The following is a 288,358-nucleotide window of genomic DNA, read 5'->3' on the forward strand; positions in this document are numbered from 1 at the left end:
GGGCACCGAGCTTGCGGTAGCGAAACAGGTGCCTGCCGCTGCGGCCGCGGGCTATGCGCCCCCGCCCTTGACCCTGCAACACAAGGCTTGGCGCGGGTCTGCGGAGCCGGGTCTGCGCCGGCCCGCCCCCGCTCCCCTCCCCGCAGCCGGCGCGCCGTTCCGGGGCGTGTCCTCGGCCGCCCGGCTCCTATATAGCGGCCGGCGCTCCCCGGACCGCCCAGATGCGAGCGCGGCAGCTATTCCACGCTGAGGGCCAGCCCTTGCCAGCCCCGCTCCTACAGCGTCGCTCAGCTCGCTGCCGCCCAGTCCCCGCGCCCCGCGGCCGGACGAGCATCCGGCCCCCGCGGCGGGCGCCATGCTGCGGGCACGCCCCGCGCTCTGGGCTGCGGCTCTGACCGCGCTGGCGTTGCTCCGTGGACCGCCGGCGGCACGAGCTGGGGCGGGCACGGTGGGCGCCGGCCCGGTGGTGCGCTGCGAGCCGTGCGACGCGCGTGCCGTTGCCCAGTGCGCGCCGCCGCCCCCGTCGCCCCCGTGCGCCGAGCTGGTGCGCGAGCCGGGCTGCGGTTGCTGTCTCACTTGCGCGCTGCGCGAGGGTCAGCCTTGCGGCGTCTACACCGAGCGCTGTGGCTCCGGCCTCCGCTGCCAGCCGCCGCCTGGCGATCCGCGCCCGCTACACGCGTTGTTGGACGGCCGCGGGCTCTGCGCCAACGCCAGCGCCGTCGGCCGCCTGAGCCCCTACCTGCTGCCCGCGCCACCCGCGCCAGGTGAGCTGCCCGCGCCAGATGCGCTGCCGAAGCGCACCCCTGGGCCAAGGTCAGAGGTGGTGCTCCTTCGTAGCTCTTCCCGCCCCAAGGGTTGTACATGGGAAAGCTGAAGCCTCAAGACGCGAGGGCGCTTGCCGGAGATACCCTCCCCGACCGGCCTTCTTCTCTCTTCGTTCTTTGAGTTGCGCGTTCTTGTAAATTGTAAAACTCTTCCCGCGAAAACGGATTATAGATTCCCTGGGGAGGGAGGGAGCAGATTTGGAGGTTAGTGGTCAATGGAGAGGCCCTGGACGGAGGAGATTCTCCGGCCATTCATGCAGGAGCCGCGCGGAAATGTGGGCGTGTACTGTTTGGCACAATTCGGACTTGGGTTTCCCACGAACTAAGAACGAATGTGTCCGCGCAGACGATTCTTGCGGACCTAGAGGCGCAGGGGACGGGACCGGGTGCATTTGGACCGGGAATGTGGGCAGGCACGTTCTAGGAAATGGTACCTGGCTTTAAAAGTACTGAGATATGCACAGACCACAGTTTGCAAAGCAGTGTCCCGTCCAGGGGTGTCCCAAAACCAGGGAGGTGGGAACCGGGTATATCTTCTGCAGTCGGACAACCTGACGTTCAGAAAAAAGTGACTCTGAAGGTGGCAGGTGTTCCTCTAACTTTGAAGCATGCTTAGCCAGCCTCAGTCCTGTGAGTGAAGAAGTTTCCACATCGCTGAAGGCTAGGAGAAAAAGCCCCCACCTCCAACCTCCAGCTGGACAAAGCACAGTAGGCTAGCCTCCGCCCGCCCCAACATCCGTGGCTGGAAGGATGGAAGTCCCCTTCTAATTTCCCTCCGTGCAGGTTTCCTCTCCCAGGTGAGGCTATTTTCTTTCCAAAACCAGTGAAAAAGGTAAAATTACAACTGCCTAAAACATATACCGGCTATAGTAGACTGTTAGAATTCCTGGATGTGTTTGACAGGGCAGTTGGGTCATTTGCTGTGTGAGTACTTCACTGTTACTGTGCATTTTTGGAAATTCAAAAAGTGATCTTAGAAGTTGTTACAGATATTATCGTTTGGGGCCAGACTTTAATAGGCATTATGATTACTGTCATAGGATCTCCACAGTATAGGTTGATGTAGTTTATTATAAAATTACAAAAAGATCTAAGTGACTTCTCAAATTCACTTGAGCGGGGAGAAGTAAATTTAAGTCACAGTCAAAAGTTTAAGACAATTATCTGTGGCTTAAATGGAAGGGGTTTCTTTTTGTGCTTGTCAGCAGGCCTTAGAAAGAAACCAAAAGAAATTACTCAAGAGTTCTTGAAAAAGAAATGCAAATATATTCATTTACATATTCTTAGCATTCCCCTTTGGCCCAGTACTCCCTGAAAAGAGAAAACTAAGATGAAAGGAAATTGGAACCAAATTTAAAACTTACTGTATCGGATCTGAGCTGGATGAATTTGTGCTTTCCCAGACACTAGACCCTTTGGGAAATTTGCCACTTCTCTTCAAGGAACCGTTTCTTTTCCTGGGTGAGGAAATCAAAACCAGAGGGAATGGGGACTTCTCCAAACACCTCGGTGAGCATACCTGTCCAAAGAGCCTCCTGAAGAGAGCAGAGCTTCTGCAACAGAGCAGAGTATCTTTCAACCCTACTCAACCCTCCAAAAGCATTCTCCAAGCTAGAGCAAAGAATTTGCTCCTCAGAGCCCAGAGCCAGAAGCTTTGGCGGGCTTCCAGGAGGGTGAGCAGGCTGCCATCTCGATGGGTGTGTTCTCAGGAGGGTAGAGAACAGGTCAGCTGCAGCAGTACACTTGGCACCTCAGGTGTAGTAGACACAGGATCAGATAGTGAACTGAGCCCCACCTGGGAGGATAGCCTCAGGGCACTGCTTGTCAGAGTGAAACCATCCTATGACAGTGCCGTGGCTACATAGAACCAGACAAAAGGAAGGGGCTCTCTACTGGCCCTTCTCCCTTAATATCCCAGGTTCATCCAGGAAAAGAAATGGGCAGAGCATCCTGGCTCCACGTCAGCTGTACATTTAGTCCGAGTCCTTGACATTCCAGTGATATTGTGGACATTCCAATGCCCATAGCAAGTGTGTCTGCATTAGCTTGGTTATGGTCAGAGATCTGCAGGAAGGCTTCCTTTTCAAAGTGAAGCTCTTGGCACAGAGGATTGGAAGCCTTGAGAGATGGACATGTCCTTGTCCCCTCTGCTCCTGTGCAAAGGGGGTAGAAAGGACTCATCCCGGACAGTGCCCCAGGATGCACAGGGTCTGTGTAGCTTTCCTGAGTGTTCCAGACCCTACCTGGACAGTGAGTAAGAGTTGCAGCCGTGAACACCATATAGAACACTACCAGACAGGCCTCCTGAGTCCAGGTGCCTGAGGTAAAGCTGCTTTGCAGAGAATTCAGTTTCTCCATCTGAGCCCTTTACCTGGTACCACTTAGGACAGGCTGGAATCAGAATCCCTGGGGCTTGCTGACTCCCAGGTGCCACCATCACCCCAGTGCTTCTGATGCAGCAAGTCCAGGTGGGGCGAAGATACGCTTGTCCACAAGTCCCACACCCAGGAGGCCCGCTCTGAAGTAGCCCTGCCGGATTTCTGAATGGGCCTGAGCCTTCACTGACTCAGCTCTGCCCCGTCCTGGTGGAGGGTGAGAGATACGGGAAAGCTGAGAGCATGAAAAGCATTTTCTTGAGCAGCACATATGTTGTAGAAGCACATCACATTTAATTTTTAAAAGATGACTTCTTGAGGCCAAGGGAGTACCACTCACCACTAATATTATGGAATAATACTTTACTGTGGTGTTTTTTCTAAACTTATTTGTAATTGTTGAATCACGTTTCCGTGTGGATCAGACTTGATCGAAATAGTAAGATTTTGAAAAGACGGTCATCAAATATCAATGACCGTCAAGTCTGTGCCTCCTTGTGTCCTTCAAGGAAATGGCAGTGAGTCGGAAGAAGACCACAGCATGGGGAGCACGGAGAACCAGGCTCTCCCCACCACACGCCGGGTGCCCGACTCCAAATCCCACCTCGCCCACACCAAGATGGATGTCATCAAAAAAGGTCATGCCAAGGACAGCCAGCGCTACAAGGTTGACTACGAGTCTCAGAGCACAGACACCCAGAACTTCTCCTCCGAGTCCAAGCATGAGACAGAATACGTGAGAGCTTTTCCTCTTGTTGATGTGGGGGTGGGGCCACCTGGCCTGGGTATCCAGAGATCACAAGGTCACCATTGACTCAAGAGCCCAGCAGTTACTCCGGTGGTCCTGCTGATGCACCAAGCAGCTGTGAGCCCCTCCTACAGAAGGGATATTGACCCCCGCCCTGTGGCAGAGATCCCATGAGAATCAGTGTACTGCTCTTCAGACCTCTGCTGGGCAGAGCAGTGTTCTCACAAAGCTGGCCTCTTTTTGTTCACTTGGCCTCTGAGTGTCCTGGCCTGTGTGCCCCTGTCCCAGTTCTATGGCTTGCCCTGAGGAATCATGAGAGAGACAGGGGGCTGTGGCTGGCATCTGCATGGGAACGGTGACAACTAAATCAGACAAAAGATACTCGAGGAGCACATGGTCAGTTCCCTGGGTGTTATGGGGTTTTATCAGACACAGAGTTCCCAGGTAACCCGTGCCTCCTCCCCAGGGGCCCTGCCGCCGGGAAATGGAGGACACACTGAACGACCTCAAGTTCCTGAACACACTCAGCCCCAGGGCCATCCACATTCCCAACTGTGACAAGAAGGGCTTCTACAAGAAAAAGCAGGTGAGCACCATCCAAGCAACTTGCTCCTATCCCTCCTCCGCTGATCTGGACGAGGGAACAGGCTTCCACCTGAGTCCTCGGCTGCAGCCCCTGCTCCCGCCCCTGCCCCCCACCCACCACAGCCAAGACCTGAGGGGCTTCACATGAATGTCTTCTCACTGTCCGTGACTCCTTCCCAACCCACAAGCAGTGTAAGGCCTCCTGGGACTCCATTACTAGCCGTGGAGGGACCAGGACATGTTAGCATTGCACCATGGAGGGATATTTTTCATCAGCAATTGTAGAGAATTCCCAAGAAGCCTGATGTAATGTCCTATGGCAGGAAGCTGCTTCTGAGTTCCCATGTCAGACCCTTGTACGCCCATGCCTTCCTGATGGTGCCCAGCTGTACAGGATCAGACACATGGGAGATGTGTTCATTTGACAGCATAGGGAGTGCACCTGTGTAGATTTCAGATCATGTTCTAACAGCATCTCAACTGACTTTTTAGTGGGACAGCTCCTATCGCAGTACCTACAGAATTAATCACAGAACAGCCCAGCCATGTTCAAAGTGTTGGTGGTAGTGACCTCGATCAGAGGGCCGCCTCCTGTTCAGTGATCACTGAACAGGTCTTTTTGGCCTTTTTGTATATTTCTATTAATCACTTATTCAGCAGACTTACCCTGAGAAGGTGCCACATACACAGGGGCATTGCCATGCCTCCCCCATTCAGCAGAGACTTTGCAGGGCCAGCGGGGTCTAGTGTCCACTCCTGTGAGACCCTGAGGGACACAAAACCACCAGGTCCCCTTGCTTTGTGGGGCACTCACATCCACCCATCACGGCCCCAGACACATGCTGTGCGCACAAGGCCTTGATCAGTTGTGCTTTCTGAGGGTAGCAGGGACTGCGCTGGGAAGCCATCCTGGGTGCTGACCACCTGCCCCATTGATAGGACCCCCAAGGTGGGGCTTCCCCAGGGCTCATTTAATCTGCTCTGCTTGCAGTGCCGCCCTTCCAAGGGCAGGAAGCGGGGTTTCTGCTGGTGTGTGGATAAGTACGGGCAGCCCCTCCCGGCCTTCAGCGTGAAGGGGAAAGGGGACGTGCACTGCCTCAGCACGGAGAGCAAGTAGACTGTGGCCACGTAAGTGCTGGGGACTGGCAGGGATCCGCGGGGGCGCAGGGCCTGGCCCTGGTGGGAGGGGACGCCTGTAGATCCCAGGGGCTGGTGACCCAGCAGCCGCGCTGGCCTGGAGGACAGTCCTACACACAAGACGGAGCTCTCAATCTGCCCAGACAAGAGCAGGAAAGAGCGCCTGTGGCCAGGTTGTCTAAGAGACACCTCGCATGCATGCTCCCACTAGACTCTTCTGTCCATGGGATTTTCCAGGCAAGAGTACTAGAATCGGTTGCCATTTCCTTCTCCAGGGAACCTTCCTAACCCAGGGATTGAACCCACATCTCTTGCATTTCCTGCACTGCAGCTGGATTCTTTGCCGCTGCACACCTGGGAGGAGACACTTTGCTTCATTTTAAAGAACTTACAACACTTACACATTCTTACACATGCAGTGTAAGATTTCCAAAGTTAAGCTTTTCCCCCATGAGCCTCATGGTTCATGTAATTACACATGTAATTTGTTTTCATCCAGAAGCACTTGTTGAAAGAATGAGTTTCTAAAAGATGGTAGCAGTTTTTTTTTTCTGATAAAATACATTACAGCTATCCTGAGTCAATGACTAGTATCATTTTAATATAGAGTTTACTTAAATCTAATATGAATGGAGATGGGAATGGCAACCCACTCCAGTATTCTTGCCTGAGAAATCCCATGGACAGAAGAGCCTGGTGGGCTATATACTCCATGGGATCGCAAGAGTTGGACATGATTTACTGACCAAACCACCAGCACCACCAAACATAAAATTGGCCTTGTCCTAATTATACTTTGTTTGGTGACACTCTTAAGAGCCACAGAAAAATCAGATCAATAAGATGAAAGTGTATCTGATTGTAGTATAAAATACCGCTTTTAATGAAAGATCTTATCAAAGATTAGTTAGTATCGCTTAAAGCCCATGAGTCATACTTAACACTGCACTATCATAGAACAAAACTCCTCAAGCAACAGGTACCAGCCCCAGGTTTTAGCAAGGATGGGAACAATGAACATGGTTTTGGTTTCACTTTTTGTTGAACTTTTGTTTTCAGGCTGTATGAAAGGTATTTCCTTTGCAAACTAGTGACTGGTTTTAACTTGTGATTTCCTTGATTTTTGAGCAAGTTCATTAATAAATGAATGATTTTCTTTAAAAAAAATCTAATATGAAAATGAAATTTTAAACCATCGTGTGAAAGAATAAAATCATATTTCATTTTGTTTTCTTTTCATAACTGAGAGCCACTGGGAGAAAAAAAGATAAATATATTTCATGGTCTCAAGATAAATTTAAGTAAACAGAAGAAAATGTCATTTTTAGTGATCAGTTCTGTTTCCTTGCAAGTTAAAAAAAAATAATTGTAATTTTAGGGCAACTATGTTAGTGGACATCGTGGGCATCTCATGGAGTTCTCTGCTTCATTAAAAAGTGCAGAGTGAGCCCCTGCTCTGCCAAATGTGTGGGTGTCATGCCTGATTATCCCAGGGTGGGCATTGAGCCCTTTTGATTTGGGGGAGATTTATTTCAACACATTCCTTTTTCTTTCTGTTTTAGTTAATGTGGAGCTCAAATATGCCTTATTTTGCACAAAAGACTGCCAAGGACATGATCAGCAGCTGGCTACAGCCTCGACTTCTATTTCTTTTTGTGGTGAATTGATTTTTTTTTAAAACCAAAGTTTAGAAAGAGATGTTTGAAATGCCTAGTTTTCTTCCACATGGTGAACCTGGCATCTTTCCACTTTCTAGTAGTCAGTGAAACGCTGTTTGATTTTTCTCGTTGCTTCCTATAAAAATACTTGTAAGCTCAAGCACGGTGGTGCAGCCGTAGCTCACACTGCCCTGGGACCCTCCCCACCTGTTCACCACAGCCAACCCTCCACTTCATGCCTTAGCAACGGGTGTTGCTCATGTAGACTCGCTTAGTTTCCACTTGTAAGACGAGAGACAAGGCCTCATCAAGAAGAGGAACGCCCTGTCCTTTAATGCCTACGCATCCCGACACACCCACCTGGGGCTACCCGGGCCATGGTCCCTGGACCAAGAAGATATTTTGTATCTCCAAGGGGCCTGAACTGCTTGGAAACAAGTGGAGAGAATCAAGTGGAATCTTGTTTGAAGAAAAAAAAAAATGACAAGAATTTTCTAGGGAACTCTGGAAACCGACAAAGGTGGGGATTTCTGACCCTTCTTTGTCAGGCAGCTTTCTGAAGACGCGGGCTTTGCTGAAGCCCCATGGGGCAGGGGGGCAGGGCGACAGCCAGAGGCATCACAAGTCATAGCCTGACTCTCCAGATGACTGCGGAAAACAGTGTTTTCCTACTCAGCCATTCAAGAGCAAGTTTATTCTTGAGGATAAGCTCCTTGAAGGCAAAAATGGTTTCTTTTCATCTCTCCCCTTTTGTCCTCCTTGGCACAGTATAAAAAATAATCCTCCTATATAACCTGGAAGACGAGTGGCTTGTTGGGGAGCCGGTCAGGGACACTGGGAGCGCAGAGAATCGCCCTTGCTTGGTGCACTTGGACTTCCTCCTTTTCTTTCTAAGTCACAAGTACACACAGAGTACCCTCTTCCTGACTGTTCACAGTATATACGTCATCGTCCAAATATGATAGCACCTATACTAGATAATCCTAGATGAGTTGTAAGCGTTGCTAGAGAATATAAACACAGCCACGACCGAAGGAGGGGGCTTGTGCACGAGGCTCAGCCACTTTCCCAGGGGGCGCCCTCCCAAGTCTGCAGAAGAGCGGGGAGGAGTCCCTGGCCACCCCCCTGCAGCCTCTGGTTGGATCCACGCTGCACACAGCCCTCCTGGAGAACACAAAGGGATCTCAAAGATGTTCCGCCTACCTATTAGCTTTCCTTTATTTTTTTAATTAAGTTTTTGAGGAAAAAAAAGTATTTTTGAAAAGTTTGTCTTGCAATGTATTTATAAATAGTGAATAAAATTTTTACCATAAAGAAATCCCCCTTCCTCCAGTTTTTGTGTTACTAACAAACAGGAGGGCAATGGTGTTCCGGCTGTAGTTGGAACTTTCCAACTTTCCCTGCTTGCGTCTCTGTCAAGAGAACCCAAGGAGGCACCCCAGGGTTTTGCTGGTACCCATGGGGGCACTGGGTCATGTCTGCAGTGAGCCTCTGATTCTAAGAGGCCAGCTTATTGACCTGAGTGACCACCTGACCTTTGTGGCCTTTAGATTGTATCCCCTGTTGTCCTGTCTGTCACCACTCCAGGCAGCCTTCATGGCTGAGCAGGAGAAGGCATGGAACACTCTGGAGCATTCGCCGCACATATTTTCCTGTGATCCGCTCAGCCAACCCCTCTCTGGTCTGGAGAAGGGAGTGGATGAGGCCAGAAAGGGATAGAAACCCCAGGAGACACTGGGTGGGGTTCCAGGGTCTCCATCCCCTCTCCGCAGCCTTGGAACAGTTGCCCCTTGTCACAGAGCCTCTTCAGGCAAAGTTCTGAGCCTGTGACTTCTGGGCATCAAAGGATGAAATGCACATCAAGGAATCTCCTGTTTAGAACCGTAACTGACCTGTTAGTAGAACATCTAAGGTGGGCCCTGCATCACAGAGCTGTGTGTGATAAGCAGAGAGCTCTGTGGGTGCTCTGGGCACCGGGGGTGTGGGAGGTGGTCCTGGGGACCTGGGCAGGAACCTGGCAGGCCCTTTGGAGCCACCATGAGCCGTGAGCTGCCTAGGATGCTGACTGTATAAGCCCTCTGGGCTTGTCTTCCTGGAAGCCCCCAAGTCATGTGCCCTTTCTTATCCTCATTCTCCACCCACTTCCACACCTGTGGTCACCTTTTCTTCCAAATGCTCTCCTGCCACGTCCAGTAAGCACATGAATTGCACCCACCTGGTTCTGCCCATACCTTCCCTTCCTCGGTCACCTAGGTAGACCTTCCACCCTCAGGCTTCAGCTTTCACCAGCCCTGAGTGCAGGTTCCCAGCCACCAACCCCAAGGGCACAAGGAAATGAGTGATGGGGCTCTCTACTCACTGAGGCCAAGGCCAAGCGGTTGCTATGACAACACCTTACCAGGATTCAACCAGAAAATGAACACACTAGGAAAATCTCAATCACTGATGCTGACATGGGTGTCATGAAACAGGGCTTCTCTGATGAGGCAACCTGTCCAGAGTCATTTTCTTATGTGGTCCAAACTTGAACCAACCATCCTTGTACAGAAACTCAGCAGAAAGGCCTAATTGGAATGTGCCCAGAGACCACTAAGACATTTTAAACTGAAATAACCTCTGTAGAAAGGAATATTATGCCACTACTAAAATGTTTTTGATGTTAACAAGACATAAAAATGCTCATGGTGAGGTAAAGGAAAAGCAGAATGCAATTATATTCTGTATACACACACACAACTGAATGGAAATACACCCAGATGGTAACCTGGTTATACTTTGAATGTAGATAATGTCCTTATTTTGTTTCTATTTCATTACAATTTCAACAACTTCCATAGTGAACAGGAATGAATTCCTTTTATTCACCGAAGTATCCTGCTGGGGTGTGGGGGAGGGGCGGCCCACTGCCCAGGAAGGCATCTGTTCCCAAAGTTGGGGGTGAGGTGTCTGCCCCCGTGGCCATCTCAGGCTCCCACCCCCACAAGCCCAGCCCAGCCACACCCCCAGCACTGAGAATGGCCTGGCCTCCTCTCCCAGCCCCACGTTCCACCAGTCATGTCCACGTTTTCTATCCTGGAACCGTCTGTATGCAGAGAACAAAACACAGGATCACTGCTCTTGTAGAGAAACATAGTAAATGAGACAAAGCAAGTGGGCCGTGCCGCTGGTGGGGAGTGAGTGCAGGGGAGCCCAGGGGGAGGAGTAAGGCCCAAGGCATCATTGCTGCTGGTTTCCCTTCCCTTTGTTACCAGCTTAGGTCCTTGGACTCCGTGACCAATAGAAACTGGTAAGAGGCCCGATGAGAAGTTCAGGCTGGGGCTCCTGCTGCAGCACCAGGGCGTGAGAGCAAGTAACAGGGGTCCTTGCTGCCTTCCTGAGACAGGTCAGAGAAGGGGGTGTGCCTGCCCCTTGAATGGGGTAAGGTTAGGGGCCGATAGGCGGGCTGGAGGGGTGGCTTAGGTGGTCCGGCCACCCCCTTGGTGTGCAGGGATCATGCGCAGTCCCCCACTTTTGCTCGCAGAACCTCAGAAATGGCAGTTGGATTTTGGCCTTTTTGTATTCTGTTCAGTCACTCAGTCATTTCTGACTCTTTGCGACCCCATGGACTGCAGCACGCCAGGCTTACCTGTCCTTCACCATCTCCCGGAGCTTGCTCAAACTCATGTCCGTTGAATTGATGATGACATCCAACCATCTCATCCTCTGTCATCCCCTTCTCCTCCTGCCTTCATGCTTTCCCAGCTTCAGGGTCTTTTCCAATGAGTCAGCTCTTCGCATCAGGTGGCCAAAGTATTGAAGCTTCACTTCAGCATCAGTCCTTCCAATTCAGGATTGATTTCCTTTAGTATTGACTGGTTTGATCTCCTTGCAGTCCAAGGAACCCTCCAGTCTTCTCCAGCACCACAGTTCAAAGGCATCAATTCTTCAATGCTCAGCCTTCTTTATGGTCCAACTCTCACACCCATACATGACTACTGGAAAAACCATATCTTTGACTAGACAAGCCTTTGTTTTCAAAGTGATGTCTCTGGTTTTTAGTACTCTCAGTTTGTCAGAGCTTTTCTTCAAAGAGCAAGTGTCTTTTAACGTCATGGCTGCAGTCATCATCCGCAGTGATCTGGAGCCCAGGAAAATAAAGTCTGTCCCTATTTCCATTTTTTCCCATCTATTTTCCATGGGGTGATGGAACCAGATGCCATGATCTTAGTTTTTTGAAATGTTGAAATTTAAGCCAGCTTTTTCACTCTCCTCTTTCACCTCCATCAAGAGGCTCTTTAGTTCCTCTTCGCTTTCTGCCGTTAGTGTGATATCATCTTCATATCTGAGGTTATTGATATTTCCCCTGGCAATCTCGGTTCCAGCTTGTGATTCATCTTTAATTTCTTTTAAAGCTATTTTGTAGTTTTCAGAATGCAAATTTTGTATTTCTTTTGTTAAATATACTACTAAGTATTTTATTCTTGTTGATACTATTGTGAGTGAAATTTTCTTAATTTCATTTTTTGATTGTTGCAAGCAATTAATTTTTACATATTGACTCTATCATTTATTAGTTCTAATAATCTTTTAGTGGATTCTTTAGACTTTTTTGTGTATAAGATCATGTCATCTTCAAACAGACACAGCTCTACTTCTTCCTATATCTAGATGCCTTATATTTCTTTCTCTTGCCTAACTTACCTGACTAGCACCTCCAGCACAATGTGAGCAAAGTCATGAGTGCAGACATACTTGTCTTGTTTCTGACTTTAGGGGAAAAGCATATAGACTTTCACCATTAACCATGATGTCAGCTGTGGTGTTTTCCAAGATGCCTTTTGTCCGCTTGAAGAAGTTTCCTTCTACTCCTAGTTGGTCGAGAGTTTTTATCATGGAAGGGTGTTAGATATTATCAAATACTTTTTCTGAGCCTATTGAGATGATCTGTGGGGGGGGGGGTTTATTTTATTTGTACTGTTTATTACATTAGTTGATTTTAGGATGTTAAAACAACCATGCCTTCCTGAGGTAAATCCCACTTGATTATGGTGAATGATTATTCTAACATGTTGCTGGACTTAGTTTGCTAGTATTTTGTTGAGAATTTTTGTGCCCATAGTCACAGGAGATTTGGGGCTGTAGTTTTCTCTTCTTGTGATGTCTTTGTCTGGAGTGGAATCAAGGTAGAACTTTTATGAATGCAGGCTCATAAAATGAATTGAGAAGTGTTCTCCCATCTTCTAACTTTTGGAAGAGTTTGTAAAGAATTTGTAGACTTTAAACATTCGGTAGAATTCTTCAAAGAAGCCATCTGGGTCTGGGCTTTTATTAACGGGCAGTTTTTTCTTTTCCTAATTCAATCACTTCACTTGTTACAGGTCTAATCAGATAGTCTAATTCTTCTTGTGTCAGCTTGGGTAGTTCACGTGTTTCTAAAATGTTTCCATTTCATCGCAGTAATCCAGTTTGTTAGTATACAGTCGCTCATAGTATTCCTTTATAACCCTTTTTGTTTTTTGTATGATCAGTGGTGAGACTGCCTCTTTCACTTCCGATTCTACTCACTGGAGTCTTTTTTCTCGGTCAGAAGAGCTGAAGATTTGTCAATCACGTAGATCTTCTCAAAGAACAAGTTTTGATTTCACTGATTTTTCTCAGTTGATTTTCTTTTCTCCACTTATTCATTTATTTCCCTCTAATCCTTATTATTTCCTTGCTTCTGCTAGATTTAGATTTGGTTTCACTTTCCTTTTCCATTGTCCTAAAGTTTTTTGAGACTTTTTTTCTTAATAGGGGCATGTCCAGCTGTAAATTTCCTTCTAAGCACTGCTCTAGCTGCCTCAGATTTGCGGGAGTTCCAAGCTCAGGAAGTAGGGACGTGTTATCCCAGTTTAGACCCATAGAGTCAAAAGCATGAAAACCAGGGAGAGGTTCCATTCGTACCTTCTTCCTCTGCTGGCTGTGAGGCTAAGAGCAGCAGCACTCCAGAACTGACACACCCACAGAAGCCATCCTGTGAATAATGCTTATGGCCTGGATCAGACATGGAAGAGTCTCCAAACACATCTGGGGCAGAGGTCCTTCTGTCCCGCCAAGGAGCTGTCCCCAGAGCCAGTGCCCCCAGACACCCGTGTGCACCCGCGGGACTTGCTGTTGTGACTACGTTCTCCACACATGGGAGCACACCTTCTACCAGTGAACAGAGAGAGCTGCCCCCTGACCCAAGGGAGCTGCTGAGAGGTTGCTGGAGAATCAGGTGGACACAACAACAAGAAAAGATAGGTAAGGGGCACTGAAATCGCGAAGGACCCTTAACTCAGACTCCCTCACGAATGCCCATCAACTCCTGATTCATTTGAGAGAAACTGGAGCTAGAAATATGAGACACGGTGGCAGGTTATGACCGATCCATGAGAGCATGTTCCAAAGCCTTGGGACTGGACAGGGCTGGGCCCCGCATCCAAGACCATATTGATACTTCTGTAGTTTAACTGATACTTTCAATTAACCACCTAAGCAAGGTAGATGAAAGCCCCCAACTTCGGTTGAGATGAGGACCTCTGTAGGCACTGCTGTGATGGTACCTTCAAGTTTAGAGCTGAGTCCTTTTAGTTTTGCCCAGAAGATACCTCCCACATGTCATGGGAAGGGAAGACCACCTTCCCCCAGCTCTGCTCCTGAGTCAGGCCCTCAAGCTGGGTCCTACAGGGGTTTCATGAGGGCTGAAGTGCTGAGAATGCTTCCATTGCCGTCGTGGGATAATGGTGACCACGATGCTGTACACTTTTACCAGGGTGGGATGAGGCTATCTATGGTTGACTCACATCAGACTGACTGGTACAGTTTAAATGATGAGTCTGAGAGCTGAGTTCACAGGGAGCCCTGGGGACCGAGCAGAGGAAGGGAGCAGACATGGGGTCAGACAGTGAAGGGGCAGACCCAAGATGGGGAGCCCAGATCAGGTAGGGACCTGGTGGGATCCACTAGAAGGGATGAGATGTCCATCCAGAGGAGACAAGGAAGGAGCAGTCAGCAGGGCAGGCAGGAATGAGGAAGGGGCAGTGTCAGGAAAAGCAAGCCGAGAATAGTTAGAGAAAGAAAGAAATCCACAGAACAGAGGACTCGCGCTGTGAGCTCAGGGCTTAGTCAGGGAGGCTGCAGAGGACAGGGTCGGGCAGAGTCAGAGAACAGACAGGCGAGGGGGAGGTTAAGGAAGTGATTCTATCTTGCACTGAAAATGGGAGAAACCCCGGCCTGTTTTCAAGAGGAAGGGGAAGAGCTAGTGGAGAGCTTAGGGCTTGCAAAGGGAGGGGTGCCCTGGGCAGTGGGGTAGGCAGACCTGCCAGCTGTGGGTACAAGGAGCCTGCAGGCTCTAATCACCAACGCTGCACAAGGAAGGGGCAGGATGGAGGACAGAAGGAACTCAGGAAGGAAGAAGACGTTAAGTTCAACCAATGTCCACGACAGTAGCAATGTTCCAGAGTGGGACATTTATTTCATGTTTACACTGTGTTCCCATGTTTGACAATATATCCAATGCATATTTTAACATTTAATGACATCATCACATGTAGCTTTGACTACATAATCAACATTTAAGTTTCCCTGCCAATTTACGCTAAACACGGTAAATAAAGTAAATCATTCTTACATGCAGCTTAAACATCCTCCATTGAATCACTTGAAAAATATCATTGCTACTTGCTAGGCAATATTATCCTATGCTCTTCAAGACAGAAGCATGAACCCCTGAAGAGCTAAAATGCAAGTATTTACATACAACATGATGGGAAGTGTTTCATGATATATAAATTAATATAACACAAGTTACTGTGTAGAAAAAATAAATTTATGGTGAATAAATAAACTACAAGTAATATGTGGCGTATAAAAAAGTAATTCCTACATATATATACATATACATCTCTCTATATAAAAGTGTGTGTGTATTTCAGAGTATAAATATACTATGTACTTAAATATTTCATGTGCAGGAATTCAATCATATTGCATCTGTTTTCAGTTCTGTAAGTTAAAATACTGTTGGCATTGGGGGTCCCCTCTGATGGCCACAGACCCCAAGATCCTCTTCCCACTCCAAGGGTAGACACACCAACAGAGCCCAGGCTCTCCGTCCAGCGAAGTCTCACACTGCAAAGAGAAGGATCAAGGTCAAGAGCAGCCCCAGTGAGGCTGAGGGGGAGGGGAAGTTCCGTGCTGCCCAGCTGAGAACCAACTGTGAGCAACCCAGCCCCCCAAACTGGCTGTGACCATGACTGAGGGCAAAGCCTACATCACAATGGAGACAAAGATCAAGCTCCAGGTGCAATAAGGACGTCGGGTGTGTGTTGAATGGTATAGCATGTGCGCAACTGTTTGCTTCACAGCCCATACATCAGAGCTGCTGAGCCCAGAGGGAGCCTGTCCATGCATGGCAGACCTTCCCTGACAAATTCCTCATCTGTTACAAAGCACTTCCTGGTCCTCAGTTTCCTCCAGAAATACTCACAGAATCTGGGCTTCACTGAGTCTGAAAGCGCTCTTCAAAATTAGGTCTTGGTTTGTTAATCTCATTTATTATCCAAGAAACAATGCTATTGTATTGAATTATAAAGTTCATTTACTTTCCTTTGCAGGGAGAAAAATGTGAGAGATGTCGAAACAGATCATTGTTTTCCTAAGTAGACTTGTCCCCTTTCTCTCTATTATGGTGAGAAACTGAGATCCTGAGGGGCCTGTGAAGGTCCCCACCTGCTCATACTTGCTGGATGACGGAATAACGCTCAGCCCAGGACCCCTGAGTCTAGCGTCCCCCACTGACGGTAAGCACCGAGCTGATCTTCAGGCTCCCAGGGGCTAGTGGCTCCTAGTCCCAGAGAAATTAGTCTTACATGACATGATCAGTTATGGGGCTTCATGGTGCTTACTTGGAGCTGGACACCCTGTTCACTGAAAGACTGGCTTAGCAGAGGTGTGAGTAGCAGGGGCCATCCTGTGAGGATGCACATACCTGTTTGCTGTGATAGAATCCATTCTTGTTGCAGTTTGGCAGATAAAATTTATAAAGTTTGTCTCCTGCCTTCTGCTGCTCCCTGGCTAATCTGTCCAACACTTTGTAGAGTTCTCGCTGGCAGGGCTCCTAAAAGGATAAATTGACATTGGGATAAAGGACAGTGTACTGTCAGCCTCAAGTGGAGGTGGGGAGTGAATGCAGAAGGTTTTATGTGGGCTCTGAGCACAGGCCTGGACCCGCCTTCCCTGGGCCTCACTCTCTCACCTGTAGAAGGAGGTGGCTAATCTCTGTCCTGAACTGTTAACATAAAAGATGGGAACCCCATGCCCTCCCTCCTGAACATTCGCTAAGCACCTAAAGGAGTCAAGAGCATCACTAACCCCATGAGCTCTCCGACTATCCTGCCTCCCCTCCCCACCATGGATAATTCTGCCACCAGTCATCTGGGCACAACTTTGTGAGTGGAGGACTTAGTAGCAGAGACTTCTAAATTTTGTACAACTTTCCTCTGCAAGGTTAGTTCACATAAGCCAAATTCATTGAGGATTAAGGCATTCATTTGAACAATCTGAAATAAGGATGAACTTTTCCCTATTGTTATCATTTCCAGATGAAACTCTGAAGTGCCTAGAAAACAGTTCCATCCTCCACTGTTCTGACGATGCGTGTTTTCAGAAGTGATTTTTGGGTTCACAAATGAACCGTCACTCCAACTTTGATTCTTTGTCGCCCTCAAGTGGTAGAACTGAAAACAGACACCAATTAAGATGCTACCCGGAGTTCGTGTTTAAGGGGGACAGAGTTTTCATTTGGGAAGATGAAAAGGCAAAATAATGTGAACATACTTAAAGCCACTAGACTTTATACTTTAAGATGGTTAAAGGGCTAACTTTTATGTTATGAATATCTTAACACAATTTCTTAAAAGTGGGGAGAAAGATGCAACAGGAGAAGATAAGAACAGCTTAGTGCTCTTTAGATACTGCTAGTCTGACACCCTTATTTTAGAGATGAGCTCAGAGACATGAAGTAATGCATCTAAAGCTGCAAAGCACGGACTGCATTTTCTTTCTATCCAGCAGGTTCCTTTGTTGAAACTGAGGAATGTCTGCTAGGCTTTGGGGGAAGTATGTGCTTCTCGCCAGGGCTCAGGACCAAACTGGCAGGGCCCAGCAGGTTCAAGCTAGAGGTTCCACCTGCTTCAAGGGTCTCACCTTCCACTTCTTGACGTCACTGATCTCAAGAGCCTTCAAGCTCTCATAATTACTGATGGCATTCCAGAGGATGGGCAGGTCCTCACTGGACTCGGTCATCAAGTGGAAATTGTCCAGAAGCTGCTCCTGAGTTATCTCTGAGCTCTCTGGGGACACATTCTCTGGGCTGGTGGTGTCTTTTGTATCTGAAAATGGAAAAACAAAAGCCCATGAGCCCCCCTCACCGAAGCATCTGCACCTGTGACCCCCTGAAGTTGCTTCCCTTCCCACAAAACCAAACAGGGACAGGATGGCCATAGTGACCCAGAGTTTTGCCTGCTCCCTCTTTAAAGGAACTTTTAGTGGTTTCTGGGTAGAGGGGTAACCCAACAGCAATACCAAAGGCAAGAGTGCCCTGTGATTCTGCTTCTAATATAGCCAAATGCACATTTGTCAAAGCCTGGGAAGAGCCCTGAGAAAGCCATGGATTACAGTTCAAACGGAGAAGGAAATGGCAACCCACTCCAATATTCTCGCCTGGAGAATCCCATGGACAGAGGAGCCTGGTGGGCTATAGCCCATGGGGTTACAAGAGTCAGACACGACTTAGCGACTAAACCACAATTCAGATCCTCACCCCATCCTCTTCTTTCCCATCCATAAAATGGGCATTTTAGTAATTCCCTATGAACAGGTGGTAGGTTCATTCAGAGGTGGGGTCTACACTGCAGTTCTACTCTCTTCTTTTCCAGTGACTCTGCCTTCCCACAGTCAAAGTGATTTCTTTACAACCCTGGGAAGAGGAGAGAGGGTCACCAGATTTCATGCAGGGGATCCTAAGGTTTGGGTTTGGTACATGGACAGAATGATGGAGAACTGGATCTCCTGTGGGACTCCCCTGGAGTGGGGGTGCCCTATCCTTTGAGGGCCATGGAGATGACTCCATTTCATTGACTCTGAAGGCAGAGAACCAGAAGAAAAACCGTGTCCCCTCCAGCGCATCCCCATCAGGACAAAGAGCCACAGAAAGGCTCCAAGAATCACAGAACCACACTGGACACGCAGCTGCCAGGACAGGGAGGTAAGGAGAGAGGGTAGAGAAGCGGGTATTTCCTCTGCTGCTCACTACAAATAAATCACTGCTAAATTCGGGAAAGCTCTAATTGTCAAGTTCTGAGCAGGCGGCACACACATCAAACACCGTTTTTCTATGGCAATGAACGTAAGTACCTAAACTTTCACATTTTGTTCTGTAAACATCTGGTAAGCACATAATGGTCTGCACAGGACGTATATTACAAAGGACATTCCAAACACTTCCCAGGAGGCCAGCAGGATGGGCTCCCACTGCAGGCCTTTAGGAAAATGGCAAAGAGGAGAGCCAGGGGCACCTGGAGTGGCACCCACTGCCTGGGCATCCCCATGGCCTCCCTCCTTTCTCATGTCCAGGTTTCTATAGGTCAGTGGGCTGCCAAGAGGGCTCTGGGCTCCCTCCCCAACTCTCTCACCAAGTTGTGTGTGTCCTCCCTAATCCTGAGCGCCCCTGCAGGACCGCACAATAGGGTTCATCTAGGCGACTTAAAATCCTTTCCCCTTCCAGCTTTGGCTGCAAGCTCTGAGTTTGCTGGGTTTGCTCTCTACTGGCTTTGGTGGAGCACCCTTCCCTGCCTTGCCCGAGCCTCCTACCCCATCTGTCCCAGGGGAGGAACCCAGGTGAGGAGAGGTGGTACCTGTGGCCTCATCGCTGGGCGTGGTCATGCAGGCGCCCTGGCCTCGGGTGAGGGCGTGCAGGGGCCTCGGCTCCCCCGGGAGGGCGCGGCAGCTGAGCCCGCGAGCGCAGCGAGCAGTAGCCACGCCGCATGCAGCTCCGAGAGGCAGGGCGCACATCGGGCAGCAGCCGCAGCCCGCGGACCGGGTGAGTTCTGGGCACGAGGCGGGCACCGGCGGGCAGAGCGCCAGCCTCTCGGCGGAGCAAGGCGCACAGCGCCAGGGTTGGGGAGCGCCGACCGTCGCGCCGAGCTGAACGGCCAGCGATAGCAGAAGCGGCCAGGCTCGGACAGCAAGGACTTCGGGCATCTCCAGCGGTGGGTGGCAGACAGGAACCGGCGCTCGCTGGGCGGCAGGGGCGGCTCGGTTGGCGGATGCTGCCTGAGTGGTGGCGGTGGCTCAGGAGCGGTGGCCGATGCTCGCTGAGCACCGCGTGCGCCTTTTGAAGGGCGCGGGCTGGGCCACCTCAACCAGGGGTTAATGATTGGCAGCGCCGCGTGCTCGAGAGCAGTGTTCAAAATAAGTTTGTTTTGTTTGTACGTGCACAGCCCTGCGCAAACCGTGGGTGGAAGGAGGGCAAACGGTCCACGTTTCAGACTGTGTTTGTCCTGTTGTTAAGGTTCAGACCTGGAGCCAAAGTGCAATTCCAGCCAGGAGCGCACGGCCACGTGAAGGATGGCGCTTGCTTGTTTTGTTCAAGGGACGTCTTCAGGTTGAGCCTGTCAGTGCTCCCTGGCCGACCTAGGGAAAGCAGGAGAGATGAGCTGGAGGAGGCCAGCCCACTGATCAATTTTCAAGTAGGGAAATCAAGGCCCGGGAAGAGGAAGGAGCGCTTTGAACCTAAGTCTCTAAAAGCCTTGTTTCTCAGTAGCAAAGCTGGAACTGTTTCTGCTTCTTCAGGAAAAAGACAAACAGGCCCCTCAGTTGCTGTCTTGAGAGCCTGTCTCAGGAGGAAAGAAGGAAGGAAAGGGACAATACCTCCCAGGGCTGATGCCAAGCTCTGCAGTCTCACCATAGCCCCCAAAGCCCAGTTAACAGAGCTTCCAGGGAGTAGAGGGACTCGGAGCCATTAAGAGAAGGGCTTAATGGTGGTCCGGTGGTTAAGACTCTGCACTTCCATTGCAGAGGGCACCTGTTCTGTCCCTGTTTGGGGAACTAAATTCCGACATACCACATGGTGTGGCCAAAAAATAAAAATAATAATAATAAGTTTAAAAAAGAGAGAGAGAGAGAGAGAGAGAGAGGGCCGAGGCTAACGAACTGAGGGCAGACCCCAGTTTCCTCTGTCTTTCAGCCTCAGATCAGATTTTTATCAGGAATCGATGATCATGGCTTTCTCTTTTGTTAAACTTCCTGTCTCTAGATATCCTCTTAGATGGAAAGAAAAATGTCACTGTAGCTTCCGAGACAGTGAGAAATGGGCCTGCTCCCATCCAGACACCAGGCACTCTCTCTGGCACCCAGTCCTCGGAAACCAGGTAGCTGTTGACAAGAAAAAGGCAGTTCTATATTTACTGAGAGAGAAAAATCTCCAAGGTCTGTAAGATTGGGCAAGTAAAATTTCCAAGTCAAGTAAAAATAGGAAGGCACAGAATATGCTATTGTTCGTGCACAAACAAGTGAAGGTATGTGCCATTGTGATTTTAAATGTATGGACTATTTTAAAAAGAATGTGTAAGAAATTGGCCCGCCTTGCAGGGGAAGGTGTGAAATTAGGCAACTAAGAAAGAGACTGGTCTTCCCTTCACACTCTTTTTTTAGCCCTCTGGATTCACATTATCTAGTAAATACTACATTCTTTGGTATAATCAGGTCCTTACATTATCAGTTATATTATCTATCTCAGGAATCTTGCATGCTAAATCACTTCAGTCCTGTCCAAATCTGTGCAGCCCCATGAACTATAGCCCACCAGGTTCCTCTTTCCATTAGGTTCTCCAGGCAAGAATACTTGAGTGGTTTGCTGTTTCCTTCTCTAAGGGCATCATCCCAACCCAGGGATCGAATCCATACCTCTTATAGCTACCTGCACTGGTAAGCAGGTTCTTTACCACCAGCACCACCTGGGAAGCCCCATCTCAAGAAGAACCGAGTTTAAATTAACTTACTAGATCTTTTTCCAGCCACTCACTGGCTCTGTGGCCCTCACCAAGTTACTTGCCTTGTGTTCTGCCTCTATGTATCAATAAATTGTCACACACACACACTTCTCCTTGCCCCCAGCATCTCCTCAGCAACAATAAAATTAAGGTTGGTGGGGGGAAAAAATTGCAATTGGAAGTTCATGGTCATTTTGGTCATATTTTTAGTCTCTGGTTCAGGAGCTGACAACAGTTCTGAGTTTTATAACATTATTTTTGAGGTGAGTTCCTAAAGGATTTTATTTCCCCCAAAGAATCTGTGCTCTGAATTTTCTCTCTGACCTCCTCAATGTAGAGTCAGGGTACCTACTTGAAACCTATTTCCAAAGCAGGATTAGCATCACAGACACTGAGAGCGGACATGTGGACGCAGTGGGGAAGGTGGGATGAATCGGGAGGCTGGGGTAATAGGACCCTGCTATAAAGCACAGGAAGCTCAGCTTGGTGCTCTGTGATGACTAGAGGGGTAGGATGCTGGTAGGGTGGGAGGAAGGTCCACAAGGGAGGGGATATATGTACGCATATGGCTGATTCACTTCATTGTACAACAGAAACTAACACGACATTGTAAAGCTATTATATTCCTTCTTTTTTTAAAGAAATGTTTCCTTAATGACACACACGAAAGAGAATCATACAGTACTATCTGGGGCCTGCCTACTGTGTGCCTGGCAGCGTGCCAGCCCTGGACAGTTCACCCAGTTGTGCATTTGCCCAGTGAGATCCCTCCCTTCCTCTCTGAGGTCTCAGTCACCCTGCACGTAGTGGAAATTCCTCTCCTGGCTGATCAATTTCCCAAACATTTCCCCGGCTTGCCTCACAGCCACAGTAAACCAAATGGCCATTGACCCAGAGACAGAGGTCTCCCTGCTCCCGACTCCATCAATATGAATGGACAGGGCCCTTCCTCGAGGCCTCTGCAGGCCATTTGTCCCTCTGTCCTGTGAGGATGAGCTGCCCTCCCCTGGCAGGTGGAGAGGTGGCTGCTCCTGTGCTCATTTCTGGGTGCATCCTGGATGCCAGGTCCCGCTGCCCACTAGCTGGCATCCACAGCCAGGACAGGCCTTCCATGCCCCCTGTGGTCAGACTCCCAGAGTCTGGCCTCTGTTAGCATGAGGAGGCACTCCTGCCAGAGGCCCTGAGGTATAGAGTGAGCCAGAGAGGGAACCCCTCCTTAAGTGTTGTAGCCTTGGAACCTCAACCCTGGCCAGCAGGCCAGGCATTTGCATCTTCTCAGCCCTGCAAACCCCCACTCATTTTCCAGGCTTAAGGTCTCACCTCCCCACACCCATGGAAAAAAAAGAAAATTACTGTCATATCTTCAAGACTTTCTTCTTGATGTTCTCCATGCTCAAATTTTCCTCACGCTACCACCCACATGTCCCTATCACCCTCATCTTCATGGCATTAGTCCTGCTCTTCCTGACACCCAGAACTCCTTCCTGCCCCTTTTCCATCCTCCAGGGCCCACCTGAAGCTCCTCTCCCCTGAGAAGCTTTCTGGGCAGCTCCCAGGTGAAATGAACTGCCCCCCTCTGCACTTCCAAAGAGTGTGACAGTGGGTTACAGGGATACCAAAAAGCTACATAAATCTGCATTTAGCTGTGTGCCTCCTGCCAGACTGGGTGGGCAGGGGACAGGCTCCCAGAGGCCCCTGCCCCATCCATACCTGGGACACTAATAGATGGCCCAGCCCATCCTCCCAAGGACTGTAGAATCCAACAGCCGGGCTCCACTGGAGGCAGGGCATGGAGAGCAGGGCGTGGTGGGGAAATGGGGAGCCGTGACTTCCTGTGCGTGCACTGTGTGTCTCTGGCACCAAGCTGTGCTTGCCAGAGTTGGCAGGGGTCCTCCCCAGGAGCCCTAGAGGTAGGGCTTATCGCACCAGCAGGAAGGAAGCCTCCTTTGCCCAAATCAAAGCTGGTACCCTTCATGCCAAACCACATAGAGACATTTGATGTAAGGATGGGCCAATACTGTCTGCGCCTGCAAGGGCAACTGGGAGTGTATCTGGGGGGGGCGGGGGACAAGGGTAAAAAGCAGCTTTAGGGGTACATATGAGAAGTTTTCAGAGCTGGCTGTGAAATTTGTATTTTATCAATTAGGCAAAATGCCAAAGATGCCTTGCAGTCCCCTTCCCTACCCGCCTTTGTAAATTTTCTGCCTGCAGAGGAAAGGAAACCACTGCTCCCACTGCAGAAAAGCAAAGGAGCTCACATAATCCAGGCAGTCTTTCCAAGTGGGCCCAGGAGATAGGACCTGAATGGGGCTGCACACAGCGTCTTTGCTGATCATTTCATAATGATTTACAGCACACCATCTCTGGTTCCAGCTCCAAGAACCCATCTCTGAGAGTTTCATCAGCAGGCACGGGAGCCCCCCAGCAAGCCCACCTGTGCTGACACCTTGAATTTCATGTCCACCATATTGTGTAACCTCGCGGGGCCTCAGTTTCCTTGTCTGCAAAATGGGGATAATGCAGAGGCTGGCAGAGTCAGCCCTGAACAAATGTAAGCTGTCACCACCACCACCACCAAATGTAAGCTGGCCGCAGCGTGTATTCATAGAGCAGAAGCGGGGTACTCCCTGGATGATGAAAATGTGTGGGGCCTTCCGTCACCCACTGTTTCCAATTCTGCCTTCACACCGCGTGCTGCTTACTCACCAGCAGCCGGAAAATTGGGCAATCCCTGCTTTGAAAAACAATGCAAAGATCAAGGGCAAAGCCAGGCTTTCAAAGGGAGAGAGCACTGAAATCCAGGGGATCCTTGAAGGGAAGTTGTTTTTAACCTGGGGGAAAAAAAACAAAAAGATGTTCTGTTGTGTTCCCAATCGATCGACACGCCGCATGATGTAAATCTTGCAAATGCCTGGCCTGCTGGCCAGCTCCTGCGCGATGAAGGGCACCGCTCCACAGACTGAGGACGAGTCTACTCCCCCAGCTAGTCAGAGTGGAAAAGTAAACCTTGCTCTTGTCACGTCGACACAGCCCAGATCCCAAACACAGGAGCACAAACAGAGTGCCTGGGCAGGGCCGGTGCCCAAGGGGCCCACAGAAAGACCAGGCTTTACTCTGCTGTGGCAGGCCACTCATCCTGCATTCCCATTTGGGGTGCCACTGGAGCTGCAACACAAGTGCCAGGCACACGGGCCGTGTTCAAGGGTGATCACTCCCCACCCTCCTCCTGCACCAGGAGCCTCAGTCGTGGTCTAGACTGGCCTCACATCACCTGAGTCTGGATAAAAATGCTTATTCTCAGGCCTCACCCAGACACTAACTCAGAACCTCTGTGGTGGGGGCTGGTCCTGTTTTCACAAGCTCTCCAGAGGACCCTGAGGCTCACTAAAGTTTGATGGCAAGGGTTTAGAAGACTCCCCGCATCCCACTCCCATTCAAAATCACCCCATGAGAAGCTAGGAATGGAAAGTTCTGGGGAAGAGGCAAAGGATAGAACGCTGCTGGAAGCGGGTGAGGTGGGCTGCATGGGGCTATGGAGAGATCTTGGAAGGACCCAAGAGACCTGAGCCCTCTTGGTCTCAGTTCTACTGCTAAGCGCAGACAAGCTGTGTGAGCCATTTCCAGCAAGACTTCACTGCCCTCTGTACAAAGGAAGAGTCTGCCCCAGACCCCTCCATGAGCTGTGGGAAATCGGTAGCCTCTCCGCTACATTGGGCATCATATTGTGTGGTTAAGTGTTGACGGTCATTTCTTGGTGATGAGGCCTGTGGTTACATAGATGGATAAAGTGTCCATGACTTCTATGAGTAGGACAGACTGCTGCACCAGACTGGCCCCATGACATCCCTCAGTAGGTCTATCTCCCCAGTTGTCCACACAAAGACCTGAATATGTTTATGGGCCCATCAGTCAACCTCAGACATTCAGGATCCCCCTCACCAAACCCGGTCCAACCAGCCCAAGGGCAGCAGGACCTCTCCCACACACACAATGTGGCAACAGTGTAGTGTTTTGCTCACGCCTGCCAGGCATGAGGTTGCTCAACTCTGCTAATTCTCTGACCTGGGCAAAGGGCAGGGACCCTGGGCACCCTGGGCAGAAAAGTAGGCGATGGCCTCCTACGTTACAACCTCTAGCAGTTACCACACCAAGTGTGTGCATCCCCGGGGGAGGGGTCTCAGCCACATTAGAGAGTGAACATCTGCGGGTGCCCTTACTAGGCGTAAATAAGTGTTCTTTTGCTCCGCACCATCTTCATCAGTTGGTATTGTCAATATCTGGATTTGGGTCATTCTAATAGTTGTGTGGTTGTATCTCTTTGTCATAATTTTCATTTCCCAGATGAAATGTGAAGCATTTTTTTTCATGTGCTCAGTCACCATCTGTTTTTCTTCTTTGTGGATGTGTCTTGTAAGGCCTTTGACCGTTATTAATGAAGATGTTTTCTTATTTTTAGGTTTTAAGGGTTCTTTTAGCATTTTATCTAACAGTCCTTTATTAGAGTTGTCTTTTGCAAATATAGTCTCTCAGTCTGTGGGTTTTCTCCTCATTCTCTTGACATTTACTTTCTCACATCCAAAGGTTTTAATTTTATTGAAGTATAGCTCACGAATTTTTGTTTTCATGTATCATGTTTTTAGTGTTGTATCTGAAAAAGCCATCACCGTATCCAAGGTCATCCAGGTTTCCTCCTAGGTCATCTTCTAAGAATTTATAGTTTTGCGTTTTACATTTAGTTCCGTAATCCATTTTGAGTTAATTTTTGCAAAGAATGTAAACCTGTGTCTAGATTTTTTTATTTTTATTTTTTTGCTTGTAAATGTGTAGTTGTTCCAGCACCATGTGTTGAAGAAACTATCTTACTATATTGTATTACCCTTGTTCTTTTGTACAAGACCAGTTGATGGTATTAATGGGGCTCTATTTTGGACTCCCTAAACTTCTCCATTGCCTTGTTTGTCTATTAATTCAATACCACACTCCATGCTATAGATCTATACATTTATATATTATAATCTATTTACTGTAGATTTATAATAAATCTTGAAGTCATGTAATGTCAGTCTTCCAAATTTGTTCTTCATCAATATTGTGTTAGCTATTCTGGGTCTTTTTCCTGTCCATATAAAATTTAGACTCAGTTTGTCGACATCTACAAAGTAACTTAGTGATTGGATTGGAATTGTCTTGAGTCCATAGCTGAAGTTGGGAAGAACTGACATCTTGACAATATTGAGTCTTCCTATCCATGATTAAATTCCATTATTAAGTTTATTAAATTATTTATTAAATTCTTCTTTTATCTCTTTCATCAGATAGATCTCGTACATATCTTGTTACATTTATACACAAGTATTTCATTTTGGGGGATGCTAATGTAAATGGGTGTTTTTTTGGGGGGGTGTTGTTTTTAATTTCAAATTCCATTAATGTAATGCTGTTATTTTCAAAAGAGACTGACTTTTGTATATTAACCTGTATCCTGCAGCCTTGCTAAAATGACTAATTAGTTGCAGGATCTTTTTCTGATTATTCCAGATTTCTTTTTCCTAGACGGCCATGTCAGTCTGAAAATAAACCCAATTAGAATTCTTCCTTTCCAACCTGTATACTTTTATTTCCTTTTCCTGTCTTACTGCATTACCTAGGACTTTGAGTACAATGTTGTAATGTAATGGTGAAAGAGGTCATTCTTTCCTGTGCCTGCTCCTATTGAGAAAGCTTTGAGCTTTTCACTATTAAGCATGACTTAGCTGTAGTTTTCTTGTAGATAATCATCAACAAGTTGAGAAAGTTCCCTTCTATTTTTAGTCTACTGAGTTTTTGTCATGAATCGGTGTTGGATTTTGTCAAATGCTTTTTCTGTGTCTATTGGTATTATTGTGTGGTACTTCCTTAGCCTGTTATGTGATAGAGTACATTAATTTTAGTGTTGATCCAGCCTGTATACGTGGGATAAATCCTATTTGGTCAAGTAATGTGATTCTTTTTAATACACTGTTGGATTCAACTTTCTAATACTTTGTGGAGGATTTTTGTTTCTATGTTAATGAGAGACACTGGTCTGTAATCTTTTATTGTAAAGTCTTCTTCCATTTTTGGTGTGATGGTAATGCTGGTCTCATAGAATGGACTAGGAATTACTCCCTCTGCTTCAATATTCTGCAAGATTATTACAGAGAATTGGTATAACTTCTTCCTTAAATGTTCAGTAGGATTCTATGTGGGCCTGGTGCTTTCTGTTTTGAAGAAATTTCTGGCATTTTGTCTTTGCAAATTTGAATTATATTAAAGCAATATTTGTACTTATTTATTAACTTTATGGATTTTATTCTCCTCCTATTATTGTAAAGTGGTACCAACTGTTAGCCTTTTATTTGTAACCTGGAGTCAAAGGCAACCTTGAGCATATTGGTTGTGTAGAAACTGTACTAAGAATTTATGTTTGGGGTATGGAACTTTAAAGCTGATGGACCACAGGAGTAGATCTGAATAAATAAAATATGTATTTCGCTCCCAGGTCCTGGACACAGGAGCTCCAGCATGCCAAGCAGGGCCACAGGAAAAGCACAAGAGTGGCCAAGAGACAGAGAACAAGAGCAAGGGGGAGATCAAAGCCATAGCCTTTCCTGGGGTCTCCTTGGGAAAGGCAGGGCAGAGTAGGGTGAACAGCTTAGCATTGGCTAGTTCGAATAATGCTAGTGGCTTTAAGGCATAGGGGTGGCCTCTGGTTGCCTGGTACCTATCCCCAGGGTGACTAAGACAGAAGAATTGTGCTTCCAGGAAAGCACAGCCTAGATAGAATAGGCCTGGCTCTGGACTGATTGGTTCTTATATCAAAAACATGCTCTTGGATGAGCCCTTTTCTACCCAAGGAGAGCCAATATCTCCCCAGCTAGAAAGTTTCTAAGATGCCAAAACATCATCCAATGCAGACAATACAGAAACAAGAGGTAATTCATCATGCTGGAGTTCAGAAGAGGCAGCAAAGTGAGGTGCAAATGGAAACCACCAAAGGAGGATGACAACTGTAACAGCATGGGCAATAGTTACGCTGACTCACGCCTGTTGCTGAGGATTTACCACATGCCAAGCGCTGTACTGAGGGTTTCCTACCCATGACCAGAACACACCATGGGGTGACTCTCATCCTGGGCCCAAACCTTCAAAATGACCAGACCCAAGCTCTGAACCAGCCCTTCTACACCAAGAGCATTATTTGGACCTATAATGCAGGTTTCGGTGTGGCAGACTAGCAGGCGTGTGCGTGCCTGAAACTTGTACTTGAATCACACTTGAGTTCGGCCTCTCCAGGTCCTTGCCTACACAGTGAGGGGAATCCAGGTTCTGGGCTGCTGAACCTCCAAGGGTCAACACAAGGAATGTACTGGGCTGTGGGCAAAGATGAGGAGCTTGGAGACTGTGGGTCAGCTGCTGCCATGGGCCAGGCTTGGAGCCCCTATGGGGCCTTTGCACATACCCAGACCCCCATGTTTCTCCCCAGAGGGCTGCCCAATGTCATAGTGGAAGGCACAGCTCACAGGTGACCCTGTGTGCTAGACTAATGTGACTCTGGACACACACTGAAGATTTCACAATGTTTTTATTCACAAACACAAACAAAAGAGGCTTACATTATGCTCAAAGCAGTGTGCCTAAGTGCCATGAGGTCAGGAGGACCCTAGGGGTGTACCAATGCAGCAACAAAACATTGACCCAGACCTCAGGACACCAGGATGGTGTCCAGGCAGCCCCCATCTTATTCAGTCTGGGACTTTGGGCAAACCCTTCCCCTCTGCAGCCCTCAGTTTCCCCATCTGGAAAATGATCCACTGTATCAGGTGAGCTTTTTTTAATTATTGTTTACTAATTTACATGTTCTTTTTAGAAAAATATAAAATGGATTTAAATATTAAAATTTACCTATGATGCTGACACCTAGATACCACCAATGTTCCCATTTCCACGAATCTCTTTTTGGATGTGTGTGTGTGTGTATGGCACGTATTGTGTAATTTTAAAATGGGATCATATTGCACTATCTGTTCTACAGCACTTTTTCATTTAATATATTACGAACATTTTGTCTACAGTGTGTATTTACATCCACAAGCATATGTGTGCGTACATACATGCACATGGACGCACATATGTTGAAACACAGATTGCTGGCTGCAGAGCATTCCTTGTCCTTGGATGTGTGTGCACTTCTGTCGAGGTTCTTAAAGACAACACTCCACAGATATAACAGAAAATGCGTGACTACTTGGTCTGATTGCTTCCTGGTGCTCCTATAAGGGCCTTCCCTTGTGGCTCAATGGTAAAGAATCTGCCTGCAATGCAGATGACGCAGGTTCGATCCCTGGGTCAGGAAGATCTCCTGGAGAACTGAGCCTGGTGGGCTACAGTCCATAGGGTTGCAAAGAGTTGGACACGACTGAGCAACTGAGGACACAGACATGCATGCTCCTGTAAATAGAACTGCTCCGTCAAAGGCTGAGCATGCTCTCAAGCCTTGTACCCAGCTGACCTGCCCTCCAGAAGGGCTGTGTCCACTAAGAGCCCCAGCAGCACGGTGAAGAGGGCTCCCTTCCACTGCCCAGCAGCACTTGAATCTGAAGTGCTTCTTCAGTTGTGATGGTCTGTGCTAACAGGTGGGGAAGGGTTCCCTGGAGAATCCTTGTCTCTGACAATCGCCTTGGTACTCTAGGGTGCCTCCAGGGTTCGGAGATCTCAGAACATTAGGAAAATTATGACCTCAGACATTGCCTAAATTTATAGACAAAGGAAAAAACAGTGACAACATCCACCCACCCAAAATCCCACAGTGACTTACCGGCAAAGCTCAGATGGATAACACTTTTTAAAAATAGAAGATTAGTAGCAAGGGCAAGGGACAGAGGAGCCTAGTGGGCTGCTGTCTATAGGGTCGCACAGAGTCGGACACGACTGAAGCGACTTAGCAGCAGCAAGGGCAAGAGGGTTGCCATGTCCTTGGTCTCAGTGCCTTAGGGGACTAAGTTGGAATGATGATCTCCGTTCCTTTGAGGATGTTGATAAACTATTTGGCACGTAGTGAGAGCGCCAGGCTTGGCCCATTGTTGGAGGCCGTCCCCAGGCACCCATGGGCCCTGACTTCCTGAGTTAGGACTCACAACCCAGTGGACACAGAGACAGTGGGCCAGGTGGAGACCCTCAAGGCTCGGCGCCCCACCCCCCCCCAGCTGCCCTGCGCCTGCGCAGTCATCAACGGAAGACTGCGCACAGGTGGGCTCCTGCACACAGGCGGGGGTGCCCGACACCGCGGGTACTTCAGGGCGCAAGGGCTCTCCGAGAGCGCTGCAGGCATCTGGTCCCCGCTGGGAAGCAGGATGGAGCCTGGGGAGACGGTAGGCCAGAGCATGGTGGGGATCAGTTTAGGAGTGAGGACTGGAAAGGAGGCGGGGTGGGGAGCGGGTGCGAGGATGCAGGGTCGAGGTGGGACAGTGGGGAAGGAGGCTTCCGAATGTGTCCAGGGGCAGGTAGGCCAGGGCAGGATGGGGCTGGGGGTGGGGGAGTGGAGGGATGCTTCAGGGGGCCGAGATAGGAATCCCCGGCTCCTGCCGCCACTGGAAACAGCCGCAGAGTCCTGCCTGAGTGCCGGGTTGGTCAGACAGGCCCTGAGCTAATATCAGGGGGCCTCCTGGTCCTTATCCGAGGCGCTACACGACTTCCCTGGTCCAGAGACACCTGCCCAATTTTCTCGCCCCGCCAGCGACCTGTGGTCAGAGCCCCGACTTGCTTGGGTACCGCACCCAGGGCACCATCCCAGAGACATCAGAGGGGATTCCCCTGTTCTGCCACATAGCCCCTTCTGCTGCCCTCTCCCCACTTCTGCGGGGGAGTCCAGGTGGCTCGCTAGTGAAGAATCCGCCTGCCAATGCAGGCGAGGTAAAAGACGTGGGTTCCATCCCTGGGTTGGGAAGTTCCCCTGGAGCAGGAAATGACAACCCACTCCAGGATTCTTGCCTGGAAATTTTCATGGACAGAGGAGCCTGGCAGGCTACAGTCCACCGGGCTGCAAAGAATCAGACATGACTGAGTGGCTCCCCCTCTCTGGGGAAAGCCTGGAGGCCAAGGGAATCAATGGGAGACAGAGAGGAACCCAGGCATTGCCTTGTCCCAGATGCAAAATGGAAAGCAGGGCTGCAGAATTAGGTAACAGGCCCCAGGTGAAGTTCAAAACCTGACCTTCATAACCCTGTATTTTGGCTCCAGTGGCACCAGCTGACTAAGGAGCCCTCAATCACTGCCCCCAAAAAATCAGGGATTTTCTTGGGATTTCTTGAGTTTCTGTGTCTCTTCACCAGACAAGTAGGGGTTTCTTTTTCCTTTTTCATTTGTAAATAGGTAACACATGCCCCTGGTTTCAAAATAAAAAAAAACATAAACAAGTACACAGTGACTCCCATCACCCTCTGTCCACCCTTATGTTTATACCATAAGTAAACATCATGTTTTCAGCCTCTTCTAGAACTTTCTTTAGATTCTTTTTTTCCTCAGTGTGTACAAAAGAATTCTACCTAAAACAAAGAGATCTTTCCTTGTCAGTATATTTAAAACATTGTACATAAAACACTGTTAAAGGTCCTAGCATATTTATCCTTTAGTTTGTCAGTTTTTTCCTAGGTATTAGAAAGATTAAGCCCTTATTTATCTCTTCTGAAATTTGTGGTTTAACTATTCTACTTGGTATATCATCTTTAAAAAAATTATATTTAGTTTAACTTTTTTTATGGCTTCTGTATTATGAGATAGTTAGAAAGCCTTACTTCTGACAAATTTACAGAGAAATTCACCACCATTTCCTTCCAATGCTTCTATAGCTTTGTTTTTTTATATTTAAATCTTATATCCATTTGGAATTTATCATGATGAATGATGTGAATAAGAATCCAACTTTGTTTTAGATTTTTTTTTAATTATTCTTCTCTAAAAATCTATGAATTTTTAAAGAATATGATATTCAATTCCTTGTAATCTATTTTATGTAAGGCATGAGGAGGGGCATGATTTTACCATTCTTTTTTTTTTTCCCTCCCCAAATGGCCAACCAGGCAGAACAACATGTAATGAGAAAAAGATCTCTCTTCCCTACTCCTTTGAAATCCCAGTTGTTTCCCATTTCTCATATGTATGACTAGGAGATCATTTTTGTAAGACAATACTTTTTTATCTGTAAGCTCTGTGTATAAATATTTGTAAAACAATATTAAATCATTTTATCTGTAAACTTTCAATATGTTACACTATAACTGTATTCAAATTTCCAAAACTGAATCATTGGTTCTTTTTTCACTTTCATAAATAGATTAGTTAAAGGTAGCTCTTGCTAATAAAAAAAAAAAAATCTCTGCTTGAAGTTTCTCTTTTGTGAAAGTCCCAGTCTTCCCCCTCACCCCACGTCTTTATTCTGAGATCTTGGTCCCTGTTTGAAGTAGGAAGACTTCAAGGACTTTAGATCATTTCTTTTTCTCCTTGATCTAGCAGGGGCTAAAAAAAGAAAAGTGAATTATCATCTCTACTTCATTTCTGTTTCTCCTTATTTCTCGAATTTTGCTCTATGAATGTTGATGCTATACTATCTGGTGCAAAGATAATTATAATAGAAAATTTTTCACTTTTATTTTTTATTAAACTGTACTTTTGTGGTCTTGATGTATTAATGTATTCTGCTATGAATTCAGCCTTTTCTGATATAAATAGTGAAGTCCCTCCATTGTTTCATCCTACTTCAGAATTTTCTTGAGCTTCTGATCTTTAGTGCATCCTACTGTATACAGTGTGAAGTTGCATTTGTGTTCTAATCCAATCTAAGTCATTGAATAGGTGAGTTTATTCTAGATGTGGCAGCTGTTTGAACTTTAATCCACCAAACAAGATAGATAGTGATCATCTTTTCATTTATTTACCATCATTAGACATTACAGAAATTCAAATGAAGACTGCTATGCAAATTAGATACCACTAAGGCTGTATGTATATTGTCACCCTGCTTATTTAACTTATATGCAGAGAACATCATGAGAAACACTGGGCTGGAAGAAGCACAAGCTGAAATCAAGATTGCTGGGAGAAATATCAATAACCTCAGATATGTAGATGACACCACCCTTATGGCAGAAAGTGAAGAGGAACTAAAAGCCTCTTGATGAAAGTGAAAGAGAAGAGTGAAAAGGTTGGCTTAAAGCTCAACATTCAGAAAGCTAAGATCATGGCATCCAGTCCCATCACTTCATGGCAAATAGATGGGGAAACAGTGGAAACAGTGGCTGACTTTATTTTGGGGGGCTCCAAAATTACTGCAGATGGTGACTGCAGCCATGAAATTAAAAGACGCTTACTCCTTGGAAGAAAAGTTACGACCAACCTAGATAGCATATTGAAAAGAAGAGACTTCACTTTGCCAACAAAGGTCCGTCTAGTCAAGGCTATGGTTTTTCCTGTGGTCATGTATGCATGCGAGAGTTGGATTGTGAAGAAAGCTGAGCGCCAAAGAATTGATACTTTTGAACTGTGGTGTTGGAGAAGACTCTTGAGAGTCCCTTAGACTGCAAGGAGATCCAACCAGTCCATTCTGAAGGAGATCAACCCTGGCATTTCTTTGGAAGGAATGATGCTAAAGCTGAAACTCCAGTACTTTGGCCACCTCATGCGAAGAGTTGACTCATTGGAAAAGACTGATGCTGGGAGGGATTGGGGGCAGGAGGAAAAGGGGACAACAGAGGATAAGATGGCTGGATGGCATCACTGACTTGATGGACGTGAGTCTGAGTGAACTCCGGGAGTTGGTGATGGACAGGGAGGCCTGGCGTGCTGCGATTCATGGGGTCGCAGAGTCGGACACGACTGAGCGACTGAACTGAACTGACTCATATATTAGAAATACTGAAATTAAAACAAAACAAAACAGACAATACTAAATGTTGGTGATGATGTGGAGGAGCCAGGACCCTCCTGTGCTGCCAGTGGGATGGAAGACTGGCACAGCTGCTTTGGAAGACAGTTTGGCAATTTCTGATGCCAACTTGATTCTCTGGAGTAAATCCTATCTTTCAGGTTAATAAGAGTTGCCGCTGCTGCTTAGTGACTTAAGTCATGACCAACTCTGTTACCCCATGGACTGAGCCTGCCAGGCTCCTCTGTCCATGGGATTCTCCAGGCAAGAATACTGGAGTTTATTACCATTTCCTTCTCCATGGGATCTTCTGACCCAGTGATGGAACCCAGGTCTCCTGCTTGGCAGGCAGATTCTTTGCCACAGAACCACCTGGGAAGCCCTAGTTAGAGTTATAGCAATCTGTTTCTAAGGGTTTTTGCCAAATGAAACAGTGTTCAAAAGGACCCCAAGGGCTGCACAGTAGACCGTGTGTAAGTGATTGTGATCAGCTCATCCTCCCAAGCGGAGGGAGCACTTCCTCCCTGCTTTCTGGCTCAGCTTGAGGCATCGTGGTGGGTGAAATCAGGCATCCCCAAATGTGGGCTTCACCAGCTCTGGTCCACAACTCAGCCCTGCTGCTTACCTGGTTCCAGTCACTCACCCCACCTGAACATGACTTCCCCTCAGCTCCTGGGTGATGATTACACCCACCTTACAAGAATACTGTGAGGAATCCAGGAGAACAGATTTTTAAAGTTCTGACACATTCCATGGATTAAATGTTTCCATAGGAAACCCTCTCTAGACTGTATTTTCAGCTTAATCAGGGTTTATTTTGGAAGAAGGAAAGTGGCCATGGTGAAATCTCTGCCACCGATCAGTGGGTTTGGGATTGGGATATCAAGATTTTGAGGAAACATCCTACCCTACTCTCAGCACCCATGCCCACCCAATATGACTGCATTTACATTAAAAAAACTGCAATTTTGCTTTTTCATACTGAGTTTCAAGGTTAAGATGATTTCATTGACATCTCAAACTTTTTTTTCTTAAAGAAACATTATCGAAAAGTCATCTGTTTTTCTGTCTTATCCTTAAAAAAAAACTTTTTGATGGATGCTTAACATTTTAACAAAAAGAGAAAACTAGTAAAAAAGGCAGGCAGAGTACAAGGGTGGTCTTGTCCTAGGCCAGGTTTCAGCTTAATGCTGGAGGCTCCCCTCACTGGGGAAGAACTGGAGGGCCTGCCTTATGGTGGTCACATCTCAGGAAAGTTCCCCGGGAGCTTGGTGCCCAGCCCAAGGCTCCCCCTGGCTGTGACTGACCTTCTGGGATGCTGACCTCTGTGTTTTGTTTTGACAGGCTTCTGGGTTGAGCTCCCCTGAGGATGAGAACCTTTTTTCCATGACCAGACGGTCATCCCTGAGGTGGGCCCTGAAGCACAGCACCCCAGCGGGAGCTGCCCTCAGCTGGCACTCAGGATTACAGGGTGATGTCCCCAGCCACCAGGAAAGGGGCCCTGCAGGCAGGTCCCCACGACCTGCACGCTCCTCCTGGGACCTCCTGTCATCCCCAGGGGGGGTCAGCCTCATGGCCTCCTTCAGAAAGAGGCGGCTTTCCACCATCGAGGCCTCTGAAGTGTCCAGTGAGCAGCTTGGATCCAACTCAGACCCCTTTGCTTTTGAGGAAGACCCACCCGTGCCAGCCTCAGTCACCCAGCAGCAGCAGCAGGGCAAGTCCCCACCAGCAAGGAGATCGCCACCAAACTTGGGATTGCCCGGGATTCCGGACACCGCCAGGAGGAGGCCTCGGGACCTAAAGAGGCTGGCTGCTGTGGTAGGACCCGACCCGACCCCAGCCCATCCCCCAGAGCTTGGAGTCCCTGCCCAAGGCCCCCCTGAAAGGCAGCCTGGTGACAGTTGAGAGAGTAAATGTTGCTCTTTCCTCACTGATGGGTCATGTCCTGGGCATCATGAGGTCACCAGGACTGAAGGAGACTATCCAGCCCAGGGCCCTGCCTTTACCCACCCTTCCCTGACTCTGAGGGGTCCCCGTGACCCCACAAGAAGGACTTTTGCTTGTGGTGCCTCCCACAGTTCCCATGCACTCCTCGAACTCCATAGCACACCTATCAGCCTGCCCTGGGGCTGGGGGGCCGTGGGGGATGGAGTGGAGTCCTGGAAAGCCGCTCTCTCTGCCCTCCTCTCGGCTGTGAGCTGTCCTCTGAGATCCAGCCCTCACACCACACACCACTAGATCAGGCTAAGCCATCTGAACTTTGCCCACTGTGTTTCTACGTGCCTCTACTTGTTCAGCAGCCTGAGTCATCCCACCCCCATCCCACTGTCCTAGGGGCCCTTCCCCCTTTACCTGCCCTCAGCCGCCCTGGAAGAGCCCCTAGAAGACGCAGCAGGAAAATGGCCTGTCCAGACAGCCTCACGCCGTCATCTGCAAGTGCCCACCCCACCCCTCACACTCTGCCCACGCCTGGCGGATCCCTCCTTGTTCCTGTCTCCTCCCCCGCAACCCCTCTCTGCCCTTGTCAGACCCAGATCCTGGGGTCCTAGCTCCCTCCATTCACTCACGTACCTGCTTGACTGACTCCATCATGGGGTCATAGTGCCTGGCATGCAAAGGCTGGCCAGGCTAGCTTTCAATTGTGAGTCCTGCATGGTGCCCAAGAGCAGACCCATGTGAGAGCCTTGCAGTCCTGCATGGGCACCTGCTTTTCCTACCCAGCTTGTCTCTGGCAAAGATCAGTGTTCTTACAAGGTGGACCTCAGAGATGCCTTTCTGTTAACAGACAGAGCGAGTGAGGCAGTGGGAAATCCACCTGCTTCAGAACATCGAGGAGGCCACCCAGCACGAACTCACCATCGAGGACGACTGAGAGCTCAGCCCTGGGCCCAGGACGCAGCTGTGCTCAGGAGCTCCTGCCATGGCCTGACTTACTCATCTGTCCATCCAACCATCTGTATGTCTGTAGGCCTTCCTCAGGACTTGCCCTGGGTCCAGTCTTGCCCTCCATTGTGCCTCTGGGTGGGGTGGGAGGAACTGGCTGATGATCTTTACTCAGATTCCAAACATGGTTCTCAGAGTCCCCAGCAGAGATGAAGGGGTAGAGGAGGCAGGTGTGGACAGGAGCGATGCCCCAGGACTACCCTGGAGTACCCAGAGACAAGATATGTCTTCTTCCCACCCGCCCTGCCTCCTTCCCCGGCACAGCCAGGTGAGTCTGAGATACTAGGATGACACAGTGTAGGGAACAGAACCAAGTTTAAGGTAAAGACCAGGTTGCTAGGCAGCCCACTCCGCTTAGAGGGACAAGCCTTCACACCTAGCAGGCTTTGAACACCATTCCAGGAAAGACCAGAGCAGTGGCTCTTGTTTGGAAGATATTCTGACAGTTTGCGGTCACAGGTTCGTTTAGTGTTGTTGGGAGAGGAATTTAACCCCCTCTAGTAGCAGAGGCCTTCTCTCGTCCTTTTCTAGAGCTGAGCTCTCTGCCTTATTGCTTAGGATAAGGATCCCACCAAAGGGCTGGAGGTATCTATGACCCTCAGACTATAAGGACAATAAAGCAGGGTGCCCAGGGCACTTCGATCAACACAAACCTAGCATTAGCCTCCCAGGTCCAGATGTCTCTGAGACTTGTCCGTTAGTGGACACATTGCAGTTACCAATATAGAGCTAGTTTTATTCTTGCAAATGCTTTCACCCTCCCCCCACTTTACCTTAAAAAAAAGTTTATTTTCTGCCTTCTAAAAACCGAAGATTGCTTATGTTTTCAGTACCATCCTGCACACCTCCACAGCCCCTCCTCCAGGCCAGTCCTAGGTGACCTGGCTCTTCTCAGGGACATAGATAAAGCCTATTGCTAGAGCAGACTCCAGCAGGGCACCCTAAACAGTCTCAGGCTGGCCAGAAATCACAAGAGACAGGACATGGCAGGCTCCAAGGGCAGGCACGGTCAAGGATGGCCTAAGAGAAAGAGGAAAGGCTTACTCTGGAGCTGCTGGGTGGGTGGAGGGCATTCCAGCTCAGGACGGTGATTCCTGGAGAAGCCTCCGTTTATGCAGAGGTTTTGAATAAAGAAGAAATGATGGAATTCCTCATGAAGTATTAGATGCAGGTTGGGGGCTGCAAGGATGAAATAGTTACTTCAAATGTCATTTGTGGGTGTTCATATATATGTGGTAAGAACTTATTTACTGCGTAGCGCATTTAAACATTTAAGTTGTATGAGCTAGCGCTTCCTTTATATGGCTACTCGATATGTTCACTTTTTCCTTTTTTATAGCAATTATCAGATTATAGAAATAAGTTTATACTTTTGTAAAAATGTAAGCAGCAAAAAAACTGACTTTAATCAAATAACGTGGAGATAAAACACTGCAATGTAATTCTGCCCACCTTTATTATTAAAAATAAACTGTTTTCATGAGAACTGTTTCCAAAGCCTGTGTCTGATGCAAAGTGATTCTGATGTGTAACCAAATGACTTTTATCTCTCTTCGTCCTTTGAAAAATTCCTATTGAGAATGAGTCCAGGAAGGAAGGAAAAATAATGCAGGGACTGTGGGAAAACTTGTTTTTGAAAGATTGGGCATTACAGGTACTTGGGAGAAAGTTTTACTGATGAGATTAAATTCCTAGATATTTTACATTGAGTTTTCTCTTGTTGACTGAAAAAAAGCAAAACCTAAAAGTTGACAATTGTTTTATTCTTCAGATTTACTGAGGACTTAAGCCCACTATACACCCTCTCCAATCACTTGGAGAGACTGTTTCGTAGAGGTAAAGGAGGAGCCAGAATATATTTGAGTCTAGGGGTGGCGAGGGGGAAGGGTGGTGGAACATAAGATTACTGCTAATTAAACAGACATCTCAAGTTAAAGCTTTTAGTGCTTTTCTGTGTATGAGAGATGCAAGAGTCCAGGCTCGTTGAAGTCATTCCTTTGATCTGCACCTTAGCTAACAAAATCATTTGTTTACTGAAATGGCAGGCGACATTCTTAGTCCGCACTCTCAAGTATTAACAAAACAGATTCTTCACTTCCCTGGTGGTCCAGAGGTTAAGACTCTGTGCTCCAAATGCAGGGGGAGTGAGTGTGATTCCCGGTCAAGGAACTAAGATCTCACATACTACACAGTGTGGCCAAAAAATTTAAAAAAAAAAAATTTTAAGCCAGGGACTTCCCTGGTGGTCCAGTGGTTAAGACTCTGAGCTCTCAGTGCAGGGGGCACTGGTTTGATTCCTGATTGGGGAACTAAGATCCTACATGCCATGTGGTTTGACAAAAAAAAAAATTTCTTATATTTATACAATTGGAATATATGTAAGTATCTGTAGACCCCCTGCTTAAAGTGTTTAAAGTGCATTTCTTGTGAATATTTCACAAGCGAAACACAGATTGTGAGCATGTTCCGTCCACAGGAGGGCGCTGGTGGGAAGCGGACTCTAGAAGTTCCTTCTTCACAGCAGCCCGAGCTGGCCAGTCTGCCGCCAGAGGGCAGTAAGGTGCGGTCAGAGCGGAGTCCCTCTGACCTCCAGCAGTCAGCTGTGTCCTCGGGAAGAGCTGGCCCTGGAGACGCTGGGAATGAGCTGGAGGGGATATTCTCAGACCAAGGCACTCAGGACAATGGGTGCTGCCGCTCAGGTGGCACAGACAATGAGAATGAATGGTTGTCTGTGGGCAAATGACAAACCTCTAGTCATAGTCCCTGGGAATTACGCTAATCGTAGTCATTTAGAGGCCAGCATGGTGTGGCTTGGACCAGCACTGGAAATGAAAGGATTTCCTTAATTCTTGTTTTGTTTGCAAACCCATGTGTTTTGCAGAAAAATATAATTTTTAAATATATGAGGAAAGGAAATACATGCTGTTTCCTGGTACAGTTTCTATTTAACTTAAAATGAGAAGTTATCTCAAATATTTATTTAAATAATACACTTTTCCCTAAAATCCTATTTATACACAATGTGTGTATTTGATGTCCACACTGCCCAAGCATTCCCCCTTTGTCGTCAAGCATGGTTCAGAAAATTGCTCTTTGGAGATTGCATTTGTTGTATGAACACGCCCACCTCATGTGTTCCAATTTCCATATTGCTGAATGTCTGGTTCGTATATTAGTGTATCTTACTGTCTGTTGTGTTTTAGCTTTCTATAACTTCACAACAAAGGACCACAAACTTAGCAGCTCCATCCACCTATTAGCTCAGTTCTGGTGGCTCAGTAGGGCCTCTGCCTGGGATCACTCCAGGTGAGATCAAGGCAGGCTCTCACCTGGAATACCTGGGCAAGAATGGAACCCAGTTCCCTGTGGTCATGGGACTCAAGGTCCTCTTTCCTCACTCGCTGTGGGCCAGGTGCTGCTCTTAGATCCCCAAGGCCACCTGCATTTACGTGGCCTCCTCACTCTTCAGCAATCAACGGTGCAACAGAACCTGTTCATGCTTCAACTCCATCTTTCTTTTCTGCCACCAACCAAAGAAAGTTCCCTGCTTTTAAGGGCTTTCGTGAGGTCTGGTGTGCCTGGTGATATAAGCAATCGCACAGCTGGAAGTGGGGGTTATATCTCATCCCAGTCACAGGTCTGGAGGTTAGAAGTCATGGACTCTTTGGTGAGGGGCAGCTTTAGAATTCTGTCCACCAACGTGTTCCCAAGTTTTCATCATTAAAAATAACACTGTGATGACAACTTTGGTACCAAATGCTTTGTGCCCATGTCTACCGATTTTGTTAGGTAGAATCCTAGAAGTTATTTTACTGGATTTAAGAATGGTAGCACTTTGTGGTCTATTTTGTGTTACCAAGTGAATTACAAATTCCCAAGAGCAGTGCCCAAGCAGGAGTTCACTGTGGTTTTGCTAGTGTTAAAAAAATCTTCTGGGGAACTTCCCTGATGGTTCAGTGCTTAAGAATCCACCTTGCAATGAGAGGACATGGGTTCAATCCCTGACCAGGGACCTAAGAACCACATGCCACGGAGCAAGTAAGCCTGCATACACTGCAATGAAAGATCCCTCGTGTTACAACAGAGACCCAACACAGCCAAATAAATAAATATGTTTTAAGCTTTCAAGACATTTACCAAATTGAAAGGGGATAGGAAAATTGTTTTCTATTTTCATTTCTTTCACTAGTATAATTCTGTTGAGCATATTTCCTTATGTCTTCTAGTCAGTTGTATTTTTTTCTCTGAGAAGTCTGTCAATGTATTTTTTTTTCTCTGAGAAGTCTGTAAATGTCCTTTTTTCTACTCTGAGGATATTGTGCTTCTCAGAATGATTTTAAAATCTCTTTCCTATGTGTTGATTTTATTTGAAATTAAAGACACTATCAAAGAAAAACTATACATCATAAGTGATGGTTGATTTTATGTATCAACTTTGCTGGGCTATGGTACCCAGTTGTTTGGTCAAACATCAATCTAGGTGTCACTGTGAAGGTTTTTTTTTTTTTTAAGATGGAATTAACATTTATGTCAGTCGATTTTTGAGTAAAGCAGATGGCCTTCCATATGTGGGTAGTCCTCATCCAATCAGTTGAAAGTCTTAAGAGAAAAGACTGAGGTCCCATGAAGAGGGAATTCTACCTCCAGATGGCCTTCAGACTCAAGCTGCAGCCTCAACTCTTCCCTGGATTTCCAGCCTGCTGAACTGCCCTGCAGAATCTGGGCTTGCCAGTCTCTACATCCTTGTGAAACAATTCCTTAAATTTCTTTCTTCCCCTCTTTCCTTCTCACCCTCCCTCTCTTCTTCTCCCCATCCCCCCACCAACCCCAACCCCTGGACCTCAAACACACACACACACACACACACACACACACACTATTGGTTTAATTTCTCTGGGAACCCTAAGACAGCATAAAGGAAAAACAATTTGATTGATAGATTTCTCAGCAGCAGTCACAGAAGTCATCCCTCACTATAAAACTAAATTTGAATGGGATAATATTTCAGAGAAAATAACTGTCAACCGATAGCTGTGTCTTCAGGTTGTTTTTTTTTAACCTTTTGAGAAAGGAGATGAAGAGATTTACAGATGAACATAAGGTTAATTTATCACTGAGGCCTGAGGTAAATGATCTCCTAAAAGATGAAACACTATTCCATCAGGATAGTCTGAGATGCAAGAAGGACTGGTGAAAAATGGGGAGTACAAATGAAATTCTCTAAATTATCAAAGTGAAATACAAGCCTGTGTCATTTTATTATGCTCCATATTATTGTGTTTTATAGACCACGCCTTTCCTACAAATTGAAAATTTGTGGCAACCCTGCAATGAGTAAGTCTATCAGAGGCACTTTCTAACATTTACTGACTTCATTTTGGTAATCCTCATATCAAACTTTTCATTATATTTGTTATGGTGAATCAGTGATCTTTATTACTACTATGACTTGCTGAATTCTCAAATAACAGCATTTTTTAGCAATAAAGTATTTTTAAATTTTTATTTCTTTTAAGATATATTTATTTACTTGACTGTGCTCTTAGTTGCAGCACACCAGAATCTTTAGTTTTGGCACACAAACTTAGTTGCAGAATGCAAACTCTCAGTTCTCTGACTAGGGTCAGGCCCCATGCATTGGGAGCATGAAGTCTCAGCCACTACATCACCAGGGAAGTTCCAATAAAGTATCTTTTAATTAATGTATGTGCATTTTTTAGACATAATGCTTTTGTACACTTACTAGACTATAGAATAGGATAAATATAATTTTTTTGTGTGCCAAAAAGCATAACTAGGAGGCCAAAAATATTGTGCAACTTCGTTGTAACATTCACTTTACTGTGGTAATCTGAAACAAAACTCCAAAAGATATTTTTTGTGAAATTTTAAAAAGCACAAGACTAAAAATAATAGCTAAGCATAGCGTGTAATTAGGGTGGGGCAATGATGACAGTTCAAGTATCTACTTTTCAGTGAGACTATCATCTTGTTTTTACCTTTTAACCCTGGATTATTCAGAAGTGAATGCATTACTGCTTCAATGAAAACACTTTCTCTTTTCCCATTTGCCATTCTTCTTACTTTGTTTTCATGTTTATCAGAGCACCCAAAACATTCATTCTCTCTCTTATCAATAATTCAACTTTTTACAAATCATCCTCAAAGGCAGGGCAGAATAAGGCAGACTGGCACCTACCACTTGGAGAAGCATGCCACAGGAAACAAGATTCCAGCCAAGCGAAAGGCTCTCGGCTGCTTTATCGTCCACTTGACTGTTGGGTTAACTTTACCAATTATATTCTCCAGTGTTTAGAGGAGTTGGGAATGGAGGCAAAACATCATTGCCATCTTGGCGCTCAGCATTGTTGATTGAGTGGGGGATAATGTAGCAATTAATACTGTGAATAATGAAATTTTCTCTTCCCTCTGGCAGTCTTAATACTCTGGGCTTCCCAGGTGGTGCAGTGGTCAGGAATTCACCTGCCAATGCAGGAGACTCAAGAGATGTGGGTTTGATCCCTGGGTCGGGAAGATCCCCTGGAGAAGGAAATGGAAACCCACTCCTGTATTCTTGCCTGCAGAATTTCATGGACAGAAGAGCCTGGCAGGCTACAGTCCACGGGGTTACAAAGAGTCAGACATGACTGAGCACCTGAGAACACACACACATCTTAATACTTACAATAAAGTGAATCAATAGAAAGGGGAATGAAACAAGACTAGGGAAGCAAGATGGTTCAAGTTCAAATATAGCATAAACAAAATAAATGGGTTGAATTCCCTGGTTAGAAGACAGTCTCACACTGAATTTTTTTAATTAAGTTATGTGATACTTTGAAGATAGTGATGAGGAGGAGTTACTTACCAATAGAATCATTCAAGCGTATTTCCCAAAAAGGGAGGATGTGATTTCCATATTAAAAGGCATGGGCATGCAGTGTACAGCGTACAGTGGGTAAGCCTGATCCATTCACACAGCACAGAAATTTTCAGCACACCGGACAGAGACCTGACTCAAGAAACCTCCTGAGAGGAAAACCCACTGAGGATCCTATGGTCCCACTTCTCCAGGGCTCACTGGGAACCAGGAGGTGGCAGTTAATGTCCTCAGAATTCTCAGGGAACTGACTTCCAGTCTAGAATTCCAGCCCCCGGACCCAGAAGAAGGGCTGCCTTCTGCACAGACACCACCCAAATCTGTGATCTGGACCCACGGAATAAGTGAAAGGGGAACATGTGGTTTGCTTTTCTTGAGCACTGAGTCATATTGGTTTGCCTGTTTTTCTCTTGGACTGTTCTTTTCTCACCCATTTGTCTTTGCTTTTCCTATGCTAGTGTTAGGACATGACCCTGTGTCTGTTAAGGGAATAAACACTTTGGTTTTGTTAGTGGTGGTTTTTCAGTCCCCTTGGATCCTTTGCCCAGTCATCAGGTCCCCTCATTCCTGCCCCTCGGAAACCCTCAGTCATATCTCTTCGTCTGCCCTCCCACTTGCCCCTATCTATATTCCTTCCCATTTCTTCTAGACCCTCCCCCACTCAGCACTGCTTATCTGACAGCTACACAAGCAGGGACTCCCAGCTGGGAGAGGTTCATTGCTGGAATCTGTGAACACTTGTCTGGGGCATTCCTCCACTTTGGGCCCCTGGGATGCTGGGTAGGCAATGTCAGCCCAGGGAAACAGCAGCTGCTCAGGAAAAAGCAACTCACCTGTGTTTCCCTAAAAAGCACTGTCTCTTCAGAGGCATAAATGCAGATTCCAGTGCGACCGCACCACAGCATGGATGCGAGGAGGGTAAATGGGTTAATGCACATGGGTGCTCAGAGCTCTTCTGACGTTGCTGCTGGTGCTCCTCCTCCTTTTCCACCTCCTCCTCCTCCCCCACCTCCTCCTCCTTCCCCACCATCATCATCACCACTGTCACCGTCACCACCATCACCACCATCCTTATCCATGGGCTACTCAAGTTTTCTCTGCTGTGATCCTCATTCAACCTTGACGACGTCCATAAGGACCTCATTTTCAAGCACAGCCACAATGAAAGATAGACCTCAAAATATGAATTTGGGGTGCACATAATTCAGTACATAGAAGATCTTATTTGGAACAAGGGTCTTTGCAGATATAATAAAGGTAAGGCTCTGGAGATGAGTTTATCTGCACTAAGGTGGGCCCTTATTCCAGTTGCAGACAGCAAAGAAGACACGGACACCGAGGGGGAAGACCACGTGAGGACAGTGGCAGAGACCGGAGTGATGGGACCACAAGCCCAGGACCCCCGAGGCCACCAGAACACGGAAGAGGCTTGGGACAGAGTCTCGCTCAAGCCCCAGGAGGAATCAACCCTGTGACACCTTGCTCCCAGACTTCTAGCCTCCAGACTGTAAGAGAATAAATGTCTATGGTTGTAAGTGCCCACCAGCTTTTGGTAATTTGTTACAGGAGACTAATACGGCCACCTAAATAGTCACCCTGTTTATTCATTGATTCATGAGATAAATTTCTATTGAGTAGGTAAGTACAAAGGACAGAAACCCTACTCTCAGGGGCTTACCTTCCAGTGAGGAGTCAGGAAGTGGTACAGAAAAAGCCTATACATTGTACGTATATTCAGAGGTGATGATGGGCAGAAGAGAGTAAAGTGAGGCAAGGGGTGGGGAGGCTAGCTTTAACCACAGAAGTGAAGGGGCCCTTTGGGAAAGGTGACATTTTAGCCAAGGCTTAGAGGAGCAAGGAGTCCAGTGGGAACCAGGGAGAAGCATCCATCATATCCACATGACACAGAACCCATCAGATATCTGGGTGCTTCCAGAGCCCACAAACCCCACCTCTCCTCCTGTCCCTTCTCCCGAGCCCACCCCTGCCATGGCTTTCTGGCAGTCCAGGCTCCCCACAGGTAGATCTCAGCTGTCCATGGTGACTGTCGCCCGGCCACACTTCATACCACCCCACAGCCTCTTCCGGCAGGAAGCTTTGCTCATCCAGGGCAGGGATACAATTTAACCTGCTCTCAAGGAGGGCCATGATGTGGGCAGGGGTGTCCACTGACATTCTCTGAGGATGCCTGAGTTTCAGAATCAGCCACAACTAGGGACCACACTCCACTCAGGGCTGGAATAGAATTTTTTTCCTAAATCACAAGACAATCATCATTCAGTCCACTAAATGCTGTCCCCAGAATCCCAGGGACAGGGGAGCCTGGTGGGCTCCCGTCTATGGGGTCGCACAGAGTCGCACACGACTGAAGCGAATTAGCAGCAGCAGCAGCAGCAGCCCTGAGATATGCTGCGTCACTGTGGCCTCTGCCTGGAGGTGGTCATCCCCACCTGCTCAAATGGCCCAGGACCCCAGAGCCCCTCCACTCACTAGATCTGTAGGAGTGCACAGCAAGTCAATAGCAAGACCAAACCCCAACTTTCATATTTCATTCAAGACAGGCAAGATTTTTCCCTGTTCTTTTATAAAAGATTAAGCAAAAGGACACTCATTAGACAGAGAGAGACTAGTCAAGGGGAATTCCAAATAATACAAATCATCTTCCCTGGATTCTCATGTTTAGGTGAAGAAGTTAAAAAGAGCTTAAGTGTATCCATCCATTGCTCCCACTTGGGAGCGGTTGCTCGTCACTTGAGGGGGCTGTTCATCAGAGGAGCAGAGCCCACACTGGGGCCCAAGGAAGGAAGGAGGGACAGCATTTTAGAAAATTACACTCTCTCCCCGCAGGATAAGTTAAACAGATAGGAGTGTCTTTAAAATATCCACACAACCGACTGCTTTTCTATTAAAATGGCCAAGGAGTTTAGTCAAGCAATTTTTTTCCTTTATTTTTGTTAAATAAGATTCCAGAAAGTATAGTGCAAACACTCAGTAGAAAAGTTGCAATTAAGAAATGTACATTCACATTTAACATTTCAGTCCATTCACTGTTTTTTCTTTAAATAAAAATAGGACAAATTATTCAATTACTTGTCTCAATTTAATAATCTTGGAAAAGACTGGAAGGTACTCTACAGTGTTCAGTGGACGTAAAAATAGACCCGTATTGATTATACAAATCTATCATGAGAAGTTACCCAGTGATATTGAGTTGTTGTCATTCGGGTACAGACGTTTCGTTTCCGCGTCTAAAGAAGCATTTTCCGTGAGCTCTACCAGTGGGACAATGTGTCACCCCAGCCCACTCTGTGCTCCCTGGAGGGACACAGGAGGGCGAGGGGTTCACACAACCCTTCTCAATGAGTAAAGAAAATCCAAGAGTGAGCTTTGGGTTTACTTTAAATGGGAGTGGAATCTGCTGCTAAGAGATGGTCAGAATTGGTACATTAGCTCTGCTTGTGCAAGGTGGGGTGCAGTTGGTGTGAACGGTGTGCACGAGAGACAAGGGGAGTGCACTGAGGCTGAGAGGAGACACTCAGGAGGGGTGCAGGAGCTGCACAGGCTCAGGGTCCAGGATCCGCCGAGGTGGGACGCGCTGCGGCCAGCCAGCAGACGACCCGTGGTGGCCTGGGCCTGTCCCTTTGCACATGCTGCGAGTTTTGGAATCCAAACTAAGTTTTACACGGTTAGGAACTTCACAGCATGCGATGTTGAGTGCAAACGGCTCACGCGGCCACAGTTTCAAAAGAGATGAAGGCAAAACTACGTGCCTCTCTGGGGCTGATGCCCAGGGAGCATCGGCGACCCTGGCCCGTGGAAGAGGCCGCAGCAGCGGCTTCGTCAGGATTCCCGGAACATAGGAATGGTGCCCTGAGACATGTGCTGCGTGCCTGGGCCAGGAGTTGTGTGGGGGTTGCTGGTGGGAGGCAAAAATCAAGTTCTGGCTACTGGTGGGCCCGCTGCCCATGGAGTGCCATCTGGAGCGTGAGCCCCAGACATGGCTCTCTGGCTGGCTGGTCCCGCATGCTTCCCTGCATGCACTCATGAAGCCCAAGGGTGGGCAGATCTCTGGGGGTCGTCTAGAAATTCCTCTCTGCTTAAACATCAGTTCTCAATAAGGGACTGCCAGCTGTTTTTAGAATCCAATCCTGCTGAAGATGAGCAGCCTGCTCTGGCAGCCAGCCAGCCCTGGGGGAGTCAGGGACACCTGCACTCTGCAGGCACCCAATTCTTCACCATCCAATTCTTCACCATCCACCACGTCTCTGCCTCACCTTCCACACATTCTCAGTGAAACCTGCTCTTGGACGTTCTCTAATCCCCAGAAAGGAACACTGACCGCCTCTTCCACGTCATAGCGTGACAAGGACACCAGAGGATTCTGACCTGGTAGAGCCACCTGCTGGGGGCTCGGTTGGCTTCATGTAAGTGAAGAACTGTGTGCAGCTTGGGAGCGTCTGAGGGCCTGGTTCTCTCCCAGGCCAATGGTAGAGAGGCCTTATAGAAAGTGACAGGACAACGGTCCTCCTCACTGAGGGACAGTTTCTAAGACACGATGGCAGACGGTACTGCAGGATTCAGGTTTAGGACAGAAAGGATGACAAGACAGGGCAGGGATTCCAGCCCAATGTTGTAAGTCTTTGCTGGGGACCAGCTACTGGAGCAGGGCCCGCACTGAGAGGAGAGCACACACTGTCTTCATCTCACAGTGTCAGGCCCAGCTGAGGATGACTCTGTGCCCAGGGACACCCAAGGGGTGGGCTGTGGGGCACACTCACTGCCTGGGGACCCACCTGGCCGCTCAGAACCAGCCTGGCATGCACCCGCACCACTCACGTGCACACAAGCTAAGGGCGCCATCAAAACCAACACAACTTCCCCAATTTCACCGTGAGTCAAGAGGCGCTGAATAAAATGGAAAACCAGGAGCTCGGAATGAATCCTGGTCCTGCGCTCAGGACTGAGCAACTTTGTCCACGTCTGTAGCCTCTCTGAGCCTCAGATTCTTCATCAACTATGTGGGGAGCACGGCCACACCTCCCCCTGCCGGCTGTTTGGAGGTGGGTGGGGTGAAGCACAGGGAAGATGCTCCGTCAGCTACTGAGCTAGACGTGGGTCTTAGTCATGATGGCTTCCTCAGTTTGTGGTCACACGAAAAGTCCACCGGAGATGCAGTCTAACTGCACAGAGGAGTGACCTGCCATTTCCCTGTGGTTATTAGTGTAGAACAAACTGAATCCAGGGAAGTTCAGGAATTTCACAAAGGAATGAAGGATTATATTAATAACTACAGGGACAGTCATTATTTGTGGCTGAAAAATAGGAGCCATCTGTAATCACAAGAGATCCGGGGCTTCCCCAGCCAATTGTGACCCATTCCCTAGAAGACCATCTGTCTATTGTTTTCTCCTTCAGCCCAGAGATTGAAGCCAGACCTCCAAGTGGCAGCCCAGGTGCAGGGAGGTGGGGGGTGCCCTGCCAGCTCCTTCCTCCAGAACTCCTGCACCAACAGCCACCCACCTGCAGCTCTCCCCACAGGCTTCCACATATACCAGAACCCAAACACAACAAAAATAAAACCACCACACAGACGACAGGAAGTGGAACCAGGCTGGGGTCTTGATGCCCTGAACTTTGTACTAATACTGGAGAGAGATTCTTTTTTTTAAAAAAAAAAAAAAAAAAAGAGGGAAAGAGGAAAGGAGGGAGGGAGGGAGGGAGAAAGCCTTCTTACTCTCTAGTAGTTGCTGGAGGTGGAGGCTTGGGTTCCACCCGGATGCCAGCGGGGGTCAAGGCTGCCTTTCTGTCCACCCCTCTGCCTCCTGCTTCCAGGCTCGCGATCTCTAGGGGCACACAGGGACGGCTTCACCTGATGCCCTGGGGGGCAGTCATCTGTCTGTATTCCTAGGTATTCCTGTATTCCTATAGTCTGTATTTCTGTATTCTTAGTTTGTTTCTTATATGAATCCATCCTGATTCCAGGAACAAATAACTGATTCTAATTTTGCTTATACCATGCCATGTAAACACACACACACACACACACTCACACACACACACACACACACACACACAGATTCAGATTAAGTTAGGCCTCTGGCAGAAAACTTAGTAACACATGTGTTATACTTTCAGGAAAATTAAGGAATATGAATGTCTGGGTTGTTACCATGAGGTCAAGCTGTTTAGGGAGGTCCAGCCCAAATGGGGCACCTGAAATTGGGCTTGTTAATTTCATGAGATGGACAAAGAAGAAGACAGATTTCCTCTCACCATCACAAGACCTGCCTCCCACACATGTGAGCACAGAGGGAAGGACAGAGCACAGAGCAAAGGAAAATCCCCTGAACCCTTTCCAAAGCTTCCTGGGGCCTCCTGGAAGTGAGAAGTCCCCAGGAGCTCCCCTGTATGCCCACAGTCTGGGGTGTGCCCCTGACCTGAGAGGGAAATCTAGATCGGGTCCCAGCCTCTGGGGCTGAGCCCACGGTCCACAGCTGGTGTGACTGACCACCCTGCTGGCCATGCCTGCCTGGCCCCAGCCACTCAGCTGTCCCTCGCATCCCACTCACCCTCCCACACTGTCTGCTTGGTGCCGGGCTCCCGGCCATCAGTTCACAGAGAATCAAGGATGCCCTCCCTGCTTTTGACGGTGGGAAACAGCTGCCTGGGGCACTCCCCCGGTGCCACCCATGCAGGCGCACTAGCCCCAAGCTCCTGAGACCACCAGGGAAAAGTCACAATTCCACTCCCCCCATGGCACACAAGCCCAACCCTCGGGCACCTGGCCTAGTCTCTGCTCACAACAGACCAAGAGATGTCATTGGACACGGCACTGAGTCAGCGAACTTCCTAGGGTAAAACCCATCTGTCTCCCAACTCAAGGTGGAGGCCTGAGCCATTACAGCTAGCCTCCAAACACCCAGGCCTAGGGCCCCCTGTCCAGCCTGCTGACCTCCAGACCTGGCAGCACAGCCCCCGGTGGACCTGGAACCTGACGTAGACCCACCCCCAGCCTACGGTCCTGTGAAGGCAGATGCAAACCCAGGAGGCTGCACGAAGAGATGCCACATCTTTCATCGTCCACAATGGAACCGGGAATGTTACATGACAATCTGGGAAGGCTACTGCACACTTGCAACTTTCAAAGCAAACTGCAGCTGGCGAGGGCAACGTCCGGGCCCTGGGACTCGGTCGTGTCCTCCAACTGCCAGCCAGCCACAGCCCACCTCTCATTTAAATATTTCACCAAAGCAAATATTTTGAAACCAATTGCCTCTACGAAGTTTGGATTTCGGGTTTTTGTTTTGTTTTGTTAATTGAAGCCATTACAAAACCAGGGCAAGTTAGTTTTCAGGGGCGGTGGGGCTAGTTATACCCAATCGACGGGCCTGCACACTTCAGAATGACAAGTGTGACAGCAGGTCTGCGGTCCCCCTGTAAGGGAACTGCTTGATGCAGGGCATATCACGGGAACCCACATTTCCTATGTGTGTGATGGACGTACACTTCGGCAGCGTTTGCCTTACAAGTCATGCATTTTGTCCCCAGCAGGACCTGCCACATAGGGAGAAATCTCCAGGATCCCCAGACTCAGGGAATCACAGAACACGCCATGTGGAAGGGCAGACGCACCCTGGAAATGAGATGGGTCCACCTGCCAGGGAGAAAACCTAGACACAGCTGCCAGGCCAACCCAGCTCTTCCTTCCTGAGCGGCAGGTGAAAGCAAGGATTCAAATATTATATCCAGGTTGCTGCTGGGACAATGGTATCAGGTGGAGACAAAGCAAGGAAGGCTGGCTGGACCCTGTCCAAGCCTGCACATCAGCCAGGGATTGGGGGTATCAGCGCCCCACAGTGCCCTTCAGTTTGGGGAAAATACACATGGCTTGTCTCTGACTCACCAGTCTGCTTTGAACCAGACCTGTCTCTACAGTTTGGAGTTAGAGTTATTGCTTCTAGTGACAGAAAGGATTGGAAGCCCTGGTGGCTCTGGAGTCTGATAAACACGGCAGGCTCACGGCGGCCGGGTCTGGGGGGAGGCGTCCACCCTGTAGGACACAGACCTCCGAGTGGACTGGCCCAGGGTTGGGGGCCATGGAAGCGTTTGGAAGTTCAGGGCTGCGTTCTAATCTACTGAGGTCAGGCACAAGAGGCATGCAAGGGTCTTGAAAGGACACAACGTCAGGGTCATTCCAAAGGGTAGCAGCCTAGCCAAGCAGGGGGATGCACTAGGGACCTCACGCGTAGGCTAAAGTGTGCTGTTTACACCGGGTGTTGGGCTTGCCTTCATTTTGGTCAGAAGGGAGTAGGCAGCACCTTACCCAGCACTATTTACAGAGCATCTTAAAATAAATAATTTAGAGAGAATCCTACTCGGGAGGCTCTAATATTTGTACATGATTATTGTACAAGGTTAAAAATAAATAAGGCAATATCATACAGTCTTATCACAAATAAAAAGGAAATTGTTGACCAAACCCCAAGGAACGTTATGGCTGAACACGGCCCCTGTGCCCACAGGAAGCAAGTAGGGTTTGGAGCTGCTGATGATGAAGGTGGTTCTGCTCATCGAAGGGGAGACCTCGCCGTTTCAGAACAGCCGAGGCCCCGATGGCTTCCCGAGGCGGCGGTGACAGGGGGGCCACGCGTTCCGTGGCTTTGCCAACCCACATGGGGATCCCGCAGCTCTGTGGACCCAAGGTCGCAACACGGCAAGGCTGGGATCTCACCCCAGGCTCAGGGTCCATCTCGCTCAAGTCGATGTGAATTCAGAGCCAGTGGCTGTGGGAGCAACGACTGCTTCCTCACTGGCTGATGGCTGGGGCATCCTCACCTTCGACCGACTGTGGCTCCTCATCTTTAAACAGAAACCGCGTGCTCAGATTTTTCCTGATTTCCTACCTGCCTCATCCACTTCTAAGGGGCCATGTGATCACACTGGTCACATTGAGTTAACTCACATGGCCCAGGATCCTCTCTGCAGCTTACAGCTTGCACCCTGAATGGAGTGCCCCCTTTGCCAGGTGACAGAGCGTTTTTGCATTGTCATAATCCACTATGCCGTCCACCTCCTCCCACCGTGCCCTAGGGTGGAAGCTCGGCCATGGGGAGCAGATGGGCAGCAGGACCTGGGACAGCATCTCAGCCCCACAGCTTGGCACAGATGTGCACACCGGCAGAAGCCATGTGCTCTGGAGACGACTTGGTTCTGCCCTGTCTGTAGGAGGCGGGTGACCACTCATCCAGGGGTGCATCTGAGGAAAGACTGTCCACCTGCCCACCTCTGTCACTGGCCCATCCATACTGGCTAAGCGGCCAACTCTGTTGGCTACCCGCCCCCACAGTCACAAGACACATGCCCAAAATGGGGGGAGCCCAGAGGACACGGGGTTCAGTCCAAAGCGAGCCCCTGTTCCAATACAGAAGTCGGGACCCCCAGGGAGGGGGTGGAGCCCTTGGAGACCAGCGAAGAGAGGGATACCCAGGCTGCTAATTCAGCCAAGCAGGGATCCCCTGCAACCCACAGGACGCCCTCCAGATGCTGTCAAAGCTCTGGGTCTCGGATGGACATCCTTCCCACATTGACTTGCCTGCCCAGAACCTTCCCTCCAGTTTCAAGCTGCCCTCCTCGCTACGGTCGCAAGTCAAGGTCTCCACGTCCAGCTATTTCTAGACAGTTCCTTCCCACTGCCCTCCTGCACCCCTGCCCCCTGCAACAGCATATTCCAGCATGGTCATGCTCCTCGTCTCCATGGCAATCACAGAGATACACTGGTAGGAGATTCCCAGCCTTGCACAGAATTATTTGCAGTCGTTTTCCCCGCAAATTAGAGCAGGGACATCTAAGCTGACAGCCATGAACGCCAAAACTCCACATCCAGGGGACTGGTTCTGCTGGAGAAACGCCTTCCGTCCAGGAAGAAGCTTTCTCATGCTTGTGAGGTTCACTTATCTTCAAAGTCAATGAAGCTGTGCACTGCTGTTCAGCATACAGGAACCCAAGATGCCAAGGTAGCGAGGTAAGAAATGACACCAACTACCTTCTCTCCTTTGAACAAACAGTGGCGTGGGCAGAAACGGAATGTCCAGGTTTCACAGGAGCTGATGCACTCAGGTGGGGCAGGTGGAGAACGCAGAGGCAGAACATAAACTATGCTGGTCACAGAGATGTGGCTGCAGGGCCCCCAAGAATTCCAGAGGACCCACCTCTGACTCTCAGCGAAAACTAAATCTGAAGAGAGCCAGTGGCCACCACCATGCATGCAGTGGGACAGAGGCTTCTCAGTTCTTCCCAAACCACCCCCTAAGGCCTGTCCAGCTCTGCCCTGCTGTTAGAGTCCTGACTCCCACTCCGGGCTCTGCAAGCCACTGCCCGGGGCTGGCGCTGTCCCCATGGGACCCACACTGCTGGGCTGACGCTGATCCATCTCAGGGCACAAGGTGGGCGCCCCAGTCACTCTGCCAACCAGACCTCTGAGGCTCCCACTGTAGCCCATGGCCCTGGAGAATGTCCTGAAGGTCCTGACACCTGGAGCTGACCCAGCCAACCTCCCTCTGCCACTGAGGTGAGGACAAAGCAAACACAGTCGCCGCTAAAACCTCGGTGTCCGTGCGGTCAGGGTTCACCCCTCACCCGACTCACTGCTGGACTCACTGCCCAGCTGCTTCAAGTCATGCCTGGACTGTGCCCCTTCCCCAGCCCAGTCACCGGCTCCCGGCCCTGCTCTGCTGGCTGGGCTGGTCCCTGCGGGAGCCCCAAAGACCCCCAACACCTCAAGCATTTGTGCCCTGTGCCCCGAGCGGCTGGCATGGGCTCCACTAAGCCTCCTTCCCAGAGGCTCCAGGGGGCAGGTGTTGGCCTGGGGGGCCTGGGGCAAGCCCCGAGCCCTGCAGAGCCCCTGGCCCAGCTCCAACCGGGAGGCCGGCTGCGGGGGGCACCGGAGGATGACCCGCGGCCAGTCTGGTCTGGAGGCCAGCTCTTCCGTAAGGACACATTTTCCGCTCTGAGTTCAGGGACCTGGTTTGGGAGCCATTTCCATCGGTCCTGCCTTCCAGGAAGTATGTCAGCATCTCGCCCTTGCCCTTGACACTGACTTTGCCTCGGCACACGAAGCGGTAGGAACCCCGCCGCAGCAGCCGGTGAACTTCCTCTGTGACCTGCAGCGGGGAAAGGCGGTCAACAGGGAGCCCACGGGAGGGTCCCTCCTCCCCTGGCACTGCCCACTCCGGTGGCCCAGCCTCGGGCCTCCCCAGCTCTGCCTGGAGGCTGAGTCATGCTCACCCCATGGCCGCTCTGGTCTCTCTGTGAGAAGGACATGATCATGCAAAGAGCACGGGACTCAGAGGGGCCTTAACAGGGCCCTGGACAAACAGGAGAGGACAGCACTCACCATGAGGAGTACCGAGAGTAGACAAGCAGACTGGACGGGGCCCACAAGGACCCAGCCTCAAGGACTGTGAGCTCTGTGGTCACCCCCAAGCCAGATGCCTGGACACCAAGCTCCAACTGAGGGCCGGAGCTACATGGCCTTATGCGGTTCCCCAGCAGGCTCAGTGCACCCCAAAGTCCTTCATGGAACTGAGCCACTGACTAGCTGGTTACACAGGGAAGATGCTATCATCAGAAAGGTCACCTCTCAGATGTGGCCTCCTTATTCGTGTATAGGAATGCAAGGGATTTCTGTGTGTTGATTTTATATCCTGCAACTTTACTATATTCATTGATTAGCTCTAGTAATTTTCTGGTGGAGTCTTTAGGGTTTTCCATGTAGAGAATCATGTCATCTGCAAACAGTGAGAGTTTTACTTCTTCTTTTCCAATTTGGATTCCTTTTATTTCTTTTCTGCTCTGATTGCTGTGGCCAAAACTTCCAGAACTATGTTGAATAGTAGCGGTGAAAGTGGACACCCTTGTCTTGTTCCTGACTTTAGGAAATGCTTTCAATTTTCACCATTGAGGATAATGTTTGCTGTGGGTTTGTCATAGATAGCTTTTATTATGTTGAGGTATGTTCCTTCTATTCCTGCTTTCTGGAGAGTTTTATCATAAATGGATGTTGAATTTTGTCAAAGGCCTTCTCTGCATCTATTGAGATAATCATATGGTTTTATTTTTCAATTTGTTAATGTGGTGAATTACATTGATTGATTTGCGGATATTGAAGAATGCTTGCATCCCTGGGATAAAGCCCACTTGGTCATGGTGTATGATCTTTTTAATGTGTTGTTGGATTCTGATTGCTAGAATTTTGTTGAGGATTTTGCATCTATGTTCATCAAAGATATTGGCCTGTGAACTACCTTATGACCCAGCAATCCCACTTCTGGGCATACACACCGAGGAAACCAGAATTGAAAGAGACACATGTACCCCAATGTTCATCGCAGCACTGTTTATAATAGCCAGGACATGGAAACAACCTAGATGTCCATCAGCAGATGAATGGATAAGAAAGCTGTGGTACATATACACAATGGAGTAAAAAGAATTCATTTGAATCAGTCCTGATGAGATGGATGAAACTGAGCCGATTATACAGAGTGAAGTAAGCCAGAAAGAAAACACCAATACAGTATACTAACACATATATATGGAATTTAGGAAGATGGCAATGACGACCCTGTATGCAAGACAGGAAAGAGACACAGATGTGTATAACGGACTTTTGGACTCAGAGGAGAGGAGAGGGTGGGATGATTTGGGAGAATGACATTCTAACATGTATACTATCATGTGAATTGAATCGCCAGTCTATGTCTGACGCAGGATGCAGCATGCTTGGGGCTGGTGCATGACTAAAATTAAAAAAAAAAAAAAAAACATTTAAAATCAGATGTGGCCTCCGAGATGCAAGGTGGCAAAACAAACGGTGATAAAAGTCTCTTTCCTTTCACACTGAACCCACCATTCATCCATTCAAAAAGATCTGCACTCCCGAGAACCCTGACGTCCAGCTTGAGCCCAAATATACACACTGACAAAACCCTCTGAATTTTATCCTTATGGTGAGCTCCCTCCTTTCTTGCCTTATGAAGAATGGGAGGCAATAAAATTCCCAGACCATTGCACAAAGAATTGCTGGAGGTAAAGGTAATCCGCCACTACACACAGTAAAGCTGAAAATGAAGGTTTTAGGTTGGGATGGGCTTGGGTGTCCTTCCAGGTTGCCTGGGAGCTCCAGCTACCCCTGTCCTCTGCATCCCTCCACCTTCAGATTCGAGCCAGGAAGTTCCAGGCTGTGAGTCGGGGCTGTGCATGATGTTGACGTAGTGGGTCCCAGAGAGGGTCCAGGTCAAGGGCTCAGAGACACAAGGTCCCCCAAGAGGCTGAGAGGGCATCCCCCAGGAAGTCTGACTTTTAACCATCTTCAGGAGAATCCCTATATTTCCCAATAGTCTGACTAGGAACTCTCCCTAGAGCTCTCTGTGAGGCCTGGCCAGCATCAGGGATGGGGGGACACCTGCTCTGCAGTCCCGTCAACCTCACTGTCTAACAGACAGTGCTGGACCCCCATAGAGGAATTTCCAGGGAAGTACCTGCTTGATCCCCAAGCAGATGGCTGAGGTGGAACCTGGGAATCGTCATAGGTACCTGCCTGAGAGTTAGTGCCCAATGAATGGGGTCAGGGCCCCAGGAAGTGAAAGGGCATGATGCGGGAGAGCCCCAGGCCAGCAACCTTCTCACTGAACTGCAGCCTGCAGGATCACACCCCAGTGTCTCTCTCGAGCCCTAGGGTGAATGCATGGGTCTGTGGAGGACCGAGTGAGAAGTTGTGATAAAGCTAAAGGACCAGTGCTAACTGGCTACAAGGTGGTGACTGCTGGGTGTGCAGTGCTCAGAGGCCGACTCGAGGCCCGACCACAGCAGGAGGGCTTGGCCCTGCTCACCCAACACTACATTCTCTGCCACTGTCTTTCAAATCTTCAGTGCCAGCTGACGTCATGGCACCAAGGTCTCGTCCCCCATGAGCCACCCACAGGTTCGCAGGTCAGGTGGCCCCACTGCACCGACCTTTCAAAAGGCAAGGAAGCCCCTTCTCTTCTAGGGAGCTGTCACTACTCCCAACTAACTGTCCCCTGCCATCACCCCAGCTCTGCTCCTGACCACAGAGGGGTCACCCCGCCCCCCGCCGCCGAAGCCGCAGATACACTGAGCTGCATGGCTCAGTGTCCCCACCCAGAAGAGGCAGACAGGGACAGGAGGACGCAGGCTGCTGAACTGGGTGGCCACCCCAACATGACCCTTGCCCCTCCCACCTCAGTCTCCCACCGCCAGGATGGACACCTGGGCCCTGGGGACTTCTGAGTGAACTGACCTGGATCCTGCCCTGGACGCCGGTACTGTCCATCCGACTGGCCACATTGACCGTGTTTCCCCAAATGTCATACTGTGGCCTGCGAGCCCCGATCACTCCAGCCACCACAGGGCCAACGTTGATGCCTGGAAAACAGCCACGGTGTGGTGTCAGTGCAGAGGCTTCCGAGGGGAGGAGCTGCCCCTCATGAAGTCACGGCTTCCTGGGGTGACCAAGCAACACTCCTCCCCAAAGCAAGGACCCTACAGCATTGCCAAGGGGCAGCTCCTGACCTCTACTTGCACACCACACCATTAGCCAGCGGTCCCCACTCCAAGAAGTCCCATTTCCTGTAAGCGCGACCCCATGCTGAGTCCTGCTGCTAAGAAAGCTAAGCTTTCAGTCTGCAGGTGTGTTCCCACACCCGGCTCCCTCTTCCAGAAAGGGCAGTAGCTCCTGTTTCCCCAGATGGTATCCCTCTGTTCTTTCCGGTGTGGTGCCCAGAACCAAGTATTTGAGGATGCTGTAAAGAGAGTGAGGCTCCCTTCTCTTTATGTGGTCAGGGTCTAACTGGCCTGGACAGTGACACAGGCCCAGGTGCCCCAAATCTCCCCTGCAGCCAGGCCTGGGCTGACACCACATCACTCCTTTTGACTCTGCATCAATTTTTCTGAGCTTACCCAAGCATATTAATAACGTTTCAGACACTGACCCAGTCAGCTCCCTAAAGCTGGGCAGTAGGTGCCTGGTGTCTTCGGGAGGTGGCGGGGGCAGAACAGGCTAAAGTGAGCCGGGAGGCTCAGGCTCGGTGGATGCAGGGACCCAGGCAGAAGCCCCAAAAGGGCTGCCTCCATATGGCTGGGGGAACCTGGGGAGGCCCCCTCTACCGCTCTGGAGGCCCTGATTCATGCGGGTGAGACTGAGCCAGGATCCAGCCCTGTCTGACCAGCCGCCCAGGCATGGAGGTTCAGTTGGCCTGTGGGTCCTCAGTAGGAGAGTAAGAAACAGAATTTCCCTGATGGACCCTTGGATCTGTTTGCTGTCACATCCGTTCATCTATGAATCTGAGCCCGCAGCCCCAGAGGAGAACTGAACCCTGTAGGTGAGGCACAGAGGGTGCCCTGCTCCCACCTCCAGCACTTCCCGCGGGCCGGGCACCCGGGCTAGGTCATCCATCGTGTTTAAGCTCATCAGAACTGCCTCCGCTCTGGTGAACACTGGCTACCACCTCTCAAACCCACTCAAACCCACCTCTAAGTTCTGTTTTTAAGGTCACTAAACATTTGAATTGTAAAACAAAAATAAATGTCCAGTTTAAGTGTATCATAGACTAACAGGTAAGGGTGGGGAGAAAGAGGGGAGGGAGGGACAGACAGGAAGGAAGGGAGGGAGGGAGGGAAAAAGAAATCTCTAGTTTAACTATATCCTCAACTAATACAATTGTTTCTGCTAAATCCATCTACCCGGGGCGGGGGGGGGGGGGGGGGGGGGGGGAATTTAAGACCAAAAAAAAAAAGAAATCCTATAGTTTGGTAAGAGCTAGAGAGGAGCTCAGATCCCAGCTGGTCTTCCTCCTCACTCACAGGTGAGGGACAGGAACCCAGGAGGACCGAGGGCCCAGCCTGAGCCTACACCGCTGGGCTCCTGCACAGCGTATCAGATACCCAGGCCTGCTGACAGGAAGCAGGGCATCTTCCTTCAGGTAAGTGTGGGCTCAGAGGTGTATCTGAGAGTCTCTAGGACAATCAAGATTTCTCCTGTGTTGTGTGAGCTGGACAATGATTCTTCCAAGCTCTAAGTCATGGATACCCAGTGGTCCCTGCATCCCTTGCACTCCTATGGGTGGCACCATCCTCCTTCCTGTGAGATAAGGGAGTCTGGACCAGTGACCCCTGCTCATGAGGAAAGGCTCAAGCCACAGGCTTCCAGGGCAGTAGAGAAAGGGTGAGCTGGCCCAAGCGATGGAATAGCTTGCTGCCACATACCAACACGGAGCACAAAGTCGTTATAAGACTGGTAGTTGATCTCATCCAGGACATCAAACATCTCGATGGCAAAATCTGCCAGCGTGCTGAGGTGGGAGGAGATGCACTTCTTAGCCTGGACGTGAGCACACACAGGTTATTACATTTGAGGGGTGTAAGGGCAAGGAGGACAGGGACACTCAGCCAGTGACCTGCAGGGGTGAGGGGACTACCCTGTACCCCTCATGGGATCAGGGACTTGATCCCCATGTCAATAGCTGGCTGGGGCTGGAGGCTGGCTGGGTGGGATTGAGTGGCACCCTACAGCTGCCCTAGGGTGTGTTTATCATCCCATTCTACAGGTAGGAGACTGAAACAGAGGTAGAATATTATTGCTCTAGGCTTATAGCTCCTGAGAGCAGAGGCTGAGGCCACTGGAACCTAAACAGAGCCCTTCTGCAGGAATGGGCTGGTGGGATGGGAGGGGACCCTGTTGTGGGAAACCAAATGTCCCACTGCTCGGACAATGCTGCCACTGGCCCACGGTAAACAAAGCAAGGTGAGCACAGAGGATGGTCAGCATTCACACAGCAGAGAGCAATTCCAACCCTCCTTCCTCACACTGAGACTCTCTTTCATTGTGTTGTATCTCCTTGGATACAAATCAGGTGGTTTGCAAAGATTTTCTCCAAGTCTATGGATTGTCTTTTCATTATAATATTTTCCACAAGTAGAATTTTAAAATTTTAATCAAGTCCAACCTAACAGTGTTTTCTTTCACAGATCATGCTTTTTGTACCACATCTAAAAATTCATCACCAAACCCAAGGTTACCTAGATTTTCTCCTATGTTATCTTCTAGATGTCTTATAGTGTTGCATTTTACATATAGGCCTATGATACATTTTGAGTTCGTTTTTGTGAAGAATGTAAGGTCTGTGCCTGGATTCATTTTACAAATAATATAGATAGCTAGATACCCAATTTTTTCTAGCACCATTTGTTGAACACTATCTTTGATCCATTTGTCAAAGATCAGTTGATTATATTTATGCGGATCTATTTCTGGGCTCTTTATTCTGTTCCACTGGTTTATTTCACTACTCTTTTGCCAAAACCATACTGTATTGATTATTGCAGCTCTATAGAAAGTTTTTTAATATTACTTATTTATCTGGCTGTGCTGAGTCTTAGTTGCAGGATGTGAAATCTTTGATCTTTGTTGAATCATGCAAGATCTTTATTTTAGTTGGAGCCTGCGAAATCTTAGTTGTAGCATGTGAGATGTAGCTCCCTGATCAGGGATCAAACCTGGGTCCCCTGCACTGGGAGCCAGGAGTGTTAGCCACTGGACCACCAGGGAAATTCCATAAATCTTGGTGTCTGATAGTGTCAGTCCTCTAATTTTGTCCTGCTTCTGCTATGTTGTGTTGACTACCCTCAGTCTTTTGTGTTTCCATGCAAACTTAGGATCAGTTGGTCAATATTACAAAATAACCTGCTATACTTTGATCAGGATTGCATTGTCTACAGATCAAGTGAGAATAACTGACATCTTAATGATATTGAGTCTTTCTATGCAGAAACACTGAGTTGTTTTTGGCTTATTTAGATCTTCAATCTCTTTAATCAGACTTTTATAGTTTTCCTCATAGAGATATTATATATATATATATATATATATATATATATATATATATATATATATATAATTTCTACCTAATATATAATTTGGGGGTGCTAATATAAATGGCATTGTATTTGTTATTTTAAATTCCCCTTGTTCATTGTTGATATAAAAGTAAGCAACTGACTTTTGTACACTAACCTTGTATCCTTCAACTTTGCTATAATTGCTTACTATCGTTTTGTTGATTCTTTTTTATTTTCTACATAAACAATCATGTTATCTATGAACAAAGATACTTTTACTCTTCCTTTTCTGTCTATACACTTTTTATTTCCTTTTCTTGTCTTATTGCATTAGCTAGGACTTCCAGTATAAATGTCAACTATGAGTGGTGAGAGGGGGCATGTTCCTCATCTTAGTGGAAGATATTTGCTTCTTACCATTAAGTATGATGTCAAAGCTACAGGGCTTTTGTGGATATTCTTTAAGTTAAGGAAGCTCTGTCTCTTCCTAGTTTGCTGGGAGGTTTTTTTGTTTTCTTTTTTTTAATCAGGAATGAGTGTTAGATGCTGTCAAATAATTTTTCTGCATTTATTGATATGTTCATATGATTTCTCTTCTTTATCCTGTTGATATGGTACATTTTACTAATTCGTTTTGAAATGCTGAACCATTCATCTAGAATAAACCATTTATCTAGAATAAATCCAACAACCTGTTTGTGGTATATAGTTCTTTTCATATATTGTTGGGTTCAACTGGTAAATATTTGTTAAGGATTTATGCATCTAAATTCATGAGAAATGCAGTTCTATAATTTTCCTTTCTTGTAATTCTTTATCTGGCTTTGATATTATGGTAAAATAAAATGAGTTAGAAGTATATCCTCTATTTCTATATTATGAAAGAGATTTTAGGAAACTGGTATGATTTTAGGGAACTGATATGAGCCAACTTTCCTCAAATGCCTGCTAGAATTCAACAGCAAATCCATCTGGGCCCAGTGCTTTCTGCTTTGGAGAGTTATTAATTACTGATTAATTTTCTAAAAATAGATACAGATCTGTCTAGATTATCTGTTTTCCTATGCAAGTTTCAGCAGATTATGTCTTTCAAATAATTGGTCCATTTCACCTAGATTACCAAATTTTGTGGTCATTTAGTTATATTTTTATACTAGTTAGAAATAGGAACTTTTAAAATATTTGATTTTCTAATTGTCTGTAGTTAAGATACAGAGATAAAATAGAAATTTCTATGTTGTTTTACATCCAGCAAGTTTGGCAAAGTTATTTAAAAATTCTATCAGTTTATATACAAACATTTCAGCCCTGTATAGTTTAAATAAGCAAGCAATTTGAGAATGAAGGTTTGTTCTTACTTTGCAATTCATAAATCATCTATTCACTTTTATTTCTTTATTGGACTGGCCAGGACCTCCACTGTAGTATCAGAGAGTTGTCCATAATACACTTTATATCTTTTAAATGTCCATTGGTTCAATGGAATTGGCCATGCTTTCATTTCTAATATTAGTAATTTGTGTTTTTTCCCTTTTTCTTGGTTAACATGGCTAGAGATTATCAAATTTATTGATCTTTTCAAAAAGGCAACTTTTGGTTTCATTGATTTTCTTCACTTTCTGTCTTTGATTTCATTCATATGTGCTCAGATTTTTATTATTTCTTTCCTTCTGTTGCTTTAGGTTTATATTGCCCTTCTTTATGACTGAGTGACTTCACTTTCACTTTTACTTTTCTAAGATGGAAGCTTTCTGATTTTGAATTAGTCTTCTTTTCTAACGTATAAATTCAATGACATAATTTCTCTCTAAGCACTGCTTTTTCTGCATCCCACAAATTTTGATGTCATATTTTCTTTTTTTTTTTTTTTTTTTCGGAGTAGGGGGTTGTTAGTTCTAAAAGGTCTTGTAGGTCTTCATAGAACCGTTTAACTTCAGCTTCTTCACTATTACTGGTTGGGGCATAGACTTGGATTACCGTGATATTGAATGATTTGCCTTGGAAACAAACAGAGATCATTCTGTCATTCTTGAGACTGCATCCAAGTACGGCATTTTGAACTCTTTTGTTGACTATGATGGCTACTCCATTTATTCTAAGGGATTCCTGCCCATAGTAGTAGATATAATGGTTCATCTGAGTTAAATTCACCCATTCCAGTCCATTTAAGTTCGCTGATTTCTAGAATGTCAACATTCACTCTTGCCATCTCCTATTTGACTACTTCCAATTTGCCTTGATTCATGGACCTAACATTCCAGGTTCCTATGCAATATTGCTCTTTACAGCATCAGACCTTGCTTCTGTCACCAGTCACATCCACAACTGGGTGTTGTTTTTGCTTTGGCTCCATCCCTTCATTCTAACACCCAAAAAAGATGTCTTTTTCATTATAGCGGACTGGAATGTGCAAGTAGGAAGTCAAGAAACACCTGGAGTAACAGGGAAATTTGGCCTTAGAATACAGAATGAAGCAGGGCAAAGGCAAATAGAGTTTTGCCAAGAGAACACACTGGTCGTAGCAAACACCCTCTTCCAACAACACAAGAGAAGACTCTACACATGGACGTCACCAGATGGCCAACACCAAAATCAGACTGATTATATTCTTTGCAGCCAAAGATGGAAAAGCTCTATACAGTCAGCAAAAACAAGACCAGGAGCTGACTGTGGCTCAGATCATGAACTCCTTATTGCCAAATTCAGACTTAAATTGAAGAAAGTGGAGGAAACCACTAGACCATTCAGGTATGACCTAAATCAAATACCTTATGTTTATACAGTGGAAGTGACAAATAGATTTAAGGGACTAGATCTGACAGACAGAGTCCCTGATGAACTATAGATAGAGGTTCATGATACTGTACAGAGGACAGGGATCAAGACCATCCCCAAGAAAAAGGAATGCAAAAAAGCAAAATGGCTGTCTAAGGAGGCTTTACAAATACCTGTGAAAAGAAGAGAAGCCAAAAGCAAAGAAGAAAAGGAAAGATATACCCATTTGAATGCAGAGTTCCAAAGAATAGCAGGGAGAGATAAGAAAGCCTTCCTCAGGGATCAGTCCAAAGAAACAGTGGAAAATAATAGAATGGCGAAGACTAGAGATCTCTTCAAAAAAATTAGAGCTACCAAGGGAACATTTCATGCAAAGATGGGCTTAATAAAGGATAGAAATGGTATGGATCTAACAGAAGCAGAAGATATTAAGAAGAGGTGGCAAGAACACAAAGAAGAACTGTACAAAAAGATCTTCATGATCCAAATAATCACAACAGTGTGATCACTCACCTAGAGCCAGACATCCTGGAATGTGAAGGCAAGTGGGCCTTAGGAAGAATCACTATGAACAAAGCTAATGGAGGTGATGGAATTCCAGTGGAGCTATTTCAATCCTAACAGACGATGCTGTGAAAGTGCTGCACTCAATATGCCAGCAAATTTGGAAAACTCAGCAGTGGCCACAGGAATGGAAAAGGTCAGTTTTCATTCCAATCCAAAAGAAAGGCAATGCCAAAGAATGCTCAAACTACTGCACAATCGAACTCATCTCACACACTAGTAAAGTAATGCTCAAAATTCTCCAAGCCAGGCTTCAGCAATACATGAACTGTGAGCTTCCAGATGTTCATGCTGGTTTTAGAAAAAGCAGAGGAACCAGAGATCAAATTGCCAACATCAACTGGATCATTGAAAAAGCAAGAGAGTTCCAGAAATACATCTATTTCTGCTGTATTGAGTATGCCAAAGTCTTTGACTGTGTGGATCAGAAGAAACTGTGGAAAATTCTGATGGAGATGGGAATATCAGACCACCTGACCTGCCTCTTGAGAAATCTGTATGCAGGTCAGGAAGCAACAGTTAGAATAGGACATGGAACAACAGACTGGTTCCAAATAGGAAAAGGAGTACGTCAAGGCTGTATATTGTCACCCTACTTATTTAACTTACATGCAGAGTACATTATGAGAAATGCTGGGCTGGAAGAAGCACAAGCTGGAATCAAGATTGCCAGGAGAAATATCAATAACCTCTGATATGCAGATGACACCACCCTTATGGCAGAAAGTGAAGAACTAAAGAGCCTCTTGATGAAAGTAAAAAAGGAGAGTGAAAAAGTTGGGTTAAAGCTCAACATTCAGAAAAATAAGATCATGGCATCCAGTCCCATCACTTCATGGAAAATAGATGGGGAAACAGTGGAAACAGTGGCTGACTTTATTTCAGGGGCTCCAAAATCACTGCTGATGGTGACTGCAGCCATGAAATTAAGAGACACTCCTCGGAAGGAAAGTTATGACCAACCTAGACAGCATATTAAAAAGCAGAGACATCACTTTGTCAACAAAGGTCCGTCTAGTCAAGGCTATGGTTTTTCCAGTAGTCATGTATGGATGTGAGAGTTGGACTATAAGAAAGCTGAGCACCAAAGAATTGATGCTTTTGAACTGTGGTGTTGGAGAAGACTCTTGAGAGTCCCTTGGACTGCAAGGAGATCCAACCAGTCCATCCTAAAGGAGATCAGTCCTGAGTGTTCACTGGAATGACTGATATTGAAGCTGAAACTCCAATACTTTGGCCACCTGATGTGAAGAGTTGACTCATTTGAAAGACCCTGATGCTGGGAAAGATTGAGGGCAGAAGGAGAAGGGGATGACAGAAGATGAGATAGTTGGATGGCATCACCAACTCAATGGACATGGGTTCGGGTGGACTCTGGGAGTTGGTGATGGACAGGGAGGCCTGGCGTGCTGTGGTTCATGGTGTTGCAAAGAGTCAGACATGACTGAGAGACTGAATTGAACTGAACTGAGTGCAGCACTTTCACAGAAGGAGAAGGGGACGACAGAAGATGAGATGATTGGATGGCATCACCGACTCAATGGACATGAGTTCGGGTAAACCCTGGGAGTCGGTGATGGACAGGGAGGCCTGGCATGCTGCAGTCCATGGCGTCATAAAGAGTAGGACACGACTGAGCGACTGAATTGAACTGATTTTCATTTTTATTTAGTTCAAAATATTTTAAACTTCTCTTGAGATTTCTCATGTGTCCTTCGTATCATTTACAAGTATACTGTTTCATCTCCAAATATTTTGGAATTTTCCAATTATTTCCTGGTAATTGATTCTCCTAGCAAAGGTTTCCTTGGTATCTCAGTGGTAAAGAATCCGCCTGCCAATCTAGGAGACACAAGAGATGAGGGTTCAACACGTGCGTTGGGAAGATCCCCTGAAGAAGGAAATGGCAACACACTCTAGTATTCTTGCCTGGGAAATCCCAAGGAGAGACGAGCCTGGCAGGCTACAGTCCATGGGGTAGCAAAAGAGTCAGACAAGACTTAGCAACTAAACAACAACAGTAGATTTCTATTTTAATCACATTCTAGTCTGAGAATATAGTTTATATTATTTCAATTCTTTTAAATTTTTAAGCTTGTTTTATGGCCTAGAATGTGATCTATCTTGGTAAATGTCCCATGTGAGCTTTAAAATAAGTATATTCTGCTGTTTTTCAATAAAGTAGTCTATAGATGTCAATTACATCCAGGTGATTGATGATGTTGTTCAGTTCAGTTCTCTTTACAGATTTCCAGCCAACTGGATCTACCAATTACCAACAGCATGGTACTGAAGTCTCCAACTATAATAATGAATTCATCTACTTCTCCTTGCAGTTCTATCAGTTTTTGCCTCCTGTTGTTAAGTACATAAATATCAAAGATTTCTATGTATGCTTGGAGAATTACCTTCTTTATCATTCTGTAATGTACCTCTTCATCCTTGATAATTTTCCCTGATCTGAAATTTGCTTTGTCTAAAATTAAGATAGTTACTTGAAATTTTAACAGGGCTAGCATCTCTTTCATTTTCAGTGTATCTGTGGCTTTATATTTAAAGTGTACTTCTTGCAGAAAACCTAGTTGGGTCTTGAATTTTAGCGACTCTGTCAGTTTCTGCCTTTTAATTGATGTATTAAACCTCTCACATTAAAGGTGACTGCTGATTCAGTTAGCATCTACCATTTGTATAACTGCTTTCTATCCATGGCTTTTTCTTCTTTTTACATCTTCCTCTCTTTTTTCTGTCTTTTTATAGGGGCAGTCTGGGGAGACGAACACTCAGTAGTGCCAGTTGCTGGGATAGTAGTGGGGGTGTGGGGAGGGGTGAGGAGGCAGGGCTGGAGGAAGTTCCTGTGTTCAGCATTCTGCATTGCTTTTTCACAGAAGGCTGTGACTACAGAGAACTGGCCACTGACAAGACAGCCTTCAAGCTGCTCCCTAATCCAATGCAGAGGCCCACAGCAGGGAGCCTGCCCATGGAAACCTGGGCAGCTGGGGACAGAGCCAGAACCTAGTCCCTGAACAGGGCACACCTGTCAGTCCACACTCACCTTGGTCCCAGCAGTGGGCGCCAGCCCCACAGCAGCCATGTACGTGCTCCCGATGGTCTTGATCTTCTCTAGGTCTTTGTAAAAGTCTTTGTCCATGAGCTTTGTTTGAAACACAAAACTGTTAAATGTTACATAACATTTTAGACAAGTCACAGCAGTGTACAGCCGCCGGAAGCAAGCACAGAGCAGATAGGTGCATTCTGGAAAGCAATGTGTCTTCTTCATACGGTCACAAGACAAGTTCTGGGATTGAACTGAGAAATGCAGGCCTCAGGGGCTCTAACAAAGGCATTTAAAAGAGGCATCAAGGAAGAACCGTGCAGAACACACCCCCATCCTCCAGCAGCTGACCTCACGACCACCCAGGAGGAGGACAGGCCCCAGGGAGGGAAGCAGGCACAGACCGGAGGCCCGCTGTGGACAGTGCAGAGATACCTGCCCCCCCATCCTGCAGGTGAGGCTGCCCACCTGAGCTTGGCATTCACAAGGAAGAGCACAGGTACCACCACTCACCCTCCCCATCTTAAGGCAAAGTTTCTTCCTCAAATGTCACGATCGGCTGCGATTCCCAAGGAGACAAAATACATGTGATGCCCCTGGCCCCATGCCATCCGCAGAGCACACACTACATCAGTGGACACAATTCAGGACTCTGTAGGAGGGGGCACCCCAGGACTCCCAGGCCCCAGGGTGTCAAGACTGCAGGGCGGCCCTTACCTCATCAAAGTCGGCGATGATCTCGTTCAGAAGGCGCAGACACTCCACCCCCATGTTGTTGCCATCCAGCTCAATGTAGAAGTCATTGAAGTTGGGGATGGATGCAAACATGACCCCCACCTGCGAGTACGACTGGTAATACAGGTCCTGGGGGGTGTCAAAGGTTGGGTCAGGCAGCGAGTGGGCAGCCAGAGCAGCATTCAGGGCTAGTACTGGGGGCAGGCCCTGCAGACCAGGTCCTGAGATGTGGTTGCCAGGATGTGCTGGGACTCCCATGCCACATCAGGAAGGGGCTCAGAGGATCTAGGATGATGGGGGGTCATTCAGCTCATAGGTGGGTGCAGAGCCCCCTCAAATAGAGGCAGAGGCACCTAGGAAGGACACACTGTTTTGGGAAAACTACTGGCCCTGGACCCAGCAAGATGAAAAGATGAGCCCCAGATCTATTCCAGGTCAAAGCTGGTCAAGCTGAGCCTGGGGGCTTGTGCCTTTAGGACTTAAAAACCTAGCCTGAGCCTCTTTATCCTTGAGTCAGCTTTTGTAAGCCCTGCTCTGTGCTGTCCAGGTGCTTTCAGAGTTTTACTGCAGCAGGTTGTGGCCATTTGAATGTTCAGACCAACCCAGACAGCGCTGAGCACAGAGAAGGGAGTGAACAGCCAAGCAGGTGGGGTGTGGTTCCGAAGGCACCTGCTGCCCAGACTCAGCCAGGAGGGGGCCACCCAGGCCTTGAGGCAGCATTTTGCAACCTCATGTGTGACTTACTGCAGTATCCTGCCTTTCTTGTGGGGACAGTGGATGCTATGCTCTCTCCCAGGATCAAAGGGGAGGACATGCCAATTCTGATCACCTGTCAACCCCACGTCCCAGGAGTCTTGGGTCTGGCCCTGCCCTTGAGGGTGGGCAGAGGGGCCACTGCACCTCAGTGCACGCAGGCCCTAGGCTCACCATGTTGCGAGGGTTGGACATTAGGAAGTGCTGCGCAACGTGGGCTGGCAGGAGGTTGAAGAGAATCCTCTTGTTATCCAGCTTCACTTTCTCCATGTCATCCCGCTCCTCCTCTGCCTGGGAAGGGGGTCCTCCATTAAGTCACCCAGCCACCCATTCATGCTTTCTTCCCTCACGTGACAGCCCACCATATGACACTCCCTTACTTGACACCCCGCCGTGTGACAAGTTCTCACCTGGATCAGACTCTGAACCCTCTTCCAACAGGGTTTTGACTCTGGGGTGTTCATGTGTCTAGTTTTAGCAAGAACCCTGCTAAGTCAGTTTAACCAGATACCCCATCCTTGACATCTGATCACCCCAGATATTTGACCATGGTCCTCATCTCCAACCCTCCCCAGGTGATGTTAGATCTCCGTGACCTACCCTCAGCCTGAATCCTGTTAGGTCAGTTCAGCCAGAACATCCCTCATCCCAGATGTCTCCTCTTAATAATTTTCCTTCCACCACCCCCATCCTGCTCCTTGACTATAAACCCCCTCTTGTTCATGCTATATTTAGGGCGGAGCTTCATCTCTCTCCCCCACTGCAGTGGTTCCTACACCTAACACAGTGATCCTGAATCATGTCTGCCTTACCATCTTTAACAAGAGTTCTGAATCTATACCTTTAACACATTCTTCTCTGTAATCACCCAAACTATACACCAAGTGCACCGATGGTCTATACCAGGTTCATCTCCATGGCCCCACCAAGCAGAGGAACTAACTCAACATTAGGGGCCCAAAGGATCCATGAAATTCTGCACTAGTCATCACCCAGATCAGCTGGAACTTTCAAAGGCCAGTGAGGGGCTCAGTCCCCATTTCCAGGCTGAGAAGCCCCACCATCTGCCATCTGCAAACTGGAGGCCCAGGAGATCTGGTGCTGTTACTCCTGGAGGTCTGAGACCCAGGAGCGCTGAGGGTGGAGATGTCCCAGGTGGTGCAGCCAGGAAACAGGGCCCCCATTTCTCTCTTCCTCCACCTTTCTGTTCTATTCAGGCCTCCTTCAATGGACGGATGAAGCTCACCCACATTAGGAAGGAGAATCTGTTCTACTGAGTCCAGATTCAAATGCTAATCTCATCTAGAAATACCCTCCCAGACCAACCCAGAATAATGTATGGGCAAATAACTGGACACCTCATGACCCAGCCAAGCTGGTACATAAACTAACCAGCATGATGTCCTCTTCCAAAACCCTCCTGTGCTGTGTCACTTGCCTTCCGGGGTGTACAGGCCCCTCTTTGGGGCACCCAGGCTCTGAGAACCACCTACTCTTGGAGAAGCACAGAGAGGGAAAGGACCTTTCCAAAGCACACAAAGTGAGAACTTAATCTCTAACTCTGGGACTAGGCTCACTTGAGGAAAAGGCCCTTTGTGAGACGTCTGCACGGACAATCATCAGCTAAGCAGAGGATCAGTGCTGGTGCTTGTCTCCACAGAGAGCAGCTACACTGCAGAGGGGAGATTCAGAGTGGACCAGGCTTGTCAGACCACATGGTGGACAGAGAAGCCCCCACCCCACTGTCAAGAGGCTGAAACACGAGAGGAGATGGGGTCAGAGGAACATCGATAAAGATGATAGCAATATGGTAAAAAGCAATGCCAGACAAAAGACAGTGGAACTGTATCTTTAACATATGGAAAATTTTAAAAATCAAAAACCCATAATCCTAAACCCAGCAAAAATATCTTTCAATCATGAAGGCAAAATGAAGAGTTTTCCAAACATACAAAAGCTGAAAGTATTCATCACCAACAGACTTAAGAGAATCATATGCCCTTCAGGCAGAAGGAAGATAACACTGGATAGAAACCTGGAAGTGCACAAAGAATGAAAAGTACCGGAAATCATAACTAAGTGGGTAAACAAAAAACATTCTTTTTCATTATAATCTATCTTTAAAGTAAACTTTAATATTTATGATGGAAATAATAATATATTTGGGGGGTTATAATATATGTACAAATAAAGTCTATGATGATGTCAATGCAAAATCCCTAGGATGGAAAAAATCGATGTATATATTGTTATTAAGTTCTTATATGTAAGATAGTATAATACCACTTGAAGACAGACAATGCTAAGTATCTATTAAAATAACACAACAAACAGTTAGAGCTAATAAAAATACAGATCAAGTAGAACAATAAAAATATTTAATTAACCCAAATAGGTAGAAAAAGAGGGAAACGAAAACAAATAGATGGGCAGGTGGGACAAATAGGAAACAGCAACATGGAAGATTAAAATACAATCACATCAATAATCACACTAATTGTAAATTATCTGAAGACCTCAATTAAAAGGCAGAGATTTAGGAATTAGATTAAAAGGCAAGATCCAATTGTATGTTGCTTACAAGAAATCCACTTTAAATAAAAAGATACAATAAGGGGGCACTCTCCGTCCCCCTTCTGATGTCTATGTCAGAAGCCTTTTCTTCTCACTTTAATACAATTCTGCTATACAGAAGTTCTTGAGTGATCAAGCCTGGTCCCTGGTCCCAAAGCTAAATCTTGTTCGGCGATCACCAATCTGACATCGTTCACCATAAGCTACCTTGGGGGCTTGTCTGGGATCTTCAGGACAAAGTAAAAACACTCAGAGCTCTAGCGTCTCTGCTTTCTCAGTATGCACGTTTTCTGCTTTACTTTACTAAATCTATGGTGTGCTTGTGTGAATGAATGACACGCCCTGCACGAAGCAAGTGATGAGCCCTCCTCTGCAGTTTCCCTGTGACTCACAATGACTAAAGGCAGCCCCAAAAAGGGGAGCCCTGTCCAGGATTTATACCAACCTGCCCATGCCAAGAGTCGCCCAAGGTCCCTGCTAGGGAGCGGCCAGAGATGGGCAAAGCATGTGGATGAACTTTCCTTTCTCAGTCACCTTTTCCTGGTCTCTTTGACCATTTCATAATTTCTTGGGGAATCAGAACTACTAACATAATCTGTTGGATCATAGATTATGTGGACTTGTGATTCATGCCGTTACTATGTAGTTTTACTCAGACCCCAAACTTGGTAGTCACAGAAGCGCCTAGCCTTGCTAGGAGCCAAAAGTTACAAGAGCATGTTTGGGAGCGAGGCGGAGCTCTAGCTCCAGCAATGTCTCTCAGGCTAGAGGTCACGCTCTTCGCTGCCGGCCTCAGGGGCAAGCGATCTGACAGTCTTTGTCATGGCTGTGTCTCCTCTCTATGTGGACAGAAGCACTGCTGGTGACCACGAGGTTTTTGAGGACATAGATCAGGAGTTGCAGGATCTGGTCAAATTGGAAGTGCAATGGGCTTCTTCCTTGGGTAGCACTAGCTCTTAGTGGACCAGAGGAGGCTTCCTGGTGGCTTTTGTCTCAACCCCTTAGATATTCCTTTTGTGGAATCTGTGGGAATGAACTGGAAGGACTGGCCCTAATAGCTCGGGAACAAAAATCACTTTTTCCTTGCTAGCCAACCGTCCACCACCTCTTTTGCTCTCACGTATACTGGCATGGTGACACTCGGAAAGGACATCGCGGTTGTTGCTCATCCCTTCATGACTCACTGCTCCTTCTGCAGTCAGGCCTGTACACAGCAATGTGCATAGACACATCCTTCCCCTAGAAGTCCTAGCTTGGGAAACATTCTGGGAAAACTACTCTGCTCCACCTCAGGTGGCATCAGAGAAAAGGGCAAATCAAACAAAGGTCTTGGTGGTATGAAACTAAATCAGCTTGGGATGCTATCTGGAATGCACCCCCTGCTGCATCTCCACCCGGCCTCGGTGGTAGAACCAGGAGGAGTGAGTAAAATGCCTGCGTTGGTAAGGGACAGACTAAGTCTGACCAGGGAAGCAAAGCTTTGGTGGAGAGTCTGTCTACACCCCCATCTAGAGCAGGGAAGGGCACTTCCAGTTGAAAAAAGCCACAGCTGTGGATGCCGCTTTTTTCTCGCTTACAGATGGGAGCTAGCAGTTCCAGAACCACTCCTTTAACATGTATTCTTTAAAAGCTGGGACAAGTTTGATCTCCAGAATTTAAAAAGACATGCCTGATCTTCTTCTGTGATATTGAATGGCCACAGTATCCTTTAGAAGACAGGGAATGCTGGCCTGTTGAAAGGTCTCTTAATTATGATACTATTTTACACCTAGACAGGTTCCATAGAAAACAAGAGAAATGGGTAGAAGTACCATATGTGTTGCTCTTTATCTCTCTGCAAGACATGCCAGACCTGTGTCCTAAGGGTGCAGATTTGGGTGTGAAACCTTCAGCTCCCTCCTGTCCTCTTACTTTGCCCCTATATCTGGGGCTCCCAACTGAATAGGCTGAGAGTCAAAGGCACCCTTTCAGGAGGGGATTCCTCAGTCTCAGTAGAAATTCAAACCATACCAACTGTGGTCCAGACTTTCTAGAGGATCCAGAAAAGTTCACAGAAGCCTTTATAGGGCTAACTTTGTGACCTTACTTGGAGAGATGTAATGTATGTCTTGGGTCAGACAGGCTAACTCCAAACTCGAGAACTCGAGTTTTGGGGGAAGCTACTATTTTTGGAGATGAATGGCTTGAACGTGAGACAAGGGAAAATAAGGATCATGAAATAGCCCTCCTTCCTACTGGGAGCCAAGCAGTTCCCATAACAGAACTGCTTTGCCTGATGTATTCTTGAAGGACTCAAGCGAGCACAACCTAAGACTATGCTAAGTTGACTGACATAGAACAGGGAGAGAAGGAAATTCCTGATAAACGCCTATTAAGTTCCTAAACAGATTATGGGAGGCTCTCCCCAAGTTTACTGATGTTGATCCTAAAAGCACAGAGGGAGAAATGGTCTTAGAAGATAAATTTCTCTCTCATTAAGCTCCAGATATCTGCTGTAAGTTACAAAAACAGGCATTCGAACCAGATCAATCTTTAGAAAAACTGTTGTAGCTGGCTCAGGCAGTATATTATGGTCGAGAACATAAGGAGGAAAATAGCAGGCAAAAAAGAACCAGGCAATAGACTGAAGCCCCAACAGTGGCTGTTAGACCTGCTCTGAAACAGCCTGAGGAAAAGTGCCCAGAGGGACCCAGGTGAAAAGGGAGGGGTATCTCAAGTGGGATTGCCATCAGGCATCTAAGCCACCCCCAGCTCCATGTCCAGTCTGCAAAGGACCATACTGGAGAAGAGACTGCCCTCCGAGGTGTACGCCCCAGAGGTCAGGCTCTCAGGACAATCAGGACCAAAGGTGCCCAGGGGTCCCCACACAAGCTCCCATCCTAATTATACCTGAGGAACCCCGGGTTTTAACAATTGTGGAGGGTCAATCAGTCCAATTTTCTTTTGGACACTGGGGAACCTTCTCTGTGCTCACTGAAGCCCCTGGCCCACTTTCCTCCTGATCCACTACCATAACGGGACTGTCAGGACGAGTCAAATGTTATTATTTCAGTCATCCTTCAAACTGCAACTGGGACTCTGTACTATTTTCTCGAGTTTCTTATCATGCCAGAGTCTCCCTCACTCCTGGGGAGGGATATATTGAACAAGGTCCAAGCCTCTGTTTTTATAAATATGGAGCCTGCTCTTTCTCTCCCATTAATAAATGCAAATCCTAGAGTGTGGGCTGATGGAAAAACTATGGGTTGAGCACAAAATGCTGTTCCTGTCATTGTCGAGCTCAATGACCCTCACCTATTTTCACATCAAAAGCAGTATTCACTAAAGCCCGAGGTTAATGAATGGGCAAAATCTTCTCACTGACTTCTCACGATGTAAGTGGGATCTTAAACTCTATAAAGTTCAGAGTGACAATGGCTCTGTCTTTAAAGCTGCTGTAACTCAAGGGGTGTCAAAAGTTCTAGGAATAGAATACCACTTACACTGTTTCTGGAGACCCCAATCTTCAGAATAAGTTGAAAAGGCTAACAACATTATTAAAAGACACCCATGTAAGCTAACTCAAGAAACACAAGACAATTGGTTTAAAGTCCTACCTGTAGCTTTAATGAGGGCTCAAACTGCCCCTAAGAAGAAGGGACTGTCTCTATGACAGACTGTTTTTGCATACAGATATTGTCATAGATCCTAAAGCCTTAGAACTATTTGACTCAGCTTTCAGCTTTTCAACCTCATCATCAATTGAAGGCTTCCCATGGTGGGTTACTCCACTTCAAAGAAAGGACTTTCTTCAAGTCTGCGAATACCTTCACCAACAACAACCATATGTGATGCCTCTTCTTGATCTGATGACATCTAACAATCCTAAGACGGACATGAGTCTGAGTGACCTCTGGGAGTTGGTGATGGACAGGGAGGCCTGGTGTGCTGCAATTCATGGGGTCGCAAAGAGTCAGACACGACTGAGCAACTGAACTGAACTGAACTGAACATATTGTACCTTAACTATAGACACAATGTGACTTTTAATTTTGATTTGGTTTTAACTTGGTTTAATGACTATTTTGCCTTACATCTGTAACTGTAAAATGGGGTTTGTTTCTAACCATCTAAAAGGTTTTAAGTTATAATAGGTTGTCCAGGCTCCTATGAGTGCCACAGCCTCCTCCAACTATTATTTGGGATGGAGACTACATATGGATGAGAGACTACATATGAGGGTTAGGAGAATATGTTGCCTCAACAATTTAGGGACCACGACCCTCAACAGCAGGAAGTAGTTATGAAATGAACATGATGCCCCTTTCCCTAGGCAACATAATTCTCCTAAAAGAAAAGGGGGGGATGAGAGGGTAACAGGCAGGAAAGCCAGGGGTCTCCAAACGGAGGAAATAGGCTGCAAGTGTCAGATATTTTTTAATCTCTCCCTTAAGCAGCAGGAGGAAATAAACTTCAAGCGTCAGACTTTTTTCTTTTAAAATTCTGTGTTGCCATGATGACACCCAGTTCCACCTGAACTTAACTTTTCTTGAACCTCAAGCTGATCAATGCATTTTTCTTATGGAAATGTTTTTCTTAACTACATTAATAGATTTGTGTACTTGCTTTGTATTTGCAAAATCTATGTATTTGCTTTGGAATTTGCCTTTCTTCGAAATGGTTCCACCTAAGACTAACTTTTGGCTCAACACACAAGTCTTCATATCAATTGTTTTATGGCTGGGGGTTGATACACCTCGTGCCATCCTATCTCAAAAATGCATATTGTGGGAGAGGAGACTGGTGAAACTCCGTCAGCCTTGAGGTGTCTCTCTTATCTGATTAATAGCTTTCTAACAGACATAAAACATCTGGTAAAGACTAACAGGAGGGCACTCTCTGACCCCCTTCTGATGTCTAGGCCAGAAGCTTTCTCTGTCCCTTTTTATACTTTAATAAAACTCTGCTATACCAAAAAAAAAAAAATACAATAAGGTTACATAAGTAACCTTTATTATATAAATTATATATTATATATTATTATATATTTTATTAATTATATAATTATATATCATATATTATATAATTATATAATTTATATATACATATATTATATATCAATTATATATAATTAATATATAATTATATAATATTTATATAATATATAAATATATAATATTATATATAATATTATAAATGAATAATTATAAATATAATGTTTATATAATGTAATTAATAGATTAATATATAATTATATAATATATACTATATAATATGTAATATAATATAGTATTATTATATTATATAATATATGACATATATAATTATATAGTAATATATTATATATATTAATTATATAATATATATTAATAAATTATATTAATTATATAATATATAATTATATATTTTTATATAATTATAATATATAATATAATTATATATAATATATTTATATATTATATATATTATATAATATATATTATTATATATTATATAAATTACTATATAAGGTTACATAAGTAACCTTTACAATACAATAAGTAAAATGAGGAGAAAGACTTAACAAGAGAGCTGGATTACCTATATTAATATCAGACAAAACAGACTGCTGAGTGAAGCACATTACTTAGGAAAAGGTCTCTTTTTTTTAAGGTTCAATATTTATTTAGAGTTTTTGTTTTAGCCTGAAAATATTTTGAACTGTGGAGATCAAACCAGTCAATCCTAAAGGAAATCAGACATGAATATTCACTGGAAGGACTGATGCTGAAGCTGAAGCACCAATACTCTGGCCACCTGATGCAAACAACTGACTATAAAGAAAAGACCCTGAAGCTGGGAAAGATTGAAGGCAGGAGAAGGGGACAACAGAGGATGAGATGGTTGGATGGCATCACCAACTCAATGGACATGAATTTGAGCAAGCTCCAGGAGCTGGTGATGGACAGGGAAGACTGGTGCGCTGCAGTCCATGAGGCCACAGAGAGTCGGACATGACTGAGCGACTGAACTGAACTGAAGATATATGAAAGGGTCTTTTTTGATAAGAGGGACAAAGGTTTCAATCTATCAAGAGGACATAATCCTAAACATTTATGCATGTAAAAACAGATCATCAAACTACATAAAACAAAAACAGATAGAACTTTAAGAAGTTAGAGAGAATGGTGTTGGAATCTCTATCTACAGGTATAGCTGGCTATTTCCAACACCATTGTCTCTAAACTTGACAGAACGACTAGAGAGAAAATCAGTAAGGGCATAGAAGACCTGAAGGACGCTGTCAGCAACCTGATCTAACTGACATTTATAAAACACCATCCAACAGCCATGGAACCTCCCCCTGGCTAATTCCTTGATGTCACTGACTTGAGGGCTGGGTCAGCCTATGGGCTGTTTTATCAATACAATGGCACTTCTATCACTGTTCTGGAATCATCTATGACTGACACATTTAATCCTTTATCAGCCTCTGGGCATTCAGGGCAGGGTTATGCTCCACTACATGAGTGTCCCCATACAAGGAAGGCCTGGTGTAGATCAGGTCCTCAATAAGCAGCTACCGATGGAGCAAGGCAGGACACCAGGCGCAGAGAGAGGGCCACCCCAGGCTGTCTGCACTTCCCAACATCGTGACAGGTCTGATTTCCCTTGGGTGGGGGACATTCCTGGACTCAGAGCCCAAGGTTCAGCACCAGTGTTTGATTCTGTGGGCATTTCCTTGGCACTGTGTTTCGGAACACAGCCATGATAAACCCAGAAGCAGTGTCCTCAGTGAAGAGTGTTCTCAACCCAAGTCCCAGTGGTGACACCAGGGGCCAAGAACAGAGAACAGGACGAACAACACACATGGCATTTCAGATGTGAAACAAGGGTCATGAACTGGGTGGCATGAACTTCCTATAATCCCAAGGACCAGGTCACTGTCCCACATGTGCAGAAAGGAGGCCTGGGAAGGGAAGTGACTGAAGGAGGAGGTGCAGCTGGCCTCAGCTCGGCCCAATGATCAAAAGCTCCATGTCTGAGCCAGCCCCTGCTCTGAGTGCCGAGAACAGCAGCTGCACAAATGGAAATTACCCTCAGAATAGGTATTCCTTGCAGAGAAATTGTTTTATTATAATTGTCATCATGATTATCCATTGAGTTCAAAGGAAAAAAAAAATCACTGGAGCAAAGGCATTCTGATAGTTACAGATTAAGAGGTTGAGAAGTCATCAGGAAGGAAAAGCCCATCTGTTTGTTTAGGCTTATAGAACCAACTGGGTCTCAATAAATAATTAACCAATGAGCCTTTGGTCTGCCAGTTTTGCAATAGTTTGAGGCACTCTGATATGCGCATGACAGACTTAAATATCCACAGGGCAAACGGGCAAAGTCTAGAAATGTTTTTGTTTTGTTGTGTTTACAGGAAAGTGAGGCGTTTCATGTTACATGTCCTTAGAAAAATACGTCAATGTGTTCCGTACAGGCAAGCCTTCCCTCCAAGACACAAAGGTTCTCTTTTGCACTAAACTGCCTGGAAAGTTCATTTCACGGTGGGGCTGGGTGTACAAGGGGTATTGCTGAAGGAGAATCCCAACACAGGGTCAACCACTGGACTTAATAACATTTAAAGGGACACCAGAGATTTTCTTGAAGGTTCAGTGGTAGACCTCCCCTTCTAACACAGGGGGTGCATGTTCAAACCCTGGTCCAGGAAATAAGATCCCATATGCTATGCAGTCAAAATACTAAAACATAAAACAGAAACAATACTGTAACAAATTCAGTAAAGACTTTAAAAATGGTCCACATCAAAAAGAAAAAAAAAAAAAAGTCTTAAAAAAATAAAGGGACACCAGTACTCTTGCCTGGAAAATCCCATGGACGGAGGAGCCTGGTAGGCTGCAGTCCATGGGGTCACTAAGAGTTGGGCACGACTGAGCGTCTTCACTTTCACTTTTCACTTTTCACTTTCATGCATTGGAGAAGGAAATGGCAACCCACTCCAGTGTTCTTGCCTGGAGAATCCCAGGGACAGGGGAGCCTGGTGGGCTGCCCTCTATGGGGGTCGCACAGAGTTGGACACGACTGAAGCAACTTAGCAGCAGCAATGCCTAGAATGGCCCTTGCCAACCCATTTGAAAGAAACTGCTTGCCCTGGGGGAGGGAGTCCCCAGTTGGGAGAGCCAACAGCAAGGGCCTCAATCCCACTGAGAGTGAGATCCAGAGCAAGCATCTAGTCAAGGAGTGGGAACCATCTCACACACCCCCCAGACCGATCCAGCTCTTCCCAGCTCATCCTAAGTCCATTCTCTAGCTCTGAGTGTCTATTCCTAACTGAAAGACCTTAAACCAGAGGGGCCAGCTGATGGCGGGGTAGACACATCTCAGAGACCAGCCAGTCTGGTCAGCCTGGACAGCCAGCCAGAGCCGGACAAGACCAAGTTCAGCAGCGCAGTCTACCACAAAGAGGCTGTCCTCCATTACCTGGCAAGGTTTTGGCAAGCTGCAGTGGCCAGATGGCCTTTCCAGGAATGGTGTGCACTGCTCTCTTCCCCTGACATCTGTGCTGACCCAGGGCCAGCCCAGAGGACTCTACCTGCCGGCCCCCTCACAGTTTCTGGCTGGACTCTGCTGCTGGAAGCATCAGGCAGGAGCTGGGAGGCAGGGAGCAGAGGGTGACGAGGTCCCTCCCAGCGTGGTCGCTGCAGGCTGGCCACGTCCCTTGGACGAAGGTGGTGAATCCTGTCTGGGGGCCCGCCTTGTCCTGGTTCTGGAACCACTCCTTCGCCCCCAAGGTCTGGGATGGGGACTCTACTGTGCAGCCCTGGTCACTGCACCAGTCTAGGGTTGGTGCAGTCTAGGGACCCACCTTTCAGATGGTCCAGTGCCATCGGCTCTCTTGACACTGTCAGTCAGAAATGTGCCCTCTGCCCTCTGCCCAGACTGAGTGATATGTGCCTGAGACTGTGCCCACCTCCATCTTAGCCCCTTTTCCAATGGCCAACCCTGCCCAGGCTCCACCCAGCCACTTCAAAAGTGCCCTTCTGGTGGCCCCTGTAATGGTGGTGTCTCCCCCAGGGTCCCTCCCCAGGCCCCCTGCTCCAACACACTCCACCACCAGGCCACCTTCCAGAGTCAGGGATGGGACCTTGCCACCCTGGCTGCCCACAGAGAAGGCGGAGTTCTGGATGGCCTCCCCACCACCCTGCCCCCATGAGGTCTCTGTGAAGGTCCCCTTCCTGTCACACACCTTGTCTCCCTTCCTCAACACCAGCCCCTCCCACCCTCTCACGACCAACTCTCCAGCATCCAAGAGGCCCAGAGAAGCCCAGGCACTTCCGGAAGGCTGGCTGGGTATCACATAGGCATGCCTGGGAGCAGTGGCCTGGCTTTGGCACTCACGAAGGCAGTAGCCAGAGCCCCTCGAGGAGGAGTACGAGCCAGAATCGGGTGCACCACTTGCATGCCCTCACCACCACCACCCCTGCCACGCTGCCTAAGAACTGCGGCCAATTCTGTATAGACAGCCCACCTGGAATTTCTGCCCGTGGAGAGAGAATGCGGGGTTCAGATCTCAGCAGCTCCCTGCCCACCTGGAATCCAGAAGCCAGGTATGGAGTGAAGACAGGGCTGGGCCACAGCCCCTTAGAATCAGAGAATTAGGGGGTCTCTCCCTCCAAAGCCTGGTTCAGGGCTCCCACTGGCCACACACAGGGAGTTAGTCTGTCCAGAACAGGCACTGACTTAAAAGTACACACAGGCTGAAGAGTGGAAGAAGCAGGCTAATCCAGGGAGACAGAAAGCAGACGGTGGCTCAGGGCTGGGGGTGGTTAGAAACGGGGAGTGACTGCTGATGCTTACAGGGGTCCCTTGGGGGACACAAAACTGTACTAAAATTGACTGTGGTGACAGCTGCACAATCGTGCGACTATATTGAAAACTACTGAACTGTACACTTTGTATAGTGAGTGACTCTTGTGGGAAGTGAATTACAACTCAGTAAAGCTGCTACATAAAAAGGAATAAATGAGCCACGTTTTTCACCTAGTGTGTCTATGTGTGCACAGATATACATACATACAGAATATACGTGCGCGCACACACACACACACACACACATTTTCTTTCTTTTGTTTGCCCCAAGTAATGGGGTAATTCCTCATGATCTTGAAGACATAACCTGCCCCAGTGTGCACACAGAAACCTGCTTACCCAGCATCTCACCTTTTCCACGTTAACTTAAGGGTAGACAGTAGTTTCCATCAGCGTGGTCACTGCCTTCTGCCCCCATCACAGGCAGCCTACCCCTCTATCCCCTACCCCTCCTTCCCGTAGCGAGAACACTCAGCAGCGGCTGTCCTGAGGGAGTCCACTGAAACTTACAGCCTGTCAGATGTCGGGAGCAGGGTGTCTGCACCTACTATGTGCCAGGGCCCCAGCCAAGCCCATTGGCAAGGAAACTGTAATTATTCCTCAGTGCAATGGCTAATTGTATGTGTCAACTTGATGGGCCACAGAGCACCCAGATGGCTGGTGAGCATCATTTCTGGGTGTGTCTGTGTAAGGACACATAGGAGAGATTAGCTCTGAGAGGCTGGACCATGGGAAGATGTCCTTCACTCCAGCCAAGGGGGTGGGCATCATCCAATCCTTCTGAATAAAAGGAAAAGGCAGAGAAGGGGCAACTCCACTCTTGGCCTGAGCTGGGTGTCCATCTTCACCACCCTCAAATGCCAGCGCTCCTATTCTCTCACAGCAAGTGCTGATGGACAGGAAGGCCTGGTGCGCTGCGGTTCATGGGGTCGCAAAGAGTCGGACACAACTGAGCGACTGAACTGAACTGAACTGAAGTGGCACTTGGTGTCTAGGACTTCTCAGCCTCCGTAACTCGCAGGCCAGTCCCTGGAATAAACCTCCTTTCTGCAGAACCCAACCAACACACTTCCACACAGGATTTGAATCATCACCCCACTGGACTGAGGACCAGGTAAGGGAGTCACAAAGACCCCAGGGGGATTTGTGGGGGTTGGGATGAAGACCACCTAACTCCAGGCCCACCCGACACAGCTGACCAGGGCCTCAGTCACTGACCACCCACCTCCTGCCTATTCTACCACAGGATGTGGACAGGAGTCACACATCTTCCTGAAGAAAGGATGTGGGCAGGCAGCACAGGAGGAGCCTGGGCTCCCAGTAGGCCTGTCTGAGCCTGCCCCTCTGCACGGAACATGGGGCGACGGCAGGGTGCACCCAGCCACCTGTGCACCCACAGCCACAGCCTTCTCTCTGTGGCCCCCTGGGCCGCACCTGTTTGGGGTCCAGTGATGGATGCCCCTGTGCTGCAGCTCTGGGATGGACCGCTGGCTACACTCTGGTTCCTGGTATGCAGATGCTCCCACCCACCTCAGACCCGCTGGGACCCCTGGACATTCCAGTTCTGGCCCTGAGCATGTTAATCCATATCTGATCCCCATCTGTGATCCCACCTCCCGGGCAGGGCTGCTGTGGGGATTGAACAGAGAGAATTCCCCCAGACAGCCAAAGGCTGCTTCTTTATGTGTCAAAATGACAAGACCCTCCTGCAGCCTCTGTTCTACTGCACGCCTGCCTCCCTACTTTTAGTCGAGGAAATAAGGGGAGGCAATCTGTTCAGAGCCAAGAGGTGAGCAAGTTGCATCAACGGAGCCTGAACTCTGGACCAGAAAGAAGGCCTAGGTTCCCAGGGCCAGGGACCCAGAGCGGGTGACAAGGAGTGGGTACAGAGGAGCAGGGGACAAGGACGCATGGAGAGGGTGACAAGAGGACACAGAGTGGGCAAGGAGTGGGATGCAGAGACACACCACACCACACGTGACCTGGGCTGAGCTGTGCACCTATGCACTGGCTCCGGGCAGGCAAGCAGCGTGAACTCTGGGGTCACCACCTGTCACCGGCCTCAGGGCCTAGGACAGCCCCCAGGTCTGCCACTCCTCCATCTCCCCCAGGCCTCTCGTGTCAGAATTCCCCCATGTGCACTGTAAAAATATGGGTTTCTGGCCCCCAGAGCAGACCTACTCAATCTGGAATAGGCCATGTAAGATGAGACAACCTCAGGAGACAACCTCCCAAGACCCTGATGAGACCTGCTGTCCTGTCTAGCCTACTGAGGCTGAGTCCCTCTGCAAGAACACCTGTGGGGAGTGGAAGCTCATGGCCAGCAAAGCAGCCAACCTCTGACCATCAGACAGGGTTCATCAGGCTGTCCCCCTCCTGCCTTCCTGCCATCTTGCTCCTTGGCCCCACCACAGCCTCCTCCACCCAACAGTGATGCCCACGTGGCCACTGGCGTCCAGCCAGAAGCCCCCACCTGAAACTCCTCCCAAGGGATCCCCTGATTACCACCACCCCCCACAGGAAGCAGAGGGTCTCCTCTTGCCTGGGCCGCCCAGAGGTAGTCCAGCCGCAGCTTGACATCCACCTGCCGGGCGTGCAGGGCCAGCGTGCACGAGAATAGCAGGATGGCCACGATCGGCTCGAAGCTGCGCCCTGAGACGGCACCGGCCCTGGGGGAAGAGAAGGAAGGAAGCCAATCTCAGTGCCAAGAACACGAGGCCCATCCCCAGGGGGCTCTCAGATGCGACAGCCCCAGGGGTGCCCAGAACGACCCAGGCTGAGAGCCTCGTCCACAGAGAAACCCAGGAACTCACAAGCATATGGGCCCAGGTGAAGACAGGGAGCAACCCCAGCTCAACGAGTTTCTAGTCAGCAGACTGGAACACAGGGCCCCAGGCAGACACTGGCAACGCCTGGCCAGCGGCTCTGGCGGGAGCAGCGTACCTACCCCATGGCCTTCGTGTACCCGCTGAGCTCCAGGACGAGGATGTAGGAGGTGGTAAGCACGGCGAGCAGGATCATTTTTGGCAAGGAGGAGACCCGCAGGAATATGGCCAGCGGGAGGGTGCCCACGAGGCCGCACAGCAGGGCGTGGGGCGCAGACTCGCAGGGCGGGGCAGGCAGCACTGGGTCCCGGCCCCCGGAAGACAGGACCACCAGGGACCCATTGGGACTGGAGCTCCAGGACCAAGGCAGGCAGCCCACCTGGAGGAGGATGGAGGGACCAGGAGCATGGGAGGGGCCCCACTCAGGACACAGGGTGCACCCTCCTCCCAGCCCACTATGGCCTCCACTCCAACCCACTCCCTTGGTGCCAACAGCCAAGTTTCGGACACTCCTGCCTGCTCACAGCCCTTCTGGGCTCCTCACTACTAGAAGGAGAGCCCCAGGATCTGGGCCAGGGGAGCACAAGGCCCCTACCATCCTCCCAAACCACTCAACTCCATTCTGTTCCTCTCCATACCACCTCCTCCTGTTTCTCTGCCTCAGCTTTGTCCTCTGCACACAATGAAAGGCAGAGTCCCCAGTTACCAGGAGGACATCACATTTCCTCCACTGGAAGATGTTCCCTTTCCCTCGCTTCCTTGGGCACCCCCAGGCCGATCTCTGACCCCCCTTGTTTCCCTCTCCAGCCAAGGGACAGGACCTCCAGGGTGGTCCCTGCAGGGAAGCCCCCATCCCTGCACCCAGCAGAGACGCTCACCACACAGCCTTGGGCCACAGAGTAGATTAAGACCACGATGAAGATGCACAAGACAGTGCGGATCTGGATGGTCAGGCACCCTGGAAAACACTGAACAACAAAGTACTACTTTATAAACTGCTTCCTATCGCAAAGCCTATCATGTCCACAGCAAATAAATCATGATACAGAATGTCCGCAGCCATCTGTATGTGGCTAGATTCTCACCCACTATTCATCCTCCACACACATTTCTTGGCTGTTTTCATATAATTAATCTCCCAGGTGAAAACGCTGCCCAAACTAAAAGATGAAAACTGACATCTTTAAATTTAAAAGGGCCACACCTCCCACCACTCTGTGACACTGACTGGCACTGAAATTTATCGAAGAGATTAAGTTGACGTTTTCATAATGTTGCATCCCTCTATCTCAGAAATGGTTAAGACTTCCCATTTATTTGTGGCTTCCTTTATAGACTTTAACTTTTATCATTTTCTTCACACACGCTTTATATAATTTTTGTCCAGTTATTATGTTTTAAGTCTGTTTAAACATTGTGCAACAGTCAACAAATGATTTCGTGGATAGAAGTTCTTTGTAGACTCACACTTCTGAAATTAGAAATGAAAACAAGCCACAGCGACCTTACAGAAAACACTGACCAGTCAGGGAGCCTGGGGCCATCTAGAGAGTTTTCCCCCTAACTCTCCCTGCTCTGAGGTCGGGGTCATCACCATCCCTGCCCTACAGGTGGGAAAAAATGCAGCCCAGACACCACCAGCCAGCTTCACTCATCCTACAACCCAGAACGGACAGTGGGTGCTCTAGCTCACACAGCGGTGGGTATGGATCTGGGTCCCAGTTCTAGGCTCCTACATGGTTGTATTTTCCTTGAAACACGGATCTCCTCTGAGCTTCTCGGAAAGATGAGCTGTTCTGCGGTGGTGCCAGCCCTGCTTGTTTACTGACCTGCATCACACCCTCCCTGTCTTCTCTCCCACAGAGCCCTGGGCAAGACCACAGATGTGCCAGGGGATTCAAGCCCTCAGCCCCGTGAAGCACAGGCTGCACACACTTTCACTAAGCAAACCCTGAGATGCTCCTTCTGGTCCAGTGGACTTCAGAGGCCCCCAGGGCGCAACCGGGAGTGAGGCCTGGCTCCAGGGCTGCAGGAGGCGGGAACAGGACAAGAGTCTCTAAGGAGGTGAGGAGAAGAGGGCCACTGGCCAAGGCTAGGCAAGCCGTGCCCAGGGTGTGTCGCCCTCCCGCTCTGAGCACGGTGGGTGGACGTGGACACACAGCAGAACTACTGAGGCCTCTAGGCCACCCTAAGGAAGGGAAGCTTTGGGGCAGTGAGAAGACCCAGAGAAAATTGGTCTCCAGTAGCAGAATGGAGTTACTGGATAAAACCAGCCTTGGGCCCACCCTCCTCCCCTCCCTCCCTCCCTCCCTCCCTCTGGTTTTTCCTGAATATGTGGGCCAATAAATTCCTTTTATCATTGAAGGCCATTTGAGCCCCTGGATCACACAACGGTGAACAGCTGTGACTCCCAGCCTCAGGGTACTAAAACTCTTCATTCGATACTAAATGCCTGATCCTACAACTGTGTTTGATCAAACACATGAGAGTTAAAATACCTCTCTAGTACTGACAATCACAGGGACCCAAGGAGAGCTTGGACTTGTTTGCTGGGAGCAATGAGAGGCGTAGGAGCACGTACACACAGAATAAGGAGGGCTGTCTGTTCATCTTAAGACTAATAGCCTCCTTTTTCACAGTTAATTTGGTCAACTTATCAGTTATTTTACATGAGCAAATATATATATACAAACACAAACCAATACAATTCATATATATATATACACATATATATACATATATATATGCATATATATATAGATAGATACACGTATAAATATACACACACAGACCTAACAACAGCATGAAAAATAGTCTATCATGATACAGAAAAAAGGTAGCTGAACTGACATGAACAATGAAAAGTTCCCCCAGAACATGATCCACAGTTAGTCCCTAGTGATGGGGGCCCCAACTGTGTGGGTGAAGGTCCCAGGTGGCCTCGGCTGCCCTCGGCCAGAAGCCCTGGCTGTCGCCACTTCTATGTCACAGTTGACTCGAGCCTTTTTTGGTGATGCTTGGCTACAATGGACCATCCCACCTGCATCTGCCCATCTCCGCACGTGCTAGCCTCCGCAGGAAGGCTTGTTCCCACCCCGACTGCCCACCAGTCAGAGCCTGCAGTCTGACCCCTCCCTGTCACCCAGAGCCCCACAGTCCTCTGCACAAGCCTGGCAGTGAACTTAGAGCCCAGCGCAGGCCTGCAGAGCAGATGTGGGATCGGTGGCACTCGCTGGCCGGGTGACCTGCAGCCACCAGCTGTTAGGACCATGGGCTGCAGCAGTGAGTCAAAAATCACACACTTAGAAAAAATGCTCAGGCCCACAGGTGAGGGCGGGGGCGGGGGGGTGCGTGGATGGAAAGAGAGGGGCTGGTGGAGTCAGGGCCACCTCTGCCAGGAGAACTGTTGGTCCACCAGGAACAGATTCTAAATACTGGGGACGAATGCAACAGGCCACAGAAATTAACATGCACTTGCTTTCACTTGAAATTAGGTGAATAAAGCAATCTTATGTGAAGTGGGAAATTTCAGTTTACCAAACCAGACGCCACTCCATCTATGAAATCAAGGATCTGGGAATGTGGTTTGAGTGAGCAGAATTTTTTTCTTAACTCAAGAAATTACCTATGAATAATAAAGAATTTAAATAAAATTGATTCAATCTTCTCCCAAAATAGCTGTTTTCAACAATTGCGGGAAAATAACCCTGGGTCTGGCAGAGGTGACAAGTGAGAGTCTGGTGGGGACATGGGATGTTTGATAATGAAGGCTCCGGACGTGAGAAAGGCATGTGAGACAAGACAGAGTCCTCTCCCAGCAGCCTCACACGACACAGGACCACAGGCTCAACCCGTAAATGAAGCATCCTCGGGAAAATGGACGCCCCAGTCAAGGACATGAACGCACAAGAAGCCGCAGGACTCTCCACCCGCACGGAACAGTGTCACGCCACGTGTTCATTTATTCCATCACTGTCAACCACCACCCTTGTGTCCACGGGGCACACTGCTGAAACTCCCCAAACAGCACCTGGCACATGACAGGCTTAATATGTTCCTGCCACACAGACCCTTTTCACCTGCCAGGGAGGTGAGGGGACAAACTGCCTCCACTACCCCTACCTGTCCTGCCAAGAGGGCAGCCAGAGGCCATCACTTACCTGTCCAGGTGACGTGTAGATACAAGACACACACAGACTTGTACCTGGACCAGATAACACCCAGGTACGGAACACACGCACACATGTACCTGGACCCGGGTGATGTGTAGGTACAGGACACAGGCCACCAGGAAGCAGATGCAGAACACCAACAGGAGCAGGACAGCCACACTCCTACAACAGAAGACATACGGTCACTGCAGGTTGGGGCAGGCGACATGCGCCCAAGAGATGCCATCTTTCCTCCCCTCCCCCAGCAGGTCCCAGCCCCCAGGAAGACACAGTGGTCTCTGGGGACTTGCCCATGCCAGTCCTCTTCTAGGAGACAGGCTCTTCTTGTGTCCACTCCAACTTCTAAGTGCCCCCCTCCAGGGTCTCTCTAGTCCTACGAATGATCGAGAGATGCCCTCCGCGTGCAGGAAGGGCTAGGGTTGCACAGACTTGGCTGCTGAGCACTACCCTCTTCCTGGGTTTCATCTGGGAAGAGTTTTATTAGGCTGAATCTCCTAATAGGCCATCCAGGTGGCCACTGTGTGTCCACAGGGTCTTGGGATGGGGGCTGGCTTCCAGTGTCTTCTGGAAACTCACGGTTGAATTGCTCCACTCGGGAGGTTTATTAAGAAAGCGGTACATCTAGAAGAAAAGCGGGGTCTTTCTTGCCAAGAAACCAGAACTGTCACTCACTTTGATTTAGGATGATTCAATGTTATTAAAATCTTATGTTTTTGCTCCTTTCCAGAGGCTACTTGTCCTCATTTAAATGTTTCTGAAAACGACAAGCACCCAGAAGCCAGAGTGCCCCACTGGTGGTCCTGTGTGTTATCTCCCTCAGTCAGTGCCATGAAGTCAACAGTGCGTGTGCTGTGGACAGAGTACACTGAAAATATGTGGTGTCTGAGGACTGAGCACATTTAAAATTAACAACTGAGAGTGAGCAGTCCCATGCATTCGCCATCAGGCATGCTTAGCTAGGTCCTCCAGGTAATGGAGAACTGGCATGTGGCTCAGGCGGGCGCCCTGGGAGAGTGACCGCAGGAATTGAACCTGAACTTGAAAAGAAAGGGACTCCTGGCAACCTCTTATGACTGATGGACCCACAATGGGACTTACTGTGGGATTATTAGAAGGTAGACAAGGCCGAATAAGGCGGCCAGAATGAGAGCCAGAACCACAGCGCTGGTGAAATACTCGTCCTGAAGCTGGTGGTACTAGAAGACACAGAAATAGACCATCAGCCGCCAGCTTCCAGGAGAAAGGGCGCCAAGGACACCTAGGACCAGCACAGCGAGAAAGAGCTGCACCCACATCCCCAGGATGCCCTGGGGCCTCTGACTCCTAGCCACCCTGAGCCCCCAGCACTCACCTTTCGCTCTCGCTCAGCTTGCTTGTACTTCAGGGTGAAGAAGTTCAGGTCTGCCATCTCCAGCTCCATCTGGCGGGCTTCCAGGAGGCGGCCGATGTACCTGTTGACACGGGTGCCGGGGGTGGCTTGGACAACGTTTGTAGAGAAAGACGAGCGGTTTCTGAGTTTTTCCGAGGCTGTTCTCAATGCCCTCCGCTGACCATTACAGAAAAAAAGGCAGGGATATGGTCAGAGTCTCCACTTAACAAAGAAAGGAGCTCTTACGCTCCATCCTCCTGGGTCCTTGCTGAGGATCTGGCAGAGTCTGGGGCGGGGGCCGGTTTGCAGATCTGAGACGCATTCTTGGCTCCTCCACCTGCTAGTGAGGCGATCCCAGGTGAGTTATCGCATCCTTGGTGTGGGGTTTCTGTGTTTGTAAGTGGGGTCACGTGGCGGTTGTGTAGTGGCTCCCTATGGAGGGCTACGGGACCCCACACGTGTGCAGTGGACCCAGAGCACAGAGCAATGAAACTTGTTCTTTGAAAATATCAATAAAATCAACAGATCTCTAGCAAGCATGACAAAGAAAAAGAGAGAACTATATAAACAAATTCAGGAAGGAAGCAAATTTACTACAGACACTGCAGACATCAAGAGGAAAATAAGGAAAAATGATGAACAATAGTTCACATATAAATTTGACAACTCAGTGACTTCTCTGATAGTCCAGTGTTTAAGACTCTGTGCTTCCACTTCAGGGAGCACAAGCTCAACCCCAGGTTGGGGAACTAAGATCCAATATGCCACGTACAGCAAAAAAATGAAGAAAAAAATAGTTCTTAATTATAAATAAATTTGACAACTTAGATTAATCACCTACTCCTTGAAACATACAAACTACCACAACTCACCCAACAGGAGAGATAATAATAGAAAAGCTCTATAATGGCTACATATATTTAATTCATAATTTAAAAATTCATGAAAAAGTAATCTTCAGGCTGAGATGGTTTCATTGTGAATTCGATCAAATATTTGAATAAGAATTAACATCAATTTTATAGAGTCTCTTTCAGAAAATAAAAGTCAACACTTCCCAACTCACTTTATAAAGTATTATCCTGATACCAAAACCAGACTAAGAGAGTATTAAAGAAAACTACTTTTGAGGGCACGTCCCTCATGAATATTGATGCAAAAATCCTTAGCAAAACATTAACAAATAGGATCCAGCAATATATAAATAGAAGTCTATACCATGAACTTTTCTAGATACGTAAGGTTTAAATATTTGAACACTCCACACAAGCTATCATATTAACCACCACATGGAAAAACACACAGTCACATCAACTAAAAAATCTTTTGACAAAATTCAATACCCAGTCATGATAAAAAATCATCAGAAAACAAGGAATGGTGGGGAACTTCCCCAACTTGATGAAGAACATCTACAGGATACCGACAACTAGGTGGATAACCCTAGAGCCTGTTACGTAGAGCGAAGTAAGTCAGAAAGAGAAAAGCAAGTGTCACGTATTAGCACATATGGACGGGGGAGCCTGGCGGGCTGCCGTCTGTGGGGCTGCACAGAGTCGGACACGACTGAAGTGACTTAGCGGCAGCAGCATAGAATCTAGAAAGATGGCACAGACGAGCCTGTTTCAAGGCAGGAAGAGAGATGCAGACATGAGAATGGGCACGCGGACAGGGGAGGGAGGAGAGGGTGAGACAAATAAAAAGCACAGCACTGACATAAACACGCTACCACGCGTGACGCAGACAGCTAGCAGGAAGCCGCTGTAAGACACGGGAAGCTCAGGCCAGCGCTGGGATGGCCTCGAGAGGTGGCAGGGCGGTTCAGGCACAGGGGATGTATGCACACGTGTATCTGACTCACCTCGTCCTACAGCAGCAACTAACACACTGTGTAGCGACTATACTCCAATAAAATAAATAAATTAAAACAAAAGGGGAGCGAGAAATTGGGAGGCTCCTGGTGTACATTCCAGAAGGGACAAATCTACCGGCAGTTTTAGGGAGAGCATCTCGCCACACTGGCCGGGGCTGGGGAGACGCGCCTCCCACCTGCTGCTATGGGGGACACTGGCACCATCACCTCTAATCAGCCACACCCACTCTCAAACAGACACTTGAGGCAGAGAAATTCATCTTACAAAGATCAGAGATGTAAATGCACGTTCATGAGCAAAAAGGCTGTGAGTTACTTACTTTGATTAAAAGAAAACACACACAAAAAGCAGAAATGACCTAAACATCAATAGAAGTGGAGTAAGTAAATGGTCTCTCCTTAGGCTGGAGATTTACTCAATGACTGAAGAACCCTATTTTTGAGGAACAGTCAACAATATAAGGAAATGCTTATGATACACTGGCAAGTGAAAGAAAGCAGCAAATGTTGTATATCATCCCATCAATTTTATTTTTTAAAATGTGTAAATATACACACATCTAAGAAGCTAGAAGGACCAGAATATTAATAATAGGTTGGCTGTGGGTGGCCAGATTATAGATGAATGGTTTTCATTTTCTTCTTTGTGAATGTTTGTATTTTTCTATATTTTCCACAATAAAGTTCTTTTATAACCGGGAATACTGAAGGAAGAAATAGAACAAGTGTAAGCACATGGGGGCCGGGTTTTACTGCAGATGCTTGTCTCTGCATATTAAGGAGAGCAGCCCCTTGGGCGTGGTCCGAAACTGGGGTGCAACTGGGCTGTGCAGGAGCCCTAAAACCAAACCTAGAGGCTCAGGCCGCCCTGCAGGCACCTGCATGGTATCGCCACCTAGCGGCTGACCCACCCTGGGCTCCCACACTTCTGATCCAGGAGAAGCCAGGAACAGGGGAACCCAAGACGGGCTGTGTTCTGAGGCTGACCACATACACCTGAGTCACACTCCCCAGAACCTGGGACACAGTTTCCCACAAATGCAGCACAAAGGCACAGACAGTGGTGGACCCCACTGTCCTAATCCCGCCAGCCTTCCCGGCTCCATCTGCAAGAACACCTCCATCAGGTTGTCAGGCCTGGAGGTGCAGATAAAGTGAACAGAAGACAGCAACAGAAAAGATGAGGCAACCTCGTCCTAAAGCAGATGCTGGACTTGGGACCCACTGGGGAGAATGGCCCCAGAGGAGGGGCTGCTCTGCTCGAGGTCACTAGACGGGTCACTCACGTCATCCTTCCCAAATACCCCCACTGGTGGCCAGCCCCGCCCATGCACCGCCTCTCCACTCCATCCTTTCAAGACCATCATGGACTCCCCAGCCCAGGCCACCTGCCTGTCACTGCCCTGTCTTCACCCACTGACGCCCTCCCACAGCACCGACACTGCTCCCTCCGCATCCTGGACTCGTTTCCACTATCACAGGGCACAGAGCAGAGCAGCAGAGGTCCGGGCTCCCAGCTAGGCCCCCAGCCCCTGGCACCTGCCCATGGGGCCTGCGCTGTCTCTCTGCCTCCCCAGCAGGGGAGCTGCCTGGGCCCATAGAGGCTGTCCAGGGGGCAAAGAGGTCAGAATTGGGTGCGCTGGGGGTGAGGGATCAGAATCTGGAGGAGACAGTGAGATGGAGGGAGAAGAAGGCTGGTGCAGGAGGGCGTCTGAGAGCAGAGCACAGGACTGGGCTGTGGAATCCTCTGTCTGGGGCCAGCCAGGCAGCGGCGGAGGTGTCCCAAGCACCAGAGATGGCGGGGATGTTGGAGCGGGGGTCTAAGGACCCTGAACTCCAGGGGAGACCCGTGGGAGACTGTGGGGACAGAGAGGCTGAGGATGAAACCTGGGATACCACCCCTCATGTTCCCAGGGCAGAGAGAAGGACCACAAAGCCAGGGAGGTAACAGGCTTGGGGAAGAATCCAGGAATCCGAACTCTGGTGTGAAAGGAAGGAGAGAAGGGGCCCTGAGCACAGCAGGTCTCCCCAGCAGGGATGGGAAGGGTGGAGCTGCAGGGCTCCCTGGGTTCCTGGGCCGTGGGGCCAGGAGGATGGGCTGCAGACACCAGCCAGAGAAGGTGGCCAGTGAGCCCAGTGTGTGATTCCTCCCCAACTAAGGAGCCGTGGGCTGGGTGGGGTCTGCTGCTGGCGGCTCTCAGGTCCGAGCGGGGATACCGAGGGGGCTGCTCGGTCCCTGAGAAGGAGAGACTGACGCTAACCATGTGGGCTCATCAGACACAGTCTGAATCCAAAGGTCACAGGCTCCTTCCACAAGTCAGCAGGCTCTGCCCTGGAAAAGCTTGGGCTCCTCAATCTTATGAACCCCACCCTCCCAGGAATGATTCGTTCTCTCCCCTCTCCCCATCCCAACTTCTCTGAAGAGTCCTGGGGACACCACCCCTTGCCTCGGGCTCCAGGTCAATGACTGCACTGCTCTGGCTTCATCTAAAATTTGATTTTTTTTGGTTCATTGTGGTTTCTTTTGGATTACACTTGACTTTTTTAAAATACTGCACTATTATCTATCCTGATGCTTCCCAGATGGCTCAGCAGTAAAGAGTCCACCTGCAGTGCAGGAGATACAGGAGACCCAAGTTCAGTCCCTGGGTCGGGAAGATCCCCTGGAGGAGGAAATGAGAACCCGCTCCTGGAGATGTCAGGACCCCCACTTCCTTGGTTAAGTCCCTCTAGCTGATGATACACAGCCTCCAGACTTGAAAGAGATTCGTTTTGGAGGTGTCCCTGCAGGGCAATCTGGGTGCAGGATTTTCCATTTTTCTTCTTGGGTTGGTCAGATTCACCTTCTGATCATCTTTAGTCTTCTGCTGGAGTTGGGTGGGGCCTGGGGTGAAAGCATGGAGCTGAGCGGGAAATCAACCTCTATTCTTGCCTGGAGAATCCCATGGACAGAGGAGCCCGGCGGGCTACAGTCCATGGGATTGCAAAGAGTTGGACACAACTGAGCATGCATGTAGGAAACTTATCCTGACACTGAGTTTTGGACATGTATTTAAACTGTACACCTCACTCCCCTCCCCCAGTCCCATCTCTGGAGGCTTAAGTTGAGTCAAGGGGGTTGGGGTGGGTGGGGTCGCTGCAGGAAGAAGACAGCGATTAAGTCAGTATTTCTACTCTGGCAAGCTGGCAATCAGGAGAGCCTGAGAGAGCTCCTGTTACACGTTCTGGGTAAATATATCAACCCTACTCCTTGGAAGAAAAGTTATGACCAACCTAGATAGTATATTCAAAAGCAGAGACATTACTTTGCCGACTAAGGTCCGTCTAGTCAAGGCTATGGTTTTTCCTGTGGTCAAGTATGGATGTGAGAGTTGGACTGTGAAGAAGGCTGAGCACCGAAGAATTGATGCTTCTGAACTGTGGTGTTGGAGAAGACTCTTGAGAGTCCCTTGGACTGCAAGGAGATCCAGCCAGTCCATTCTGAAGGAGATCAACCCTGGGATTTCTTTGGAAGGAATGATGCTAAAGCTGAAGCTCCAGTACTTTGGCCACCTCATGCGAAGAGTTGACTCATTGGAAAAGACTCTGATGCTGGGAGAGATTGGGGGCAGGAGGAGAAGGGGACGACTGAGGATGAGATGGCTGGATGGCATCACGGACTCAATGGACGTGAGTCTGAGTGAACTCCCGGAGATGGTGATGGACAGGGAGGCCTGGTGTGCTGCGATTCATGGGGTTGCAAAGAGTCGGACATGACTGAGCAACTGAACTGAACTGAACTCATATTGTGAAATGAACAACTGAACTGACAAAAAAGTAAGGGAAATGACCAGAGGCCAGAAACAATAGGAATTCAGGCCAGGGAATGGTGCCATCATGCTCTCATGGGGCTCACAGAAAACCCAGGGCCCAAGCAAGATGAGCAGTGAAGTCACAGACATCTGGCTGAACCCCAGACCCTGAGAGGCTGCACGACCAGGAGAGACGAAGCAGTGGGGTCAGTGAAGAAGCTGGCCTGTCTTAGACCTGAATCTACTCCAAAGGCGTGTGCATGCATGTGCCTGCCTCCTGGGACATCTAGAAACCACAGGTCGGGCATTTAAAGACTCCCTCGTGGCCGGCAGAGGAAAGACCAATCTCCTTGGGAGAATTCTCCATCAACAGAGCTCTTACTGCGTTCCCAAACAGAAGCCCGTAATCAAACCACAAAAACTCCCTCTAGAATAAGGCACCACAAGTGAGAGTCAGCAGGATTTTGCTTCTTCCTGAAAAGCCACTGAAACTGTGGTGAGAGAATTCCTTTTAAAGGCATAAAACCCACAAGGCAGAGAAAACCAGAGTGCAGAAGGCAGCAATGCAATCTCAGGAAACAGGCAATCAGTCACTGACAGATTCAAGAACACAGATGACTATGAAAGTGAGAATATTTTGAAGGTGCAGCCGTCGGTGCAAGGACAGGGGCTGGAGGGCCAATGACAAGAGGACTCAGGAAGAGAATGCTCAGAGCTACTGATGAAGTGATGGAGCATAGGCTTCCCCCAAGCTCCCAGAGGACCGGGGTCTTCCCTGGAGGGGAATGGATCAGGGGGGTTACAGACACAAGGGCCGCGTGGTTGAGGCAGACACTGAGGACCACCCGTAGCCACAGTGCTGCCTCCCCACTCAGCTCCATGCTTTCACCCCAGGCCCCACCCAACTCCAGCAGAAGACTAAAGATCAGAAGGTGACTCTGACCAACCCAAGAAGAAAAATGGAAAGTCCTGCACCCAGGTTGCCCTGCAGGGACACCTCCAAAAGGAACCTCTATCAACTCTGGAGGCCATATACCATCAACTAGAGGGACTTAACCAAGGAAGGGGGGTCTCTGATATGAGAGCCACAGAGGGAGGGAGCAGAGATGCTCCCACGGAGGTGAAGGACAGTGCTGTGGTGACACCACACTGAAGCTCTTGGGGTGCAGACAGAAGGGGAAGGAGTCTCCAGAAGCAGCCATACAACATCTGATGTGTGAATATCCTGAGGACAGATTTAAACATCTGGGGGATCTGAGCTCGAATTCACCGATAAATCCATGGAATGTCAACTTGTGGGGGAAAAAAAAATACAAGATAATAAAAAGGTTTCTGCAGGAAAGCAAAGCAGCCCAGGTCCAAAGAGCATTTACAAGACTATGAAACATGAGGGGCGGGGCTGACCACAGCAGGACCACACTAGGAGGACAGACGGGTGGGGACTCGGCAGGGCCAGCACACGGGAGCAGGGCCAGCCTACCTTGTCGTCGTCCTCACAGGTCATGACGTTGGAGAAAGGGATCTCGGCCTTGAACATCTTCCGGCAATGCATGAGCTGCACCAGCAGGTAGCACACAGTCTTGAACTTCATCCTCTTGGCCGGTTTTATGTCTGACAGAATCAGCCCTGGAAATATCTGTGCAGACGTGCAGCAAAGAGATACGCTGTGAGTAACAGGCATGTCCTGCCTCTCGGGCAGGGAGCACAAATGTGATGGGGCAGAGGGGTCACAGGCAGTTAGCTCAAGGCCTGCTGCTTGCCAGGGAACAGAACCACAACCCAGTTCCCAAACATGCAGCTCTCAACTCGACTCAATGCCTCTGAAACCAGAGCAATGCCTGAATCCCGGGGCGGATGTGTGGACATCACCCAGCTAGGTCTGCACCACACTGGTGAATGTCACCCACCAGCCCCCCAAGGTCACTCCTGTAGACTTCCCCTTCTGCCTTTTGCCATTTTCTCTCCCTTTTTCACCCCAAATTTCTCCAAAGGGGCTGCTCATTGTACAAACCACATCATCCTGCTCATCCTCAAAGCACAGCCCTGACTGACGCTGTCGTTTAACTCTGCATGACGGGAGGGCGGCATCCACACGGGGCCCCAAGGCTCCCTCCTCCAGCTCAGAACCTTCTGCCTCCAGGCAGCCGCTCCCAGGCCTCCCTCCTCAGGCCTCGCCCCCCGATCCCTTGTCCCCAGGCTCACCTGAGCTGGTCATCCAAACCTCTCACCCAGCCCTTCTCCTACACACTCACTCCCCTTCTCCAGGAGTCAGCTCACCTCACCCTACCTGTCCTTCCCTGAGCCCCACTCTTCTCGCCTTGCCAGTGCTACACCATCCAAGGTCCCCATGCCACATGGGTGCATTGCATCCCAGCCTGGAGAGGGCTAGACCAGGGATGCACCAGGACAGCGGAACCCGAAGCTCTCTCCCTCATATCTGACCTGCTTGTGTCCAGAAGGAGTACCACAGCCTCTTGTGTCCAGCGCCCCTCGCCTGAGCCCTGCGCCCCTCACCGGAGCCCTGCACCCTCGCCTGAGCCCTGCACCCCTCACCTGAGCCCTGGAAATGGCTCAGTCACCCTTGATCATGTCCAGATCACTTCCCCAGGGTACAGTGACCTTCAGTGCCCACACAGGATAGTCACAAGCCTTCCTTTGTGCACAGCACCCCTCAATCCACAGTGCAATCCATCACTGACTTCCTGCAGAAAGTTCTCAAACCTAATTTGCAGGAGAGGCAGCAGAGGCCCAGGGAGGTGCGGGAGGACTCAGATGGCCCAACGCTTAAGGACCCCAGGGCCCCGACTCCAAGTTCCCTCCCCGCCCCTCCCCCTCAGCCCTCCCCACATGTGCAGCAGGCCAGGCCCAGCACACAAGGTCAGTGGGAACACTCTCGAGTCCGCAGAGCTCAGGGCCTGAGAAGCAGCGATCTGAGGAGAATGAAGGCTCCGCACAGGAGGCGCTCTCAAGCTTACCTTTCGCCGATGTGAGGGCACAATAAAAAAGGTCTCGATGTTATGCGTTTTCAGAAAACTGTTCCTCTCATGTCCGTGTCCCGGCTCCACCTCATAGTCACCGTTCAGGCACGCCAGGGTGGTCTTTGTGATGTGAACCTTCCTGTGGAAAAGGGCGTGGAGATCCCTGCTCAGAGTCAAAGCGGGGCCTCCCCCACAGGGGTGACACTCTGCAGGGTCCTGGCAGGGATGTCCCCTCCCCACAGTGGCTCTGGAAGGACCACTCAGGTTCCCTGGGGCACAAGCACAGAGGGCTGGCAGGTGGATAGGGGCATTAGGGGGACCCAGAGGGAGGGGAACATGTGCAAAGAAGGGTTGAGAGCAGAGAGAGCTGCAGGCAGAGGGAAGAAGGGGCCAGAGGAGAACTGAAGGTGAGGAGGGAAGCAAGTGTCAGGATGCAGAAGGGATGACGAGGGACGCAGAGAGCCGCCAAGTGAGGGAGAAGGAGGCCCCAAGCTGTGGTCTGTCCCCAAAATCCCCAGGGCAGGAGGACTCGGCCCTGCAGGGGGAATGGCAATGCTCTGCCTCCTCTGTCCCCCCAGCCCCACAGTGCCCGGAACCCTCTGCTGAGGCCACTTCTGGCCACACACAGCCGATCGGTGTCTGGTCCTCATTGTGCAGCACTGAACACAGCTGACGGCTCTCCTCCTCCCCAGGCCCTCCTCCTGATGCCTGCATTCCCTCTAAGAGCGTTCCTTCTCACCACCCTGCACCTCCCCTGCTCCTCTTTCTGCCTCTTGGCTCCCCTTCTCTCAGGGACTCTCCGGTCTGGGCCTTCATCACTCTCCCTCCTCCTTGTGCTCAGTGTGGAGTTCCAGAGTTTCAGTGCCCCCAAGCGCCTGTGAGCCCCTAACTGGGCTCGGTGCCTGGGAAGACCCAGTCTGACTGATGAAAAGGGGGCCCCCCAGCCCTGTGTCGTGCTCCCCACTTGTGCACTCCCCAGAGTGCTCTCTGTGGCCCCCAAATATGTGAACCCCACCAGGGCCAGGGGCTCTGTCTTTGCTGCCAACACCCCCCTCCAGGAATAGCGCTGCACCCGTCAGGCACTCTGTAATCACTATGCTCCTGGCTGGTGGTCTTTCTTTGGTGGAGGGCAGGGAGAGGAGTGTCTCTGAAAGGTGGGGTGGAGGAGAAAAGAGAAGAAGGAAGCCAAGTAGAGAGCAGGCACAGGGGATGAGGCCCCTCCTGGGGCTCTGGTAGATGGAGTCAGGGGAGCAGAGCTACAAGTCAGCCCCAACTTGAAAGAGGCCCTGGCCAGGTGAGGGGGCCTGTGGAGAGCTCCCTGACGGTGGGAAGTCCCTGTGCTTGTCTTAAACATGGAGCTGCAGAACAGGTAGGAGCCGTGGGATCTCAGCAGGCAGGGGAGGATGGAGGTGGCAGCTCCTGTCACCTCCTTGCTGGCTGACAGTCTGGACTTTGTGCCAGACAAGGGGCTGTGAGCACAACTGCCAGAGGGGGAGGTGGCAGACACAGTGAGAAGGTGTTTACAGTGACCCCCTGAGACCCTGAAAGGCAGAGAACAGGACAGGGGGAGCACTGAGGACAGGGTGTGGGAGGGAGGGGTCAGTGCCTTCCAGAGTCCCCCTGGGGGATGCTCAAAGGCAGCCTGGTTAAAGACAACAATGCCAAGGTTTTTGAGCTCACTTAGAAATGCTCTAGGCTTCCCAGGTGGCACTAGTGGTACAGAACCCGCCTGCCAATGCAGGAGACATAAGAGTGGGTTTGATCCCTGGGTTGGAAATATCCCCTGGAAAAGGGCATGGCAACCCACTCCAGTATTCTTGCCTGGAGAAGCTCATGAACAGAGGAGCCTGGAGGGCTATAGTCCATGCAGTCAAAAAGAGTCAGACACAACTGAAGCAACCGAGCATACAGAAATGCTGTGGCCATTCCTGGGACAGATGCAGTGAGGCTTTGAGGAAGATTTTCCCTTCTTCTGCTGTTGGATTCTAATCTCCAGGCTCACTACTTCCTCAAGTCCCATAAGCCTCCCTTTCCTGATTTCAAAGCCACTCTCCAGAGCGCGCCGAGCAGCCTCGGATGCCACCTGGCCCTCAGCCAAGCTCAGGGCCTCAACACACAGAAAGGGGACCCCTGTTTCCACACTCCCCACTGAGGCCAGGCCAGGAGGGAGGAGGAAAGACGTGGCCCAGAGGATGGCAGGCCTCCAGGGTGAGAACAGGATGCCTGGGGGCAGGCAGAGGACAGGCAGCCAGGGTCAGAGGGGCCACAGAAGAGGACACAGAGCTTTGCCCTGAAGTTCAGAGGAAGTGTGCAAAAGCAGACACACACGTGCAAGCGTCTAATGCTCAGCTCTAGCCCCTGGGAACCACAGCTGGGCCCGGCAGCAGCTGCGAGCACAGCCTGTGAACCCCTTAAGGGGAGGAAAGCAGGAGGGTGTGACTGAGAGATGAGTGTGCCTCAGAGCCCCCTTCCTGCAATCACGTCATCCCCCTGCTGCCCACCGCTCATGGAAGGAGGGGAGCACCCGCTCAGCTCTCAGATTAATGTTTTTACAGCAATACAATGCCTTGGTTCTGTGGAATGGTTTGAATAAAATGAGACCAAGGCAGGCAGCTGTAATTAGAAGGCATTAGAAGTGCACAGACCATTGAGAAACACATCCTCATTCTAGAAGAAAATCTGTTAATTTCCCTAGTGGGGCGCTAAACCACGACACTTTCCACTGTGTAAGTCTGAGAAAGAAAGTGAAATGAGAAGCAGCAGTCAGCACTCTGGACAGCTCCCAGCCAGGCAGACACCAGGCTTTCAGTCGCCACCTCCTCCGGTCAGCTTGCCTGCTCTCCGTGAAGGCCAGGAGTCTGAGTAAGCCCAGCACAAGCCCCTCCAATTGTTGATGGGGGCTAGGATGGCCAGGCTTCCCGGCCCTCCAAGCAGAATGGCCAAGTACTATCCCCTGCCCCTGCCCTCTGGGTCCCAGACTTACCCAGGCAGGCCGGCGGCCTCCATGACGTTGGCCAGGGTCACATCGTTGGACCACACATCATACTGCCACTTACGCAGGCCCAGGACCCCACAGAGGACCCTGCCGGTGTGCAGCCCCACACGCATGTTCAAGTCCACCTCAGTGGCCTCAGCCACGGACCTGCAGCAAACATAAGACACAGGGCGGAAGCTGGGACCCTGCAGTCTGCTCCCATAGTGCCATGAGCACAGGAGAGCAGGAGCGTGGATGGGACGGTGGTCTCCTGACTTAATTAGCCTGACCCCTGAGCTGTGGCCTCTGGTGGGCAGGGGTCCCTCCAGGCTGGTTCCTCAAAACTCCAGGGCCACTGCTCAGCTCACAAGGCACCGCACCTCCCCTCCCCGCTCCTTACACAGGGCAGCCACAGAAGGGAAACAAGCCCAAGGTCCCAGTCCCAGGACCCTGATCCTGCTCTCTGTACCACCAACCTGATCAGGGGTGCTCATGCCTGCTGCCTACCCATGGGGCCAGCGTAAGAGCCATGGGGAACATCTGATGGGGTTCTAGGAGCCCCAGGAATGGTCAAGGTTTGAACCCAAGTTTCTGACTGAGAAGGCAGGCTAATCCTGGGGGGAGGCTCAGGACTCTGCAAACCCGCCCGAACAACAGGAAGATTTTGTGGGACGTAAATTGTGCCACAGCCAACTCACAGGAGAAAACAAGACGAAACGGGTGGATGCTGAAATCAGACTGCAGGGCCAGTATGCACTCCACCTGCCCAGCCGCTCATGTTCCTGGGCTCTAGCTTCCAGCAGAGGGTGGCTTGAAGCCCTGAGGCCCCCAGGAGAGACCACCCTTGGAAGTGAGGGCAGTGTCAGTGGAGGCGTTTGGGTGACGAAATGGGAGGTGGTTTTTAAAGCTCCTGGAAAGACTCAAGGCAACCTGTAGGCGGGCAGAGCTCAGAAATCCCCTCTGGGGCCATGAAGATGCCTGCAGGGTCTCTCCAGGCCCACAACGCCTGGAGTGAGATGCGGGAAGCACATGAGGGGCTGTGATCACAAGTCAGAGCACAGCAGACGTAGCGCCACCACAGGGAGACCCTCTGATGCCATGTTTCTTTTCTTTCTTTTTTTTTTTTTTTTTTTCCACTTTTCCCCAAAAGGCAGAACAGTCTTAGAGCATATTGTTGAGGAAGCAGTATCAGGCCTGCTTGGTGTGCTCCAAGTGACAGAACTACAAGGAAGCGTGAGGGTGGGCAGGGGGTCAGTCACGGCGCCCCGGCCCCTCCACCCTGGGTGGGTGCAAAAGTGGCCCTGCACTGCAGGTGTGTTAGAAGTTCCAGAGCAAGAAGGGAGGGAGGCTGAGCCAAACTGGGGGACACAGCAGTCCCGTGATGAGGACAGTTCCGTTCCCCTCACCCACCCACAGCTCCTGAGAACCGCCCGCTCACTGTTCTCTAAAGAAAAACCCTAAAGGACTAAAAAAAATTAAAGAATGAGGAGCTTTGAGTGATGTTGGAATAAAGAGACTGGGAATATTCATCTGGAAAAAATGAATGTGATCAGGACACAGCTTAAGTCCACAACATCACAAGGAGAGTGAAAAAGAAAGAAGGTCCCAAAGCTTTGGCTCACCAGGCCTCTGACAGCAAAAAGCCAGTTCTGTGCAGAAAGGAAGACAGAGCTGGCCACCCACAGGAATGCCAGATGGAAATGGCTAAAAACCCCCAAAGACTCTGAAACCCATCATCTCTTCATAGCAGGTTATTGGTAAATGATGCCCCTACTAACGATTCACAATTTATTGATCATCAGAACAGGAGTAGCAGTGTTAAAGAAGGGAACACTTATCCACCCAGGGGGTCCCACCGGCCAAGCCCTCAGAGCTCCGCCTCCCCAGCCCAGCTCTTGCACACTCAGTTGCTTCAATGGCAGTGTCCTGTCTTCAGACCAAGGACTAGAGGCTGCAACCAGGAAGGGACAGGATGAGGGGCCGTGGTCGAGGCGCAGGAGAGGGAGAACAGAGCGTGGGGAGGAGCACGGGCCAGAGGAGGTGGTTTAAGAGAAATGCAGGCCTCTGGGGAAACCCCATCTGACCTGGCGACTGACCACACTGACCTCTGCCCTCTCCTGGCCTCGGTCTCACTGTGTGCAATCCAGCGTGGGGCTGAATGAGCCCTCACAGGCTCTGATAGCATTCAAACTCAACCCTAGTGCCCCTTAGCACCCACATCCTGCTGCTCCTATTACATGGGCTGTGGAGATACTAACAGAGGCTCCATAGGGCACTCCAACAAGAGGGGACGCTGATGGCAAACCTGCTCGGCCCTGAGCTGCCGCCACTCTGCTCCAAAGAGGCCAGGATTTGTCAGCATTACTGACAAAGTCCCATTTGTCAGTAATAACACAGGAAGAACGAGGCTCGCTGGACCCAGCCCACCTGCCAGGTCAGCGTCTCCCTCACCTGCCCTCGCCCTAACTTCCACTTACACACTGCTCATTTACCCACTGCCTGGCCACAGGGCCCCCCACTGGCCACAGCCCCCTGCCCAAGCAGCCTCCACTCAAACCTTCCCCCCAATCTGGCCTCTAACCAGGAGCAGCTCTGCCCATAACTGGTCACTTCATCCACCAAGGGCCTGTCCCCCAAAACCATGGCAGCCAGGGGCTCCAAAGGTGAGCTAAGACACCGCCTTCCTGGCTGGCCCTCCAGCCTAGCTCACCATCCTCTGCATTCAGGAGGCCAGACCACAGAATCAGATACATCTATGCAGGGTCCAGGGCAGACTGGTGTTCAGCTCTGAGAATCTCAGAAGTATGCATGTCATCAACTTATAATAAAGGTTTTTCGAAAGTCTGGCTATCCACATATCTTTAATACCTAATTAGCTGAATATATTTTGAATGTGTATTTTTTTTTCAGTTTTAACATTTTTTCATTCATTTGCCAATCTCCAATTAAAGGTATTGAAATAAGAAAACCAAAATAGAAATCAATTTGGGAAATGTAAATAAGTAAACTTGCAAAAGGTGTTTTTGTGCATTTTAGGCATTTCTACCGTTGCAGCAATCAAAGAAGGGCAGGGGGACTTCTAGGACCCACGTCCACCTCCCTCAAGCAGGTCTTCAGGGGTCCCTGGTATGTAGGACCCTCGCCAGCTTCCAACCAACCAGGCAGCCCAGGACACTCTACCAATTCACTCCATCTGTCATCCCATGCAGTTAACTGAACAATCACTTAAGATAAATCTTTCCTCAAGAACTGTCTCACTCTAGATCACCAACAAGGACCTACTGTGTAACACAGGGAACCGTACTCAATACCTTGTAATAATCTATAAGGGAAAAGAACCTGAAAAAGAATATACACATATGTATAACTGAATCACTTCACTGTACATCTGAACTAACACAATATTGTGAATAACTATACTGTAATTTTTTAATTGTATAAAAACTATATTGTAATTTTTTAATTGTATAAAAAAAAATTTTTTTAAGAAAAACCATTAAAAAAAATGTCTCACTGAGGAACATTTACCAAGAACTGAGAAAATTGAGGAGGGGGAGAATGGGGCCTCCAGAACCATCAGAAATGATTTTTGCCACTGGAGCATCTCTTCTCATTCGACCTCCACTCCAGCTGGGTACATCGGGTCTACCCATGATCTAAGCACAGGCAAGCTGGCCCTTACCAGTTCAAAGATGGGTCAGGGAAAGAAGAGTACATGCCATTTACTTCTACTTATTATAGTGAACTAAAAATACCCAGACTGCAAGCAAAGCCATGTCTGGATTAAGAATTTAGCAAAATGGTACTTGTATGTTTGGAGGTCTGACTTGTGATTGGCTAATTCCTGTGATGGTCGAAGTACTCCCTGTGGAGTGGACAAGCCCCTTTCCTGTAAATGCACAGAATCAGGATGCTCCAGAGCCCCAGGGACAGAAGCCACCCAGCTGGCTCACCCTTGAGCCACTCCCTTTTGGGAAGGGGAGACTTGATGAATTGACGTCTGCAGTGCCTGGGGATCCAGCATCTTCCCTGCCCGCCCATTTAACCTAGGATCCCATTTAATTCTCACAACAGCTCATTTCACAGCAGAGAAAATCAGGGATGTGAGGAAACTGAAGCACCACCTTAAGGATGGGACAGGGGGCCCATCTGCTTCCTTGGGCAGGAAGCCCCAACCCACTCAGAACACCTGAATCTGGGGACTGATGGCTTGAACCCTAGGAAGTGTTCATGTACCAGACCTGGCTGCAGAGGAGCAGTTCCTCAGGACTGACCTAATAATATTCAAGGCCTGATGAAGGAAAGCTGGTGCTGGGGTGCAGGAAAGAGTGGCAGCACAGATCTCACATGGGCAGCACACCCTCTGGTGGGGGGCGGGGCGGGGGGGCAGGCTCAGGCCTGGGTACCCTGGGGAGGGGTCACAGGACTTAGGGTCAAGGACATAGGTCCAAGCAGCATGATGACACCACCAGGAGTCCGAGACAGAGAGAGAGGGAGAGAGAGAAGGAGTCCTGGAGAAATCTCCCTGGAACCTTCAAGGTCTAGCCCCTGACCATCAGGCCGCAGAGCTCAGATGTAGAGGCCGAGTGGGTTCCACTGCCCTGCATTTCTGCCAGTCCAGCCTCACTCAGAGCCCTAGATGTCATGAAGCTGACACTCCCATTTTACAGATGGGGAAACTGATGGCCAGGGTCACAGCTCTGCAGGGGCAAGCCCAAGCCAGTCATCACACTCACTGGGCACGTAAGGCACTTCCCACTCTATCTCCATTCCTCCCATGGGCAGGTGCCATCTGGCCAAAACCAACAATATATATATAAATATAAATAACTTTAAATTATAATTAAAAATCATACCAACAAACTTAATCTGTGGTGTTTCTTTTAAGAGTGTATTGCATACCTTAATTAGGTCCACAAGTCTAAGAGAAGGATCTGATTTGGGTATTGAGGGCAGACAGGGTCCAGGTGCCCCAGAGCAGAAGCCCAGGGGCCCTCGGGGCAACAGCCTTAGGCACTGCCACTCTCCTGGGAGGGTAAGAGTCCTCTGTGCTCATGTGCTCAGTCACGTCCAATTCTTTGTGAACCCATGGACTGCAGCCCATTAGGCTCCTCTGTCCCTGGAAGCCCTGGGACTCCACATTCAAGTCGGTACTTTTTGCTTTGTCTTTTACACGGAACAGGAAAAATCTTTTCATCTGTTTTCCCCATAGAAATGAACTTTCTACCAAGTGGAAAACAATATCGTTCCCCACTTGCTGTCCAAGGAGACCTGCGACCCCTCCATTCTCGCCCAAGTCAGAGCTAGTCAGGCTGCTCACCTGCCCTGGCAGAGATTTATTCCTCGGTTTTTATGAATTTCTTACTACACTCCTCTCTATCCTGTGATATCAAATGCTTGATCCACACAAGTTGGTCCTGTGCTCACAAGGGTCAGAATGGACCGCCCTGTTTCGAGATGATTCTGGTGGATGCACCGCCAGCAGAGCATCAGCCTGAAAAGGGAGCTGACAGCAGCGGTCCAACATACCACAGTAGGACAAGAGCATTCCTGATCCTGAGCATCCGTATCACCATGCACAGGGTCTGTAGGAGATGCTTTAGGAATCTCATAACCATGCAAACCATCCCTCCTGCTCTTGGACTTCCTCTGTCCACTCAGAGGTCCCCAGGCCTGCAGCAGATCGCTCTGTGGCCTCGGCCAGGGACATCTCAGCACTGCAGGCTCTGCTGCTTCCTGGTCACTCACAGTGCCGTGCCCACCACCCAGGGGCACCTCCCCAAAGAACACAATGGTCAACAACCAGCCTCTCCCCCAGTTCAGCTTCTTTTTCCAGAGCAGGGGCTACATACTGAAATCACTTGGGGGTGGGGGGTACTTATCCACTCTAGACCACAGCCCAGATCAGCTGCCATGGGCTCGCTGGGCAGAGCAGCCCTTGGGGGTTCAATTCGCCCAGGCAATGCTGACACGCAGGTCCTGTCTCCTGAGAAGTGGGCTACCAGATCAAGCATGCAGTCTGAGCGTGCTGAGCACCCTGTTTTTTTTTTTGTTTTTTGTTTTTTTTTAGTTTTTTATTTTTTAAATTTTAAAATCTTTAATTCTTACATGCATTCCCAAACATGAACCCCCCTCCCACCTCCCTCCCCATAACATCTTTCTGGGTCATCCCCATGCACCAGCCCCAAGCATGCTGCATCCTGCGTCAGACATAGACTGGCGATTCAATTCACATGATAGTATACATGTTAGAATGTCATTCTCCCAAATCATCCCACCCTCTCCCTCTCCCTCTGAGTCCAAAAAGTCCGTTATACACATCTGTGTCTCTTTCCCTGTCTTGCATACAGGGTCGTCATTTGAGCACCCTGTTTTTACACACAGTGTGTGGACCCTGCAATCTGCCGCACAGGGATGGTGCAGTAAGCCTGCTGTTCACCCCTGTCTCATTCCACTCTTGTGCTATTAAGCCTCTTCTCCCGAGTGTGAGACCACGCCAGGCCCTGGTAACCCCACACGCTGAGCCGAAGCCATCTCTCCACGCTGCTGAGAAGCTGAAATGTGGATCTATGCGCCATCCACCATCTCACCCTCCCAGCTCCACACCATCCTTAACCCGACAGAAGGCCCCCTACTGCCTCATCCCAGGCCCTGACGAGGACTGTGAGGAGACAGAGTGTCTAGGAAACCAGCAGGCAAGCCTCCCAGTGTTCCAGAAAGACCAGCTCCATCTAAGCCTCTCTCCACAGGGGACACCTGATGCCTGGATATCTGGCCTCATGGGCGAGCACACGTGATTCCTTTTCAACTGGGATTCAGCCAGATTTGAGCCAAACCTTTCCCACAACCGGGGCTTCCCTGGTCGCTCAGACAGTAAAGAATTTGCCTGCAATGCAGGAGATTTGGGTTCAATCCCTGGGTGGGGAAGATGCCCTGGAGAAGAGCATGGGTACCCACTCTAGCATTCTTGCCTAGAGAATTCATGGACAGAGAAGCCTGGTGGGCTACAGTCCATAGGGTCACAAAGAGTCAGACACGACTGAGGAACTAACACTTTCCCACTATCAACTCCCTGAGCATCTCATCTAGCTAAGCTAGAAAGGTTCTTTCTTTTGACCAGACTAACGCACAGTTCCTTGGAAGAAAAACTATGAAAAACCAAGACCAAAGCAGAGACGTCATTTTGCCAACAAAGGGCCATATTGTCAAAGCTATAGTTTTTCCAGTAGTCATATAGAGATGTGAGAATTGAACCATAAAGAAGGCTGAATGCCAAAGAATTGAGGATTTTGAACTATGGTTTTGGAGAAGACTCTTGAGAGTCCCTTGGACTGCAAGGAGATCAAACCAGTCAATCCTAAAGGAAATCAACCCTGAATATTCACTGGATGGACTGATGCTGAAGCTGAAGCTCCAATACTTTGGCCACCTGATGGGAAGAGCCAACTCATTGGAAAAGATCCTGATGCTGGGAAAGATTGAGAGCAGGAGGAGAAGGGGACGACAGAGGATGAGATGGTTGGCCAGCCCTGACTCAATGGACATGAGTTTGAGTGAACTCAGGGAGATAGTGAAGGACAGGGAAGCCTGGCATGCTGCAGTCCATGGGGTCATAACGAGTTGGACATGACTGAGCGAAAACAATAGCAACAACACACAGCTGACAATACCCGGGATCACCACGAACAAAAAAAACAAACGCAGCCCCAACAAAATGCACCATAGGGACTCCCAGAGGCAGGGCTCCGCAGTGCAGGCAGGGCGCCTTCACCCAGCACCTCGCCAAGAGGCACTGGTTCTCTGCAGCCACAACACAGGTGACCCACCTTGGACACCTGGCCAGGACAAGGCAGGCTGCACGGTGGGGCGGGGTACCCACAGGGCACTCACGTGATGGTGTCGATCATGTCCAGGCCCATCTCCACACAGCAGTGGGCGTGGTCAGTCTTGGGCTGAGTGAGGCCAGACACGCAGTAGTAGCAATCTCCCAGGATCTTGATGCGGCGGCAGTGGTTCTCCTTCAGACGAGAGGGCAAAGGGCAAGTTAGCCATATACCTGGGGCCACCAGAGCCCCTGCTCCTCTGCCACCAGAGGCTGAGCTGGAGGCACAACCTAGACCAAGGTCCAGGCAACCCCTACACAGTCAGGGTACCTCCAGAGCGCAGGCATTCCCCATGGCTGGGATTAGGGTTGCTTTGGGGCACCCCACACTGCCCCACACCCCTCCACTGTTCCTGCCCTTCAGTTCACCAGGGCCAAACCCACAGACCCTTCAAGGTTGGGAGGCCACCCCACGCCCAGGAGCCAGCTCCTCTCCCCAGGGAAGGGTCCTCTCTTGCAAGAGGGGCTGGGACAGTCTGACCACCAACTCAAATCATCATGTGATGGCTCTTCTGGAACATGCCAGACCCCTCCCCACCCCAGGAAGGGCCAGGCCACACGCCTCTGAGCGCCCCATAGCTTAACCCAGAGTCGAGGTCCACAGACCACGTAAGCAGCTCTCCCCAAAGGATCACCAGCCGGGGTCTGCACCCCGACCTCACCACTCACAGGGAACGCCTCAGAAAGGCATCCTATGCCACACAAGGTCTCCTCTGACATTTACACAACAGGAAGAACGCTGGCTCCACCTCGCCCTCAAGTTGAGGACAGAGACACAGGAGACGTCTGCTACCATCCGTCCTGCACTAAGCCATCGGGGCCGGCTATGATGACGATGGTGACTGTCAGCTTTATACAAGGAGAGCCTTAAAACAGCATTTCTGGGACATTTTGTTTTCAACACCCCTTCATATCCCGTAAATAACTGAGGACCTCAACAAGTTTTCGTATAAGTAGGTTAGCGCTATGGATATTACCACATAAGAAGCTATGACTGAGAAGCATTTTTTTTAATGTATTAATGCATCTAAAGTAATACATGACCCTCTTCCCTTCCTCCTCCCTCCATGGAACATGTTCATCAGGATCCCAAAGTGGAAAGAGTTGGAAGAAAAAAGGAAGTGAAACTCAGATTTGTGCTGCTTCAGATGATACAAAGGATTCTGAAGACAGCATCGTCTGTGGGGAGGGTAAAACTGTTGATTCAAGCCAGAGTTTTGGATTATTTATGGGTTTTATTTATGTCTTTTTTCACTAACCTTGAAGAACTTTAATAAAGGAAACAAAAACCATTAAAAATAAATAAAGTAACAGTAGCCAATCCATTATGTATTAACAAGAGTATGTAACACATTTTATGAAAAATTACGACACTTTCCAAAACAATCACTGTGAGAAGCAAGGCTTTGTTCTCCCTTTCGCCAGTCTCAGTATCTGTCTTCACAGAAGACAGCTGTTTTCTGTGCTCCGTGTTCTGATTCTATTCCATTCTATCTGTTCCAGCTGATTCTGTGCCCCACCATTCACTCCATGGTCTCTCCTGGAGGACGTCTGTGAAGGAGACGGGCCTCACACCACCTGTCCTTGGATGAGACGCATCTCACAGCCCCAGGCGGCCTGGAAGCCCAGAGCTACACTGACCCCACTCTGAGAACACACTCTGTAAGTTATATTTAGTTCTGCTCTTCATTGTCTTACAAACGAGTTGCCTCCTGCAGGTTTTCTTGAATGCTATGAGTTCTCAGTGCCCTGGGGTGAGAATTCTCAGCCTTCCCCACCCATGCACTGCCGCAGGACACTCTCTACCAGGCAGAGGGGTGGGAGACAGGCCAGGGCCAGCATCCCGATGCTCTCCGGAGCGGTGATCCAGGCATCAGAAGAGGGGGCGTCTCTGTGCAGATGACTCAGTGCCCCGCTCCTCCCATGGGGACACTGGGTCAAAGAGGAGAAGGATAGCAGATGCTCCCCCTGTTGGCAGGGCTCTGGGAAAGCCCAGTGACTGGGTCTGCCTCAGCCCGAGCCCTGAAGGCACCTGCTGTGATCAGGGAGCTGGCCTCAGGGAGGTCCAGATCTGGCCACTCAGCCTTCAAGTGACCAGGGGCAGTCATTCATCCGTCAGACACCTGCCTCCTCGTCTGCAGAAGGGATTTCCCAGTGTCCCATGGAAAGACTAGGCTGCGGCTGAGAGTCGGGGAGCCCAGGGCCAGCCAGGTGCAGATGTCCACATCATGGAGCCAAGGGCCAGGCTTCTGGCAGGCAGCCTTCTCCAAGCCAGCAGGCAGCACTGGGCTCTCTTCCGGAATCTCTAGCATGTCCGCCCCCACCTGTCCCTTCACTGCCAGGACACGTGGTGTAGATCACTGAGGGACAGCTCCCTCCCCGACCCCTCCCCACCTTCACACTCAGGCTACCTTCCCTGGACCCAAGGGCCCAGGGTAAGACGAGGGTCCACTGCCAGTTTCCACCATTCCCTGGGCCCAGAGACCCTCGGTGGAAAGCTCATGAACCCCCAACTCGTCCAGCTTTCTTCCCAGCTGTCCATCTGGGGAGCTAGACCCCTCCCTCTGAGGAGCCCACAGAAGTGACAGAAGCTACTCCACTGAGGCACTGCTCCTGCCGAAGATTCCTCAAGGTCACCAAGCCCCGATTCTGACAGGTGTCCCTATCCATCAGCATCCCCCTGGGGCATGAGTGTGGCTGACCGTGGACATCCCTGCATCCCCCAGCTCATGTTCCTGGCCACCTCCAGGCCCCATGATCCCAGCCTCCGGTTTATCTCTGTGTGTCCCCGACAGGACTGGCCCTAGACTGGAAGGTGTGGGCAGGTGTGTGTGTGTGTGTGTGTGTGTGTAAGTGAATGGACCATAAATTCAATAGGCCGGTCAGAAGTGGCAGCTGTACCATCAGATTCAAAGGAAAATCAGAGGCCGTGGGTGGGGCTGCCCCAAACGGCCACCACGTGAGCCTGACTGTCCCCTGTGACACAGATGCTCAGAGTGGCCGCCACGGAAAGGGGAGTCTCTATGGGGCTGGGGAGGCTCTCTGATGGCTGGACCTTCAGGACAGGAGGCGTTGGAATAACGAGGTGTAAACGAAGATGAAGGCAAGTGGTGCCCCAGCAAGCCTCAGAAGTGACCCTCCCTGCCCAGCGTGGGGGTTCTCCAAGGGAGGACAAGAGCATCTAGCAGGTAACATCCAGGCCACAGGCTCACAGGTACACCGTGTTCTGGGGAGAGCTTCCTAGAGAAGAGCCATCCTCAGCTGGACCCGTTGACACAGTCAGGACTGGGTGGATAATTACAGCCAGTCAGTGACACACGTGTTCTTGGCGACCATCCTGAGGTGGTCCCTTCCAGGCCGGCTCCACCGCAGGGCAGACAACACAGCCCAGAACAGACTAGGGAAGTGAAATGCTAACACATCGCCTTGTTTTGTTTTTTTTTTTATCTCAACTCTACCGGCTTTGGTTAACAAGCTTAAGAGACCAAAAAAGGATTTTTCCGTTGCTTTGGGTGTTTTAGATTACAACACCTTCCCTGTAACTAATGAAACCGGCTCCTGGAGTTCCCCAGCAGAAGCGTGACAGCTGAACAGCTGTTTCCCAGCCAAAGCAAGAAAGAAAATGGAGGGGGAGGGCTGGAGGAGCTGGCTCAGAAGGGACAGGAATGATGGGGACACGACAGACAGAGCCCCCTCAGAGCAGCAGAGGAGCTGCAGGAGGATCCAGGGAGGACGCTCTCACGCTTTGGTTTCCAGATGTGTTGTGCAGGCTTGCAGGTCAACTCTGGACCCGACTGGCTCTGCCAGAGAGGATGGCAGAGATCCTCAAGCTCAAAGGCTCTGTGAGCCTGCCCCACTGGCCCCAGGCCTGGAAAGAAGCAGAAAATTCAGTGGGATCAGGAAGACCCACTGCAATTTCAGAACCCAAAGATGTCCAAACCTCTCTGGGGCTGAGGCTGACTCTGAAACGGGAGTTCAGAGAGGCCAGAGGCCATCAGGTGGACCCCATGCTGCACCTGGATTCTGGGAAGGCAAGGAAGCTCCCAGGACCTGGTGGCACCCGCCCTGGGGAAATGGAGGTGCAGACTGAGAGCTGGAAACGACCCAGTGACTGCGCCTGATCCCCAGGTGACTGCATCCAAAACCCAGCTGGCCGAGTCATACTAACTTTGCATAGTATCTGGCCATCAGCGGGAAACAACGGATCCCAGAGAGGCTGGCTCAGTCAGTCAGTCGATAAGTTGTGCCCAGCTCTTTGTGTTCCCGTGGACTGTAGCCTCCCAAACACCTCTGTCCATGGGATTTCCGAGGCAAGAGTACTGGGAAATGACAACCTGACCCAGGGACTGAACCTGCTGTCTCCTGCCTGTATCTCCTACAGTGGCAGGCATATCCTTTATCACTTGAGCCACATGGGAAGCCCCACTGAGGCATACTCTTCAATAATAAACAGTCACATGTACATGTGTGCTCCTGGTCTCCAAAAGAACAATGGAGGGGCAACCCCAAACACAGCACAGATGCCTAAATGCATGGGGTGGGAGAGATGGTGGGGCAGGGCAGTATGTTGGCCCTGCAGATACTGTAAGTATCCAAGTATCTTGTCTCGGAGTCTCCATTGTGGGATGGAGCCATGCCAATATTTTATGTACTTAAAAAGAAAAATTAATTTAAAACAGTGATGCCTAAAAATCAAAACCAAAATAAATTAAACCTAACTGTACCCTCACTGGTAATGTGATCACACAGCAGAGAACTATTCCAGGTGAGAAAATACATATTTGACTATATATCAGTGCTGTGTGCTATGCTTAGTCACTCAGTCATGCCCAACTCTTTGTGACCCAATGGACTGTACCCACGATGAGATTCTCCAGGCAAGAATACTGGAGTGGGTTGCCATGCCCTCCTCTAAAGGATCTTCCCAACCCAGGGATGGAACTCAGGTTTCCCACATGGCAGGTGGATTCTGTATCCTCTGAGCCAGCAGGATATACAGCTTCTCTGGTAGTTCAGTGGTGAAGTATCCGCCTGCAATGCAGGAGACACAAGTGCAATCCCTGGGTCAGGAGTAGGGCATTGCAACTCACTCCAGTATTCTTGTCTGGAGATTCCCATGGACAGAGGATCCTGGCAGGCTACAGTCCATAGGGTCGGAAAGAGTTAAACACAATTGAAGTGACTGAGTATGCATGCCCACACACACTAGTGGGATATAATCCAAGGACAAGATAACCTCAGAAACCACTAAAGAAATCTTAGACTGTATTCAATGGTCTTATTGTGGGTCATAACATTGTTGATGCTATTTTGAATCAACTGTACATAAAAGAATGAAACAAAAAATTATAATACTGTCATTAGAGTTTCCAACATCAAAGGAAAAGAGACACAAATGTAAAAATCAAAGGACTGAGTGAACTGGAAATATCCATATGAACTCAGAATTTGTTTCCGTTTTTCTAAAAGACATCTTCCACCTCTGTCCTTTGGAAAGTCACAGGCCCAGAGATAACCCGGATTACAGGCTGGAAAACCCATTTCCTGCTGAGAGAAACTAGAGCTTCTGAAAAATACCACATCTGTGTGTGAGGCAGGAACATGCTGGGAGGGTGTGGGCCAAGTCACCAGGAAGCAGGAGGTAACCTCAGGCTCACCCCCTTGGAGGATCCAGTCGTGAAACTTGATAAAGAAATGAAAAGAATCAAGCGTTCACTGAGGAAAACCAAACAGCTCATGAGTAAATGTGCTTCATTTTTAAAGAATCATGAGCTAATAAATGCAGAAGAAACAACAGGATCAGAAAACTGACCCTGAGTGTGTAAACCCAAGTGAATACAGACCAGCCAAGCTTTTGAGGCACCTGCTGTGACCCTCGGGCACATCGTCTTGGGAAGCCCATAACAACACAGGAACCTCAGATCCACACGTCCTGGTGAGAAGGGGCCAGCACAGGGGCCAGCACAGGGGAGAAGCACAGTGATCAGGGCAGTGTCGTGAACACAGGTGAGAGCTCAGGACCTAGGGCAGGCACAGAAGGTCAGGCCGTTCAGGTGCCTGGACAGGTCGGGAGAAGTACAGAGCACACCCACCCCTGGGGCTGAGCGGCCAGCAAGGGCAGGAGCATCAGCAAGGAAAAACCAAAACCAAGACACACTTGGCACACCCACTGAATACGATGTGTGTATCCATCTGGTCTTTTGGTTTTTGTATGCTATGAAGGTCTGATATCTCAGGGGCCTTGCTGGTAGGAAAGGATGCCTCCCGCTTACCAGGGCTGGCTAATTCCTGGAGACAGTAGACAGCTTGTTCCTGTCCCACTGGCGGATCAGAGCCCACACCTTTTCTGCGGACTCTCATACTCCAGCCACTGTCCCCGCCCTAATCACCAGGGTGGGGACCAGGGGGCAGGAGACACCGACATCCCGGAGCCCTCACCATCCACACTGTCCAGCCCTATGTCTGCTCATCGCCATGGAAACACCTATAAAGCCCCATCCCCCTCTCCCAGCCTCTCTGCCTCCTGGGCACCCAGTGGTCCCTCCTCTGGGGGACTGTGATTGATAGAGCATCCTTCTCTGGCCTTAGCCCTCCTGCCATCACTGTCATCTCTGAAAAATGGAGTATTTTCTGCCATATCAGTAAACAAGGATGTCACAGCCATCAGAGATTGCTGCCCTCAGAGTGAGCCCGTGAGCCCTGAGGGAACTCAGGAAGGAAAAGAATACCTGCCATCTAGCAGCCCATCAGACTGAAGCCACTCACTACCACTGAGCCCAGAGGAAATTCAGGAAATGAAAAACACAGGATACGGCCCCAGATAGCTGAGGGCATATCACAGGAATGATTTCACTGAGCCCAGACCTGCATCTTCCCATACACAGAAAAGCACTAAATTCCTTAACTTGGGTTATCTGTTTTTCTTTAATTGAAAATAATTTTTGATGATCAGACTATCTGCCCTTTGTTGCAAAACTTCTATATAACCTGGCTCTCTCCTTGCCTCCTTGGAGCAGTTCTCTCAGGGTCACTTGAGATACTGTCTCCTAGGCTTGAAGTCCCCAAAATTCCCACCAAATTAAAAGTAACTCTCAGCTTCTAGGTTGTGAATATTTTTTAAGTCGACACCTCCATAAATTAAAATTCACAGGCACAACTCAGACATACATCCATCTCATGTGAATCCTGACTGAAACGAATGAGCTCTGAAGAAGAGACGCATTTGAGACAAGCAGGGTGACCAAGCCCAGATCAGGACTCAATTATCTGTAACTGTGGGCAGCTGTCATAGAGGTGTCAAACTGGCACTGGCCACAATGTGCTGAACAGAAGAGCCACTCTCCAAGGCTGCAAGGATGCAGCATGCTGATGGGTAGGATCTGGGGGGAGGCTGCAGACCCACAAGACTAGCCGGACGTTAGTTTCTGTCGAAGAGGATTGTGAGTGCTTGGGGGCGGTTGTTATGTTTCTATCTCTAACTTTGTGCACGTGTGAATTTCCTAAAAGCTTCAAGGACAGGGTTTACATCTGACTTGTTCCTGCTGCAGCCCCATTACCCAGGACAATCCAGGCACACAGTAGAGACCTGGCAGCTGCTTTCTGAACCCAACTAAGGACACGTGCTTTCTGAACCCAACTAAGGACACGTGCTTTCTCGGTGACACGCAGAGGCCCCACATCCCCTTCTGCACCGCACTCCAGGCCCCGTCCAGGCCGCCCTGCCTCTCCATTCACTGCTCCTCCACACTGAAGCCTCAGGTCAGCCTTGCTGCCCACATCTCGCTCCTCCCTCTGCCTAGAGCACACCTCCCCACAGAGGGACCTGAGCCACTGCAGCTGCTGAACACAAAGTTTCCTCCAGCAAACAGGGTAGGTGAGTTTCTACAGGCGGCCTGATACAAACGACAGACTCATCAGAGTTCCAAACATCTACTGGTTTTTCAACAAACAATATTTATTCCCTGATAATCAAGGGATAATTAAAGAAATCCAGGTTCATTATCCAGGATGCAGAAAATTCAGAAAATTAAATATTATATCTCACAGCTTAGCAACAACCATGGTTACTCTGGGATATTTCATTCCAGACTTTCTTTTTCTCCCTGGCACTCATGTAAATGTGTGTACAGTATGTGCACACACTGTGAAAACTGGGATTCTACTCTACATGCAACTTTACATTCTACTTTGATCACTTAAAATCGTACCCTTGAGTCAATTTTCCAAGCTGAGCTCAGGCGATGGTCCCATGGCCGCCCCCTCTAGGCTGTGCTCACAATATCTCTTTACATCCTGACCATATCCCATTCAGCAAAATCCGGGTTTCACAAAACTGGCTCAAGGTCTCCCTGCCTGGGTTGAAATTTCCCTGGCCAAGGTTCTCCAACTCCGTTCTGGGGCTCTAGTCCGCCCCTCACCCCCACCAACAGCAGGTGCACAGGCAGCTTTGCTGAAGGCACACTGTCGAGCAGAGTCACCACTGGACTCTGAGCACGTGTCAGGCCTGGACGTGGCCAGCTCCATGCGGCCATGGGACCAGCTGTCAGAACAGGAAGGTGTGACCCAAGGACAGTTTCCTGAGGAGGAGGAAGAAAGATAGAGATAGGAAGGATGGACACGAACATACAGCCAAGCAGCTTAGAACTGGGTGGGGAGCTCCACTCTCCGACAGGCTTCCATGGGTCCCTTTCAGAATCATCCAGAGTAACATAAGCAACTGGGAAATAATGCCCTCACTAACACAAGTCATCACAGTCATCCATCAGGCACTGGGCCCCTTACACTCCTGTCCAAGTGCTCCTCCGTGTCGGGTCCTCATGGTCTGGAAAGGCTCTCAAAGCATCTGAGTTCAGGGACAACAAGGACTGGCCAAGCCCACGGGCTGATGTCCCCAGGGAGAGCCCCCTGGCAGACCCCGCATACCCCAGCAATGCTTGGACCTAAAGAGGGGAAGCCTCTGCACTCGTCCGAGCTCTCTAACCACCCATGATATGTGTGGGTCAGCCGCCTGGCCCTGGGCACTGGCCTGAATCCAATGCATCCCCTTCTCGTGCCTGGCAATGGCCACGCCGGGGTCGAGAACAAGCTCTTGCTGGAAACAGTCCCTGAAGGATTCCTGGTGTTATGACCAGAGCTGAAGACCATGCTCTCACCTGCCCATCACCTGAGGACCAGTCCGCCTGGCCCAGCCGACAAGAGGCCAACATGGACCCAGGCTCATCTCCGTGGCTGGCACACCAGGAACCTTCCCCACTACCCCACGCCTCCTGGAAGCTGCCAGAGGGGCATCTGCTTTGTCCGGGCAGACCACTCTCCCACGGGAAAAACTGACATCCAGAGATGGGCCCACCCCCAACAGGTGGTGGAGGAGCAAGGCTAAACCCAGGACAGGTGTTTCTCCGTAAATTCAAAGGGTGTGGCCAGTTTCCGAGATACACACAGACATCAGAACAAACACAAATCTAAAATAGATCCAATAAATGGAGGAAAGGTCAAAAACATAGCGCACATCTGCGGTCGTCAGCCGTGGATCAGGGTAAGCAAACCGTCAGCTCCCACAGAGATGCAGACAAATATACTGTGAGTCCGTCTAACCACCCACCAGGGACCTTCATAAAGGAGGATGCGTTTGCACCCCCGGAGTCGCCACACCTTCCACACAGGGCACTCGGACACAAAGCAAGCACATACACAAGGAAAACACGTCCAGGTGCTCCTCAGAACAGGACACAAGCAGCTCAGAGCGAGAATATACTGAGACACAATGTCAACGCACGAACGAACAGAGAAAGAAAGCAATAAATAGGGAGCGAACAAGGCCATTTTAATTTTGAGCTTCCTCACGGTCAGTCACCTCAACAAGGACAAAAGATACAAACTGCTTCAAGAAACAATTTCTAGAGAAGACGGAAGCTGCACTGGATGGTACGTGGCAGGTTAGACACTGTAGATGCAAAGATCAGCAAACCTGAAGGCACAGCAGCATAAACTGTCCAAAATGAAATAGAAAAAAAAAAAAAACAAATTTTTTATAAAGATCATCATCTTGGACTTCCCTGATGGCACAGTGGATAGGAATCCACCTGTCAATGCAGGGGAGATGGTTCAATCTCTGGTCCAGGAAGAGTCCGTATGCCACAGAGCAGCCAAGCCCATGCACCGCAGCTACTGAGCCTGCGCTCTAGAGCCCAGGAGCCACAACAACTGAGCCACGTGCCACGGCTACTGAAGCCCACAGACCTTAGGTGTGACCTGCCCCAGGAAGATCTCAAAACCCCAGTGCTCAGCCCACAGCACAGAAAAGGGGGCAGGCGTCCTGAGATGTCACCAACTGACCCCCAGCAGTCAAGTTTCAAGTCCAGGTAGTCGTCCCAGAAAAGGGCAGTGCAGGCCTGATCCAAAGAACCCTCCCTCCACCAAGGTCAGCCCAGGCGACATCTGCCAAGGGACAGAAGGTGCAGGGTAGCCCGCAGGCAGTCCACTCACACGCAGGGCCCCACAACCCAGCCAGTGCCTCCGCCTGCCCAGGGCCCTTCACTGGAGGTGCTGAGTGGGTTCATGCAGCCTCTTGCCGTCTGCAAAGGCAGCAAGCACTCTGGTCCCAGGGGAGGAACCAGTGATGCTGAAACAACAGCCAAGACCACATCTCCACCAGAGGATCCACCAGGCATGTCTTGGCCCCAGGAGCAACTTCATCAGACGAAGGGGGTGGCTGCACTTACCGTGGCCAGCTCGTCAAACTTCCCGAAGAGCTCGTTGAGGAGTTTCACCAGCTCCTGGGCCGTGCACTGTGACGCCAAGCCTGTGAAGCCCACGATGTCTGCAAAGAGGATGCTGCAAGACAGAGAGGTACCAGCTGCCCTCTTCCATGGGCTCAGACAGACGTCACCTGAAACCACAGCCAGCCCCCTGCCTATCCCTGCTGGATCCGGGACAAGACTGAGGTTGGGAGAAGCCGGGGGACTCCTCAGTCACAGAGGGAGGAAATGCTGGAGCCACTCAGAGTTCCTGCTGACTCCTCCCAGGACACTGTGGGGTCAGCGGTGACCCCCACATGCTGTCTATATACTCAGTGTCCCCCAGACCCAGGGAGCAGCTCAACGTCCACTAGGCCTGCTCCACTTTCCGGGGTGGCCTGGTGATGGGGTCATGGCTGGTGGCAGGTGAGCAACAGTGACATGTTCTCAAGGAATGAGCAGCCCTCACACCATCTCCCCACCCCCTCCGCCCACAACTGATGCCAGTGACTGAGCCCAGGCCCTGTCAAAGCCCCCCAGGGGTGCCGTGCTGTGGGCAGGGACGCCCCTCGGTCAGCTACAAGGGTGAAAGCAACATCTCTCTTAGATGCTGGGCACCCATTTACTACAACACCGTGTCCACCCACAGTACACAGCCAGCAACCTGGATGCTGCAAAGACTTTAAAAGTCTTAAGTAACAAATCAACATAGAGGACCAAGGCAGGACAGAGAACTTGTAAAGCAACAGAGAGCTTCCCCTAGCCATACATTTGGAAGAGAGTGGGGCTCCTGCTGAGTCTTCCCAGCACCTTGATCCCCCACAGGTGTGAGGGATGACGGAGAGGTGACCAGGGGCCTAGCTCAGAATAAGCTGCTCACGGGAACCACAAGGCCTGATCACAGAGTTCCTGGACCAGTACCAGGTGTCACCTCCAAACCACTCACCCCAGGGGAACACCCTCACTCCTGAAGACACTGTATGGCCAACTTTTGTCACCTTCAGCCAAAAGCACCCTCGGCTATGAGACCTGGGAGGTCACTCACATGGGTACTGGAGAGGTTGACGAGACATAAACATGCATCTCCAATTTAAATGAAGAAAGTGATGTGTACAGGAATTTGTTCTTTTGACACAGTTGTGTTCATATCTTAATTCCTGACGCCAGATCTTAACTCAGGGTTGAATTTTCAACAATACCTCATGTCAGAAAGTGGGGACCCACATTAGAGGCAGAAAGTGGGAACCCACATTACAGGCAGAAAGTGGGAACCCACATCTCAGAGAGGCTTCTCTCTGATGATGTCCTCACCCCACCACATCAACCATGCCCTGCCCAAGTGCAGAGAGCAGCTGTGTTCACTCCAGGCCGTTATAATCCTCTAACTGCAGAAGAGCATCCCCCACTGAGCCTGTGAGGAGCTTAAGGATGCAGGCCTGACTTGCACATCCCACTGTACCAAACACAGAGCAACAGGAGATACATATCTGTGCCAGGAATGAATGAACGGGTAAAAACTGTGTCTAGGCTATAGGTGTGTCACTGATACTCAGGAGCTGAGCAACAGGACTGCAAGAGTGGGCGGAGACAAACAACAGTTTTCTCCCCTCTGTTTAGTATAGAATTCAGGCTTCTTTACATCTCTGAGGATCCACCGTGCTTTATCCCTTCTCTATAACCACCCATGCATTCACACGCCCTTCTCTAGCCTCTGGTTTCTCAGCCTCTGCTCATTCACTTAGTTCCATGAACACTGACTGAGCACTGCCCACCTCCACGCTTGGAAAGCCCGCAGAGTTTCCCTGCCTGTCCACCTCCACCACCCGCGGGAAACCTCACCCCTAAAGCACCCAGGTAGCGGATCTCTTACACCCTAGGGCCCTGTCCTCAGAAGGCTCAGAGCAGGGAGGGACAGAGCACAGGGAAGCAATGATATGGTAAGGCTGGAATTCAGCAGGAAGGCACAACACCCACTTCAAGGACGCAGCCAGGCTGGAGCGGGGTCTGGAGCCTATCCAGGGATTTTCCAGACAACCAAGAAAGGAAGGAAGGAGGAAAGGAGGAAGGAAAAAAGGAAGAGGGGATTGATTCAGAAGTGCAAATAGTATGTGGAAACTAAGATGGGTGAGAAACCATATAGTAACTTATCAAAAGCTGAGAGAGGCAGACTGGCTGGCACATGGACACAAGCAGTGAGCAGTGGAACACAAGTGTCCATGATGAGAGGCTCCTGAGTGTCAGCCCAGGAAAGGCTGGGGGGAGAAGCGGTGAGACTTTGGATTCTAGAAGGACTGTCCAGCTCTGCTACTTGTGGCAATGTGCTGGGACCTCAGGCAACCTACCCAACACTTTCACATGTCAGTCTTTCCATCTTTAAAATGGGAATAAGACCACAGTCCAGATGATAGGTCGTGAGGGTTAAACGGATTAACAAAGCACTTAGAATAACACCTTGCACCTAATAAGAGCTCACCAACTGCTTAGTTACAAAAATTTGTGAGTGTTACAATGCAATAAATACTTATTGAAGGATCTACGTGTCAGGCAGTGTTCTGGATGCTTGGGACTTAGCAGTGAGCAAAAAGATTCACACATCACTGCCCTCCAGAAGTTTCCATTCTAGTCAGAGGAGGTGGATGCTCACAGTATGTCTAAGGTGACAAGTGTAACTATGGAGGAACAGGAAGGAGGGAAGACGGGTGTGGAGCTCTGAGTAAGTCAGGTGACACTTGAGTCCTGAAGGGAGGAGAAGGGGAGCCATGAAGACACCGGAGAAGGTTCCCCACCAGAGAGAACAGCAGCGGGTGCTGATGTGACTTTTGCTGGGTATAGAATTCTCATCTTCCTAGTTCAGCTTTTGAATAAGCCAAGCCACTGCCTTGTGGCCTCCATGGTTTCTGATGAGAAATCTACTAGAAACTTTACTAAAGTGCTTCTCTCTTCCTGCTTTCAAGATTCTCTCTACGTCTTTGGCGTCTGACAGTTGGATTATAATGCATGCAGCTGTGGTTCTCTTTATCTTATTTGAGCTTCTCTGATGTAGTTAAGTGTTCTTCATCAAATTTAGGACGTTTGGGGCCATTGCTGTTTTCAATTTTTCTTCCCCTTTTGCTCTTTGTCAGACTCTCATCATGAGTGTGTTGTTACATTTGATAGTGTCCCTCAGTTCTCTGTTCATTTTTCTTCATCCTTTTCTTCATTCTGTCTCTTCAGACTGGATAATTTCAAGCGACTTATCTTGAAATTCACTGACTCTTTCTTCAGTCTGCTCAAATCTGCTGTTAAGCCCCAGATGAACTTTTCATTTTATTTTTCACGTTTGAAATTTCTGTTCAGTTGTTCATTTATATAATTTTTATGTTTTTATTGGTATTCTTTATTTGATGAGAAATGACTCTCATATTTTCTTTTAGTTTTTTAGACATGGATTGTGCTTTGAACATATCTAAAATAGCTGATTTTAAAGGTACTATCAAGTTCAATGTCTGGCCTTCCTCTGGGACAGTTTCTATTGACTGCTTTTTAAATCTATTCTTATTTAAGCCATGCATTCTTGATTTTTGCATGTTTTATATATTTTTATTGAAAACTGGGTAATATAACCTGGCAACTCTGAAAAACATATCCCCCTCAGGATTTGTTGCTGTTACTGTTTGTTTATCCTATTTGCTTCTTTAGTGACTTTTCTGAACTAATTCTATAAAGTCTGTATTCTTTGTTATGTGTTTCTACGAAAGTCTTTGCTTCATTAACTTGGCATAGTGCTCAGCTAATGACTAGACAGAAATTTTCTTAGATGTTTGGAGAAAATAAGTCTCTCAGTCTTTGACAATGGTGTGTATGTGAATGTTGGGACATGCTTTCAACACTCAGCCAGGCCATACTGGGCTTGGACATAAAAGGACTGTAGAGAGCCCAATGAGATGTCCGTATTTCGGCTATAAAAAGATGTCTCTGAATCCTGATGGAGGGCAGCCAGAAGGGCTATGGTGTAGCTGGCACTATCTGTGACAGGGAGCCTCAGCTTCCTCTCCTATCTCAGGGCTATCCTGCCTGCACCAAGCACACTGGCCCACCATAGGACACGGGCTTAGATGCTCAGTCGTGTCCAACCCTTTGCGGCCCCATGGACTGTAGCCCGCCAGGCACCTCTGTCCATGGGGATTCTCCAGGCAGGAATACTGGAATGGGTTGCCATGCCCTCCTCCAGAGGATATTCCCAACCCAGGGATTGAACCCAGGTCTCCCACATTGCAGGCGGATTCTTTACCAGCTGAGCCACAAGGGAAGCCCAAGAATACTGGAGTGGGTAGCTTACCCTTTCTCCAGTGGATCTTCCCAACCCAGGAATTGAACCAGGGTCTCCTGCGTTGCAGGCAGATTCTTTACCAGCTGAGCTATCAGGGAAGCCCATCATAGGACACAGACAGAGATTTTTCAGCAGCAAAGGGGAGTAGTAACTTGTCACATCTGTATTACCATTACAGGAGAGGAGAGGAAGAGAAAGGCACTTGGGTGCTCCATGCACATGCCCACCTCTACCTGCAGCCCCAGAAGACCCCTGATATCTGATGCTTTCCTTGCTGTTTGCAGATGCTCTGCCCTGGCAAGGTGTGCCCTATGGTAGTCTGGTCTTCTCAGCAGGGCATTTGGTCACTAAATCAAGTCCTTCAGTTCAGTTCAGCTCAGTCACTCAGTCGTGTCCAGCTCTTTTATGAATTGCAGCACACCAGGCCTCCCTGTCCAACACCAACTCCCGGAGTTCACCCAAACTCACGTCCATCGAGTCGGTGATGCCATCCAGCCATCTCATCCTGTCGTCCCCTTCTCCTCCTACCTCCAATCCCTCCCAGCATCAGGGTCTTTTCCAATGAGTCAGCTCTTCTCATGAGGTGGCCAAAGTATTGGAGTTTCAGCTTTAGCATCATTCCTTCCAAAGAACACCCAGGACTGATCTCCTTTAGAATGGATTGGTTGGATCTCCTTGCAGTCCCAGTAACAAAAGGTAATGTGCAAAGTGGAAAGGTCTAGGCAGACATCAGCATCAGCCAATCCTAGACTAGCTTCAGCCCTATCACTCACTGGCCAGGGAGTCCTGCACCAGCTCACTTTGCTGAAGCTCAAGTTCCTCATCCATAAAGTAGAGGTGACAGTGCTCCTAGATATCAAGGGTGTGATGATATTAAACAGAACCAAGTGGCCTTTCCTGACTGGGCTTGAACGTTGGCCTCACATATCAGGCCTTAATCCCATTCAGCTTCACCGTCTTCTGTAGGAAGACAAAACTGGTCCTTATCAAGAGACACAACAGTGGGAGTGAGTGCACTCACCAGACAGCTGTTAGCCATACCAGCCCACACACAGGGGCGCCTGGACCCTGACAAGGATGGGCTGGCAGCAGTGGGCCTTGGCTCATTTCAGACAAACAAGCACCAGCTCATGGGGACCCAACCTGCAGCACTCGACACAGACAGAAAGAGGATTTTCTTATCCTTTTGTGTCCACAGGGGCTCAGTGGGCAGGGAGGCCTGACACCAACACCCAAGAAAACCAGCAAAGACCAGAAGGAGAGAGAGTGCATGGGTCCTTCAAATCATCATTTCCTACCTGACACTTTTGTCAAGTATTACTCCTGGACAGAAAACACTGCTATTCTAAGTACCTTTAAAGGCAATGCATGATTTAATATAATAAATTACATTTTAACAGAATCTTTAAAAACAAATTAGCAAACTTTAGAGTGTCCAGGGAAAGTTGGTTCATTCCAAGGGCTCGGTTTCCTCACCTATACAATGGGAATAACCATCTCTACCTCCCGGGGCTGCCATGAGATGAACAGAGTAAAGGGAACACCTACCCCAGAGCCCAGCACGAACTAGAACAATGCTCAGTTATTAACCTGCTACAGGCAAATTCCCAGTCCAACGGCCACTGCCCAAGTCTGGCTAAGGGACAGAGTGCCCATGCTCTCCAGCCAATACAGGAAACAGAAGGTGAAGAAATGAGAAACAGCAACTGTGAAATGCATCACCCAAGAAGCCCACCCACACCCCTCATGGGAACTGCTTCCCTGCTGGGCAAGTGCTCACCTGGGCTCCTGACCCACACCTGCTCCCTCCTTCCCTCAAATTAGGGTCCTCTGCTCACCTCTGCCATCACCGCTTCCTCCTCCATCACCTCCACCTTCACCATCACCTCCCACTTCTACCACTCCCTGCACCATCACTTCCACCTCCACCATCGTCACCCACCTCTGCCACTACCTCCTCCTCCTGCTCCACCATCTCCCACCTCCACCATCACTTCCCACCTGCCCGATCACCCCTCCCACACCTCCATCACCTCCCACCTCAGCTCCCCAGGCCCATCACAGGGCCAAACAAGCGCCAGCTCTACCTCACATTGTCATGCCGCTGGATGTAAATCTTGTGGAAAATCCTCTCAGGGGGCTTCAGGAAGTCCTCCTTCATCTCCATGGCAACATTCCGAGGCAGGAGGCTCATGAGCAGCCGCTCCTGGACAGAAGAGACAGGCTCGTGTGACACAGCAGCTCCTCCGTGTGATTCCTGGACATGCCCAATCCAGTGACCTGGGTGCCAAGGAGCTGCCCTCCACGAGGGGCCCCAGAGCCTCCTCACACACAGCCAGCACGTGGTTCAGCCCCACGGACCCTGCCCAGCCCCAGAGCCTTGGTGGGTTGTGCCCAGGCCTGGACTGTCACCACACAGGTAACTCGTTCCCAGAGCACTGGGCGAGCTTGCTGGGGCAAGCTCACCATATGCCCCAGCTCCAATGAGTGGGGGTCACAGGCAGGAGACACCGCTGCCTCCAACAAGGCCAGTCCAGCCTCACTCCCCACACCACCGCCCAACACAGCCTCAAGAGGAACCTCAAGGTGGGCTGCCCATGCCCATCGACAGACAGGAGCCCATGTTCCACAGAGATAAGTGACTTTGGATACAATGTGGCATCTTCTCCTGGTCTTGTCTTCTGATTACTCCCAGACCTGCAGGAGTCAAAGGTTCCCCACCCCCAAGAGTATGGACCGAATGCCTGGGCTTATCCACAGGAGCCATGCTGCCCCCGGGGGCTCTGTCACCCGTTCTGGACCTTAGTTTCCTCCTCCAGTCCCCGCCCCTCCTCCTCATGATGGATCCTTCCCTGGCCTCAACCCCACCGGTCACACCGTGTCTGAGAAACCATGTTTTAGAAACCTGGGGTGAGACCCCCAGTCCTCCCTTAGTCCCCTTTCAGAGCCCCTCCCCAACCACACACACTCTGCTTTGGAAAAAAAATAAAAGTGCAGAATTTAGATCCTGCCTGCAATCATCCTACTTACAAGGGTGAACGTGGGGCAGGGAGGGGGCAGTAGTCCCTCCCTCACTCTCTCTTCAGTGGCACCCCTCAACCCAGCTGGGCCCACAGCCCCTGGGCCCTCAGTCTGGCCAACAGAGGAGGCTCAGAAGGGGCCACATGGATTTCTGGCATCTCCCACTTAGACCACGTAGCCGGGTGCAGTCCCCAGGTCCTGAGACCCTCGTAGACCCCAGGTCTATCCTGCAGTATGAGACCACATCCCTGCCTGGGAGCAGCCGCTCCCCCACGTGACACCCTCTGGAGGGCAATCACAGCAGCAGCAGTGGCAACAGTCACCAACCCTGAAAGCACTCCCACCTCCAGGAAATGGCCTCCGGGGCCTGGGGTAGGGGTGTCAGGGCTTCACCCCCTTGGCTCCAGATCACAGTTATTTTTAAATGGGAGAATGTATCTGATGCACAGGAAGAGTCTCCCCAGGTGACGCATCCCCACATACACTTCTGAGGATGGAGGCCAGGCCCAGCCCTGCCTGGCACCAGGTGGAGCTGAGTATGTGCACCCAGGTGAACCAGGCCTGGTCTATGTGGGGTGGGGGGACCCACTGTGGCCCCCACATGGCTCCAGGCTGGACAGACCCCCCACACTTAGGAAGAACATCGCAAGAGCCCAGCAGTCCATGACATTTTGTGACCAGCCACATGGTGAGAGGCCCCTCTGAGACAGAAGTGAGAGCAGCCTCACTTCTGTGAGGACAGAAAGTCCCAGTGCCCAGGGCATGGGAGCTGGTGTGTGACCTGAGTGTAGACAGGACCTGATCAGCCCTTCCTTAGCAGTGGGGCCTCTGGGGACGAGCCCAAGCACCACCCATGGACAGGAGCCTCTGCAGGCGAGCCCACTGTCCCAGAGAGTACTTGCCAGGGGGCTCACTCGGGCCACCATCAAAGGACCACCTGGAAGCTTCCAGAGATTGCCACTGCCCTGAGGTGTAAGGTGGGAAAACAGAAGCAGCTGGACAACAAGGCAGGCCACCCTGGAAGGGCCCTGGGTACACGCAGAGCCCTCTCTGCCGCCCCAGCATCAGGGGAGTTGACAAGTGCAGGCCCCTCAGGCCACCTGCCAGTCTAGGGGCTCAGGGTGCACCCCAGAGCCCCATGCAAGGAGGTCTCAGGGAGGAGAGTCCCAGGGCCTGCAGGACAGCTGCCTGGCCTCCCATCCCGGCTCTGCCTCCTCCGGGGCCATTAGTTAAGCTCTGTCTCAATCCCACCCTGTCTATCAAGGTGATAACCACACCAACCACCTCAGCAGGGTGTTCTGAGAAAGGGACGAACACCTCAGGCCCCCACTGACCCTCAGGAGTCCCTATCTTGTATCACACCTCCCAGCACCTCCGATGACAGCCCTTCACGGCTTCGCTCTGTCTCCTGCGTCTTTTAAATCTGTCACCTGCTCTTGGAAAAGCACTCGGGTGTCACCCAAGTCAAATCAAGCAAGGGAAACTGCCCCCCCACCCCGGTGCCCGCCTCACACCTTCCTTCACCATCTCACAGCCCCAGAACTGACCGCTCTCCCTGAGTGAGCTGCCGCCTCCCCCTTGGGGGTCCTGCTGAGGAGAGCCCTCCCCTCTCTCGGTCTCTCCATCACCTCAGCTGTCCTGCACGACTTGGAGTTAGAACAAGGAAACCAAGGCAGCCACCAGGAGGGAAGGACTGAAAAGCAGAGGCACGCAGACTAGCCTGGGACTTCAGGAGGAAATCGGGGGACCGGTATGGAGGGTTAGGCCAGGTGCTTCTGCAGCCCAGGGCGCACACCCAGCACAGCGTGGGGTGCCGAGACAGACGGCTGGGTTGGCACTGTCCCAGGATCCCTTCTCCACCACTAGCACCACAATCTAGCCCTCACTCTCATCAGGGGGCTTGAAAACCTAGAATGAAAGCTGTATTGTCCAGCCTCCTCTTCAACTAGAGGTGGCCAAGGAGACAGGAGCTGAAGGATCAAGTGGAAATTTCTGGAATATTCCCTAAAGACAGTTTTTTCTTCTTCCCTCCTCCTGTTGCTGGGGATACAGTCATGATGGCTGGATCTGTACCGACCATCTTAGTTCAGGAGGATGAAAGCTACACGCTAGCAATGGCAGACCATTTAACTAGATGGAGACTGGGTTGTGAGGATTGCATGGATCAGATCTGCGTCGCGGGCCATAAAGTGCCGGCCCTGGCATACATATGTAAGAGAAAAAGAGTTATCTCACTTGCATAAGCCACTGTCATGTGAAGTTCCTAACAGCAGGCTATCTTTCCAACCAAGGGCTCAGCATTAACTCCATCCACAAGATTAGTGATAGTGCCTGAAGCCAACACACATTAATAATCAAGACTTGAAAGTACACAACCTCACCCACAGGGAGCAAAGCAGCCAGACATCTGAAAAGATCAAGCGCCCATCCCTGATTAAAAACAAAAAGCAGCAAACAACTTAGCCGGCTGACATCATAAAGATAATACCTGAAATCCACATCCAATTCCAAACCCAGCCCTAAAGCCTCAGGCAGCAATAAACATTACATTAGAAGCAGACAGCTACATGATGAGTTCTAACTAGCGAAATAAGATACAAAGCCAGAAATCAAAGGGACAAATTTACAAATATGAATCGTACAAAACATCCTAGCATCCTATGAAGGCTATATAAAAACCTCAATGTTTATCTTGATTATCAAAATGTGACTTAATACGTTAACCTTAATAAACATTAGATATTTAAACAACAATTATGAAGACTCTGTTTCTGAAAAGATGGAAAAGCACTTTTCCCTATTCCCCCACTAAGTGAAGTGAAAGTGAAGTCGCTCAGTCGTGTCCGACTCTTAGCGACCCCATGGACTGCAGCCCACCAGGCTCCTCCATCCATGGGATTTTCCAGGCAAGAGTACTGGAGTGGGGTGCCATTGCCTTCTCCTATTCCCCCACTAAGTACACCAAAAGTCCTGGACGTTACTTATAAAACAGTCATCTGAAGGCTCTGAAAGGCAGAGGGAGGGAGGCAGAAACCTCTGTGCGAGGGATGGCCTGCAGGTGAGGGCCTGGACTTTCTTTTTGCCTTACATACCCCAGACTGGGTGCTGGAAAGTGGGTGGCCCAGAAATGTCAACAGGCACAGCACTAAGTGCCAACAAATTTGACCCTCTCTGACTAAAAGATCAGGACAGGGGTAGCCTCATGAGATGGAAATTGCTATACAATATTGGTCCCACTCCAGGCAAACCACTCCAAAAAATCAACAAAACTCTATCGTCCCCAGGCTGGGGTGCCAGAGAAGCCATGCGGGGAACTCTGCCTTTGCTAGCCACCAGCTGGTAACACCCAGTGCCCCCCACCAACCCTGCTCCACTGCATCCGCAGAGCCAAGGGCTTTTCTGCTCCTCCCTCCAAGTCAGAAGCCAGAACCCTCTCCTGAACAGCAGTAAGGAGGTACCCTACCACCATAAGTCCCAACAGCGGCTCAGTGTGGAACCTCGACTTGTACCTCAACAAGGAAGTATTGAGGTGGTGGTCTCTACTTTCCCCCACCAAGTGAAGTCATAGAAAGCTAGCTAAAAGAAAAAGTTCAAATAAGACACAGAGTCTCACACACAATACCCCAGTTGTCCAGGTTCCAATCAGAAATCACTCATCATACAAAGAACCAAAACAATCTCAACAAATGAACAAAGGTTATCAACAGACTCCAACACCAAATGACAATAATCAGAATAGCTAACAGGATTTTAAAGCCATTATCCTAAGAATGATTCAATGAACAACTGCAAATATGCTTGTAAAAGTGAAAAAACACAAACTCTCAGCAAAGAACTAAAAGATACAAAAAGAGAATCAAATGGAAATTTTAAAACTTAAAAAAAAAAAAACCTGAAATAAAAAGCTCAACAAATGGGAACATCAGAATGGAGGGGACCAAGGAAGGTTTAGTGAACTTGAAAATGGAACAGTAGAAATTGATCAAACTGAAAAAGAGAAAATAGACTGGAAAAATAACAGAAGAGTAGAAACAACCCAGACATCCATCAGTAGATGAATGGATTATCAGTGCGGTCCACCCACACAGTAGAATACTATTCAGCCAAACAAGGCGTGGAGCACTGACCAGTGCTACGACACAGACACACCTTGAGAACAAGATGCAAAGTGAAAGAAGCCAGACACAAAAGGCCACGCACTGTATGATTCCATTTATAAGAACCTTCCTGAGTAGGAAAAACCACAGAGACAGAACGCAGATTAACAGCGTCTAGAATAAGGCGTGACCCCTAACGGGTACAGCTTTCTTTTTGGGGTGATTGAAATTTTTCAAAAAACAGATTATTATAATGGTTACACACCCAAAATATCGGAAAAGTCATTTAGTTGTTTTGAACTTTAAATTGAACTTAATAGTATGTAAACTATAGATCAATAGGTTCTTTTTAATTAAAAATAAATAACCACTATGGTGGTTTCTAAAGGTGCTGTGAATGAGACAGATCTGTTTAAAACTCCATCCTATATCACTTAAAAAGAAATTTGCTTTCTCTTGGTAAATTTTTTCACACAATAGGAAATCAAAATTGTCAAAGTTTTATTCATCTCGTTGGAATGACAAACTGAGTATACACTTTGCAAACAATTGTATGCAATTTTGAAATTATGACCTAATAGCAGCATTTGAGGCATGTCAGGGACTTTGGAGTGGTGGCCGCTGCAGTCAGGGCAAGGACACTGATCTCAGGGGTCGTACCTTGCAAGCCCAGGCTTCTGGGCTGGGCTGCAGGGAGCAGTAAGGAGGAGGCCCCAAGGAGCGAAGGGGTGACCTTCAGAGGCCTCTCACTCCCTTCCCTATGCTCCCCAGCTCTGACAGGCTCAGACCTCAGGGTTAGACCCCAGTGGGGAGCTGTGATCACGAGGCCCCCAAGCGGTCTCTGTCCACTCCCTACCCTCCCTCAGTGAAGCAGGTTGTCCAGCTCTCTGCAAGATGAAGGAAGACAGAGCTGCAGTTTACCAACCTGCCTGCCCTGACTGGAATACCTGCGTGCCCCCCCCCCCATTTTCTGAGTGAAAGCCACCTACTGCTCCCCATTTCCCAGCCTCTACCTGGCAAACTCCTACATAACTTTCAAAGCCCCAATCAAATATTTCTGTATTTCTTCCAATGCACACCCCACCTCCTGCCGCCATGTAGCATGCTTCTCAGAAACCCCATCCTCCAGTTGGGCCTCCCCACAGGAGCCAACTGCTGCTGTCTCCCATGCAGTCCCACATTTGGCTGAGACCAGGTTCCCTCCATCCCAGGGTCCCTGGAGCCAGAGGCCAAGCATTCAGATGTGTTGGGTCAAGGATGACCACCCCCCGCAGGAATTCCAGCTGGGCCTCTCCCAACCCACTTGGCACCAAGAGGCAAAGGGCCTCAGGGCAGATACCAGTCATGAATGCAGGACTAGGGGGGCAGAAGCTGCTCCCCTGTGCGTCTGTCTGACCTGCATTTCTGAGATTCTGGAATTCTGGCTCCGTCCTCCAAAATCATGAGCAAGGTTACCCTGCACTCTCACAAGGAGTTTCTGTCCTATGGATGATCAGCTTGGAACAACGTTTTCCTCAGAAGTTTCTATGACTCAGCTGTAGAACCACTAGGGTCTGGTGATGACTTTGGGGCAAGCTTTTCATTACTGAGTCAATCGTTTTAATGATCATAGGATGTTTTAGGCTTTCTTTTTCTTCTAGAATCAATTTTAGTAACTAACACCTTTCTGGGAATTTGTCCACTTTGTTTAAGTTTTCAAATATTCTGGCAAAAAAAAAAAAAAACTTAAAAACCTCTAAGTACTTCCCTCTTATCTATTTTTAACCCAGCTTTATCTCTGTGGTGTGTGTATTCCCGTCCCTAATCATCTTGTGTCCACTCTTTCTTCTTAGTCAGTCTCTCTAAGGCTTTTCTGTTTCAAAGAACCAACTTTTGTCTGAAACTGAAAGAGACCTATTAAAAAGACTCTTTCACAGCCCTTTGGAATATTTTAACCCAAAACCTCTGTGTGAGCCTTTTCAATGGCTGAGGAGATGTGGGCTATAAAGGGAGAAAGTGGGCCACAGCTGGTTTGGGGGGATTCTGGGCTGTGGCCTCTGCTGTCCTCACTGAGTCACCAGCTACTTTGTGACTCGCCTTATTATCCTTCCCACATCATTTAAATTCTTCAAGCCAGCCCCAGTTCTCAGATTTATAAAACAGAACAAAGTTCTTACATGCTCAACTATGGACACTGAGACCTAAAATTAAAGATCTAAGAACCTAGAGGAAAGAACCCTTTCAGATCAAGCTCATTCATCTGTTCTGCCAAGACCCTGCGGGACAGAACAGAGTTGGGCAACTCTGTGTAGGGGCCACTGTCTGTTCTGATTGGGGGTGGGGGTCACTTCAGCAGCATATACAAGTCTCTCTTATAGGAGTCAGCCTCAGGGACACTGACAACTCAGGTAGCTATTTCAAAGCATAGCAGAGAACCTTCCAGAACGAGAGTGTGCCCAGTGAAGCAGACGGGCCCCCTGCCCATCCTCTCCAGCCCCTCTGCTCCTGCGGGCTGCACTGAGGAGGACCGACCACTTCAAACATTCCCACTGGTAAAAACGTTGGAGGAGGCCTTGCTCTGGGAGACTCGTCTGGGGAGACCATGCCTGCCCCCACGTGCAGGGAGAAGGGCAGGAGATAAATACAAACTCAGATTTTGTAGACAAAGCAGATGGATTTTCTTTCTAAACAGCAACCACAGGGCTAATTAGTTCTAAACAATGTAGGAGGGGAGGGGATGTTCCTGATTACTGGAGCAATTATCACCTTCTTCTCAGGGTTGCCTTAAAAATCAGTGATTACAGGTATGGAATGCCCACGGGTCCTTCCTGGTTGAGAGCAGGTGAGTGGTGAGAGCTCACAGTGGCATCCTTCCCTCTGACAGTCAGAGGCTCTCCCCAGGGGTTGTGATGAATTGCACCCTGAAACCTGCACAACTAAATCACTTTGCTGAAACTGTTATAACACGGTATTGTAAACCAATATGTGCACTTAAGTCACTCAGTCGTGTCCGACTCTTTGCGACCCTATGGACTGTAGCCTGCCAGGTTCCTGTGTCCACAGAATTCTCCAGGCAAGAATACTGCAGTGGGTTGCCATTTCCTCCGCCAGTGGATCTTCCTAGACCAGGGATCGAACCCATGTCTCCTGAATTAACAGGAGATTCTTTATCACTGAGCCACCAGGGAAGCCCCTATAAACCAACTACAATAGAAAGTAATCGATCAACATGGGCAAGAACAATGTTGGCGGCAGATTTGTGTAGAGTGGGTACATCCCAGGGAGAAGACATCTGCTGGGGCTCAGCAGAAACATCTGCTTCAAGCCACGAAGCACAACCTTCTCCTGCCTGTCTCTCAAAGACTCCAACTGCGATACCTCCAGGAGGACACTCACCCTGGAAGAGAGGAAAGAACAACCCACCAACTTCTAGAGTATCTGCCCCCCACCTGCCTCCAAGTCCTGCCTCCACACCGACCCCCACAAACCTGCATCTGACCAACTGTCTGGCCTGCTCGAACACATCAGAGGCCCCACGTCACATGCACATGGTCACATGTTCATGCACGTCCTTCCACAGAGTGCAAAGCCCAGCCTCCCTCTCCAGCTCGGCCTCTGTGCTCAAGCTCCTCCCCAACTCGGCCTCGTTCAAGGACCCCACTCCCATCCCTCCAGCCCCAGCGCAATGTCACCCCACCTCCTGCAGAGGCTGATAGGGGCATACCTGCTGTCACACAGGGGTCACTCTGGAGCCAGATACCCCAGTGACCCCTCCAGAACTGGGGTGCACCCCCAGCATTGCCTCCACAAAACTGGCTGCACCCACCAACGTCCCCCCACATCTCCCTGGGTGCTGCCTGATGGGGTCAGGGCCTGGAGAAGACTCTAGAAGCAGCTATGGAACTGGACTGCTCTACAACTTGAGCTGAGACATGAAAACACAGACAGATGACAAGCCCATATGGCTGGGGCACCCCTCACCTGCAACTCAGGGGGCTGCCGTTTTCACACTGACACAGAGGCATGAGTTGGGCAGAGGTGGCTGGCCACCTGCAGGCTCCCCTGGCTCCCCTGCCCAGGTGGTCCCGGGCAGGCTTTGATGTATCGAGTGCCTACGGGTGCTTGAGAGCCCGAAGGGGTGCCTGAGCCCCATGTGAGCTCGAGGGTTTCCCTTCTGCCACCCAAAGAGACAAGGCTCCCTGAGCTAAAAACAGTCAGGCAAACCAGAGGCAGGGAGTAACCTGAGTGCCGGGTACAAGGCTGCCCAGGGAGACAGCTGTCCTGTGATACTACCCGCCGGTTCCAATCGGAAACACAGAACGAGTCAGGATGCTGCCTCGCCTCCTCGCAGGACCAGCCAGGGGAACTCATGGGGATGACCCATCCTCACTCACTTCCACATTCCGTGTGCTCAGCTCCGCAGCAATAGATGAAACCACCGGAGGATGACTGATACGTTGGAAAACATGAAAGACTGAGTTTTTACACAAAGAAAAGCAGAGCTAGAGGAACAGGCTTGGGCAACACGGGATCCCTTCAGATGAAGTGCCAGCCTTTCTCTAGTGAGAGGCTCGTTCAAACCCACAGGAAAGTCAGAGCATGAGCGGGCAAAGGATTAGAACATGCACTCCACACAGAATTACAAATGGGGAGCACACATGGAGAAGTGGCCACGGCATTAGTAGCCAGCATCTGAATAAATGGGAGGAACCGCGTTCTAACAGGAAGCGGGGAGATGGGGGAGGGAGGGGAAAAGTGCGTCACAAGCCACAATGGGAATACACACCAGAACCCCGATTGCTGGGCCCACCCCAGCTTTCCCACCCATGGGACTGGGCAGGCCTGAGAATCTGTATTTCTGACAGGCTCCCTGCGAGGCTGGCTCTGTTGGCCCCAGGACCCTACTCAACCACTGCTCCCCAGAGCCCAGTGTAACTAATTATTACTTATAAAGATAAAATGAAGCACAACATGTTTTGGAAAATGCCCAGGACCCAGGGAGAGAAATAACATCCTATTTGCACTCTTGAGGATATAACCAAAGATATTTCAAGTTTATATGAATAAAGATGCTTATAAAAAAGAAACATTTTTTAAAACATAGTATCTAAATGTCAGATGCCAGACATGCACACAGGAAGCAGCAGCTGTTTTCCATTACCTTTAGAGCACCGGCTGGATACACCTATGGGAAATAAGTCAAAATGCAGAAATAAAATTGTGTACACACCAAAATGACAATGACATGGGGAGAGAACGTGCATAAGGACAATGGCTTGAAAATACGGAGCGTTCAGCTGGGTTGACAGGACTGGGTGACATTTACCATTTTGTAGATTTCCTGCTTAAGAACATCAGGCCTGCTATTAGAACTCAGACGAGTCTCTGAGCCTCCGCTAGTCTGGGTTTCCTCAGCTGTAGGACTGAGAAAATAAACCCTTGCTCTCAGAGCTGCAGAGAAATGACATATTAACGGCAGCAGAGGCTGGACTGGCAACTGCTCCACGCGAGCAGGAGAGATTGCTCAGCCACTGTGTTCCCAGGGCAGGAATGTGGGCACGGGGGGAGAAACACATTTGCAGAACCCACATGTGCAGCCAGCATCCTCACCATTGACAGGCAGGACCCACCGAGAGACAGAGGGCGCATCAAGCATTTGAACACGTTTTAAGGGTGGAAGCTAGGTAGTCTGTAGGAAAGGTGGCAAGAGTAAGAAAAGAAATGAAGACAAAATCAGAGAAAGTAAGTTCAGAGAAAACCATAATTCTAAAAAGTACATGCACCCCAGCGTTCACTGCAACACTGTTTCCAACAGCCAAGACATGGAAGCAACCTAAGTGTCCACAGACAGATGAATGGATAAAGAGGATGTGCTACACTTAGACAATGGAATATTACTCAGCAATTAAAAAGAATGAAATAATACCATAGGTAGCAACATAGATGGACCTAGAGATTATCGTCCTAAGCAAAGTAAGCCAGACAGAGAAAGGCAAATATCAAATGATATAGCTTATATGTGGAATCTTTAAAAAAATGATACAAATGAACTTAAAAACAGACTCACAGACAGAGAAAACAAGCTTATGGTTACCAAAGGGGAAAGGGGGGATGCATAAATTAGGAGTCTGAGATTAACATATACACACTACTATATATAAAATAGATAACCAACAAGGACCTACTATACAGCACAGGGAGCTCTATTCTGTAATAATCTCTAAGTGAAAAGAATTTTTTGAAAATATATATATATATATGTATAACTGAATCACTCTGCTATATACCTGAAACTAACAGAACATTATAAATCAATTGTACAGCAATAAAGACAAATAATTTTTTTAATTAGAAAATGTGGGAAAGGAAGACATTTGAAAGGAGGTGGAGAAGAGGGAAAACAGAGGGAATGCAAAGGAAGATTCAGATTCATCCACACAAGAATGGCCCCCACATCGATCTTTCCAGCACTTCAGCAGATGTATTTAAGGGGAGAGAACTCTGAAGACTCACTGTTGGGATCTCTTGGACGTGATAAAGGTAAAGACACCAAGTTCAAGGCCCTCTAAGCAACAAAGACTCCACATTAGTGCTAATGATGCTGGTCTGGAAAAACGTTCAGGGCACAGCCCCAGAAGATACACTCCTTATACTTGAGCATGCACAAGTATACACGTGTGTGCACACATATACACACATCCACATGTGCACATCCACAAAAATGCACACATATCCACAACCATACACACGTGGACAAGTGGACACAGACATACAGGCATGCACACAAAATCCACAAGAATGCAAATCCACATACGTGGATATGCCCACACACTAACATGAGCACATATACGCCTATATACGTTTGCACACATGCCCCACATATCTAATACACATGTGTACAGAACTACAAATCCACACACACATGTGCACACAAAACACACACGTGCACACGTGCACATCACACGTGTGCACATTTCCTCACAGACAAGTAGCTCCCACACCCATACACCACTCACAGACAAAGCCACCCACGGATCTACACACAATCCAAATATACATAAGCCATCTACTTTTAAATGATATCCAACTTTTACTGTAAATACTAGGCATCGTTACAATACCTATAAATAGAAACGTGTACATTTTTAAATGTACAGTCAGTACTTCATGCCTTATATTTACCATAATAATAGCATCTCATTTATAAACCCATCCCATCCATCCCACCCCAGGAAAACAAGCCTCTGCACTTTCATAAAGCCCAGCGGTCTGGGGGCTCCTAGCTGAAGGCCTCACCCAGAGCGCTCAGAGAAGCCTGGTGGTCCCAGGACAGCAGCAGAGGAAACATCACTGCGGGAGTGAGCCCAGGACATGCAGCTGACAGTGGCTGGGGCGGGGGGGACCCAGCCCGACTCCCTCCAAGCCTTTAGATCACAGGGTACAGTGCCACTGCCCCCGGGGCTGGCAGGAGCCGGGCAGGGTGCTCTGCAGCCTCAGCCAAGCTCAGCTGTGGGGCTGCCACCGTGACCCCCACTTCCTAACAACTCAGCCCTTCCAGAGGTACCAAGCCCAGCTCTCCTCTGCCTCCACTTAAGGCCTGCAAAGGCTCCCAGGCATCTCCTCCATAGTCCTGTACCACATAACACCAGCAGGTAAACTGAGGCCACAGATGGCAGTTCTTCTGCCTTCACTCCCATAGTGCCCCCGACAACTGTCCTCTCTTTCCCAACAGACTGAGGGAGCTGGCCCACAGAGGCACAGGAGCCAGTGGGGGCCTGAGACCCCTATCCGACTCTCAGGCGAGTCAGGCTGGCCCCACTCCCAGAGCCCTCGGCGTAGAAGACTGTGAGGCTCCATCCCCCGACCCCAGGCACCCCACGCCCCTCTGGGTGAGGCCCTGGGCACTGACCTGCTTCTCATTCTCGTCCTCCAGCCTCAGCCGGTCCTCAATGCAGTTCCGGGCCTGTAGGAAGGCCTTCCTCTGGGCGCGCTCAGCCAGGATCCTCACGAAGACACCATACATGTTCACACCAAGGAAGAGCAGAGCGTTGGCACCCAGCTGGGGGGAGAGAACAATGCAGAGAACTGCACCAGGGGCCTGGCTCGCAGAGGCTCCTCCACGCCCTGCAACCACCAGCCTGTGAAATGACCACGCCAGCCAGAGCCAGCCTCATGTGGCCACAGCCAGGCCTCATCCCGCACCCTCTGAGGGGTCATCTGTGCTACGAGCTTGTCATGTAATGGAATAGTGGGCAAGGATGCAAGGTGCACCCCCTAAAGTTCACATGGAAGTCCTGACCCCCAGTCCCCCAGAGAGGGGCTATACTTGGAGACAGGGTCTTTCAAGAAGTAATCAAGAGAAAGTGAGGCCATTAGGGCAGCCCTAATCCATCACGGGGAGCTTCCCTGGTGGCTCAGTGGTAAAGAATCCGCCTTCAATGCAGGAGACACGCACGATCCCTGGGTCAGGAAGGTGCCCTGGAGGAAGGAATGGCAGCCCACTCCAGTATGCTTGTCTGAGAATCCCATGGACAGAGGAGCCTGGGGGCTACAGTCCACGGGGTCACAAAACAGTCAGATACAACTTAGTGACTAAACAATATCCACAGCAATCCAACATGACTGGCGTCCCTATCAGAGGAGATGAGGACACAGACACATACTGAGGGATGGCTGTACGAGGAAGACGGCCGTCAACAAGCCAGAGAGAGGCCTCACGAAAGACCGGTCTCCAGAACTCAGAAGTAGAGCCTGCTGTCTAAGCCGCCCAGTCTGGGCACTTCATCACAACAGCCCAAGGAAACACTATACCCGGAAGTATCAAAGGTGAAGAGAGTGGTTATTCCCATAAAGGCAGCATGGAAAGCTCTGGAGAAAAGCAGCGAAGGCGAGCTGATTAAAAACCAAAAAGAAAGAATGGCATTTGGGTACGAAGCAAACTTTTGTGCATATGAAGAAAATGCAGCGTCCAGAGCCTCTGATGGCTCCAGTTCTCACTCCGCGTCAACAGACAAGAAGCCAGAAAGGGACCCGGCCCGGAAGGACCCTTTCAGGGCAGCTTCTGCCCAGCCTGGGAGTTAAGGCAGGAAGTCTGAGGACCGCAGAGTCTGACCACTTCCTGCTTTCACCTGCCTAATCGCAAGTCCAGTCCAGACTGCCCAGGACTGAGCTCGCGGGACTTCATAGGAACCCACAACAGATGATGGTCACACCGCACAGAGTGGCAGGGCTGGGGAAGGATCAGACCCCGTGTCCCCTGCTCAGCCTCCTCAGCTGACCTGTACCTACCTCTCATGGCCACAGGGCCCAGGGCCAGACAGAGGTGCCTCCATGGACCAGCAGAACCCCAGCACATCCCCCTGGAGCCCCCAGGCCACTGAGAGAGAAAGAGCACCCACCCACCTCCCTGTGAGGCTGCAGTGTTTATAAAACCACTGCACCCACCCACCTCCATCATAGTCACTGTAAAAATGGATGATTTTATGTTTGATTAAACTCCAGCATTTCCTGCAGGTTCTGAGTGTCACCGATCCTCATGGATTAACCTGAACTACTCCCCACCCAGGACTGATGTCACACACGACTACACAGGACAAATAAACACAGATGGGACATCAGTCCACAATCAGAGGACACCTGCCAGAGTCCAGGCAGTGACGGACGGGCAAGGTGGCCCGAACAGGGAGAGTTGAGGGACAAGGACAGGGAGGGCGCAGCTGGTAGTAACATCCATCTAGAGACACGGAAACTGTTCACAGGAGGACACAGGGAGACAGGCCAAGCAACTGGAATCCACAGGACCCCAGCACCCAATGGTCATCTCCCTAAACCCCCAGCAGGGGAGTTAGCCCCGGGCAAACTCAACAGGGACAACCTGTCCACTTACACTTGGCAGAGGATGGACACACGCTTACACCTAACAAGGACTGTGTACAAAATACTCTCCTGCAAATCACCTCCTGGATCCTACCTCTGCCCCCCAAGAAAGAGGGACGGCCATCCTGAGAGAAGGCTAAGAGAACAGCCGAAAGTCCAATAAAAATGGTGCCTGCCATTACCTGGAATGTCGCATTGTGACCTGACCATCTCCATGTGACCCTGGACAACACTATATGACCTGAGCAACTTCATGTGAACCTGATCATCTCCCTGTGACCCTGATTATCTCCATGGGACCTGACCATCTCCTAGTCAGGTCTGGACATCCCCATGACCTCATCATCTCCCTGTGATCCTGCATGTGACCCTGATCACCCTCACTGTGACCCTGAACACCTGCAAATCTGAGTGCCCCCCTAGCTGGAGCATCATGCTTTAACCAGGTGCAGGACTGGAACACACGTGCTTCTCCAAGGCCAGTGCCAGTCAGTCTCAGGCCTGGTGGCCAGCACTGGTGCACCCAGGGCAGCTGCACTGGGCCCCCGTTCCAGACAGTGTTTTCTGTGTCTAAAGGACCACCTGCTGTATCTGGGACAAGTTCATGCCAGTCTGTTGATGAAGGCACTTTTCTGGTGGCACCAGGAAGACTAGCGTATAGGAAACAACACATTGCACATTGGTAGAATCAATACTTGGTCTTCCCAGGTGGCGCCAGTGGTAAAGAATCCGCCTGCCAATGTAGGAGACATAAGAGGCATAGGTTCGATCCCTGGGTCAAGAAGATCCCCTGAAGGGGACAACCTTCAGGGTTGTGCATGGCACAAGTGCATGGCAACCCACTCCAGTATTCTTGCCTGGAGAATCCAATGGACAGAGAAGCCTGGTGGGCTACCGTCCATAGGGTCGCAAAGAGTTGGACATGACTGAAGCGACTTAGCAGGCAGGCGGGCAGAATCAATATTTAAACACATACTAAGTGTATTTAAAACACTCACAGGTACAGTGCTGGACAGGTTTCTAAAAATTTAAACAACAGTGAGTCTTTGCACAAAACACTCATCTCCCAGTAGACCCTTAATCATTCATGGCTTCTGCATGCCATCCTAGCCTCGATTTAAGGTTCTGAACATGGAGACGAGATAACACACAGGATGCCTCTTCTGAGACACTGTCCAGCCCAGCACCCCTGCAGTGAAGCCCTCAGCCGTCACTGCCAGGTAGGGGACAAAAAGTCCAACTGAGGGGCCAGGCACCCAGGGTCAGCTGGGTACAGGGTGCACGAAGCGGCAGGCCACACCTGAGCCTGGAAGACAAGGCTTTTCAGGTGGCCTGTGGCAGAAACAGGGGGAAGTGGAGGTCCCCAGTGAGGTCTGGGCAGAGAGGTGTGGGCCAACGGGCAGAAGGGCTGGCAGAGGCTGGGCAATCTGGTCAAGCGAAAAATCAGTAGCAGAGTGGGGGTGAGCTGGGTCACCTTGTCACCCCCTCTACACCCACCTTCCTCACACCTTCCCTTTACTCTGTGGCCACAGTGATCCCCCAGGGACACCAGGGCCCAGCTGGTTGCACCTGTCTGCCCTGCCAACACCATCTGAGCCCCTCACACAAAGAAGAGCCCCATGGCCTGCCCCAGAACTGGAGTCTAGCAGGCAGAGTGGAGCAGAGATAGGGAGTCTCCCCTGCCCGAGGCTCTGCATTCACATTCACAAACCTGCCGATCTTCCCCCAGGAAATCAAAGGAGGAGGCCATCCACATGATGCTAGAGCCCCCAGCAACCTGCCTCCCTGCCTCTACTCAATCCCCACACCCCACGATGGCCAAGGTGACAGGCACAGCAGTGACAAGAGGCCCAGGTCCTGCCCCACAGGGCACAGAGAAGTTTCAAGACTGGCTACCTAATCCGTGACCAGGGAGGAGGGTGACAAGGCAGAGAGAAGCCCAGAGGTCACCTGCTGGCAGGTGTGGCCTGAAGGGGGCGCTGGTTCACACTGGCAGCAGTAGTTGCCGGGCCAGGGAGCCAGGCTGAGGCTTCTGCACTTGGGGAAGGGTCCGCACTGGGGTGGAGGCTGAGTACCACACAGCCTGGAACACGCCTCCTGGGACTGACAGGTCCTTGCCACCCCCACCAGCATCCTCACTCTACAGACACAGGGCCCCTGAGGAAGGGCAGGGCCCCCAGCTGCAGCGGGCAGGGCACACCCAGCAGCCCCACCACCCGGGCTCCCTGTAAGCCCTCACTCCTGGCCTCAGGGCACCTCCCCCGCATATCTGGTCTCAGCATCCAGGCCGCCCAGGACCCCCTGCAGGCCACGCACCCTGGATGCCTGGGCCCTGCCAGGAACCCCATCTGCACCTTTCTCACCCCTGGAAGGCTTGCCCTTAGAGCTCTCTTCTTCTCCAGCTGAAACTCCATGGCCCAGCAGGACACTCTCCTGCCCCTCACACTCTGGAAACGCGAGGCTGGTCCAATCCAGCTCCACACACACTGCTGGAGGAAATGCCTGGGCCTGCCCACCCGGCCATCTCCTAGGAGTGAGTGCACCACCCCACACCAGCAGCCCAGAGAGCTTCTCCATCCCAATCCTCACCTGTGCCCCCTCCCCCGGGGCCCTCTCTCTGCCCGGCCCAGCCACTCCCACGCCCATGCCCCCAGGGTCCCCTCTACCCTCCAGCTGGGACCTACTGCTCTCAAACTCAGGACAACGTCTTTCTCCTGAAAATGAGACTCCTCTTCTTCTCCTGGGCCTGCCCAGTTTTCTCCCCTTTCAGCAAAACTCTTGGAAAGGCCCCGTGGAGTTCCAGCCTCCGTCCCTTCTGCAGCTGTCCTGGGTGGTCTGTGACCAGGTCAGGACCACCTTCACATCCCGAACCCAGGCTCAGGTCCCAGTGTCCAGCCCACCCTGCTCAGGCCGTGAGCTCCCCTCCATAGGCGCCCTCCCCAGCATCCTCTGGTCCAAGCTTCACATCTGGACCCCTCTCTACCCCAAACTCCACCCCTTGTGGTATCTCAGCCTCACTCCACTTGGGAGCCCATCCCTGCACCAAAGACCCCGAAACCGACACCTTCAGCTTGGCCTAGCCAGCCGTCCCCCTCCCCTGTCCATGCGTGTCTCCTCCTGGGTGTCTGTTCAAGCCTGCTTGGGACAGGCCCTGGTGACACCCAGCACTCACCCCAGCAGCCTCTTCCACCTCAGTTGATCCAGGCCCCTGGAAACCTCTCAGGCCACAGCCCTTTTCCACCACCAGCAAATCCCACCGGCTCTATCTCCAACACAGGGGCCCCTGACTGCTCTCCCTGCCATCCGTCGCTTGGTTGCCAAGCTGCCTCCTAACCCAAGCCTGTGCCCTTCCTGGTCCTTGAGGCTCCTGGACAGTCCTCTGCTGTAAATCCCTAGTCCTGAGTCTCCCTGGGCCCAAAACTCTCTGTGGCTCATACCCTACAGCCTGTCCTCTTCATGTACCCCTGGCCTGGCCCACTTTGCTTGGGGCCTCTGTCTTGCATTCCTGGACAGGAACCTCCTTCCCACACAGTGCCTGATGCACTCCTGACCTGCAGGGGCTCCACTCAAATGTCACCTTACGAAAACCACTTACCTGACCCCTGGCTAAAAGTGCACACTCTTCCACCTCGGCTTCCGGATTCTCCTGCTGACCGTTTCCACTTCTTTCCCTCTGTTGCTTTCAGCAGTTACTATCTTCCAATACATTATATTATTAACTCATTTGTCACCTCCCCTGCTGCTGCCTCTCGAGGGGCCTCAGTCTGTCAGGTCCACGACAGATCCGGGAACGTCTCATAATATAGCAGGTGCTCTGGTGTTTGTTGAATGAGTAACTGAGGGCATGTGGGTGGGGAGGTGGCCTGGCCCTGGCACAGCCCTGGAAAGGGGCAAAGGGAGGTGCAAGGAGACACCTGCACTGCCAGGGGCACTGCCCAACCTCTCTCCAGGTTGCCTCAGACAAGACCTGATAAGACTGCAGCCCAACTCTCGCATCTGTCATCAGACGGGCAGTGGGGAGGGATCCCAGCATTTCCACGACCAACAGAGGCACGGCATCAGTGTGTCCCAGTGTCTGGAGTGACGTGGCTTCTGGGGCATGCTGAGCTGGTGGGAGCCAGGCATGGTGGGGCGGGGTGGGGTGGGGGGACACAGTTCACAGAAGTGTGCACACATGGGCTGGGTCACACACCGCCTCTAGCCACACAGAGGCTCTCACCTCACTGCTCATTTCTGACCCTTGAACAAACTGGACTTCAGGAATGGATCTGCACAGGGTCCTCCAGGGACATGGTGAGGGCCCAGGAACCACTTGTGATTCCTGCAGATAAAGACCTGCTTTACAATAAAGTAGCAGAGATATTTCCAAATCCGTAGGCTACACCAGTGACTCCCCAAATGTGCTCACTGAGCTTTTCATCCATAGAGCAGGACGAGTATGTTTGGAAAAGCAGCCATCTTGCAAAACAAGTTCAAAGAGCACATATTTCAGATCCCTTTGGCCACGGATGATTCAGAAGGCAACACACTCCTTTAACATGACAGCATTTCTCACATAAGGAAACCAGGCAAAGGCACCAAGAAAAACACACTCTTTCAGAGAAGGTCATCACTCAGCACACCACTCCAGCACGAGGCTCTCAGTGAGCACCCTCCACCCTGACCACCAATGCTCACAAGCCAGTTCTCCCAGCAGCAGTGGACAGAGAGTCCCAGAGCAGACACCTCACTTAGATGCTCAGATGCGGCATGAAGCTGCCAGTGCAGACACGGGAGGCACCCAGGCTGCAGTCTCCCAGGAGCTCGTTGGGCAGCTGCTGAGAAAGGCGGTAGGGGGACGTTGCATGGGATGACAGGTCACACAGGAAGGCTGACCACAGGGCCAGGATCCCAGGCCTGGCCCGGGTTGGAGCAGCCAGGCCCTTCTGTAGCTGGCCATCCTCCTTGTCCAGTGTGTGGCATCTGATGTCCAGCCTGGGCACGTGGTGCCTTGGGCCCCAGACGAGCTGCTGCATGAGCAGTAAGGCCCATCCACCCAGTGGAGGAAGCTGTGCTCCCGAAGGTCAGGGTCTACTTCAGCACAGGGAAAGCTGAGCTCTGTAGAGCTACTCTGTACTTCAGAGTCATAACACAAAGCTGCCCTCAGATTGGGAATTTGGCGCTGAGGAGGACTTCCCCTCTGAGAGCATGGATGGCAAGAGGGGGCACCCAGCTGTCCAGAGCCCCTGAGGCATCATGGGTGGGAGTTCCATCCCCAGGGTCCCTAACTGGCATCCTATCCCCTTGCACCCAGGTTACTCATCGGGGCAGGCGACCTGTTCCCCTACACTCTAGTGCCTCAGTGGGCATCCTGGATCCCTCACTTGGACATCTCACCTGGGCACCCCCTCACCTGGGCACCCCCTCACCGGGTCACCCCTCAGGAGAATAGCAGGACACCCTGGTCTGGGCCTGTAGCAGCCCCACTGCCCACAGGATCACTATGGACCATGACCCCTGGCCTGCCCCCTCTTAGCTACACTGCCCATTTCAGCAAGTGTCCCTGACTCCAGACCTACACACACAATGGCCCTGCTCTCCATCCCTGTGCACGGACTGTGGGCCCTCAGACCACACACCCTACACCAAGCCTGGCACAAGGTGGGTGCTCGATTCTGGAAGAACAGTGGGTGGCCTCAAACCCAGGGACCCAGACTCTGTAGGTCTGGGGTGGGACTTGGGCCTCTGGATGCTATCAATACATGCACACGCACACATGAACACACTCACATTCCTGTACGGGAGGACGCATGCACAGGTGTACACACAGGCAACTACACGCCCACACAGATCCACACACATTACACATGTGCACTCACTTGTGCCCACATTCATGCACACATGTACACACTCAAGCCCCACCCCCAGAGCTGCGTCCATGCCCTGCACAGCCCCACCCAGAGACCCAGGAGTCAAGAAGCTCTCCCTCAGCTGGAGGCAAAGTGAACACCAGCAGCTCGGGTATCAAAGCAGATCCCGCCACCCTCCAATCCAGGAAGGCAGGGTCGGGAGATGCAGGGGAAAAAGCAGGGCCTAGGGAGGACGAGGACAGGAGGGACACAGACGCAGCAGTGAGGGGCAGCCTGCACTGGGGCAGTGAGGGCAGTGAGTGTCATTCTCATGCCACGCCCCACACACGGATGTGTGCACAAGGAAGCCCAACCTGCCCTGCCGAAACTCACAGAGCAGACAGCGGGGAGAGGGGCCCAGACAGTTGGGGATCCTGGTCCTTGTCACCCCATGGCTCTCAGGCCTACATGCATGGCCTCCCTCACCAAGCCTCCCCATCTGGATGCAGCCTGGGGCCCGGTCTCACTCCAAGGTCTGGCCTCTGAGGTCGAGGGGCTGGAGGGCCCCAGACCCCATTTTCCTTGGGGAAAACACATCTACCCAGGAAATGGGAAATAATCAGTGCAGTGTGTGAGCGTGTGCCTGTATGTGAGTCTGCATGTGGGTGCATGCATTCCTGTGTGAGTGTGCAAGGGTGTGTGTCTGTGTGTGTGTGTGAGTGCTCGTGTATGAGTGCATGACAGGAGATGGCTTCCACCTCACTGAGTGCCAGCCCCACGCTGTGGGGATGGCACAGTCCCCGGGGGCCACCTGTACCTGCACAACCACAGGCATGACCTCGGAGGAAAGGGATGCACAGGGTAAGGGCCCCGCCCTCAGCTACACAGCTTGGAGTGGAGCCCCTGGGTGCAGGGAGTTCCCACCCCACCCACTCTGTAAGCCCACCCGCCACCATCTGAGTCAGGAAATGGCCCAAGGACATTTCTGGGCTTCAAGTTTGCAACACAGAGCAGCTGGCCCATCAACCTGGCCCTCTGGACATCGCAGACGTGAGGAGAGAAGGGCAGCAACCCAGAACCACTGGGAGGGAGCTCATGGAAAGGGCAGTGGGTGGGGACGTTTCCCACAGGACCCGCTTAAGGAAGGCCTGAAAACATTCTGTGTGGCCCAAACACCAGGGCTTCCCCCACACCTGCCCTTTCCTCCACACCCGCCTCGCTGGCCCCATGGTGACCAGCTCGTTCCCTCAGCCAGCTGCCTGCAGCCCCAGAACCCAGCAGCCTCTTGGCCTCATCTGTCCAGGACCTTGGAGTATTCTGTCCCCAGGAGGGAGGCCTGAGCCCTCCCTCTGCCTTGTCCCCTTTATTCTTCTCCGAAGGTCACACACACTCCCCCCAGCACAGACTGCAGTTCCAGTGGTTGATCAGGGTCCCCAAAGACCAACTTCCTGGAGGGCAGGCAGTCCTGTCCCCTGGCTCAGCACCTGGCACCCAAGTGTGGACCCAGAACCATCTAGAGAAGGTGCCACAGCCTGAGAAGCTGCAGAGGCTTCACAGCTGTGTCTGCTCCAGTGGTCCCCAGCCCTTCCACTGAGTCCACCCAGGGGGCCAGACTCTAGCACATGGACAGTCTGGGGATCCATGGCAGCAGAGGAAAGCCTGGGACCCCCAGGACTGCCCGGAGGGGGAGCAGGTGGGAACCCTCACTCTGATGCAGGATGGTCTCCCCACCCGGGCCCTACCTCCCTAGTTCCTGCTGCCCTGGTGTCGGCAACTCTAGGTACTTCTTACTGTGGGAGCTGGCTGCCGAGCGAGAGGATGACACAGCTGTGATGGAAACAGACCAGGTTTAGGGAGGGAACTGCCCATCAGACAAGAGGGCTGGGAGCCCAGGTTCCAAGGACTCAGGAGTTTCCAATTGGATGCCCACGGACATGAACCTGCAGGCCTAAAAGAGACACTGGAAACTGCCTAGGCTGAAAGATGCAGGGGATGGGAAGCCAGTGCTGTGCCCTGCCCAGCAGCCGGAGGCCTGGGGGAGGAGTGTCCAGCCCAGGACAAGCCTGTGCCAGGGGAGCCGCCTCCTCCCTCCCTACTCGGCTCAGCCAAGGCAGGTGAACAAACAGGTGACAGAATCCAGTCAGGGTAGGGGTCGGGGGAGAGGGAGGTATTGGTGGCGATGGTCAGAAGGCTGGTTAGGGGAGCAGGAAGAGGGGCCCCACCTGGGAAAGAGTCCAGCCAGAGGAGAAGGGGCAATGCTCGGCTGAGGGGCCAGCTGTGCGGCAGGGCTGCACAGGCGGTCAGGAGAGGGTCCAGTGCAGGGAGTGCAAAGAGTCTGCAGGGGACCAGAGGGAAAGAGGGATTCCCTGGTGGCTCAGTGGTAAAGAATCCACCCGCCAATGCAGGAGACATGAGTTCGATCCTTGGATTGGGAAGATCCCCTGGAGAAGAAAATGGCAACCCACTCCAGTATTCTTGCCTGGAAAATCCCATGGACAGAGGAGCCTGGTGGGCTACAGTCCATGGGGTCGCAAAGAGTTAGACACAACTTAGTAACTAAACAAAGAGGGGAAGAGGGCCAGCCAGTGGGGCAGAGGAGAACTGGGGTGGGGGGCTCCTGAGGAGGGGCTAGGCTGAGGGAGGGACATAGGTCCTGACAGATGCCCCAGAGGCCTGCCTTGAAGGAGGAGTAGGAGACACAGGGGCAAGAGGCATGGGTTGCCAAAGCCTGTGTGGCAACCAGCACCGCCAGCACCGCCAGCACATGCGGAGGTGCTGAGAGCAGTCATGTGGCTCCACCTGCCAGCACTCCGAGCTCCTCAAGGGCTCAGGCCACACTACAAGGTGAGGGGTGGAGAGGGTGGGCTGGGGATGGAAATCTGGCCAGCTCTCACTTCCCCAGGACAGCCATGATTTCTGTTACCATTCCTGGTTCAGGCAGTAAACATATTTCCTTTCCTTTCCTGCAAATTGCACCCTGCAGTGGACCCTCACTGTCCCCCTTCTGAAAAACACAGCAGCCCTGCCCCACCTGGCTGAGAAGTGCATCTCTGGGAGCTGTGAGCAGAGGGGCAGCACAAGGAGGAAGCTGGGGCTCTGCCTCCTGCACCTGCCACAGCCAAGGCACCTGGGGCGCAGGGCAGGCACCATGAGCCAGCCACCCTTCTCCAGAGACACCCATCCTCCCCCACCATGGCAATGACCTTCGGCAGTGACCTTCACAGGCACTCCCTTGACTCTACTTCCCCGCCCTGTACCTGAGCACAGCCACCTCCAGTATGTAAGTCAGCAAGGGACAAATCTGGCGTTGCCAGCTTCCCTCCTTCCCCCACCTCAAAAGCCCAGGACTCTGCAGCCTGCCCACCACTGCTGACTCTGAACAGGCCTCTGGTGTTCTTGCATGGGATGCCTTCAGTTCTGACATGTCACCCAGTTAAATAAAAGTAACTGAGGTACAACCACTGGGCCTTGAAAGCAAGGGACACAGAAGGGACTCTGTTCGGTCTATATTTATGGGGCCCAGCCTTGGTCCTGGGCCAGAGGGGAGTAAGGCCACTTCCCTTAAACTCTTTCTGCCCCAGTGGGAAGCAGTAGCAGGCACACCTTCCTGGGAAAGGGAGGAGCACGAGCCCCCCAAATTTCAGCAGTCTGGCTTTCTGCGTGTTCTCCTCTGCCTCCCAGCATCTGGGCTAGCCTGAGCCCTACAGAGCCCCAAAGCACACCAGGGCAGCCCAGGACTGCTGCAGGAAACCCTTGGAACCCCTCTATGGAGGGCCAGAGGAGCCCACACTTTAACCCAGGTCTCAGGCCCCAGCACAGGCTTTCTCCAGCAAGCATATGACACGCTGCATATCTGCAGCAAAGACTGCACCCCGGCAAAGACTGGCTCATCCATCCAGCCCTTCTGCCTCCTTTCGGCCTCTGCCCTGTGTCCTGCAGGCCTCCTGCCTGTCCTGGGTTCTGTCCTGTGGGAGTGGCACTGCCAGCAGGTGAGTGCACTGCAGGAGGGCAGGGAGGCGTAAGCATGACTAGCAACCAACAAGCTTCGCAAATGTGGGTGCCATCTTCTCCACCAGTCTCAAGCACCAAGTTGCAGAGCTCACTAAGGACAGATTTCACAGACTCCCAGAATTTTCTCACTGGAAGGGAGAATCCCTAGGACACCAGGCGGTCCGATCATCGCATGTTTCTCCGCATCCATCTCCATCTGTCCGTCAATATCACCACCACCTGTACAGACTGGTGGACTTGAATACCAACATTCTAAAGAAGCCGCAGCAATTCAGAAGTGGCACAAGATTCTGAATATGTTTTTCCAATGTGAACTTTTTTCACTTTCACCACAGCCCTGAAGGTGAGCTGTGATGCCCTGTAAGACAGGATAGGAAACTGAGGCTCAGTGAAGGATGGGTCTGCTTAGCCCATGAAGTCACAGCCATTAGCCAACTGAAACCCAGGTGTCTGCTCCCTAAGAATTCACCTAAGTCCAGGATGGGCTCCCTTCCTCCCTAAAATACAGTAGCTCATCTTATCCTGGGGGATGGGTAGAGTTCTGAATGCCTGGGGCACCTTTACAGATTCTCCCTGCCTCCCCCTCCATCCCTTAATCTTTTAATTCTCTAAAAGGAATGTCTACAGGCTACCTAGAACATTGGCGATTATAAAAGGAGACAACAGTACAGCCTTTCATTGAAGCGGTTGCCTGAACCCCTGGGGGCACCAGAACTCAGCCGGGGCCTGTCCAGGTAGCTTAGGGCCCCTCTCACCTGAAGCTGACCTGGCCACTGAGCCACCCGCGCCCCCCCCCACCCCGTCAGGATAGAGAGGTGGTCCTTGCTGGGAGGAGGAGGGGAGCAAACACAACACATAGTAGGGTTGTGGGGGGAAAGATACAGGAGTGCCCCCTGAGAAGGTCAAACAAGCCCCACTCAAAACCTAAGATGCAAGGCGGGAGGCCAGCTGGAGAATGGAGCCCTCCCCTCTCCACTCCTTCCTTCCCCTCCCTGGGGGCAATCAGCCCCCTGGCCCTTTTCCCTGTTTTTCTGCCTTTATCTCAGCCTCCTCTCAGTCTCTGGCCTTCTCCTCTATTTCTCCTCCTCTGTTCCCCCACCCCACCAGCCCCTCTCAGCCCGCTCCCTTCCACATACTCCCTCCTCCTCCCCCCGCCTCCCCAGCCCCTACCACACACTGGCCTCTCTGGGCCCTGAAATGTGTGTCACTCCTGGGTGTCCCATGGCCCCTCTGACCCTGTGCATTCCGGGCATCACCGTCTAGGGGCACCTCCTTTGGTCCCTGTGTAGAGGGGCCTTGGTGGGGCCCTGGAACCAGCTATCTGACTCTCATCACTTCCCCCACCCCCAGCTGTTCTTCCCAAAGCCAGCTCTGTCCAGCTGTCCTTCCTCACCCCTGTCTCCTCACATCCCCCTTTTTCTCTTTAGATGGGCTCCCCCAACCCATCAGATTCCCACCAAGCTCCCGCCAAAATAAAGCCAGAGGGAGAAACAAAACCCTCCCTTTGGGCCCTCCAAGACTAGGTGGGATGGGCTGGGCTGCACGGAAAAGCACCAGGCTGAAAGACACCTGCCTAAGACCTCTGGGGTCCTTGGGCTGGGGAGGAGCCCCTAGGAAGCAGTCAATATGGGGTCCTCACCACGATCTTGCCTGTGGGGAAAAAGAGTGACAAAGTTCAGGCTGCTGAGAGCCTGGATCCCGGCAGAGGCAGAGCAGGTCGAGAGGGACCAGAGAGAGCCCTGTGCGACCTTGGCAAACCCTGTCCTTCAGGACCCCAAACGGATCCACAAATGGGAGCCAGGGTGGCTGGAGGGGGCTAAAGTCCTTACCAGCTTCCCACATCCCCTATGACGACAGGGTTGGGAGGGGGACTCTGCGAGCCTAGCACGCGCTCCGCGCTCCAGGCGCAAGCGAGAGGAGCCCCGGGCTGAGCGCACAGCCCGCAGCAATCCTGCTTGCCAGGCCGGCTCCTCATACCTATATTTTGTCCATCTGTGGGGATGGCTGCAGCCAGACAGCGTCGGACCAGAGCTCTGGCCTCAGCGGCCGCTCACCAGCTGTGTGACCTTGGGCCAATCCTTGCCCTCTCCACGCCCGCTAGTTTCGGGTCTCCACACTCCACATCCAGGAGCGCTTGTGGACTGTAACTCGGGGAAGAGTCCGGCCCCAGGGTGCCAGCCCTCAATGTGTCCCCAATTCCCTGAGTGACCTTGAACGTCCCCCTTCCAATTCGGGGCCTCAGTCTCTCCACCTGCCCAGTAGGTAGATTTGCACCCTTCTCCCCGCGTTCCCAGTCCCTCCCGAGAGCAGGTGTGTCCCAGACCGGATCGAGGGCGCGCGAAGACACTTACCGTTCTCCAGAGACGTGGGCGCTTGGCGGGGACCAACGTAGCTGTGACCAGCAAGTGCGAGGCGGCCACCACGAGCCCGAAGCCGATGGCCAGCAGGCTGCGCACGGGCAGCAGGGCATAGGACACGAAGGTGACCAAAAGGAGCTGCCAGACTCCCTGATCGGCTGTCGCCGGCACCGCTGCCGCCCCGGCGTGGGCACCGGCGGGGCCGCCGAGCGCGAAGGGACAGCACAGCAGAGCGAAGGTGAGGCTGAAGAGCAAGGCGAGCTGGCCGACCTGCTGCAGCTGGGGCACCTGCAGCGAGCGGACGTTGGTGACCACGAGCAGCGCCAGGAATAGCACGCAGTGCACGGGGTGCGAGCCCTTGGCCAGGCCGGGCGCGGGCCCCGGCGCGCCCAGCAGCTCGGCCAGGGCCAGCGCGCCCGCCAGCAGGCTGAGCACCGCCAGCGCCTTCAGCGTCGCCGCCTGCTCCAGCCGCAGCGTGTAGCCGCGGAACAGCGCCTCCAGCTCGGGGCACGCGAACTCCTCATCGCACGCCCGCAGCCCGCGCCGGCCGCCCGGCCCCGCCGCCCGCTCGGCGCCCCCAGACTCGCCGGCGCCGCCTCCGCCTCCGCCGCCGCCTCGGCCGCGCGGCGCCCCCGCCATCCCAGCGCCATGCAGCGGGCGCGCCCCTCGCCGGCCGGGGCGCCGGGCGGGCGGGCGGGCGGCGAGGCGCCGGGGCGCGGCGGGCCGAGTTGGGGCGCCGGCTGCCCCGCGCGCGCGCCCCGAGCGCGTCCCCTCCCGCCCGCCGCGCCTGCGCACTGGCGCCGCCCGCGCCCCGGCCGCGGTCCTCCCGCGACCGCGCTGCGACAGCCGAGCTCGGAGCCGCGGGCCTGGGCGCGCGAGGCCCACGCGCGTGCGCGAGGCCCGCACCCCAACTCCACAATCTGTACACCCCGCCGCCCAGGAGTCGCTTGACCTTGGGCGCCCAGCCTACCCCTCCCGGCCTCAGTTTCCCCACTGGTGCGCAACGCCTCGCACTATGCTGTCTCTTGGGGCGTTAAAAGTGCTGGAATTCTGCACCGTTTCCCCCGAGGGGGGCAGCTTACCTTGTCTAATGTAACCCCCCAATAAAAGCGGGTGACTCTCTTCTAGAGGAGCCCAAAAGGGAGCCCATGCTTGACCACAGACCCATACCCAGAGCCCTGAGAGGTGAGGGGATGCCCTAGGACCCCGGGGGCAGGGAGGAAGGTGGTGGCCCGCGGAATCTCCCTCCTCCCAGCCTCTCTACACCCAGAGCCCGCCACACGGCAGGCTGTGGGCAAGTCCTGTCCTGGTTCCTACCACCCCTGTCAGCGGGTGCAGGGGTGGAAGCAATGACCAGGTTGTGAGATCCGACAAGCAGAAACCCAGTCGAAGTTCGGCCTGCACGTAGCGTGGCCAGTGCCACCTGAGTGCTGGAGGAGCCAGGTCAGAGTCACAGCAATAGAGTCTAGGGAAGCTGGTGCGAGGCTCTTGGTGCAGGGATGGAGTGGGAGAGGGAAAGGAAAGGGGAAGCTGCAGTTTGCCCTAAGTGGAAGCTGGAAACAGGAGTGATGAGATGTTTTCTTCAGCAGGACAAATGTGGGGACTGTTGCCATGGCACGTGTGTGGCACCCACTGCTTACACTCACTCTAAAGGAAAAGGCTTTGTGCCAGCCTTAACCTGCATTATGCTCACAGTAGCCCCTGGGGGTCCATGCTTCTGTCCTTCTTAGCACACAAGGATCTCAGAGTAAGCAGCTGACTCCAGGAGATGTGGAGAGGTATCAGGACTCCCAGTAGAACCAGTGTCTGCTCCATCAGTCCCTGCTGCTTCTCATATGAGTGGACCACCACGTGGGTGGACTGGGAACTGGAGATCCCAGGGAGTCACAGAGACCAGGAGGCTAGCCCCCTGCAAGGGGTCCTCCCTGAGCTCAGTTCTAGACAAACAGGTTAAACTACTGTGGCTCAGGCATGGGTCTGTTTTAGAGGGGCTCTAGGGCTGAGAACCCCTGCACCATATACTGTTATATGGACACAAGAATTAAATTTGAGGTGTATGTCACATCTTTCTGGAATCAGTATTAGTTGAGCCAGGTGAACTTGCCATTTTTATAAAAGGTCCAAAGTAACCTGGTATCAGCTGTGATAGTTGTAAACACAGCACCTCGCAGTCTCTGCCTAGGCCAGGAACACCTCCACCCCTTGTTTCCCAGCTGTAGCTGTTCATATCAGCAAATTTGGGGTGGCCATCTGGTCCCTCCTCCTGAAATGGCCTCCCCACACAGGACACCTCCTCTGTGAAGCCTTCCTGACTCCCTCTGCCTCAGCCAATTGCTTCCTCATCCTGGTTTCTACTCTCCCTAGTACCCTCCACTCTGTTCGGTCATCAGTTCATTTGTTTCCAACCCCAATGGATCTGGAAGCTCTGGGAGGGCAGCAACTGAACCAGGAATCTGATCTCCTGCCTCCCCCTCACTTGACAAAGTGCCCATCTTCCATCATCTGGTTTTCTACCGGTCCCCAAAACGTAGTAAAGCCTGCAAGATTTTTCTTTTTAAGTACTGAGTGTCAAGAGTAGATTCTCTTGTTAAATGATGTGGTATATTTCTATATCTTAATTACTTTGTGAAAAGAAAGCTGAATAATATCCAAAAATGGATCAAGCTACGTAAGAATGCAAGAAGTATGATAAAGTGATCTGGGTACAAAGTTCACAAATCAGTAACACACTCTTCCTCACCCAACAACTTCAACGGGCAAGATGAACTCTTTTTCTACAGAGCCTGTGTATTACAGGGTCGATGGGAAGAGATTCAGCCATAGCACCATGCCTTTTGTTTGCTGCTACACACAAAGCATCTCCTGACACAGCACACTGCTCCTCCTGACAAAGCATCCAGGGCCACGGGGCATGGTTCACAGGTCATTGTCACGTCTATCATGTCCTTTGTGCCTCATGGCATCCTGGTGAAAAGGTTTATCACCCTTGTCTTGTTGACCAGGAAGCAGAGGCCTGGAGATGCTCCTGCAGGGCCAGAGATGGGGATGCACCAGAGCTTCGTGGGAGCTATGGAGGCTATGGCTCCCTAACTCCAGCTGATGGGAGAGATTGTTACCATCACAGTACAGACGTGCACTGCTCATAGGTTCCTCTTGTCTCATCCCATTGGCTGGAAGGAAAGGAGAAGACCTCACATGGGCAATTTGCACCCAGGGCTATCGGAGAAATTATCCGAGAGTCAAATGCACACATCCAGTACTCTCTCTGGGTGTCATGGCTTGAAATGTGTCCGCCTCAAATTTATACTCTGAAGTCCTAACCTGCAGTACCTCTGAACATGACCTTATTTGGAAATGAGGTTATTACAGATGCAATTAAGCTGAGGCCATTCTGGAGTAGGGTGAGTCCTAACCCGATATGACCGGTGTCCTTATACAAGGGGGCATTTGAGACAGATTCACAAGCAGAGAATAGCACGTGAAGACTGGAGTGATGCCGCCACAAGCCAAGGCAGCACCTGAAGTCAGGAGAGAGGCCCGGGAATGGATCCTCCCCCAGGGTCTTCAGAGGAAGCATGGCCCTCCCCACTGACCTTGATCTTGGACTTCAGGCCTCCCACTTCTGTGAGAGAATTGTTTGCAAATCTCTTTTCTGTTGTTTAAGCCTCCAGGGTGCAATACTTTCTTATGGGGCCCTAGCAGACTAATACCTCTAGCATATGGTTTATCTTGGGTAATGTTCCATGTTACAGAGAGTAAATATTGACAGATAGCAAAGGGGTTGCAAAGATCACCAGGGGAAATTTTGTTCTGGGGAGCACGTCCTCCCCAGCAGAGGTGAGCAGATAGAGGGCACCATCGTGGGCCACATTGAGTCCTGCTGGCCTGGGAGGACAGACATTCGGTTACCTTCTTGTCACCAAACAAAAGTTTTCCTCTCCCCTGTGGTGCGCTGCTCAGTCCTCTCCCCACTTTCCTAAGGAGAGCTGGCGCATCTCTTGGGGGCAGACAGGCAGTGTTTCTTGCACCAGTAACGCCACCGGGCCTCCCTCTGATTTTTGATTATTTACAAATCTCATGTGTATGTTTGCATTTGAGCATCACAACGGCCAACGGCCCTGAACTTCGCAGAAACTAATCCAGTTTCAGATCATGAGTGAGTATGATTCAGGGTGGACCCAGCCTGAAGCCAGATTCAGCATCACAGACACCACAGGGATGGTGGACCCTGAGTCACATAGCTGGGCAGGTGTCCCAGCACCACCCTTCTCAGCTGTGTGACTTTGGGCTGGTTACTCAGCCTCTCTGTGCCTCGTGTCCTCCTTAGATGGAGTAGGTAACAACCCCCGGCCCACAGGGTTATGGTAGGAAGAGAGGCACAAATGCCCACAGAAGCTGCACTTACTTCATCAGCACAAAATAAATGGGTTTTGCCCCTCATGGGCCAGTGATCCCTGCATACAGGAATGGGGCAAAGGCCATTCAAACACTTTGAGGTCAATGTATAAGTTTCAGGCATTCTGAACAGAGACCACGCTACCAGGGTAGTGGCTCTAAGCCAGCCCATGGACTTCCTCAGACTTTGGCCGAGACTTAGCTTGCAGACAAGTGTTTCTTATTCCACACGACACCGCTCTGTATTTGGAACAAAGATCTGCCTGTGGGTCTGTGGGGAAGAGACCTACCTCTAGTGGACAGATTCTGAGCCACTGTGGAAATGCAAGTTTTTTGGGACGAAGATAGGAAAGTTCAACAGGAAACTACATTCCACAAATTTAATTTTGTCAGAGCCATTGCTTCTTAATCAAATGACCCACATGACAGGTTCAAAAGAGAGCCGTTAAAGTGGAATAGCCCTGCAGCGAGGTGGCTTGGGGGTGCTCAGCCTCCAAGGACACTGGGATGCACATTCCTGACAGCAGGGCCAGGCACCCTTCCCAGGCCTGCCTCAGATCACTCCGGTGGACTTCTTGTCTGAGGCTTGAGAGGCCCACAGACATGATTTGTGGACAGTGATTAGAAAAGTTCAGGGGGTCTGTTCAGGAACCCTTCAGTCAAAGGGGGGCAGGCGAACTCCAACCCCAACTATCTTAATCTGAACACTTGAGTCAGTTCTAGTGAGGGGAATGAACCTAAAGCCTATTATACAAAGGGAAGTAAGTCAGAAAGAGAAAAACAAATATCGTATATTAACGCATACATTTGAAATCTAGAAAGATGGTACTGATGAACCTATTTGCAGGGCAGCAATGGAGATGCAGGCATAGAAAATCGTCTTGTGGACAAGGGCATGGGGAATAAAGGAGCGGGTGAGATGAATGGAGAGAGTAGCATGGAGGCATCTACACTACCATAGGCAAAATAGATAGCCGGTGGGAATTTGCTATATGACTCTGGGAACTCAAACTGGGGCTCTCTGTAACAACCTAGAGGGGTGGGAATGGGTGGGAGGTGGGAGGGAGGTACAAAAGGGAGGGGACATATGTACACCTATGGCTAATTCATGTTGATGCATGGAAAAAATTAAACCAATATTATAAAGCAATTATCCCTCAATTAAAAAACTTTTATTTTAATCTGAAAACTAAGAGGCCCCTTTACTCTCCCGGCTGAGCGCCTAGATGGCTGACCCAGGATCACAACTTGGAGGCCCGGGGAGGCCACCAGGGGAGGTGCTCCCCTCCTGAAGTCCTCAAGCCCAAGCAGGGGCTGCCCTTGGACAAGTGGATAGATGACAGTAGGCAGATGACCAGCCTCCCCTTCACATGTCACTGTCCCCTGCAGTGCCAGCAGGAAGAGGGCTAACTGTAGCTTCAAAGTGCCTCTACCACTTGCCTCCCCAGGGTGGTGGGCTCGCAAATCCCGGGGGACTCAGCGTCCTCACTTCTGCGCTAGCGACTCTGGCCAGCCTAGGGGCAAAGGCATCAGATAACATCTGAGTGTCCACCACTTCTGCAGGGAGACCCGGCTGGCGGGAGGACGTTGGTGTGACAGGCACTTTCGCCGATTGCCCTTGTCACTTAGGGTTTGGCATCAAGCAGAGCAGGACTCCGGGCTGGTGGGAGAGGCGAGTGCCGGCCGAGCAATCACACAGATAGATACATGATCGCACCTGTGGCAATCATCTGCCGGGAAAGCAGGATATGTCCTCGGAAGACCCCTGTGATGGGAGAGAGGGGTCAGGCTACACTGGGCTCTGTGAACCACATCTGTGCACCCAGAAGGGTGGGCTATTGTTCTTGATGCCCAGAGCACACTGTGGGGCCTAGACGATTAATCCAGACTTGGTGGTGGTAGGCGATGGTGGGCATGGGGCTTGCTGACCTCCTCTACTGCCCAGAGCCAGGGTTCCTGTGAAGTTTCTGTGTCATCTTGGTGAGACAACAAGTGGCCTCTTGAGGAGTGAACATCAGCCACGAGCAGGGTGGGAGGGCCCAGATGACTCTGGGAAGGTTGACATCAGCACAGGTAGGATGAAAAGGTCCACTGACCGACCCTGGGACACAGGCCACGGTGGCCACTCTCAGGTGCAGACAGCAATTCATTCAAGCCCTATCCATGCCGACTCAGGTGCTCCAGGGAAAAATCATCTGCCCTAATCTAACACACCTCCCTCCATGAGCCAAAGCAAGTGCATCCCCTTCCTGTGTTCTCTATATTGCTTTTTTTTTTTTTTTAAGAAATTAGATTCTGGGCAGGTATGCAGTGGTGTTTTCTGAGAAGGAGGGGAGCTCTCCATCTAGGTGGTGACTGTCCGGGAGCCAAGTGTTCTCACGGGAGTGTGGTTCTGTCCAGCAGGAGGAAGGAGGGGACACAGTGTCCTGATGGTCACCTCTGCTGTTAGTGAGGACAGGGTGGTCAGGGCAGACAAGGACCACCCACCCCAGAGGCAGTGCCTGGCATGCACCCTGACACCAAGCGGCGGGCCCGGGGTGATGAGGGCAAAGCTGGGATTCCCTATGGATTCCCTGGTGACATCTGGGGTCCTGACAGCTCCTGAAACAATGCTCTTAGTACCAGCTCTCCTGGCAGACCATCCACCACGGGGACAGAAGGCGACAGGAGAGGTGCCCGCTCAGCGCTGCCCCAAAGCCGCCTGCCGACAGTTATTTGTAGTGACCCAGGGGACCTAAGCTGACCGGCACTAAATGGATTTGTATAAACCCTCCCCAGGGGGTCGAGCTGAAGACGGAGGGAGGTAGGGGAGCGGAGCTAAAGGCTCACCCTGAAACGTGCCGGGCGGTTGTGGGGGGGTGGCGCTGGGGTGGGAAATAAGCTGTGTGCGGTGGAGAGTCGGCTCTGACAGCTGCGCCCGAAAGGCAGGGAAGCTTCAGCCTGAGGATTTGCACTAAAAATAGAATCACTGGCTTGTGGGTAGAGAATCTGACCCAATTAGAGATTACCAGTTTCAGGAATTACTGGAAAAGAAATCTCATTAAATAGGTTAAATATAGGCGCCAGAGGCTGAAAAGGCCATCTGGGACTAAAAGGAAAACCAAAACTCCAGAAGGATTTTTAAATGCATTTTGCATCTCCTGTAAAGGGGAGGGACTTAGAGTGCTGTAAATGCAGCCTGAGGCATCTGGATGATGAGCTCCCAGCCCTGTTTTGCATTTTGCAGAGGGTGGAGGCTGGTTCAGAGCCATGCTGCCCACTGGCCCCTTCCTCGCCACCATGGGGTCTGGCTAAGCGGACCCTTCCCTGTGTTAAAGAGCTGCAGCTCTGAGTCACACTCAGTGTTGACAGCACTCAGCTAAACCCACAGGAAATGTAAGTGGGACCCCACCCCAACCCACTCTGGATTCCCTGAGTCTCCAGGCACCGCCTCATCCCCATAAAGAGCCCAGCAGCCTCTCCCTCCAAGCCTGCCTTCCTCGCCTCATGTCCAATCTGCCTCCAAGTCCTATGAATCCGACTCCTGAAATAGCTTCCTCCCATGCATCTCCTCTCTCACCGGCTGCAGCTTGCCTTCATCCGGGTCTTCATCGCTTCTTGCCAAGACCACTGGAACAACCCTCCCTCCCATCACTCAGACGCTGGCACATTTTCCCTAAAATGTAGAAAGCATCTTATCCATTCCATACTCTAAAAAAAGATGCTTCCTACTGCCTCAGAGCATCCCCCAAGCATGTTTTTTACAGCACACGCGTCCTGAGGAAAACCCTAAGAAAAGAAATGCTGTGTCTGAAAGCTCTCAAGAGATGCTGCAGACAGGAGCCCCGCTTACCTTGGCTGAACGCTGCCTTTCAGCTAACTTGACTACGGAACACTTAGGGGCACTGTATAGCATGAGTGCCGCCCTGGGCAAGGCTGGGCAGGGCAGCACCCAGCCCGTCCCCTCTCCTACACAACTGCATGCTGGTTGCCCCCAGTTCAGACTGGTAATTCTTTAACTGTTCCCTGCCACCCCCCGTGTGGCCAGGTCCTCTCTGAACCTCTCCTCTGCCTTGCAGAGTTTCACCCACTATATCAGCCAGAAACCTTCCAGGTCAATCAAGAAGAATGGAAACCACAGTAGCAGGTCTGTTCACACACATCTCTGATGTGTCCTGAAACCCAAATCGTGTTTTCCTGATACCAATGGGAGCAACACAAGGAAGGGCAGGTGCCTCCTGTGCCTTGGGTCATTCCAGGTTAACTCTGTCCTCCACATGCCAGCAGAGGCAGCCCAGTGGCCCCCACGTGCTCACTGCTGGGACCGTTACTGTGCTAGGAGCCTAGGGTCTCCAACAGCCAGCCTGAGTCTGGGTCCTGTTCCTCCCTAGGCAAGAGGGCATCAGGAAAACACACAGTTTTGCAGCCCATTGGAACCATGTCAACTGGGGAAGGTTGGGTCGCTAGTAGGATAAAACACCATCAGCACACCCCCATTTATGGACCAGCTCAGTTCCCTCTTCATCGAAGGAGCCCCACACCAATTCCCTCCACACTCCCCTGCCTTCCCACACTCATCAACTTCTATCTCTGTAGCAGGCTGAATGGGATCCCCCCCCGAACTCATCCTCAGAATGGGACTTTAGAAATAACATTCTTTGCAGATGCAATCAATTAAAGGTCTCAAGATGCCATCATCCTACATTTAGGTGTCCAAGTGGAAACACTTATTTTCTTGGACTCTAAGTCACTGCAGACGGTGACTGCAGCCACCAAATTACAAGACCCTTGCTCCTTGGAAGGAAAGCTATGACAAACCTAGACAGCATATTAAAAAGCAGAGGCATCACTTTGCTGACAAAGGTCCATATAGGAAAAGCTTTGGTTGTTCCAGCAGTCACGTATGGATGTGAGAGTTGGGCTATAAAGAAAGCTGCGCGCCGAAGAATTGATGCTTTTGAACTACAGTATTGGAGAAGACTCTTGAGAGTCCCTTGGACGGCAAGGAGATCCAACCAGTCTATCCTAAAGGAAATCAGTCCTGGGTGTTCATTGGAAGGACCGATGTTGAAGCTGAAGCTCCAGTACTTTGGCCACCTGATGCGAAGAACCTACTCATTGGAAAAGACCCTGATGCTGGGAATGATTGAAAGTGGGAGGAGAAGGGGATGACATCACTGACTCAATGGACATGAGTCTGAGCAAACTCTAGGAGATAGTGAAGGACAGGGAAGACTGGTGTGCTGCAGTCCATGAGGGTCACAAAGAGTCAGACACAACTTGGCGACTGAATAACAACAAACGAGAAGAAAACATGGCCGTGTGAGGGCGGAGGCAGAGCTTGGAATGATGCTGCCACAAGCCAAGGATGCCAAGGCTGGCCAGCCACCACCTCAGCTGGAAGCTGAAAGGCAGGGTTCCTCTACAGGTTTCACAGAAAGCACAGCCCTGCCAGTGCCTTGATTTTGAACTCCTGGCATCCACACCGGGAAAGGATACATTTCTGCTATAAGGCAACCACCCAGTTTGTGGATTTTTTTTACAGCAGCCCTAGGAAACTTTTATAGTCTTAAAAGACAATTATTTAGCTTCCTCCTACACAGTCACTTCTCTCTCATTGTCATGTCCCTCTCCTCTACCCTCAGGGCTTAGCTCCCCTCCGCAGGTCCCCAGAGAATATGGATGTTTGTTTTTTCTCCTATGTATGTATGTTTCTATGGCTTATAAAATTTTTATGAAAGCCTTTTATAATCATAAAAATGTAATTTAATATCATGAGGTTGGAAATCTAACACATTACAGGTTTGCTATGAGGACTAATGAATAAGTCAGAATAGATAAATTACAATTCAGCCATTGTAAAGCATAAGTAAAATATACATTATTGTTGTAATAATATGTCTTTTTCAGGTCAAGACAAATTGTTATCAGTGAGAGGAAAGCAGGCCAGTTTATATGTGCTTTCAGTTCATAGTTACCAAGTCCCTGTTCTTGGCCTGCAGGGGAAAGATGCGCTTGCCTCCAGGACCTGGCCGGAAGTGATGGCAAACCAGCCCTTGGGCTGCCCTGAAGTCTGGTCAACGTGCTTTTTCCTTGGTCAGATGTTGTTTGAAAAGAGAGCTGGAACACTACAGGTGGGCATCCTTCTCCCCACAGATGGTTACAAGTAGGGAGTAAATGCTTATTTATCACATATTAATTAAAGTACCCAGGAAGAAACAGAGAGTTAGGATGCTAAGAAGTCCTTCAAGAATAAAAACTCCAAGGAGGTGCCAATGCACCTGGGGGGATGGGCAGTCCTGGATGCTGGTGAGGATGCCGCAGTGTAAGAGGCCACTGTGCAAGGCTCGTGGGGCATAAAGTGGTATAGCCCAGGTCCCCCGTGCGGCAGAGTGCAGCCTCAGCCCTGAGCACACTGGTGTGCTCGCCTGCACCCCTGATCACAGCAGGCAGGCTGGGAGCTCCCAGGCACTGCACCTGGAATTTGGTGGAAGTTATGGGAGTGGGGGGCAAGATTCATTTTGTAAAAACACTCAGAACTCAGCTGTGGCCTTGCATAGCCACAGGTTTGCTGCTACCACTGACCTTCTTCTAGAGCCAAACTCCATGAGCCTCGCTTCTCTCAACTTTGACATTTTCATCTGTTAGAAGGAGGGTAATGGATGATCCCTCCTTGCTGTGAACATGGGCGCCACAACCTAGGGTCAGGGTCCCAGAGTCATCCAGGGCTGGGCTGCCAGGGTGACGATCAGCTTCAGGGACAAGAGGAAGCATTCAGAGGACCCTGGACAGACTTTCAACTTAGGCTCTGTCCATCCTACTGCAACAGCCCATAAACACTGGCAGCTCATATTTGCCGAGCATTCAGCGGGTGCTAGGGCTGTTCTGAGGGTGTATTTGCTTATGAGGTGATCTGCCCGCTCTGGAGGTGTAGGGGAAGCCCCTGACAAATCCCCTGAAAGAGATTGTAGGGAGGGGGAGCCAGTCACCTCACCTACAGAGGAGAGGGTCAGCCCCCCGGGGAGGGTGATTGAGGAGTGTGGGAATGAGGAAAGGAGTGGCTCAGGGGCTGGGGGGCAGGCTGTCTTCCACTCCTTCCTTCCCCATGGCAAGGAGAAAGGGACAACCTGGAGCCGTCACCTTGGGCACCTGCTCAAGTTCACTGGTGTAGGTTCAGCCAGTCCCAGACTCCTCTTTGAGAAATTACATGTTAGGTGAAAACCACTTTTATATAAACAAAAGGGGGAGGGTAGACTGTTCTAGAATAAAAGAGACATAATAACCAATAGTAATACATGAACCTTGATTGAATCCTAGTTGTTACTCTTTAATTGAACTACCATTGATTTATAATATTGTGTTTGTTTTAGGTGTACAAACTGATTCAGTTACACATATATAGGTTTATCTATTCTTTTTCATATTTACTTCTATTATAGGCTGTTTCATGATACTGAATATAGCTCCCTGTGCTATACAGTAAATCTGTATTTATTTCTTTTATATACAGTGGTATATGCTAAACTCATACCCCTAATTTATTCCCTCACCTTTCCCTTTTAGTAACCATAAATTCATTTTCTATGTCTGTGAGTCTGTTTCTGCTTTGTAAATAAGTTCACTTATAATATTTTTTAGATTCCATGTATAAGCGATATTGTATAATACTTGTCTTTCTCTGTCTGACTTACTTCACTTAATATGATAATCTTTGGAATCCTAGTTTTTAACCATAAACTAGCCTTTGAGGACAGTGAGGGAAATGTGAAAATACCCTGGGTCTGAGATGATATCAGGGAATTAGTAAGTGGCCAGCTGACTTGGTTTTCTTAAGAGTGATAATTATGTTGCAGTTACAAACTAGAGTGTCTTGTTTCTTAGGATGTGGATGCTGAGATATTCAGGGATGAAATTTCACAATGTCTATCAGTTCAGTTCAGTTCAATTGCTCAGTCGTGTCTGACTCCTTGAGACCCCATGGACTGCAGTACGCCAGGCTTCTCTGTCCATTACCAACTCCGGGAGCCTACTTAAGCTCATGTCCATCGAGTCAGTGATGCCATCCAACCATCTCATCCTCTGTCATCCCCTTCTCCTCTCGCCTTCAATCTTTCCCAGCATCAGAGTCTTTTCCAATGAGTAGGTTCTTTGCATCAGGTGGCCAAAGTATTGCAGTTTCAGCTTCAGCATCAGTCCTTCCAATGAATATTCAGGACTCAGTTCCTTAGGATGGACTGATTGGATCTCCTTGCAGTCCAAGGGACTCTCGAATCTTCGCCAATACCACAGTTCAAAAGCATCAATTCTTCGGCCCTCAGCTTTCTTTATAGCCCAACTCTCACATCCATACATGACCACTGGAAAAACCATAGCCTTGACTAGACAGACCTTTGTTGGCAAAGTAATGTCTCTGCTTTTTAATACGTTGTCTAGGTTGGTTATAACTTTCCTTACAAGGAGTAAGCATCTTTTAATTTCATGGCTGCAGTTACCATCTGCAGTGATTTTGGAGCCCAAGAAAATAAAGTCTCTCACTGTTTCCATTGTTTTCCCATCTATTTGCCATGAAGTGATGGGACTGGATGCCATGATCTTAGTTTTCTGAATGTTGAGTTTTAAACCAACTTTTTCACTCTCCTCTTTCACTTTCATCAAGAGGCTCTTTAGCTCCTCTTTGCTTTCTGCCATAAGGAGGGTGTCATCTGCATATCTGAGGTTATTGATACTTCTCCCAGCGATCTTGATTCCAGCTTGTGCTTCATCCAGCCTGGCATTTCACATGATATACTCTGAATATAAGTTAAATAAGCAAGGTGACAATATACAGCCTTGACGTACTCCTTTCCCAATTTGGAACCAGTCTATTATTCCATGTCCGGTTCTAACTGTTGCTTCTTGACCTGCATACAGATTTCTCAGGAGGCAGATTAGTTGTCTATAACTTTCATCAAATTGGTTCAATCAAAGAAAACTCTTTCCATTTTCCCTTCTGTTTAAATGTTTTATATTGAAAGTTAGAAAGGGGAAGAGGGAGGGAAGGAAGAAGGGAACCTACAGGAAATTCAACCCAGAAGTGCCCCTTGGCTACCAACAGAAAGTGCTACCCATCAGAAAGCACCTTGGTCTGAGTGCCCTATTCTCCTCAGACAAAGATAAACAACCTGATTTCATACTCAAAGACATCAAAGACATAAGAAAACAAACTACTGAATGTGACAGTCAACAGAAAACAAACAACCATGGATTTGGACCCTCAAAGACCTGAGATAGTGTAACGATCATATACAAAGTATAAGTAATGATGAATATATTTCCTAAGGAATTAAAGGTGTAGTTACAGAAATGAACGAGCAATAGACTATAATAAACAGTGTCTTAAAAGCAGCCAGAAGGGAAGGATCTGCTGCTTACAAAAGAACAACAGGTGGCCTGAGAACAGACTTTTCAGATAGCAACAAAGAGCTCTCAAAACAGAAGAATTACAATTTTTGAGGACTGAGTAAAAATACCTCTCAACTGAGAATGGTGTAATTTGCAGAATAAACTTTCCTGAATGGGGATGAAATATATCTTCAGAAAAATCAAAGATCAAGAAAATTGCACCAATGTAAGGACAATAATGAAATTTCTAAAAGAGTGCTCCAGGAGGAAAAGAAAATGAACCCAGAAAAAATGATCTGAACTGGGTGGGGAGTAGAAAGACAAATATCAGGCATACAAACAAAACTAAGTAATTTCTTGATTACAAGAGTTAATAGGTAACAACACCCAAAGATAAAAAAATCAAGAAAAAAGAAAGAAATGGAAATACTGAATAAAGGACAACTGGTTAATGAGGCTAACACCAGGCAGGATAAGCTTCATACGGAAAATGTTCCTGAGGCCAGAGAAGATCACAACATAATGACAGTAGCTCCACAGGAGGACACAGGTTGTGGTCAGCTCAGCCTGCTCTCACAGAACACCATGATGGCAGACATTTCTTTCCACACGGCTCTGAAAGCTGGAAGTCCAAGGTCAAGGTACCAGCATAGTCAAGTTCTAGTGAGAACCACCTTCCAGGTTGCAAACAGCTGACTCCCCTTCTACTTCGATGGTGGGAGTAGGTCAAACTAGCTCTGTGGGGCCTGTTATTATTATTATTATTATTATTATTATTATTATCGGCCTTGCAGCTTGCAGGATCTCAGTTCCCCAACCAGGGATTGAACTCTAACCATGGCAGTGAAAGCCCAGAGTCCTAACCATGAGGCTACCAAGGAACTCCCTGGAACCCCTTCTTGCTGCTGCTGCTGCTAACTCGCTTCAGTCGTGTCCGACTCTGTGCGACCCCATAGACGGCAGCCCACCAGACTCCCCCATCCCTGGGATTCTCCAGGCAAGAATACTGAAGTGGGTTGCCATTTCCTTCTCCAGTGCATAAAAGTGAAAAGTGAAAGTGAAGTCACTCAGTTGTGTCTGACTCCTAGTGACCCCATGGACTGCAGCCTACCTGGCTGCTCCGTCCATGGGATTTGCCAGGCAAAAGTACTGAAGTGAGTTGCCATTGCCTTCTCTGGGAACCTCTTCTTAGAAGGGTGCTAATCCCATTCATGGGGGCTCAACCCTCATGACCTAATTACCTCCCAAAAGACCTACCTTCTAATGCCACTGCATTAGAGATTGGATTTCAACATATGAATTTGGGGGAGGGAGATAAATATTCAATCCATACATTATAATAATTCTGAATTTGCATGAAAAAAGTCAACTCCAAATATATAAATTAAGAATTGGCTTGGGACTTCCCCAGTGGTCCAATGCAGGAAGCATGGGTTCAGTCCCTGGTCGGAGAACTAAAATCCTACATGCCTCAAGTTATGGCCAAAAAAAAGGAAATTGGTAGAACTAATAGAAATTGACAAGTATATTATCAGAGTCGGAGAAGGCAATGGCACCCCACTCCACTAGTCTTGCCTGGAAAATCCCATGGATGGAGGAACCTGGTAGGCTGCAGTCCATGGGATCACTAAGAGTCGGACACAACTGAGCGACTTCACTTTCACTTTTCACTTTCATGCATTGGAGAAGGAAATGGCAATCTACTCCAGTGTTCTTGCCTGGAGAATCCCAGGGACAGGGGAAGCCTGGTGGGCTGTCGTCCATGGGGTCGCACAGAGTCAGACACAACTGAAGCGACTTAGCAGCAGCAGCAGCAGCAGCAGCATTATCAGAGTAGTTGTTATCAATCCTCCTTTTTCAATTATCAATAATTTAAGCTGACAAAAAATGAATAAAGGTAAACTAGGTTTGAAGACTATTAAACTTGATTTATTCAATAATACACTCTTCTAGGTACTTATGCAACATTTACAAAAGTTAAACACTAGGTCACAAAGTAAATCTCAAATATCTGAGTCAAAGACTCAGATATTTACAAACCAGTCATCCAGCCACAATAAAAGTAAAATATGTGTAAACATAAAATGATTACTAAATGTTTCTATATGTCAAAATAACTCATGACTCAAAGTGAAATAATACCAGAAAAATGCAAAGTACTCAAAGCTGAGCGATAAAAGATACTGCATACCAAACCTTGAGATACAATGGACACAGTATTTCATGGGAAGTTTATAGCCTCAAAGACTTTAATAAGAAAGAAGAGAGGCTACAAATAAAAAACTAAGAACTCAACCTAAGAGGCTATATAAAGAACTATAGAATATCATGTGAAAATATGTTAAATTCTAAAATTAAATAGAAAACAAATATTCAATCTTCAAAATCAATAAAGCCAAATAAGTTCTTTAAAATGACTAAGGAAACTGACAGTTCTTTGTAGAAGTTGATTGTTTTAAAGGAAGGAAAGTATAAGAAAATATCAGGGGGACTTTCATGGTGGTCCAGTGGTTAGGAGTAGGCCTTACACTGCAGGGGACACCAGCTCAATCCTTGGTCCAGGAAGATCCCACATTCAGCAGAGTAACTACTGCCATGTGCCACGACTCCTGAGGCCCTTGTGCCTAGAGCCCATGCTTCACAGCACGAAAAGCCACCACAACAAGAACTCATCACGCTGCAACTGGAGAGTAGCCCCTGCTTGCTACAACTGAAGAAAGCCCAAGGGCAGCAACAAAGACCCAGGGCAGCCAAAAATAACTAAAATAAATAAATAAAAATCATAAGGAAAAAAAGAGAAAATATTAGAAATATGAAAGAGGACTTAATTACCAAAACTACAGTTTAAAGAAATTAAGATGATGCCATTTACAAAATTTGTGGCAACATATTTGAGAGCGTTTGATGCTTTTGAACTGTGGTGTTGGAGAAGACTCTTGAGAGTCCCTTGGACTGCAAGGAGATCCAACCAGTCCATTCTGAAGGAGATCAGCCCTGGGATTTCCCTGGAAGGAATGATGCTAAAGCTGAAGCTCCAGTACTTTGGCCACTTCATGCAAACAGTTGACTCACTGGAAAAGATTCTGATGCTGGGAGCGACTGGGGGCAGGAGGAGAAGGGGACGACAGAGGATGAGATGGCTGGATGGCATCACCGACTCGATGGACGTGAGTTTGAGTGAACTCCGGGAGTTGGTGATGGACAGGGAGGCCTGGCGTGCTGCGATTCATGGGGTCGCAAAGAGTCGGACATGACTGAGCGACTGAACTGAACTGAACTGAACTGAACTGATAATCTGAATCCTGAAAAAAATATAACTAATGAATAACATCTTGAGGAAATGAAACATTTCAGTAGTGGTATAATCATTAAAAGAAGTGGGTCAGTAGTTAATAGTAAGCCTGGGAGATTTTAGTGATCAGTTCTGCCAAACTTTTGAGGAATCCATCGCTCCAGAATCAGAGACAATTCCCGAGAATAGAAAAAAAGGGTACACTCCACTTTGTTTTATGAACTACTAGGCCTTGTTAGCATTAGAAAAATAATCTATAAGTATCATTCTCCAAATTAATAGATTAATAAGGGAGAAACCATACCATCATCTCAAATGATGCCACAAAAGCATTTGATAAAATCCTTCACACATTCTTCATCAGTCTAATTGAATAAAAATGGAAGTGGACTTCTTAACTTAATAAAAATCTTCAAAAACATTAGCCTTTGTGATGAAATCTTAGAATCATTTTCTTTAAAAATCAAGAATAAGACAAAGACTCCCATTCTCATAATTTATATCCACTGTTTATTTGAGATCCTGGCAAAGTATAATAAATAGTATTAAATCAATGTAAATGGTATTAAAGAGTTTCTAAAGATTTAAAAGCTTTAAGCATTGGAAAATCATAAGGAACCAAGCTATTATTATTTAAATATCATGTGATATTCTATTGGATTGGCCAAGAAGTTTGTTCAAGTTTTTCCATAAGATGTAATGGGAAAACATGAACAAGCTTTTTGGTCAAACAAATACATCAAAAATCCAGGAAAATCCATACCTAAATCATCAGAAATTATATGTGTTTAACAATATGATTGACTAGAAGATCAGCAGCAAAAATTAAGAATGTATTTATATCTCTGAAACAGGAACAGAGTTTTCCAAATGATCCCATTTATAATGATAGTCAAAACTGTAAAGTACCTAAGAATACATGTAACAAAAGGGGTGCAAGTCCTATAGAGATAAAATTATGAAACTTTGGGAAGGCACACACATTTTTTAAAAGCCTATTTCTCAAGATCAGGAAAAAGCTGAACTACAGAAACATTCAAGTTATCTTTCATTCAGACAGAACCCCCTCACTGCTAGCTCACTGTTTTTTCCTATGAAAGTAAGAGAGAAACTTAAACTGTTTGTGTGTGTGTGTGTGTGTGTATTTTGCCGAATTATGTAGTGGAGAATATTATCCCAAATCCCATGCTGTGAATCATGCTCTCACAGTCTTTGCAACTCTAAAGCCTGGGCTTCCCAGGTGGTGCTAGTGGTAAAGAACCACTAAGCTGGTAAAAGATGTGGGTTCAGTTCCTGGCTTCAGAAGATCCCCTGGAGGAGGGCATGGCAACCCACTTCAATACTCTTGCCTGGAAAATTCTGTGAACAGAGGAGCCTGGAAGGCTGCAGTCCATAGGGGCACACAGTCAGACACGGCTGAAGCAACTTAGCATGAAGCATGCACGGACTTCAGTCCACCAGGCTCCTCTGTCCACGGAATTCTCCAGGCAAGAGTGGGTTGCCATTTCTTCCTCCAGGGGATCTCCCCCTTCCAGGTATTGAACCCACGTCACCTGCATTGTCAGGTGGACTCCACCACCGAGCCACCAGTGATTCTCAAATTTGAGTCTGCATCAGCATCCCCTGGAGGATTGCCCTCCCCTCTCCCAGCTTCTAGTTTAGTAGGTATGCTGCTGCTGCTAAGTCACTTCAGTCATGTCCAACTCTGTGCGACCCCATAGACGGCAGCCCACCAGGCTCCCCTGTCCCTGGGATTCTCCACGCAAGAACGCTGGAGTGGGTTGCCACTTCCTTCTCCAGTGCATGAAAGTGAAAAGTGAAAGTGAAGTCACTCAGTTGTGTCTGAACCTTAGCATGGACTTCAGCCTATCAGGCTCCTCCGTCCATGGGACTTTCCAGGCAAGAGTACTGGAGTGGGGTGCCATTGCCTTCTCCGTTAGTAGGTATGGGCTGGGACCAAAGGATGTGCGTTTTAAACAATTTCCCAGGTGATGTGAGGCTACTGGTCCAGGGACCTACTGTATTTATTATGAAGTACTACCAATAAATATTTCTTTCTGCCTAAAGAGCCTGTTTTGCTCTATTTTCTCAATCAGTTTATAAGATAAAAGCACCAAAATCTGATTGAAAACTTGGGGAAATGCTTTTACATTATTAAAATTTGCATTTCCCATTATCTGAACAGGAATAGAAATTAACAGTTTTATTTGACAGACATAATGTGTTCTATATATAACCACATAATTACAGAAGCAGTGACTCTTCCCATTAAATTGTCAAGGTGGTCGCTGTGTTGTCTCTCACTCTGAGTGGGTCAGGCAGGCAAAGCAAAGGGGGAAGGCTCCACCACTCCCACCCACCAAGGGGAGAAAACCATCCCGGGACCAGAACTGTAATTCACATCACTAAATCCAGCACAGCAGGATTTGAAAGCTAAAGGAAGAATTTTCACATTTTACCTAAATGTTTTTCCATCACTTTAAAGATTCATGTTGATGACTTCAGTGAGTTTTATTCTGACTAGATCCAGACTGAGTAGTTTCAGTGGGAAACCACTGGATTTCCCCACAGTTTCTAGTTCATATATTCACACAAACAAAAATAGAAAGCTCTCAGTGCATCTAGAGACCTAAAATTATTAATGAGACAATGGGCTTTCATGAACTCATGCTGCATGGAAAAAGGGAAAGTCAACGTTATGCATTCATATGATTCCAAGCAGGTTAAAATGTTCAATGTGCAGAAGACACAGCTTCCTAAATATATTTTCCTATTTTCTACAGTGATTATAAATAATCAGTTCAGTTGCTCAGTAGTGTCCGACTCTTTGCAACCCCATGGACTACAGCACGCCAGGCTTCCTTGTCCATCATCAGCTCCTGGAGCTTGCTCAAATTATGTTCATTGTGTCAGTGATGCCATCCAACCATCTCATCCTCTGTCGTCCCCTTCTCCTCCTGCCTTCGATCTTTCCCAGCATGAGTCAGCTCTTCGTATCAGGTGGCCAAAGTATTGCAGTTTCAGCTTCAGCATCAGTCCTTCCAATGAATATTCAGGACTGATTTCCTTTAGGATGGACTGGTGGGATCTCCTTGCAGTCCAAGGGACTCTCAAGAGTCTTCTCCAACACCACAGTTCAAAAGCATCAATTCTTTGGCCCTCAGCTTTCTTTATAGCCCAACTCTCACATCCATATATGACTACTAGAAAAACCAAAGCTTTGATTAGATGGACCTTTGTTGGCAAAGTAATGTTTCTGCTTTTTAATAAGCTGTCTGAAAGTGAAAGTGCAGTAGCTCAGTCGTGTCCAACTCTTTGCAACCCCATAGACTGTAGCCTACAGGCTTCTCCATCCGTGGGATTTCCCAGGCAAGAGTACTGGAATGAGTTGCCATTTCCTTCTCCAGGGGATCTTCCCAACCCAGGGATTAAACCCGAGTCTCCAGCATTGCAAGCAGATGCTTTACCCCCTGAGCCACCAGGAAAGTCAATAAGCTGTCTAGGTTGGTCATAACTTTTCTTCCAAGGAGCAAGCGTTTTTTAATTTCATGGCTGCAGTCACCATCTGCAGTGATTTTGGAGCCCCCAAAATATAAAATCTGTCACTATTTCCACTGTTTCTTATCTATTTGCCATGAAGTGATGGGACCAGATGCCATGATCTTAGTTTTCTGAATGTTGAATTTTAAGCCAGCTTTTTCACTCTCCTCTTTCACTTTCATCAAGAGGCTTTTAGTTCCTCTTCACTTTCCGCCATAAGGGTGGTATTATCTGCATAGCTAAGATTATTGATATTTCTCCCAGCAATCTTGATTCCAGCTGTGCTTCATCCAGTCCAGCATTTCTCGTGTATTCTGCATATAAGTTAAACAAGCAGGGTGACAATATGCATCCTTGACGTACTCCTTTCCCAGTTTGGAACTGGTCTGTTGTTCCATGTGCATTTCTAACTGCTGCTTCCTGACCTGCATACAGATTTCTCAGGAGGCAGGTCAGGTGGTCTGGTACCCCCATCTCTTTCAGAATTTTCTACAGTTTGTTGTCATCCACACAGTCAAAGGCTTTGAGATAGTCAATAAAGTAGAAATAGATGTTTTTCTGGAACTCTCTTGCTTTTTCGATGATCCAACAGATGTTGGCAATTTGATCTCTGGTCCCTATAAATAATGTTGTTATTGTTGTTGTTTAGTCGATAAGTTGTGTCCGACTCTTTGTGACCCCTACGGACTGTAGCCCGCCAGGCTCCTTCTGTCCATGGGATTTCCCAGGCAAGAATACTGGAGTGGGTTGCCATTTCCTTCTCCAAGGGATCTTCCCAACCCAGGAAACAAACCCAGGTCTCCCACACTGCAGGCAGATTCTTTACCAACTGAGCTATGACAGAAGCCTCTGTAAACAAAAGGGATTAGTATTTAGAGCCCTCACTGTGTGCCACGCCCTGCTGTAAAGATACACTGTATGTATCTTGACTCCTGCAGTCCTAGCAAGGATCCTGGACATCGGGACAGGTGGGGACACTGAGGCGCAGAGCTGCAGCCGGCTTGCCCATGCAATCCCACAGCAGTAATCTGGGGCTCTATCGGGCATCTTAGCCCCAGGGTCCTCACTCTCACTCCTGTACTGAGTTATTGCTGTTATTACTTTAGTTCTACAGTAAGTTTTTTTTTTATTTAAATATAAGCTCTCCAACTTTGAAAGTTTATTCTTCTTTTTCAAGATTGTTTGAATATTTGGGACCTTTGCATTCCCATGTAGGTTTTTGAATAAGTTTGTTGCTTTGGTGGAGGATGGGGAAGGCCTTTGAAAGTTTATGAGGGATAGCATTGAATCTGCAGATATTAATAATCTAGGGAGTATTGCTATCTAAATATTATGACATCAAATCCATGAACATGGGCTATCTCTTCATTTATCCATTTATTTAAACTGGTTTGTACACTGATCTTGTATCCTACAAACTGGTTCAATTTATTAGCTCTGTTGGTTTATTTTGTAAATTTCTTCCTTGTGATTGTCTTTTACAAGATCATATCATCTTCAAATACAGTTTTGCTTCTTCCTTTCCAATCTGGGTGCCTTTTATTTCTTTTCTTTCTTTCTCTCTCTCTTTTTGTTGTTGTTGTTGTTGTTGTTGTTGTTGTTGCCTAATTGTTCTGGCTAGAACCTGAAGTACAGTGTTGAATAGAGGGTATGAGAGCAGACATCCTTGCTTTATTCCTGATGTTAAAGGAAAACATTCAACTTTTCACCATTAAGTATAATGCTAGCTGTGAGTTTTACACAGATACCTTTAACATATTGAGGAAGTTTCCTTCTGGTTTTAATTTGTTGCTTATTTTTATTGTGAAAGGGTGTTGGATTTTGTCAAATGCTTTTCCTGTGTCCTTTGAAATAATCATTTTCTTATTTTTCCTATTAATGCTTATTTGACTGCGCTGGTCTATTTGCAGCACATGGAATTTTTAATCTTCATTGTGATATGCAGCATTTTTAGCTGCAGCCTGGGAATTCTTAGTTGCAGTGTGTGGGGTCTATTTCCCTAACCAGAGCTTGAACCCAGGTCCCCTGTATTGGGATCATGGAGTCTTAGCCACTGGTAATGTTATGTATTCTTTATTAGTGTCCTTGAGCTGCCATAACAAAGTACACAGGCCAGGCAGCATAAACAGCAGACATCCATTCTCTCACAGTTATGGAAGCTGTAAGTCCAAGATTAAGGTGTCAGGAGGGTCTTTTCCAGGCCTCTCTCCAGTTGCTGGTGGTTCCCTGGCTTGCGGCAGCTTAATTCAGTCTTCACATGGCACTCGTGTGTGTGTGTGTGTGTGTGTCCATGTCAAATTTTCCCTTTTAATATGGAGAGCAGCCATATTGGATTAAGCGTCTACCCTATTCCAGGCTGACATCATCTTAACTAGCTACATCTTCAATGATGTAGCTGTTTCCAAATAAGGTCACATTATGAGGGTCTAAGGATTAAGACTTCAGTGTGTAAATTTTGGGGAGACATGATTCAGCTGAAATACAATAAAATGTATAGATGTTACGAATACAGATTAAATTTTACTTATTCATAAACCCACAGATGTACCTCCCAAATCAAGACATTAAATATTTCCAGCACCCCAACAGGGTCCCTTCACCTCCACTCAGGTAATAATTTCCCTAAAAGCAATGACTATTTTAGCAAGACTCTATTTTGAAACCAAAGATCTGTTTCGATTTTCCAACATCCGTTTGAAACTACATTATCTCAGCGGAATGCTAATATCCTCCCCACTCTGGGTTCTGACCTTTTCTAAGGAAAAGGTCCCCTCCAAGCCTGTTGGTTCTGTGGCGAAAACCAGAGGAGACACCTGCTAACAGCTTCAGATCAATCGGGGTCAATCCTGTCTGGATTCACTCCTGGCACTGATGCACCGTTCAGTCATCACCGTTCATCTGGTGAGTGTCTGGGTTAATAAAGGAGCCAGGTTAACTCATTCTGTCTTCCAGGACTAATGTCTCTGTTAGATTTCCCTGCACATCCCGGACCAGCTCCTTGCTGTAAAACGACAGACGGTGGCAGCTACTTCCCGCACCACCCACGCCGGCTTCTGAGTGGCCAGATAATGATGTGAGAGGATTTACTCCCGTTTACCCTGAAGGCTCACATCTGCACTTGCGCTGTCATCTTTGTCGCTTTTTCCCCAGTGGTCTGTTCATTCTTATGTTTGTCTTACAGATTCTCAGAGTTGAATCATCGGAAACACAGAACAAAATTCAGCAACTGCAGTGACGGTTTATTCTCAGTCTCCTCTCGTAGAAGCCTCTGGCCTACAATGTGCCCACCAAGGCCTCTCTAAAGCCCCTTCCTCTACCTACTGAACAAACCCTGCAAGCTCAGTCTGTGAAAAACTGAAATCCCCTCCCCCTGGTTTCTCCTTAAAATCAAACTGTTTTGCCCTTGTTGGTTTTTTCTCTTGTCATTATTTCTCTTGCTTTGTTTTGGTCTTTGGTTTATTTTTGTTTAATAAATCACTCTTCTGTCTACTTATCATCCAAGAAAAACTCCTGGGGATTATGCTAAATGCTTCTATTTTCCTGTATCCAATCACATACGTATCTCTCGGACATGTGGGTACCTCTGCATCTCTTTCTCCGCATCCCTGCTGTTTGAGAGGCACGAGCCTTTCAGCTGTTTACCCACCATGGTGGTTTCTCCCCTCTCTTACCCACCCCCACCTGCCCACTGTCATTAAGCTGAATTCTCTAAAATACGGGTGTGTCTCTTTGTGCCTAACGCTGTCCAGAGCCTCCTAATCACCTCTGGTTCAGACTGTAAAGATCACACGTGCTCTAGGCTCCCCCTGCCTTTCTGTCTGACCTCCCAGCTGTCCCCACACCCCAGGCCCCAACCGACTCGAGGGGCTTGTAGTTTCTGGAAATCACCTGGCTCACCACGGCCTCCAAGCCTATTTTGCCTCACTGCCCTTGCGCATCTTCTCCACCTGGGAATCCTTGCTCAGCCTTCTGCGTCAGCTCTCAACTTCCACCTTTGGAGTCCTAGCCCCACAACTCTCCTCCCTGTGATAGAGTGAGCCCTGTCTTCTGCACCCCAACTTCAGGCCACAAAACTCTGCTCCCAGATTACTTATAAGTTCAGCGGTCAAGAGTACCACTTGAGTTCAAGACCCTCTTCCAACACTTCTGGCCGAATAACCTTGAACCAGTTGGTTGACCTCTCTGGGCCTTGACTTTCATCTGTATAATGGGAGTCATAATAGCGTAACTCCAAGGCCATTGCAAGGAAGGATATTTTAATATTGCTACCCAGGAAATGGTCAGTGCTCAGTAAATATTACTTGTTAATATTCCCTTCTCCCTTTTTTTCCATTAAACTGGTCCCAGAGTAGAATGATATCTGAATTCATGCGAGGTTGTGAGCTTCCTGAGAGGGAGAACCACTGTTGACCATCCTCCTCCAGGCTCAGGTGAGGCTCAATGCCCCCAAATAGGACAGAAGAAATCATGCAAATATCTTCACTGTGTTTATCCCATCACTCCCCTGGTGGCTCCGATGGTAAAGAATCTGCCGGCAATGCAGGAGACCTGGTTTGATCCCTTGGTTGGAAAGATCCCCTGGAGGAGGCACGGCAACCCACTGCAGTATTCTTTTCTGGAGACTCTCCATGGACAGAGGAGCCTGGTGGGCTACATAGTCCAAGGGGTTGCAAAGAGTCAGACAAGACTGAGCAACTGACATTTTCACTTTCCCCAAGGATGGTGGAGGGGGCACCCCCTAGTTTGCATCATGCGTGTTGCAGATTCTAAGGAAATGCAGCACTTCATTCACCTCTCCCCAGGATGCTGCCTCAGAGATGACCATCCAGTCACCCTTGTTTACTGAATGACTTGGTTGATTCCATGGGCTCTCAGGCCCATGCTTACATCAGGGAATCAGGCAGAATCGTCTGGAGTTCAGGAATTGCTGCTTTGAGCTGAAACTATGTGAATTCCGGTGGTAATAATTGACTGAACCTCTTGGTTAGAACCTAGATGCCAGTTCTGTTCATGGCCTAGGAAGCCAGGCTGACATGCTGAGCCCCAGACACTGACTGGATTTGATTGGGACCTTTCACAGCTCTTCTCCCTCAGCTGGAAAATGGGGAAATAGTTAAACCAGCCTCACCAAGGCTTTGTAAATATCACATAAATATAAAGAATGAAATTAAATGAAATATAAAGAATGAAATGTAAATATCACATAAATACAGAGAATGAAATTCTTACTCATAATAAAGGGAAAACCACGGACAGCACAAAATGTGGTCCTGAGCAAGTCTGCTCATGAAATGTTCTCTAAAGGTTACAATGAAGAGGGGGTTTGTCCTGACAGCTGGCCCCAAATATCCTGGGGAGAGCTGTTGAGGTTTCCAAGAAGAATCCAAGAAGAGCAGCCTCATGGAGCCCAGCCTCCTCATGAGTAGAGTCCCGGCAGGCCCCCGCAGTCTGCTTTCCCTGGGTGGCAGTAGCTCAGCCAAGCAATTTTTGAGAAAGATCTAAAAGCAATCCAATGGAGGGAAGAGAGTGCTTTCAACAAACACTACCGGAGTGTTTGTACATCCATAGACAGGAAAATGAACCGTAGCTTCAATTTCACACCTCACACCTTATAAAAATTAATTCAACGAAGATCACAGACCTGCACATAAAAGGTAAAACTACAACACTTCTAGAAGAAAGCAGAGTGGAAAATTCTCAGGATCTAGAGTATGTTACAAAGCTCTTAGAGTTGACATCAAAACAGAATTCATAACAGAAAACAAATGATAAATTGAACTTAAAATTTAAAATCTTAGCTCTCTCCGCAAAAGATGCCATCATAAAGATTTTAAAAACAAGCTACAAACTGGGGAGGTGGGTGGAATTTTTGCATCTGCATAGCTGGCAAACACTAATATCTGGAATATATAAAGAACTCCCAAAACTCAACAGTAAAAAGCAAATATTTCAATCTGAAAATGGGCAAAGATTAAGATACACAAATCATGGAAGGGGATATTCAAAGAGCATGGGAAGATGTTTAATATCTGTGGCTATTAGAAGAAAGGCAAATAAAAACCACGATACCACTCCTCATCTATTAAATATTAGTATAGCTAAAACAGACTTAAAATTTGGTACTAATATTGGCAAGCATGCAGAAAAGTTGGCTTTATAAGGTGCTGATGCAAATGTAAAATGTATAGCCACTCTGAAAAATAGTATAATGTTTTCTCAAAGAACTAAACATACGCTGATAATACATAGCCCAGCAATCTCACTCCTGGCTGTTTATCCCAGAGAAATGAAAGCTTACGTCTGCACAAAAACCTGTACATGAATATCAGCTTTGTTTGTAATAATAACTCAAAACTGAAACAACCAAAATGTCCTTTAGTGGATGAATGGTGAAACAAACTAGTCTTCTCCCACTGAGGCTCAGAGCTGGCCATCCCAACATATGCCACAGTGGCATATTTGAAAACTTTGAATTAAGTTGAGAAACAGCCTGTGAAAGAAAAATATATAAAAACACTCTGACTTCCTTCCACTCTTTTCCTCTGAAAGCAGGAAATACATCTCCCACATCTTCCCATACCAGGAGGACAGAAAGCATCTTTATCACCAGAGTTGGGGGATTCAAGACTAAGAAAGCTGTATAAACAAAGCTTAATTCTTCATTAGTTTGCTATCTCAAGCATAAGTCCCTTTGTTTTATTAAATCTTCACAAATCATTGTTTCTTTGTCTAAAAAATGTTGCATAAATAGTCTGCTTTTGTCACTTTGGACGTCCCACCTCTATGATACCTCTATGAACACAAATTAATTCTTTTTCCTCTCGTTAACATGTTCTGTGTCAATTTAATTATTAGACTAGCCAAAAGAACTCAAGAGGGGTTAGGGTGGAACCTCTCCCTCTCCAACCATCCAACCTGTGGAATATTACTCAGCAGAGAAAAGGAAAGAGGTATTGATACACACAGTGATTTTCAAGATTTCAAGGACACTGTGCTGAGTGAAAAATGGTGGTTCCATACTGCATTGTTCAGTTATATAATCTATAATTATAGCATATAATTAAAACTCTTGAAATGAAAAAATCATAAGGGTGGGGAAGAGACAGGTGTTTACCACGCATCAGGGATAGTCATGGGAGAAAGAAGGCAGGGTGACTGTGGGCAGATAGATCAGGGGATGCCCAGAGAAAGAACCAGGCCCTTGGACAGGCCTTAGTAATTAATAATCTTAAGGGAACAAAAGAAGGCAAGAACAAACAACTGTTCAGTTCAGTTCAGTCGCTCAGTCATGTCCGACTCTTTGAGACCCCATGAATCGCAGCACGCCAGGCCTCCCTGTCCATCACCATCTCCCAGAGTTCACTCAGACTCACGTCCATCGAGTCCATGATGCCATCCAGCCATCTCATCTTCTGTCGTCCCCTTCTCCTCCTGCCCTCAATGCCTTCCAGCATCAGAGTCTTTTCCAATGAGTCAACACTTCACATGAGGTGGCCAAAGTACTGGAGCTTCAGCTTTAGCATTATTCCTTCCAAAGAAATCCCAGGGCTGATCTCCTTCAGAATGGACTGGGTAGATCTCCTTGCAGTTCAAGGGACTCTCAAGAGTCTTCTCCAACACCACAGTTCAAGAGCATCAGTTCTTCAGTGCTCAGCCTTCTTCACAGTCCAACTCTCACATCCATACATGACCACAGGAAAAACCATAGCCTTGACTAGACGGACCTTAGTCGGCAAAGTAATGTCTCTGCTTTTGAATATACTATCTAGGTTGGTCATAACTTTTCTTCCAAGGAGTAAGCGTCTTTTAATTTCATGGCTGCAATAACCATCTGCAGTGATTTTGGAGCCCCCAAAAATAAAGTCTGACACTGTTTCTACTGTTTCCCCATCTAGGAAGAAAAGTAATAATAGCAAAAATAACATAAAGACCTCCAGTTCTCTTTCAGTGATAAAGATTAGCCTGAAGCTCAACCATCAGGTCAGCTAGAACCTAAGGGATGATGACAATGGCCTTTTCTGACCCTCGTGACTTCAATCAACTAAGGCTGGGTCTCTGTCCACTACCCAAGCCCCATCATGAATATGCATGTACCCTTAGCTTAAAACTTCCCCACTTTTGCTGTTGGGAGAGACACTACTTTGGGAAACATCTCTGGTGTTCTCTTTACTTGCTACAAGTAATAAATCCTTCCTTTTCCTGGTCTTTGTCTTGGTTGTGCCTTTTGGCTCCATACCCACCAAGAGGTGAACAGGCCTACAAAAGGGTAGCACAGGGAGGTCCTTGCCGTAGATTGCAGTGGTGTTTACAGGCATCAACACATGTAGCAAATGACATAGGACTATAACCACACACACAGTGTACTGTGTCAACGTCCTGGTGTGGATGGTCTTCCACAGTTAGGCTACAACCAGGGAGACCAGCTGCAGGCAACAGGAGACCACTCTATTTTACAACTTCTTATCAGACTAATTATTTCAAAATGAAAAGTGGTTTAAAGGCCAAGCCTGCACACCTTTAAAAAAACTGAACTACTGTTATAGGCAACACCTGGATGAATCTCAGAGGATTATGAAGTCAGAACTGAGAGGGCCTGCTGTCTGCTTTCATTCCTGTGAAGTTCAGGAATGACCACGTTAATGGTGTTGCTTTCAATCAGCCAGCAGTTACCTTGGTTATGGAGAGACGGACTGGGAAAGAACGAGACAGACAGGACGTATGAGGCTCTGAGAATGGTCTATGGCTCTTCATTTAGGGGTTATCACGGGATTCACAGGTTTAAAACAAATCAGCAAGCTTCAGACTTGAGAAAAGTGTGTCTGTTTATTATATTTAAACAAAAAAGGGAGAAGCCTTGTCTAATCTTGTTTTATGAACTTGTAACTGCCAGAAGTGTCACTGGCGGAATGGCAATTTCCTCCATTCTTGCCCTTCTCAGGGGAAAGAATTCAGTGGAGGGGCATAAAGCAGTTTAAATTAGCAAGAGTTTTATTAAGCAGAAAGAAAGTCACTTCCGAGAAAGGATGACAGCGGGCTGTTTGGAAACCAGAAGCAGCCCCACGGTGGGGTTGGTTGTTTCGGAGAGGTGGCAAGTCCCTCCCTGTGTCCTGTGTCACTTGACTGACAAATCGGTTGACAGCTTTAGGTCACATAACTTTTCTCCTAGTGCACAGGCACACATAAGCACCCAAGCAAAAGGGTGAGTGCAAAAACCATAATGCTAATTTAGTACAAATACAGTGTAATGAACCCTGGGTTACCTTGAGTCACTTTTTAGGTCTTGATGCACCTGTGCCAACCTATGGCTGGACACCTAGCAGTGGTCCTTGACCACGAGAGCAAGGATCTCAGGTAATGCTCCACCCACCACTGTTCAAGTGGGAGAGGGAAAGATGAACCATCTCAGAGGTGGGGGCAGGGTACAGGGCAGCTGTGTCTGTCTGGCTTCCTAACAGAAGCAGCCTACCTGAGGGCAGGTTTCCCAGGTGGAACTAGTGGAAAAAGAACCCACCTGCCAATACGGGAGACATAAAAGATGCGGGTTGGGTAGAAGCCCTGGAGGAGGGCATGGCAGCCCACTCCAGTATTCTTTCCTGGAGAATCCCCTGGACAGAGGAGCCCGGTGGACTCCAGGGGGTCGCAGAGTCAGACCCAGCTGAGCATGCACGCACGCACCCTACCTGAGGGCAGCTCATTCTGACACTCACTCCGGGATCTCCTCTACTTTAAGTTCTTAACCTCAGGCTGGGTAGAGGGTAGAGGAATGACTTTCTTTCCTGTTTTTTCTTAGAATGTCCTATGCTCCAGCCTGTATATCTGTGTGAATCTCGTTTGCAACTATACAGCAGACCCTGAACAACCCAAATTTGAACTGCACAGGTCCACTTAGAGTAAATATTGTAGTTCAACACGATCCAATCAGCAGTTGGTTGAATCCAAAGATGCAGAACAACTAATATGGAGGAAACCCAGACACAAAGGAAACATGACTAGGAGGGTTCACTGTAAGTTACACTCAGATTTTTATCGTACAGACAGTGGGTGCCCCTAACCCCCAAGTTGTTCTAGAGTCCACTGTATTTGAATGGGAAACATCATCATATTTGTCTAGACCAGTGGATCTCAAATGTGGTTCCCAGGCCAGAAGCATCAGCATCATATGGGAACTTCCTAGACACGCAAATTCTGAGGCCCCACTTGCCCTGCTGAATCAGAAGCTGTTGCTGGGGCTCAGCAACTTGCCCTCTGGGTCATTCTTGTTGCATCTTGCTGTTTAGCCGCTAAGTCATGTCCGACTCTTTGTGACTTCACAGACTGTAGCCCACCAGGCTCCTCTGTCCATGAGATTTCCCAGGCAGGAATACTGGAATGGGTTGCCATTCCAATCTCCGGGGGATCTTCCCAGCTCAGAGATTGAACCCGGGTCTCCTGCATTGCAGGTGGATTCTTTACCGCTGAGCCCACCAGGGTAGCCCATGATGCATCTGAGGAGCCCTAACCCAGAATTTCTGTTTCTTGGGATGCCTGGGGGTGCTGGGGAGGACCACTTAGCCCAGAATAAACATCTCCTTGATCCAAGATCCCTGTCTGGCTACTGTGGTCTCTTCCTTCCTCCTGTCTCTACACCCAGCAGAGAAAGCCAGATTTCACTCCTGCCAGGTGATGCTCTGTAGTCCAATCAACTGCAGCCAGTCTGGGGACCAGAAAGAAAGTCTCAGTGGACAACTAAGGAGAAAAAGAAGGCAATTCTCAGATAAGAAGCTGGGTTAGGCCTCCCCACATTTACTGCAATATGCCATAAAAAATGTTTGTAAACGTGTCTTGAAAACTCTATGACTCTCAAGTACAGTGTTTTCTCCTCATTAGAAATGATAGAATCAATTTTATTCACTGGCTTTCTCTGATGCCTAATCTATTTTGAAAGGAGAAAGAAATGATTTAATTTTCGGGGGTTTCAGTGTGAAGGGTAAATTAAATAATGACATGGAGCATGTCAGCTGCAGTTTTTCCTTCACCCCACGCCCAGAAACCACATTTTCTTTCTCAGTCAGTACAGATTACTTTAAATTACTTTGAAAATAAAAATGCCACTCTAACAACTATGAATGGCTTATATTGTAGCTCTCAACCTTTTAAAAGATGTTCTATTTTGCAAAAATTAAGTGGCATCAAACTCAGAATCTCGGGGAATGGAGCATGCAGACTCCTCCAATTAAACCTCCCTCCAGCATCTGCTGCAATATTTTGCCAATAAGCCCTTCCAGTCCAAATATAGTTCTGATGCTCACAGCACTTTCTGGAGCAATTAAGTGTGTAGTTTTTAACATCTCCACGTTGCCGCTGGCGCTCGCTTTCCCAAGGCCTCCAGATCCGCGACCACCTGCAGTCTAATTCTGGTCTCTCCTGCAAACTCAGCCTGTCCTGTCTCTATGTTGCAAGTCCATGGTGAACAAAAGAATATGGTGGCCATTTTCTTTGCAACCAGGGTGGTGAAGCCGGCTGATCCACAGCATTCCCCCCTCAGCTAATGAGGAGGGCATCTCTCTCTCACTCTGAGCCCCTGCCCTAACTATCCACTGCCTCCCCTGGGACAGTCTGGAAGGTGACATACCCTGGTTAGCTCCCACCTGCCAAGGGCCCCTCATATCCCACCAATGGCATCTCTTTAGTCCGTAGAACCTCCCCAGGAGGTGTGATAATCGCCAGGCCCTGCTGCAGACTGGGTGGTCCCAGAGGCTATCTCTGAGACGGGGGCCCGTGTGCATGAAGTTTGCTGGCTGCCCTCAGGATGAGTGTCTGTGGGTGGGAGAGGCAGGCTGAGCAGCAGACACAGAGCTCAACCCCACCAGGGGGAGATCCAACCTGTCGGGCCCCACAGGTGTCTCTGCTAGGAAAGGCAGCAGGTCCTCATACCCACCCCCAGTCAATATGGGGGGCACCGCTATCACCCACAGGTGCTGAGGAGACGGATCAATGCCATGAGTTACCTGTCTGAGTGAGCACGTGGGAGTGAAGAAGCAAGTGGGACACACCCAGCACAGACTCCCAGTGCAGCTTCTCACACAGTTACAGCGAAGCTAGAGTTGTTCAGTTTGAGGTATACAGCAGAGTGATTCAGTTATAGCTATATTTTTAAGATTCTCTTCCATTATAGGTTGTTATACGATATAGAATAAATTTGTGCCATACAGTAAGTCGCTGTTATTTATACAGTAGTATGTATCTGATAATCCCATACTCCTAATTTATCCCTCTTCTTTCCCTTTTAGTAGCCATCAATTTGTTTTCTATGTCTTGTGAGTCTGTTTCTGTCTTGTAAGTAAATTCATTTGTGTTATTTTTTAGATTCCACATATAAATGAAAACATGCAGTCTTTTTCTTTCTTGGACTTATTTCACTAGGCAGAACATTCTCTAGGCCCAGCTGTGTTACTGCAAATGACAATATGCCCTTCTTTTTTGTGGTTGAGTAGTATTCCATTGTATTCATCTGTCGATGGACACTTAGGTTGCTTCTAGGTATTGGCTATTGTAAATAGCCTGTCGCTCTCATTTCTTGTTCTACGATCACTGCCTTTTCTGCATGCTCCCTGGCTATTGTCCAGGCTGAGAAAACCCCCTCTGGATGCTGGTGCTGCTTCCAGGCCCTCTTGTGCCCTCTTGCTGTTAACATACCAGTGACCATGGACCACAGCTCCATTAGACTTCTGTCTCAGAAAGATCCAATCATTTCCCACACCTGGTTGAGTGAGTCCAACCCTACCTCCTGGTCTGCTTTAAGGCTGTCAGTGCTGCAGCTCACCCTCCACCAACACATCCCTGAGCCCTGGGTGGTGGCCACATGGCCACGTGGACTCCTCTTAAAAGTGGTTTACCCACCCCGTGTTGAACCCTGAAGACCATCCCTCCCTCCTGGTGCCTAAGATTGACTCCCCTTGCCTCTTCCCAAGAAAATCACTCAGAGGCAACAAAACCAGGGTAAGAAATGGCGGTCGTGGCTCAGGCCTTGGAAAATTCTGCAATACTTCCTGACATAGCTTGAGTAGGAAAAAAGAAAGGCTGTTGAACTGAGTAGAGAATTATTCAGAAATGAGAAGAGAGAAAGACTCTACCATTGATACATGATTTTAAGAACTTACCTTTTATTGCCTTGCAACACTTATTCTACTTGTAGGTTAGGGAGTCTAAGAACAAATGTACAATATTCCTTACTTTGGAGCAGGCTGGAGAGTGTTCCCTAGATTCGTGTCCACCCAGAACCTCAGAATATGACTGTATTTGGAAATAGGGTCTTTGCAGATATAATTCAGTTAAGGATCTCAAGATGAGATCATCCTGAATTTAGGGTGATGATCCAAGGATGAGTGTCCTGATAAGAAGAGGAGAGGACACACAGGGACACACAGGAACTCACAGAGCAAAGGCCATGTGAAGATGAAGACAGCGACTGGAATGATGTGGCCACAAGCCCAGGAACACAGGAGCCATCAGTAGCTGGAAGAGGCAGGAAGAATCCTTTCCTGGAGCCTCTGGAGGCCACACAGGCCTGCCCACACCTTGACTTCTCTAGTAAGTTTCTATCGTTTTAAGCCACAAAATCTGTGGCCATTTTCTCTAGCAGCCCAAGAAACAAATAGCTCTGTATACTAAGAATTTTCTTAAAACAAGATACTCATGTCCATATAGCATGATTACTGACTTGAAATCAGCTGATCCCAGGCCTGGATTTGACAAAATGCCTCAGAAGACACAATGCAGCCTCCATACTGGACATCGTAGGTGTAAAGTAGGCCCGGCAGATATATAGAGGCCAGCGCTCAAAGAAGCGAGTGGTGAATGACCAGAGCACGAAGCATCTAGGGCAGACGTCCAGGCTCCTCCCGTGCTCAGGACTCAGCCCGTGCAAGACATGTCGAAGCGGGTGTCAGCCACACTCTGAGTTCCTGGGGGAACTTGATTCTGACTGGCGCCATGTTATGGACAAAATTCACATGTTAAACCCTAACACCTCATATGATGGTTTAGGAAGCCAGAACTTTGGGAGGTAATTAGAGTTGGACATGGGCATGAGGGTGGGCCCTGTGATGGGATTAGTGTCTTCTAAGAAGCAGAAGAGACACCAGAGCTTGCCCCTCGCTCTCTCTTTCTGTGGGGTGAGGACACAGTGAGCTTGCTGCTATCTGCAAATCCTGGAAAACGGTTGGCCAGCACCTCCATCTTGGGTTTCCAGTGTCCAGAGATAAATGTCTGTGGTTTAAATCCCCAATCTGTAGTGTTTTGTTATGGCCACCAGAACTGACTATGACACACCACCTCCTCTCTGAGGTCACAGCCAAGTGGCTGCAACTCATGGGTCAGGCTGCCCCAAGGAGCCGTGTCACAGATAAGCCTCATCTACGTGAGTCAGCTCTCTGCCGCATTTCTCTTGCCTTTCACATTACGGACAACAGAGGAAAGGAGATGGAAATGCTCCTGGTCTGGAGCAGTCGGCCTTTCCCTATTTATACCATATGCCTAACTCCCTGGAGTAATTTTTTTCTTTGGGGATTATTTTTAAAACTTGCCTAACTTGTTTGCATCTGCTGTAAAAATACTTAACAGAGAAATAAGATGAGATGATGGCTAGTATAGTTTATTACCCTTTGAAATATTAAGACTACGCAGACTATAACATGTAGATTATGCAGTTGCAATAGTTTTTATGACTGGATTTTCAATTACTTTTGCTGGAGATGTTTATATAAATTGTTCTTTTGGTTTAAAATTTTCTTTAAAGGAAATTGTACATTTCTTATATTTTTATATATTCTTTTAGCAACAAATGGATTTTACCAAACTTGCCTACAAAGTTTATCATAATGATCTTTTAAAAAATAACTACTGAAACTATAATCATCCCTTCCCTATTCCTATCTACTTTTTATTTCTTATTTCCTCCCCCTTCCCCTAAGGTAAAAAAAAAAAAAGCACTCTATCTTTTGAAGATGAAGGCCATTGGAACTGTGTTCCCTTTACCTGTGTCTATTCAAAATAAATAATACACAAATAACATTAAATTCAATACCCATTTTTAATTTTAAAACATTTTATTGAACTAGTAGTAGAAGAAATACACTGCTTGACATAATAAAGAATAATCTATTTCAAATGCTCATCTATCATTTTAATACTTCATGGTGACACAATGGAGGCAGTCCTATTAGTATCTGGGATAAGATGAGAATATTTTGCTATCACCAATAAATTTTGCATTTTTTCCTGGGCATTCTAACCAATGCAGTATGAAAAGAGTTGGGGAGAAAGTACACAAGTACAAACATTGTAAAGGAAACACCAAAGTTTTTGCCAATGACATAAATATCTATTTAGAACATGTTTTCTTTGGTTTTATTTTGCTCTTTCCTAATGTGAAAACTCAGATTACTGATTCAAGACCTTCTTCTCTCTTTTTTTTTAAATATGAGCATTTATTGGTATAAATTTCCTTCCAAATTCTAGTTTAGCTGCATCCTAGAAATTCTGGTACAATTTCAATTTTGTTCAGTGTAAAACATTTTCCTATTTCCTTTGAGAATTTCCCTTTGACTCATGGATGATTTTAAAATATGCTGCTTTATTGCCTAGTGTTTGGAGATGTTCCTCTTTTCTGTTTTCTGACTTCTAGTTTAATTCTGCTACAAAGAGAAAATCTATTTCATATTATTTCAATTCCTTTTTTTACTTGTTAAGGTTTAATTATGACACAGGAGATGGTTGATTGTGATGGATGGTCCATGCTCACTTGAAAAATTGTGTTAATATATTCTGTTGCAGTAGAGTGTTTTATACAAGTCAATTAGATCCAGTTGGCTGATTGCATTGCTCAGTTCTTCTACATTCTTGCTGATTTTCTGTCTACTTGTTTTATAAATTACAGAGATAGGAGTATTAAAATCTCTAATTATAATCCTGGACCTAATCCTCCTCTCAGTTCTGTTGGCTTTTGATTTCTGTCTCTATACTGAACAGGGAAAGTTTAATATTAATATTAAAAATTATTAGCTATAGCAAGGGGTAGGAGTTTCATTCCGTGTATTTTTAATCTTTGTTTTAGGTACACGGATATTTAGGATTTCTAGGACTTCTTGGTAAACTGACTCTTTTTTTATCATTAGGAAAACCACTCTTTTCCTGGGTAAGGTTTTTTGCTCTGAAGTCTACTTTGAAAATAATGTAGCTATTTCATCTTTCCTACTCAGAGCCTGTAAGCTATATACTTTTCCAGCCCTTCACTTTTAATCTAACTATATCATGATATTTGAAGTAAGTTTCTTCTAGGTAGCATAGTGTTGGGTCATGTTTTTCATCCATTCTGACATTCTCTTGTAACTGGTTTGCTTAGACCACTTACATGTATTTTAATTGTCGCTACTTTTGGATTTAGTCTACCACTTGATTACTTGTTTCCTGTTTGTTTCCTCTACTTTTTATCCTTCTGCTTCCCCTTTTCTCCTTATGTTGATTATTTGAACATCTTTAGTAATGCATCTTAATGTTTCTGTTGGGGTTTTGACTATGTATATCTTTTTACCTACTTGGCGTATTGACTGCTGTCTGGCTTATAGCACACACACTTTAACTTTTCCCAATCCACTTAGAATTGGCATTTTATCACTTCCAGTGCAATAGAGAATTTTTACCACCATAGAAAATCCTTTATCCTTCCCCTCTATACCACTTTCTATGAATTGCATTTATATAAATTGACAACCCTTTCAACCAATGTTATATATTTTGCTTTCAGTTGTCACAGAATTTAATGGATTCAAGAGAATTGTAGGTTACTACATTTGCCCAGATATTTCCCATTTCTGCTCCTCTCCTGTCATTCCTGATGTTCCATATCCCTCTAGTAAAAACTCCCTCCTGTCTGAGTAATTTTCTTTAGCAATCCTTTTGGGAGAAGTTGGCTGGCATTCAGGACTCTTAGTTTTCCATCATCTGAGAATATCTTTATTTTACTTTCCTTCCTAATTGATATTCTCTGCCTGAACTTAGAACTATGGATTGACATTTCTTTTCTTTCAAAACTGTTTTTCCACTTTTTGGTACCTACCACAATCATTTCAATCATTTTTCTCTGATCGATAGGCACTGCATCATTTTTCAGTGACTGCTTTCAAGACTTTTTCTTTGGTTTAGTGTCTTTATAATATGTTTTCTTTGTATTTCTGTGAGTTTACCTTTCTTGAAGTTTGCTTTGCTTCTTAAATTTGTAGGTTCAGGCCAAATTTTGGGAGTTTTCAGCCATTATGTCTTCAGATATCTTTTCTGCACCATTCTCTTTCTCCTTCTCTCTGAAAATCTCAGTACCCAAATGTTAGCCCTTCCAGCTTGTGCCCCACAAGTGACTAAGGCTTGGGCACTGCTTTCTTTTTTCAGCCATTTTCTTCTGCAGTGTTAAAATCTGATTACTCTCGCATCTCCATCATGCATTTTTTTTAATTTTGGCTATTGTATTCTTGAAGTTTATACTTTCCATTTAGTTTTCCTTCCATTTTTCCATTGCTTTTCTGAGACTATCTATCCTTCCATTTATTTCAAGATTCTTTGCTATTACTTCTTAAAGTAACTTCATAGTAACAGATTTAAATTCTTTGATAATTTAGTCATCAAGGCTATGGTTTTTCCTGTAGTCATGTATGGATGTGAGAGTTGGACTGTGAAGAAGGCTGAGTGCCGAAGAATTGATGCTTTTGAACTGTGGTGTTAGAGAAGACTCTTGAGAGTCCCTTGGACTGCAAGGAGATCCAACCAGCCCATTCTGAAGGAGATCAGCCCTGGGATTTCCTTGGAAGGAATGATGCTAAAGCTGAAACTCCAGTACTTTGGCCACCTCATGCAAAGAGTTGACTCATTGGAAAAGACTCTGATGCTGGGAGGGATTGAGGGCAGGAGGAGAAGGGGACGACAGAGGATGAGATGGCTGGATGGCATCACTGACTCAATGGACACGGGTCTGAATGAACTCTGGGAGTTATGGACAGGGAGGCCTGGGGTGCTGCGATTCATGGGGTCGCAGAGAGTCTGACACAACTGAGCGATTGAACTGAACTGAACTGGACTGTCATCTTAGGTCTCCCCCAGTGGCTCAGATGGTAAAGAATCCACCTACAATGCAGGAGACCTGGGTTCAATCCCTGAGTTAGGAAGATCCTCTGAAGAAGGGAATGGCTGCCCACTCCAATATTTTTGCCTGGAGAATTCCATGGATATCTTGGGTTGGCAATCAACTTGGCATTGACTTCTGTTGATAGTTTTTTCCTGTGCAAAACTGACATTTTTCTGGTTCCCTGTATGCTAAGAAATTTGAGAGTGTATCCTGAACTCGCAGCATTAGGTCAGGTTCAGACCACAAGTTCAACCTACCTTCTGTGGGTTGTGAGGTCAGTGCCTATTCTATTGTCAAAAGCTCTACACCACTATCCAGATCTGCCCACCTGTACACTACCTTTCGGCTAGCCTGGGGCCTTGAGGTGGTGTTTGCCCTGGCTCAGGTCTCAAAGTCATTGGTATGTCGTTTGGAGTCAGGAGTTTATAAAGCTCACCAGCAACCACATGGCTTCCTCCCTCTTTCCTGAGATCTCCTTGGTACTTTCTGATCCCTGTGGATCCGCATGTTAGTACTGGTGCTATAGTTATTCTTCTTCACCTATACTTCCCATGTCAGCACCTGCCTCCTGGGCCAAGCGATTGGAGACCAAGGAGAAATCAGCAGCAGGAGGAGCTCATCCTGCCTTCCTGGAACAACAGTTCCTCCGACTGGGAAGAAGGTTCCTGTCTCTAGCACTTTGAGAACCTGGGGCCCCTGCTGCTGCTGCCACCACCACCACCTCAGCTGGTAGGGTCTGCCTGGGGGCTGGATGGTGGACAACCCAAGGAAAAGGGGAGAGGAGGAATATTTTCACCCCTCTCTGTCTTTCCCTGCTCTCAGAGCCCTTGCTGCAGGGTTCTTCCTGAGATTCTGGTCACATCAGTGCTCACTCCTGCTTGGGCAGTTTGAGTTCAGCCCAGTGGACGCTGAAGAAGAAAAGAGACCAGGAAGCGAGTGCTGGTTTAATGGTCCCTCAAAATCTTGTCCACCTCCCCAATCCATCCATCATTATTGATTTGTCAGGATCTCACACCCCTGCTTCAGGCCCTGTGTCCATGATCCATAACCTCATTGCATGGGAGAGACACAGTGTCCTAGCTCCATTTTACCCAGAACCAGAACTCTACCTAATTTTTACATTTGAATCTTTATCCTTTATAAAATGTGTTTTGATGTCATGAGAAGGCATAGATTCCAGTTTTATGATGTGGTTAGTCAGTTGTCCCCACATAGCTGCATGTGCAATCCACCTTTCCCACAGGCTGTGCTATGGATGTGTTTCATTTGAAAGTCTAATGGATTTGCAAAGAAAATTGTGATGAGATCATTTTTCTTAAATTGTTGGCAACTTCCTTTTAATGTTTATTTGGAAAAATAAGTCATTGAAATACCCCCAAAAAAATTTCTTAGAAGGAAGAGTGCAGTATGTGGACTCGACTAATTTTCAGGATTATATAGATATAATCACATCATCAATAAATTGATGATTTTCTGGTTTAATAATCGATCAGTGAATGGGGTAGAGAAAATAGAAAAGAGAGGATGTAAATGTATACCCGCCTTCCTAAATGTAGAAGGAAAAGTATCATGTGCATGTGAAGTGGAGAAGGTTGGTGGTACTAAAAAGATTTTATAGATATTTTTGGCAAGGAATGTCTGAGAATAACAAGAGAAGTGACCTAGTAGCCAAATATGCCAGTATATGCTCAGGATTAAAACTCATTGATATGGAGACACACGATTAATAATCAGCAACTTGGGCTGGCTTCCCAGGTGGCTCAGCTGGTAAAGAATCTGCCTGCAATGCAGGAGACTCAGGTTCAATTCCTGGGTTGGGAAGATCCCCTGGAGAAGGGAAAGGCCACCCACTCCAGTATTCTTGCCTGGAAAACCCCATGGACAGAAGAGCCTGGAGGGCTACTGTCCGTGGGGTCCATGGGGTCGCACAGAGTCTGATGTGACTCACAGAGTTAAGCTAGAAAAGAAAGAGATTGGGCAGGGTGGAGCTAGTCTGGTCACTTACTGCTAAAGCCAGCAAGTCATCCTTCAGACCCAAAACATCTGCCAGAGATTGAGGGTAGATTGAGCGTGGCCTTGCTCAGATAAGAAGAAATTGGAGGTAAAATTTATAACCAGGGACAGGAGTCTAGTTTCCACATCAAGTTGTTAAGAGGGGGTGGGCATGTTTAGTAGTAACACGTGAAGGCACAGAAAATGAATAAACTAGTTAATCACTAACCAAGAATCAAAACGCAAAATCCTCGCTGGAATCAACTTGTCATGGAGACGTCCATTTAGACTTGACTTCAGTGATAATTACCTCCAGAAAACCACCAGCTGCCTTCTTGTGCTTTAATCACATTAAAATGTAATCTCATATATTCTTCCTCAGGGGTTGTGAAAAAAAAGAGGAAGAGGCTAGAGAACGGAGGAAATCTTTGAACATGGAGAACTGAGGATAAGTTCTTCAGTGTTAATGGAATTCAGGTGGTTTGTTGGATGTCAGGAAAACTTTAAAGTTAAAAGTGTGTATAATATGGAATCTTAAGAAACTCAAGGATAAAATGAGATAACAAAAGTGAGTTGAAAGCATACAGAAATACAACAGATCCTCAACATTATACAACCTCTGGATGATGTGAGCTGCTGTGAACTGCATCTCCAAGTCCACTCAGAGCAAAGGGAGGTCTGTGAACGTCACGTCATGGGAGCTCCAAAGAGGATGGCCACGCTGAATGCACAGCCCCTCCTTACAGCCTGCTGGCCAGACGGTCACTGAAATTCCCTGCGTTCTCTGTCCTGGGGAAACACCTCATTACTAGGGGCCATTCTGCCATAGAGCAGACATGCTATTAGAAAGCATTAGTGTTCCTGCAGTTGGACCGAAGTCTGCCTCCCTGTGGCTTGCACCCTCTGATCCTACTGGAGGCTGCTGAAATGTCTCTATTCCCATTTCTGGTATAGAACCTGACGTCTGAGGAATCTCCAGGGGCAGTGTTCCCAGTTCCTCCAACCTTTCCCAGTGTGGCAAGACTTATCAATCAGTCAGGATCTCAGTGGTGCTGCAGTGGTCACTGTCTCTTAAAGAAGGGCACGTGGCGCTGTCAGCAGTAGTGGTGGCCACACACAGCATGTGGTGAGAGCAAACTCTGCTATGCAATTCACCCAGCTGCACACAGATCACACGAGTTTATGAACGGGTTAGACTGCTTGTGTGGTGCACAGGAAACCCTACTGGGTTGGGGTTGAGCACACCGACGTGCCAGGAGGGCAGTGCACTCTCGTCTCACGTGACCGAGGATCCATGATTCGGGAACCCTCCCACATGTCTCTATGGTGCTCTTCCTCTGGCTATTCCTCCGTATCCCTCCGGATAAATCAGTGATCGCCAAGTGCAGTGCCTTCCTGAGTTCTGTGTGTCATGTTAGCAAATCATCCAACCTGAGGGGCTCGTGCCCCTGAATGAGTAGTCAGCGGGCAGAAGTGGTGACCGCACTGGTGGCTGGTGTCTGAGGTGGGGCAGTCTCTTTGGGAACCTTGCCCCTAACCTAAGGTTCTGCTCTGACTCCAGGGAGTTGCTGTCAGATTTGAACTGAAGCATGGGACACCCTGCACCAGCCTTCCCTGGTGGCTTGGATGGTAAAGAATCTGCCTGCAATGCAGGAGACCTGGGTTTGATCCCTGGGTTGGGCTGATCCCCTGAAGGAGGGCATGGCAAAACATTCCAGTATTCTTGCCTGGAGAATGCCTTGGACAGGGGAGTCTGGCAGGCTATAGTCTACAGAGTCTCAAAGAGTTAGATACGACTGAGCCACCTTCACTTTTTTATAGGACACCCAGATGGGGTCAGAGAATTGTGTCAGAACCCTCAAGCTTCCTATCCTTGTGAACAAAGAGGCATCTTTGCATTTGCTCAGAGGATAAAGCTTCTCTTCCACTGGCTGTTAGGAATAACCAAAACCAGATAGTAGTAAAAGAAGTAAAAATGGATTTTACCCAGGAACTGTTGCATTAGGGAAGGGAGACCTCAGTACAGAACTGGGCTCAACCCCCGATATAGCACAGGCAAATGTGAGTTTACAGCCAAGGAGCAGGTTGGGCAGTGGATGGAAAATCACTGTGAGGAGATGTTAGGGACTAGGGGGATGATTCGGGCAAAACCAACTTCCCAGGATCCTTGCTGAGGGCAGACCAGGATGATCAGACATCATGCAGAGAGAGTGGGAGATAAGGAATTTGATTAGATGTAAAGGAGCCTCCCTCTATACAGGGTTAGCAGAGTTCCTGCTATGAACAGCTCTACCAAGAAGAACAGAAAGGCCGAGGTTGAGACCTAGTGGAGAAGTGGCCCAGAGGAGCCTGGTCAGGCTCAATCAGGGAGAGGAACTGTCCCAGCAGGCATTTCTCAGATGAACCATGGTGTTGAGAACATTAAATGATGCAAGACAGCATACTGCAAACGCCTCTGTCCTTGTGGGTCTGCAGATAATCTCTGCATAACTCAGTAGACCACACATTTGTGAAAATGTGTAAAACCTGTGCCCTGAGTGAGTGGATGTCTGGAGGCCCCTCAGGGCCAGGACTCTCTGAAGGGTTTATTTAAAGGATGGACAAGCCCAAGTCAGGACTGTGGTGCTAAGCAGGCGGTGCCTTCAAAGGGGGAGACCCAGCCCCCTGGCCGAGGCTTCCTGCTGCATGTCTGCTTTCTCCAGGGGGTGGGGGGAGTGGGTTGAACAAAAGGAGCTGGCAGGCATCCCTCCCCAAATAGATGGGGTGAGTTACATAGATTAGAAGGAGCACTTCCAAGTATATCTTGACTAGACAGACTCCCACTTGGCTTTCACATTTATTCATCTTAGGAAACAAAAGACTCACTAAAAACAGTTCTCTCCTAGGGCCCCAGAGCCAGAGGAGATTTGGAGACAGGGTTTCTGGGGGATTCAGTGACAGTGCTGTGGAGCTCAGCCCAACTTAATGACACCTTGCTGTGTTCCTCACTTTGAGCAGGGCACTCTGCGAGGCCATGGGAGGTAGGAGGGGACCCCGTGAAGGCCTCTCTGGAAGCAGGTTCCAAGTAATAGGAGGGGAAGCAGACACATGGAACAGGGGCTTCCTGAAGGAGGGGAGTGGCCTAGCACAGACCTCTGCCCTGGGAAGGTGGGCAGCCACCACCAACAGGGCGGCTCCTCCCCACTCCCATCAAGCACTGAACTACCCTTGCCTCTTGCTGATGCCTGACATACAGGGGTTTTCCACTTTGCTTATACAGGGTGCGTCATCCTCCAGGCCTCTCTGGACAGAGATGGGTGGGCCTGTCTCACTTTTGTGTAAGAACCATGGGGAAGCCCAGGACAGTGAGCACTTGAGTCAAAGTTCAGTGTTCCCGTGGAGAACTCATTTCATCAACCCTTGAAAGGCATCACAAGACCTGGTTTTCACATTGGAGCACCCACTCATCACATCCAACAATGCTTGCTCCCCTCCCGCATCCCCACCATGCCTGTGTCCAGCCAGGTTTCCAATGCTATCTTATCCAGAGGATCTTCCTTAAAAAATAAGAAGTGATGATGTCTCTTCCTGCTTCACAGCCCCTGGTGGCTTCCCCTCCCCCTTTGATGACACATCTCAGTCTGGAAATGAAGCCATCTCATGTTGGCCACTCCTCTCCCTCAACTGGTACAAGATCTGATGAGTTTCCTCTCCTGGGTTCTGGGGTGCTGGTCCCCTCAGAAATCCTAGGTTCCCTGCAGACACCCTCTCCCTCTTGGAGGGGAGTCCCATGAGAGCTGGAATGGTCTGCCAAGTTCAGAGCTTCAGGCCCAGTGTTGACAACACAGCTTGTGGCCATGGGCACGCTGGGCCACCCTCTGTTCTACTGAAGTTTGGCAAATGCAGTTCAGAATGTTCTCATACAACCCAATAGCAGAACGCTGCAGTGAAGGGGTGGGGGGCAGGTTGCCTCTACTCTCACAAGAGAACGCAGATTCTGGTGCGCCTGCACATCCTGACAAGGGAAGTCTAAGCCCTGGTGGCAGCGACCATATTCAGCCAGATGGACTCCCAGAGGGCCCTGCTGCCTGGCCAGCTTCTCTCTCTGTGGTCCCAGCCCCACCCTGAGGGCATCAAAGGTGCAGCTCCTGGGAAAGGGCCAGCCACAGAGATGACATCTTACCCTCAGGATATATATACTCCAGCGTTTTCATGGGAGGGCTTGTGCCGAGAGAGGATGGAACATAGTTATTACACAGCATGCGAGTTTGAAGGACACATGGGGACAGCTAGACACAGGTGAGCTTTTCCTGGTTGTGCACTTGGTGGGGGCTGCAGTATTGGGTGGGCTTGCAGCAGGGGCATGAGCTCTGGCCCACTGGTCTGATTGCACATCCTGCTGGGGCTAAAGCCATGAGACCCCCAGGAGCTCAGAGTAAATGCCATTTTGGGTGTTTATCCCTAGAAACTCACTTGCATGTCATATACACCAACAAAAGGCTGGAGTCAGCCTCCGTGGTCCACGTGAAGGTAAAGTAGGGCTAACAATTGAGCGTGCTATTCATTCATTCAAATATTCCCTCCTTCCTTGTCTACCCTGGCACAGATAAGCACTGCCTTCACAGAGCTTAGTTTTCTGGGGGAAGAGATAAGTTAATATGGGCTCAGTGTATGGGATCATAGCTGCATCCTGAGGGGCTACCCTGCCTGTGCACAAGGGCAGGCATCCACTTTCTGCTTCTTAAAATGACTTATTTAAATCAATAATATGTATTTGCAGCTAAGGGAGCTGGCGGAAGGAAAGAGTGAGAAAACATTGAGAAGGATAAGAATGAGAGCAGTGGACAGAGCAGCATTTGCAGAGTTGACACCTGCTAGTGAGACAAGCCCCAAGAACCCTCACCTTCTACTCCATCTGGATCGTATCCCCTCCAGAGGTGGAGCTGCTCCCCACTTACCAGAGGAGTCTGCAGAAATCCAGGAAGCTGGGAAAGGGGAACAGCGGCCCCTTCCCCAGGAAAGAGGAGCTGGGTGGCACCTGGTGAGACAGAAAGAAATATGAGCAAGTAAATGTGCTGGTCCTGGGCATGTCCCGGGTCTGCAGAATCTGCACACATCCACACTCTGGGCCCTGCTGAGCCTGCCCCAGCATCACTGTATTTTTAGGGATCACTCACCAATTGGGAAGGGCCTGGTTGCCTTACCCTGGGAAAAGTGGGTGCTCCCGAGGACTACCTGTTACAGGTGTGCATGGCTGTGGGTGCAGGTGGGGGCAGGTGAGGCCCTGGAGCAGCAAGGAGACCTGGACAAACAAATGTTAATTATCTCATAGTCCTTCTTTTACCTTTTGTCCCTGTTGTCATCTCAAAAGTGTTTATTATCCCATTTTTATCCCCTTGCCCCTAACTTCCCTAAAAACACTGGGCATAGACTGCTGTTTCCTTCTCACAAAGATGCTGCACTTTTATCTCTTATAAGCTATGATCGCTGCAGTCTTTTATTTGAAAAGCCTCCTTCAATAGACTCCATATTATTTTTCCAGCAGTCTGGGCAGATGCATCCTCTACCAAATGCTGTTTGGCAGCACAGCCCTGTTCCCATGGCCCAGCCAGGCCCCCAGCCCTCCACCGTGACCCCCCATGACACTGCCATCAGACCCCCCAAAACTCACTTTCCAGGACACAAGCCCTAGCCCTTGATCTGGTCCCACACATCTAGCAGAAATCCTGCGCCGCATGTGACTCATCACACTTTCCTCTAATTTGGGAATTGCAAAGGTTTCCTGGCTTTGGTTTCACTTGGGTCATTTGTGAAGCTTCAGGAATGAGAATCCAAGAGCTGGTCTGAAGTTCCCCCCTTGGATGTCGTCACAGAGGGAGGAATTGCTTTCAGGCACTGAACCCTGTCCTTCACGTTTTCGATGCAGATGGATTGGTGAGAAATAATTCAGATGACAGAAAGCTGAGTTCTGGGTCATAACCAGACACCACCTGGGCTTTGAAAATCTGGTCCCACCAGCCTCCCTCACATTTCATGAGGCCTGGAAGTTTGTGAGTCAATGAGCCCAGAAATTTGAACTTAGGTTTCAATGTTTCTGAACTAAGATTTCTCAATGTGCAAAATGAGCATTCAAATGTTCAAAGAGCAAAGTTTCTTTGGACAATAAAATGCTGGCCAATTAGGCCAGGCTGGGGGCTGGGGGGATGCTCTAGTTCTTCAGATCCCCCTCGAAGGCTGAGGTCAGCACAGTCAGAACCTCTCATCACTGCAGTGTTCAGCCAGGCACCTCTCCTGCTTGCTTCCTATTTCTTTACTTCTATACCAGGATGGAAGGGACAGGAACACCAGAGCTCTGAGCATAGGCTGAGCCTCTAGATTTTACATGTAGTATTTAATGCTCACAATAACACCTAGAACTTCACTGACGAGGCACCAGGAGGGTCTGGTCACCAGTGAGGTCGTCCACCTGTGCTCAGCATTTTACAGCCACGGTCCCCCCCAACACCATTGCAAGCTGTTAGGAAAATGTGATGGCAAATGAAAAGCTTCTCCCAATCCAGGAAACCTCTTCAGAAAGGGAGCAGAGAAAACAGTAGTATTATTGAGGAAGCAATAAAACAGAAGGTGACATGTATCCCAGGCAACCTGCTAAGAGACTGCAGAGACAGGAAGATACTTCTTATTTCGGAGGCTAAGCAGATGCAACCTGCGCCCCACTGTTTCCAAGATAAACAGAACCAGTTCTCAGGCAAGAGAACTGACAGCACCATTTGTCACCCAGAGTTCATCCTACATTCGCCTGGTAATTGGGGTGACCACCTGTGCTTGTCGATCGGTTTTAAACAAAAGAAGAATAAACATCTCCTCTCCTTATGACAGGAGTGGTTTTTCAGCTGGGACCAGGCACTCACCAAGGTTATCGGAACACTTAACACCCGCACGTACGCTGGGAGATGGGGCACCATCTCTCCCGCAGATCGTCTTTCCACGTCTTTCCGAAGAGATGGCTCCAGAACCTTGAGAAAGACCCTTGAGAAAGACCCTCGGGGGTATGAAACTGGAGACCTACTTATTTTGCTTGTAAACAGATATCCATACATTTTCAAGGGGCAGAGAGGAATTTAGAATAGCAAGTTTCCTAAAGTAGCTGCTCTAAGTAAAGGGAGGGGGTATTTCCTCCTTATTTTTACCAAATGGATTAAGCCTCCTTGTTAACATGGTATTTGCCTTTGCCGTACTCACCAGGCAGCAAGCCCTGCAGGGTCGGGAGGACACATCCTTGTGCCCAAAGCAGGACACTATCCTTGGGCACAGTGTTCTATGTAAACACTGTATCTTCTATTTACCTGTTTGATCCTCTATACTTCTTTAACATTTTTGAATTGGATTAAAGGAATCAAAGATGCTTTAATTTGGACATTCAGAAATCCTAAATGATTTATCTGATGATTGTCCACTATTTGTATTTTTCTTTTTTAAATAGATGAGGGAGTAAGAATTTAAATAGAGGGATACATAGGGAAAGGGTGACTTTGTCTCTTCAAATTCTTACTCTAGCCATCTGTGGGGTTATCGTTTCTTTTGTAAAAGTGTTGGGATGTCTATGTAGTAACAGTGAGAGTTATCACTTTTAGCATCTCTATGCCAGATGCTCTACATCCTTTATCAGTGATCATTTCTTCTATGATTCTAAGAAAGCAGGATTATTATTCCTCTGAAAGTGGTGGAGAAACTCAGCCTCAGGAAATTCCCTGGGGAAAGACTCCAAACCAACCCTACCCGACCTGACCTCCCAAGCTCCTAGCTCTCATTGCTGCAGGAAATCTGTAGGCTGTGCATATTTTCAACAATCAGCTTCTGTCCCTTTGACTTTGGGTATTTCTCTTCAATGACATCATAGTTAAACATTTTTATATTAAGAATCTAATTTTTCCTCTGTGATTTCTCCTACTGCTTTAAAACTGAAAAAAGATCGTCTTCCATGATAATATAATTTTATGTTTTCTGCTAGTTTTACAAATCTGATTTTTTCCATGAAATGCTTTAATTTAGTTTTTAATTTTAGCACACAATGGAAGATATGGATCCAATATGTTCCCCCTGAAGATTGCTATCCACTTGGTTTAAGAGTGTGCATTCATGCTGTCTCTAAGTCATGTCTGACTCTTTGCCATGCCATGGACTATAGCCCACCAGGTTCCTTTTGGACATTTATTAACAAATCCTTCCATCTACCCCCTCCTTAGAAACATCTCCTATCTTTTGAATTTCAAGCACTGGTGTGTTTTCATTCTCCTTTGATCTGTGTGTCTATACTTTTGCTTATATATTGTTTTATGGATTTTAGCTTAGCAGAGCCATCTTAAACAGCTTGAATTCTGTTTTGTTTCAGAAGCGTTGATAATCTTGCACATATGTTTTCCCTTTATCTTTAGGATTTTTTTCTCGAATGTTTCATTCATTCCCAAATCCTTTAAGATGTTTAAAGGGTTGGATTTGTATCAAATCCACAGATTAATTCAGAGAGAACAATCACATTTTGCAGTATTCTGCCTGCTTGCCCTCGAACATGTGACACATCCCTTCCACGTGGCTTTCCTCCCTTCTGACACCTTGCAGGAGGTCCCTAGTAGCTGGTGCAGCTCTAATTAATCTCATTCTTCCATGCATTGTGTGCTTTTTGTTTCTATTCCCAAGTGAATGCCTTTCTCTTCACATTCTGACAGATCTTCCTGGAGAAATGAATGCTTTTTTTTTTTAGCATATTTGCTATGAAGCCACTCTTGTCACCAAACTCTTTTACAAAGTCTGATGGCTTTTGTAGAAACTCTAGGAAACATCTGCCCATCACCACCTGCCACAAAGCATCTTCTGTCTGAGACTTCCAGGGCAAAGACAAGAGTCCAGAGGGGCGCTGGTGACCCCGGCCACATCCGCAGGGACCTGGGGCTGTGGCTGAGACCTGGTGGCCTGCGGCTGGCAAAAAGGAGCCCTCAAGCCATGCTTTTTGGCCTCATTCCTTTTCCCCCACTGCAACTGCTTCAACAAAGTCCCCACCATGCAGTCAGTGACACGGAGCCCTCCCATTAGGTCTGACAAGGGTCAGGATCTGAAGCAGAGCCTGTCTCACTATCAAACCTCACATTTATCTTAAAATAGTGAGGGAGGGGAAAAAACCTATGACCCACTTTCTCTCCAGAGAATCTTAAATTAGGGTAGCCAGACGTTCTGCATCTACAAGATATGACCTGTATTTCACGATTTTCCCTGCTTCCTGTTCTACCTTTGTCAGGATGCTCTAAATGGTCCATATTCAGTTTTTATTAATAAATTACCCCAAAAATTGGCAGTTAGAGCTAATTTGCCACCACAGTAATTGAGGCCAGAATCACAAATGGGCTCAGAAAGCAGAAAGCCAGACCTCTACAAATGAAGGTCTGGGGATCCCAGAGGGCCTTTCCCATGGATGGGATAGGGTTTGGGGGGAGGGGTAGTGCTGAAAAGGGAAAGCATTTATTTTTCACACAAGTCAGTGATGTTGGAGCCTTTGAGATGCACCTAGGACAAAGCCCTGCCCTGACAGTCAGCCTGCCCATCAGCACCAGCCCCCAGTGCCCAGTCCTGAGCACTGGGGCTTCTCAAGGCCACCAATCCTGAGCACCAGGCCCCTGAAACTTTCAGTCAGGTGAACTGAACTTTGATGGGGGGAACCTGAGCCCTATAAATCCAGCTCTTCTGGCAGGCAAATCGAAAGTTCCATTTTTTTGCAGTAGGTTTCATTTCCTTCCAATTCACAAGTTCAGAATCAATTTCATTGGTTCTATCCTCACTTATGGTTGGTTATGGGTTTGGACTTAGGGGCAGGTGTGTCCTGGCAGCTGTGAAATTGTCTACCTCAGTCTTTTTCTTACTTGATTTAAGCTATATTTTGAGAAAGATCTTTATTTGCTTTACACAGCAGTAAAAGTCATATATTATACATTGTGTGTGTGCATGCTTAGCTGTGTCCGACTCTGTGACCCCATGAACTGTAGCCCAGCAGGCTCCTCTGTCCATGTAATTTTCCAGGCAAGAATATTGAAGTGGGTTGCCATTTCCTGCTTCCTAACTCAATCTTTTTGATTCTTGCCATGGTTCCTATTATTTATACTTTATTTGTGTAGGTGAGCCCCAAATGTCAAAATGCAAGTGCGAATTTCCTGATCAGCTTTTTGAACATTGGCCATTTACTAAGCAGAAGTAAAAGTTCTCTTGAAGCTCTTTGTTCAGGACACAAGCCAGACGTAAACCCAGCAGGAGCTAGCAGTTAAGTATAGAGATGTATGGTTTCCTCAACGAGCACCAAAGAATGTAATAAAACATAACTTTTTTTTGCTTAACAGAATTTCATATGAAGAAGCTCAGATGATGGCAGCAGAAGCTGTAATGACTCCCACTCTGCACACAGCCATCAGTCCTTCAGCTTAGATGACTGTCTCACCATGCTGCTGCCAGAAGTATTTTCTGATTTCAACACTGAAGCAAATTCTCAAGTGCCGGCGCAGAATTTCCTGTGCTGACAAAAATGTAATCACTCCATTGACATTGCATAGATAATCAAAGATCTCAGTGCATCAGCTTTTTACAGCACAGCTACAGACACAAGTCATCGCAATAAAGAAAAAAAATTTCCCTTGGCTTGTACAATGTTCTTCTGAAAAATCTTGCTTCTAAGTCTATTGTGTCTAAAAGCGCTTCCAGTGGAGTCTTGAATAATGATAGTGAATTTATGCAGTTTCTCTTATTGAGTTAGGAGTTAATGAATAAAATTGCACTGCTTTTAGATCATACACAAACACATTTGGGGAATATTTGCATAAAGATGCAACATTTATTCAAAGTTGAAGCAGGGCATGAAGGATTCCATGGAAGGTGTGGGCTTTCCTTCCCAGATCCTGTATTATGCTGCTCAGACAGCATCTGAGGTCCTTTCTATGGACATCAAAGCCACTGGCATGAAATGGTTCTCTAATTTCAGCATTTGTACAGTTCAAACTGAGCAACTGAAGGACTTGGGTGATTTTCTGGCCACCAAGTTGTGTTCCACTCTCTCACATTCTTTAGCAGATGCAATAGAGAGAATCTTCGGTTTACTTGAAGCATTAAAATCATACTTCTAGCTTTTGCACAGTGAAAGAAACTATGAACAAGATGAAAAGACAACCCTCAGAATGGGAGAAAATAATAGCAAATAAAAGAACTGACAAAGGATTAATCTCCAAAATATGCAAGCATCTCATTCAGCTCAATACCAGAAAAACAAACAACCCAATCAAAAAGTAAGCAGAAGACCTAAACAGATATTTCTCCAAAGGAGACATACAGATGTCTAATAAACCATGAAAAGATGCTCAACATCACTGATTATTAGAGAAATGCAAATCCAAACTACAATGAAGTATCACCTCACACCAGCCAGACTGGCCATCATCAAAAAGTCTACAAACAATAAATGCTGGAGAAAAAGAAACCCACTTGCACTGTTGGTGGGAACACAAATTGATACAGCCACTAGGAAGAACAGTATGGAGAGTCCTTAAAAAAAATAATTAGGAATAAAACTACCATGTGACCCAACAATCCCGTGCATAGAAGCAAACTAGATATCCATCAACAAATGAAGGGATGAAAAGACAATGGTATATATGTCTTTGGTGGCACATATATACAACGGAATATTGCTCAGCCAGAAAGAGGAACACATCTGACTCAGTTCTAATGAGGTAGATGAACCTAGAGCCTACTATACAGTGAAGGAAGTCAGAAAAACAAATATCACATATTCACGCATATATGTGAAATCTAGAAAGATGGTACTGATGAACCTATTTGCAGAGCAGCAATGGAGATACAGACTTAGAGAACAGACTTCTGGACACAGCAGAGGAAGGAGAGGGTGGGACGAATTGAGAGAGAAGCATTGAAACATATACATTGAAATATATATGTAAAATTAGATAGCCAGTGAAAATTTACTGTATGATGCAGGGAGCTCAAATCCAGTGCTCTGTGACAACCTAGAGGGGTGGGATAGGGTGGGAGGTGGAAGGGAAATTCAAAAGGGAGGGGACAGACATACATACACCTATGGCTGCTTCATGTTGATACATGGCAGAAACCAATACAATATTGTAAAGCAATTATCCTCCAATTAAAAATAAGAAATTTTTTAAAGAAATCATATTTCAGTTCTGAAGAAAGACCCCAAAATTCATGTTGGTTTTGTAAATAAGCTACTGAATGAAGTCTACTTAATTGCTGTTCAGAGTTTTGAACATCCCTTTAGCAACAGGATTATGCAAATTGACAGAGAAGCCAGCAGTGCTGCAGAAGCACTCGTTTAATAAGAAACTTGTTGAATTTGCTAAAACAAATTGAAGAACTATTTATTCCTTCAAGTGTCAATGCCCTTCTTCAAAGGGAGGCTAATTATGAACCAAAAAAAGGAAATTCTGACTTAAAATAGATCATCACTATGGCACTTGCCGTGACCATGTTTGAAATGGATTTCACCCCTTTGAGCATTCTTCTCTTTTATGTGGATGTGGGCAAACACTCTTCCCCATATAGGGAGAAGTAGAACGTCACTCTAGTGTCAGAGAGGAAGGGAACAAAAATGGACTGTAGTGCTCACATGGGGTATGTGTGTGTGTGTATTTATGTGAACAACATTTTAAAAAGTCGAATGAGAGAGGCAATGGAATCCGAAGGATGGAAAAGTAAATTCTAACAGCGAAGGTGGTATGATGCATTTACAGAATTCAAATTCACTGCACAGTTCTCAGAGCTGCTGACTTCCTGACAATACACGCTCTGCAGAGCCGCTCACAGGGCTGACACTGAGCACGTCTTCTCACTAATAAATAGTCAAGGGACATGTGGCTGCTGTAGTAGGTGCATCACGATGGAAGTGGAAAACAGCGATAACTGCTGTTAAATGGATTTTATAAGTAAATTCTGCAAAACAATTAACTGATAAGCGAAGTCAAATCATGAGGGAAAAAATATTAAAGAGGTATGTAACTTAGAGACATAATTTATTTCAGATAAACAATGAATAATTTTATTTTTAACATTTCTTTTTCAATGTAGACAATTTTTAAAGTCTTTATTGAATTTGTTACAATATCGTTTCTGTTTTTTGTTTCAGTGTTTTTGCCAGAAGACATTTGGAACCATAGCTCCCTGACCATGGATGGAAACACACCCCCTGCATTGGAAGGTGAAGTCTTGACCACCAGACCACGAGGGAAGTCCCAACAATGAACAATTTTAATATGAGATGTCCCACATGACAGTTTTCTTTGATCTCAATGACCCCACGCAGGAGTAATTAGAAATGACGTAAATACACATCGGGGCTTCCCCACTGGCTCAGCCAGTAAAGAACTCACCTGCAATGCAGGAGACCCAAGTTCGATCCTTGGGTGGGGAAGATCTCCTGGAGAAGGGAGGAGCTACCCACTCGAGTATTCTTGCCTGGAGAATCCCATGGACAAAGTAGCCTGACAGGTTACAGTCCATAGGGTCGCAAAGAGTCGGACACAACTGAGCAACCTAAGCACACACATTAATGGACATCAGTGTTCCCTGTGCGCCTCTGTTGCCCCACTTCCCACCGCTCAGCCGTGGACTGTGCTCTTTCCTTGGCCTCAGCCTCAAGTCTGGGGAAAGACAGAGCTGCAGGCAGCCTCTTGTGAAAAGGGCCTGAGTGTCCTGTCTGCAGTCCTCCCAGAATGCTGCATAAGGGGTCACCGTCCAGGCTAGGCAAGGTCCAACGGCCGGCACGGTGGCCGAGATATAGGGTAGAATTGAAGTCTCCTCTCTAAACTTCCAGAGAGAGCACTGCTCCCTGCACCGGCACCCATGGGTGCTGGCGGATGCCTGTGGGAGACAGCAAAGCAAAATACCATGCTCCTCAGAATCAGGCCTGGCTATGTTTATACTCTCCCTTTTTTAATTTTGCTTTTATTGTGGCAAGGACACTTAAAATGAGTTCTCCTCTCTGAACAAATGTTTATGTGTACAATCTGTATCATGGACTGTAGGCAACAAAGGTGTCCAGCAGATCTCGGGAGTTCATTCACTTTGTTCAACTGACACTTTATGTTCCCATGATGAGTAACTCCCCATCCTCCTGTCACCTCTAATCTACTTTCTGTCTCCATGAGTTTGACTCTGTTCCATGCTTAGTTGTTCAGTCATGTTCGACTCTGTGCAACACTGTGGACTGTAGCCTGCCAGGCTCCTCTGTCCATGGGGATTCTGAAGGCAAGAATACTGGAGAGGGTTGCTATGCCGTTCCCCAGGGGAGCTTCCCAACCCAGGGATCAAACTCAGGTCTCCCACACTGCCCGCGGATTCTTTACTGTCTGAGCCACCAGGGAAGCCCCTCATATACGTGGAATCATGTAGTACTATCTTTCTGAGTCTGGGTTATTTCACTTAATGTAATGTCCTCAAGGTTCATGGCAGGTGTTAGAACTGCCTTCCTTTTTAAAGTTTGAATAATGTTCCATTGTATGGATGGACCACATTGTCTAGTCTGTAGACGCGGCCTTTGGCACCTACCTGGCCTGTGTGAGCAGAGATCCTTGTCCTTACAGTGGCGCCCTGACCCTGATCTAAAGGTGCTGCTGCCACTTGACATATACAAACAGTTATATAGTGGAAGCATGGTCTATTATTTCCAAAATGAGACTCAAAAAAATAATCTCTTTCCTGTGATTTATGTATTATTCAAGAACCATTGCTTCACTGAGATCTTAAGGATGTGTGCAAGGAAGAGCAGAGCCTCCAGGCCCTTGCTCTAGGGTTAGTGATATTTGTTAGAGGTCCTTCACCTGGAGGGCTCTGAGTATAGGTTTCTCCATCATGCTTTCACCTCTCTCCCAGCACTACATTTTCTAGAGAATGTATTCATATCAAGGATAGCCTTGATAGCAAAAAAAAAAAAAAGTAGCCCAAATCTGTTCATAAGCATAACTGGTAATCAAATGTTTTTACTAACTTCCAAAAGTGTGAGCAGAAAGTGTTCCAAATGTCAGAAAAAAATTAATTTAAAAATCTGACAGTCTGTTTCCCAAGATTCATATGCAAAGGGTTTTCCTTCTCCACTTAAGAGATTTGAAATATTTTATATATTTTTTTTCAAATATATATATATATATATATATTCAAAACAGTTGAAAAGTTGAAGGGCTCAGCTGCCTTTTCCTAATGGCTTCCTTCTGTGAAGATCACTTGACAGAGTCTGGAGAACACTGGAAAGTGAGCAAATTCATCTGTGTGTTCCTGCCTGAAAGGTGATGTGATGGCTAGAGCCACAGCAGCTATGCTGCTGTATGAGGAATAGGCAAGGACTATTATTAAAATGACACTGCCCTGATACTTTTGAGCTGCTAAGCCAAGGTCTGATTTTTGCTGTTTTATTTGAGCCACTAAGCTCCTCTCCTATTACTTACAAATGAGAATACTCCAAAGTCTAACAACAGGTCTCAGACATTGCCGGTACAGACAACAACAGTGTCTGACAAATGTTGTACCCTGTGTAGGGACATAGACTAGGGTGTGACATAGTGGCCAGACAGTGAAAATCCTAATAAACTCAGGCTAAATTCTGCAGGGCACTGGAATCCTGGAAAGCACACACCCTTTTTATTTTAAAAAGCATGTGTGAAAGTATTAGTCACTCAGTCATGTTGACTCTTTGCAACCCCATGGACTGTAGCCCATAAGGCTCCTCTGTCCATGGAATTCTCCAGGCAAAAATGTTGGAGTGGGTAGCCATTCCCACCTCCAAGGGAACTTCCCGACCCAGGGATCAAACCCAGATCTCCAGCATTGCAGGAAGATTCTTTACTGTCTGAGCCAGCAAGGAAGCCCATATTCAATCTTACAAGGAAACTAAGCCTATATTTTAAAATATACTTAAAAGCATGATAATATCAGTTTTCAAAATCGTAAACTAATCTGGAAAGGCAAATATGGAGAATGTATTCAAGGCTACACTTCAGAATGGAAACATTTTAATGCTCATAAATGCAGCCCAGAGGTCAGTGTTTGTTTTCCCTCTCAATTTGCTGAAATTGATGGGCATATTTTGGCACATGAAGCAAAATAACAAACTTCCTAATTCTCTTTGTGAGAGCCATTCAGACTGTTAACAGGGAAAATGCTATTTTACAACCTGTAATTAGACGAACTTCTCCCAGTCTGCACCAGCAGTACGGGGACCAATCACTATTGTTCCTTTGTAATAAGAAGAAAGAATTTTCTGAACCTCCCCAAACATATTCCAAATAAACACTGAGTCGTCAGCAGAAGTTGTGCTTCAGAATTCCTGCGGGTGGGTGGCAGACAGTTGGTTGATGTCAGTTTCTTGTGAAATAATTGGGTGTATGAGCTATTAGGTGGCAGTGTAAGCTGATAGACTTTGATGCATTACAGTGTAACTGGCAGAAATCCTGTTTTCCTTCGGTGATAGTCCTGAAAAGTAAGTGACTGCAGAGTCATCCTGAGTGCCATCTTCCCACTGCCTGCCGGTCCCGTCTATCATAGAGCTGGCTCCAGCTGGATGGGGGCCTCCTCGGACTGTGGAAGCCACAGAGCAGGTCTGCATGCTTCGTGCCTCAGTTTCTTCCCTTGTAAGTCACAAGGTAGCCCCTGGAGTGAACTCAGTGCCTCCTGTCACAGGCCATCTGTCAACTTCTCAACAGTCCAAGAGCTGTGCTCTGTATCCACCCAATCCATTGACTTCCTTGTTATTTCTGCTTCTGCGCTCGTCCTCGTCTCATGGAATCACATCTACTCCCGCACATCTCACTACAGGGAAGTTCTCAGTTGTGAGGGGTTATCCAAGCTGTGCCCCTGACTTCACTGATCACAGGCAGGCCCTTCTGTCAGTCGATCTCTTGGGAGTTAACAGGCCACTCATCTAACCTGTCATTCTTCAGGGGACACTAGAGTGACTCTCATGTGACAATCAGGCTGTGTAATTTCATTGGTTCGGACCCACTCTTAATCCACTCATGGTAGCTTGTCCTCTAGTCAGGAGGTAAATCCTCCAGGCCCTCAGGGAAATCTCACAGTTCTCATGAGGCTGAAGGCAAACCATGATGCAAAGTTTGGGCAAACCTGCATGTATTTTCTTGTACTCATGAAATTATATTCAAATAGTTTATCATGTTTGCAGATGAAATCAGCTGCACTAGTACAGGGGAGAGGTCCAGATGGCCAGGGAGGACAGGTGCCAGCCCATGACCTAAAAAAGGATACCTTAACTGTCATTGAAAAAGCAAGAGAGTTCCAGAAAAACATCTATTTCTGCTTTATTGACTATGCCAAAGCTTTTGACTATGTGGATCACAATAAACTGGAAAATTATGAAAGAGATGGGCATACTAGACCACCTGACCTCTGAGAGGGTAACAGGCAGGAAGGCCAGGGGCCTCCAAAAGGAGGAAATAGCCTGCAAGTGTCAGACATTTTATCTCTCTTAAGCAGCAAGAGGAAATAAACTAGATATTTTTTCCTTCTCTATACAAATTTAAAAGGAGGTTTCTCTTAAAATTCTGTGTTGCCATAATGACACCTGGTCTCACTTGAAGTTAACCATTATTGCCTTTTTCTTATGGAAATGTTTCTCTTAAGCTATGCTAATGTACTATGCATTTATCCCAAACTCTGTCTTCAAGTCGGTTCCGCCTTTTGGGCTTAGAACCTACTTGATAAACCAGTATGTTATACTCCGATATTGTTCCTCTAATCTATGTAAATAACACTATTTGTATGGTGCTCTGCCCTTCTTCAAGATTCAAGTTAATCCTTTTATGGCCCAAGATGAGCCATTTGGAGTCAAGATTATCCCAAAATACATCTTATGGGTGCGGGGCCTGGTGCCATTCTAAGTTTTGAGACATTCCTTTCTTTCATTAACAGACTGCTGGTGACTATATAACATCCAGATAAAGACTAGCAGGGGGTACTCTTTCTGCCCTCTTCTGATGCCTATGTCAGAAGCTTTCTCTATCTCCTTTATACTTTAATAAAACTTTATTACACAAAAGCTCTGAGCGATCAAGCCTCATCTCTGGCCCCAGATTGAATTCTTCTCCTCCGGAGGTCAAGAATCTCGGCATCATAATTCAATAACAACCTTTCACCTCCCTCTTGAGAAACCTGTATGCAGATCAGGAAGCAACAGTTAGAACTGGACATGAAACAACAGGGTGGTTCCAAATAGGAAAGGGAGTGTGTCAAGGCTGTATATTGTCACCTTGCTTATTTAACTTCTATGCAGAGTACATCATGAGAAACACTGGGCTGGAGGAAGCACAAGCTGGAATCAAGATTCCTAGGAGAAATATCAATAACCTCAGATATGCAGATGACACTACCCTTATGGCAGAAAGTGAAGAAGAACTAAAGAGCCTCTTGATGAAAGTGAAAGAGGAGAGCGAAAAAGTTAGCTTAAAGCTCAACATTCAGAAAACTAAGATCATGGCATCCAGTCCCATCACTTCATGGCAGATAGATGGGGAAACAGTGGGCTTCAAAATCACTGCAGATGGTAATTGCAGACATGAAATTAAAAGATGCTTACTCCTTGGAAGGAAAGTTATGACCAACCTAGACAGTATATTAAAAGCAGAGACATCCCTTTGTCAACAAAGGTCCGTCTAATCAAGGCTATGGTTTTTCCAGTGGTCATGTATGGATGTGAGAGTTGGACTATAAAGAAAGCTGAACACTGAAGAATTGATGCCTTTGAACTGTGGTGTTGGAGAAGAGTCTTGAGAGTCCCTCGGACTGCAAGGAGATCCAACCAGTCCATTCTAAAGGAGATCAGTCCTAGGTGTTCATTGGAGGGACTGATATTGAAGCTGAAACTCCAATACTTTGGCCACCTGATGCAAAGAGCTGACTCATTGGAAAAGACTCTGATGCTGGGAAAGATTGAGGGCAGGAGGATACGGGGACAACAGAGGATGAGATGGTTGGATGGCATCATTGACTCAATGGACGTGAGTGTGAGTGAACTCCGGGAGTTGGTTATGAACAGGGAGGCCTGACGTGCTGTGGTTCATGGTGTTGCAAAGAGTCAGACATGACTGAGTGACTGAACTGAACTGAACTAACTGTCTTGAACAAGGTGTCATGTCTAATTGGGATGAAGGTAAACGCTTGAGATTTGTTCCCCCGAGAGTGCTCAGTGTAAAATCCTAAAGAGGAGAAAGGATGCTGGAGCAGCGTAACAGGGCTCTCCCTGACCAAAGTGGAGACAAGCAAGGCATCGGAAAGGATAACCACCATGGTTGACTGAAGCACAATCTATAAAAAATCCATGAGTTCATAATAATTCTCAAAGAAAGTAAAGAAGCGAACAAAAATCCTGCCCTAAATCACCTCCCTTGGAACCAAGCCTTTCCTCTGAAAATTCAGTTAGGTGGGGTGGGGGGAGGGGAATGAAGCCCTCATGCACCTTTCCTATAGAATCCATATTTTGCGTTACTAAATATCTCCAGCTGATAAGAAAAAAATTCCCTTTACAGAATAAGGCCAGCCAATAAACCAGAGGTGATAGGAAGAAAAAATCCCCTTTCACAGCCCCTGATGAATTAATTCAGGGTGCTTAGGTAGACCAGGCTGGATACTCTCAGGGTTCCAGATATGGACCCCAATAGATTTCAGCTCCTGAATCAGAGAGCTACGTGAGCATCAAGAATGGCCAGGCAGCCCGAGGAACCCCGATGTGTCTCTGGGCTTAAATTACTCATCCAGAACCATCTCAGTGCTTTAGAACCTCGTTTCCAGGAGACAGGAGGATAGGGCACCATTAAGCGCCACAGGACAGTTAGTCCCAAGAGAGGGCAGGCACTCTACAAGACCACTTCCCTGGCCTCTTCAACAATATAATGAGAAAGGGAGGTGTGGGAAAGGTCGAGTTAGCTTAAAATCAATAAAAGAAATCAAAAAGCAAAAATTCTGACTCTGATCTGCATGAACCATATTTTAGAAACATCTTGGACACAATTGGAGACACTTAACTTTCCAACAGGTACAGGATAATGACAAAGAATCCTTGTTAATTTTCTTACATGCAGAAAAATAGAATTGGTATTGTATAGGAAAAAGCCCTTAATGTTTAGAGGAGAACATTAATTAGAGTTAAATGCCACAATGTGTGTTATTTATTCTAAAATACCTCAGCCAAAAACAGCAGTTGTAGCAATATAACAAAATGTTGACTATGAAAGCTAGGCAATGCAGATATGAATATCCATTTTAATATCCACTGTGTATTTGAAACATTTCAAAATGAAAAGCAAAAAGAAAAAAAAAAAGAAAAAATAGAAAAAGATACATAACTCCTTACGCCAGAGATGTGGTGGTTCTGTGTAGGGCAAGAGATTAGAGCTGGTGTATCACCAACAGGACAACAACAACACCTGGGCACATCCCTGGAAATAGGGTGTGCAGACCTAGGACCGTGGTCATCCTGCAGGTAGAGAACTGGAGAGGTCATCTGAGGAAGGCACCTGGAACCATGCCCTAGACCAGAAGTGACAAATAGATCTTGGGTGGTGGCTGCCATGCTGAGCCACTTCCAGACCGTCCTTCAGGGCAATGAGAAAGGCACTCTGAGCAATGGGTGATGGGCGATCCTTTTGCCTTCCTGAAATCCTGAACTTTATGGACCCACATCTTTGAGGAAAGAAGTTAGAGAGGCAAGAATCTATACCAAGAGAGTTTAAAAAGAAAGAAGGTTTGGATCTGATATGCAGAAGAGTGTTGGTGACATGCAAATAGCCCAAGAGGAGGTACCCAGGCTGTTCAGGAACTTTCTGCACACCAGCCGCCCAGCCTGGAAGACACAGCCCCACCCAGTTCCTGGAGGAACTGGAAGAACATCATCCAGGCAGAATCTCTCCATGGTGGGAAGGGGAGATGCCAGAGGAAATAGAGAAACTCGGCTCGTTCTGGAAGAAAAGGTGAGAGGAGGATATTCAGGCATGTGTATGTGGCGGGGGTCGGGGGAGGGGGCTGGCGGGGTGGTTGTGTGTGTGTCTTCTTATTGCTTTTGTGTTTTTAATTCCTTGATTTCTACTCTTACCTTTTTTATCTTCTTACCTTTGCTTGCTCTGTGTTTATTCTGCATTTTTCAAGGTTCTTGAGGTGGTAGCTCAAAATAATGATCTGAGACTTTTAATGAGAAATTTCCCTGTACGTGTTTTTTTAGCTGCCTCTACCTCTAACAGCTAAATATCAATATGAAAATTTTGATAATTTTCATTTTCATTTGGTCCAAAAATTCTGAAATTTCTCTGGCGCAAAATCCAATCAAAATTCATGGATTATTTAGAAGTGTGCCATTTATTCTCCCTCTGTTTGAGGACTTTTCATTCCTCTTTCTGCTATTCATTTCGAGTTTACTTCCTTTGCTGTGTGAGAACATGCTTTGTGTGATTTATATTCTTTTAAATTCTTTTAAATTTAAGGCTGAGAATGTGGTCTATATTTATGAATGCTTCATTTGAGCTTGAGATGACTGTGTATTCTACTGTTGAGTGGGGAACTCTCTCAATTTCAATTAGACCAAGTTAGTTGATAGTGTTTTACAAATATTACATTACAGAGCATTGGTTACCTTACTCCACAACTGAGCAGAGTCTGAGTAACTGATTCAAATTTTAATCATATCTGATATGTATCTTCACAGCAATGTTTAGACTAGCATTTGGCCAATAAACTAGGCACCGTAGCCTAGACAGGTTGACATAAACTAACTGTCACAAATCTACCTCTTGTCAATTTGATACCCTTACACGTCTCCTTAAACCATACTTACTGCTATAGCCAAATACCGCAGACTAGGTGACTTATAAACAACAAAAATATATCTCTCACAATTAGGGATGTTGGAAGTCCTAGATCAAAGCAGCAACACAGTCATGTTCTCGTGAAGGCCCTCTCCTGGTCCATAGCCAGGACCTCCTCATCATGTACTGTCGTGGTGGAAAAGACAAGGAGCCCCCTGGGGTCTCTTTTATACAGGCACTCATCCCATTCATGAGGACTCCAGCCTCATGACCTAATCATCTTCCAAAGGCCCCCACCTCCAAGTGTCCTCACCTTGGGGATTGAGATTTCAGTATATGAATTCTGAGGGGTCACAAACATTCAGTTCATAGCAGGTAAATACCCATAAGTGTGGTTTCTAGCTTGCATGGTGCTTGTATATTCAAGTTTACAACAAGCAAAAAACCCTGCCAAAGGAATTTCCAGGGTGACTATACAATTTACATTCCCACCAATGATGTGTGAGAGATCCACAGTAAAGTATTCCTTTCCTACTAAATAAAATTGGAAAAGCAGTCAAATAGTTTATTCACAAGGCATCTTCCCAGTGATTTCAATGCTTTGACCACTTAGTCACCTGTCAACCTTCTAAGAGGAAGGAAATATAGGTGAACTCCCTGTTGTGAAGCCAGGACATCACCTCCTTGCCCCGCTTATGCCTGATGGGCTGTGACACGGATGCAGGTGGGATTGACAGATGAGCAAGACTGCCATCACCCAAGACACTCAGCAACTGGTCCTTTCTCCTCACACAGGAAGTTCAAAAGCCCTTAGAAGCCAAATACATGCATGTGCAACTACATGGCACACCATCAGGTGGCTTCTCCCCACTTTGCAGATGGGAAAGTGGGGACGAAGGGGATGGTAAGGGGATGTCAACCACAAGCTGGCATTGCCATGGTTGCTTGCCATCTACCTCTATAAGGATTAAGTCATGTGCTACTGAAGCTGCTGACCTTCAATACCCCCTGAAGGAGTTCAGAGTGGAGAGCAGAAGTGAGGCACTCTGTGTTCCCAGAAAACTGGCAGGACATGTCTTCAGATAGATATTCTTAGGAGCTGATTTTATGAGCCCAGTTCTTATATCTTCCCATATTTAGAGAAGCACTAAAATCCTTCACATGACAACTGTTCCTTGTCACTAGCATAAACTTCATGAGATCAACAGAAACTTTCTAAAAATTCAATGTGCTTGATTGCTTGTGCTCCCCCTTTACCAAAATCACATATATACTATCCTCCCCCCATTACCTTTTGGAACAGTTTCTAAGAGCTATCTGAGGTGCTGTCTCCCAGGCTACCATCTTCATATTGGTCCAAATAAAACTTAACTTGCAACTCTCATGTCGTGCTTTTTTTTTTTTTTTTTAATCAACAGGGACTGCCATAAGGTCACGCAGCAAGTTAGTGGAAGAATCAAGACCAAAATTCCTTCTTGATCACTGCCATGTATGGATAGCAATTTTGGCCAATTCAGCAAGAATTTCTGGTGATGAAGACAGACTAAATGTGCAAGACTGGGGAAATGGAGACAAGGAGTCAGGCAGTCAAGGTGCCACACTTCCGTCTACATTTTCTAGATGTGTTAATTCAGTCAACATGTGTGGATTCCATTCTATCTTAAGCACAATCCTACCCCTGAAGAACATTCTGTCCTGAAAATTTTAAGTGAAGTGAAATCTCTCAGTCGTGTCCAACTCTTTGCAATCCCCTGAGCTGTAGCCTACCAGGCTCCTCCGTCCATGGGATGTTCCAGGTAAGAGTACTGGAGTGGGTTGCCATTTCCTTCTCCACACGTCAATAATATCTTCTGCTGTAGTCACCAGCCTGCTGCTGTTTTAGGGAAGGTTGGAGGTTTCTGCTTTAAAGACACCATAGCTGTCATGATGATTATTACTACTACTACTACTAAGTCGCTTCAGTTGTGTCCAACTCTGTGCGACCCCGTAGACGGCAGCCCACCAGGTTCCCCCGTCCCTGGGATTCTCCAGGCAAGAACACTGGAGTCGGTTTCCATTTCCTTCTCCAGTGTCATGATGATTAATCATTAGCAAATATTTATGTCAAGCACTACAAGGGGGAAGTCATGTCCCCAAACACCTTAGGTATAGGTCCTCTGCAGTGAGTGAACCAAGACAGCAACCATTGCTCCACAGGATGGAATCAGCTAGTTCTTGAGAGGGGGACCCATTGGATAATCCGTGTCCCTCACATCATCCCTTCTAGGGAGACTGTCTAAACATTTGCAGACATTTAGGATGCACATATGGCACACCAATCTCGTTAGGCATTTACACAGGTGTTATGAACTGAAATGTGTCTTTAAAATTCATATGTTGAAGTCCCAACTCCCAGGACCTCAGAATGTGATCATATTGGGAGACTTTAAAGAAGTAATTAGGATAAAATGAGGCCATATAGCCCTAGTCCATTATGACTGGTGTTCTTATCAAAAGAAGTGATTAGGACACAGACACACACAGAGGGAAGAGCATCTGGGGACACAGGGGAAAGACAGTCATCTACACACAACAGAGAGATGCCTCCTCGGAAGGATCAGCTGTGCCAGCACCTTGAGCTGAGACTTCCAGCCTGTAGGATTGTGATAAGATAAATCTCTGTTTTTAAGCCACTTTTTTACAGTGGCCTAAGCAGACTAAGGGTTTCCCAGGTGGCTCAGTGGGTAAAGAATCTGCCTGCAATGCAGGAGACGCAGGTACACTGGTTTGATCCCTGGGTCAGGAAGATCCTCTGGAGGAGGAAATGGCAACCCCCTCCAGTATTCTTGCCTGAAGAATCCATGGACAGAGGAGCTTGGCAGGCTACAGTCCATGGGGTCACAAAGAGTCAGACACGACTGAAGGGACTGAGCAGGCACTCACGCAAGTAGATTAATGCAGCGGCTCCCTCATTCAATCCACGCTGGTGCTCAGGGGTGGACCCTTAGGGCAGAAAGCCAGGCTGTCATGATATGGTGACCTCCTGAATATTCTAAGCACTTTGGCCTTCTGGGCATAATTCTATTTGCTTGTGGGGAACAACTGAAAGAGTTAGAACAGATTTCAAAGCTCAGTTTGGAACACAAATAGCTGATTTATATAATTAGCCTATGTCCAATTACATGGCACACCATGCAGTGGCTTCCTCATGAGCCAGATTGGTGCCACCTGATTCTTATAAACATAAATAGATCAAGTTGTTAAATAACAAGTAATTGCAGAGAGCACATAATATTCTCTCTGGGCAATTCAGACTACCCACGTTTAATCTGGCTTCTGTACTGCTTGGCAGAATCAGAAAAAGGTGTAGTGAGGCTATCAAAATGATGTGCTGAGTAGCTTGGGTTAAATTCAAGGGGATATACGAACGGCTTTGTGGTCAAGTTAAAATGCAGATACAGCAGTGAATGATAAGAATGCATTTTCACCATGGCGTTACTCTCCTTCAGAGGAATCCATTATTCTTACATTACACACTGAAAACTATTTGCGGCAGATATCATAACAACTGCGAACAACTTATTATATAAAGAGCTCATGCAAAATTAAGAAAAATATGAAAACTCAAATATTTAAGTTGTCAAAGAATGTGAAAAGTCACGTCCCAAGGAAAATACAAATGACTGATGCATATGCGACAAAAATCAAATTTCACTAGTAAGCAGAGAAATGGAAAATAAAGCCAGGAGGAGATACCTTTTGGTCACCCATATGTTTGCTCTTACCCCACTGGAAACCCCACTGAATAGCCTCCTAGAAGCCTAGAAAATACACCCATGGGAGCAAAGGAAAGAGGAAAGTTGTCCCGCCTATGGGTGACTTGAGACAGGCTGAGGATGGAGATGGGCATGTGTGGATGGATGCACAGAGCAAGGGTGGTCACAGCCCAGAACATCCCAGAAGTCTGCACTGATGCCCAGAGCTCAAGGTCAGAGTGGGAGTGGCACAGACACCCAGCACTGAAGCTGTGCTGGAGCAGCTGCGATTCTGGCCCAGGACATTCCCCTCACCCTGTCCAGACAACAAACCCTTGCACAGGCTACTTGCCTGAAAGGCAAAACCAAGGAGTTCTTCCCTGGAGAAACAGAGATTTCCAGAGCGGTGCTGCCATTCAGAATCGGCCCCATCCCTCCTGGAATGTGAGCCCATAACATGACCTGCCTGCTGGGCTGAGCCCACATCATCACAGGGAGAGGGCACTGCCAAAGGGACCAAGTGAGGCCACTCCAGGCTCGATGGAGGGAGGAGTCAGAATGTCCACAGCAGGGAGAACGAAGAGAAGGGAGAATCCACAGAAAAGCTGACCCAGAACAGTGGATCATTCTGCAACAGAAGAGCTCCTTTATAAAGGTTTTGAGTTTGTAATTTCAGAGTTATTCGGGAAGATATGACAAACATTAAAAAAGAGAATACTGCAACAAAGGAAACTTTCAGAAATGAAATCAGTTGTTTCAGTAAAATACGTACCTAAAAGACCAAACAGAAAATGTGAACGAAAAGTTAAAATGAGACAGAAGATCAGTGCAGGATGGCCATAATTTGACTAAAAGGGAGGGTCTGGTTATCAATGAAACAACACGAAGTCTTCACTTTCAGAAGCCACCAAGAGTACACAGTGATTGAAACAGATCATATATCCAGCCTCTTTAAAAAAAAAAAAAAATAGAGTATGAGAATGTCAAGAATAAAGAAAAGATTCTAGAAGCTTCCATAGGAAAAAGCAGCTCACCTGCAAAGGAACCAGAGCCCAAGGCCATCAGAGTGTTCACAAGTTATTCCAGATTCCAAGTAAGTTTCAACCTGGAACTTTGTAGCCACACCACTCATCAAGTCTGAGGACACACTGCAGGGTTTCAAGACATGTAGAAGCTTCAGAAAGGCACTTGCTTTTATCCTTTATGGAAAGATGTTTGAAAAATGTGCTGTAGCAGTAGAAGAAAAGCCCAGGGATCTCAGTTGCTCCTGGCTGTATCCCTAAGTCTGTAAGAGGAGAGGGCTTCAGGGAGGGCTGGTGCTGATTCTGGGGGAAGGGCTGTGTGGGGAAAGCTAGCTGAGGGTGACATGTGTGTGACCTGCTTTGGGAAAGCATACTACTCCTTATCCAGTATGAAAAAAAAAAAATCTCCAGGGGTGTGGAAAAAGCCAGACTGCATTAGTTTGTTAGGGCTCCTGTAACAAAGAAGCTGCTAGGCTTCTTAAACAGTTTATTCTCTCACAGTGCTGGAAGCTGCAAGTCTGAGATCAAGGTGTCAGCAGGGCTGGTTTCTCCCAAGGCCTCTCTCCTTGGCGTGCAAATGGCTGTCTTTTCTCGGTAGACAACTACTCGCTTAGTAGTTTATCTGCGTGTTTCTGGGTCCTAATCTCCTCTTCTCATAAGGACACCAGTCATATGGGATTAGGGCCCAGCCATATGATTTCATTTTATCCCAGCCACCTCTTTAAAGACCCTCTCTCCAAATATAATCACATTCTGAGGTTCTGGGGGTCAGGACATCAACATATGGATTTGGGGGAACACAGTGCAACCCATAACATGCACCAAAATGCTACTGCAGGGAAGAACAGAATGTACAAAGCACACTGAGGCATAGCCTGACTCCACAGGGCAGATGAAGCAAGAGAAGTGAGAGCTCATTTGGCCACTGAGTACCCGAAAGTCTGTATTTTGGAGCACGTGCCCACCGTGTTTGTGAGCTTCACGGGGTTTGGAATTTGGGTTTGCAGCTCAGTTGGTGAAGGCAGGGTCTTGTCTCTCCTTCCATGAACACCTGCCCCCGGCTGCCACCACCAGCCGCCACAGGGACCTTGCAGACCTGGCCACCATCTGCTCTCCCCGCGGCCCACAGTTTCTGATAACAGCGTAGCTTCCTAGCTGGCAGGCAGCACACGCTGCCCCCCTCACCCAACACACACACACACACACAGCCCCTGAGAGCCTGGTGCAGCCCCTCTCGTCCAGAGCATGACCAGAGGGAAGCCAACCAGGCCTGCGCTACTCCTGGCCTGGCTGGACCCCAGTGACTTACAGATTCAGCAGCCGCTAGAAATCACTCTGTGTTCATATCTCCCAGTGTCTGGGAGTTTGCATGGCTACCCCCCAAGTCCCACAGTGGCAGAAGGGGAGACTGTGACACTTGGCATTCCTCTCGCAGCTGACGGGTGAGGAATTTAATAAGGGACCACCTTAGGCTCTCACTGCCTCGAGCAGCCAGGTTTTCCCACTGCAGTGTGGCAAGAGGATTCTAGAACATAAGCTCTCTGAGGGCAGAGATTTTTGTTTGGTTCACCAATATATGACCATAGAATGGGCCAGTGCCTGGCACACAGTAGGTGCCCAATAAATGTTTGGATGAATAAATTGATAAATCAACCTTTGGAATTAGGCTCCACTGTCAGTAGGTTCCTTTTGGTAGCATGTGAAAGAGTGCTGGAGCAGGCTGGGAGTAAGCCTACATTTGGAAGGAATCATCCACATCTGGCCCATACGTTTTGGCTCATCAGTAAAATTCAGCTTCCCGTGATTTTGTGAGCTTCCATTTGAGGTGTGGATGGCTTGGTGGTCTAAAAAGAAGCTTATTTGTAGCACAGGAGGGGAAATGATTCTCTCTCTTCCTCTCACCAGCACCCCACCCCCCAGCTGTCTCTGAGTTTGGATGTTTGACCTGAGAAATACTACCATACCCCCACACCCCTCTGAGAACCCAGGTTTTCTGCCTCCTTTTCCTCTTGGGATGGAGGGAGGGCCACAGCAGGAGAAAGAAAAGAAAGGGAGGGTCTGGAGGAAGAGGCTTGCTGGAGGCCCTGACCTCTGGGCACCACAGAATGTTGGAGAATGTCTCACCAAGCCCCAGCCAGTTCCACATTAAAGTTTATTTTGAGTTTTCAGTGCGGTGGCTTGTTTGAATCAACCCATTGGCTTGGAAGGTCAAAGACGTGGTGAGTTTTATGTCCTGGTCAATATGACTAGCACAAGGGTGCCCAGGACAGGACCCCAGGAGAAGCAGGAGACCAGGACAAGGCCCTTCTGGGGTCCTGTCTGGTGCCACTGGGGGCTCCCTCTCATGTCCTCCATGCTCTCCTAGGAGCCCAAGAGCTGGGCGACCTGTTTGCCTGAAGCCACCAGGTGCCCCCAACCAGAGCAGGCAGGCAGAGCCGGTCACTTGACACAAGGTATTTCATTTTAAGTCTTGCCCGATGCCCATGTGGGAAGCCCAGGCCTGACCTGGAGAGGAACCTTGGGGCTTCCACAGGCCATGGAATTAGTGGTTTTGTCAAATAAAAAACAAATCTCAACTTAATAAGGGGAGACCTTATTCTATGGTTATCACAATAGGAGAGATGCTCTGATCACAAGGTCTGCAACAACTCAGCAGGGTGAGCAGCAAGGGTTTCTTGCCCAGAAAGAGGGAAACAGGCTGGAAGAATGGGGGTGTGATGGGAGGGGCAGGTCAGAGGATGTTTTCCTGAGGCCATCCTGTGTGCCGTGGGAGCCCCTCTGGCTCCTGGGTTACACATGAACTTTTTTTTTTTTTTTTTTTTTGGTCATTTATTAACTTGTTCTTCTGCATTTAAGAAATACCTACCTGGATCATTTTTCTTTTAATTAAAAAACCAAGGTAATTTATCTTAAAAGGAGTCCAACCTTGTAGGTAAATGTGTGGCAAGCTTCCTGCAGCCTCCGCTGTACTGAAAAGGATTAAGCGAAGTGACAAGCTCAGTGCTAGTTTCAGTTCATTAGCCATTTCTGCACATTCTTTTCATGTGAGCAGAATTCCAGAAAAAAGTAACACAGTGGTAGCTCTGGAGCCTGCTGTTGCTGGGGGCACAACAGCACCATGGGCTCCTGCCAGCACTCCCTGACGGTTGCATGTGTTATGGGGAGCCCTATCTCCAGCCCCCCTGGAAAGAATGCCACCTGGAGCCAGAGTTAGTCCCACTTCTCCCTCCATTTCTCAGAGTGAGTGCAGAAGGGAGGGGGCCCAGCCCCCCCCTGAGGGTTCTGCAGGCTCCTGTCAGCTCATGCTTCACAGGCAGTGAACTGTATGCCATCATTTCCAAAAGCTCACTCAGATATGTTTCCTTTTTGATCACAAAGCAAATTAGTAATCTCATTCATATCCTGTTAGAAGATAAAGATTCCATTTGTTTGGTTCCACCTCTCCTCTTCCCTCTCCAGGCCACGACTGTCAGAAATAGGACTCCTCATCACACCTCCTCATGAGAATATCCATCCCCCTGATGCATCTCAGAGCTGGCTGCCCCGTACATGATGCCATAACGTGGTCCAGAAGACATTCCATCTGTGATGAGGTCCCTGTTAGCGTCCTTACCTTCACCCTCCTTGGGCAGTTAGGAGCTGGTAAAGAGGCCTCAGGACTAGATGGAGAATCCTCAAAATTCAGAAATAATCACTGACCAGTCTAGACCAGCATCTATAACTGGGCAGTCAGGAGGCCCTGGGTTAAGTCTCATTTGGGGGGAGCTCTGGGTCCCATCCGTCGAGCGCATGACTAGTTGATGTCTGGATATCTCACAAGAGATTTATGACAGTCATGTGCCTGTTAATGATGTAGTTCAAGTGCTAAGATTTGATTTTTTGTATGATTGAATTACTTATTCAGTTTCTCTTACAGCAATGAAGATGATAATTAATGAATCTGAATTTTTGAAATCTGGTTTTCATATTATCACCTCTTTCCTATGAAGATACAAGACAGAATATTTATTGCCAATGATACAGTAAAACCTTAACTATGTGCACTATATTGATTGTCTAATTCTATTATATTGTGATGCTTATCATCTCTTATGTTTTATCAGCTAGATGACTGAGGCTATTTTCTTCTCATTTCTGTGACGAGATTTTTATTATTCAGAATTACAACACAGAAATTGGAATGTTTATTTTGAATGAGATGCAATTTCTTCTTCCAGAATTTATTTAGAATGTTTCATAACACATTTTAAATTCTAATTTGAAAAGAAATTTCTCTGTCGGCAACTACCCTGTAGAGACACCTAAATTGGTATTGACAGAAAAGGAAAAAACAGATATAACTTTATCAGTTAGAAAAAAATGTGAATGATAAAATTGTCATTCTTTTCCAGAAAGCAACACATGTAAATTTTTTTAAAAATAAAAGTAGTCATACTTATGTAATGAATCTTGAAATATATGGGGAAAAGATGAAGGAAAATAAATCATCTCAAATTCTACCAACCAGAGAGAATCAATCTTAACATATTGGTGTATTTCCTTCCAGTCTTTCTTCTAGGAAATAAACTTATAATATTAGCTGTGCAATACACTACACAAGATATGTCATAGTTCAGCAACTTTCCCCCAGAGGTGAAAATTTAGGTTGTTTTAAATACTTTGATATTAAAAGATAACACACCTTCTGGTGGGTATGCTGTGGTATACCCACCAGTGGGTATAACACTGTGATTTTAATTTGCTTTTCCCAGATGTCTAGGGAAACATATATGTCACACATCTATTGGACATTTTGATGGTCTCCTTTGTAAAGTATCTGCTCAAATGACTTGCTATTTTTCTATTATGCTGTTTGCTATATTAATTTATAGTATTTCTAAGTACATTACTTTGTGTATGTTTCACAACAGTTTCTCTGGACATTACATTGTGTATATATTCCTTATCTCAGCATACTGTCATTGATATCATTTCTTTGTGCCAGATCTTTGTCGCAGCATGAGAGATACTTAGTTGCAGCATGAGAACCCTTAGTTGGCAGCACATGGGAACTAGTTTCCTGAACAGGGATCAAACCCAAGTCTCCTGCATTGCAGGTGCAGAGTCTTAGCCCACTGGACCACCAGGGAAGTCTCCATCTTTTTAAAAATTGTTGTAAAAGACACATGACATAAAATTTACTATCATCATGACTTTCCAGTGTACAAGTGTTAACTGTATATATAATATCATTGTGCAATAGATTGCTAGAACATTTTCATCTTGTAAAGCCGAATCTATACCCACCTAACAACTCTCTCTCCCCTCAACTCTACCAGCCCCTGGCAATCGCCATTTTACTCTGTTCCTATGAGTTTGACTGTTTCAGATTCTGCATGTGAGATCACGCAGTATTTATCTTCCTGTGCCTGGCTTATTTCAGGCAACATAATGTCCTCAAGGTTCATTCATGGTGCAGCTTGTGTCAAATTTTCCCTCTTTTTAAAGGCTAAATAATAGTCCATCAAAGTATATATATATAAATAATATTTTCCTAATCAATTTATTGATTAATAGCTATTTAGGTTGCTTCCACTTCTTGGCTATTGTGAACAATGCCAGAAAGACATGGGTGTACACACATCTTTTCCAGTTGTTGTCATTGTTCAGTTGCTCAGTCGTGTCCAATTCTTTGCAACCCCATGGACTGCAGCACGTCAGGCTTCCCTATCCTCCACTATCTCCTGGAGTTTACTCAAGTTCATGTCCACTGAGTCAGTGATGCTATCTAACCATCTCACCCTCAGCCACCCTTGTCTACTTTGCCTTCAATCTTTCCCTACATCAGGATCTTTTCAAACGAGTTATCTCCTTGTATCAGGTTCCAAAGGATTGTAGCTTCAGTGTTAGTGCTTCCAATGAATATCCAGGGTTGATTTCCTTTAGGATTGACTGATTTGATCTCCTTGCTGTCCAAGGGACTCTCAAGAGACTTCTCCAGCTCCACAATTCAGAAGCATCAATTCTTCGGCATTCAGCCTCATTTATTGTACAATTCTCACATCCATACATGACTACTGGAAAAGCCATAGCTTTGACCATGAACCTTTGCTGGCAAAGTAATGTCTTTGCTTTTTAATACACTGTCTAGGTTTGTCACTTTTCCTTCCAAGAAGCAAGCATCTTCTTGTTTCATGGCTGTAGTCACTGTCCACAGTGATCTTGGAGCCCAAGAATATAAAGTCTGTCACTGTTTCTATGTTTCCTCCATTTGCCATGAAGTGATGGGACCGGACACCATGATCTTCATTTTTTGAATATTGAGTTTTAAGCCTGTTTTCACCTCTCCTCTTTCACCCTCATCAAGAGGTTCTTTTTCCCTCTTCACTTTCTGCCATTAGAGTGGTATCATCTGCATATCTGAGTTATTGATATTTCTCCCAGCAATCTTGATTCCAGCTTATGATTCATCCAGCCCAGCATTTCTCATGATGTACTCTGAATATAAGTCAAATAAACAGAGCAAGAATATACAGCCTTGTCGTACTGCTTTCCCAATTTTGAACCAGTCAGTTGTTCAATGTAAGGTTCTAATTGTTGCTTCTTGACCTGCATACATCTCTTCCAGATCCTACTTTAAATTCTTTTGAGTATATACTACAAATTTGAATTATTGTGTCATATGGTAATTCTATTTTAATTGTTGTGAGGCATCTTCATATTCTTTTCTATAGGTGTTGTGTCATTTTACATTTCCACTAACAGTGGTCTAAGTGTAATTCAAATCCAATATGTCCTGATTGATTTTCTGTCTGGATGATCTATAAATTGTTGAAAGCGGGGGATTGAAGTCCTCCACTATTATTGTGTTGCTGTTTATTTCTGCCTTCAGATCTGTTAATATTTGCTTAATAAATTTAGGTGCTCTGATATTATATGTACATATATTTACAGTCTATATGAACATTGCAATTTACAATTAGAATGAACACTTTACAGTGTTTTATTTTCTTGATGAATTTATCCCTTTATTATAATATAGTGAGCTTCTTTGTTTCTTTTTATACACTTAAAGTCTATTTTGTCTGATATAGGTATAGCTATCCTTGCTCTCTTTCGGTTTACATTTGCATGGAAATCTTTCTCCATCCCTTCACTTTGAATCTATGTGTGTCCTTGAAACTGAAATGAATCCCTTGTAGGCAGCATAGATTTAGGTCTTGCTAGTTAATCCATTCAACCACCTTCTGTCTTTTGATTGGAGAACTTAATCTATTAATACATTTAAAGTAATTATTGTTAGGGAAGGATTTACTAGTCCCATCTTTGTGTTGCTTTCTGGCTTATCTGCAGTTACTCTGTTCCTTTCTTCCTCTCTTGCTGTTCTTTGTGAATTGATACTTTTTATGGTGGAATGATCTGATTTCTTCCTCTATATCTTTCGTGCATCTACTACACATCTTCACCTGCTTCGTGGTCACCACAAGGCTTACCTAAACATTTTATAGTTTTCACAATCAGTTTTAAATAACTAGCAACTTAGACTCCATTGCATACAAACTCTCTACACTTTCATTTCTCCTATTCACATTTTAAGTTTTTAATGGCAAAATTTACATCTTTTCATATTGTGTATCCATTAACAAATTATTGTAGCTATAGCTATTTTTAATACTTACGTCTCTTTCTCTCCTGGACTGTAAACTTTCTTTTGAAAATTTTGCTGATAGACTTACAGGGGTTTCCCCATATGAGTCTTGTTTGTTTGTTTGTTTTCTCTTGCTGCTTTCGAAATTCTTTCTGTCTTTGACTTTTAGCAATTTTATTATAATATGCCTAAGTTAGGTTTGAGTTAAATTTGTGTGGGGCCTATGAATTTCATGAACCTGGATATCTATACCTCTCCCAGATTTGGAAATCTTGGATATTGTTTCTTTAAGTAAGTTTCATACCTCTTTCTCTCTTCTTCCTCTCCTGGAATTCCCATAATGTGAATATTTTTTCACTTGATGGTATTTCATAATTAACATAAGCTTTCTTCACTCTTCTTCAATTTTTTTTCTTTTCCCTCTGAATAATTTCAAATGACTTATCTTCAAGTTTATAGATTTTTCTGCTATTTCATCAGCTGTAATGTTGATGCTCTGTATTGCATTTTATTTCATTCATTGTATTCTTTAGCTTCAGGATTTCTGTTCAGTTCTTTTCTTATTATTTCTACCTTTCTTCGAACTTCTCGCTTTGTTTATATATTGCTTTCTTGATTGCATTGCATTGTTTATCTCTGTTCTCTTCTAGCTTACTGAGCTTCCTTAAAACACTTGATTCATAGATTTCTTTAGGATCAAGACTGGGAAAATGTTGCATTCCTTCATTAATGTCAAGCTTCACTGATTTTTTCATGTTTCTTGTGCTCTTGTGTTGATGTATGGATGGCACAGTTACCTCTTCTGGATTTTATGGGCTGGTTTTGGGGGGAAGGATACTTGCCTGCGGGTAGGCGTGAGGTCACTGGCTGGACTGTGGTGCTTCCAGCTCTGGGGAGGATCTGGCAGTGTCCCCTCTGCAGCTGTCAGCTGAGGTCAGTGTCAGTGAGGACCGCAGCGATCCTCAGTAGTCAAGATGGCAGGTGTCTGCAGCAGCAAGAAGGCTGTTGGAGTCTTTAGTAGCAATGGCTAATCTCTTATTCTCCCATAGGACATGTTAGTAGCCTTTTGTGGCAATGATGTGTGAGGCATGGAGGCTCATGAAGCAGCCATAGAGCTGGGGACTGGAGTGAAAGCACTCACAGAGCACCAGTGGCTCTGGGGCCCAGGGTATTTACAGCCTTGGAGGGTGGCAGCCCAAACCCATGATGGCACAAGAGCAGCTGCCTCTGGGCAGGGGGATGCAGCGGCATACATGTGGCTGATACTGCCCTTGGATGGTTCCTAGCCATCTGCAGGCATCTTAGCTAAGTCCATCTTTCCAGTGATTCCCTCTGTGCAGTCACTCTCCTTTTTTGTTCCACTGTTTTTTGTTTTTTTTTTTTTTGATATCTTAGGTTCTTAATGAGACTCTTGAGCCCCACCCAGAAGTCTCCTTTCACCTGTGGTTACCTGTCTAATTATTGTGTTTTGGGGAAGGGGACAAAGGTTGGTATCTCCTACTTTGCCATCACGCTCCTCTGTAATTGCTTCTTAAAGTATATTTGATGGCAGCTTTAAATCATTATCGGTTAATTTTAACAACTCATTCATCTTTGTGTTGCCATCAGTTGGTATCTTTTCTCACTCAAGTTGTGATTTTTCTGGCTCTTGTTCTGATGAGTGATTTTTTTTTTTTTTTTTGTATCCTGGACCTGTTGGAGATTATATGGTCCTACATAAATCTTCTATTTTTGCAGGCAGTCATCCTGTCCAGGTTTAGTATGTAGGCTCTGACCTACTTGTGTGGGCTTTAGTTTCAGAGCCCTTGCCAGGCTATTAAGAACTCCTTTGTTCTGACTCTTCTTGAGCGTCTGCTGGCTCCCTGATACTGCTGCTGGCTGGGGTGGCAGGGAGTGCCTCCTTGGACCACTCATGTCCTTGGGTGTAGGCAGGATAAAGAGCTTCTATGGGCCTGTTCTCTGGCCATCCAGTTTTAGTGGACCCTTAACTCCACCTCTCCCAGTGGCACTGGGTGAAGGAAGCATTTCCCTGGACCACTTTATTTACCTAGGATAAGGTTCAGGAGACCCTGGGCATGGCCCAACATCTGCCACCACTGGACAGAGGACCTAGAGAAGCCTGGATCTTCTGTTGCCAGGCAGAGGGCCAGGAGCCACGGGATCTGGGCAGATAATAGACACCAGGCCTTCTGGCATCACAGTACCAGCAGAGGGGACAGGCTGCCATGGTCAGGCCCACCCAGATTCTGGAGCTGCCGCTGCTATGAACAGACCAGGCCACAGCTTTCAGCCAGTGTGGGGTGGGAATGGGCTGCACCCCCAACTCCCCAGTTCTGGTGACGATTTTAAGAAGTACAGAAGCAACCACTTTAAGAACTTTTAATTTTCTTTGGTACATTGAAGGGCTTTGCAAACCCCATGGACTGTAGCCCACCAGGCTTCTCTGTCCATGGGATTCTCTAGGCAAGGATACTGAAATGGATTGCCATTCCCTTCTCCAGAGGATCTTCCTGACCCAGGGATCAAACCCTGGTCTCCTGCATTGCAGGCAGATTCTTTACCATTTGAGCTACAGGGAAGTTCCTTGTAGACAGAAGAATAACATAATTGAACTTATATTTTATAAGGAACTTGTGGTAATAAAAATCTCTTGAAAAACAGAAATGCATGAATCCCTCCCTAAAATGATAAAATACAAACTTCAATTCTGAAGCTATTATTTTACTTTCAGATATATTAGACATCCCCACTAAGGTCAGGATCAGTGCAAGTGTGATCAATTTCCCTCATTTTTTAACATTGTTCAGGAGGTATTGGTCAATACAATTAGACAAGAAAATACAGCTAGAGGCATAAGAATTGGAAATGAAGAAATAAACTTTATTTGCAACTGCTATATTAGTTTAGATGGGAATATCCTACATAATCAATGATAATGAATTCAGCAAGATAGCAGGATATAAAGTGAAATTGAAAAATAGTATCTAAATCTTTTAAAAACTAATTCAAATAAATTAACCCAAAATAGATTCTAGAATGAAATGTCCTGTAAAACCATGAAATTTAAACAGGAGAAACATGGAGATCTAGGATCTGGAGAAGACAAAGGTTTTTATATGCCATCAAAAGCAGGGTCCACAAAAGAAAGCAAAACAATCACTAAACTTCATCAACATTAAAAAATACTTGCTCTGCAAATTACCCTGTTAAGAAGATATGGATAAGCTACAAATTTGGAGAAAATAACAACAAACTGTATGTCTGAAAATGGACTCATATCTAGAACATATGAAGAACTTTTCAAAATGAAACAGTAAAAGAAATGGGCAAACATCACCAAAGAGGGTATCAGATGACAAAATGCACATGAAAATATATTCAATATTATTAGCCCATAGGGTAGGGAAAATTAAAGTCATGAGAGATGGTTCACCACACACTTATTAGAACAGCTAAAAATAAAAATAATCCTAACAATATCAAATGCTGGTGAAGATTCAGAGTAACTGGATTTCTCACACACCACTGGTAGGATGATAAATAGTATATCCCCTCTGGAAATTCACTTGGCAGGGTTTATGGCTCGTTTCAAAATTAAATGTACACTTACCATGCAAGCCAGTACCCACACTTTAGGGTATTTATCTGCTGTGTATTGAATGTTTGTGCTCCCCCAGAATTCATATGCTGAAATCCTAATCCCCAAGGAGATGATGCTGGGAGGAGGGCCTTTGGGGGCCTTAGGTGAGGAGGCTGGAGTCCTTGTGGTTGGGATGAGTGCCCTTATTAAAGAGAACCCAGAGGGGCCCTTGCCCCTTCCACCCCATCAGGACGCAGTGAGAAGATGCTGGCTGTGGACCAGGAGAGGGCCTTCATGAGAACATGATTGTGCTGGCACCTTGATCTTGCACTTCCAGCCTCCATAACTGTGAGAAATATATTTCCGTTGTTTATGAGCCATCCAGTCTGTGGCATTTGGTTATAGCAGCCTGAGCAGACTAAGACATTATCCCAAAGAAATGAAAACATGTCCACACAAAATTCTGTACACAGATGTTCATAGCAGCTCTTTTTGTCATACCCCAAATGGAAAACAACATAACTGTTTTTCAAAGGATGAGTGGTTAAACAAACTATGATACATCTATGCCATAGAATGTTCCTTCACAGTATAGCCAGTGAAGGATTGTTAAGCTCAGCAGCTTGTATGGATCTCAAGGGAATATGCTGAGTGAGAAAAGCCAATCTCAAAAAGTCACATATGGTATGATTCCATTTATGGAACAGTCTCTAAAGGACAAAAGCATGGAAATTAGTGGTTTCCAAGGAAGCAGGGTGGTGATCAGGAGATGAGTGTTACTATAAAAGATATCACAGGAATCTGTGTGTTGATGAATCTTTGTGTCTTGATTGTGATGGTGGTTTGACAAAATTGCTTAGAACTATACACGCACGCATACGCATACACGCACACAATGAGTGCACAGAAAACTAAAATCTGAATCAGGTCTATGGATTGTAATAATGTCAGTCACCCAGTTTTGATAGTGTGCTGTACTTAGGTAAGATGTGACCACTGGCCAAAAAATTCAAAATCTTTACATGTCCATAGTCTTCAACTCAGAATTTCCTTGGGGCATATTCCAAGAAAATCACAAAAAAGGTAAGCAAATCTTTGGGCTTCCCAAGTTGCTCAGTGGTAAAGAATCTGCCTGCTAATGCAGGAGATAAAAGAGACATAGGTTCAACCCCTGGGTCAGGAAGATCCACTGGACAGAGAAGGAAATGGCAACTCACTCCAGTATTCTTGCCTGGGAAATTCTGTGGACAGAAGAGCTGGGAGGGTTAGAGCCCGTGGGGAGGCAAAGAGTTGGACACAACCTCACTACTGAGCAAGCACACAAGCAAATCTTTACACACATGAATACTCACCACTGCTTTCTTCTCATATAAATTTATCATACACCAATATAATTTATATGTCAATCCAGGAAACCCTTAGGAATGACGGGAAGATGTTAGCCTAATTGAAATTATATAATTTCTTGAAATAATTCTTTTTTGACTGACTCATTGGTTTAATGTGGATTCGTAAAAGAATTCTAATCATGAAACACTGTAAAAGAACAAAATCAGATAGACATTCTAGCTATATCTTTTTTATTATGTTTTAGGGGTTACTCTACAGAATACAATATACATCCACAACTTATCCCGATATACCTTGAATTACTAGTAGACCATACATAATGTAACAACCTTACAACAGCAAAATCTTGCTTAAACCCTTCTGTCCTTTCTGCTATAGCTGTATGTTTTACTTTAAAACACTGTAATCCCTAAACATGTTATTATTTGTTTTTCCTTAAATAGTAAATTGATTTTAAACTTTTTAAAAGAAAGAAAACAGTCTTTTATATTTAACAACCTATTTACCATTTACTTCTATCTTCCCTCCTGTTGATCTGAATTTCCACCCTGTATTAATTCTTTTTAGTCTGAAATTCTTTTATCATTTCTTGTAGTGGAGATCTGATAATGGAAAATTCTCTCAACTTTGGAATACTGAAAGTGACTTTATTTTGTTTTCATTTCTGAAAATCTCTGTATATAAAATTCTGGGTTGTCTTTTTTTTCTTTCAGCCCTTTAAAGATGCTCCATTTTTTTCTTGCCACTGTATTTCTGATGAGAAGTAAGTTGTTCTTATCATTACCCACCTCCCAGTAGGTAAAGTGTCTTTTTCCTCTGGCTGTTTTTAAGATTTTTATCTTTAGGTTCAGGAGTTCATATTTGGTGTGTTTTGGTGTGAATTTGGCAAAGAGGAAGAGGGAAGTTTTTGAACTACTTGAGGGTTGTAGTGATTCTTGAATGAGTGGGCTGATGAACTTATTAGATTTGCTAAATTTTGTCAAATATATGCATTTTTTTTTGCATGTATAGACTCCATTTCCTCCCTCTTCTTCTACCTCTGAGACATCACTTCTACGTATGGTAGACCCCTCGGCACAGTTCAACAAGTCACTGAAACTCCATTCATTTGCAGGCTTCTTCATCTACGTGCTTCAGCTTTCTTCAAGATCACTGATCCTTTCTTCTGTTAAGCCAATATAGTCAATTTTTGACTTGAGATATGGTATTTTTCAATTCTAGGATTTCCAGTGGATTGTTTTCTAGTTTTCAAATCTATCCTGAAATCCCACTCTCTCCATTCATTACACTCATATTGTCCCATGGACTTTGTAAGCAAAGTTACTGTCGGCATTTCGAATCCTTGATGCTGGTCCCAGCATCAGCATGCTGTGTGGGTCCACACCTAATGACTCAGTTTTCTTGACTGTCCATCACCTTTGCTTGTTTCTTCACATATCTAGTGTGTACTTCCTGTGCCACGGTCTCTTAACTTAGTGAGGACACTGGTTTCCTCTGACTGGAACTCCACCAAAATGAATTCATATTAGTGTTACAGAAAATTTATTTTAACGTCAATATCAACTTTTAAACTAAATTTACATAGCATGCACAATTATGTCAGATATTATATTTTCCATAAAATAAACTTTTTAAATCTTTGTGTTGATTCCATGAAGTCCATGAAAAAAGAAACAGTTCATATTAACTAATTTTCTATTTAAAGAATCTAACGCCTACAAGAAAAATTGATATTATTTAACTGATTATAATGTTCTTTTTCTGAAAACGGAGGCTACATATAACAGATATAGCTTTACTTTTGATATATGCAAAAAATCCAGAAATAGAAGTGAAAAAATAATTTAGAATGACAGCCATTTGATCTAAAAAGGCATGCTTCTCAAAATGATTTCTAAGTGCAGCTTCTGTCATTGTACATCTTAATTGTTCACCTTTGAGCACTATGCTCCTAAAATAACTACTAACTTTTGAAGCAAAAGCTTATATTTTCTCAGCAGATTTTCTTCTTTTGGAGATTGGTGGTCTGGTGCCTCTGTGCATGTCAGAAGCCAGGCCAAGCTATTCACCTCTCAGATTTAATCAGAGTTTAAGTCAGAACTTTGCTTACCATACATTCATCTCACAGTGGCAGCCACCGGAGGTACACAGCGGTGGTCTACCAGGGTCATCTATTTTAATGGAGTACATATAGTCACTCGGTTTATTGAGTTTTTTTAGAGAGAGAGAAAACCAAATTTATTGTTGAATAAGCATCAGAGGATAATAGTGCATCACAAGCAATCCACTAGGAAATTACAAAGACAGGAAAAAGCCCGACTCCCCTTTCTATATGTCCAACCAGATACACCCATTGCATATGCATATTCAAGATCAACAATAACTAGTCCTCAAGTGAGAGGAGTTGACAGTACCATTTCATACAGAATCCTAATTTTACCTGTAGTTGGAGTGACTATCTGTGTTAGCTTATTGAATTTATTCAGAGGAAACGCAAACTTCTCATCTTTGTAACAAGAAGTGATTTTTTAAGTGGAGCACAGTGTCCACCAAGATGAGATTCCTATCCTCCCACAAGAACTGACAGATGAGCTATCTCCCTGATGTCTGCAGTTTGAGGAGAGTGGTCCCAGGTTCTTGAGAAAGACATCTTTGAGTCCTAAAACTGGAAGGGGGAAAAAAAAAAGAAAAGTCAGCTGAGAAAAAGGCCTCTCTAGTCTTCAAAGACAGGCATTTTAAAGAGATGAGACAGTTCCTACAAGTTTTCTAGGGTAAATGTTCTGAGGGAGAAGAAGGAAATCTCTTTCCCTATTTTCAACAGGAAGAAGTAAATCTCTTGTTTTCTAAGTGTGTGTGTATCTGTCGAATGAAATAATTTGTAGGTGACACAGCTAGAAACACATGTGACTGTGTTTTGCTACCAGACCCTGACACTACCTGGAAACAAACATTTCGGGAATTGGATATGACCTGCCTACACATATCTAGGGTATGGACACAGTATGGCAAGCGTGGGACATGGTCATCCTATTACATGTGAAAGGTGCGGGATTTATGAGATGGGCCAGACCTCATCTAGTCCATTCAGGGAATGATGGTCAAGTTCAATTCCTTAGAAGAAGTCTGATGGTCAAGTTTAGTTCCTCCACCCTCCTTTAGGAGGAGATAGGAATGTCCTTGGAGAAGGCAATGGCACTCCACTCCAGTCCTCTTGCCTGGAAACTCCCATGGATGAAGGAGCCTGGTAGGCTGCAGTCCATGGGGTCACTAAGAGTAGGACATGACTGAGTGTCTTCACTTTCACTTTTTACTTTCATGCATTGGAGAAAGAAATGGCAACCCACTCCAGTGTTCTTGCCTGAAGAATCCCAGGGACGGGGGAGCCTGGTGGGCTGCCATCTATGGGGTCGCACAGAGTCGGACAAGACTGAAGCGACTCAGCAGCAGCGGCAGCAGCAGGAATGTCCTTAAGGATTAACAGTCATTGTCAGACATTGTTTTGCTTTTAATCTAGAGGGGTTGTTGTTTAGTCTCTAAGTTGTGTCTGACTCTTTTGTGACCTCATGGACTGTAGCCCACCAGGCTCCTCTGTCCTTGGGGTTTCCTGGGCAAGAATATTGGAGTGGGCTGCCATTGCCTTTTCCAGAGATTTTTTTTTTGGCCCCCTGCCTGGTAGGGCATGTGGCATCTTTGTTCCTGACCAGGGATTGAACTCTTGCCCCCTGCACTGGAAACACAGTCTTAACCACTGGACACCAGGGAAGTCCCAGTCACTGAGTTTATATATACACTTTGCAGTTGCTCTGGAGAAGACCTGGTATTTCTGCTCATCACAATTCCATCCCTGTATCATTTGCTGGGGTCTGCAATTCCATCACCATTTAAGGTTCAAGCCTCAAGTAACAACTCACCTAGTGCCCACAGTCATGGACCCAACCATTCTTTTCCGTGGCACTAACTAGATTGAGAGGACAGGTCCACATAGGTTTCCCCAAGTTTGTGGGGTTGTTTCAGCATTAACAAGAGCGTTTATAAAGGCCCATTCTGTGATTCTCAGGTGCACTTCCATTTACTCCCATCTCTCTCTTCTGTCACAACGGATCACGCCCACAGAGCTAGAGTTGTTCCATAATTGATTGTGTTCACTACTGTTCATAACAGGCCACAAGCTTGTCATCTGGCATTAGTGCCAGCAGGACTGGGGCAGCTCCCAAATGTGAGTCAGGCACCACCCACGCATGCGCACGCCCAACAGATCTCACCCTCGAGGCAGCCGATGTCACCTTGCTCAGCAGGAACCTCCATCTCCAAGAGGTTTAAAAGTAGATATACATCTTTAATGGGGACGTTAATACTTCATGAGCATGTAACATTGCTGGAGAGCAGGGTTTTAGTCACTTTCCAAGACCAATTAAAATTCATGTGCAATTTATTGGGGGGAGTTTTTCTGGCTCATCATCCATTAATAACTAGTGGGACAGCTGTTTCACATGTGCATGGTGGAGGAAAATTGTTGTATAATCAATCAATCAGACCTAATGTTTATCACACTGTTTGGTTTTCAGGTTTGGGAGTAGTTGTTAATTATCACAAATTTGGTAAAATTTGAAATGTATTGGTTGTACAGGAAGTACAAATATAACCAATAAGTGGTTCTCTGCTTTAGGAGGGTTCAGGCTGATGCTTTTGAGACCATTTTGACAGCTGAGCATTATGAGAAGAGGCTGCTATTGACACCTGCATTAGGAATTCACATCGTCTTAAACAGACTGCAAGAACTCCAACCCTGCCTAAAGGTGCTCCTTGGAATAGAAATGTCAGAATTATCTACGCCTGTCACAGAAGCAGTAACTCAAATTCATGTAAACTAAACAAACATTATCGAGCATTTACCGTGACAGACCCAGTGCTGGCCTTGGGGATTCATGGAGATCAGGTATGATCCTGGACTTGGCTCACAATCTTGTTGGGTCCAAGGAAGCACAAGGCTACACCATAGTGGTGTGTGTGAGGAGGGGGTGGGGAAGGCATGACTAAGGGAAGCTTCTGGAAAATAGGAGGGGGCACCACAAATGGAAGAATGAGGAGGAGGCCTGCAGGCACACAGGTGGGTGGGCAGTCCAGACAGTGAGAGAAGTATTTGCAAACTTAGCTATCTTAAACTTGTCTGAAATGGGTAGGTCCTATTACCCGACAAAGCTGGGCTCTCCTCTTGGTGGGTGTTGAAGCAAAAGACACAACCAAGTCAAAGATCGGGAGAAGGAAAGATAGATTACTTGCAGCAAGTAAGGGATCTTTCACAAAGCAGCATCTCCCAAATGGCAAAATTGAGGAAGTTATAAGCTAAGGGTTCGTGCATATTCTTGAAGGGGCTTGAGAAGAAAATTCAGCATAAAATTAGGGCAAAGGGCAACAGGATGCAAGCTTCAGTTGACTGAAGTCACAAGGGTCAGAAGAGGTCAGCACCATCATTCCCCACCAGTATGGGGGTCTCGGCATGAAGTTATCACCCTTCACCTGAGGAGGGTCCTAAGTTCCTGCAAAACTCAAAGATATATATCAGATTGTCAGGTATATCCCTTGAGGAGAACCTGGGACTCTGTTTCATCACTGAACTATTGTTTCTTGACTGCTTTTCCTTTGTTCCTGCACTCCCTCACTTCCCTTAAGATAATTAATTACTGAGCCCTGTTAAGGTCACCCACTGTGGTCAGGCTTAGATCACAGAATGGCTTAGGTCAAAATGACTTTTTTATGTTAAAAAAGCCATGATGGGTTCTCTTTTCCTAGGGACACCCACCCTATCTGCTTACAGCCCCAGATGGGTGTAGGAAGGAATGAAGAGGGCAGAAATACAGCATGACCTTGTCAAGGAAAGATAGGTTTTAGGGAAACAAATGGGGGGCCTTTCTCAGGTCATTCAGGCATTTGGGCTTCAGCCTGAGAGAAGGAGGTGAACGGTCAGCTGGAATGATATTTGCAGTGAAGCCTTTTCTTACAGATAAGCAAGCACGGCCATATTAGCAGGGCCATAAACAGGATCCCTGGAGGAGGAAATAGCAACCCACTCCAATATTCTTGCTTGGAAAATTCCATGGACAGAGGAGCCTTGTGGGCTATAGTCCAACGGGTCAAAAAGAGTAGGACAAGACTGAGCAACTGAGCAGGAACACACCCAGGAAGGACTTAGTGGGGAGGAAAGAGCCTCGTGCCTCCTGTTGCTCTTCTGACCCCTCCATCCAGGCTGCCCTGCAATTTGGTCAGCAGCCCACCCTTCCCTCCCCACCTGGCCCTCTACATTACAGTAAACTTTCTTTTCCTGGTGTTTAGAAAAATGATCCAAAACTTAGAACTAGCCAAAAGCTGCAATGGGTGTCTTTTCAGCATTGTTTTGGGCATTGCCTATCAAGCCTGCCAGTGCTGGGGATTTTCTGATTCTTCTAGGTATGTGACCCTTTGTCTGACTGCCTCTCCTCTTTCATTTAGGGCAGTCTATGAGAGCTGGACTGTGAAGAAAGTTGAGCACCGAATAATTGATGCTTTTGAACTGTGGTGTTGGAGAAGACTCTTGAGAGGCCCTTGGACTGCAAGGAGATCCAACCAGTCCATTCTGAAGGAGATCAGTCCTGGGTGTTCATTGGAAGGACTGATGCTGAGGCTGAAACTCCAATACTTTGGCCACCTTATGTGAAGAGTTGACTCATTGGAAAAGACTCTGATGCTGGGAGGGATTGGGGGCAGGAGAAGAAGGGGATGACAGAGGATGAGATGGCTGGATGGCATCACCAACTTGATGGACATGAGTTTGAGTAAATTCTGGGAGTTGGTGATGGACAGGGAGGCCTGGAGGGCTGCAATTCATGGGGTCACAAAGAGTCAGACATGAATGAGTGACTGAAATGAACTGAAATGATGACTCTTTAAGGGTAGAGTCACATGAGAGAGAACTGATGGAATGCAAAAGACCCCTGTCCAATAGCAGAGTGAGCCACTTTCCTGGAAAGAAAGGTAATTCCTGTCACCGTTTATTACCTTATAGCATATTAAGCAGTTGTATCTCTTGGAAAATCCATTTCAGCATTTGTTTGGCTGAAAAACTCTCTAAGTGTCTTCTTCAAATTCTCTTTTGAGTCGGTATTAACATCTCATTAGTTCTTTCATCATTCAATGACTTAAATAAAATTGTTGACTCAAGTTCATTTTGTATCTGTATGAGAACTGTGGGTTTGGGTTTCCTTAATTAAGCTTGTACACTATCTGCTTGAATCCAAAGAAGGAAACATTAAATTCCTTTATTTATTATTAAATTCCTGTTGCCATTACACACCTGCTTTGTTTAGCAACAGCCACCTCTGTTTAGTGACATTCGTTAGCATGATGGACTCAGCTGTGACTCGGCTGGGAACCAGCTCCTAAGTCAGCAGGAAGAGTTAAAACACCCCCCATGATCTGACTTTGCCAGGACCCTGTGAGTTCTGCCCTCGAGAGTGTCAGCGAAGGGTAGTCTTTTCCTTGAACACACTTGATCCAGGCTTGACTAGTATCTCTCTCTCACTAAAAATGATGCTGCAGGAAACTTTCTCCCATTTTTCTCCCTGTACACATGTATGAGCGATTTTCTAACAAAGTAATTAGGTTTGAAAGTATTAGGTATGTGGACATCATCAGTGTTATTCTATATTGCCAACTTTACTATGCAAAGTAGCAAGCTCCTTGTGTTAAATCATTAGAAGTGCCTTGAAGTACCAGAGACCTCCCCCAGGGTCACTCCTTTCAGCTTTCTCCCCAAATGTAACCATTGTCCTAACTTCTAATACAGTAGATTAGTTGTACCTTTTTGTGAACTTTATAAAAATATTACTATGCATATGTACTCTTCAGTATTATGTCTTTCTCTCAACATTATGTTTATATGACACATTCTTGTGTATTGTAGCTATAATTTATTCATGCTTTATAGACTAATGTTAGGTAGTTAGAATAGGAAACAGGAGTCCAGAATGGCGGTGGCTAAAAGACAAGGAAGGGAAAAGCCCGCGAAAATAAAACAAAGGAAGGTCAAAGGAAGGTCCGAGGACCTGAGTGAGAACCTCAGATAGAACAAACAGCATTCCTGGCTAGCCCAGTTTACACAGGGCAGGCCCAGGGGCAGGGAAAAACATATGAAAAAAAGGAGCCAAAGGGCTCTTTCTCGCTCTCACTCGCTCTCTCTCTCTCTCTCTCTCTCTCTCTCTCTCTCTCTCTCTCGCACATGTGCGCTGGTTCATGTCTTTGGGTCGGCATGCCCTCACACCTGGAGGATGGATTCTCCTGCTATTTTCTAAATAAAATAGAGCTTTAACACTGATTTGTCTAAGAGCTATAGCACAGTCTGTCCAAGACCCGAGAGCTGTGATGTGCCATGGGCTTTAATGTCCATCACTTCAAATCTTTGTTGTGACAAGACATAACAGAGGAACATACACTCCCCTGACACTACTATATACTAGTAATATACATGCTCTATATACTACTATTCAATACCCTTTTCCAACAACACAACAGAAGACTCCACACATGGACGTCACCAGATGGCCAACACCGAAATCAGATTGATTATATTCTTTGTAGCCAAAGATGGAGAAGCTCTATACAGTCAGCAAAAACAAGACTGGGAGCTGACTGTGGCTCAGATCATGAACTTCTTATAGCCAAATTCAGACTTAAGTTGAAGAAAGTGGGAAAACCACTAGACCATTCAGGTATGACCTAAATCAAATCCCTTATGATTACACAGTAGAAGTGAGAAATAGATTTAAGGGACTAGATCTGATAGACAGAGTGCCTGATGAACTACAGATGGAGGTTCGTGACAGGAGACAGGGATCAAGACCATCCCCAAGAAAAAAAGAATGCAAAAAGCAAAATGACACTTTGAGGAGGCCTTACAAATTGCTGTGAAAAGAAGAGACGTGAAAAGCAAAGGAGAAAAGGAAAGATATAAGCATCTGAATGCAGAGTTCCAAAGAATAGCAAGAAGAGATATGAAAGCCTTCCTCAGCAATCAATGCAAAGAAATAGAGGGAAACAACAGAATGGGAAAGACTGGAGATCTCTTCAGGAAAATTAGAGACACCAAGAGAACATTTCATGCAAAGAAGGGCTCAATAAAGGACAGAAATGGTATGGACCTAACAGAAGCAGAAGATATTAAGAAGAGGTGGCAAGAATACACAGAAGAACTGTACAAAAAAGGTCTTCACGACCAAGATAATCATGATGGTGTGATCACTCACCTAGAGCCAGACATCCTGGAATGTGAAGTCAAGTGGGCTTTAGAAAGCATCACTACGAACAAAGCTAGCAGAGGTGATGGAATTCCAGTAGAGCTATTTCAAATCCTAAATGATCATGCTGTGAAAGTGCTGCACTCAGTTCAGTTCAGTTCAGTCTCTCAGTCATGTCTGACTCTTTGTGACCCTATGAACCATAGCACGCCAGGCCTCCCTGTCCATCACCAACTGGTCCACCCAAACCCATGTCCATTGAGTCGGTGATGCCATTCAACCATCTCATCTTCTGTCATCCCCTTCTATTTCTGCCCTCGATCTTTCCCATCATCAGGGTCTTTTCCAGTGAGTCAGCTGTTTGCGTCAGGTGGCCAAAGTATTGGAATTTCAGCTTCAACATCAGTCCTTCCAATGAACACCCAGGGCTGATCTCCTTTAGGATGGACTGGTTGGATCTCCTTGCAGTCCGAGGGACTCTCAAGAGTCTTCTCCAACACCACAGTTCAAAAGCATCAATTCTTTGGCACTCAGCTTTCTTCACAGTCCAACTCTCACATCCATACATGACCACTGGACAAACCATAACCTTGATTAGACAGACCTTTGTTGACAAAGTGATGTCTCTGCTTTTTAATATGCTGTCTAGGTTGGTCATAACTTTCCTTCCAAGGAGTAAGCGTCTTTTAATTTCATGGCTGCAATCACCATCTGCAGTGATTTTGGAGCCCAGAAAAATAAAGTCAGTCACTGTTTCCACTGTTTTCCCATCTATCTGCCATGAAGTGATGGGACCAGATGCCATGCTCTTCGTTTTCTGAATGTTGAGCTTTAAGCCAACTTTTTCACTCTCCTCTTTCACTTTCATCAAGAGGCTCTTTAGTTCTTCTTCACTTTCTGCCATAAGGGTGGTGTCATCTGCATATCTGAGGTGATTGATATTTCTCCCGGGAATCTTGATTCCAGCTTGTGCTTCCTCTAGCCCAGTGTTTCTCATGATGTACTCTGCATATAAGTTAAATAAGCAGAGTGACAATATACAGCCTTGACGTACTCCTTTTCCTATTTGGACCCAGTCTGTTGTTCCATGTCCAGTTCTAACTGTTGCTTCCTGACCTGTATACAGGTTTCTCAAGAGGCAGGTCAGGTGGTCTGGTATTCCCATCTCTTGCAGAATTTTCCACAGTTTATTGTGATCCACACAGTCAAAGGCTTTGGCATAGTCAATAAAGCAGAAATAGATGTTTTTCTGGAACTCTCTTGCTTTTTCCATGATCCAGCGGATGTTGGCAATTTGATCTCTGGTTCCTCTGCCTTTTCTAAAACCAACTTGAACATCTGGAAGTTCACGGTTCACATATTGCTGAAGCCTGGCTTGGAGAATTTTGAGCATTACTTTACTAGCGTGTGAGATGAGTGCAATTGTCCGGTAGTTTGAGCATTCTTTGGTGTCAGCAAATTTGGAAAACTCAGCAGTGGCCACAGGACTGGAAAAGGTCAGTTTTCATTCCAATCCCAAAGAAAGGCAATACCAAAGAATGATTTAATTTGCCAAGCAAATTTAAACAAATTACATTAATAATCATGTAGCAATATCTTCAGGAATTTAAATGTAAAAAATAAAAACATCAGTGAGTGAAATTTGTTCAACTTAAAATGACAGATACCATAAAACATTCCTTCCTCAACTTTAAGTAATTTCAACTATGTGTATACACAGAAGATTTTTTGCTTCTATTCAGGAGATTTCTAGTAAATGGCTACTAAGAGAAATACAAATGTGGAGAGCTTCATGTGATTCCTCCATAAAAACCAAAGAAAGGCCTTGAATGTTGAAGTTTAAAAGGAATTTGAACTTTGATTCTGGTGGTGTGGTGGATTAACTACCCCATTCAATGGATCTGCTTAACTGAATCAACTAAAACTCTGGTTAAAATATAAAGATGAAAAATAAAAATTACAAACAACAATAGCATGTGAATAAAGTAAAGAATTCCAAAGTCCTTGAATTACTGAGGTAAAGATATAGATATTGACTAATGTTCTGGAAAATTAAGTACACATTTTTTAAATTTCATATTGGAGCATAGTTGATTTACAATGTTGTGTTAGTTTCAGGTGTAAGCAAAGTGATTCAGCTATAGATACACATGTATCTATTCTTTTTCAAATCCTTTTCCCATTTAGGTTATTATAGAATACTTAGCAGAGCTCCCTGGGCTATACAGTAGGTCCCTGTTGGTTACTAGTACACTAGGAAAAGAGGCACAGAGCATTTTACCTGAAAACAAGTTTAAAAAAATAGAATCTGAAAAAGACAAAAGAAATTCAATGAAAAGGGTGGCAGGAGAGAAGGAAATAGAAAACAGAACCAACAAAGCAGACCATAAAACATACCTAATATGATAACAAAATTATATACAAATATAGTCTTAATCAGAATAAATGCAACTGGATATGCTATGCAGTTATAAGACAGAAACATCAGACTGCGTCTTTAAAAATTCAGCCTACCAGTTCTCGACTTTATAGAGACACAACAAAAACTTCCAGACACAAAGACAGTCCTTAAGTTGATGGATGGAAAAAATGTGCACCAGACAAATACTAACCAGAAGCTAATGTAGCCATTTAAATACCAGGCAAATTAGCTTTTGATAAAAGGTTCATGTTAGCAAAAAGATATAACCTCTCTAAGCTTGTAAGTGCCTGACAAAATAGCCTCAAATTGTACAAGGCAAAAATAGTCAGAAAACTAGGAACATTTGACAAATGTGCTATCATAATGGAGAATTTAAAACACTTCTGTCAACTGTAATAGGCAGATCAAGCAGACCAAAGTGTTAGTAGGAACATAGAAGGTTTAAACAACAAAATGAATAACTGAATCTAATGAACTCTGATAAAGCACTGCAACTAACAATCAGACAACACATTCTGGTTAAGCACTCAGTAACGTCAATGGATTTCAAATGATCAACACCACTCCCTGACCACAGTTCAATCAAGTTAGAAACCAACATCAAAGGGAAGATGAGGAAAACACCACACATTTGGAAATAAAACCTCACACACAGGTAAAGTTTTCGTGGATAAAAGCAGAAATCATCATGGAAATGAGATAATACCTACAACTGAAGACCAGTGAGATTACCACTTACAATAATCTGTGGGCTGCAGTGAAAATATTACTGAAGTGGATATTTATAGCCCCAAGTGCTGACTTGGTATAGTTGAAAATGCACACATCCTAAAACAGTCATTTCATCACAGATCTAGACACACACATACTGCACCAGAAATCATGTGTAAGAAGCTTTAAGGAGACCAGGTTTCTTTCAGAAACTCATGGTAGGTAACTGTAGTACATGCGCAATGACAGGCAAAATGCTTACCAATTTGCATGGTATATTTTGTTCATTCAGTTCAGTTCAGTTTAGTCGCTCAGTCGTGCCCGACTCTTTGTGACCCCATGAATCGCAGCACTCCAGGCCTCCCTGTTCATCACTAACTCCCAGAGTTTACTCAAACTCGTGTCCATCGAGTCGGTGATGCCATCCAGCCATCTCATCCTCTGTCATCAAATTCCCTTATATTCTTTAGATAAAACAATATTCTTTTATATAAGTCCCTACCAAGCAAAGTAAATTAGAATGCAAATTTTTTATCAACTCACTTTAATAATTTCTCATTTTTAAAATTCTTGTGATAAAATACATATAAAATTTACCATCTTAACTATTTTGAAACATACAGTTTGGTGGTATTAAATTCATCCACATTGTTGTATAGCCATCACCATCATCCATCTCCAGAACACTTTTCATCTTCCCAAACTGAAACCCTGTCCCCACTGAACATTAACTCTTCATCCCACCTCCCCCAGCCCCTGGCATCTGCCTTTCTTCTGCTTTCTGTCTCTATGAATCTGACTAAACTAAAGATCTCATACAAAAAAGATCTTAACGACATGTATAATCATGACGACGTGGTCACTCACCTAGAGCCTGACAACCTGGGGTGCAAAGTCAAGTGGGCCTTAGGAAGCATCACTATGAACAAAGCTAGTGGAAGTGATGGAAATCAAGCTGAGCTACTTCAAATCCTAAAAGATGATGCTGTTAAAGTGCTGCACTCAATATGCCAGAAAATTTGGAAAACACAGCAGTGGCCACAGGACTGGAAAAGGTTAGTTTTCATTCCAATCCCAAAGAAGGACAATACAAAAGAATGTTCAAGCTACCAAACAATTGCACTCATTTCACATGCTAGCAAGGTCATGCTTAAAATCCTCCAAGCTAGGCTTCAACAGTACATGAACTAAGAACTTGAGATGTACAAGCTGGATTTAGAAAGAGCAGAGAAACCAGAGATCATATTGCAACATCCCCTGAATCATAGAAAAAGCAAGAGAGTTCCAGAAAAACATCAACTTCTGCTTCATTGACTACGCTAAAGCCCTTGACTGTGTGGATCACAAGAAACTGTGGAAAATTCTTAAAGAGATGCAAATACCAGACAACATTACCTGCCTCCTGAGAAACTTGTATACAGGTCAAGAAGCAACAGTTAGAACTGGACATGGAACAATGGACTGGTTCCAAATTGGGAAAGGAGTATATCAAGTTTGTACATTGTCACTCTGCTTATTTAACTTATATACAAAGTACATCATGCAAAATGCCAGGCTGGATAAAGCACAAGCTGGAATCAAGATTGCTGGGAGAAATATCAATAACCTCAGATATACAGATGACACCACCCTTATGGCAGAAAGCTAAGAGGAACTAAAGAGTCTCTTGATAAAAGTGAAAGAAGAGAGTGAAAAAGTTGGCTTAAAACCCAACATTCAAAAAACGAAGATCATCACATCCAGTCTCATCACTTCAAGGCAAATAGATGGGGAAACAATAGTGGCAGACTTTATTTTGGGGAGGAGGGCTTCAAAATCACTGCAAATGGTGACTGCATCCATGAAATTAAAGAATGCTTGCTCCTTGGAAGAAAAGCTATGACAAACCTAGAGAGTGTATTAAAAACAGAGACATTTCTTTGCCAACAAAGGTCCGTCTAGTCAAAGCTATGATTTTTCCAGTAGCCACGTGCATGGATGTAAGAATTGGATCATAAAGAAGGTTGAGTGCCAAAGAATTGATGCTGTTGAACTGTGGTGTTAGAGAAGACTCTTGAGAGTCCCTTGGACTGCAAAGAGATCAAACCAAACTAAAGGAAATCAACCCTGAATATTCATTGAAGGACTGATGCTGAAGCTGACACTCCAATACTTTGGCCATCGGATGAGAAGAGCCAACTCATTGGAAAAGACCCTGATGCTGGGAAAGATTAAAGTAGGAGGAGAAGGAAAAAACAGAGAACAAGATGATTGAATGGCTTCACCGACTTGATGGACATGAGTGTGAGCAAGCTCCGGGATTTGGTGAAGGACAGGGAAGCCTGGCGTGCTGCAGTCCAAGGGGTCACAAAGAGTCAGACATACATGACTGAGCAATTGAACTGAACTGAACTGAAGGACTTCATAAGAGTTAAATCATACACTATTTGTCCTTTAGTGACTTGCTTTCCTTTTTTGGTGGCTCAGACAATAAAGAATCCACCCGCACTGCAGGAGACCTGGGTTTGATCCCTGGATCGGAAAGATCCCCTAGAGAAGGGAATGAATACCCGTTCCAATATTCTTGCCTGGGAAATCGCATAGACAGAGGAGCCTTGCAGGCTACAGTCCCTGGGGTCACAAAGAGTCAGACACAACTGAGCAACTAACATGTCACTTTTACTTCACTTTTTTCATTTAGTATAATGCCATTCATGTTGTAGCATATGTCAAAATTTCCTTCCTTCTTATGGTTGAATAATACTGCACTGTATAGACCACGTTTTATTTATCCATTTATCCTTCGATGGACACTTGGATTACTACATCTTTTGGCTATTAAAAATACTCTTCAAGACTATGCTTCCATTTCTTTTGGTTGTTGTTGCTATTTTTCAGTTGCTCAGTCGTGTCCGACTCTTTGCAACCCCATGAACTATAGCACAACAGGCTTCCCTGTCCTTCACCACCTCCGGGAGCTTGATCAAGCTCATGTCCACTGAGTCGTGGTGCCATCCAATCATCTTGTCCTCTGTTGTCCCCTTCTACTCCTGCCTTCAATCTTTCCCAGCATCAGGGTCTTTTCCAGTGAGTCAGCTGTTTGCATCAGGTGGCCAAAGTATTGGAATTTCAGCTTCAACATCAGTCCTTCCAATGAACACCCAGGGCTGATCTCCTTTAGGATGGACTGGTTGGATCTCCTTGCAGTCCGAGGGACTCTCAAGACTCTTCTCCAACACCACAGTTCAAAAGCATCAATTCTTTGGCACTCAGCTTTCTTCACAGTCCAACTCTCACATCCATACATGACCACTGGACAAACCATAACCTTGATTAGACAGACCTTTGTTGACAAAGTGATGTCTCTGCTTTTTAATATGCTGTCTAGGTTGGTCATAACTTTCCTTCCAAGGAGTAAGCGTCTTTTAATTTCATGGCTGCAATCACCATCTGCAGTGATTTTGGAGCCCAGAAAAATAAAGTCAGTCACTGTTTCCACTGTTTTCCCATCTATCTGCCATGAAGTGATGGGACCAGATGCCATGCTCTTCGTTTTCTGAATGTTGAGCTTTAAGCCAACTTTTTCACTCTCCTCTTTCACTTTCATCAAGAGGCTCTTTAGTTCTTCTTCACTTTCTGCCATAAGGGTGGTGTCATCTGCATATCTGAGGTGATTGATATTTCTCCCGGGAATCTTGATTCCAGCTTGTGCTTCCTCTAGCCCAGTGTTTCTCATGATGTACTCTGCATATAAGTTAAATAAGCAGAGTGACAATATACAGCCTTGACGTACTCCTTTTCCTATTTGGACCCAGTCTGTTGTTCCATGTCCAGTTCTAACTGTTGCTTCCTGACCTGTATACAGGTTTCTCAAGAGGCAGGTCAGGTGGTCTGGTATTGCCATCTCTTGCAGAATTTTCCACAGTTTATTGTGATCCACACAGTCAAAGGCTTTGGCATAGTCAATAAAGCAGAAATAGATGTTTTTCTGGAACTCTCTTGCTTTTTCCATGATCCAGCAGATGTTGGCAATTTGATCTCTGGTTCCTCTGCCTTTTCTAAAACCAACTTGAACATCTGGAAGTTCACGGTTCACATATTGCTGAAGCCTGGCTTGGAGAATTTTGAGCATTACTTTACTAGCGTGTGAGATGAGTGCAATTATCCGGTAGTTTGAGCATTCTTTGGTGTCAGCAAATTTGGAAAACTCAGCAGCGGCCACAGGACTGGAAAAGGTCAGTTTTCATTCCAATCCCAAAGAAAGGCAATACCAAAGAATGATTTAATTTGCCAAGCAAATTTAAACAAATTACATTAATAATCATGTAGCAATATCTTCAGGAATTTAAATGTAAAAAATAAAAACATCAGTGACTGAAATTTGTTCAACTTAAAATGACAGATACCATAAAACATTCCTTCCTCAACTTTAAGTAATTTCAACTATGTGTATACACAGAAGATTTTTTGCTTCTATTCAGGAGATTTCTAGTAAATGGCTACTAAGAGAAATACAAATGTGGAGAGCTTCATGTGATTCCTCCATAAAAACCAAAGAAAGGCCTTGAATGTTGAAATTAAAAAGGAATTTGAACTTTGATTCTGGTGGTGTGGTGGATTAACTACCCCATTCAATGGATCTGCTTAACTGAATCAACTAAAACTCTGGTTAAAATATAAAGATGAAAAATAAAAATGACAAACAACAATAGCATGTGAATAAAGTAAAGAATTCCAAAGTCCTTGAATTATTGAGGTAAAGATATAGACATTGACTAATGTTCTGGAAAATTAAGCACACATTTTTTAAATTTCATATTGGAGCATAGTTGATTTACAATGTTGTGTTAGTTTCAGGTGTAAGCAAAGTGATTCAGCTATAGATACACATGTATCTATTCTTTTTCAAATCCTTTTCCCATTTAGGTTATTATAGAATACTTAGCAGAGCACCCTGGGCTATACAGTAGGTCCCTGTTGGTTACTAGTACACTAGGAAAAGAGGCACAGAGCATTTTACCTGAAAACAAGTTTAAAAAAATAGAATCTGAAAAAGACAAAAGAAATTCAATGAAAAGGGTGGCAGGAGAGAAGGAAATAGAAAACAGAACCAACAAAGCAGACCATAAAACATACCTAATATGATAACAAAATTATATACAAATATAGTCTTAATCAGAATAAATGCAACTGGATATGCTATGCAGTTATAAGACAGAAACATCAGACTGCGTCTTTAAAAATTCAGCCTACCAGTTCTCGACTTTATAGAGACACAACAAAAACTTCCAGACACAAAGACAGTCCTTAAGTTGATGGATGGAAAAAATGTGCACCAGACAAATACTAACCAGAAGCTAATGTAGCCATTTAAATACCAGGCAAATTAGCTTTTGATAAAAGGTTCATGTTAGCAAAAAGATATAACCTCTCTAAGCTTGTAAGTGCCTGACAAAATGGCCTCAAATTGTACAAGGCAAAAATAGTCAGAAAACTAGGAACATTTGACAAATGCGCTATCATAATGGAGAATTTTAAACACTTCTGTCAACTGTAATAGGCAGATCAAGCAGACCAAAGTGTTAGTAGGAACATAGAAGGTTTAAACAACAAAATGAATAACTGAATCTAATGAACTCTGATAAAGCACTGCAACTAACAATCAGACAACACATTCTGGTTAAGCACTCAGTAACGTCAATGGATTTCAAATGATCAACACCACTCTCTGACCACAGTTCAATCAAGTTAGAAACCAACATCAAAGGGAAGATGAGGAAAACACCACACATTTGGAAATAAAACCTCACACACAGGTAAAGTTTTCGTGGATAAAAGCAGAAATCATCATGGAAATGAGATAATACCTACAACTGAAGACCAGTGAGATTACCACTTACAATAATCTGTGGGCTGCAGTGAAAATATTACTGAAGTGGATATTTATAGCCCCAAGTGCTGACTTGGTATAGTTGAAAATGCACACATCCTAAAACAGTCATTTCATCATAGATCTAGACACACACATACTGCACCAGAAATCATGTGTAAGAAGCTTTAAGGAGACCAGGTTTCTTTCAGAAACTCATGGTAGGTAACTGTAGTACATGCGCAATGACAGGCAAAATGCTTACCAATTTGCATGGTATATTTTGTTCATTCAGTTCAGTTCAGTTTAGTCGCTCAGTCGTGCCCGACTCTTTGTGACCCCATGAATCGCAGCACTCCAGGCCTCCCTGTTCATCACTAACTCCCAGAGTTTACTCAAACTCGTGTCCATCGAGTCAGTGATGCCATCCAGCCATCTCATCCTCTGTCATCAAATTCCCTTATATTCTTTAGATAAAACAATATTCTTTTATATAAGTCCCTACCAAGCAAAGTAAATTGGAATGCAAATTTTTTATCAACTCACTTTAATAATTTCTCATTTTTAAAATTCTTGTGATAAAATACATATAAAATTTACCATCTTAACTATTTTGAAACATACAGTTTGGTGGTATTAAATTCATCCACATTGTTGTATAGCCATCACCATCATCCATCTCCAGAACACTTTTCATCTTCCCAAACTGAAACCCTGTCCCCACTGAACATTAACTCTTCATCCCACCTCCCCCAGCCCCTGGCATCTGCCTTTCTTCTGCTTTCTGTCTCTATGAATCTGACTAAACTAAAGATCTCATACAAAAAAGATCTTAACGACATGTATAATCATGACGACGTGGTCACTCACCTAGAGCCTGACAACCTGGAGTGCAAAGTCAAGTGGGCCTTAGGAAGCATCACTATGAATAAAGCTAGTGGAAGTGATGGAAATCAAGCTGAGCTACTTCAAATCCTAAAAGATGATGCTGTTAAAGTGCTGCACTCAATATGCCAGAAAATTTGGAAAACACAGCAGTGGCCACAGGACTGGAAAAGGTTAGTTTTCATTCCAATCCCAAAGAAGGACAATACAAAAGAATGTTCAAGCTACCAAACAATTGCACTCATTTCACATGCTAGCAAGGTCATGCTTAAAATCCTCCAAGCTAGGCTTCAACAGTACATGAACTAAGAACTTGAGATGTACAAGCTGGATTTAGAAAGAGCAGAGAAACCAGAGATCATATTGCAACATCCCCTGAATCATAGAAAAAGCAAGAGAGTTCCAGAAAAACATCAACTTCTGCTTCATTGACTACGCTAAAGCCCTTGACTGTGTGGATCACAAGAAACTGTGGAAAATTCTTAAAGAGATGCAAATACCAGACAACATTACCTGCCTCCTGAGAAACTTGTATACAGGTCAAGAAGCAACAGTTAGAACTGGACATGGAACAATGGACTGGTTCCAAATTGGGAAAGGAGTATATCAAGTTTGTACATTGTCACTCTGCTTATTTAACTTATATACAAAGTACATCATGCAAAATGCCAGGCTGGATAAAGCACAAGCTGGAATCAAGATTGCTGGGAGAAATATCAATAACCTCAGATATACAGATGACACCACCCTTATGGCAGAAAGCTAAGAGGAACTAAAGAGTCTCTTGATAAAAGTGAAAGAAGAGAGTGAAAAAGTTGGCTTAAAACCCAACATTCAAAAAACGAAGATCATCACATCCAGTCTCATCACTTCAAGGCAAATAGATGGGGAAACAATAGTGGCAGACTTTATTTTGGGGGAGGAGGGCTTCAAAATCACTGCAAATGGTGACTGCATCCATGAAATTAAAGAATGCTTGCTCCTTGGAAGAAAAGCTATGACAAACCTAGAGAGTGTATTAAAAACAGAGACATTTCTTTGCCAACAAAGGTCCGTCTAGTCAAAGCTATGATTTTTCCAGTAGCCACGTGCATGGATGTAAGAATTGGATCATAAAGAAGGTTGAGTGCCAAAGAATTGATGCTGTTGAACTGTGGTGTTAGAGAAGACTCTTGAGAGTCCCTTGGACTGCAAAGAGATCAAACCAAACTAAAGGAAATCAACCCTGAATATTCATTGAAGGACTGATGCTGAAGCTGACACTCCAATACTTTGGCCATCGGATGAGAAGAGCCAACTCATTGGAAAAGACCCTGATGCTGGGAAAGATTAAAGTAGGAGGAGAAGGAAAAAACAGAGAACAAGATGATTGAATGGCTTCACCGACTTGATGGACATGAGTGTGAGCAAGCTCCGGGAGTTGGTGAAGGACAGGGAAGCCTGGCGTGCTGCAGTCCAAGGGGTCACAAAGAGTCAGACATACATGACTGAGCAATTGAACTGAACTGAACTGAAGGACTTCATAAGAGTTAAATCATACACTATTTGTCCTTTAGTGACTTGCTTTCCTTTTTTGGTGGCTCAGACAATAAAGAATCCACCTGCACTGCAGGAGACCTGGGTTTGATCCCTGGATCGGAAAGATCCCCTAGAGAAGGGAATGAATACCCGTTCCAATATTCTTGCCTGGGAAATCGCATAGACAGAGGAGCCTTGCAGGCTACAGTCCCTGGGGTCACAAAGAGTCAGACACAACTGAGCAACTAACATGTCACTTTTACTTCACTTTTTTCATTTAGTATAATGCCATTCATGTTGTAGCATATGTCAAAATTTCCTTCCTTCTTATGGTTGAATAATACTGCACTGTATAGATCACATTTTATTTATCCATTTATCCTTTGATGGACACTTGGATTACTACATCTTTTGGCTATTAAAAATACTCTTCAAGACTATGCTTCCATTTCTTTTGGTTGTTGTTGCTATTTTTCAGTTGCTCAGTCGTGTCCGACTCTTTGCAACCCCATGAACTATAGCACAACAGGCTTCCCTGTCCTTCACCACCTCCGGGAGCTTGATCAAGCTCATGTCCACTGAGTCGTGGTGCCATCCAATCATCTTGTCCTCTGTTGTCCCCTTCTACTCCTGCCTTCAATCTTTCCCAGCATCAGGGTCTTTTCTAAGGAGTCAACTCTTCTTATCAGGTGACCAAAGTATTGGAGCTTCAGCTTCAGCATCAGTCCTTGACTCCAGTTTGTACTTCATCCAGCCCGGCATTTTGCATGCTGTATTCTGCATATAAGTTAAATAAGCAGGGTGTAGACCCAGAAGTGAGACGGCTGGATCATATGATGATTCTATTTTAGTTTTTTTGGCTGTGCCCCACAGCATGCAGTATCTTAGTTCCTTGATCAGGGATCAAACCTATGCCTTCTGCAGTAGAAACACAGAGTCTTAGCCAACAGACCACCACAGAAGTCCTAGGTGACTCTGTTTTAATTTTTTGAGGAACCACTACAGTGCTTCCCATTCCCAGTGACTGCCCCATTTCACATTTCTACCAATGGTGGACAATTTTTGATAGTAGCCACTCTAACAGTATGAGGTGGTATCTAATGGCACAATCTGACATGGGAACTTCTATCCAGTGTTCACTAATTTCCTCATTAATTTGATACTCATTGACTTATACTCACAAACAGGAGAAAATTTGTCATAATGAAATTTTCATGGTGCTGCATCTTTATTTCTGTTGCAAAATAACTATTTTTTTAAATGTAAGGCGATGGCACCCCACTCCAGTACTCTTGCCTGGAAACTCCCATGGATGGAGGAGCCTGGTAGGCTGCAGTCCACGGGGTTGTGAAGGGTCAGACAAGACTGAGCAACTTCACTTTCACTTTTCACTTTCATGCATTGGAGAAGGAAATGGCAACCCCCTCCAGTGTTCTTGCCTGGAGAATCCCAGGGACCGGGGAGCCTGGTAGGCTGCTGTCTACGGGGTCACACAGAGTTGGACACGACTGAAGCAACTTAGCAGCAGCAGCAGCAGCAGCAGTATAAAGTTGTGTGTGATTTTTGTATATCAATATATTTTTAAATACCTAAGTCTTGAATATCATTATAGAAACATCATATTTAATTAGCTTACTTTTGTTAGCTTTTATCAACTTCCAAACTCCAGATTTTGACAAATATCATGTAGACAAATCTTTGAATTCACTAAATGTAAATACCTTAAATATTTATTGTATTTTTTCCTTTTTTTTTTCATTAAACAGAAAAAGTCTTTTCCTGTAACTTATGAGATACTCATAAGTTCTTTTGAATTTGATTTTTGTTTGTTTTCAACTGTTTTTTGATATGTAGTCGAGTTAGTTTAACTAGTTATGATACACAGCAGTAAAAGAAAATCTCCCTGGCCTTGGACAAGGTTGCTTTTCACACATTTGGTCCTCTGTGGGTTGAGGGCAGCTGGCTTCAGGTCTTAGCCTGGGACCAAGGCCGCATCTTCATGCTGGATAACTGTCCTGCAGGGAACCGAGTCAACAGCTGCTACCACATCAGCTTGGAGGGTCCAAGAGGCAGGAAGTGTGTCAAAGAAGCAAGTCTGCTGGTAAGTACCGCAGGAGACCATCCATGCCAGGTTACAAACAGACTCAACCGCACAACCTGCTGCCCAGAGAATCAAATACAGGCAACAAGCAATACAGCACAGAAAGGACTAAGACAAATCCAGGGTACTGGTGAGCGTGGTGTGGGCAGGGAGTGACGGAACCGGAGAGCCTGCAGAGGCACAGGGCAGCTCCCACACTGCAGGATGAAAGAAGGCCGCAACAGCTACACCGAGGCCCACCCTCCAGTGTTCCCCACCCTCCTGTTTCAGAGTTGGCCCCGAAGGAGACTCATTTTATTACTAGGGAATCAGGGCTTCTCCTAACCACATCCAGTGAAAGGAGAGGTTAATTAGATTACTGGGGATTCTGGGGATTGTCGGCAGCCCAGGGTAACCAAGGACCTACAGGAATAATAAACAAAAAGAAACTAAAAATTTCCTGAAGCCATGGCTTCACCAGTTAGGTTGGATTATGTTTAATTTTTTTGGAGCTGTCTCTGTTGCTATAGAAATAAACAAGGAAGTCGAGACACATGACCGTGGCTTTTTGAAGCAGTCCAGCCCCTAGCCCACTCTGCAGCCGTCATCTCTGTGGGGTCTCCAGGGCACCGGTGCCCAGAACCACCCATGGGACCTAAAGGGGCCTGGGTCCTTTGGTCTGTCTCCGCGTTACAGGGCAGTGCCAGCTGCACACGTGGTGGTCAGGAGCACCAGCCTGCACCCAGTTTAGGATGGTGACCAGGAGGTAATCCACCTCTTTCTCTCCCTGTGTGGCCTGGGCAGGACCTCAGTTTTCTGTTTCTGCAATGCAGCTGTGATGTCATCCTTGCCTGGAGGTGAGGCCTGGATGAAGGGTGGGCAGGAAGCCCAGCTGAAGTCTTTGTGGGCCTCTTCCCATAGCTCATGACACCCCATGTCCCCACGCTCAGTAAGGACATCCCCCACATTCCTGGCATCCACACCCCAGCCAAGTGCACCATGCCCTGTCCAGGGCCCTGGATAGACCTCACACCTACACACCTGCCCGGAATGCGTGTGCCCAAGCCCATACCATCAGTACCCACCTCTGTCCCATCAGACACTAACGGCCAGGATCTGCTGGGGAGGGGTTGGAAGTGGTTTGCATGTTATGTCAAAAGATATAAAGGAGGGTGTGTGGGCAAAGCAGGGTCAGCTGAACTCAACCCCCAGGGCCAGGCCCCTCTACCTGGTCTCCCAGGACAGCACCATTGTGGCCATCACCAGCCTTCCCTGTGGAGACACTTGGACACCATGTTCTGAGATACAGGAGCTGCCCCGTCCTGAGATACAGTGATGTGTACAGGATCTGTGGGATGGCAGGGGCACACACTTGTTGCAAAGGAGTGCAAGGAGGAGCCTTCAAGGTGATGAGGGTGGAGGAGGCTGTGTGTACAGGGCTGAGTAGGCAGAGCTAAAGGCCCCATGGAGTCCCAGGCTCCAGAGGCAGAAACTGTAGCCCCTGAGCTGGTCGGGCCTCGTGCAACCTCTGAGGAGTTGAAAGCCCTCTGCGTCCAGAGTCTCCTGTAGAGGTCAAGACCCTGTCCATTTTGAAATCTCAAAATGTGCTTAAAATGGGATGTCAAACAAGTCAGCATGAGGAAATGTGAGGAGGGTGCTTTAGGAAACCACCTCTTCCCCAGAGGTCATAGGTGCAGCTCCTCAGCGGAAGGTCCCCACCTGTGGCCATCGGGGAATCTGAAGTGTATGGGCACGCGATGTGTTCATGTATGTATATGTGTGTCATGGAGGCATGTGTCTACATCTGCATGTGCACACGGGGACAAGATGCCCTGTTCCAACTCACCACCTCATCAGCACCCACAGACACCCCTGCTAGGACCAACGTCATCTCCCCCGAGTGTCCCTGCTCTGACACCCAAAGCCGCCCTCTGCTTTCTCAATGGCTTCCATGACCAGAAATGAAAGGATCCCTTGCTTCTCGGTTGGAAGTTCTCTGAGGAGAGAAAGACTGAGCCAAAAGATATTTTAAACATTAGAGACACACACTGAGACGCCCCCGTGCTCCTCCCATGCCTAGAAATGCACGAGGTGCGTGTTGGGAATTCATCCATTACTAAACCTACACGAAATACACATTCCAAATTTTGCGAATTTCTCCAAATCTGAAAAAGAGGGAATGATTCAATGGCTTGATTTCCTTTCTTTGCTCTGGTACATCAGTACAGTGTCTGCTTCCGGGCCTTGCACATGCCGGCCAGACTCCATTCTGTGAAATGAGTGTGAGTGGCCATGTGTCGCTTGGCTGGGGGAGGGGAGGGGGAGGGAGGGGGAGGGAACGGGAGGCCCTGCTGGTACCCCTGGGCCACAACTCCCACATGTGCAGGGGAGGGGCGGGGAGGGGGAGGGGCAGGATGGGCGAGGGGAGGGGAGGGGAGGGGAGGGAAGGGCAGGCCCTGCTGGTACCCCTGGGCCACAACTCCCACATGTGCAGGGGAGGGGCGGGGAGGGGGAGGGGCGGGGAGGGGGAGAGGAGGAGTTGGGGAGGGGAGGAGTGGGGGAGGGGAGGGGAGGGGAGGCCCTGCTGGTACCCCTGGGCCACAACTCCCACATGTGCAGGGGAGGGGCGGGGAGGGGGAGGGGAGGGGTGAGCGAGGGGAGGGGAGGGGACGGCAGGCCCTGCTGGTACCCCTGGGCCACAGCTCCCACATGTGCTATTCTCCGGGATGCCTTGCATCTGACCCGGCTTTCCCTGTCCCCACAACTGGTCCCCCTGATGTGTCCCTCCACCCCCAGGGCTCTCAGACTCCTGCCCATCTCCCAAGCCCTGGATGCCTCCTCTACTGCCCCACACTCCCCAGCCCTCTCTGCACCCCCACTGTCAGGCTCCACTCCTGGCCATGGTCTCCCTGCCTCCCTGTCTCCATTCCTGCCCCCAAGGCGACCAGATGGGAGGTCTCAATCCCCTGCCTCTTGTCTGGGTGGCAGAGCTGCCAGGACTATTGCAGCTGCAAACTACACAACCCAGCCCAACAGGCTGAAACCCTGAGGACCAGGTCGGGCACCAGGGTGGGACCCGCTGAGGCTGGTTCACAGCAAGGCTGCCAGCAGCACAACAGGGCCCTTGCCCTTGTCCTGCAGAGGACGCACAGGCTATTTCTGCTGTCCCTTCAAAACAGGGAAATGCCCTCACACTCTTTGGCCTCAACCAGGTCATGAGGCCATTGCTGACCCATCACTGTCCCTGGAAGGCTAAGCGTTGACAGTCTGGGGCTGGGGCTCCTGAGTGCTGCCCTGGAGGGTGTGGGTGTGGGCTGATGTGAGAGGGGAACAATCATGACTCACCCCTGAGCGGTGAGCCCCAGGAGTGGAGCAGAGGGGGGGGTGGGCAGAATGGGCAGGAGGGGGCCCTGTGGCCACAGGATGGCTCACCGTAGCCTCCTCTTACTCAGTTCTGCCTAAGAGCCTGAGGACCGTACATGTGTGCCCAGTTCACGTTGTGTTAATAAAAGCCCAGGGAGGCAGGACTGCCATCGTGGTAGCCCCAAGGGGTCACAGCTCCCGTCTGTGCCTTTGTTTGAGCCCCTCCAGTGGTGGCTCTGGGCACGGCTGTGTGCCTCCTCTCCACCTTCATAAACAAAACACCCTCAGCTGGGAGACTAAACACTTCTCCTCTCACAGTCCCAGAGGCTGCACATCCTGGCTGCAGCAGGGTCAGGGTCTGGTGGCGGCTCTCTTCCTGAGTGCAGACAGCGCCTTCTCCCTGTGTCTTCACATGGAAGAAAGGGAGCTCTGCTCTCTTCCTCTTCTTCTTCTTCTTTTTTTTAAATAATTTTATTTACTTATTTATTCATTTTTGGCTGTGCTAGGTCTTCACTGCTGCACAGGCTTTCCCTAGTTGCGGTGAGCGGGGACTACTCTTCGTTGTGGTACTTGGTCTTCTCATTACAGTGGCTTCTGCTGCAGAGCACAGGCTCTAGGCACATGGGCTCAGTAGCTGGGGCGTGTGGGCTCAGGAGCTGGGGCACGTGGGCTCAGGAGCTGGGGCGTGTGGGCTCAGGAGCTGGGGCGTGTGGGCTCAGGAGCTGGGGCACGTGGGCTCAGGAGCTGGGGCGTGTGGGCTCAGGAGCTGGGGCGTGTGGGCTCAGGAGCTGGGGCGTGTGGGCTCAGGAGCTGGGGCGTGTGGGCTCAGGAGCTGGGGCACGTGGGCTCAGGAGCTGGGGCGTGTGGGCTCAGGAGCTGGGGCGTGTGGGCTCAGGAGCTGGGGCGTGCGGGCTCAGTAGCTGGGGCACGTGGGCTCAGGAGCTGGGGCGTCTGGGCTCAGGAGCTGGGGCGTGTGGGTTCAGTAGCTGGGGCACGTGGGCTCAGGAGCTGGGGCACGTGGGCTCAGTAGCTTGGGCGTGTGGGCTCAGGAGCTGGGGCACGTGGGCTCAGGAGCTGGGCTCAGGAGCTGGGGCGTGTGGGTTCAGTAGCTGGGGCACGTGGGCTCGGGAGCTGGGGCACGTGGGCTCGGGAGCTGGGGCGTGTGGGCTCAGGAGCTGGGGCACGTGGGCTCAGGAGCTGGGCTCAGGAGCTGCAGCATGTGGGCTCAGGAGCTGGGGCGTGTGGGCTCAGGAGCTGGGGCACGTGGGCTCAGGAGCTGGGGCACGTGGGCTCAGCAGTTACAGTTCCCAGTCTCTAGAGTACAAGCTCAATAGTTGTGGCTCACAGGCTTAGTTGCTCCAAAGCATGTGGGATCTTCACAGAGCAGGGATCAAATCCTGCGTTAGCTGGAAGTTTCTTTACCACTGAGCCACCAGGGAAGCCCTCTTCCTCTTCTTATAAGGACTAATCCTATCTTGGGGGCCCCACACTCATGATCTCACCAAACCTGACCTGCCCTCTCAAAGACCCCACCTCCAAATATCATCACAATGTGGGGGTTTCAGGTGTCAACATTTGAATTTTGGAGGGATACAAACATTCAGTCCATGACACCACATGATCAACTTTGGCTAGTGGGACATCGTGGGTGTGAGGCAGGCAAGTCTTTGATAAGTGCCTGCTTACCTGGAATCCTGGGATCCCTGTGCCATGAAGAAGCCCAGTGTACCAGTCAGCTAGGGCTGCCATAACAAACCACACCCTAGGCCACACCCTAGAACAACAGAGATTTGTCTTGATGGTCCTGGAGGCTGGAAGTCCAAGACCAAGGTGTAGACAGGACCAGTTTCTCCTGAGGCCTCTCTTCTGGGCTTGGCCATCTTCCCTCTGTGTTCTCCATGGTCAAGCCTCTGTGCATTTCTATGTCGTAATCTCTTCTTATAAAGATACCAGTCCTATTGGGATTAGGGTCCACTCAAATGACCACATTTTACCTAAATCGTATTTTGAAAGACCCTATCTCCATATGCAGTTACTTTCTGAGGTCCTACAGGTTGTGGCTTCAACACATGCATTTGAGAGATTTAATTCAGCTGCAACACTCAGTCTAAGCCATATCTCCTGGAATACCATGTGAATAGAAAGGCTCAGCCCTCCCAACTGCTCTTGGCCCCCAACTGACCTGTAGTTACAGGAATGACCTCCTATTGCTGTTGTTCAGTCACTTAGTCATGTCCAACTCTTTGCAACCCCATGGACTGCAGCATGCCAGGCTCCACTATTCATGGGATTCTCCAGGCAAGAATACCAGAGTGGGTTGCAAGGCCTCCTCCAGGGGATCACCACGTTGTGGTTGGGCTACCCAGAGTCTCTGTGCATTGCATCTGGAATTGTACACGGGCCATCTTGGCCACTGGTGTGATGGGCAGTCACGGTGCAGCCTGAATGTTTACCTGCCTGGCTAGGTGTGGTAGAGGAGTCCTTGCGGCCCTCTGTCCACCAGGACGTGGCTTTGGGTCTTGGCTAAGAGCCTTGCTTGGTGGGTCAATCTGCTAATGGACCACAGTTCAAGGAGTATACACAGCAGATATTTACCATCTCGTAGTTCTGTTCACTGCAAATCCAGGGTAAAGGCATTGGCAGGGCTGGTTTCTCCTGAGGCCTCTCTCCTTGGTGTATAGATGACCATCCTCTCCTTGTGTCTTCACAGCAGTGTCCCTCTGTGCATATCTGTGTCCTGATCACTTCTTATGAGGACACCAGTCATATTCAATTAGGGCCCACCCTAATAACTCCCTTTTAACTTAATCATCTTTTTAAAGACCTGATCTTTGAAGAGTCCCATTCTGAGGTCTGGGGGGTTAGACTTCAGCATGCGAACCTGGGAGGCACAGTTTGACCCATAACATTTCCATGAGTCTCTCTGACCCCCACAGGAAGTCAGGGCACATGTGGGATGGGCACTATTCCCCATTTTATAGATGAAGTGACTAGGATGAGAGACAGTGAAGTCTGCCTACCAGCACAGAGGCAGGAGGATCAGGGAGGGCCATCCAGCCCTCCATCTCCTTTCTTGCTTGTTGCCCGAAAATCAGGGCTGAGAAGAGCACAGAGGAAACCCCTTGACAACACACACAACGCACAGCTGTCTGTGACCCTCCCTCGAAGGGGCTGTCGGGCAGGAAGCAGGGTGGGAGGGCACGGAGAGGCAAGGGTAGAGTGTGGCTGGACATTCCCGAGAGATGAGGCCTTACTTAGTGACCACAGCTCTGCACACGCCCATTTCTGCACATCTAAAATCACAGTGATCTGAATGTCAACATTCCGCTTCTCTCACTACTTACGTTTTTAAAAATTAAGCCAAATCACAACTGGCAGGCATTCTCTGAGGGTATCTACCCACCCACACAGGTCCTGTGAGCCTTGACAAACATGCAAGCCGCAGTTTGAGTCTGTAAGCAACTGAACAAAGTCACTTACAAAAAAAAAATACTGACTTCTTGGGTTTAAGCAGCCATATTAGGGAAAGCGCAGGAGGTAACTGAGTATGCTATTAACAGAAAATCACTCTTGGACAGCACCAGACAGGTGATGTTCCAGACTTGGCCCACGCGGCTTGGCAGGTGCCCTGGGCAATCACCACCACCTGCCTGGTCCTCCAGGCTGCCCCTTCCTCTGCCACCTGCCCCCGGTCCCACCAGACTACCACACTTCTCTGAGAGGTCTGCCCTCAATCACAGGCATCTATCTGGACTTACCCTGTTTTCAAACCCTCCTGACAATTTTACCCAACGAAGATGACAGCAAAAGAGATGACAATCAATGAGACAGGGTGGCCAAGTCGGATCCCACATCAGAGGCACTAAATCAAAAGCAAATTGAGACATATCTTTGCATTTAGTGAGTCTTAAAATTTTTGTGTGCCAAGTTGAAGGCGCGATCTCTGATGCTAACATCTCACAAGAATCCATCTGTGTGCTCAACTGATCTTGGAGGAACAAGCTGGTCTTTTTCTGGGGTTGCTTTATATGGACCATGCTGTTCCTTGGCGAGGCAGCACCCACCTCTGCAGGCTCATGCTGAGTAATGTGTGGTTGTGATCCTTCTAGAACCTCTTACCCAAGAGCGAAATGGCCTTGCCTATTTGTTGTCTTTTCAAGATATTTCTGTCTCTTCCCTGTATGGACTTCCCCAGTGGCTCAGCAGTAACGAATCCACCTGCAGTGCAGGAGACACAGGAGACATGAGTTCGATCCCTGGGTCAGGAAGATCCCCTGGAGAAGGGAATGGCAACCCATGCCAGTATTCTTGCCTGGGAAAAATCCCATGGACAGAGAAGCCTGGCACGTTACAGCCCATGGGGTTGCAGAATTGGACATAACTGAGTGACCAAGCACGTCTATGTCATGTGCTTCCCTGTACGGTTTCTTTGGTTCCAAAAACGGGTCTGCACACAGACCAGAAAAGTACGAACCCTGGCAATGAGTTCAAGTTCCAGGGCAGTGTTCAGATTCTCTGAGCTTCAGTTATTTCATCTCTGAAAAGCCACAGGGATAATGGTGCCCATTTTGATAAATTGAAGGAATATAGCCCAGCACACCCATGCCTGAAGACTTCCCATCCCATTCTTCTTGCCTTATCATTTACCATTTTTTAAAGAGGTGGTGGCTACCCTCATCTCCTCTCACCCCACAGTGAGCAAAACGGTGATGGGGGCCCAATAAGGAGCAAAGAGCAAACAAAAGAATGAGGACTGGCAGGGGCGCCATCAACGCTGAGCTCCAGGAAGCCCCTCTGGCCGCAACACAAAGGTCTGGGAGGCAGAGATGCTGAGACACGCTGGTTTTGCTGAAAGCAGAGCCTGGAGCGGGACGGGAGGGCTGGGAAGGCAGGACGGCTCCCAGCCTGCTGGCTGTCTGTATGAGACTGCATCTCCGTGAACTGGAAAGGAAGGAAGGTTTGGAGGAGATGATGGAGGGATGCCAAGCCAAATGCACCCACCATCTGGAGCCGCAGCTATTCTGGGCCCCGAGCTTCAGAGTGGAGCAGGGTGTTCCCAGAGCCAGGGGAGAGAAGGTGCTGGAGGAGAGGAAGGGAGGGGGTGGAGGGCAGGGGCTTCCCAGGGCTGGAAGCAGATTCAGGTGATGGAAAGATAAGCAACATTTGTCCCCTCCTGCCAGGTGTCCTGGGGACAGAGGAGCCTAGTAGGCTGCCACCTATGGGGTCGCACAGAGTCGTACACAACTGAAGCAACTTAACAGCAGCAGCAGCAGCCAGGTTGTCCTGGTGTAACCACCAGCCAAGCCACCCAGAGCTGAGTGGGATCCACAGCCACTGAACCCAGAATCCCAGTCCCCACTGGATCAGAGAGCAGAGTGTGGCCTCTTCGTGCGTCCCTATGGGAGGGGATGCCCACTCCACCTCCTCTTTTGGTGGGTGGAGGTTTGCTCTTTAGATGGAAACTGGCGATGCTGCTCTGCCTTTTCAGTCTGTGGAGGTCGCATCACATGGCCCTTGCCAGGGCCACCCCTTGAAGACAGAGGGGATGCCATGTCTGCATTTCTCAACCACACCCCTCCACCCCAGCCTCCCAGGTGCCCCTGCAACATGCACAGTCCATGTGCTGAGTGCTGATCCCCAGACTCACTACCATGTCCCAGGTCCCAGGGCTGCAGCTATATCTCCACCCCCAGACCCTGCCCTTGTGTGTTTGGGGAGCTTTAACCCAAAAGTGAAGGTGAAGTGAAAGTGAAAGACGCTCAGTCGTGTCCAACTCTTTGTGACGCCATGGGCTATACAATCCATGGATTTCTCCAGGCCAGAATACTAGAGTGGGTAGCTGTTACCTTCTCCAGGGGATCTTCCCAACCCAGGGATCGAACCCAGGTCTCCTGCATTGCAGGCGGATTCTTTACCAACCTAGCCACCAGGGAAGCCCAAGAACAGAGCCTAATAGGTGTCCTCCTTGTCCCACCTCAGTGCCTGCCTTCTAATCACCACAGATCATAAAAGCAACTAAAATGGACCTGACACCTTCTGAGAAACAGCAGATTCGAAAGAGCTTTTTTTAAAAAGCTTTAAATAAATGACAAAAGCCAGAACAACCTAAAAACTCATCATGAATGATGTAAGAAGTTTAAATCCCATCTCTATTGAGAATAAAATACAGAAAATTATTGCTTTCAGTAATGAAACATTGGTCTCTCACTTTCCAATCTTCATTAAAGTCTCAAAAATCCCCCAAATACTTTATTTCAGCACTGTGTCAAGGGTTTTCTCAGGATAAGAAAACTTCCAGAAAGATGCCCATTCTGTCTAAACCAATGTAGGGTTTTAGTGCAATGCCATCCCAATGGCATTTATTTCTACTAAACAATAGATTATAAAATTTATCTGAAAAAAATAATGACATGGTAAGAAACTTTTTAACATGAAAATTGATGAGGGAGCTACTCTTTTGAGATAACTAAATGATTCAGCGAACGGTGGCGGGGGGAGTGGGGGAAGAACATTATTTTAAAAAGAAAACGCACATGAAGATTCTCAGCGATCTCAAGAGTCATGTCCAGCCTCCAACAGCCAGTCAGTGACATGGGTGTGCAGTCCACCCACCGGCCTTGCCCTTGACTGTATCCATCATGGGAAGTGTCCTTCAAGAAGGACTTCCTCTGAGTGACACAAACGTTGGAGGTGCAGATGTGGCTGACAAGCAAGATGCAGCTGCTGTTTCCCAGATTTAATGCAAATGCACCCATGCAGCAACCCACCCGCCCCACCCCCATACACACAGGGCCTGTTTTTAGGTGGGAGGTTCTATCCTATGGACACAACAGAGAGGCAGCAGCCTAACTCCCTAAATGGTAACTTCCAGCTCATCTGAGTACTTGTGCTTTAGGAACAAGGCTCGTCCCATCCCTGCCTGGTAGGCTGATCTCTCCACCACATGAGCAAGGCTTAGGGAGAAGCCTTCCTGAGTCGTATTTCCACCTCAATTCTGAGGTGGGAGGACACTGGTCATTGGTGCACTGGTTGCACCAATCACTGTCATTTCAATGGTATTCAAGTGTGTTCCCATAGGCTCTCACACCATGTCGGACGCCGGCAGCAGGCCTCACGGGACTGGGCTGCAGGAGAGCATGGGGGCGGGGCGGAGTTCAGGTTCAGACAAGCCCTGTGTTTTGGCTCTGCTTCCACCACAGCCTTATGTTAACTACCAATTGGTACTTGCCATGGGGGCTTGCCAACTACCTCTACAAGGGTTGAATCATGTGCAGCTGCTGACCTTCAATACCCCCTGAAAGAAGCCCAGGGTGAAGAGCAGCAGGAGGCACTCTGGGCTCTGGGGAAACTGGCAGAACAAGTTCTTCAGATAGCTAGATATTTTCAGGAACTGATTTTATGAGCCCAGTTCTTGTATCTCCTCATATCTAGGAAAGCACCAAAATCCTTGGTGGTGACAACTGCTCCTTGTGACAAGCAGAAACCTTCTAGAAAAATGTGTGCTTGATTGCATGTACTCCTCCTTCACAAAAATCACAGACATACTGACCTCCTCACTACCTCTCTGGAGCAATTTCTCAGAGCTGTCTGAGATGCTGTCTCCCGGGCTATAGTCTTCATCTTGCCCCAAATAAAACTTGGCACAACTCTCTCATTGCCCTTATCTTTTCAAGTTGACACCTACCTGAAACTGGGTTTACTCTGCTCTACAGTGGAGACTATAACAGCACCTACCTCAGGCTAAGGGAATTATATCTCACAAGAATCTTATAGGTGAGGCTGGTGTATAACCTGTTGGGGGTGCAGGTAAAGTTCCCAGATCGGTCACATTGGCTAGGGGGTCTCAACATGGAAGGAGCAAACTATGTCACTACCACCAACAGCATTTATCATTAGGCACTCCTTATCATATGTGGGTCTGTTTTCTGTGTTAAAGCAAATAACACCCACAAACGCTTAGAACACTCTGAGCCCATTAGAAGGCTGAGGTTCACCAGGCAACCAGGTGACCTGAGCAGGGTTTCACCAAACTATTTCACCTTTGGTGGCATTGATCAGTCGTGTCCAACTCTTTGCAATCCCATGGACAGTAGCCCACCAGGCTCCTCTATCCATGGGTTCTTCAGGTAAGAACACTGGAGAGGGTTGCCATTCCCTTCTCCAGGGCATCTTCCTGACCCAGGGATCAAACCCAGGTCTCCTGCATTGCAGACAGGTTCTTTACCAGCTGAGCCACCAGAGAAGCCCAGGGTGGCTGCCAAGACACAGATAAGAAGAGCACAGCTGACCTTTTAATGAGTCTTTCAGGCTGAGTGTGGGAAGGTAGGTCAGAACCCCTGGAGGCCCAGGCACATGGGCCTCCACACCCGCATGCCATCCAATTCAAGGGCCCCCATTGGGTGATCCTGAGAAAAGCAGAGGGCAGGCAATGCACCCATGGGAGCCCCTGCTGCAGCACAGGTGTGCGGAGCCAGCTGGGTTTACAGGTGCTCTGGGAGCCTGAGGAGACCGTCTAGGACTCCAGGCCCTGCAGGAAGACCAGGTGGTGGTTAACTGCCAATGGAGACAGACATGAAATCTGATCCCTTCTCCAATGCCAGAAAAGGTTTAGCTTGGGGAGAGGAAAGAAACCCACCTGTGCCCCTGCACCTGCAGTGAGGCCAGGTTAAACCACCTGCCCGTGGCATGCCAGGGTGCTGCACTGGTACAAGACAGCATCCAGACACAGGGGAGGAGCAGGAGTCATGCCTGCTCTCCAGACCTTCTCATGAGGGAGACAACCCCTGCCACAAGGGGTGCTGGCCAGGCCCACCCAGAGGCTCAGGTTCCAGAAACCCTCACTTCACGACCCCCCAGCACCGGCAACAGCAACTGTGCGCTGAGTAAAAGCAGCAGTGCGGGCTGGCATAGCTGGTTTGGACAGAGCAAAGCAGTGCCTCCCACGACGCGAGCCAAGTGAGCTTCCCACAGGGCAGGCAGGTGAGACATCGGCACAGGCAACCACAGGCTCACCTGAGGCCACCATTTCCTGGCATTCAGGGGACAAGGTGGCCCACTGGCTGGAGGGAAAGTGGAATGAGGAGAGGGTCACAGAGTTGGGCATCTCATGGCACCCAAGGACACGTGGGCAGCTCACCTGCTGTCTGAAGCAGTGGGTACATATAGCTTTGCACCTGGATGACTTCCTGGGCAGCTCCTACCTGGTGTAGCTGGTGAGCAGAAGGGAATGGTGGGTTACCAGGCACCAAGTGCCTCCTGCCCACCTCATGAGGACCAGCCAGCCAGGCCCAGCCCACCGCCTTCACCAGAGTATCAGCGGGGCCACGTCTTTGTGTCCTGCCTCTTCACCCAATGCTACCTCCTTTCATATCGGCTCATTCACAGTCCAGCTCCAAGGCTCCTCCCCTTTCCCACCCTCAAAACTCCTCCACATCTCTGAGCTCCCCCTGCCCAGCAGGCTTGAGCATCCCTCCATTGCCACTATGTGTGCGTACATTCAGCCTCCTACATTAAATATGATGCCTCCAGTAAACTCAGGTGAGGACAGCACCAGGCAGGGAGCCAGCCCCTCTGACCCAGATGCTGCTGGGTTGAGAGGTGGCCAAGGTGAACGGCATGGCTAAGGCCTATGCAGGGCCAAGCCACGAGCCATGAGGACTGCAGACTGCTGTGCTTGCTGCAATGAAAATGGATTAAAGGGACATTCTCACCTATGCAACAGAACTGCAGGGTCTTCCTTGTTGCCTAGGTTTTTAAATGAAGATGGAAGCCAGTTTGGGGATCCAGGAAAACCCAAGAGACCGCTCAGGGCATTCTCACAGCTGGAAAGTAATTGAAACACTTTTCAATTAGGCCAGAATGTCCGGTCTGGAAATAGTCCGTGCTTTCAAAAGTAAAATATATCAGCTGCAGGTCTCATTTGTGAGGAAGGCTTCTCAGCATCCCTGCTCTGTGCTGCGGATGGGACTTCATGGAAGACCGACTGGAGTCTCTCACAGCTTTGCGTTTCAGCCCCTCAGCCCCTCCCCAGAGGGTCTGCAGGGATCCCTCAGAGTATCTTTCAAAGCAACCATAGCAGTGACGGCAGAAACAGAGCTGCCAATTACAAACATCACCATGGCCAGACATGGACTGCTGGCTCCACCCACGTGTCCTCGGAGGCCCCAGTGAGCTTGTGCGGCTCCACCTGCTTCTTCTCTCCTCATCTCCAGGGACCCCTAAGGTGGGAAAGAAAGCCTGGAGCCCACATAAGCCTCAGTTGACCCATCTGCAAAATGGAAATAATGCTGCCTCGCCCATTCCTTACCACCCAAGGGTCTTCCTGGCCTTGGATGTGGCTGGAGCAGTGGGGCCGTGCTCCAAGAGTCCTTCAGAGAGCAGGAGGAGGCAGGACTCACTACAGCAGGTTGGGGGTGGAGGGGCTAGCACAGCTCTGGAGGCCCCGCATTTGCCCAAACCAAGCCAGTCCTGAGGGTCTCTCCTGTGTCACAGTTGGAGATTTCCAATCAGCCCCCTCCCTCAGTCCCAGAAGAACAATTGGCACTCTCGTTTTCCCCTCTGAAGCCTGTGAACTCCATCCCCATGCTGAGGGGTCAGGAGGCCACAGACAGAGGAGAAGGAACACAGCCTCCATGTGTCTGCACTGACTCCAGTGCAGCCCCAGTGACCTCCCACCCCAGAAAGCTTCAGGGGACCAGCCACACCCCCACCCACTCTGGGCCAGCTAAATGTGGACCCTGACTGCTCCTGAGGGCATCCCAAGACCCATGTCCCCAGGGTGCTGCATCCAGCAGGAGCCCCTCCCCACCTGGACCCCACTTGTATTCCAGCACCCCTCCCACCAGTCAGGACAGCTGGTGCCCCTAATGGACTGTGTGCCCCTTCACACCTGCAAGGAGACCAACACACCTACCTTCCCCTCCATCTAATCGTGGGGAGCAAGGGGTGGGCTTTCCAAGCGATCTCGGGGGACCCGGGCTCTCTTATCACCCTGGTGACCCCAGCTGGCTGCTAGGCTCCATGAGCATCCATGGGGGCTGCAGGCGCTACACAGCAGACAACTGGCTCCAGGAAACTCTGGCATGGTTAGATGCTCAGGGCTCCAGACGAGTTACCCCCAAAGCACCTGTTCTCTCTGAAATGATATTGAATTGAAGAAACAACAACAGTAAAAAATTAAAGCACTGACTGACCCAGACCCATCTATAGCCATTTTCGGGAAGCCCCTAGGGGCCTCAGTCAGATCCCAGAACTCCTGGTGACATGCAAACTTCTCCTGTCTCCTCTCCCTCATCGGCACCCAGTTCTAACGAGTAATATCATGAAGGCTCCTCCGGTTACATGGACAAGTCCGCCAGTCATGGAAGAGTCATCTGTCTCCTTTCCCCATTCTTCCAACATGCCAGAAAGAAAAGGCTCCCCAGAGCACTGCAGGAAGCGACCCAGAGGAAACCGTGCCCCCTTCCCCAAAGCAGGCGCCACAGGACAGCTCAGGGCAGTGTGGAGGCAGGGAGACTCTGGACTGGATATCAGGTTGAAGTTTCAATGTAGACTCAATCAGATTTTCAGTATCAGAGAATGAATCCTAATCACTAGTGGAGATTCTAAAGGGCCACGAGATCTTCCTGAGTGTGTGGCATAAACTGGGAGACGTGAAGGCAGCATTTGGAAGCCAACAGATGCTTAAGAAGCCTCACTGTGCAGTACATTGGTGCCACAAGGATTTTTTTTTTAACTGCTTTATTCCATCATAATTTACAAACTATATTCTGGAAATTTTTCTTTTGGCCACAACACACTGAGTGTGGGATCTTAGTCCCCTGACCAGGAACTTAATATTACATTTAATATTAAAAAATTAATGATTTATAATACATAGTGGAACTGTATGTAACTTTGTTCTGTATTTTCCAAGTCTCCTGTAAATGTGTTATCATACTTTCATAATTTAAAAACTAAAAAAGAAAGAGAAAAAAGTAGTTGTGGTACACAGGCTTAGTTTCTCCAAGGCAAGGGAGATCTTCCGGAACCTGTGTCTCCTGCATTGGCAGGGGGATTCTTTACCACTGCACTATCAGGGGAAATCGGCACAATGCTGTAGTCCATGGGGTCACAAACATGGGACACAACTGGAAGGACTGATGCTGAGGCTGAAACTCCAGTCCTTTGGCCACCACATGCAAAGAGTTGACTCATTGGAAAGGACTCTGATGCTGGGAGGGACTGGGGGCAAGAGGAGAAGGGGACGACAGAGGATGAGATGGCTGGATGGCATCACTGACTCGATGGATGCGAGTCTGAGTGAACTCCAGGAGTTGGTGATGGACCGGGAGGCCTGGCGTGCTGCGATTCATGGGGTCGCAAAGAGTCGGACACGACTGAGCAACTGAACTGAACTGAACTGAACTGAACTGAACTGAGTGACTGAACAACAATAATAACCAGGGAAGCTCAACTGAACATTTTTGAGGCTCATCCACGTTGTGGCCTGTATACTTCATCCCTTTTAAAAAGAATGCCACTGTAGGAATAGACATTTTGTTTCTACATTCTCTAGTTGGGCAACATTTCAATGGTTTCCACTTTTTGACTATTAAGACTGATGCTGGTATGATCCTGCTTTTGTTTCTCTAGGGGATTTTTAGGACTGAAATTTCTGTATCATATGGTTAATTTAACTGCCAAACTGTTTTCTAACATGGCTGTACCATTACATTCCTACCAGAAATGCATGAAGCTTTCAATTTCCCCATATCCTTGACAGCCTTTATTATTATTTGTCTTGGTTTTTGTCAGCCATACTAGTGGTTATGCAATTGGATCTCATGGTTTATATCTTCATTTCCCTAATGATGTTGAGCATCTTTTCATTGACTATTTATATATTGTCTTTGGTGAAACATCTGTTCAAATTTTTGCCCATTTGTTAATTGAATTATTTACCTTTTACTAAGTTTTGAGTTGTTACATTACTATGCCAACAAGGGTCCATCTAGTCAAAGCTATGGTTTTTCCAGTAGTCATGTATGGAAGTGAGAGTTGGACTATAAAGAAAGCTGAGCATCGAAGAATTGATGCTTTTGAACTGTGGTGTTGGAGAAGACTCTTGAGAGTCCCTTGGACTGCAAGACGATCCAACCAGTCCACCCTAAAGGAAATCAGTCCTGATAGTCATTGGAAGGACTGATGCTGAAGCTGAAACTCCAATACTTTGGCCACCTGATGCGAAGAACTAACTCATTTGAAAAGACCCTGACTCTAGGAAAGAGTGAAGGCCAGAATAGAAGGGGATGACAGAGGATGAGATGGTTGGATGGCATCACCAACTCAATGGACATGAGTTTAAGTAAACTCCAGGAGTTGGTGATAGACCGGGAGGCCTAGCGTGCTGCAGTCCATGGGGTCTCAAAGAGTCGGACATGACTGAGCAACTGAACTGATGATTTACTTAGTGGTGCATTTTCAAATAAAAAGGTTTTTAATTTTGATCAAGTCCAGTTGGTCAATTATTTTCTTTTATAAATCATGCTTTTGGGGGAACACCTAAGTTCTCTTCACCCAAGATTATGAGAATGTTTTCCTACATTCTGTTCCCAAAGTTTTATTGGCTAAGTGCTTGCATTTAAGTGTGACTCACTTTGAGTTAATTTCAGTATATAGCATGAAATAAGAGTTTAAATTTAATAAATTAAGTTTAATTTACTTTGCATGAAGATATCCAATTGTTCCAACATCATTTGTTGAAAGTTCCTTTCTCCACCAAATTGTTTTGGCATATCTATTGAAAATCAACCATAAAAACAATGGATAACCATTTTATTCACTTCATGGGAAATAGATGGGGAAACAGTGGAAACAGTGTCAGACTTGATTTTTCTGGGCTCCAAAATCACTGCAGATGGTGATTGCAGCCGTGAAATTAAAAGACACTTACTCCTTGGAAGAAAAGTTATGAACAACCTAGACAGCATATTCAAAAGCAGAAACATTACTTTGCCAACAAAGGTCCATCTAGTCAAGGCTATGGTTTTTCCAGTGGTCATGTATGGATGTGAGAGTTGGACTGTGAAGAAGGCTGAGTGCCGAAGAATTGATGCTTTTGAACTGTGGTGTTGGAGAAGACTCTTGAGAGTCCCTTGGACTGCAAGGAGATCCAACCAGTCCATTTTGAAGGAGATAAGCCCCGGGATTTCTTTGGAAGGAATGATGCTAAAGCTGAAACTCCAGTACTTTGGCCACCTCATGCGAAGAGTTGACTCATTGGAAAAGACTCTGATGCTGGGAGGGATTGGGGGTAGGAGGAGAAGGGGGACGACAGAGGATGAGATGGCTGGATGGCATCACTGACTCAATGGATGTGAGTCTGAGTGAACTCTGGGAGTTGGTGATGGACAGGGAGGCCTGGTGTGCTGTGATTCATGGGGTCGCAAAGAGTCGGACATGACTGAGAGACTGAACTGAACTGAACTGATTGACTATCTGGATCACTTTATTCTTTTATACTGTTTAATATATCTAGACATATCAGTATCATGGTCTTGATTAGATTTATAGTAGGTTTTAAAATCCAAAATATAGGTTCTTCAACTTTGTCTCTCTTTTTTAAGACTGTTTGGCTATTCTGAGCATTTGCTTGTTCACTTCTGAAAGAAAACTACTGAGCTACAACAGCATGTGTGTAGAAACTATGGGTCAATTCTGGAAGAATTATAATCTTAACAATATTGTGTGTAATAGCTTAACACTGTTTTCATTGTAACTCATAAACATATGCATTTCCCCATTTGTGATCTTACATTTCTCTCAACAATGGGTATAGTGTTCAGTGTATGTTCTTAACAATATTGTGTGTAATAGCTTAACACTATTTTCATTGTAACTCATAAACATATGCATTTCCCCATTTGTGATCTTACATTTCTCTCAACAATGGGTATAGTGTTCAGCGTTGTTCTATACTTTCTTGACGACCCTGAAGGATGGGATGGGGAGGGAGGTGGGAGGGTGGTTCAGGATGGGGAACACATGTACACCCGTGGCGGATTCATGTCAATGTATGGCAAAGCCAATACAATATTGTAAAGTAACTAGCCTCCAATTAAAATAAATAAAGTTTTTTATCTATTTATTTGCCTGGCTGCATCTGGTCTTAGTTGCAGCACACGCACTCTGTAGTTGTGGCACGAGGGCTCCAGGCACTTGGCCTTGGTAGATGCAGCGTGCTGCCTTTGTTGGGCCATAGCACGGGGGATCTTCAGTTCCCCAACCAGGGAATCAAACCCACATCCCCTGCACTGCAGGGTAGATTGTTAACCTCTGGACCACCAGGGAAGTCCCTCTTTTTAAATTTTACTCCTAAGTCTTTATTATAAGTGGAATTGTCTTCTTAATTTCATTTAGGATTGCTTATTGCTAGTATGCAGAAATATAATTAAATGTTTGATATTAATCTTGTATCCTGTATCTTGCTAAAGTTGTTTACGAGTCCCTGTTGGGGTGTGTGTGTGTGTGTGTGTGTGAATTGCTTAGGATTTACACATCTGGGATCATGTTATGTGTGAATAAATACAGTTTTACCTCTTCCTTTTCAATGTTAATGCCTTATACTCCTTTTTTGCCTTAAAACACTAGCTAGGACTTCTAATGTTGGATAAAAGTGGTATGATTGGAAGTTCTTGCTTTTTCCTGATCTTAGAAAGAAAATATGTAGTCTTTCAACTTTAAATATGAAAGACTTTAGACTCACCAAACATGAGTTTTTCATAAATGCCCTTTATCAAGTTGAGAAAGTTTTTGTATTCCTAGGTAATCCAAAGTTTGTATCATAAATGAGTATTACATTTTGTCTAATGCTTTTTCTGTCTATATCATAGGTTTTGTCCTGTTGATATCCCATATTAATTGATTTTCAGCTCTTAAATCAACTTTGAATTCCTGGAATGAACTGCACTTGATCTTGTATCTAATCCTTTTTATAATGTTTTGATTTGGCTTGCCATTGTTTTTTGAAATTTTTGTATCTATATTCATAAAGACTGTTGGTCTGAGTTTTTTCTCTTGTGATGTTTGTGTGGCTTTGGTATCAGAGTAATATTGGCCTCATAGAACAAGCTAGGAAGCATTCCCTCCTCTTCTATTTTCTGGAAGAATTTGTAAAGAGTTAGCATTATTTTTAGTGTAAATGTTTGGTAGAATTCAACAATGAAACCACATGTGTCTAGGCTTTTCTTTGTGGGAAGATTTTTAATTACTAATTGAGTGCCTTTACTGTCCAGACTGCATTCCCTAGAATGCCCTGTCCAGTACCTTTCCAGTTAAGGAAAACTACAAGGGACAGTGACTGGAGGACACAAGAAGGAAAATGCCATTTTGTAGTATACACACACCTTCTGTCTGTCATTTAGTCAATCTTATTCTAATTGCTGCTGTGAAGGGATTTTGCAGGAGTAATTAGAGTCCCTAGTCAATTGACATTTAGTTAATCAAAACGAAGATTATTATGGGTGGATCTGATTTAAGTAGTTGGAGGCCCTATCAAGGAAGGTCTGGTCTTCCCTGAGCTCAGGGATTCCAAGGAGTAATGTAGAAGGAAAACTGCAGAATCTTTACATGTTTTGGAAGCTCCACACTCACTTTGCTATATTTAGCTGCTGATTTACTTTACTGGAATGAAGCAATAGCTGATTCTGCAGCTGCTTCCCAATTGTTTTATGGCCTAGACATGACCTTTCCTCTGGAAAAGTCCATGTGCTCTTGAGAGCAAAGTGTGTTCTCCTATTGTTAGGTGAAGTGTTCTGTAGATGTCAATTAGGTCAAGTTTGTTGATAGTGTTGTACAAATCTTCTGTATCCTTTTTGATTTTCTGTCTAGTTCTATCCATTACTGATGTCTCCTAATATTATTGTTGAATACTGTCTTGTTTTCCTTGAGCTCTGTAGGTGGCATTAGTGGTAAAGAACCCATCTGCCAAGGCAGGAGACATAAGAGATGCAGATTCGATTCCTAGGTCGGGAAGATCCCCAGGAGGAGGGCATGGCAATCTACTCCAGTATTCTTGCCTGGAGAATCCCATAGACAGAGGAGCCTGGTGGGCTACAGTCAGACATGCATACAGTCAGATGCGACGGAAGTGACTTAGCATGCACACAAGCATAGTATGTCTATATATGTTACAAACTTAAAAATACAATGTTTTATAATCATTTTATTATGATTACTACTACAATAATCTTATTTTTTTATTTTTAAGGAAGAAAGAGAAAATATACTTTAAATTCTCTTAGATTAACTTATATATTTACCTTTTCCAATATTATTAATTTCTTCCTGTGGATCTATATTACCCTTCAGTTTAATTCCTTGTTCCAGCTTATTCCCATTCCTTGTCTTCTCTTTCGTGCTATCATTGTCACAAATTTACATTTTCTTCCAAGGCCAACAGCGCATCTTCATTAGTATTTTATGTAGCTGTCTTTTAAATCATTTAAGAGTTTTAAAAAATCAAATATTTTTATTTTCACTGATTTTTATAATTACTTATTTAATCACCATTATTGGTACATTTATTTTTCCATGTGGATAGAGTTACCATTTGGTATTGCTTCCTTCCAGCCAAAACTTTTTAAAGTATTTTTTTATGGTATGTATGCTAGTAAAAACTTTTCTCAGTCTTCATTTACCTGAGAATGTTTTTATTTAGCCCTTATTTTGAAAGATATTTTTTTGCAGGACATAGAGTTCTTAATAGACAGTTTTTTACATTTAGTATTTTGAATATGTTACCCACCACCTTCTGTTCTCCATTGCTTTTGATGAGCAGTCAGTTTTTTATCTTAGTCCCTCTGTAAGATAATTTATTTTCTCTTGCTGGCAGCAAAGCAGAGGCCTCAAGGGACTCTGAGCAGGCAGGGGGAAGAGGCTAGTCCATGGTTACCCAGCAGGTTGTGCTGGAACAGACATCCAGACTTCTGAGGAAGGGAGAAATCCATCCATTACTTGGCATTTCCTTATTTGAGGCTTCAGAGTCTCCATTGGTCAAATGAGGATGCTGAGCTGGCTAGCATGGTATAGCCATCTCACATTTCTTCTGTCCAATACTGGCCATGCCATCACAAAGCCCTCCAATCCACCCACCTTTCACCCACAAGACAGACTCCTCCCTGACTCCCCAAGAAGAATCTTTAGAGTAAAAGTGTGGGAAATCAGAGGAAATTGTCTAGCATGGCTCAAAAGCAGCTATGAGCAATATTCTGTTCTCTTCCTGCTGAAAATAGCCTTCAAATGAGCACATCCAGGGGGCCCTTTGACTTCAGTTCTCCAGCAACTCAAGAGATACCTTGAGGTTTCTGCCACTAAAATAGAGCCCTTCTGTTGTCTCAGGAGCACATCTCTGAAGACTGCTGTGGGCGGCAACCTTCCGCGGTGCTTTGAGACTACATGTAACCCTGATGCTCACGGTCCCACGTAAATCTGGTCAGGCCTCTGCCTTCCTCTGCTGTTCCTTCTGAGGCTGGGGGAGGTTGCCAAGAGCCACGTATTGTGCATGCATCACCACTCATCTCTAACCACGGGGGAGGCAGGGCCGTCCTCCCTACTTGATATATATGGAGACCAGAGCATGGGTGTGACAGGGCAGGGCTTATGGACTCTGATGCTTTCATAGGGTTAAGGCTTCCCTGCACAAGATAGGTAGTACCATCTCGGTCACAGCATTTCTTTTTCACTCATTCCTCCTTTATTTATGTGTTCAAGGACATGGACCAAGCACCGAGTCTTGTGCCGGAAGCAGGGAGGTAAAAACGATGGAAAACTGGTCCCTGTGTGGTTCAGTGTAGGCAGGCAATAGTCCCACCAATGAACATCTCCCACACAATGCAGTCCAGGGAGGGATGAGGCACGACTGTCCCAGACAGGCACCAGATTCTGCAGAAAAGTAAAGTTTCACTAGGAGCAAGGTGATTGAGACAGCAAACCTCTGGCTGCAGGAAGAGCAGAGGCCAAGGCCGGGAGGACTAATGGGACAGGACAGCGCTTGTTTCCATGTGGTCATCGGGTGGGGCTCAGTTTGGGGGAGTGGAGGAGAGGTGGCCAGCTTACCCAACCACCCCAAGCAAAATCCAGGCACTGGATTTTACTTCTGGAATCCTTCTAAAGTGTACTCCACACCAATCTTCGAGTTACAGAGGCTAGGACGGGTGTTGTTGGAAACAGCTTCCATCTGGACAGAGCCTTGCAGAAGGTGGACACTGTTTTCTCTGCTGCCTCCCTGGACTGCAGAACTGGGCAGTCATTACCACGGATGTCAAGTCAGGAAAAACCAAGCACTGCATTCAAAAAGAGCAAACCATGCTTGGCAGGGTATTTATTTTCATTGGGATGACTCCTCATCATTACAACCAACTGTGATAGATATCATCTCCGCTTTAACAGATGTCATTTCAAGAAGTAGCAGTATGCTGTGGGGTGGAAGGATAGGTATCTGGCATCTGGAGACAAGATGTAAGCTAATGTTCCACCCTAAGATTCGACATTGTTGTTATTGTTCTTTAGTCACTGAGTCGTGTCTGACTCTTTTGTGACCGCATAGACTATAGCCCTCCAGGCTCCTCTGTCCGTGGGATTTCCCAGGCAAGAAGACTGGAGTGGGTTGCCATTTTCTTCTCCAGGGGATCTTCCCGCTCCAGGGATAGAACCTGCCTCTCCTGCATTGGTAGGCAGATTCTTTACCACCAAGCCACCAAAGAAGCTGAAAGAGTCTATATTAGCATCCTCAAAAACATAATGCTCATCTCCCAGTGTCTGGTAGCAAGCCACTGCATCTTATTACATGTATTTTAAAATTCATTCACGTGCAGGATATTTGATGGTCAAAGGGCTGGGAGAAAGACTAGTGTATGACTCAATTTGAGGGACTCGTCATAGGCTGTGGGATGTAATGAGAGAATAATAAAGCAGCTACCAGATGATGAATCTAGAATTCTAGAGTCCATCCCAGGCCAAGAACAGTGGCATCTAGGAACACTGTGACCACTGCCTAGAGGAGAACCGTCACCCACGGGGCCCTTGGCACTAGCCCAAGACGACCATGACCGTGTTAGTATCAGTGCCACCACGATCACCCTCTGCACCATCTTCATTCACGTCTCACCTTCTTCCTAACCTAGCAGCCTCTGAAATCAAGCGCCCTGGGGCTGTCCTCGGTCCTCCTGCTTTCTGGGTCCACCCTCCTGTAGTCCGGTGGCTTTGAACCCCAGCAATTTCAAAGGCAATGCCATGTGCATGCCACTCACCTAAACTTTCCCAACATTGGACTCGACACGTCAAGTGTGAGTGTTCACCAGTCTGGGACTTCAAGCCTCCAACACCTTCCGCCTCCAGCCATTCTCATCTCAACAAATAGCTCCCCAGCACTGACCTCTGTGACCAGCTGTGGAGACCTGGCACCATCTTTTTTACACCCAATGCGATAAGCCCACTAAATCTGGCAGCCTGCCATCGCCAGCACCCCTGGCCTTAGCAACTTGATGACCGTTGAAAGAATCCCCCCGAACCCAGGCTAGGCTGCTATACCTACCCAAGGGAGAGGAGGGGTCTCGCTTGCTGCAGTGGGGGTGGGGGGAGGCAAGATGAGGGGGAGATAGGAGAAGGGCAAGCTCTGCCCCTGCAGGCACATGGAAGGCAGACACAGGTGCTTTCTATTCAGAACTATCACTTCTTTATTCTAAGATCTCTAAAAGCAGTATGTCCACTCTGAGAGCAGAAGTTTCCTTCAAAGACCAGCATGTGATCCATGTGAGTCTCACATCCCTATTCCTCCAAAGCATCAACCTCTGTGCCCACAGCAGACTGACCACACAGCCACCCTTCCTCACACCCCAGCACACCACAAAACTTTTCCGACCATTCCCTGATGGGATGGGCTGCAAGCCCCCGGGCACTTTCACCTCTGGCAAGAGTGGACAGGCTTGAGGAGTACAGTTGAAACACAGTTCACAGGATAGGGCACAGACAAAGGCAGGGTCAGCCTTGGAGCCCACTGGGTGGCCCCAGTTCAGAGCCCTCCCCTCCTCTGCCGAGCCCAGGGCAGAAATGAGGGAACCGTGTACCAGGCAGAGCAATGGTGCTTTAATGGAAAGCCTCTCCAGTTTGAGTCATTGGTTCCTTTCTTAGCTTGCTCAACCTGGGCAAAAGGCCAGAAAGTGACCTAGCAGAGGGCAGAACATTGGCCTCCGGGTGTCCTCAGAGTAGGGTGATGCTCAGAGAGTAGGGTGATGCTCAGGGAACCCAGGAGAGGCTGGAGTACAGGCTAGATGGGTCCTCAGCCCCTTTTTCATCCCACTAGCTGGTTGTCCATTCCTCCGCCTCTCACCAGGAGACAGAGGGTTTCCTCTCCAGGGAAATGAAGGCAGAGAGGATCCAGGTCTGGGGCACAAGAGGCAGGGATGGAACAGCAGAGAGGTGAGGAGTAAGACCAAGGCCGAGCATTGTCTGAAAACCTTCCAAGGGGACAGAGGTACACACCCCTGGCCAGCTCTCCAAACTTCAGCAAGGCAGGATATCCTTGGAATACAGCCTTTCTGAAACTGATATCCTCAAAGATAAGGATTCAGGTGGGGACAGGAGGAAAAACCTGCCAGTGGCTGGCCAATCTCCAAGTAAGTGAATCCAACATGTCCCACCAGCTTTACGGCACCCACCCTTAAGTGGGAACATAGCCTCCACAGCAGGCAAAGCAGAAATTTAGAGGAAATGGAGGCTGTGCAGGGGGGTGGAATAGAAGCTAGAAAATAAAGGTTCTTTATCTTAGATAACTTTACTACCCCAAGAAGTGAATGGGCAGGGCCTTGCAGACAAGGGGATAAGCAGAACCAGAATATGACAGCAAGGAACACAAAGCACTGAAACGCTGGCTCCCCTTTGCTTTGATGTTCCAACTGCTGGGACTTCACTCTAAGAAAATTAGACCAAACTATGAAAAGCCCCCATGCTCCACGCCTAATAATCATCAGCACTAGGAATCAATTCAAGTGACAATAATAGAAGAGAAGTGAAGCACACAGCCCATCCACGTGATGCATTATCACACAGCAAGCCAAGGTGATAACTAAAAGACCAAGTAATGATAACAAAGATATTTGTGATGCAGTTACAGGAAATTGTATCCAGTCAGTCCTTCCTGTCAGCAGGTCCTGCATCCACAGATTCAATAAACCAAGGATCAAAAATATTTAGAAAAAAAAATTCTGGGAACGTTCCAAAAAGCAAAACTTGAATTTGCCAAGCCTTGGCAACTATTTACATAGCATTAGCATTGTATCAGTTGCTGTAAGTCATCCCAGAAATGATTTTAAGTATATGGGAGGATGTGTGTAGGTTATATGCAAATACTGCCCCATTTTATACAAGGGATTTGAGCATTCTTGGACTTTGGTATCTGTGGGAGTCCTGGAGCCAGTCCTTCATGGATACAGAGGGACAGCTACATGTACTATTTGCACATATTTAAGACATGTGCATGTTCAAGGGTAAAGGCTAGAAGAACATAGCAAAATGGACACATGGTAAAACTGTACATGAAGTTTATTAAATGAGGTGTTTGTCACATTGCTGATTACTCAGTAAAATAACCTTTTGAAAGCTGAAATAACCTTGCTGACTTTTTTTTTTTTTTTGGTAGTTTAGTGACAGGGTACCCTGATGGAAGTAGCTGCATAACAAGCTGCAATAACCTCTTGTTTCCTGGAGGACGTGTCCCCAGGCTGCTCAAAACGATGGCTCTCAGAAAACTGACCCTCCGGCAGATGGTTTCCCACACTGTGTCATATTTATTAACATTTAGCCCAGACTTAATTGACAATACTAAATGTTGGTTCTTTAAACATTCAGTTTCATTATTTGCAATGGTAATTTCGGTAAACAGTTGTTATTCCAAAGCTCTGTAGTGTGAAATTAAATTTGCTGGTTAATTAATTGGAAGAATGTAGCAACTTCATTCTGCTTCGAGATTGTGGCATTTGAAATTAGTGATCTGTAAAATTACTCACAATACAGCAAAGTCAAAACAATAGAATAAATACACTTATCAACTTTTAGAAACCAGCAAGCACTGGGTTGCCTGCAGCAATGTTATTGGAGAATTAATACACCACCATGTTCATTAGAGGATATTCTTATTTTAATAACAAATTCCTCACTTGCTTATCGCTTTGGGGTCACTATAACACCCGAATTATCATCTTGGACAGTTTTTCTTATAAACGTTACACTTGACAGAATGGAGGTTGGAGAGCCTTACCCTAATGGCAGTTGAAAGGAAAAGGTCTTGCTCAGAGGTGGCCTTCTAGCTAAAACTGGTTACATTACATCAATATTTTTTATTAACTCATTTTAAATCTTCCACTTACAAATAATAACATGAGCCACTTAGACCAAGGACATTTTAAATGGTTGACTTCAGAAGATAATCACCACCATATGTCTGACCTCCATTAGCAGGCCCAGAACATTACCAATTACAATAATGAGATGACTTTTTTCCTTAAATATTCAACTGGCAAGGATTAAAAGCATGGATAATCCCAGTGTTAACACAGTGGGTGAGAAAGCATCTGACAAAGTCTTTGAGGAATAGAAACTGATATAATATTTATGAAAGCAATTTGGTATCAAAATGGCATCAAACAAGTATCACAAGCTTCTATACAAATCTTCCTGAGAGATTCCATGTCTACAATGTGTCCTGCAGGTATGATTATGGATGTGTTGAAAAGTGCACATGTGAGGATTTGACTCACAAGGCTCTTATGATAATGAAATGGTCCAGATGAATTTTTCATTGATTCTGGCCAATATTATGGTATTGGTTAAATGCATTTACAATGTTCATTCAAGAGTATGATTATGCAGGAAGTTGGAAATAATGTACCAGAAGACAATATAGTGATATGAAAATACATTCATCACATAGAGTCAAGTTGTAAAAACTGCCTGTGTATTCTGCAAGGCAGCCCCCTTTCCTGAAAACTGCATTTGTGACTGTTGAACATGATTTAGAAGTCTGCAGGTGGGGCTTCAGGGTGGGGCTAACAGGGGGCTTTCTTATTTCTGTTCGTATTTCTTCATTTAAAAGGGTTGGTGTTGGAATTAGAAAAAAAAAAGAGCACAAAATTGTTTAAGACATAATAATCACTAGCTGTCCCAAGGAGTGTGGAAATGGCTTTGCCAAGGGCAGGAGTGCATCTCACCTCACGAGCTGGCAATCCAGCCAACATGCAGAAGAATCATCAGTGAGCAAGTGAGGCCAAATTGCCTGCCCAGAAAGCTGTACTCGGTTTTCCCTGAATGCCGGGTAGCTGTGCCATGCTTGGAAGCCAAAACAAAATGGAATAAGAGGAAAGAGGGTGGGGTCAGTTTGCACAGGGCCCATAGCTGTCATCAGCAGCTGTTATTGCCCCAAGGTGGATGGAAATATCCCAGTTTATCACAATCCTTTCAAGGCTTTCTTCTAAACTTCAGTTATTAAAATCTGCAAAAATACTGAATCACTATGTTGTACACCTAAAACTATAACCAAGCTGGACCCTCTGGGACCCTAAGAGCCTTCCCAGGATAGAACCCTCCCCATGTCTTTCACCTGCCTCTTGTTTGTGGAAAAACTTTAGACTCCTAGGCCTTCTCTGAGTTCCAAGGAATAAATTTAATCAGAGAAGTAAAAAAAATTCAGAGACAAAGGAAAACAGTCAAACAAGACAGAATAATATAGTTTAACCATTAAAGTCAAGAACTTTTGTTCCTTCTTAGGGGCTATAAATAATATTCTGAGCAATGTTCTTTGAACTATTTTGCAGATACTGAAACCCCCACCAGGTGGAAGAAGTTAACTGTGTGCAGCCCACAAGCAAGTAGACCCCAGACCAGTTAGAATCAGAAGGTTGATGACGTTGACTCCCAATTACCGCACCACTAACCAATCATAAAATGTCCAGGAGCTGACCACACACCCCACAACCCTTTCCTTAACCCAGTCTTTAAAAGTCTTTCCCTGAAAGCTATCGAGGAGTTTGAGTCTTTTAAGCACCAGCTGCCTTAACTCCTTGCTTGGTGCCTGCGATAAACATTGCACTTTCCTTCACCTCAATCCTGTGTAAGTAAATGGGCTTTACTGTACGTGAAGGTGGACTCAAGTTTGGTTTGGTAACAAAGCAAACATCATATTGTAAATCAACTATACTGCAATACAAAAAAGAAAGAAAAGACCTCTGTGGCAACAGGCAAATTTGTCTCTTCTTCTGGTCTGTGTCCTTGTTCTGTGTTCTTTTATGAGATGGTCACTCAGGTGCAGCCACAGAGGAGGCAGAGGAGAAACTCAAAAAAAAAAAGGAAACTAATTTCTTATACTCAGGAGACATGACACACCACAAAGGGCCACAGAGGGGCACTGGGTGATCAGGAGCTTACTCAAACTCACGTCCATTGAGTCGGTGATGCCATCCAGCCATCTCATCCTCTGTCGTCCCCTTCTCCTCCCGCCCTCAATCTTTCCCAGCATCAGGATCTTTTCCAATGAGTCAGTTCATCACATCTGGTGGCCAAAGTATTGGAGTTTCAACTTTAGCATCAGTCCTTCCAATGAACATTCAGGACTGATTTCCTTTAAGATGGACTGGCTGGATCTCCTTGCAGTCCAAGGGACTCTCAAGAGTCTTCTCCAACACCACAGTTCAAAAGCATCAATTCTTTGGTGCTCAGCTTTCTTTATAGTCCAACTCTCACATCCATACATGACCACTGGAAAAACCATAGCCTTGACTAGATGGACTTTGTTGGCAAAGTAATATCTCTGCTTTTTAATATGCTATCTAGGTTGGTCATAACTTTTCTTCCAAGGAGTAAGCGTCTTTTAATTTCATGGCTGCAATCACCATCTGCAGTGATTTTGGAGCCCCAAAAAATAAAGTCTGTCACTGTTTCCACTGTTTCTCCCTCTATTTCCCATGAAGTGACAGGACTGGATGCCATGATCTTAGTTTTCTGAATGTTGAGCTTTAAGCCAACTTTTTCACTCTCCTCTTCCACTTTCATCAAGCTCCTCTTTAGTTCTTCACTTTCTGCCATAAGCGTGGTGTCATCTGCATATCTGAGGTTATTGACATTTCTTCTAGCAATCTCGATTCCAGCTTGTGCTTCATCCAGCCCAGCGTTTCTCATGATATACTCTGCATATAAGTTAAATAAGCAGGGTGACAATATACAGCCTTGACGTACTCCTTTTTCTATTTGGAACCAGTCTGTTGTTCCATGTCCAGTTCTAACTTTTGCTTCCTAACCTGCATACAGATTTCTCAAGAGGCAGATCAGATGGTCTGGTGTTCCCATCTCTTTCAAGATTTTCCACAATTTATCGTGATCCACACAGTCAAAAGCTTTGGCATAGTCAATAAAGCAGAAATAGATGTTTTTCTGGAACTCTTGCTTTTTCAATGATCCAGTGGATGTTGGCAATTTTATCTCTGGTTCCTCTGCCTGGAATCTTCTTAGATCCTATACACATTGTAATTAGGCTGCAGAGACTGTGACTTTAGCAATTGAAAAGAAGTTCAAAGTAGGCTTTTAAATAATAAAGGTGAAACACTTGAGGACTGTTTAAGGAAAACCACCCTTACTGGAGGACCTTGGCAAAAGGTTGTCTGTACGGGGTGGAGGAGCATTTTCACACTTCAGTGTTTGCCAAATAAAAATTGTGGGATGGTCCCCTTGAAAGTGAACTGAATACCAGAGAAAACTGGAGTGGGGCCGCTGTAGACCCTCCCCAAGGTGTGGCCAGAGGAATGATACCCTCCCCCCAGGATGAAGTTCTGGGTACAATAGATGCGCACAGGCAGAGCTTCCTCTGTAGACGGCAGCAGGTGGCCCAGCCTGGACCACGCATGCGTGCAGGAGCCCGCTCTGCCTCTGACTGAAGCCCAAGGGACCATCTTTCCTACCCGCTTCCTCCTTCTCATCTGCCCACCACCACCACCAGGGGTCAAGACCACCATGGGCTGAGGGAAGGAAGTAGATACACAAGGAAAAAGGACAAAACTCAAGTCAGGGAGGGCAAGGAGACTCTGCTCTGCCTGGAGGTCGCATGTGAATTGGGACCAGGCATTTTCGACACTGATTTGAGACACTGTGGGTGTCCAGCACGGTCCCCAAGAAGGACTAGCCCTGCCCAGAGGTGCATGGAAGGGAGACCAAGTTGCTTTCGTCTAGAACTGTGCAGGTCCCAAAAGCCAACCCAGTGTCAGGACCAACAGGGGTTTCCTTGGCATCTGAAGCACGGCATAATGTGAGCCACTGAATAAACATACAGAGGCAGGTCAGGTGGTTTTAGTTAAGTCTTTCTTTTTTACTTGAAAATTAAAATAGTGCCTATAGACTGAAGCTATTCCACAAAGCACCTCAATTTAACTTCTGGATGCTGATGGCACCTTGGATTTATGTAAGATGAGCGCTTCCATTGGAAGTGCCCAGTGGAAGAGCTTAAGGCAACAGTGCTGTGTCCGCTCTCCCGGCGCCTTGTCACATGCCTGGCCGTGAGTTCCTGTGTTCCCATTGCCAAGGTTTGCTGATGGTGGCCTGGGGTTGACTGGCCCTAGGCCAGGCAGAAATTCAGCGGGTCAGTCACCCTGTACTAGGGGCTCTTGCCTGGCATCCCCATTCCAGCTACACTCAGAGAATTTGTCTTCAGCCCCAGACACAGGTCCCCTGGAGTGCCTCACAGCCATCTGGGAGCTGTACCAAAGACCAGACTGCCCAGAAACTGCCAAAGGCCAAATGTGATTCCTCTACATCCAGATGGATGAGATGAGAATGACAGATGTTCTAGGAAAGCTCTCTGAGGCTGTGGATCCCAAGCCTCCGAGGTAGACACTGGGAGGCAGAGCAGGCAACCAGGTCCTGACCACACGGGAAGTCGCACGACAGC

General features: G+C 47.5%; 4 protein-coding genes across 6 annotated transcripts; 2 read left to right on the plus strand and 2 right to left on the minus strand.

Moving 5' to 3' along the window:
* The first annotated feature begins 219 nt into the window (after nt 1-219).
* Nucleotides 220-8,645, plus strand: IGFBP3 (insulin like growth factor binding protein 3). 2 transcript variants are annotated; one of them, XM_027968353.2, is made up of 5 exons: nt 220-764; nt 3,709-3,935; nt 4,414-4,533; nt 5,524-5,660; nt 7,232-8,645. In XM_027968353.2, the coding sequence occupies exons 1-4, from the start codon at nt 356-358 to the stop codon at nt 5,647-5,649; spliced, it is 882 nt and encodes a 293-aa protein (XP_027824154.1). In that variant the 5' UTR covers nt 220-355; the 3' UTR covers nt 5,650-5,660; nt 7,232-8,645.
* Nucleotides 8,646-15,315: 6,670 nt separating this feature from the next.
* Nucleotides 15,316-19,593, minus strand: IGFBP1 (insulin like growth factor binding protein 1). Its single transcript, NM_001145177.1, is given in 4 exon segments — nt 15,316-15,457; nt 16,317-16,445; nt 17,534-17,718; nt 19,243-19,593. Coding segments are annotated over 4 exon segments (792 nt in total). The 5' UTR covers nt 19,589-19,593; the 3' UTR covers nt 15,316-15,325.
* CCDC201 (coiled-coil domain containing 201) lies at nt 19,269-38,755 on the plus strand. The gene is made up of 3 exons (XM_060414406.1): nt 19,269-19,427; nt 35,660-36,133; nt 37,101-38,755. The coding sequence occupies exons 1-3, from the start codon at nt 19,269-19,271 to the stop codon at nt 37,185-37,187; spliced, it is 720 nt and encodes a 239-aa protein (XP_060270389.1). The 3' UTR covers nt 37,188-38,755.
* An 8,305-nt stretch (nt 38,756-47,060) lies between these two features.
* On the minus strand, nt 47,061-155,106 carry ADCY1 (adenylate cyclase 1). 2 transcript variants are annotated; one of them, XM_027968689.3, is made up of 20 exons: nt 154,414-155,106; nt 140,257-140,406; nt 127,338-127,456; nt 120,927-121,038; nt 110,214-110,341; nt 102,333-102,491; nt 99,347-99,488; nt 97,852-98,007; nt 90,690-90,884; nt 90,437-90,534; nt 89,416-89,500; nt 86,045-86,134; nt 85,289-85,545; nt 84,884-85,010; nt 70,105-70,221; nt 69,160-69,306; nt 68,443-68,541; nt 60,420-60,534; nt 58,456-58,580; nt 47,061-55,297 (listed from the first exon to the last, which is right to left on the minus strand). In XM_027968689.3, the coding sequence occupies exons 1-20, from the start codon at nt 155,056-155,058 to the stop codon at nt 54,959-54,961; spliced, it is 3,405 nt and encodes a 1,134-aa protein (XP_027824490.2). In that variant the 5' UTR covers nt 155,059-155,106; the 3' UTR covers nt 47,061-54,958. The 2 variants fall into 2 exon arrangements, with proteins under 2 accessions (XP_027824490.2, XP_042104628.1); XM_042248694.2 differs by lacking the exons at nt 47,061-55,297; nt 58,456-58,580 and having other exon boundaries at nt 60,422-60,534; nt 68,443-68,560; nt 154,414-154,520.
* Between the last annotated feature and the right edge of the window lie 133,252 nt (nt 155,107-288,358).

The sequence above is a fragment of the Ovis aries genome, chromosome 4 (assembly GCF_016772045.2).
Source record: "Ovis aries strain OAR_USU_Benz2616 breed Rambouillet chromosome 4, ARS-UI_Ramb_v3.0, whole genome shotgun sequence".
Classification (NCBI taxonomy): domain Eukaryota; kingdom Metazoa; phylum Chordata; class Mammalia; order Artiodactyla; family Bovidae; genus Ovis; species Ovis aries.

Bases quoted from the DNA above. Each gene is read 5' to 3' on its own strand.
- IGFBP3 (XM_027968353.2), top strand. From the start codon at position 356: ATGCTGCGGGCACGCCCCGCGCTCTGGGCTGCGGCTCTGACCGCGCTG. The intron at 765-3,708 runs GTGAGCTGCCCG...GTGTCCTTCAAG, and splicing joins GCCCGCGCCACCCGCGCCAG to GAAATGGCAGTGAGTCGGAA. The intron at 4,534-5,523 runs GTGAGCACCATC...CTCTGCTTGCAG, and splicing joins GCTTCTACAAGAAAAAGCAG to TGCCGCCCTTCCAAGGGCAG.
- ADCY1 (XM_027968689.3), bottom strand. From the start codon at position 155,058: ATGGCGGGGGCGCCGCGCGGCCGAGGCGGCGGCGGAGGCGGAGGCGGC. The intron at 58,581-60,419 runs GTATGTGGCAGC...GCTGTTTTCCAG, and splicing joins CGACTTTGTGCTCCGTGTTG to GCATCAACGTTGGCCCTGTG. The intron at 55,298-58,455 runs GTCAGTTCACTC...TCCCCGCTGCAG, and splicing joins GCGTCCAGGGCAGGATCCAG to GTCACAGAGGAAGTTCACCG.
- CCDC201 (XM_060414406.1), top strand. From the start codon at position 19,269: ATGCAGGCGCCCTGGCCTCGGGTGAGGGCGTGCAGGGGCCTCGGCTCC. The intron at 19,428-35,659 runs GTGAGTTCTGGG...TTGTTTTGACAG, and splicing joins AGCCGCAGCCCGCGGACCGG to GCTTCTGGGTTGAGCTCCCC. The intron at 36,134-37,100 runs GTAGGACCCGAC...TTCTGTTAACAG, and splicing joins TAAAGAGGCTGGCTGCTGTG to ACAGAGCGAGTGAGGCAGTG.